At 38.7% G+C, this 288,358-nt stretch overlaps 14 protein-coding genes, 5 long non-coding RNA genes and 5 pseudogenes across 24 annotated transcripts in view; 5 read left to right on the forward strand and 19 right to left on the reverse strand.

The window, feature by feature from the left end:
- Positions 1-12,903: 12,903 nt before the first annotated feature.
- LOC131316630 (F-box/FBD/LRR-repeat protein At1g13570-like) lies at positions 12,904-16,966 on the reverse strand. Of its 2 annotated transcripts, none has more exons than XM_058346059.1 (4): positions 16,700-16,966; positions 14,059-14,978; positions 13,795-13,953; positions 12,904-13,697 (listed from the first exon to the last, which is right to left on the reverse strand). In XM_058346059.1, the coding sequence occupies exons 2-4, from the start codon at positions 14,911-14,913 to the stop codon at positions 13,410-13,412; spliced, it is 1,302 nt and encodes a 433-aa protein (XP_058202042.1). In that variant the 5' UTR covers positions 14,914-14,978; positions 16,700-16,966; the 3' UTR covers positions 12,904-13,409. The 2 variants fall into 2 exon arrangements, with proteins under 2 accessions (XP_058202042.1, XP_058202041.1); XM_058346058.1 differs by lacking the exon at positions 16,700-16,966 and adding an exon at positions 15,110-15,800.
- A 27,193-nt stretch (positions 16,967-44,159) lies between these two features.
- On the reverse strand, positions 44,160-48,326 carry LOC131317095 (receptor-like protein kinase FERONIA). The gene is made up of 4 exons (XM_058346673.1): positions 48,182-48,326; positions 47,491-47,546; positions 47,368-47,370; positions 44,160-45,359 (listed from the first exon to the last, which is right to left on the reverse strand). The coding sequence occupies exons 1-4, from the start codon at positions 48,324-48,326 to the stop codon at positions 44,160-44,162; spliced, it is 1,404 nt and encodes a 467-aa protein (XP_058202656.1).
- Positions 48,327-53,442: 5,116 nt separating this feature from the next.
- LOC131317096 (probable serine/threonine-protein kinase PIX13) lies at positions 53,443-58,357 on the reverse strand. The gene is made up of 4 exons (XM_058346674.1): positions 56,962-58,357; positions 56,617-56,869; positions 53,901-54,037; positions 53,443-53,743 (listed from the first exon to the last, which is right to left on the reverse strand). Exons 1-4 carry the CDS (start codon positions 58,209-58,211, stop codon positions 53,443-53,445), a joined length of 1,941 nt encoding a protein of 646 aa, XP_058202657.1. The 5' UTR covers positions 58,212-58,357.
- Positions 58,358-60,764: 2,407 nt separating this feature from the next.
- Positions 60,765-62,227, forward strand: LOC131315722 (uncharacterized). Its single transcript, XR_009196871.1, has 2 exons — positions 60,765-61,542; positions 61,594-62,227. It is a non-coding gene; the product is annotated as an uncharacterized LOC131315722 (long non-coding RNA).
- Positions 62,228-64,536: 2,309 nt separating this feature from the next.
- On the reverse strand, positions 64,537-65,085 carry LOC131315721 (clathrin heavy chain 1-like). Its single transcript, XM_058344924.1, has 2 exons — positions 64,950-65,085; positions 64,537-64,853 (listed from the first exon to the last, which is right to left on the reverse strand). The coding sequence occupies exons 1-2, from the start codon at positions 65,045-65,047 to the stop codon at positions 64,595-64,597; spliced, it is 357 nt and encodes a 118-aa protein (XP_058200907.1). The 5' UTR covers positions 65,048-65,085; the 3' UTR covers positions 64,537-64,594.
- Positions 65,085-72,100, reverse strand: LOC131317097 (receptor-like protein kinase FERONIA; annotated as a pseudogene).
- A 729-nt stretch (positions 72,101-72,829) lies between these two features.
- On the reverse strand, positions 72,830-73,312 carry LOC131317098 (probable serine/threonine-protein kinase PBL7). The gene has a single exon (XM_058346675.1). It carries the CDS (start codon positions 73,310-73,312, stop codon positions 72,830-72,832), a length of 483 nt encoding a protein of 160 aa, XP_058202658.1.
- LOC131315720 (receptor-like protein kinase THESEUS 1) lies at positions 73,132-74,615 on the reverse strand (annotated as a pseudogene).
- Positions 74,616-84,695: 10,080 nt separating this feature from the next.
- LOC131315714 (uncharacterized) lies at positions 84,696-201,936 on the reverse strand. 4 transcript variants are annotated; one of them, XM_058344919.1, is made up of 6 exons: positions 201,816-201,894; positions 165,611-165,760; positions 136,995-138,136; positions 91,555-91,807; positions 86,108-86,244; positions 84,696-85,968 (listed from the first exon to the last, which is right to left on the reverse strand). In XM_058344919.1, exons 2-6 carry the CDS (start codon positions 165,734-165,736, stop codon positions 84,825-84,827), a joined length of 2,802 nt encoding a protein of 933 aa, XP_058200902.1. In that variant the 5' UTR covers positions 165,737-165,760; positions 201,816-201,894; the 3' UTR covers positions 84,696-84,824. The 4 variants fall into 4 exon arrangements, with proteins under 4 accessions (XP_058200902.1, XP_058200901.1, XP_058200904.1 ...); XM_058344918.1 differs by lacking the exon at positions 165,611-165,760 and having other exon boundaries at positions 136,995-137,032; positions 200,553-201,936; XM_058344921.1 differs by lacking the exons at positions 136,995-138,136; positions 165,611-165,760; positions 201,816-201,894 and adding exons at positions 92,312-92,374; positions 126,975-128,281.
- On the reverse strand, positions 119,273-120,611 carry LOC131315717 (receptor-like protein kinase FERONIA; annotated as a pseudogene).
- LOC131315723 (uncharacterized) lies at positions 151,597-157,891 on the reverse strand. 2 transcript variants are annotated; one of them, XR_009196873.1, is made up of 4 exons: positions 157,623-157,867; positions 156,980-157,463; positions 155,994-156,099; positions 151,597-155,205 (listed from the first exon to the last, which is right to left on the reverse strand). It is a non-coding gene; the product is annotated as an uncharacterized LOC131315723 (long non-coding RNA). The 2 variants fall into 2 exon arrangements; XR_009196872.1 differs by having other exon boundaries at positions 151,597-156,099; positions 157,623-157,891.
- On the reverse strand, positions 159,611-161,278 carry LOC131315724 (uncharacterized). The gene is made up of 3 exons (XR_009196874.1): positions 161,028-161,278; positions 160,118-160,918; positions 159,611-159,975 (listed from the first exon to the last, which is right to left on the reverse strand). It is a non-coding gene; the product is annotated as an uncharacterized LOC131315724 (long non-coding RNA).
- On the reverse strand, positions 163,361-164,887 carry LOC131315719 (receptor-like protein kinase FERONIA; annotated as a pseudogene).
- On the forward strand, positions 166,198-178,647 carry LOC131315726 (uncharacterized). The gene is made up of 2 exons (XR_009196876.1): positions 166,198-166,271; positions 178,508-178,647. It is a non-coding gene; the product is annotated as an uncharacterized LOC131315726 (long non-coding RNA).
- LOC131315725 (uncharacterized) lies at positions 178,936-192,042 on the reverse strand. The gene is made up of 3 exons (XR_009196875.1): positions 191,920-192,042; positions 189,918-190,600; positions 178,936-179,158 (listed from the first exon to the last, which is right to left on the reverse strand). It is a non-coding gene; the product is annotated as an uncharacterized LOC131315725 (long non-coding RNA).
- On the forward strand, positions 179,824-188,330 carry LOC131315713 (uncharacterized). Its single transcript, XM_058344917.1, has one exon. It carries the CDS (start codon positions 180,765-180,767, stop codon positions 186,180-186,182), a length of 5,418 nt encoding a protein of 1,805 aa, XP_058200900.1. The 5' UTR covers positions 179,824-180,764; the 3' UTR covers positions 186,183-188,330.
- Positions 201,937-210,330: 8,394 nt separating the features above from the next.
- On the reverse strand, positions 210,331-212,058 carry LOC131315718 (receptor-like protein kinase ANXUR2; annotated as a pseudogene).
- Positions 212,059-224,497: 12,439 nt separating this feature from the next.
- LOC131315716 (serine/threonine-protein kinase PBL13-like) lies at positions 224,498-230,321 on the reverse strand. Its single transcript, XM_058344922.1, has 6 exons — positions 230,235-230,321; positions 229,030-230,115; positions 228,698-228,950; positions 226,062-226,198; positions 225,709-225,987; positions 224,498-225,595 (listed from the first exon to the last, which is right to left on the reverse strand). The coding sequence occupies exons 1-6, from the start codon at positions 230,270-230,272 to the stop codon at positions 225,436-225,438; spliced, it is 1,953 nt and encodes a 650-aa protein (XP_058200905.1). The 5' UTR covers positions 230,273-230,321; the 3' UTR covers positions 224,498-225,435.
- A 4,194-nt stretch (positions 230,322-234,515) lies between these two features.
- LOC131317100 (receptor-like protein kinase FERONIA) lies at positions 234,516-236,588 on the reverse strand. Its single transcript, XM_058346676.1, has one exon. The coding sequence runs from the start codon at positions 236,115-236,117 to the stop codon at positions 234,516-234,518; it is 1,602 nt and encodes a 533-aa protein (XP_058202659.1). The 5' UTR covers positions 236,118-236,588.
- Positions 236,589-263,961: 27,373 nt separating this feature from the next.
- LOC131317101 (pleiotropic drug resistance protein 2-like) lies at positions 263,962-264,962 on the forward strand. The gene is made up of 2 exons (XM_058346677.1): positions 263,962-264,383; positions 264,471-264,962. The coding sequence occupies exons 1-2, from the start codon at positions 264,354-264,356 to the stop codon at positions 264,960-264,962; spliced, it is 522 nt and encodes a 173-aa protein (XP_058202660.1). The 5' UTR covers positions 263,962-264,353.
- A 209-nt stretch (positions 264,963-265,171) lies between these two features.
- Positions 265,172-267,994, forward strand: LOC131315732 (ABC transporter G family member 39-like). The gene is made up of 6 exons (XM_058344931.1): positions 265,172-265,272; positions 265,354-265,519; positions 265,618-265,716; positions 265,995-266,074; positions 266,494-266,826; positions 267,688-267,994. The coding sequence occupies exons 1-6, from the start codon at positions 265,186-265,188 to the stop codon at positions 267,787-267,789; spliced, it is 867 nt and encodes a 288-aa protein (XP_058200914.1). The 5' UTR covers positions 265,172-265,185; the 3' UTR covers positions 267,790-267,994.
- An 8,067-nt stretch (positions 267,995-276,061) lies between these two features.
- LOC131317102 (uncharacterized) lies at positions 276,062-280,942 on the reverse strand. Its single transcript, XM_058346678.1, has 5 exons — positions 278,207-280,942; positions 277,928-278,037; positions 277,203-277,300; positions 276,299-276,383; positions 276,062-276,181 (listed from the first exon to the last, which is right to left on the reverse strand). Exons 1-5 carry the CDS (start codon positions 280,764-280,766, stop codon positions 276,062-276,064), a joined length of 2,973 nt encoding a protein of 990 aa, XP_058202661.1. The 5' UTR covers positions 280,767-280,942.
- A 5,609-nt stretch (positions 280,943-286,551) lies between these two features.
- Positions 286,552-287,421, reverse strand: LOC131317103 (probable receptor-like protein kinase At5g24010). Its single transcript, XM_058346680.1, has 2 exons — positions 287,331-287,421; positions 286,552-287,015 (listed from the first exon to the last, which is right to left on the reverse strand). Exons 1-2 carry the CDS (start codon positions 287,419-287,421, stop codon positions 286,552-286,554), a joined length of 555 nt encoding a protein of 184 aa, XP_058202663.1.
- Positions 287,422-287,599: 178 nt separating this feature from the next.
- Positions 287,600-288,358, reverse strand: part of LOC131317104 (putative receptor-like protein kinase At5g39000) — a 900-nt gene continuing 141 nt past the window's right edge. Inside the window, exon 1 of the mRNA XM_058346681.1 lies at positions 287,600-288,358. This exon is cut by the window's right edge and continues 141 nt beyond it. Within this exon, the coding sequence (XP_058202664.1) occupies positions 287,600-288,358 (759 nt within the window).

Genomic DNA, 288,358 nt, shown 5'->3' on the forward strand with positions numbered 1-288,358 from the left:
TGATGATTTAATCTACACAGGCACCAATACAGCAATGCTCGAAGAATTTAAAAAAGTTATGATGAAGGAGTATGAGATGACGGATCTAGGCTTTATGAGATATTTTCTTGGCATTCAAGTAAGGCAGTCCAAAGGGGAGATTTTTATCTCTCAAGAAAAATATCTTGGGGATTTATTAAAGAAATTCTGCATGAACAATTGCAAACCAGTCTGCACTCCACTCTCCTTAAATGAAAAGTTGCAGTTAAATGATGGAGCGGAGAAGGTCGATGCTACAGCCTATCAAAAATTGGCTGGTTCCCTAAATTATCTCGCTCATACAAGGCTAGATATCGTGTACTCTGTGAATCTTATTTCTAGATTTATGCATGGGCTGAGCAAGCTACACTATGCAGTTAGGGCTGTAAGTGAGCCGAGCTACTCGCGAACTAGGCTCAGGTCGGCTCGTTAAGGCTCGGCTCGACTCGGCTCATTTAGTAAACGAGCTGAACTCGAGCTCGAGTATTCGGCTCGTTTACTAAACAAGCCTAGTGGAGCTCGGCTCGTTCGACAAAAACTCGGTTCGTTAAGGGGAGGCTCGGCTCGATTAAAGAGGCTCGTTTAGTAAATGGCTAAGCTCGGCTCGTTAAGGCTCGAGCCAAGCTCGAGCTCGAGTTTTTGGCTCGTTATGTAAACGAGCCGAGCTCGAGCTCGCGGAAAATCAGCTCGGCTCGTTTACACCCCTATATGCAGTAGCAAAACGAATTCTTCGCTATCTTCAAGGAACAAAGAAACTTGGCATCAAGTATACAAAGGAGAAAAACAACAAGCTTATTGGCTACACCGATAGTGATTGGGTTGGATCAATCAATGATCCAAAGAGCACGTCTGGCTATGTATTTTGTTTGGGTTCTAAAATAATTTCTTGGAGTTCTAAAAAGCAAAGGACAATTGCTCTGTCCTCGGCAGAAGCAGAATATATGGCAGCTACAAATGCAACTTGTGAAGCAGTATGGCTGAGAAGGATTCTGTCTGATATGGAGCACAGAGAGGAAGGCCGTACAATTATCTACTGTGACAATATGTCAGCCATAACAATGAGCAAAAATTCAGTTTTTCATGTAAGGACAAAGAATATCGAGCTTCGACATCATTTTATTAGAGACTTGGTGCAGAAATGAGAAATTCAGTTCGTCAACACCAAGGAGCAGCTAGCAGACATCATGACCAAATCAGTAGCATCAGAAAAATTCTCTCAATCTCAAGAGATCATGAAGATTACAAATTAAGGAGTGTTAGAAAAAGTAATTTGTAATCTTGTTCTAGAATAATGTAGAATAAGTATTTAAATATCTAAGTTAAAAATAATTAGAAGTGTGTAGAAGTAATAATTACACTAGAAGATATTTGTATTTATGCACATGGGTAGAATTAGATAATTCTAGAAGATGAGAGATCTTTTATGTAATTAAGCACATGTGCTTAACTAGACTTTTCTAGAGAAAAAGAAGTCGGTGGAGTAGCTCTATAAATAGAGCATTGATGTAATTTTCCGGTGAATGAATGTTAGCTTAAAGCCTTTGACTCCTTTGTACTAATTGCCTCAATCATCCATTTTCTTTACAACCTACTTGTCCAATTTCATTCAAAATATAACTACGCACCCCAACATTCCTTTCTTTTTTATTTTTTTAAATCTGTTTTATACCTTTGCATCCCTACCGTAGGTTGGTTGCATCCGAACTATCTTACCCGGAAAAATCAATGGTATGGATCGAAATTGTCCTTATCATCTTCCTTTTCTTCTCCTTTTTAAAAAAAATCTGTTTTATAGATTTTCATCCACACCGTTGGTTGCATTTTTCGGCGGTGAGGATGCGCTGCATGTGTACCGTGTAGGCGAAACCTAATTCTCCTGTTGGGCCGTCCAAAAGAAAATTGACCAGATCCGCCTCTTTTTTCTCTTTCTTCAGCCATACCCTATTTCTCTCTCGTCACTTTCTTTGTCTCTCTCTTCCTCCCTCCTTCAAATCATGATGTCGACTCTGCTACGCAGATCTGGGAGGTAAAAATTGTTGCTCGCATTTTTTATTGAATCGTTTGGCATTTTTTCCATTGCCATTCTTTAATTCTGCTATTCAGAGTGATTCAACTGCAAATTATTGCCCATAGACACATTATATATAGTGAAATTCTAGGGTTTGCAAAAATAAATTTGACTTATGTTTCCCTTCGCAAAAATCCCTCTACAAATCGTAAATCTGAATGTAAGCTTCTGTAGAGCAAGGCAACCAAGTATTTTAGATGATGATTTAGGCTTCTGTAAATCTGAATGTAGACTTATGTCTCATTGGTGCTTCACATGATGATTGACTTCGCTATATCCGGGTTGGTATCATTTTTGGAATACCTCTTTATCTCTGCAATCTTTCTTTGGAGGATTTGGAGAGTTGTTTACCCTATCATAAGAATGCCCCGGCTGACTTCCGCTACATTACTTGTGATATGAATGCCGGCTGCAGCTTTAGTGGGGGTCCTACTGTGAATTCAAATGGTAAAGTAGTGGGAGTAAACCAAAGTATAGCTAATGGAGATTTTGGATACTACACTATGTTGATTCCTGTGGAGTTTACTTTCTTATGTGAAGTTGTGAAGTTGGGCATGAAAGGGATTCTAAAGAATGAAGGGTTCCAGTTCTCAAGTTCTAGAAGCACAAGAAGGGGTTTGTGAAGAATGAAGGGCTTCCAGTTATCAAGTTCAAGAAGCACAAGAAGGAGTTTGTGAAGAATGAAGGGGTTCTCAAGTTCAAGAATCACAAGAAGAACAAGCATTGAATGACTTTGTTATCCTAAGTAAACGATTTTAAAAGGGATATGTCCTTTCCTTTAAGTGTAATGGCTTATGCCTTGTTCTCTTTACAATTCAAAAAGCATTTTTCAAAAAATTCCCCCTAGATTCCTCATACTTCCAATATTTCTCTCTCTATCTCTCTCAACTTATTACCCCTACTATTTTTCAAAACACAAACCAATCTAATTTCTTCAAACTTTTGTTAGGACTTAATTTCTGCAAACTTCTGTTACTTGTTGTGACTTGATTTCATGGTGATTATAAAGTGAAGTTGTGGATCTTGATCACTGGGACTGTAGTTGCAAAAGGTAGCAGCTCACTAGGTTGCCATGCTGCAATGCGATTGCTATCATCAATTCCGTTGATCGCAGCCCAATGATTATTGTTCTAGATTTTTCAGTTACAGGGTTAACGTATTCTTAGTTGATTAGTCCAGTTGCAGTTATAGATAGGTATGTAAGAGTGCAGTAACTGTAACACCTCCTCCACTCGTCATCCTCAGGGCGACCTCCTACTAAGCCAATGCCATTTGGGTCACAAGACGTGGTCAAACATAAACGTCAACCAAAATGCAGCAGATGCGGACGGTCGTGTAAAGAGTTTCCATTGGAGTGCTGGTCGAGGATCAAAAAAATAAAATAAAAATTGGAGTGCTGGTTGAGCTATGTCTGTACCGTGCGTATTTAGTAGGAAGATGGCGTAGTTGCATGGTTCAATCAATGGACCAGTGGTATTGTCCGTACACTTGGAAGCTCTTTGAGAAGGGGTCCATTGAGATGTAGTTCTTTTAGTTGATCGTAAACAGTGGCATAGCCAGGAATGAAGACCACTAAAGAAACACCACCTTGGAAAAAAAATCACAGAAAAAAGAGAATTTGCTTGGAAAGTGGAGAACTCTCATCTTGTTTTTGACAATCACAGATTTCGTCAGTTTTTTGCTTTGTTTTATAGTCTCTCCATATCTGTAAACAAAAAATAGTAGTACATAACACATCCGGGAAAAAACAGAGGGGATCATTTTGACGGTAGTAGGCATTATTGATTATTATTTTTACTAGGTTGTGTAGACTTATTTTATTCCCCTTGTTTTCTGTTATTCCATAGGTATATGTATATTATCATTTGTCAGATTCACCTCCCCAGGTCCCCTTGTTTTCTTCCCCACAAGGCCACAAAGCAAAATAGGTTGATCCTTAGATGATTCGAGTATTTAATATAGTATCGAGGTCTTAATATTTTTTTTAAGTATTTTCTCTCAACAATATCACAATACATGTTTGAAAATAAATTCTTTACACAGTCGATATAAACATTTCTTTTCTTCAAATAAATTATATTGCGCCACGTTGCAAAACAGTGCCCAATTAATAAAACATGGCGATGTGGCGCAATATAATTGATTTGGAGGAAACAAATGTTTACACCGGCGATGTAAAGAATTTAATCTCTACATCTTTATGCTATGTAGTATCGTAAATCACATCGTGGCTGAGTGTCTACGTATCATTCAAACTAAATGATAATCTTTCAGAACACACTTGTTTCCATATTTTTAGCACATACTTTCTATGTACGTAACGTATGTTTAATGTGCCCATATAAGTGAGACCCTACATAAAATTCTTGGAACTTGTGATGATTATAATTTCATATATGGAATTCACTTTTGGTATTTGAGTTTTTATTGCCATTTCATGGAGGTCTGAATCAACATGAAGAAAGGGGAGAACAGGGGAGGGTAAGTGAAGTGGTTCTGGGTAAATAAATCCTGTGATCCGCGAGGAATGAGCATGACATAACAACAGGCCCTTATATTGAGTAATTTGCCTAAGCTTGCTCATGTTAGTTGAACTCCAACTCCAAGACAATTAATCTTCCCTCTGGAGCATTTCCACAAACAGATTCAATATCTCATTTCTCGAGCAACTCTTTTGTTTTTTGGTCGGGCGGCGTCGGCCGTGAACGTTGTTTCCGATGCTCGGTGGCAATGGATGGCAGTCAGTTGCATCTCGTTGTTGGTGGCGGTGGGGCGTTGGTGTGGGATGAGGCGGAGCAGAAATGGGCCAAAACAAGGTGTGGGGCCCCTTTTTTGCCACGCCATTTGTGTCTGGTTTTGGTATAAAAGAGGGTCCCACAATCCACATCACCGAGCCGTTATCTACATAGGCATTTACCGTTCAAGTTTTGATGGGAAGGATAACATTGAAATCGGTTAGACAATTCAAGGGTAAAATTGAAACCAGAAATTGTCAAAACCGAGCCTATTTCGTAAGAATCAAAAAAGTACATAAGCCTTCTTATTACAGTATGATATTGTGTACCATTATTTTCAGGCTCTCAAAAATGGTGCTGGACAGGTCGTCTTGGGAGGTTCTGCCATTTTGTGGCTTCGACTGGGAAAATGGCCGGGGTGAGAGATGCTCATATCACTCATCACGTGCGCAATTAGTGTAATTGTAGACACTATTGCAATTATGTGTTGCAAATTTTTGTTCCAACGTGATAGAGGAATGGCATTATGTCCGACCTGAAATTGAAATGTAAAAAGCAGGAAGCCTTTTGCTCTGCGTGTGTAAAAACTTATTTCGTTATTTTTTATTTTTTGTAACTCTTTGCGTAGTTTTTCACCTTAATTTTTTAAGTTAATCGTTTGTCTCGTCAAAACGAATTGAAAAAATATAAAAATATAAACAGAATTTTTAAAAATTCAAACAAGATGACACTTTAGACAAATAAAATACTTGTTTAATATTTTTTCGTCTTTAATGATATATTTTTTGTTTTGGTCATAATTTTATACTTTTTCGACTTTTCTTATCGAAATGGATGATTAATCCAAAAAATTTCGACGAAATGCTAAACAAAAATTTACGAAAATTAAAATATTTTGAAATAAATTTTAGATTTATAAGTTTATAAGAACGCTAGTAAGACTTTGTTACGATCCTAAATAAATCCCACATCGCCTTTGTTACAATCCTAAATCCCACGTCGCCTAAGCATGTGTTGGCCTAGTGTAGATAAGCTCTTAGGCACCCTTCCATTATAAGTCGATTTTCAATGATGATTTCTACCCACAAGTTTGTAACGATATTGGTATCACAGTCAGGTTCCATGTTGCAATTCCATCTGCGGATGCGGCAACCTATAGTTTTTTGAAATCATTTTTTCAGAAAAGAAAGGTTTCAAAAACATTTTTTCGTAGTATTTTTTTTTAACAAAAACAATTTTTGAAAACATTTTTGAAAAATAAGAACTTTTTGAAAATAGTTTTTTTTTAATAAGTTTTTGTAAAACATTTTTTGAAATTAATATAAAAAAAATTCTGAAAATACTTTTTGAAATCAATCCCAATATCATCGAAATATGTTTGAAAACAATCTGTTTTTTTATTAATCCTACGTAATCCCACCTCCCCCAGGATAATATAGTACCCCCCATATAAGGATAAAATTAATACAAGGATTAATAATCCTGACAGTCATTTCAAGAACCAAGCGTGGGATAACTCAGGATTAGGTATAGTTAAACTTATCACAGGCAATTAATTCAATCACGAATCAAAAAAGTATTAAATACTGATAGGTAAGTGGAGCCGCCAAAAAAGAGAAAGGATCGAGCTACCATCGAGTGGTGGTATGTTACAATTCCAAAGTCCTACATCGCCTAAGCATGAGATTGGTCTAGTGTATATAAGCTCTTGAACATCCTCTCCTTAGAAGCCGATTTTCAATGGTGAATTTTACCCACGAGTTTGTATCATTACCCCATATTAAAATTTGATATTTTGAAGAAAGACAACGTCTCTCAAGGATGTGCGAGAGTTTGTTTCGGCAAGTCATAAGACAAATCCTCAATCAACCCGTAATTGATGGGTTGAATATTTTGTCGTCCGTAATCAACCTACAAAACTTCCAGACTGAAGGGTTGGTTGGGTTTCGTCATCCATAATCAACCTACACAACCTCAAAACTGACGGGTTGGTTGGGTTTTTAATGGTTACAAACTGCCAATTAAGGCGGGTTAAGTGGATGACAAATTTTTTTAAAGAAAGAAAAGGAATTTAAGATGAGAAAAAGGAATAACATAGGGTTGGGCAGGTAACATGCACTTCATTTGGCGAGGATTCAAACCCCACTCCCACTCCCACTCCCCTTTCTTTAGGATAAAATGGATTAGGATTTTCTTCTTTGATAAAAAGAAAAAGAACGGGTACGGTTCTAAAGATTTTTTCAAAACACTATTTTCTTTATCTCAAATTTACAACAAGCTTTTACTCAAATTTATACTTCAGTTAGAGTTTGTCTTTTGGATTGGTGATACAAAATAAAGTTTTTTAATGTTAGAGCTTAATAGAATTGCAGATTAACCAAAAAAAAAAAAAACGTTTTTACTCAAAATTTTACTCAAATACTGGTTGAGACTGAAAATTGGCAAGGGCTGGATATACTTGCAAGTTTGGTTTATAATGTGTTCTTCCAAAAGTGATCAGAGGGTGTTCGGATTTCGTATCTAATGAGATTTCACTCATTCAAAGGCTTATTTAATAAGGGAATGGTGGAGGTAGCGAATCAGCGATGTTACCTCCATCGCTTTGTTTTACTGTTCCTTCCATCGCAGTGCTCAATTTCACCATCTATTTCGGCAATCAATCGTCCGGATTTTAAAAGAACTCTTTCAGGGAAGAACTATCCAAAACACTTTTGGACGATGAGATAGAGTGCGGTGGCCTAGGGGAGCAGTGAGGGTAGATTTTCTGTGGTGGAAGATAGGCTTTGTGCGACACAGATGACAACACTGCGTTGTTTACCACCCACAATCCAGAAGAGTGAAAAGCATGAACCCGACTCTGTGCATTTAGATTTCTTGTGAATAGATCGCGATGTGGGGCTAGATCCCATATAAGTGATTTGATTCATTCATTAAATTTAAAATATTTTTTTGACTGTCCTTTCGAAAATCAACTCGATCAAATCTTCTACATTCAGATTTTAGACCCGCATCACGATGGTGTGCACAAAATTTTCGGATTATTGCCTTCTCCAGTTACAATAGGGGATGAGCCGAATTAGGCCCATTCTCCCTAAATTTCGGTAGGGTATATTTTCCGTATTTTTGTTCAATTTATTCTTGTAATTTTTGAGATTAATTCTTTATCTTGACTAAAAGAACCGAAAAAGTATAAATTATGGATTGGAGTTCGAAAAAAGTTTTTTTGAATGGCAAGGATAATTTCAATAATCGTAAAGATGAAAACATGCAATTGAATGGAGATATTGCATTTAGAGAGCCTCGAAGGATACGAAAAAAATCATATAAGATGACACTAAAGATAAGAATATCAGCTATTTGATATTTTTTTTCGTCTTTAATTAACTTTTTTTTTTCTTTTGATCATAATTTTTCTTAGACTCCTTTTGTCACGGGAAATAATTAATCCTAAAAATAACGACAAAAATTTATGAAAAGTAAAAAATATCCAACCAAAAATTTATGAAGAATGGGGCCTTAATGATGGGAGCTGCTCTGTTCAGCACAAGGCTTGTGATTAGGGATGTAAATGAGCCGAATATTAGAAAGTTCAAATTCGTTCATTAAGTTTTAGCAAACTTGAACACGAGCCGAACTCAATGAAAATTTGACGAGCCGAGCTCGAGCCAAGTTTACCTAGGTTTGAGTCGAACTGGAGCTTGTTCACGAATCTTAATAAGCCGATAACATCATATATTTATGCTTTCATACAAATCAAAAACTGCAAATAAAATGTATAGTATGTACATAAATACGTTCATAGATATATATAAAGTGATAAATACATATGCATAAATAAATTTGGAAAATCCTATGTGTACCGACCATTTTTGGACCGAAACCGTACCGACGGCCGCGCGCGGCCGTCTCCGGCCACCGGACGGCCGATCCGAGCCGTCCAAAAATTTTAAAAAAAAAAACCGAGGGGCCCAGCGCGGGAATCAACGTCATCCGATGTGTGTAGGGTGCTTGATCTAAACACCCTATTTTTCGTGTATACATATATACACGAAAAATAGGGTGTTTAGATCAAGCACCCTACACACATCGGATGACGTTGATTCCCGCGTTGGGCCCCTTGGTTTTTTTTTTAAAATTTTTGGACGGCTCGGATCGGCCGTCCGGTGGCCGGAGACGGCCGCGCGCGGCCGTCGGTACGGTTTCGGTCCAAAATGGTCGGTGTATATAGCAATACTCAATAAATTTTTAGTAATTGTAAATATTTACACTTGTACAAGTTCTAAAATTTTCATGGAAAATTCTAAAATCAGCTCAATGGGCTGACAATAATGAGTGTGTGAATGTGTATTAAAGGGTGTATAAAGTACACAGAAATACGTGTTTTCCTTGTCTTTTAGTGTGTTTATTGTCAGCCTAGTGGGCTGACAATAGCAAGACCGAATTTTCATTATGTATACATATAAAATTCGCATAATTTTCAGGTTCGCGAGTCTAATCGATCGAGCTGAATACTGTTAGGTACATGTTCAACTTATTTATGAAACGTGCCTAAAATTGAGGCTTGGGTTCGGTTCATTTAGTAGACGAAACGAACTCGAACGAACCGTTACCGAGTCGAGTTTCAAACAGTTCACGAATGGTGCAATTCATTTAGCTAACAGTGTTCAGAAAAGCAATTATGGTGTAAATCAACTTTTAGTCAGTCATTGATAGACAGTATATTGTTTGTCTTGTTTTATATTATGAGCAGTACCGGATTAAAAAAATTATTATGAGCAATACATATAATTTCAAATAAACCATCCAATTGGTGAAACTATGACACATTTAGTAAATTTGTCTATCGATGTTCATGTTGTTGAATCGCAACAAACCCAATTAAGGAAAGAAAGGAAAAAAAAAAAAAAAAACAACAAAACACAAGATTTAAATTGTACAATTGATTACATTCACGGCTCGTACTAATGTTTACTATGTTGCAATGAAGAGAGGGCGAGATTTTGATCGACTGCGTAAAGCAAATATTTATAATCTAGAGTTTACATCAATCGACTGCGTAAAGCAAGTATTTATAATCTAGAGTTTACATCACCAATAATCAATCATAGTACACCTACATACTCCTATGTTACAAGGGTGCTCTCCCACCATGGGAGCTGCCCCCTAGACACTTGCTGCCTGACCGAGCCTGTTAAACTCTCGAATAGTTAGCCATGCGAAAATTAAACCGAACTAGGGTTCGAAAACCCCACAGTCCGATCAATCAAAGTTTTTAATGTAAGTTTTTCTTAGCGGGTCTGACCGCTAGATGAACAATTTGGTTCACCGATGTAGGACATATTAAACCCACATAGTAGAGTCTTGAGAGGTACGGTTGAGATGGGAGCAGCTCCCATTAACGATGCTCTCTTGAGTAACTTGAGACAACTAAAAATTTTCATTTTCATTAAAGTGACTTTAAAGTCAAGCTTGAACAAGCTACTGCTGTGTTCAATAAAATTGTGTAGTATAAAATTTTGTTCAACGTCAGCTTAAGGTTGTTTTGATTGAAGTGCTTAAGCCACAACCTTGCCTTCAAATATAAGGTTGGAAACCCCAAGCGTAGGGCTAGGTCGTTGATAGCATAATAACCGGAAAGTCCGGGATTGTACCCACAGAGAATCGAAAATAGCTTAATCGGATTGTAGTTTGTAAGGATTTTGGCGTTTAAGACGGCCAACTTGGTTTTGCTTTAAATGGTAGAAAACTAAGGCAAAAGACTAGAAAAGTACTTTATGAACTAAAAGAGGCAAGTCTAGGGATCATCTATCCCTTGACAAAGGCCGTTAACGGTTTTCGATTATGACTCAGGCGAGAATCATGACCGCGTGCTCACGCCCGAAAGATTTAGCTTTAACTATTAAGTTTAACAAAAGATGAGATTAAACGGAACTAAACCAACCTATTTTTGCTAATGTATCTAACACGTAGGAGGCCACGAGCCCTCAATATGCCGCTTGCCAAGACCGCTTGACTAAACAACATACCAAGGAGTTAACACCCTTCGCTTAGACCAAAATGGCTAGGTTAATGAAATTCCGAAAACCATGATTTAAAGCCCGAGGGTTTGAGAACCAAATAACAACCTAAGTCTTTGGGAAAGATTAACCCAAGACTTAGCCAAGAAACTACTCACACATATTGAAAAGACTAGAAATTATGCTAGGAAGTGAAAACATGATTAACTGATAAAAACGGAAATAAACTTGATTTATACGAAGATCCAAAGCGTGGCTACAACATTAACAAACGGAAAATTAACGTACGAACTAAACTTACTTGAGTTGTTGAGGAATTAAAGACAAAAGCTTGAAAGTATAACAATGGAGTTCTTGAAGAGAAAAAGACTAACCTAAACTAACTACTTACTTTTTTACAAGTGAGAGAGAGAAGAGTATTTATACAACTCAATTTCTTTCCTAACAAATATCCTAAAAACATACTATAAGTAGCAACTATTCCATAAGTGAAAAGCCCAAAAAGCAGCAAATATCTGGCCGAAGGCTCCTGGTAGTGATACGGATTAAGCAAAGTATCGATACCACATTGCTAAATTGAAAAAGGCCATTTCCCCGTAGTGATCCCGTATCGATACGTGTTAAGGCCGTATCGATACAACATTCGCTGCCTTCCCACTAAGCAAATGCGTATCGATACAGATTAAAGCTGTATCGATACAGAGAGCTTATCTCCAACCTTCAGGCTTCAGCTTCAGCAGACAACTCCCAGCAACTTCACAGCTCCTCAGCATCTTATTTTCATTCCCTAAACTTAAGTAAAGACTACATTTTAAATATTTCTTTTACCTTTTCTTTACTTAATTTATTTAATGAAAATAATAAAGTACCCGCCATTTGGAAACAATGGCATTACCAGAATTTCAAGATTCCAATTAAATCAAAATGTCAACCCCCCACTTTTAGTGTAAAATGACAAACTGCACATTTTTCTCAAGAGAAAATGGCTCAAAACATGACCTTGCTCTTCAAATAAAACCTTGCAATTTTGTAGTTATTCTTGGAAAAATTCAAGGATCAATTACTACTCCCTCCGTCCCTATTTTATAGTCCAGTATTCCATTTTGGGCTGTCCCTTAATAAGTGTCCATTTTGTAAAGTTAGTGGGTAAAAGTTGGTGAATTTTCCATTTTGCCCCTGAAAGTAGATTCCATTTTAAAAAGTCAGTGAGTAAAAGTGTAATGATGATGGATAAGTAGGGAAAATGGATGAAAAAGTTGATGTGAAAGGTAAAATGATGATGTTTTTTTAATAAGTTGGAGTTACGAAGCAGGACACTTAAAAAGGGACGGAGGGAGTACCATTTTTAATCTTGAAAATCAATACTTTTTCGAAAAGTCATTTTTCCATACTTAGATTTTAAGGCGCCGACAGGATCTTCGGGTACTTGGAAGCACTTGAGTCATCCATGGCGTCAAAACATGCCTTATTAGCACGGTTTACCTGAAAACACTAAAAATACACCTTACGTACAATATCGAATAAAAGCTAGATAAATGCAAGTTAAAACAACATAAAGCCGGATTAGTTGCACCAAATATCTACAATATTGAGTGCTCATCATGAAGCTCGTTTGAATTAGTCTCGCCTCATAAATTAACTTTTTAATAAACTTATTAAGAATATTGTTAAAGCTTACAATTCAATACTGGTTTGTTCAGCTAAATCATATTTCCCTTGTACTCCAAATTGTTAGCCTCTCTAATTCACTCCTCTCCAATATCGATGGTTACCAACCTAAGATATAAAACGCACACGCTATACATAGAGAGAGGCAAAGTGTAAAAACTACAGAAACATTGTTCTAGGGTCTGGAGCTCAACAAATATCGCCATTCAATCAATACCTAACACTCCAACTGCGCAATGAAGTCTAAATTATCAATTACGCATACGTATTGCGCTTGTCCCCTCATCATTTATTTCCTTAAACGCATGCCGGTTGATCTTCCTCCATGAGCAACATACAATCACAAGGTTATATAAACCAGCCCGTATAAGAAGGGAGAGGATAGACAACATAGACAGGGACAATTAGACACTCGTGTCCGTTATGCATAACAATCGAGTATATATGTTTCTCATACAGCGAGTGGAAGGAATATCAAGAGAAGAGAGGCCAAAGGAATGTCAACTCCTTCAAAACTCAGACTACTCAACCCTTTGAGGCAATAACATGTCCTTTCACAGACCCTCTATTGTATCCTTCAAGTTTGTGCGGGTATTCATTGAGTAGGCAGTACTGCCAGGCCTCAATTGTATCCTTCTAGGATGTGTACATGATCGCAAAAGTAATGTGATTAGAAGAAACGGAAAAAGACTGCATAAGAATTGCAGAAAATAAAGCACAGAAAGACCTTCATTACATTAGCCAACAATTTCCATGAGCAGCAAGGTTCCAAAAGAGTACCAAGACCCAGAGTTCAAACAGTGAGAGCAGCAAACATCCAGCTAAACACGAGAATCCATAAAAGCCAACCGAAAGAAAAGTAGCCCCAGGAGGTAAGCTGTTCAACTTGGTCTTCATATGCCTTTACTTTGAGAAAGTGATTACTGCTTGAGCTGACGCACGTCGAAATCCTGTCAACTCTTCCACAATCCTCAATCTTTCAGCAACCTCCTTCGACTTCAGCCTGATAAGCATGGTCTCCAGCATGGGAGATTTGGCTAACAGAAGCCTAATGAACTCCCTTTCAACCTTTGTGCCAGACACCTCTCCCAGCTGCACAAACCGAAGCCTATTTAAGGAGACATCTGACCAGCCTTCCCCGTCAAAAAGTTCTACAACAGGATCAATAGCGGCAGTTGCACGGTGGAATGCCTGCAGTTTATAAAGAAGAAAAGGGCACATGACTTAGCTAAAGGTTTTATTAAAAATACATTACAAAAAATACAATATAATATCTGCCATTACTCACAAGAATATGAAGTGCTTTCAAGTTTGGGGAGCTTCTGATAAAGTAACTAACAGTGGAGACCTCATCTGGTTCCCCAAAACAGACATCATTCAACTGGAGATACATGAGGTGGTCCAAAGTAGTCGGAAGCCTTTCTCGGATGCCACTAGCAGCCATGCACTAAAAGCAGAAGATAAAAACTAACAAAATCAAGATGGAAACTCACTTGGAAAACAAACACAAATTGATAAAAGAATAACGAAGGTTTTAGTAAGCCAATCTTACCTTCACATAATGATAGTCTAATGCCAGACCCACAACCACCGGTATACTACAAAGAAGCATGGCAGAGTTGGATATTTCTCCTTCATTAAATCCTAAATGATTCCTCCATCCTTTCCAAAATACTGAGACACCCGCACCATGAGGAATTTTGACGTGAAAAGATTTGAAAAGGCATTCACACCAAAGGTATTTAATATTAGGAGCCACAATTTCAAGGTAATTCAAACTGGTGGGGCTACGAAGTTTCAACGATTCAAGTAGTGGGCAATTGGAGGTCAGACTTGAAAGTACGTCACCAGAAATGGAAACTTCATAAAGCACAAGGGAAAGGAGCCCGGTAAATGCTTTAAACCCAGGAGGAGGTTTAAACACACAAGAACGGAGATTCAAATGCTCAAGTTGTAGGCACGAAAATAGAGTTGATGGCAATTTGTAACGTTCAACTTCACCCTTCCGAATGTAAAGCTTGAATTCTCTGATGCCAGTCTTTGACACGAAAAATATCAACGGGTCAATTTCAGGACAACTTTTCAAATCTGCTAAGGATAGAGTGAACTTCAGTAATGGTCCCTGATGGAGTAGCAGAACTTTATAAATAGTCAACATAAGTTTATCTGTTGTTGCCCTCACTACTGATCCTCTGCAGAACTCATCATTAAATACAAGTTGGGGAAGTGTGGTCCACCTATACCTCCATTTCCTTGACAAAACACTTGTCCTTGCTGCATCCTGTATCGTCAAACATACCAAGATGTTATCTAGGACATTGTATGGAAGATTACTGATTATGTCTGGAGTAGAGCAACTCATTGTCAATTTTTTCTGGGTAGATCCTGCGCCACCCGTTTCCATCATGTTACTAACTATCCCCACAAATCAAGAGGTCAGCTCCCCAAGCATATTTATCTTTGTTACATTACCTGGCACAAAATAGAATAAAAACAAGGAACAGTCCATTATCATCTCTCTTATGATAACAACCTATTACGCATATTTGCAGATGTAGAAAGAAACAAAATAGAAAACATCAGGAGTAAAATTCCCCCAATACTTATCCACCAGAAGACTAACTGCACACTTCTTTAGAGATTCAGCAGTTCCAGCGGCATCACGATAATTATTTTAGGCTACACATTGGCAAACGTAATTTCCTGAGCTCTATGAAGGAAATCACATTCATCAATAGCTGGATAATTTGTTAAATAGAAACTGAAAATCATTATCATGTAGTGTTGATAAAGAACAGATGTAGAGGCATGATGTCTTAAGGTCTGCAGCAGTTCAGCTGTCTTTTAAAACTTAAGAGTCTTCTTTTATCTCTGTGTTCAAAATAAGTTCAGAAGATAAATTGACAAGATTTAGACTTTAACAGGGATTTAAAATTTGGACTTGAGTTTTTTTTTTTTTAGAATGACTTTAAGATGTCCAGCTTTTGTGACTAATTTTATTCAATTGAATGACCTGAGGAAGGAATTGCCACTAGCTCAAGGCTGTATGCGACGATGTATTTTTGAATTGACTTGCTGAGGCCCTTAGAAGAAGAAAGTCATAGGATTAAAACCTTTTTCAAACCCTTGCCCCAAGATAGTGCTAATACAACACCTCGAGACAACTAATCCACTCAATGGGTCCATCTTCAACCCATACTTGAACTTTTACTGAAATTTAACATTTTTGAGTAAAAGTTCTGTTTGATGTGAAGTACTCTAAAGAGCCATCTCAAATCTAGTCAATTTAGAAGCTTCATTGATGACATACTTGCAATTAAATAAAAAATAGAATTCATAAGGATTTATTTAAGTCCACTCCTATTACAGTAAAACTTGGTTTGACATAAGTTTGGGTCAAGTGATGTGGGGTATAAAGATTATTTTCATTAAATTTGACATTGACTCAAGTACTCAACACTGATCATACACAGTATCCACTTTGCAAGTAATGTTTCTAAGGAACTAGATTCTAAGTCCATCTGGTAGACTGGAGGGTTCAGGTTATGCAATTTTGGGGCCCTTCCCTAACCCACGCTGATAATTGAGACCTAATGTCTTAAAATTCACTAGGCGCTATTTGAGTTGAAAAGGGCCACCTAGCGCCTAGGCTGGGACGAGGTGTCAACTAGTCGGATGCCTAATCTAGGCATTGGACCACCGCCTAGCGCATAGTGCCTTGGCGGAAACTGGTTGGCTCTACACAGCCGACTTTATAACACTGTAGAGACCGTTCACTTTTTAGATCTCACCAAGAACATGATATCCGCACAAGGTGGTTTTGGTGGGATTGTTGTTGTCAAGTAGCTCTAAAAAGTTAACAGTCTTGATTACCGAGGTGGGTCCGGAAAAGACACTGCATGAACTGCAACATCCAATCCATTATCCATCCAATGGACCGGAGAGAATCAAGTTCCTGTTTTTAATGAGTTTCTCCAAAATAAACCACAACTTGGGAGTCCATCAAACTCTAGATTCAGTTATCCCCCTTTTTCTTTTCTTTTTTTCCATTTTTTGGCGTTTGAGTGATTTTAGGGATTTGAGTACTCGCAGTTTACATTGTCAAATGCACAGTCTCAGGACAATAATAACCAAAACCAAAGCAGCACAATGAAATTTCCATAGAAGAATATACTAAGGATTTCAAGACTTACCTTACATTGGTGTCTCTTGAAATTCCCTAATGACGATTATTTTAGCTCCTCTGCTGCTAATTCCCAACTCTACAAAGATTCCCAGTAACTAATGAAAAGTTTCATTGAACAAGGGAGCGGTGGAGGAGAGGGTTTTGAGCGAGACAAACGAAAAGAGAGGACGTTTCATTTCAACACTCGGAAAGAGCAAAGACATCTGGGTGGGAGGTTCCTCAGCAGTTATTTTCTGGGAGGTTCTTCATTTGAATTTTTTCTTTCGAGAGTAGCAGGGCCAGAGTGAGAGAGAAAGAGAAATAATTAAAAGTACGGGATGTTTTGAAAAATACTTTTCAAAAACTATTTAAATCAAACAAAAGCGTTGGTTTCTGGAAAAGTCCTTTTTCTTTTCTTTTTGGGATCTGTTTTCTAGAAAAGTTCAAGCAAAGAAATTTAGAAAGAGTGTGTGTGTGTGTTTTTGGACTTTTATGTCTTTTTAATTTGTGTTTGTAGCAATGCTTACTTAATTACCGTATATTAAAATTTGATATCAATGTCACGAGTCTCTTTTCGGTACGCACCGGTATTGTCCAAATCTATTATCTTACATTTCTAATTTAGTTTCGTCTCAGATTCCGGTCGATACCGAACAGTATAGAGTATTTTTAAATTTATTTTATGCTTCTATTACCAAAAAATACCAGTCGATATCGGTAAATATCGGAGGATACCAGACTAATACCCATTTTCTAAATTTTCTAATATATGTGTATATTATACTAATAAATTTTCTTATGTAGAAAAATAATACTAATAGCGATAAGTTCGACACAATACCCAGTATCTCACCGATACCAGTACGTATCATACCAGAAGGAAAATGGGTACTTTAGTCGGTATGGTATTTAGAACATTATTTGATACTCCCTCCGTCCCCTTTTTAAAGTCCAGTATTCCATTTTGGACTGTTTCTTAATAAGTACCCATTTTGTGAAGTTAGCGAGTAAAAATTGGTACATTTTTTATTTTGCTCCTAAAAGTATATTCCATTTTGAAAAGTTAGTGAGTAAAAATGTAATGATGATGCTTACATAGAGGGTAAGTAGAGAAAGTGGAAGTAAAAGTTGATGTTAAAGGTGTAATGATGATATTTTCTTAAAAAATTGGAATTATAAAACATGACACTTAAAAAAAGACGAAGGGAATTGTATTTTGAAGAAAGACAACGTTATCGGTTAAGAATGTGCGAGAGTCTGTTTTGACTAGTTAAGACAAATCCTCAATCAACCCGTAATTGATATGGTTGAATATTTTGGCTTTTTTCGTTTGATAATTTTGGATATTTTAGTTTTGGTAGTGGATGAAAAGAAAAATAGGGTAATAATTGGAGGGAGGGATAATAAGTGGAAAGAAATAGAAATAGAGATGAAATTAATAATTGAAAAAATATTGTAATGAGTAGAAATAAATATAAGATAATAATTGAAAAATAAAATTAAAACAAAGTTAAATATCAAAACGAACAAGACCTTTGTTATTCTCGCAAGCTGTTGTTTTATGGAATATTTAAATATCCACCATCTTTATTCATACCATATAAGAATTCATCCCGCTCTTTTTTCATGCTTATGATTTCATCCTTTTAGTGTATAAATTACATTTTTTACTCTTTTCACTATGATATACATATATTATGTTATATTGCTTTACTAATTTAGTGGGATTGGATTGTTTTCCCAATTTAATGGGATTGGATTGTATTATTTTCCTAATTCAATGGTATTTGGTAAATTTTAATATGATTGATTACTTTTTTTTTAATCATAGAATGTATTTGAGGAGCGATATTTGTAGGAATATAACATGATAAGTTGACCATATCTTTGCATTTTTTCTTCATTCTTCGAGTTGGCCAACAGAACATGGCTAAATTGCCATAAAAATATATATATATATATATATAACATTACATCCTCAAACCGTTACATGGTTAAATAACCAGGACATTACATGGTTAAATTACCGGGACATGACACAGTTAAATTACCATGACATTACATGGTTTAATTTTGGGATGAAAATTTCTTACGATTACATCCTAAAATCCTCGGCCTATATAGACAAGAATTTTGGGATGTAATTACTTACGATTACATCCTAAAATTCTTGACCTATATTGTAACGCCCCGCTATTTTTTAAAAATAAACTTCAAAATACACTGTATTTCAAACACTTCTAGGCCCCTATTTTCTTCATAAATAAATTACATCACCAAAATAAACTTAAGCCGCCTTCCAAATAATATTCTAGATACTCCAAAATTATCAACTCTTCCAAGACCTTTCTGGAATTAATCCTTATATGCTCCGATTCAATTTCCTCTAATCCGACTCCACACCTGAAAAAGAAATTATCCGGGAAGTATACGATACAACAGAATATGTAGAGACCCGAAAATTTCGTTAATTATTGAAATGATTGTAAAAAGGGCAAATTTGGAAAGTATGGTTTATTTGGTGGATATTTGATTTGAGGACCGAAGTGAAAGAAGTGAGATTTGAGGGTGTATTGACGTAATGTAAAGATATAGGGGTATAAGTATGTGGGTGTGTGTGTAGGGAATCATTTCATTCCCTCATTTCTCTCTCTCCCTCACGTCTCTCTCTCTCTCTCCACCGATCTCTCTCTCTCCCTCTCTTGCCCCTTCACTCAAAACTTCACTTAATCACCCAAAAACAGCAAGAATCAACCTCCCTCTGGCCTTGCAATCTCGTTCTTAAGCTTGAAAATCCTTGAATTTCACCGGGTAAGGCTCGAATCGAAGTTTTGAGGTTCGAAGAAGCTAGGGTTTGCTCTAATCTTGTAGATCTTGGTTATTGTCGCGAGGTAGAGATTTATTTACCTCTTTTATGTGTTTATATGTTGATTTGATGCAAGAATCGATCATTGTTTGTCTCCTTTGGTTCATTCGAAAGCTGTCAGAAATCTGCAAAAAATCGCCCAAATCGTATAGGGATCGATCCCTAAACTTGGGGGATCGATCCCCCCTTTCATTTCTGGTCCAGCAAGCCCAGGGATCGATCCCTGGTGATGGGGGGATCGATCCCTCCTTTCTCTGGAGTTTCTGCTCGTTTTTCGGGTTTCAGCCCAACTTCAAACGGCCATAACTTTCTCGTCCGATGTCGGATTCATACAAATTTTATATCGATTTGAAGGTCTTGAAATTAGCTTTCCATTTCCACCAAAATCACCTAAAGAATCTAAGTAAAAAAAAAGTTATAACTGTTAGAGTGGGGGTGTGTTGGTCTCCTAACATCCATTGGCTACTCCTAGGATCCTTATTTTGTCATTATGACTTTCTATGATTAGTAGATGTTATTTTCGACCCGTTGGCATTCCGTTAGTAAGGAATGGATAATAGCTTACTTGGTTAAAGTGTCAATAAGATGCAACTTGCGAATGAATGACTGTTTGTGAACGTTTGTGGTATATTGTGATATTGTTGGCATGTCGTGACATACTTTATGAATGAATGTGGATTTTGAAAAGCTTTAACTTGTATGTTGAGTGAGGAAATAGTTGTTTGGGTCGGTGGTCGATTTAGGAAGTCTCGTAACGCAAGGGGTGGTAATACGAAGACTTACATGGTCTCGTAACGCATGGGGTGGTAATATGGAGATCCTAAATGTTGGTGCACACCGTAACGCTAGGGGTGGTAATACGGTGACTCTTGTAGTGCTATACGGTAACGCAAGGGGTGGAAATACCGATGGTGGAGATTAGTGAAGAGTGTCGTGTCGAAAGGTAGAGTTGCTCGAGTCTTATGAACAATGTGGTTAATTGGTGATAGTGACAAGTCTTAAAATGGTGTTATGAATGATTGGCATCCCTTTGAAATGATTCCTATCTATCGATTGAGTTATACTTTCATGTTTTCATCTCTCTGCACTCGTCTTCATGTTTGCACATAGAATTGGTAAAGATTTTCCTACTGGGCTTGTAGCTCAACCCAATCTTTCTTTTCAGGTTCAAACGCTAGGCAATAGGTTGCATGCATCATGTGCTTGACAGTGACAGACTTTTGGGAGCTAACTTTGTTTTAGTTACTTAATCATCTTCTGTAATTGACTTTCTTTTGGTAAAGATGAGTTTGTAACTATTCATTTTAGAAATTTCTTTTGATTGAACAGTTTGTAACTTAACGGTTTGATCGTACAAGTACTTAAGATCTATTTGGGGCTGGAGTGCCAAGATTGTAAAATTTCTAAACTTGGGGACTTGTTTGTAAACTAAACAAGCGGGGCAAACTCTTTTGGTTAACATATGTTATATGTGAGTCTCTTTTATTGAAATGTATTATTTAATTAAGTTAAAAATCGAGGGCGTGACAAATTGGTATCAGAGCATCTAGGTTTGAATACTTTGAGACCGTGGGGAGACTTTTAGTCTCATGGGTTCAAAATGTCATGTCATTTTCATAACATATGTGTGCTTGTGTGCATTGGCATTACTTGGCTTATGTGGCATTGTGTTTGAATATTGTAGAGTGGCGTAGAGTTGTTTTGACCCGTGTTGGGATGGTTGGGGGCTTAGACCTCATGAATTGACGTTGTTATTGATGAACCTTTCATTTCTTATAACTGTAGCAAGATGCCTCCGAGAACGCGTGTTAGAGCAGGTGAGATCGAAAGAAGGGGTGGCCGTGGTCGTGGCCATGGTCGTGGTCGAGAAGCGCCGGTTGAGGATGAGGTTAGCCAGCTTGGGGAAAATCCTAATGGTAATCCGGGGGATGGGGCCGAACGTGGTCAGGGAGAGGAAGTACCGGTAGTTCAGAATCCGTTTGCTAGGGATTTCGTTGCGGCTTTTGCAGCTGTAAATCTTTTAAACCCAGCTCCTAGGGAAAGTGCAGATAGTCATGCGATGTCAGCAATGAGGGAGTTTAGTCGTAGAAACCCGCCAACTTTTGATGGGTCGAGCAGTGACCCTCTTATGGCCGATCATTGGCTAGCGCAAATTTGAAAACTCTTCAGGGCTCTTCAAATTACGGAGGACGACTTGCGAGTCAATATCGTAGCCGTTCAGCTTACGGGGGAAGCGAATGAGTGGTGGGAATCGGCATTGGAATCAAGAAAGGACGTGAGGAGAGCGGCAAGGACTGCGGCTCAAGCAAATGAGCTGAATGTTGAGAACATAACTTGGGCCGAATTTGAGATGCTCTTCGAGGAGCAGTATTTTTCGAAAACGAGTCGTGACCAATTAAGAGAGGAGTTTGAGAAGCTAGAGCGAGGGAATATGACCGTATCGGAGTATGCCTTAAAATTTCAATCTTTATTCCGTTTTGCGCCGGAATTGGTCGCTACTGAGGAAAGGAAGTGTAGGCGGTTTGAAAAAGGCTTGCACGATACCGTGAAGAAGTTTGTTATAGCACAACGCAAAGGAAAGTTTTCCGAAGTCATTGAGTGTGCGAGGAGCATCGAGACACCGAAGGAAGCACCAAAAAATCCCAAGGTTTGGGAACCGAGACAACCAATGGGGGGAATGAGTTCATCGTCGGGAAGTTTCGGTAGTCAGGGGAGAAAAAGGCAAAGGGATCAAATGTCGACATCGCAGGGTCCATCAAACTTTAGGCCTCCACCTTCTTCTTCGTTTGGAGCTCGGGGAGTTTCCAACAGACCTTCGATCGTATGCCATGAGTGTGGTCAGGCGGGGCACATTCGCGCCCAGTGTCCGCGACTTTTGAATACATGCTTTACTTGTGAAAAGGGTGGCCATTTTGCTAGAAATTGCCCGCGTGGAGAAGGGGCACGTAGTAACTTGGGATCGGTTTAACAGCCGAGGGGTGGATAGGGTTCTGGTCGGCAGTCATTTCGAGGCACCCAGAGACAGCAGTCTCATTTCCGTCAGACCACTTCGGTTCGGGGATCTCAGGCTGAGAGAGGAGCTAGTTCATCTACACCCACTCAGGGTTCTGGTCATCGTGGTGGACACATTCAGAGTCAGATGACTCAGGGTAGGGCTTTTGCTATCACTTCGGCTATTCCGCCTCCACCACCTCATGTTACTTCTCAGGCCCCGGAGACTTCGGTTGTGAGGGGTACAGTTCTCTTGTTTAACTCCTTTGCTAGAGTACTCTTTGATTCTGGAGCTTTTCATTCATTTATTGCTGCATCATTTGCTTGTGCATTGGAATTGGAAGTCGAGAGTATCAGTCCTCCGTTGTTTGTTGACACACCTATAGGAGGTAGGTCGCCGTTAGATCGCATTTGCCGGGATTGTGAACTTATTATCCGAGATCGTCGTTTTAGCTTTGATTTTATCATGTTGAACATGTCGGGGTTCGATCTTATTTTGGGAATGGATTGGTTGTTTACTTTTCATGCCACCATAGATTGTTTCAAGCGTCGGGTCTGTATTTTTCTGCTTGGGGGTGCTTGTTTTGAATTCTTCGGGGAGCGTCGGGAACCAATCGAACCGTACTTGTGTGAGTCTCGGGAGCAAGACTCGATGTATGCCTTATTAGCGAGTTTGGCCTTAGATGAGGACGTGTCCGCACGTGGGGAGTTATCCCTTGTTGTTTGCGATTTTCCGGATGTGTTTCCAAAGAGTTACCAAGTTTACCACCTGAGAGAGAAATCGAATTTTCTATTGATTTACTTCCTGGTACCGCTCCTATTTCCGTACCTCCTTATCGCTTTGCGCCCGCCGAGTTAAGAGAATTGAAGACTCAGTTACAAGAATTAGAGGATTTGGGGTTTATCCGTCCGAGTACGTCACCATGGGGAGCACCAATCTTGTTTGCTCAAAAGAAAGATGGGTCGCTTCGTTTATTTATTGATTATCGGAAGTTGAACCGCGTCACCATTAAGAATAAGTACCCTATGCTGAGAATCGATGACTTGTTTGACCAACTTCGAGGCGCAACTTGCTTTTCCAAGATTGATTTGAGGTCCGGTTACCACCAGTTGAGAGTTCGGAGAGAAGACATTTCTAAAATTGCTTTTCGTACTCGTTATGGTCACTATGAGTTTGTTGTTATGCCCTTTGGATTGACAAATGCACCAGCGACTTTCATGGATCTAATGAACCGTATTTTTCGTGCCTATCTTGATCGTTTTGTGGTCGTTTTCGTGGACGATATTCTCATCTACTCGTCATTAGAGGAGGAACATCGATCTCACCTTCTATCATTCTTGAACTCTTGAAAGAGCACCGTTTGTATGCCAAGCTTAGTAAGTGTGAATTTTGGTTGTCCGAAATCAAGTGTTTGGGTCAAGTTGTATCGAAAGATGGGGTGTCCGTTGATCCGGGGAAGATAGAGTCCGTAATGAATTGGCAACGACCGAAGAACGTATTCGAGATTCGTAGTTTCTTGGGCTTGGCCGGGTACTATCGTTGTTTTGTGCTTGATTTCTCTCGCCTAGCGGCTCCGATGACTAAATTGACTCGTAAGGGAACTCGCTTCGTTTGGAATGACGCGTGAGGAAGCCTTCGAAGAATTAAAGAAAAGATTGACTACCGCGCCGGTTTTAGTGGTGCCCGAACAGGGAGTCGGTTATTCCGTGTATTGTGACGCTTTGAAAAAGGGATTGGGGTGCGTGTTGATGCAAATGGGACGAGTGGTGGCGTATGGATCGCGACAATTGAAAACTCATGAGCGAAACTACCCTACCCATGACTTAGAACTTGCGGCTGTCATTTTTGCTTTGAAGAGTTGGCGTCATTACCTTTACGGTGAGAGGTTCGAAGTCTTTTTTTATCCCAAGAGTCTAAAGTACTTATTTTCACAAAAAGAACTCAATCTACGCCAACGTCGATGGATGGAACACTTAGAAGACTACGATTTTGAGTTGCAATATCACCCGGGAAAAGTGAACGTGATAGCAGATGCATTGAGTAGAAAATCGATACAGCTTGCGAGTTTAGCCATTCACAATTCGAAAACGATGAACGACTTAGGTTCGTATGCGTTGCATTTTGAGGAGGTTCGAGATGGAGTCACTTTGTGTAACTTAACCGTTCAATCGACCTTATCGACTCGAGTGATTGAGGCCCAACAACAAGATGAAGAAGCGGAAGAATTTCGCACCAAGTTTCTTAGCGGAAATGCTCGAGAGGGGTGGATGATTCATGCCGATCAGGGTTTGCGATACCAAGGAAAATTATTCGTACCCATTTCGTGTCGGGAGGAAATATTGAGAGAATTTCACCATTCATCGCTAGCCGTGCATCCGGGGGGAACGAAGATGTATCATGATCTGCGTAGACAGTTTTGGTGGCCGAGGATGAAGAGAGATGTTATTTTCGTGTCCAAATGCCTTACATGCCAACAAGTCAAAGACGAACACCAATGACCTGCGGGGGAGTTACAACCGTTACTAGTGGCCGAGTGGAAGTGGGAGAACGTGACCATGGATTTCGTTACCGGTTTACTGAGGTCGCCGAGGGGGCATGATGCCATTTGGGTGATAGTCGATCGATTTACCAAGTTAGCGCACTTTTTACCTATTTAGATTACGGATTCGATTGATACGCTTAGCCGTTTATACATCCACGAGATTATTCGTCTTCATGGAATACCCATTTCCATTGTGTTGGATCGAGATCCAAGGTTTACCGCGCGCTTTTGGCAGAGTCTGCAAGCCGCTCTTGGCACCAATCTCTTATTTAGCACCACGTATCATCCTCAAACGGATGGGCAATCCGAGAGAACGATCCAAATTTTAGAAGATATGCTTCGAGCTTGCGTTATGGATTTTCAGGGTAGTTGGGAGGACCATCTATCGTTAGTTGAATTCGCGTACAACAATAGTTATCAATCTAGTGTCAAGATGGCACCGTATGAAGCTTTGTATGGGAGACCGTGTCGATTACCTGTTTGTTGGACCGAGTTGGGCGAGGCTACGTTGGTTGGACCGAAATTGATCCAAGAAACCTCTGAGAGTATGAAAGCGATTCGTCAACGTCTTCTTGAAGCACAAAGGAGAACCACCGAGCAAGTCAAAGTGATTCGTCAACGGTTGTTAACCGCGCAGAGTAGGCAAAAGAGCTATGCCGACCGTCGTCGCCGACCGTTATCTTTTGAAGTGGGAGATCACGTGTTCCTTAAGGTGTCGCCATGTCAGGGACTATCTCGTTTTGGGCAAAAGGGCAAGCTTTCACCGCGTTTTATTGGGCCGTTTGATATTATCGAGAAGGTCGGGGAAGTGGCATATCGATTGGCTCTACCACCGAGGCTATCGGGCGTTCATAATGTATTCCATGTGTTGATGTTGTGAAAGTACGAGCTGGATCCGTCACACGTTCTAGAGTGGTCCAAACTTGAGTTGGAAGCCGATGCATCCTATGGGGAGGAGCCGATACGTATCTTAAATTCGCGCGAACAAGTTTTGAGGGGTAAAACCATACCGTTAGTGCGAGTTCTTTGGAGTACACTCGGAAAGGAAGAGTCGACGTGGGAAAGGGAGGACGAAGTCAGAGAGAAGTATCCGCATTTGTTTTCAAATTAACCAATGCGAGTTCTAAGTGTTAACTTTATGATTGTTAGCTTGTTGTTTGGTTATATGAGTTATCGTATGAGCATGATTATTTGATGCATCATCTTGATTGGCTTGAGTTGTAAATTTCGGGATGAAATTTCATTAAGGAGGATAGAATGTAGAGACCCGAAAATTCGTTAATTATTGAAATGATTGTAAAAAGGGCAAATTTGGAAAGTATGGTTTATTTGGTGGATATTTGATTTGAGGACCGAAGTGAAAGAAGTGAGATTTGAGGGTGTATTGATGTAATGTAAAGATATAGGGGTATAAGTATGTGGGTGTGTGTGCAAGGAATCATTTCGTTCCCTCATTTCTCTCTCTCCCTCACGTCTCTCTCTCTCTCTCTCCACCGATCTCTCTCTCTTTCTCTTGCTCCTTCACTCAAAACTTCACTTAATCACCCAAAAACAGCAAGAATCAACCTCCCTCCGGCATTGCAATCTCGTTCTTAAGCTTGAAAATCCTTGGGTTTCACCGGGTAAGGCTCGAATTGAAGTTTTGACATTCGAAGAAGCTAGGGTTTGCTCTAATCTTGTAGATCTTGGTTATCGTCGCGAGATGGAGATTTTTTTACCTCTTTTATGTGTTTATATGTTGATTTGATGCAAGAATCGATCATTGTTTGTCTCCCTTGGTTCATTCGAAAGCTGTCAGAAATCTACAGAAAATTGCCCAAATTGCATAGGGATCGATCCCTAAACTTGGGGGATCGATCCCTAAACTTGGTGGATTGATCCCCCCTTTCATTTCTGGTCCAGCAAGCCCAGGGATCGATCCCTGGTGATGGGGGGATCGATCCCTCCTTTCTCTGGAGTTTCTGCTCGTCTTTCGGGTTTCAGCCCAACTTCAAACGGCCATAACTTTCTTGTCCAATGTCAGATTCATACAAATTTTATATCGATTCGAAGGTCTTGAAATTAGCTTTCCATTTCCACCAAAATAACCTAAAGACTCTAAGTAAAAAAAAAGTTATGACTGTTAGAGTGGGGGTGTGTCAGTCTCCTAACATCCATTGGCTACTCCTATGATCCTTATTTTGTCATTATGAATTTCTATGATTAGTAGATGTTATTTTCGACCTGTTGGCCTTCCGTTAGTAAGGAATGGATAATAGCTTACTTGGTTAAAGTGTCAATAAGATGCAACTTGCGAATGAATGACTGTTTGTGAACGTTTGTGGTATATTGTGATATTGTTGGCATGTCGTGACATACTTTATGAATGAATGTGGATTTTGAAAAGCTTTAACTTGTATGTTGAGTGAGGAAATAGTTGTTTGGGTCGGTGGTCGATTTAGGAAGTCTCGTAACGCAAGGGGTGGTAATACGAAGACTTACATGGTCTCGTAACGCATGGGGTGGTAATATGGAGATCCTAAATGTTGGTGCACACCGTAACGCTAGGGGTGGTAATACGGTGACTCTTGTAGTGCTATACGGTAACGCAAGGGGTGGAAATACCGATGGTGGAGATTAGTGAAGAGTGTCGTGTCGAACGGTAGAGTTGCTCGAGTCTTTTGAACAATGTGGTTAATTGGTGATAGTGGCAAGTCTTAAAATGGTGTTATGAATGATTGGCATCCCTTTGAAATGATTCTTATCTATCGATTGAGTTATACTTTCATGTTTTCATGTCTCTGCACTCGTCTTTATGTTTGCACATAGAATTGGTAAAGATTTTCCTACTGGGCTTGTAGCTCAACCCAATCTTTCTTTTCAGGTTCAAACGCTGGGCAATAGGTTGCATGCATCATGTGCTTGACAGTGAAAGACTTTTGGGAGCTAACTTTGTTTTAGTTACTTAATCATCTTCTGTAATTGACTTTCTTTTGGTAAAGATGAGTTTGTAACTATTCATTTTAGAAATTTCTTTTGATTGAACAGTTTGTAACTTAACGGTTTGATCGTACAAGTACTTAAGATCTATTTGGGGCCGGAGTGCCAAGATTGTAAAATTTCTAAACTTGGGGACTTGTTTGTAAACTAAACGAGCGGGGCAAACTCTTTTGGTTAACATATGTGATATGCGAGTCTCTTTTATTGAAATGTATTATTTAATTAAGTTAAAAATCGAGGGCGTGACAGAATAACAAAGCTCATAAGTGGAATCAATAAACGATAATCTACCATCAAGTCGAATCAACAATCACAAGAACCTCATATGATGTCCTTCTCAGTACATGACCAGTGACCCTCCCCCAATACCTTCCTCACCGAGTCATCCTTGACCCATTCTAGCTATTGGATAGGCTATTGGTGCATGAGTTCACTCGATCTCTGTACTAAATAATTCTATAGTACTCAGCCAACATCATATTCGATACCAATTATTCCACTTTTCAATGATATTCACAAGATTGAACAAATATCACAAGATAATCAAAAAGGAGTACAAAAGTGAGAGTGAAGAAAGGATTCCGGAAGTGGGAAGCATATCGTATACTCTCCGGATTACCTCAAATATGACCGGCCGTTTTGTCCATGAATCAATGCCTTAAAATATTTTTCCATACCAATATCCACCCTTCAAAACATCACTAACTATTTATAAACTTTCAAGATTTTTCCCTCTTCTCTCTCTCTCTCTCTCTCTCTCTCTCTCTAAGCAAACAATTGGAATGAGAAGAAAAGTGAGGTGTGGTGTGTGGAGGGGAGGATACCTATTTATACTAGTAGGAAGAAGATTCTAGATCATATCTAGAAAAATCTAATCAAATCTAGATCATATCTAAACAAAATCTTATAATATCTAATAATATCCAAACAAATCTTATAATATCTAATAATATCCAAACAAATCTTAATGTATCTAAGTATATCTTAGGATATCCAATCATATCTTATCCTAATCATATCATATCTAATAAAATCCAATGTAATCTTATCCTAGATTTTTAGGATTATGAAGTAGGGCTAGGGTTCTATAATAGTTGGGTACAAGGATATCAAGGTTCAAGATATGAAAAGAACAAAAATAAAAATCCTATGATATCAAAGGGTTTTTAATAGCTAGCTCATAGAGTTAAATTATAATAATACAAACACTTTAATAAATGATAAAATAATTTTTAGTAAAAGAATTATAATAAAATGCTTAATTTTATTAAAAATAATTGACGTGAAAATTTGAGTCATTACATATATAGACAAAAATTTTGGGATGAAAATTACTTATGATTTCATCCTAAAATTCTCGGCCTATATAGACAAGAATTTTGGAATGTAATTACTTATGATTACATTCTAAAATTCTCGGCCTATATAGACAAGAATTTTGGGATGAAAATTACATATGATTTCATCTTAAAATTCTCGGCCTAGATAGACAAGAATTTTGGAATGTAAATTACTTATGATTTCATCCTAAAATTCTCGGCCTACATAGACAAGAATTTTGGGATGAAAATTACTTATGATTCATCCTAAAATTCTAGGCATATATAGACAAGAATTTTGGGATGAAAATTACTTATGATTTTATTCTAAAATTCTCGACCTATACAGACAAGAATTTTGGGATGTAAATTACTTATGATTTCATCCTAAAATTCTCGACCTATATAGAGAAGAATTTTGGAATGTAAATTATTTATGATTACATCCTAAAATTCTCGGCCTATATAGACAGGAATTTTGGGATGTAAATATAAGTATTTGTACATCCAAACTATCCTTATATGAATTGGTTCGCGGAGCGGCCTAACAGATTTCGCCGGACTAGTTTCATGGTAAACGGTCCAAATAATTAACCATGAAATAGTTTCATGGTAAATGGTCCAAATAATTAACCATGAAATGATAGGAACATACAAACAAATTTCATTGTAAATGCTACAAATAATTTTCCATGAAATCGAAAAGCTTGTATTACATATATGGTTTAAAATCAAGCCTATATATATGGTTTAAAATATATACATATATACAATTAACAACACTCAAAGGGCAATATCGGTATTAAAAGTATGAAAAGGATGAAATCATAAGTTGCTAAAAAGGACAGGATGAATTCATAAGTGAAGAGGGCAATAAGGACGAATTTTTAAGTCTCCCTTGTTTTATTTGCTTGAGCGATGTGAGGATGAGTTTTTGTTGGGCGCCTAAAGTTGTTTCCAAAATCAGAATGTAGTGATGGTATCTTGCTGCCACTTTGTACCAGTTTTGTAGGAGGAAAATTTCAGGGTTTTCAGAAGAAAGGGGAAGGGGTGGAAGCAGTGTTGCAGAAGGAAAGTTGTTACTGATATGAGGTCCTACATCGGTTCTTGGAAGAACATCAAAAGATCTTCCATTAATCAAAGCCTATGCTTGACTCGGAACATTTCTTGTAAATTTTGTTAGGTCATAGTTGCTGGCTCTGGCTACAGGCTTAGAAAATTGCTGTAGATTTCGATGTCTAGATTTTGTTTTGTGTAGTCTCTTTTGGTAGTAATGGAAAGCCTTCTTGTTTGTTTTGTTGTCTTCCCATGGGTATTCCCCACGGTCATGTATTTTGGTTGTTTCAATGAAATTTTAACGGTGCAATGCATATGTTGCTAGTGATTGGTATCTTATTTTTTTTGGACTTATCTCATTCCTTATACTCAGTAGTGACCTCAATATTTCACAAATTATAAAAAAAAAAAATTGCTCTATTACTATTACTCTGAATCTAACGGACATTGTTTTGTTTAGGTCCAGCCATAATATCGATGATGGTGCAGTGGAATGCTCATCATCAGATCAACACTGAGCGTTCTTGAGAGCGATATGAAGCATTTGTTGTCTGCACTATCTTTCCTTACTCACCACAGTTAAACTTTCGGTTACTTGGCTAGTTGTCTTCTTGTTTTCTTGAGCGTTATGTTCCTAGGCAGTCTTTTATTTGTTTGGCTGCCTGTCTAGGAAAGACTCAAAACCCAGGCGATTTCCGGTAAAACTTGTAAATAATAAGAAGAAAAAAAGACTCAAAACCCAGGAGAAGTTGGTGTCTTATGGGGGTGATTTCGTCAATAAGCTGTGTGCTTTGTAGATTAAATGTGGAGGATCATAACTATCTTTTTTTCTTTCTAAAAGGATGTGCGAAGCTATACCTGTGACAATTGCTGCCCAATGGCATAGGGTTGATAGCTTGTTAACCCTTGCCATCATTTTACGGTTGAGTAGAGTATATCGTGTTTGGGTGTTTTCTCCCCTAGTTGCCCCCATATTTCCTTGTTTTGTCGGCCTGGGACCCTTGTATCATGTATTTATTTCTGTGTCTTTCATACATCTCTTATTCATTGAAAGAGAAGTAGTGATTGTAGACCTATCAAACAACTTAAAATATGAACCTCATGTAGGAAGCAAGAAAGAAGCATAGAAGCCATAACACTGACAGTCATTGTGTTCTGGCATAATGTTCGCCAACACAACCAGCAAAAACTCTTACTTAAGCCATTGTATGGGGATTACCTCCCATGAAAGTACGAACATTACAAAATTATAACTTAACATTGCTTGACAAGTACTTCAGCATTTCAAGTTTGTTTCCACTACATGCACTGGAAAAGTAGCTCCTACAAAGGCAGAAAACTCCTCCAGCTTCATAATATAATAGGTATACTACATTCCCAGAGGAAGTACCCAACATAACAAAATAACTTAGAATTGCTTGACAAGTACTCGGAATTTAGCAATTCGAGTTTGTTTTCCATTACATGCACTAGAAAAGTAGCTACTATAAAGGCTGAAAACTCCTCCAGCTTCATAATATATTAGGTAGATTACATTCCCTGAGAAAGTACTACACAAAAAATAACTTAAAATTACTTGACAACTACTTGGTGATTTGAGTTTGTTTACCATTCATGCACCCAGAAAAAGTAGCTTCTACAGCACACGAAACTCGTACACAAAACTCCTCTTTTGGCAGTAGCCGCATAACCATACGATCAATCACGTGCTACACTTTTAGGTGGTTGTTCCCTGCAGATGACATGGTAGTCAGCGCAACAGTTCCACTATAAAGCAGGCATTATATCTCAATGCTACAATTGATTATAATGTCCTGAGACAACAAAGTGAGCAAAACATGTCAGTATACTAGATAGAATAAGCAAAACTTGTTGCAGACTATTTCCGACATGCAAGCCTCCTTTCATAGTGGTCATAAACTACGAAAAAGCCCCTTTCTATGTGCTGCTAGTAAATTACTACCATTAGCCATATTTTTTAGTTAGACATACCAAAGTTTACTTTTCCATCCAGTCTTAATCATAGAGCTGCCAAACCCAAACAGAAAATCCATACATTGCTCAGAAAAAAATGGAGACATTGCTCGGAATTATTTTGCACGCTCAACATCTGTCAACTAATGTGGAGTAAACAGTAACATATGCTTGTTGGGAGGTGAAACAGAGGTTGAAGCGCACATTTCGAATACACTGACTGAAGAAATTTTGCAAGGCCACAGAATTACATAACAGTTTTTTTAATCTGAATTACATGATAGTTGATTACTCGCATATTAGCATGCACATACTGTCAAGTTAAACACATTCATGTCTTAAGTCAAAGTAACTTACCCACAAACAAGTGTCAGACCATGGTTACACATGCTATAGATAAAGCAACAGTAATACTGTTTTCAGTGACATTAAAAAAAAAGGGTTGTTAATGCTAAGGAGGACTTAACTAGTGTTCAGGTTTTGTGTGCTGCTCAACCTCAGAATCTGGATTTGTATTATCAGGAACACGCTTATTTGGAGAAGTATTAGGGTTTGGTTGCAGCAGAGAAAGCTTTTTTGTGGCAGAATTCTAGAGTTAAATGTCTTGCTCTGGGGGATAATAATACTAATTATTTTCCACCAAAAAGTTGCCAGTAATGGGATGAGGAACAAAATCCTATGTATTTGTGGTGAAGATGGGAATATTCGATGATCCCATGGTGCAGTAGATCTCCTATCTATTCAAGGAATGAAGCGCCCTTATTTATTCTATTACGGCCGACCCGAGTCCTCTGTCGTAAGGCAATTTGTTGCCCTGGGAAAGGCCGTGAGAATTGGTTCAAATTTGCCTTACTCGTGAAGGACTTAGTATTTAGTAATAACAAAATGGACAAGAAACAAAAGCCACTTATATTTCGGTGAATAAAGTGACAAGGTACAAGAAAAGGAAAGAGCAATGATTTGGTAATATCAGAATTACAAGTCTTTTGTGAAAAGAAAAGTGCTGAAAAGTAAATGCTGAGAAACTGTAAAAATTGGTATTGAAATGATAAAGCGAGAGCCTTAGGCCTGCCTTGTTTTTCCTTATTTATAGCAGTACTAAAGACCCTAAAAAACAACAGATAAGGCCTGGCTTACTCATAGTTCATGTAGCAATAACCTCTTAGTAACCGTTGTAGTTGAGGAATATTCCCTAAATATGCCTTGAAAAGTTTCCAACTGTCCCCTAAATTAGGCCCTGAGAATTCGACACATGTCCCATGTCTTCAAACCACTTCTTTTGCGCTTAAAGTGATTGAAAACTGAAATCCCCTAATGGTTGCTACGTGGCCCTTTGAATAGGTCAAAAACTAGCAAAACTCTTATTTTTTAGGGACTATTCCCTGATTTTGCTCATCTCACCGACCATATTCAACTGAAACGTGCTTTATTAAGTGCCACGTGGTATTCATGATTGATCCTCATGTATTTAACCTTTTTAATGCTTAAAATCTAGGGGAATGAAAGAATATTCCTTGAGAATCTGCTTGTGAATACAATCAGACCTTGAAAAATCTAAACTACCCTCAAAAGTAGGAGTTTGTTGCTGAATATTAGGACAAATCTAGTGTACCCTTGTCATTTTGGGATTAGTTCTTCAACCATTGATCCTTTCGCACTTGGACTTGATCAACTTTGACATTCTGGTTAACCAACTAGGCAGGCCCACTTGATTTTGACTCCTCGTTAACGTTGACCATGAGTTCAGGCCCACTTACCATGTGGCACTCAACCATTGGCTCTTTTCAAAAGTATCAAAAATAGGTGTAAACAGTGGTCATGTGACATATGAAAGTTTTTGTTTATTTTGTTAGCAGGGCGATAAACGAGCCAGCCAAGTAATAATATGTGGTTCAAGATCAATTTGTAAATTTAGGCTCTGTTTGTTTGGGCTGAAAATATTTTCCTCAAGATTATTTTTAAAATTTTTGGTGTTTGGTTGCACATAAGTTTGGGGAAAATGTTCTACATGTGCAGTGTTTTCCACCAAATAAACGTAAATTAACTTATGGCAACAATCTCGGTAAATCATTTACAATTCTTTTCTTGGAAGCTTTATTTTATTTGTTCATAAGTCTGTCAAAAAACTATGGAAGGTACGTTGAAGGAAGGACTTTGATTAGAAACTTTGTTTTATTTGTTCAAGAGTAGAAAGAAAATTTTAAGCTGTCAAAAAACTTGGTGTGTGTGTGTGTGTGTGGGGGGGGGGGGGGGGGGTGGTGGGGTTATAAAGAGCTTAAGCACATATTTGAAAGCGAGATTGACTTGCACATTTCATGAGCCAAACCAAGCTTATCACGATCACAAAACTTCAAATGATCAACTGAGCTTGAACTATTAGTATTAAAAAAATTTCAAGCTCAAACCGAACTTGAACACATGTAAAAAGCAGTTGAGCGAAAATTGAGAAATACTTTGTTTGGCTTGATTAGCATCCCTACCCCTCTTTCTTCCCAGTGTTCAGGCTCCTCCCTCACCCTTTTGTCCCTTCTCTAACTTTCCCCATGCACCTCCTCTCTCTTTTTTAGTAGGAGTAGTAACATAGACCCAAACCCACTTTCCCCTGCGCCTGAAAATCTGTTTAACACCTCATATTTATGTAGGGTCCACGGTTATGTGTATAGAGTTCACGGAAATATATTAGTATTGAGAGAGTTGGGGAGCCACATCGCGGTGCCCAAGGACAACTGATGAATTGCTCGTCCACCAAGGCCATTGTCGCCATTCAAAGCGATACTTCATCAGCACGAAACTAACAAAATACCACCCCATAACAACAATCGTTCACGGATAGTTGAAAAAACAATCGTTAACAACCATAGTCCCCATGCTAGCAAAATCAGAAACCAAAATTAAAATTTATAGACATGGATATTTGTATACACACAAACAGTACATATTTCTTGCACAAGGTAAAATCGATCTGTGCGGGGTTGGTTTTCCCCGAGCGACAAGGGCGGAACTGTTGTGGGTGGAGTGGCTTGGGGCTTCGGTCTGGGGGGAGTGGGATCGTGAGTGTGTCGGGGTAGGAAATTTGGTTGGACGATGGTGAAATCAGAGCGGTAGGGTGCTGATTGCATTATTGTTGAGAATGTAGCAAGGGAGCTTGCATTTCGCTTTTGCGATTGATTGATGAAAGAGAGGATGCCCCCGCTGCGGTACTAGCAATAAGGCTCTGTCAATTCTATTTGCAGGTGCAATGCAAATTACATGGGAGAGAACTACATAAAGCAAGAGCGGCTAAAACATGGGGGGCTTTGTTAGCTGCCCTCCTAACCCAGTTAAAGCTAAAGCTACCCTCTTCAGCGAGATGACGGATATCCAACACCACAGCGCTAGAGTCCCACGGAGGGACCAATTCAGAGATGCTAAGAAGGATGGCTTGCTTGTTGTCCGACTCGATCTCCACTCCTTTCAACCCCAAGTTTAGGGCCATAATGCATGCATCTCTAATCGCTAGGAGTTCCCCACGGAGGCTGGAGCACATCTTGACTGTTCTAGCAAAACCATCAAGAACTAATCCCCTGCAGTTTCCTCAGAACCCCTGCTATTCTACCTGTTAGATTTTTTGGCACTTTCCGGGGTCGTCCAAAACCTCTTTTGGTGTCTTTGTTATATCAACTTCGTTTGATTGTACAGTAATGGGTAGGTTCTTAGAGGGTAGTTTCTCGCTCGATGCTCTTTCCATTTTCTGAGCCAAGTTGACCGCTGCGAAATTGATCCAATTGCGTGAGAGGTAAAAGCACTGCACTGCATCTCATGCATAGCATTATTGAGTTCAAAAATATTTTAGTCTCCGTTACTGATTAGGGGACTTTCCTTACTCATATTCTTATATACATAACATACATTACCTTAATCTTAATCGTTTAAGTTGATTAGGTGATTTACTTTCCCTGGAAAAATAGAACACGTTTTCCCCAAAATCAAAAGATTGTCTATTATTCCTTTTTATATAAAAGGGGGTGGACGACCACTCTGTTTTTTATGCGTGAGAGTTTTTCTTATACTAGTAGATGTGCACGTGCTTTGCACGTGGAGTTCTTCCAATTAAAAGAAATTCTACTTTGAAACGAAACGAACCATTTGCTCTTCCTTTGCGTTATCTTGACATCCACTTCGATGTAGTGATGTAATTGTGCAGACATTTTTTTTTTTAAATTGAAACAAAACAAACCATTTGTTTCATCGACCCATTTATTTGGGATTTTAGGCTCAGTTTGGTATTAACATATTGTATTTTTTTCCACAAAATAGGATTCAAATCTTCATATGAGTTTTTGGATGGATGTACCATATTGATCTTGACCATCTTTTAAAATTTTGAGGACAAAGTGCAAGATTGAGAACATATTTTAAAACATGCTGCAAATAAAATACTCTATAACTTTTGTTTCTTGATCATCTGTGGCTAACTTGTCTAAAACCTCGATTGGAAGGAAGAGTAATCAGTGTCACCAGCCAAGTCTCCTGCTTGATTCCCATGCATTTCAGCTAAACATTTAGCTACTCGATTTCCTTGTTGAAGAGCATGGGGAATTTTTTGGAGTTCCTTCATTTATGAGAGTCGCCGCAATCTGAGGATTTGATTCTAGATCAACACCATGCATTTCATGTGCAAATCCCCAAAAGTTTTGCTTCTAGGCTGGTACAATCTTCAAGAAGCCCATAAAATTCCAACACCCATAGACCTCATTCGTCTCGGTTTAACCCTTTGAAACCTCCTTCGCTTGAGCTTCCTTGAGCACTGTCATCAGTGTTCATTTTCATCTTACCACAACCTAGAAAGGTCCAACTAATCAGTTTCATGCTGGGGAAATCTTAACAGCAGATTTAAAGGCTTTAGAAATTTGAGATGTATTATTCTGGATATTCCCAGCGGTCATGGAAATTGGGAGGTCAATGTTATAAAAAAAAACTTTTATACTTCTGCCAATCCAAAAGAACCATAAAACCCCAATAAACCTAACATTCCACGGACATCCAATGTTGTCCATAACTTTTATTTTACTATTCTTAGTAATCCAATCTAAACAATGGAAGTCATACTCATCCAACACCTGAAGATTAGGAAAATGCGCCCATATCTCAAGACTATGTGAACAACTAACAAGCAAATGATCAAGATCCTCAACCTCCATATTGCGTGAAGGCAAAGCCATAATTTATAAGGGAGATGAAGCTTCCAAAGCCAGCTACATGTCGAAGGATCCTGGTCAATTTAGAGGGTGATTAGATTATAGGCTGACTTGATGCTGAATTGTCCATTCCCATTATCAACCTGGCAAGGAGTATCATTTTGTTGAGAAAATTGAGGTAAAAGAACAATAGTAACAAGGTCCAAATCCGCTGGGTGAAGATACCATTCAAAGCCACATCCCAAGCCTTCTCAGTAGTAATGTACCTACCAAGCTTATCAATATTCTCATGAAGATCTGTACAAGCCTCCTTTAAAGTTTTCTCACCACACCAGCAACCTTGCCACATGTGGATATCTTCCATAAATCCAACACCCCATTCAATACCGTTAATGATGATATCACTTCTGAGGATAATGTTGTTCCACACATGAGATCCTTTCTTCTTCTTTTTTTTCTTTTTGATAGTACACATGAGATGCTTTCTTATTCAGAGGCCAAATCGAAAAGATTGGTTACTCCAATATTTCTTCCTAATAAGTTGGCTCCACGTGGGTTTTTTTCTCATTATCAATCCTCCAATTGAGTTTACACAAAAAAGCAAAGTTAGCTTTATTAAATCCAAGTCGACTAACAGTTTTAGGTTTGCAAACAGTCTCTCATTTAATTAGGTGGACTTTCTTCTAATCATTGGTGTCTCACCAACAAAAAATTCCTAATAAGCTTATCAATTTTATCCCAAACATGAATACAAAGAGCTGTGGTTGATCCTGAGCTAGCCTTCAAGCCAGATAATTTTTCCTGCCTCCTTACTAAAATAAATTGATAGTGCTTATTAGAAACTCTTTCATGCAACAGAGGGACACCAAGATAAGCTTCTAGGTCAAAGGTGAGAGGGATGCTACATGTAGGGAGGTATTCCCGAGCAGATACATTTCGTTACCGAACACGTGATGTTTGGGAATACGTGGTAAATACGACTGGACTTATCACCGGGCAGTATGAAGAACAACGATATGGAACAATGACTTGTGAAGTCCTTGGTCCATGCAATCTGTTCGGCTGAATAAAGGCCAATAACATGACAAGTCACTGGTATAAACTATTTGTTCGGCAGATAGGAGACATTTTGATTACGTTTGGACCAAGTTACATGTGAAGTCCCTGGTTCAGGTAGTCTGTTCGGCCATGAGACAGCCGAACAAAGAAGGAGCTCCAATCGAGAGTAGGAGCAGAGGGAATACTCTGGAAGATTCCAGAGTAGTCATGTCCCATAAAGGGATAAAGATCCCAAGAATATAGAATCTGAGAAAGATACCCAACGAGTATGGGATGTTCGGCTCTTAATGGAAAAGAATCCTAAAAGGACTCTTTTCCATAAACTGATAAAGGAAACGAGACTCCTTGATATCCTAGGTTTCCTATACGAGTTAGGAATCCTATGGCAACAAGGATGCTTGGACAGCAAGCATCCATAAATCTATAAATATGAGGTAAACCTAGAGGTGAAAGGTACGCAATACATTGCATTATTATTGCTTTCCTACTGATAATTAGGGTTGAGTTTTCTAGTACGTGATACTAACAAAAGCATCGGAGGGCCTTTGCCACGAGAGGCAAAGGTGCACTCACCCCCTGTCTATTTTGCAGATTAGGGTTCAGACGACGAGCTAGGGTTCCGGTGAAGAGGCACGAATAAGCCGTTGCAATCCTGTTGATCCGAAGCATCAATTGTAATCATCCCCCTACACTACATTTTCTGCTTAAAGCCTTAGCTACTCTCCTATTAACATTGGGAGAAATAAACATTTTAGATTTAATGGTAATTAATGAGTTGATCAGAAGTTTCCAAAAAGGTTACATGGTTTCAAGTACAGAATCAAAGCTTTTATTATCAGCTGTAGCAAAAAATAACACATTATCAGCAAAACACGTACAATTGACTTACATTCAAGTATCACTATCAATATAGTAAAGAACAATTAATTGCTACAGTCTTGGTAAATGCAAATCAACATATGCATGACTCTCTAGACAAATAGTGATTCCCATATTGAAGTTTCACAATTGTGTTTTATACCTCCCTTACCCTATTTCCTGTCACCAGTTTGAAGAGAGAAAACATCAGTCAAACCTAAACAAGACCTTTTCGTACATAGTAACTAATACACTATTAAGACAATCTCAAAGAGCATTGATGGCTATTTCGTTTCCACCCATCATAGATTCATAGCTCTCCAAAATGCCTTACAAAACTGAGGGTGTCAACCCAAATATAACCAGATGGTTGTAGATACTATCATACTAATATGAAACTCATGTTTGTCGGTAAGTGGTAACCACAAAGTCCAGACTTTTTCTAGCTTCAAATATCGAGAGAAAAAGAAAGGAAAATTCAAACACAGCCTAATGTAGAAAACTTCCGTAATAGTTTTTAGATGATAATGATCCACCCACCCAATGAAGACCACAAGGCTTAACAACACACCACATACTTGAACTAAAAATCATGCAGTAATCGACAAATACGTACAAATACAATATTAAGGTTATACTTGATCGAAACAATTTTGGTCAAAGAAGAAGAGGACTGAAGTTTTATGGTCTCTATTGAATGGGAAGGAAAATTATGAAAAAAATACATGAAGTTCCAACACAAAATATACAAGTAAAATGGAAATCTGTATCCAACCCCGAAAGAATCAATATGTCAGACACCGTACTTGCAACAATATGTCCACGAATCAAAGAGGTGCATTTGCATAAGAGTTTTGTGTGCCAATATTTCAAAAAAAATGATATATTCATATGATGGAGTAGCTATTTTTTCCCTCTTCAGAACATTTCGGCAAACATGGTTCAAGCACCTATCAAGTATCATGTGTTGATCACAACAGTCCAAATTAAATCTCTTTGTAACCGACCAGAGTATTTATACTAAATGAATACATATTTTTCAAATGCTATTTACGTTACTTATGTTGGAAACACAGGACATAAATTTTATGAATTTTAGTTCTAACCTGATTCGTTACCATACCTCAATCATTAACAACTTTAAATTACCTCGACAATGTTCGTTGGCAGTTTGGCTGGAACTTCTATGGGTACTGTGGACTCCTCCTCCTCAGCGGCTATGCTTGTTGACGGTGTGGGAAATTTGGAATGAGAGGTCGACGGCAATTTGTTAGGCAAGTTCTGGACGCCGACGCTTGAAACTTCCGGCAAACATTGCATCATTTTTCACCGCTCCTCTACAGAAAGCTAGGACAGTGCACATAAGAATTATTTCCATCATTGTACACTTTAGATTATAAACATAGCAATAACCAACTATATTGTTAGATTACCAATAACTGGAGTTTTGGTCGTGAAAATTAGTTAATACAAAACCTCTTAAACCAACTGTTTCGCTCCAAATTCACAAAAGGCAGTCCATACAACGTAGTCATCCATTCAAGGTATGAAAGAATAACCCAAGTCCCTTTCTTTTCCCTTCTTTGTAAGAATCGTTAGTTCCACAGGAGCATAGGCATATCTAATTTTTACTTATTCCATAATCAGCAGGAATCATTTGTGCAACATGAATAATTTACTTATCCCTTTCTTTTCCATTCATTTTAAGTATCATTTAGTTTCACAGGAGTAAAGGAACCAAGTCTCTATCTCTTTTAGAATCATTTGTGCAATATCGAGTTGAATTAATTACAAATTGCCATTGGAACATTGTATCGAACAGTTAGTAGGCAAATAAGAACTTCGTTTAGAACTTTGCATCAGGGGTCTGTAGTTTTCAAAGGTAAGCAGTAGGAAAATCCAAAAATTAAAGTAATGGTGACATTTTAAGAAAACCCACCGTTCACCCTTGCCGTCTCCGTTCACTCTACAGAATTTCCGTCCAGTCTACAGAATTGGACTAATAGAAGTATGGTCAATTGATAGTCGAAGTATATGTCGGTAGGTAGGAGGGGATAGCGTGCGTGAGGGAGAGAGGATGGCAGCGGAAATAGAAATCGGCATATCGGTGCCGCTTTATTTTTTTGACTAATGGTGTCGAGGGCGGCGGCGGAGGCCTGAGGATGGGATCGCGGAAGAGGAAGGCTTGTGGGAGTACAACTTGACGTTTCTCTGAAACTTATGCCAAGCGGTGGGAATTTCCAAGGCAAAACCAAAATAGAAAGGCTACAACTTTTACCAACAGGCCCTAGGGTGGCAACGATTCACAATGTCAGAAGAACTGAAAACGGAAAAACGTGTAGCTTCGGTTATCAAAGGTCGGTTTGTTATTTTGGGTGGTTTGAAAGGGTAATTTTGGAAGGTGAAAAGTAGAAAACACCTTTGTACATTTAAAAGAAGTAGTATAGATAAAAACAAAAGAAAGGGTTGCACGACTTTTTGGTTTTTCGGTGGAGGCGAGTTTGATAAGTTTGTAGCAGCCCACGTTCTTTCCTTCTTGCATCTTCGAATGTTTTATTTCAGGTTGTCTAGATAACGCTTCTCATCATATTATTCATTCATTCATTGTGCCGTTTGCTATTGTGGCCGAATCTTTTGGAGATTGAATTGGAGCCGGTTGAATCCGGAAATCGGATGTGAAGTCCGTGGTGCATCTATTGGATCTTGAAGAAGCTCGGGGAGCATCGGAGATTGGCGAAAATAGGTAAAGGCTTGGGTAAGGTTTTTACAATTTCGCAATCTGTACTTTTTTTCGATTAATAGAATAAAGCAGTAGTGTTAGGCCGTGATTTTGGCTTAGGGTTATTTAGGACCCTAAGTTTTTCCACGTAAATCATGCGTCTCTTGTCACATTTTTTATTCTACTGTAGTACTTGATTTTTGGTTAGGATTAATCGAGATAATAAACCCGTTCTTCTCTATTAATTTTTTAAATCAGAAAATTGGTATTTTTTTTTTCAAAACTTCTATTCACCCCCCTCTAGGAGTAGATTGAACTCTTCCGCATAATTTCACTACGTTCTCTCTTGTTCCACGGCAGAGCCGCATCACAATTAATCTTGAATGAACTAGAGTCCGGACTTGGGCTTTGAATGAAGTCCTCATTAGTTTTATTTTGATCAACATCATTAGGCCTTGTTCTTGTAAACATAATCTTTTTTTTCATTTTGTGTGTTTTGTTTGTTTTGTTTTGAATTTTTGTTAGATTCAAGTGGTATTTTTGGGGTTAATCATTCGTTTTGACTAGATGAATCTAAAAAGTATACAAAATTATGGACAAAAGAAAAAAAAAGTTCACTAAAGACGAAAAAAGTACTCCCTCCATCCCTTTTTTAGTGGGTAAAAATTGGTAAATTTTTTATTTTGTCTCTAAAAGTAGATTTTATTTTGAAAGTTAGTGAGTAAAAATGTAATGATAATGTTTTCATAGAGGGTAAGAAGAGAAAGTGGAGGTAAAAAGTTGATGTAAAAGGTATAATGATGATGTCTTTTTAATAAGTTGGAATTATGAAGCAAAACACTAAAAAATGGACGGACGAAGTATCCAACAGCTGAATTTGTCTAAAATGCCGTCTTATTTGAATTTTTTCAATATCGGTCCATATTTTTATACTTTTTCGTTGAAACGAACGATTAACCCTAAAAATTACGACGAAAAGCTAAACAAAAGTTACGAAAAATAAAAAGGAAAAATCTAAAATCAGCCCACTGAGCTGACAATAAGAAGTGTGAATGTATATTAAAAAGTGTAAAAAAAATATATAGCAACATGTGTTTTCCTTATTCTTTTGCGTGTTTATTGTCAACCCACTGGGCTGACAATTGAAAGACCGAAATAAAAATACCGAAATAAGTTTCAGACTTATAAGTTTACAAGAACGTAACCTTATTTCATTACCAAGAAATTCAAATATAAATAAACATATCACAAAGACTTTCCAAGTAATGAATTAAGCAAACACGTACCAACCACCATAGCAAACAAGGTACAAGGATTATACTACAAAGCTAAAACAGGGGAAATATGCATCTGGAGCCTCTAGCCAGGACCCAAGGGTAGAAGGAGCTAGAGGGATAGAGAGACAAGTGGGGTCATTTGAATTTTCGAAGTATCCAACGATGCGATACGTTTATTTTACAAGTCTTTTTTTTTTTTTTCAATAGATAGAAGAGATTATTTCATCATATATGAAATACAGAGTACAAAACACTAAATCGAGTTTACGAAATAACCAAACTCAACAATTTAATCAATTCAAGAAATAAGTCAATTATATGGTAAAAACAAAGAAAAAAAAAAAAATCCCTCTAAGGGAAGAATACCCATATGCAGGTGGAGAGACTCGAACTCCTGATATCATAGTGAGATACAAGAATCTTGACTAACTGAGCTAAGCCTAGTTGGTTTTTTATTTTAAAAGTCTGACTCGATTAAAATTGTGATGCTATCCCAGACAATTCAACAGTAGTAATCCAAAACCCACAAAGTAACTGCTGGGTTCAGAGTGCCCTCATGGATTTGGTTACACAATGTTACTCTCTGCGACTGCTTTAAAAATCAACTTGCGGGTGCGATATTGAATGTCATAAAAGACTTAATTGAAACTGTTCCCATCACCAATTGATTTTAGGAAAGATGGTGGAAAAGTGGTTTGACGGTAACACTTAAAACCCTTGCAACCTTATAACCTATACGGTATGATCTTCCTTTTTGTTGGGATGCTAAAGCGTGCTGAAGGCTGCGCAACACTTCAGCCATCGAAGGCCTTGATCTTGGTCTCTTTTCCAAACAATTTACAACGAGCCCAACGAAAGACTTCAAACAACACGGAGATATTTGCTCATCGAGAGAGGGATCAATGAGTTCGTCGAGCTTTTTCTTCTCGATGCAGTGTTGAACCCAATCGACTAAGCTGATTTGTTCTTCCTCCAGACTTGTATCCAAAGCTGGCCTCCCGCACAGCACTTCCAATAACACTACGCCAAAGGCATACACGTCAGATTTTGGGGTTAGTCTCTGGGTTATGAAATAATCTGGATCAAAATACCCGAATGTGCCTTTCACTTTTGTGCTTATATGGGTTGTTAAATGACTTTTAGTGCCCTTGGACAACCCAAAATCCGAAATCTTGGCTATCCAATTTTCGTCTAGCAAAATATTTGTGGTTTTCACATCCCGGTGTATGAAAGTTCGATCGGTACCGCTATGAAGGTAGTTTAATCCGCGTGCGGCATCAATACATATGTCGAGCCTTTGCTCCCAAGTGAGAGGAGAAATCCTTTTACCACTCGCTGGTCTACCAATTCTATAGAGATGACTAGCTAGGGTCCCTTGAGATATATATTCGTAAACAAGGATCATCTCCTGACGCTCATTGCAGAGGCCAATCAACCCAACGAGATTAGTATGCTGGAGTTTCGAAAGCATCTTGACCTCTGTCCAAAACTCTCCCGCACCTTGCTTGGACTCGGCATTCAACCGCTTTATGGCAACAATCATAGCACCATCGTCAATGAACCCTTTGTATACCTTACCAAATCCTCCCTTCCCAATGACTAACGCCTCGTCGAAGTTGTTAGTGGATATGAGTATCTCATCCAACGAAAAGCATCGACAAGATTCCTCCGGTCTGATCACACCACTATCAACTCCGTCCTCACTCTCGAAAAAGTGCGACGGATGGGGTACAGGTGACGGAAAGATGTAAGATACCTTACCCTTATTTTCGGGGAGCTTGTTTCCGTGACTCAGACCTGTGCAAAAACCAGAAATGCCATTGACAAGCCTTTCTGGTGGGCCAAGTCGACTCTCTGCGAAATCCTCTCTCTAAAGACGACATATTCTGCAGATTTTCGTCGTACAAAACACAGGGGATATATGGTGTCAAAGTTTTGCGGGATGCACAAGTTATCAATGGCTTTAGTTATGTATATATGCCTATGGGGAAAGATTGAGGAAAGGGAGATAGAGAAAGAAACGTGCAAGGTTCTGGTTCAAACCTTGTAGATGAGATTGACTAGGAAATTGTGAAGGCTTTTTATAACACCGGGGGTGAGATGAGATCAACTGGAATTGGGTTCCTCAGTGTTGAATTTTCAACCTCTAGAGACTGACCGAGTCACCTCTCACACAGGGAAGAAATAAACATACGTATAGTCATGACGTGGCCGGGATGTAAAACTACCTGCATTGAAATATGCTCCCTCCCATTCCTAAGTGAGAGTTCACTCTCGCTATTCCGGAGCTCTTAATAAAATATTTATATTTTTAAATTACTAATATTCTATATATGCAGTATAGATCTTTTTCACTTATAAAAAAAATATGGATTTTGTTCGATAGATGTTATAATTAGTTCTATTAGGAAAAAGTTTTAAAAGTATTTAAAACATCGTCTAGAATATTGGTCACGTCAAAAATCACATTGATCGGATATCGTTTGATGTGATTTCGGAATGAATTAAGTTTCAAAAAAATGTGCCAAGGGAGGACTTCGGGTTAGTGCTGTGCAGTGAGGTGAGGTGCACAACACCGTGTTCCGCACCTCCGAGCCGTCGGATTGTGAATCTGACGGCTCGGATCTCATTTAGGCAATCAACGATCGAGAACCGTTCATTATCGAGATGAGATCTGAGCCGACGGATGCAAGATCCGACGACTCGGAGGTGCGTAGCACGGTGCTGTGTACACTACTGTACAACACCATCTCCCATTTCGCTAAGGGGTTGCAATCCAGTGTTGCATATCTTTTTTTTTTTAGAAGACTAATGCATTTTGAATTGATATTGAGCGATATTCGACTAACGCGATTTTTGTGCGGCCAATATTCTTGGCAAGCTCTAAAAAGTGCACGATTTTAATTATTGTTTTGGATCCAAAAAAAGGGCCCACACACAATTGGCCAAGATTAGGCGGGACTGGACCCAATCACGGGAGCCTGTACGCGTGGACTATTTCAATCTTTATCTTTATCAATTGACTATTATTCTCGTAAACAGAAGGAAAATATTAAGCCTAATTAAGTCAGCATAAATGGGTCTGTTTAGTTTTATAACTGATTATCTTCTTTTCCACGTTGGTTAATTAAGAGAAAACTAAAACCTTCCCATCACAGTAAAAAACTTTTGATATGCTTCTAATTCAACCCACCTACGTAATTATGTATAGCTTTCAATACCGAACCCGAAGCCCAAAATTTTTGATATTTTGCATTTATCCATGTATTAGTTGAAGTCCTAATCACACTTAATTTTGTACTATCATTCTTTTTCTTTTTCTTTTTCTTTGTATGTCTCTATGTACTATATATAATTGGCTGCTTTAGGCCCGTGAGATACTAAATAAATTGTAGGGACATTTCCAAGCTAGAAAATACTTTGAAACATGAAAAGGGTTGAGATAAAATCTATGGCACGGCCTTCATTACTGCTTTTCCTGTTAAAATTACAGAGAGAGTGAAACTTAAGTAATACTTTTGAAATCTTTTAATGTTCGGTTATTTTATGAGATTTTTTTTGTGTCCATAAATAAGAAAATTTGTTTAGGGAAAGATGATTAATGTACTTTATATATTGTGCTTAAAAATTTGTAAAGAACCTCATCTTCGGCTATCGTTTTAGACTCCCAAAATTCAGGGCCGGCATTCAATGTGCGTACATTGGGTGAATATTCAACGACCCAAATGCGACCCCATCCACATTAAAAAGGACTTGCATTTGAATTAACCAAGAATGATGACTTGTCCAAGAGTTTGAATTAGCCTTCGCAAGAGTTCGAATTTTCAAGTGACAAAAATGCTTATCTAAGAGACTAAGACCCACGACAGAATTCTTACCTTCTGGACATAGTAACAACAAGAAACTAACCAACTAGCAACTAGAAAACACGGAAAATTTTAGAACAGAGCTCCAAGGCTGTGAGACTCTTCTGTTGAAAAATTCTTCTATTTCTCTCGCACCAGACATGATAGATGACTGCTGCCAAAGAATGCTTGAAGACCAACCTCTGAATTGACTAGGGGTGAGCAAATAATCAGTTAAACCGTGAATCCAGCCCAAACTAATCCAAACCGAATTATTTTGTTTGGTTTTTAAGTAGTGTGGTTTGGTCTTGGTTTTAAAAAATTCAAAACCGAATTATATGGTTTGGTTTGTGGATTTACATTAACAGTTGCGGTTCCAAACTGATTCGGACCGTATATATACATTTATATATATTTTAGTTTAATATAGATACACTAATAAATATAGGCTATGCCATAGTGAATTAACTTCTTAATTTAGTACTCCACTTCACCGCTACATTCCTTTACTGCGAATTGTAATTGCCCTAAATTTCTATTAGTTGATTTTGATGAGTTTTGGTGATTTCAATAGAATTTTAAGTTCAAATATAAGTTTTGGTTTTATTTATCTATGCTATTTTGAGTACTTTAAATGGTGTATAAAATTGATATTTTAACTTCAAACAAACTATGGTTCAAAATCGAAACCGATCCGTATCTTAAAGGTCTAGATTGGTTAGGTTTTATGAAATTTATGGATTGGTTTAGTTCTTAAAATTCATAATCTGTAGGTATTGGTTTGATTCTTGGTTTACTACAAAACCAAACCAATCCGGACCATGCTCACCCCTACAGAATTTGTTACAAGTTTGATTCTCTTGTTGCCTTGGCAGCAAGAGAATAATGTAGTTAAAAGTGAACTTCAGGATTCTCACCGTAACAGAAATAGACAGATGAATAAAAGCATCACGATTTCGGAAAGGAATATTTACAAAAGATAACCGACTCATTTTCTAAACAGATTACCGAAGATCAGCAAATCGTTTTATTGCCCACATTTTGTTTTTGAACAAAGGATTGTTACGAAGGGCCCCATTTGAAAAGTTCGTATCGGGCCCCAAAAAAACTCATAGCCGGCCTTGTTTCTACTTAATTCGCTGGGAAATTTTGCTTAGATGTGAAGACGTGAGAGCTTTTTGAATTTGATTAGATCACACAACAAACAAGTAGGAGTAGAACTATATGATTAGTTAGTGAATCTACGAATTTATTTTTTATGTACTCGCAGATTTGCCGTGCGATAAGAAACATTGATCATTTGAAAATGGATCCTACTACAACAGTTTGATATATAGAAAAAAAGTTAACTGTTACATTTTAAGAGTAAGAACACAATGAAATTTTTCCTGTAATATGAAAATTGGTCCAAATGGACCCTCAGTCCATCCGTATCCGGGTGCATGATTGTTTTTGTCTGAAATCGTGTGCATTGGAGTTCCAGTACTAGCGATAGAGCTCTGCCAATTCTCTTGCATTGCCAATGCAGATCGGAGGCTCCTCACTGTTGGAGTTTTTCAAAATAAATTGAATTTTAGTTTGGAGTTTTCGGAAAGGTACTAAATGAGAATTTTGTGAAAGGTTGCTACACTTTTTCGCATGAGTTGTGACTTTATGTAAATGGTTGTAACACCCATTAAATTGGGGTGTGTTCATTTGAAAAGATGTGATTGTTAGGAAGGGATGTGAATCATGGGGTGCCTCCAAGAGACATGACTTTTCCTAATTACTTGTTTAAAGGGTGCCTACTAATAGGCATGTTCTTTCCATTAATAGTCTTGAATAGACATGACCATTTCTTATGGTTGTTTGCTAGAGACACAACCTTTCACATAAGGGTGTTTATAAGTCTATAAATAGGCCATTTGTAAAGTCACTCAAGGGACCGAAAATTCCATATAGAATTGCTCTCTTTCTCTCTACACACTCTCCTCCCAGCAATGGAAACAGAGTATTAGTTCTTGGTTTTACATTTGCTTAGCGGATATTCTGTCTGTCATCGTTTGTGCAAACGCAAACAGAAAGAACCTAGAGTTCGGATTCGATTTATCTTGAAGGCGGATTTGCTGTAACCCGATGCACACCTTTTGGTGGGGGCAAATACTGTCTTTAGGAAAGCGTTTTCCTAACGTGACTCGAATGCTTCTACAATTCCAAATTTGAAGAGACGACGCCATCACTTTTATCATAATGAAGACCGGATTTCCAACACTCACTACGTGGTGTATCGACAGTCTTTGGATCCCCTGTTCAACCAAACAACTCAACGTTAACTTGACGAATTCCCTCAAACACTTTGGTCCTATTTTCCCAGTAAGGTGCGGATCCATGACCTGATTGTTAAAAGTAATGCCTTGTTGTAATTTTGTATTTGGGCTAAATATTTATGTATGTGGGCTATAAAATGTAGTTTGTATATGGGCCTCTTATATGTGTTTCAGTAATTTAGTTAGGCCCAAAGTTGTGTCTATATAAGTCCTTGTAAGAATTGTCTAGAACTAATGAGAAGTGAATGAAAAATCTGAGAGAGCTTTCCTCTGGTTTCCCCTGTTCGTGCGTCTCCCCGAGAGCTATTGCGGCATTCTATTGCTTGTTTAGTTGCTAATTTCTCCACTAATCAACAAAGGTTCACCGCTAATCTCAGCCAACACTGATAACTGTTCTCGGATTGGAGAAATTTTTTGAACGAACCCCATAGTGGCACATCACGATGTTTGGGGTTCCGGTAGATATCCAACTGCTTGTCACAAGTCAGTACTTCCAACAACATTACATGTTGGAAAAACGATTGCTGCAAAAACTGAACTGTTGGCGAAACCTCCACAAATGTCGAAATACGCTTCGAGATACGACTATGTCGCTTTCCTAAAGACAATATTTGCCCCCACCAGATGGTATGCAAAGGTTTACAGCAAATCTGTTACGGCCTTGAATTTTAATTTATTTTATTAATTAATTTGGCCATTATTTAATTTGATGTTATGATTGGGTCCTGATTAATTATTTTTGCGTACACAACGGATACAACTGTTGTTATTATAACTACAAGGGTATGAGCTTGATTAACCATAGTAATTCAGTTTTTTACCTCAGTTAGAATTTTAAATATTTTGTTTAACTAGAAGGCTATAATTTTGGGTGTTCGTGATTAGTGGGTAGTTTTATAAAGTTACTCGTTAGGAGATATTTTGACGGAGTAGGGTTCTTATTTGGAGAGAACGTTTGTGACAAGAGATTGAGAGAACTTTGTGAGAAAGAGGAAAAGAGAGAGAGAAACGGCAGTCAAAGGTTTGGTGGCTTTGTGATCAATCGGGTAAGAGATTCTTGAACCCTTTATTCTTGTTCCTTTTTCCATTCTTTGCCGTTCGTAGGTTGAGGTAAAGTTTGACTTTTGGAAGGTATAAAACAATGGAATTACTGAGAGGTTAATTGGGTTCCATTCTTTTGGCACCATTGGTTTTTCTTTTAATCCTATTGAAATATGGAGTAGTGGAGATGCGTGTGATATGGATGTGAGACCAGGTGTCTAAAAGTGTGCATGGCGGACGTGGGTCTGGCGAAGTGGTGTGCGGCGGTGCATGTGTTGGTTCAGTGCAAGAGGTGCCATAGGTTGGAGTTTGTGGGAGGATTTTAATATTTATAATTATAGACTTGTAGTGGAGTTAAATGGTTTTGGGAGTTAAAAATTGTTATGGGAGAGTTGAAGAAGTGGTGGCGTGGCAGGTTAGAGTTGGGTTTTGTTGCTACTGTTGGTTTAACACCGTAGGATTAGATTCTAGGTTTGGGCCTTTTACTAATTAATAATACTTCTACTTCAATGGTCAGTGATAGATATGTATTAATTAGTCAATTTATATGCTTTATTTTTACAGGTTAGTCTTTTTGCGTGTTCGAGTTGCATTACTTTTTGGACCCAGGTGAGTGGTTAAGCATGTTATGTACTTTCGAACTTCCCTGTGTCTCTTAAATTGTTATTTTGAGAAATTTACTATTGAAATTGGAAACACATATTGTTTATATTTGATTATATTAAATTGGCATGCAGTATCGGTGAAATCATTTGTTGTTTAAATAATCTTTTGGTGAGAACTTTGTGGATATTGATGGGAACATATTTTTGAAGTCCAGAGAAATTAATCCTCTGTGTGCGGGTGACTCTGGCCATTAGAGAAGAGACCGGATTAAGCCGGTGACCCTAATGCTCAATGGTTGTTATTGACCGGATCGTTCTTTGGGAAAAGTTCCACGGGCTGCCTACTCGTGGTGACCCTAAGATTCGATATTGGATTCAATTTTGAGATATTTATTCACTGGCATTTGGTACTATTGATTTTGGTTGTGGTTCCCCATTGTTGTTGGAGATTGGATTGAGAACACCATTAAGACTTATCGAATGAATCGTTAATTGGATTAATGGATTATTTTGTTGTTCACCGCATATGCCAAATTATGTTGACATGGTAAATTATTTTGATCCCTATTTCAGAACCTTATTCTAATACATGCTTCGCCATTCACTGAGCTCGTCAGCTGACAGATTTATTCCGACTTCTTTTTCAGGCAAGTAGGGCAATTAGGAGGACTCTGGTGGCATCTCGGGGATTTAGTTTGGTTGACCTCCTTAGGGTGTCTCATCATATTTTTATTTTATTAATCGCTTCCGCATTTGAAACATTTGTCAGTATTGAATTCTTTTTATTATTGGTGGATCACTTGGTATTATTTGGTTCGTGGGATGTTTGTGCCCCATGCTTTTTGTTGAACTTAAATGGTTGGAGTTGTTTTTAATAAAAAAAAAGTGGTTGGCTGTTTAGTAGTTCTTTGCTTTGGAATTTAATTAAATTTCTTTTTAGGCTGCGTGTTCCATGGGTTAGTCTCATGGTTCACGGCCGGTCACTTACCATTTTAGGGTGTGACAAAATCTGCTTTCAAAATAAATCGAAGTTCTCCGTTTGAGTTTTGCACTAACGAAACGGATAGAATACCTGCTGGATGAATATAAGAATCGAGAACCACTGAATTCTGTTTTCTGCAGCAAAACAGAATGCAGAATGAATGCTAGGAAATATGGAGAGAGATGTGGGAGAAATTCGGCATATGTGTGTATATGAATTCTGTCAATTAGTGGTCTATTTATCGGCCACTACGCACCATTGTGAATGGGTACGCACTCGATCTAGTCTAACCATTGGATCAGATCCTATGGCCTTGATTGACCAGTCACATCCAGTCACACCGAACTGGTGTACTATTTCATTCACACATAATCAGATTTGATCCAATCCGTTGGATCGTGCCTAATCGTGGCCGATGGCTGTGATTGCAACTTTATGAACCAGCGCACACATAGGCTTGAGTTGCACCGGATAGGAACCACTCCGTGTGACTCACCTGCCACGCGGCGTTCACGTCAACGCCATCTTACTGTCAACTCGCAATAAGAAAGGTAGGCGCCTAGCGCTGACGTGCTAAGTGCGCGCGCGTGTGTACTGGTGCAAAACGCCAATTCCACCTGTATGGTGTTCGCATCATAGGCTACACCACACTAGATCATTATTTAATCATATTAGGAATGTTCCCTAATATATACCACTCCAACATCTCTCAATTAACCAATGCGGGACCAAGCTCACAAAGAGAAAAACAAACATTCTAAAGAAATAAGAAAATTTACAAAACCAAAACGACTACTCTTTTATTTTGAAAATCTCTAACATTACACCAAATGAATACCGGTCATCCTCCTCATATATACACAGAGTCGTAGCCCCTTGTAACCAGTCTAGGTATGCCTGCGCTAGTATCGGTCTTAGTTCTTATGTCAGGAAGCATAACTTTTGCAACCCAGTTCTCATCCAGTAGAATACCGGATGGTTCAATGCGGCGGTAGTTGTGTTCACGCTCTTCGTTCACATAGAGCTACTCTAGTCCTTGCGCAGCTCCAATGCAAATGTGAAGTCGCATTTCCCAGGAAAAGTGGAGGATGTGCACGATGCAAATGATCTTGGAAGGACCCATTTGCCATGTAATCGTGCACGAGGATCAGCTCGTCTCGCTCGGTGCAAAATACTATCGGAGAGAGTATGTTGGGTTGGAGGAGCAGTTTCTTCGGATGAATCTCATCCCCAACAGCTTTAAGTTTCTTACACCTCTTGATCGCAACATGAGATTTACCAAAAAGCTCTTTTTGAAATATTTTGTGGCATCACGAATGTCACCAAGTGAGAAATGGCGGTATAACTGGGTACCAGTTTTCAACCAACGGTCCATCGTCTGAAATGCCTTGGTCCTTATTCCCTCATATCTTCCTGTGTGTTGGGATAACAATGCAAGATGCTCTAAGAACTCGGTAAGCAACTGAAGCCAATTCCTGAAAACATAAGCTGAGAGTGTCAGGATCCGAAGCAGTTTTTTTTTTCTCTTCTCAACAAAGAAAGGAACCATTGAAAGGGATTACAATAGTTAAAAGGAGAGGACGCGAAGCAGTTAAGGAGACAGAGAAAGGGAGGCAGAGAGTGGGACCTGACCTTTTCTCCAACTCCTCCACCAGCGGTTCAATTATAAGTAGAGAACGAACAGATAGAATAAGGCCTTTAACAAAATCTTCAGGGCAGTCGTCATCCAGCAGTTGCCTTACAACTAACAGAGCATTTCCTGGGTTTACCTATCCAGAGAAATTCAAGAATATAATAGTTCAGCATTGTAGCCTTCTGATTGGTGGTACATTTACGCTCTCTAATATATGCGTGTTACATATGTTTAGTGTATTACTTGGGACTTGATACTCATTTTTCTGGTTTCAGAACTAGCGGAGCAATTGAATGGCACACGGAGCCAAATTGAGGAGTTAAAAGTGATAATAGCAAATAATCCAGTGGTGGCTCTGGATTATGAATGAAGGAATCATGGTAATGTGCACAGAAATGTTTTATCCGATTCCGGCATTAGCTTGCAAGTTTGGACATATCATCAACAATTCATGAGGATGTACACTCGAATGTGTACATCAAGATTATTTGTTGTTAGATGAAATTGGGTTTGCATGGATTTAGGAAGGGAGCTCTAATTGGCCACATAATTAATTATGCAATCTAATAAGGAAGGAAGAGTTAGTGTTTGACTAGGACTACATGACAACAGAATCAAGAGCACCAACTCACGCATAACAAGTTGGTTAAATCCAGTGAGACGATCCGTGCCGTGTTGATAGTCTATACTGAGTACAAGTCTTGAGAATATTTTTGGAGATTATCGATAGGAATTGCTACCCTATTGGTGATCTAGTTACGAGTTGAATGAAACCCCAGACTTTGCCACGATTTTTTGTTTTTGTAATGGGAGGTTGAATTGAAACCATAGTCTCTTTTTACTCATTGTTTCCAAAGTCTTTAATCTGCTTTCATAGTTTAATCAAATCAATCACAAATCCAACTTCTATTTGCTTTTCCACTTAAATTAGAAATTAATTGAAAGTATTGTAACTTAGCTTTTTAGTCCCCGTGGACAATCTTGGACTTAACCCCTGTTCTTCAGAATAATTGTTAGTTCCTTGTTTTATAAATTTATTTTTGATACGAAAACGACAGACCAGTTTGTGTAAGAAATTGGGCGTGACTAGGAATTCAAGTGGATGGAGCCGAAAAGGGGATTAGGTTATAGTTGGCGAATGGGAAATGCTGTAGTACCTGCACCAGCCGAACTATACCGTGCAGTGCAGTCGACCCGGCCGTCCATCTCGGCACGAACGACTTGGATTTAATCTGAGTTTACCTTGGAAGTCCATTGGTTGAAGAAGTTAGTCTTGGAGTGATACTGCAATGCTTCTATGCCTTTTGAAAGAGGTTGTGTACGTGGTAGTCGAAGTGTAACATCCCACTTTTTCAGTAAAAGGAAAATATAATATTTTTGACCAAAGTAAATCCTTCATTTTTCCTTTTTCAAACTTCTTTCTAATAAAAAAAAAATGTCAGCTGTTATTTACTTCATGTATTTTGAAAATTTATCTAAACTCAAATATCTTATACTCCCTCCGTCCCAAATTGGATGTCAATTTTTGATATCCGTGTCAATTTCAATTCCTTATATCTTTCAATATAGATTTCAAAAAATATGCAATATGGATCTTGTTTGATAGTTTTCGATTAGTTCTATTATACAAAATTTTCAAACTCATTAAAAACATTATAGATTGAAAGATATAAGCGATGAAAAATGACACGAGTTTCAAAAATTGTCATCCATTTTGGGACGGAGGGAGTATGTGAGTACGTATATATTATTGGGCCGCTTAGTGTACTCGGGTCGGGCTGGTTGATAGTATTTAATTAACGTAAGAGAGAGCCCTATATTCTTATACATATACAAAATTAGGGCGTTTGCATTTTTATTTCTTTTATCGTGTCAAACCGCTTCCGCGCTTTTATTTATTAGCTTCCGCACTTTTATTAATTGGCAGTTCATTGTGTCATTTGCTTAAGAAAAATATTGGTTTGGAGTCGCGCATGTTATTTTAATAAAATATCCAGTTCTTCTTTAGTAGTTCGAGTTAAAAATATTTTTAATTAGGCTTCGTGTCCCATGATTGCTTCATGGTGCACGGCTGGTCATGCTTCCGGATTTGGGGCGTGACAAGAAGCATGAAGCAAGGGGGTGGGTGGTGGGTCGGGCTGCAAACGAGCCGAATAGAGTCAAGCTTTAAATTAATGTTTAGGTTCGTTTGTTAAGTTTTTAAGCGAATTCGAGCCTAGCTCAAGCTTAATAAAAATTCAACGAGCTGGGCTTGGCTAGATTTGAGTCGAACTCAAATTTGTTCATGAGCCTTAATGAGTAAAAAATACTAGATATCTATGCTCTCATACATGGCTAGAATTGCAAATAAAATTTTAATTTCGTACATAAGTACGTTGATACATATATAAAATTATAAAAACTTATCAAAGTTTAACTTTATTATACTTTTAAAATTTTATCAATGTTATAAAACAGAGCAGTGTTTGTCTACCTATACAAACCCAGTGTTCTCTGCAGCCGTCGGATTAAATTTTTAATAGGTTATAGCTATCTGATCAAAAGAGCATTTTTACCATGGGAACGATCTTGGACTTGACACCTAGTCGAGGGAATAATTGTTGATTCCCAGTTTATAAATTCATTTTTGTTGCAATAAACAACTGACCACCTTCACAAGAGTTCTAATTTTCAAGTGACGAAAATGCTATCTAAGACCCTTGACAGAACTCTTACCTTCTCAACATAATCTTCAATGTGGCTGAGCATGTTGTTCGAATAAAGGTAGTGGGTCAGCTCTGGAACAAACCCAAAACGATCGCATACATTGATAAGTGGTCGTGCATCGCGAAGCTTTGCTTTCATCAAGAAGTTCTTTGTCTTCTCAGGGTCATAGATGTTGGATTCTCTTGTAACTCGTTCGACCTCCTCGATTTGTCCAGCCTTGGCAGCCGCCTTAATGTACTTAAAGTGAATTTCAGGATCTTCACTGTGACAGAAAATCAATCAATGAATGAAAGAATCACGATTTGGATAGGAATATTAACAAAATATAACTGAATCATTTCGTAGATATATTACCTGGAGCTCAGCAAATCTTTTAATTGTCCACTTGAGGATCTATTCCCTCTGTTCATCAAAATCTGAAACGTTTTGGTCATTAATCCCTCTGTTCTTCCTCTCTGTTGGGATACTAATGCGAGTTCAAGGCTGCCCAACGCTTCGGCCATTGTGGGCCGTGATTTGGGACTTTGTTGCAAACAATTGTTGGCAAGTAGAACAAAAGACTTCAGACAACGTGGTGCTATTTGTCCTCTGAGAGAGGGGTCAATGACTCTGGCAAGCTTTCCCTCTTTGATGCATTCTTGAGCAAAACGGGCTAAACTTATTTGCTCCTCGCTAAGTTCTCTATCCACGGCCGGCCTCCCGCATAACACTTCTAACAATATCACACCAAATGCATACACATCAGATTTTGCTGTCAGTCTTTGAGTAATGAAATACTCAGGATCAATATACCCAAATGTGCCCTTCACTTGTGTGCTTATATGGGTTATTGAGTGACTTGTAGTGCCTTTCGACAATCCAAAATCCGAAATCTTAGCTACCCAATTCTCGTCTATCAGAATGTTTGTGCTCTTCACATCTCGATGTATGAAACTCTGGCTGGTACCACTATGAAGGTGGTCTAATCCGCGGGCAGCACCAATACAAATGTGGAGTCTTTGTTCCCACGAGAGAGGAGATATACTTGTATTGCTTTTTGTTGTATTTAGCTTGTAGAGATGACCGGCAAGGGCCCCACGAGCTATATATTCGTAAACAAGAATCATCTCATGACAGTCGTTGCAGTAGCCGATTAACGCGACAAGATTAGCATGCCGGAGTGTTGAAAGTATCTTGACCTCCATCCAAAACTCTCCTGCACCTTGCTTGGACTCGGCATTCAACCGCTTTATGGCAACCATCGTGGCACCATCGTCGATGAACCCTTTATATACCTTACCGAATCCCCCTTTCCCAATAACTGATGCGTCATCAAAATTGTTAGTCGCTATTAGTACCTCATCCAGTGAAAAGCAACGACAAGTGCCCTCAGACTCAATCACACCACCATCTATTGGATTCTGATTGTTTGTAAAGGGCAGCTGTTTGGACAAGGCTCCGGCTGAAACGACGTTCGAAGAGAGTAAGACGTTGGAAACCTTTGTCCCATTTCTTGAAAGATTGTTTCCGTCACTCGAATATGTACCACTAGAAACATTGACGACAAGGCTTACTGGTTGACTCATTTGCCCTTCTTCAAAATTCCGGCTGTCTAAAGATGACATATTTTGGAGATTTTTTTAGGAATACTGGCAACAAATTGTAAGAATGGGGAATTTGGGGATAATCTCACAGATGATGGAGGAGACAGAGGATAGTGGATGAGAGAGAAACGTATGGTAATGGTTGAAGCAGCCCCTGTGTAAATGATGGCTGGGAAGACGATGAGTGTCAACTTGGGTTTTAGGTCAATTCCAAGAGTCCACGCGGATTTGTGTTCCCTAGAATATGTGTGACGAATCAAGCATGTATAGTTATTCAATTGAGTTGATCTTTTGCTAGGTCACTTGAAAAAATATTTTGAAATCAATGAACGGCTCTTTTGCTAGGTCACCTGAAAAAATATTTTGAAATCAATTAAACAGCTCAAATTATTTATGTGATACCTCGAAGTGGGCCCCACAAAGCAAGTTGTGCACAACAAACAGAAAATAATGCGAAAGTAACAAAAATTCCAATAACACAGAGACGTACAAAAATCACGTCACTTGCTGAATTTAATTACCTAATACAACAAACAGATAGAGGGGTGTACTTAGGAATTAGAAACTACCCACTCCGTCGAAATTGTTGTTTCTGTTTCGAGAATCTAATTTTTTATGAACAGTACATAATAATATCAAAATAAAAAAAGGAAAAGGACTAACTTTTCTTGATTTTTCAAATTGGCCCGACGTTTTGGGACAGTCAAAAAAAAGAAAAAATGATCAACATTTGGAATGTAGGGAATACTACAAACGATATGTTGTCTACCGTATCCACGGGTGGCCGGCCTCACGGATGACACTTCTAATTATACCACACCAAAGGAATACACATCCTATTTTGTGGTTATTCTTTAAGTTATGAAATAATCATGATCTAGATACCCGAGCGTGCCTTTTACGTGTGTGCTTATATGAATTGTTGAATGACTTGTAGTGCCTTTCGACAACACACAATAAGAAATCCTAGCTACTCAATTCTAGTCCAGCAGAATATTCATGGTCTTCACATCCCGGTGTATAAAACTTTGATTGGTACCCGCATGAAGGTGGTCTAATCAGAGAGCGGCACTAGTACGAGCCTTTGCTCCCATATGGGAGGTGGAGTCATATCAATTTTTGTTGTACGTGGCTTATAGAGATCCCAATGACATGAATCATCGAAGTTGTGGAAAGCAACGACAGGGTCCCTCCACCTGAGCCATACCACTATCTATTGCACTCTCCCACTTTGAAGAGGACAACCAAGTGGACGAGGTTTCGGCTAGAGTGGAGTCCGAAGAGCAAAAGATGTCAGGAAACCTAAGTTCCATTTTTCGAAAGATTGTTTTCATTATTCGAACCTGCACCACTAGCAACATTGATGCAAGCCTTCCCGGTTGACCATTTTTGTAGAGACCCGTATTTTTTTTTTAGGCTATATTTTTTTTTTTGTTAATGTATAGCCCGTCGAGATAGACAGTGTGGATATTTGGTGTGACATGTTCGTGGAAGGATATAAGGGCGATTATGTAAGAGGTGCACGCGTGAGTGTGTGGTGCGAGAAGCGGGGGATTGCTCCCCACTTCTATAATTCTCTCCAGGAGAATTATTTCTCCACTTTTTTTTTCCTCTCACTCTCTCGGCACTCTCTCTCCTCCTCTCCTCCGAAAAACTCCCTCCTCTCTTCTCTCTTCGATTTCATCTACCTAGGGGGTGATTCCAGACAAGGCCCGAGAATTAAAGTTGCTATACGAACCATGGGCTTTCCGAATATCCAAGAAAAATCACGATCGACCACGTGGGAGCTCGGTTGACTTAGTCAAAGGTTCGGGTTTTGCTCAAAACCCATGAGGTAGGGACTTCTTACTCTCGTTATGCGTTTATACGGTGTTTATGTACTTAGATCGTGCCTTGTTTCGTGGTTTGAGATTTTTTCTTCCATTTCCAAGAATCTGCAGAACATGGTCTTCGTTTTTGCTGTTTTATGCCTTCTTAAGGTCGGAATTAAATTTTGGTTCCTTCGTATGAAATAGAGTAGACTTAGAGCCCGTTCTAATGCCGCTGGAATCACTCGAAACGGTTGAGAATTGAATTTATGGTGATATTTAGAATACTGGTCTGCAATCTGTCTCGTTTTCTGGGTTTCAGCCCACTTCGAATGGCCATAACTTCCTCGTCCGATGTCCGTTTTATGCAAACTTTATATCGGTTCGAAGATTTTGAAGTCAGCTTTCATTTGCCACTGGAATCGTCTTAAAACTCTTAGTACACAAAAAGTTATGATCAATTGAGTGGAGGTATGTCAATCTGTCAGACAGATTCGTGTAGCCTCGGTAAACCCCTGTTTAACCACCCTTGGAGTGCAGATTTGACTAGGTCTCCTTTGCGTCTTTCAAAGTTCATTCAATCACCCAACTATTGGGACTGGAATCACTCAAAAATATTAAGAACTCGATTTATAGTGATTTTTAGAAAATTGAACTGAAATCTGAAAATTTGGGCAGCGTGCAGGGCTGCGGGTTTTTCATCGTTTGTTATAGCTAAATGACGCTATTTGTTATGGGTCCTTATGGGTTTTAAAGATTGGTAAGTTTGTGATCTTTTGGCGTTGGAATCATTGAAAAATATTGAATGTGGAATTTTTAATGAATTGTCGAACACTGACTGCTCTCTGGGATAGTTTTGGTCCGTTGATTCTCTTTTGTCTGTTTTGACTCTCAATCACTTCTAACACTTTTTAAACATCGTTAAACCATCCCTAAGCTTGATTACTTGAGTTCCTATGAGTTAATGATCATTCAAATTCCTTCGATACCCATTAAGCATAATCTTAGTGTTGTTCTAAATGGAATATGTGATTTAAGGTTGTTTAGGAGTACCGAAGGCTAAGTGAGACATTGTGGGAAGTATAGTTGGCAGACGTGAGCTTTTCTAGTGATCCGAGTGGTAGCATAGTGATCCGTGTCCGCATGATTCACTTATCCTTCAAACTCTATTGGTGCTCGTTCCACGAGATCAAAGTAATCAATATTAGTAAGTAGTATGTTGTAGAGTCGCTATGGAGTCGGTACGATATTGTGTTGTACTAAGAGAGAAAGGCGTGTACTGATTTGTTAGTCAATGTTCTATTATGATTGATCGTTTGGAATACTTTGAAATGTGATTGTCGATGCGTGTTTGACCTATAAATCAGTTTGATTGACGTGCCTTATTGTGTCATGAGATTAGAGAAGTGTTTGTTGGATGAGTTGTATGATTGTTGGGATTTGAATGGTTGCAATTGAGAATTTGAACGAGGAAGTGACTGCAACGCAAGGGGTGGAAATGCAGACTGCAACACAAGGGGTGGAAATGCAGACTGCAACGCAAGGTGTGGTAATGCAGAGACCCAAATAATGGGTGATGTTGACTGCAACGCAAGGGGTGGAAATGCAGACTGCAACGCAAGGGGTGGAAATGCAGACTGCAACGCAAGGGATGGAAATGCAGAGTGGTTGAGATTATGAGAAGTGTCGAAATGGTTGCGAACCTATTGTGAGTACGTTTGATTGATGTGATTTTAATAATATTTCTACATGACATGTGAACGGCTAGGAATACTTACAAGTTGTTTGGAACTCTTTGGCCGTAGTCTGTCTTTCGTTGTGATAAACTCGTGTTTCTCATGTTCACTTATCGAATTCTTTCACTCTTTGTGCATACTTCATCGCATTTTCATATAGCTTGAGTATAGATTTCTCTACTGGGCTAGTGTAGCTCAACCTACCATTTTCAGGTACACTACATGGACACAGTCTTGGAGGGTGTGAAGTGCATGCTGACATCGCAGGCTAAAGTTATTTTCTGAAGAACTTGTCTTTCCCTTGTAAATCAAACTGTATTGTACTATTTTCTCTAATTTGGAATACTGTATCAATTGACAAAATTGTGAGATTTAGAAACTGTATGTTGTAATTTGGGGTACCGTATGTACTATTGTGAGGATTTGTATTTAAAATGGTATTGTTATTTATGTTAAAAATCGAGGGCGTGACAATTTTGCCCTTGTTCAAAAATCCCACCTCTCTAAAGCTGACATGTTCCGGAGAGTTTCTTAGGATGAACTAATATGCAATTTACATGAGATACAGAACACACAGTCATTCACTTGAAAATATACAAGGCAATTTCTTTAGACAACACAATCATATATCTCATTGGCTATTTGTTAAGTATAATTTTAGGTAATTGGATCTGTGTAGTGTTATAATTTCAGCTCCAAATTGGACAACATTTGATTATAGATAACAATAACCTGACCATATTTAGCTTCGAGGTAAGGCAGTAAAGCGGTCACTTTGGCTCCCGAATTTTATCAAAAAATGGAGTCTATCAAGGTTGGAATTTGTGCAAGTCGAAGTCAACTCAATCAAATGGACAGTTTCAATCAGCCATTGACCAGGCTCCTAGAGCATTGACCAGGCTCCCTCCTTGTCACATATTGGTGAGACTAGGTTTCCATGTAATAGTGCCTTACAACATTGGATTATTTTTAGGGCCACCTTGGTGGGCTCTGCTGAGGTCTTATCAGCAAGATCCGAATTATACAATTTATCTATACTATACTTCTTTTATCTTTTAATAATAATAAATCTATACTATACTACCTCTTTTAAATGTACGAAGGTGTTTCCTACATTTTGTTTTCCATAAATGCCCCAAACTCTTGTAATTAATACTTGTCTTATCCTACACCTCTTCCCAACCGACATAATACAACGGCTGCAACGAAATGATACAAAACAACGGCCTCCCCTGGCTTCCAAAGGATACACCTCTCTGGGCAAGGAAAAACAACCTTCCTAAAAACGCTGCGTCATTCGCACCAAAATCGCTCAGTTAGTCCAATCTCCTAATCCACTGAACTCTGCTTTCCGACAAATTGATACTACAAAAGCATACTGGTCTGAGTATTCGAACAGAAGCCCAAGACAGGTAACACATGTATTCGAAACATGACAAATGTATCTAAAAGTAATTATATATTCCGCAATTTCCATGTATAGAAGAGTCCTCCATGGATGAGTTCAACAAGGAGATGAAAACTTCTATAGACAAACATGACATAGTAAGTTGAAATTTCTCCATTGTTCACACCTCTGTAACCATTATTTGTCGTCCTCTGTAATGGAACGGACATCCCAAAAATAATATCCCTGAAACACAGATTGGTATGGGACTCACGTACACCAATTGTTTGATTCATTTACTTGGTATAAGTTTCAGTATAGGTGATGCCACATATGAGTGGCCCTTGCAGATTTTTCCTTACTGTGTTTGGTGTCTTTGCGTTGGATATTAACATTACAAGAAAACAAGAAAGGGAGAGAATGGTTTTCTCTTTTAAAGAAAATGAAGTTTGGCACTTTGATCTTATGAAGGAGAATACATCCATCAGGCTACGGAAAGTAAATAGGTATTCTGATTTTCTTTTAATAATAAACCATTTTGTGAATTGCTGCTCCACTTTGACTTATCATTTCAAAATCATTCTAGCACCACAAACAATTACACTCACACATACAAACACACTCAAATTCACTATGGGTTTCCAATAAGTCTATGGTTATTGATTTCCAATGCACTGATATTGCACAGATCGGCTCGAGCCCTGCGCAAATGATTAAGATTGATTCATTAATTTTAAACTACTTTTTTTAGTGGACTCTCAAAAAACTAGCCCAATCCAATAGTGCTTGATCCAATATTTCAATTTTTGATTCAGAATATCGGATCCTGTATTCTGATAGGTACGTATGTAAATGTAGGTACATTTGTGCTCTCTAGCTAATTTATGCTTGTTATGTCTGTTAAGTATTTTACTTGGAGTTTCATACTCATTTTTCTCATTTTAGGACTTGCAATTGAATGGCACAATTGAATGGCACATGGAGCTAAATTTAGGAGTTATAAGGTGATAGTTATAAATAATCCAATGGAGGGTCAAGTACTGCCGTTGGAGAATCAACTCATGCGGAGTTCTGAAACAATTTTTACCAATATCGGATTGAGCTAATTTTTTTTAGGAACCCATAAGAAAACATTTTAAGAATTACTTGCGATTTGAATCATCTTTGTAGGACTCGTAATGGGCCCCAAAAAATCATTTACTAACCCATAAAATGGAAGGCCAAACGCAGAATTGTTGAAGTGAATGAAGCAAAACGACGTTGTTTTGCCTGGACGACATGGACAACAAGCTCTCCGGGTTTGTCTTTACTCCTCCGCACGATCTTGGACTTGACCACTATATATTCTAGGAAATACATATTAGTAATTCCTATTTTATACGTTCATTTTTTGGTACGATAAACGACAGACCAACTTTGCAAGAGTTCTTCATTTCAAGTGACAAAAATGCTATCTAAGACCCTTGACAGAAATCATACCTTTTGAACATAACATTCAATGTAGCTGAGCATATTGTTTGAATAAAGGTGGTGGGTCAGATCTGGAACAAATCCAAAACGATCGCATACATTCATAATTGGTCGTGCATTGCAAAGCTTTGCTTTCATCAAGAAGTTCTTTGTCTTCTCAGGGTCATAGAAGTTGGATTCTCTTGTCGTGCGTTCAACCTCCTCAATTTTTCCAGCCTTGACAGCAGCCTTAATGTACTTAAAGTAAATTTCAGTATCTTCACTGTAACAGAAAATAGATCAATTAATGATAGAATCGAGATTTGGTAAGGAATATTAACAAAATACAACCGAATAATATATTTTCTAAATATGTTACCTGGGGCTCAGCAAAACATTTGATTGTCCACTTGACGAACTGTTGTTCTTCCTCTCCCTCAACCAAGTGTCCATCATACTCTGAAACGCCTTGGTCATTATTCCCTCTGTTTTTCCTCTCTGTTGGGATACAATGCGAGCTCAAGGCTGCCCAACGCTTCGGCCATTATGGGTCATGATTTCGGAATTTCTTGCACACAATTGTTGGCAAGTACGACAAAAGACTTCAGACAATGTAGTGCTATTTTCCCACTGAGAGAGGGGTCAATGATTCCGGCAAGCTTTCCCTTTTTGATGCACTGTTGAGCCCAAAGGACTAAACTCTTTTGCTCCTCGCCTAGTTTTTTATCCACAGGTGGCCTCCCACATAACACTTCTAATAATACCACACCAAAGGCGTACACATCAGATTTTGCAGTTAGTGTCTGAGTACGGAAGTAATCAAGATTCAAATAACTGAATGTGCCTTTCACTTGTGTGCTTATATGGGTTATTGAATGACTTGTAGTACCTTTAGACGATCAAAAATCCGAAATCTTAGCTACCCAATTCTCGTCTATCAGAATGTTTGTGGTCTTCACATCTCGATGTATGCAACTCTAGCTGGTACCACTATGAAGGTGGTCTAATCCGCTGGCGGCACCAATACACATGTTGAGCCTCTGCTCCCACGAGGGAGGAGAAATACTCGTATTGCCTTTTGTTGTCTTTAGCTTGTAGAGATGATCGGCAAGGGTCGCAAGGGCTATATATTCGTAAACCAGAATCATCTCTTGACACTCGTTGCAGTAGCCGATCTATGCAACGATATTAGCATGCTAGAGCTTTGAAAGCATCTTGATCTCCGTCCAAAACTCTCCTGCACCTTGCTTTGACTCGCCGCTTCATGGCAACCCTCGTAACACCGTCGTCGATGAATCCCTTGTATACCTTACCGAATCCCCCGTTCCCGATAACTAATGCATCAATGAAATTATTGGTCACTATTAGTACCTCTTCCAGTGAAAAGCAACGACCAGTACTGCCCTCTAACTGAACCACACCACCATGCTGACTCTTTGAAATGGGAAACCGGTTGGACGAGGTTCCGGCTGAAACATCTGAAGAGGGCAAGGCTTCAGAAACCTTTCTCACATTTCTTGAAAGGTTGTTGCCATGACTCGAATCCGTATCACCAGCAACGTTGGCGGCAAGGCTTACTGGTTGACTGATTTGCCCTGCTTCAAAATTCGATCCGTCTGTCTAAAGATGACATATTCCGGAGAATTTCTTAGGAACACTTGCAGCAACCTTTTTAGATCTCACAGGTGATGTGGGAGAGAGGGGAAATGGATTGAGAGAGAAACACAATGGTATGGTTGAGGCCGGCTTTATGGAATTGATAGGTAAAGAATTCCATGATTCCACTGAACCTAACAGTAACAAAGGAAAGAAGAAGAAGAAGTTTCAAGAAGAAGAGAGAGAGAAAGTGGTTTTCTCTTTTACGTTTATTTCTGATTTTGTTCGATGATTACAAAGCAGGGCCCCTGGCCCTTATATATGCAGAGATTAACAAAACTAAAACAGTAGTTAACTCTAACTAATTACAACTGAAAGCTAACTACTAACTAATCCAGGTGACGTGGCAGCTGAGCTGGAGCTGCTAACCTCCTTCTCCTTTACAATAGGGAAAATGGCGAGTTTTAACTTGCACGCTGTTTTGCATCCTCTAGAACGACCCTGACCGGATCGAACTTTGGATTTTTGATCTTCTTTTGCCGAATAGTCTCTCATATAGTACTTTAATTGCACTATTTTGTGTTAATTAGCAGTTTCTGTTTATATACTTGTGTTAGTCTCATTAATAATCAAGAAGAGTGATGTTTAATTAATGTCTTGTTCTCCTCCCTTTTCAAAAAGCATTTTTTAAAAAATTCTCCATAAATTTTTCCTACTTTCAATATTTCCCTCTCTATCTTTCTCCACTTATTACCCTTACTATTTTCAAAAAAAAATTTCAAATACCAAACCAAACACAGCATAAGTATTTGGATATTCAATTTGGTTTTTATGATTTCGTTTTTAAAACTTGAAGTATTTTTTAATCTGTTTGATGGTTTTATTTACAAAGAGCTCCCATTTGAAAAAGTTTGCATCGGCCCCCTCAATTTAGAACCGGCCCTGTTTCAACTTATTTCGCTGGTAATTAAATTTTACGCAGATGTGAAAATGTGAGGTGGTTTTTTTTTTTTTTAAAATTGGTTAGGTCCCAAAACAAACAAGTAGAACTGTATGCTTAGAGCATCAATAGTGGAATAAGCAAATGTGAATAATCAAAACATGCCACATCATATTTTGATTATCCATTTAGAGGTTGTTAAAGTTAGCAATGTCAAATTTTACATTGGTTATTTTTTGCCCATAATCAAAACCAATGGGCCCTCCAAACTTTTTTCCTTCATTTCACGCATATATTTTGAAAAAATAGTTTTTGAAGGAAAAAAAAACAGTTATGTTAAAAATAATAGTTGTATAAAAAAAAAGTTTTCGAAAAAGAAAACAATTTTTCTAAACAAAAAACAGTTTTTCAAAAAACATACTTTGTTCACTTAAATACATTTTGATATTTACACAAACAGTTTTGAAATTTTAAAAACTATAAATACATTTTTTTAAAAACAAATGTTGTATAAAATGAGTTTTGAAATTTCAAAAACTGTTTACCAAGAAAACAGTTTTGTAAACAGTTTTGATATTTCAAAAACAGTTTTTTTAAAAACACACTTTATTTACTTACAGTTTTGAAATTTTTTGAAAAAAGAGTTTTTTGTAAAAAAAAAAAAAACGTTTCTGAAATTTTTTTAAAAAAAAATACAGTTTTTTAAATTATTTTTTGAAAACATTGTTGAGAGAGAGAGAGAGAGAGAGAGAGAGAGAGAGAGAAGGAAAACAAAGGAAGAGAGAAAAAATTTGATTATTGGCAAAAGATTACTAGTTTTGATTATTCATAAGCCAAAATTTGATGAGTTGCTGAGAGGTTGCTAAGTTTGGTTATTCCAATGTAAGCACTTTTTTGAGCAAACATTACAAACCTTAACAACAGTTAATCAACGAATTTGTTTTATCTACTCAAAGATTTTGCAATGCATTAAGAAATATTGAGCATTTGAAATGGGAAAGACTTCGGAAAGCTTTGTCCCATTTCTTGAAAGATTGTTTCCGTGACTCGAATCCGTACGATCACTAGCAACATTGGCGGCAAGGCTTACTGGTTGTCAAATTTGCCCTTCTAAATTCCGGCTGTCTAAAGATGACATATTCTGGAGAATTTTTTAGGAACACTGGCATCAAATTGCAAGAATGGGGAATTTGGGGATAATCTCACAGATGATGGAGGAGAGAGAGGAAAGTGGATAAGAGAGAAACATATGGTAATGGTTGAAGCCTTCATATGGAAATTATTGGGAAGACGATGAGCGTCAACTGGGTCAAGTCCAAGTGGCCCCCTCCTCCACGTGGATTTGCATTCTCTAGAACGTGTGTGACAAATTAAACACTTACAGTTATTTGATTGAGTTGATCTTTTACTAGGATATTCGAAAAAATATTTTGAAGTCAATTAATGGCTTAAATTATTTATTAATTAGCTCAAAGTGGGCCCCACAAAGCAAGTTTTGCACAACAATACAGAAAATAATGCAAAAGTAAACAAAATTCCGAAAACAACAAAAAAAATAAAAAATTCACGTGAGTTGCTGAATTTAATTTGCTAACACAACAAACATATAGAGGGATTTACTTAGGTATTAGAAATTACTCCCTCCATCCGAAATTGTAATTGCTTCTGTTTTGAGATTCTAATTTTTGATGAAAAGTACATAAATAATATCAAAAAAAGGAAGAGGACTTATTACTTTTCTTTGTTGATTTTTCAAATTGGCCCCACGTTTTGGGACAGTCAAAAAAAAGGAAAATGATTAATAATTTCCCAAAGGGAAATAAAGGGAGTGAAACTCGAAAAGAGAAAATTTTGGGTTCCGAGCGGGTACCACGTGGCGGTACCCAGCTCGCATCTCAGCTATCCAAAGGTGTTTTGGACGGCATAGATCCGACCACTTTGTCTTCCCTCACCCGACTACTCTCTCTTCTCTTTTTTTTCTCTCTAAAATCCGAACTATTCAAAACACTTTTAGACCTACGTTAACTATCGCCGAAGGAGTACTACGTGTGGTACTCACCTGGCACACGAAGGTTCAGTTCAGAAAGGAGTAAGGATTGAGAAAAGATAGGGATAAGATTTGGCTGCCAATGAGATGGCTATACTACTGCGACGACTTCAGATAAAAATAAAAAAATAGAACGATGACTTGAAGCAAAATTTTACTCTAATAAGCTAAATGGTTTAATTTATTTATTTTGTTCTGATTCTCTCTCTCTCTTTACATTTGTTAGTTTTTCGTTGATTTTTTATGAATTATTGCTTCGTCCTAACAAAATAAATCTACAAAGTAAAAAAATTAGGATCAAAACCCAATTTTTTTTGATAAAGATTGAAAAATTTTTGGCTTATTTTTGTCTTTGTTCAAAAAAATTTGGGTTGCGGTCATAATTTTTTACTTTAATTTTAGATTTTTTTTGTTTTGATGAAGTAATAATTCATAAAAAATTGTAAAAAATACTAACAAATGCAAATTTTTTTTAATAAGAACAAAGTAAATTATTTGAATTATTAGGCCAAAATTGGCGTAAGTGCGAGAAAGCGGTGGGTTAGGTATTCCAGCAAGTGGCCCCCTCCTGTCTCTCAATAGAAGAGAATATTTGTGGTCACCATTCTTTTAGTCATGATGATACTTGCACATATATGTTTATACAGATTTTACACATATATTTTTATGGGGCTCACCTCGAGTCCCACTAATTTATCCGAACTATTCATTATTTATAAAATAATTTTTTAAGAGTATCTGTAAAAAATCAACTTGATAAGATATCGGTAAGGGCTTTTTCAGAAATAACAGGGCGAATTAGGCTGTTTCACCCTACTATTTTTGAAAAAACTCTTACCGATATTCTATTGAGTTGATTTTTTACAGAAACTCTTAAAAAATTATTTTAAAAATAATGAGAGGTTCGGATCATATTGGTGGGACCCCAGATGGGCCCCATAAAAGTGTATGTGAAAGATTTGTGTAAAAATGTATGTGTCCTTAGGTTTACTGCCATTCTTTTTATCCCAATCAATAAGAAGATCATTTTTTAGGGGTGGAAATTTTCGACATGACATGAGAACTGGATAAAAAGTTAGCTGGTTAGAGTCAGTTATTTCTAATACAGAACACGAATATAATACGACAGAACAATACGAAAAACTAAACAAGTCAGGTTAGAGTTGAGAAAATTGTGATACGAACGCGACACAACGCCGGATGAAAATTTATGAAAGGACATGATAACTCAATACGAAGTAAATTAGCGCATTAGGGTTGGTTATTTTTGATACAGAACACGAATATGACATGACACGATAATGCAAAAAGCTAAGATCAGGTTAGGGTTGAGAGAATTTTGACACGAATACGAGATGATAAGACACGATGCCCACCCCTTAAAGCAACTGTGAGAATTCACGAGATAACCAAGACCAATAACTTAACCAATACAAGAAATAAGCCCATGACAAGAAGGAATGATGGCATGATTGGATAGCACTATTGGAATCTGATTCCCGAGGCGAATCGTTTGAAATGCCTTCCTTGGCGATTACTCCCTTTGGGTTCCGAAAAAGTCTTCAATACACACCCCTTTAATGTGTGCACTATATACACCTATTGTGTAGTTTATATTGTGTCATCTCATAAAAAATTACTTGTAGGACCGGCCATTCATAACATTTTATTTCGTATCGTAACTTTTATACTAAAAATTCGTAACTTTCATCAATATGATTCGTAACTTTTTAGCAATAGATTCATAACATTTTGGTGTGTTTCAATGAGGGTGCATATGATACACATCCAAATAAGGAGTGTGTATTGTAGCACTTCCCGTTCTTCCTCTATGTTGGACTAACCTCCTCCAGGCTAGTATCCACGTACGGGCGGCCTCCCACACAACACTTCTAATAATACCACACCAAAGAAATACACATCAGATTTCGTTGTTATTCTTTGAATTATGAAATAATCAAGATCTAGATACCCGAGTGTCTGCCTTTTATGTGTGCGCTTATATGAATTGTTGAATGACTTGTAGTACCTTTCGACAACACAGAATCAAAAATCTTAGCTACTCAATTCCCGTATAGTAGAATATTCGTGGTCTTCATATCTCGGTATATGTAACTTTGATTGATACCAGCATGAAGGTGGTATAATCGGCGAGCGGCACGAGTGCAAATGCGAGCCTTTGCTCCCACATGAGAGTAGTAGTCGTATCAGTTTCCGTTGCACGTGGCTTGTAGAGATCCCAATGACCTGAATCATCGAAGTTGTGGGTTGCTATTAGGATCTCATCTAGTGAAAACCAACGACAAGATCCCTCCACTTGAGCCACATCACTGTCCATTGTACTCTCACACCTCGAAAAGGACAACCAATTACGTGGACGAGGTTTCGGCTATAGTGGAGTCCGAAGAGCGAAAGATGTCGGTAGCTTAAGTTTCATTCCTTGAAAGATTGTTTTCGTGATTCGAGCCCGCACCACTAGCAACATTGACAACAAGCCTTACTTGTTGACCATTTTGCCCTGGTTCAAAAATACCCCCTCTCTAAATTTTAAAGCTGACACGTTTCGGAGAGTTTCATAGGATGTACTAATATACAACTTACATGAGATACAGAACAACCTACGTAGTCATTCTTTTGAAAATATACAAGGCCACTTCTTTCTTATACAAAGACTCCAGCTGTGCGTAACAGAATTGCCAGCTCATCAACAAAACTAAGCTGCTAATCACACTTAACTGCTTAACTAAGCACACTTAACTACTTCAACTAATTACATAGACTTTACTTTAATGCCCTTTCTTTACAACATCAACCACAGATTGTGAATGGAGCATGAAATGGATTTCTTTACATAGACTTTACTTTACCTGGTTGTCTTCTTTCCCACATCGGTTGAGAAGGAAACTAAAGCCTTCCCCCAATCTTCATCATAGCATAAAGGTCCCATTATGCTCTCAATACCGAATCTGAAAAATTGAGCATTTGAAACATGTCCAATACATCTGAGAGTAAGAATACATTTTGAATGATTTCTATGATAGGAAAATTGGCCCAAATGGACCCTCTGTGGGCGAAAGATTTAGTGCTTCCTGATAAATATTGACAGAGATGTCTTCGGTCGAATTCGACTGTGTCCGAGCTGCAGAACTGGCATTAAGGCTCTTCCAATTCTCCTGCAAGTGCACTGCAAATTGGAGGCTCCTCACTACGAAGTCCATCGACCATCTTCGCATTACCGGTTCAAACAAACAACGCCATGTTATCTTGACAAATTCCCCCAAACACTCTGATCCTATTTTCCCAACAAGCTGCGGATCCATGACCTGATATATGTTATCGGATAGAATAATATCATCCAAAACATGCTTTAGTGACATGTCAGGATATTTAGGGTTCCTGTAGTCACCCAACTGCTTTCTTTCATCGAAAAATCTACCCAACTGCTTGTTACAAATCAGTACTTCCAATAACATTACACCGAATGAGTACAAGACATCCCCCTGATATCTAGAGTTGTAGTGCATTGTAGTCGATCTAAGTAGGCATGTGCTGGTGTTGGTCATAGTTCTTACGTTGGAAAGCATAACTTTCGCGACCCAATTCTCATCCAGTAGAATGCTGCATGGTTTAATGCAGCGGTGTATGACTTCAAGCTCTCCGTTGGCATGGAGATATTCTAGTCCTTACGCAGCTCCAATGCAAATTTGAAGTCGCATTTCCCAGGAAGTGGGCTATCTTTATGATGCAAAGAATCTTGCAAGGACCCATTGGCCATGTAATCGTAAACGACGATCAGCTCGTCTCCCTCAGTGCAAAACCCTATCGGAGAAAGTATGTTTGGGTGGAGGAGCAGTCTCTTTCGATGAATCTCATCCCCAACACCTTCAAGTTTCTTAAACCTTATGATCGCAGCCACAAGGGCTTTACCATCAATATTGACACTACCTTTATACACCTTGTCCGAATTACGTACCAAAAGGCTCTTACTGAAATCTTTTGTGGCTTCACGAATGTCAGCGAGTGAGAATTGACGGTATAATTGGGCACCAGTTTTCGAATCTGATTTCCTAGGCGAATCATTTGATTTTCCACTTGAGGAACTGTTGTCCTGCCTCTCCCTCAACCACATGTCCATCATACTTTTAATCGCATTTGTCATTATTCCCTTTGTTCTTTCTCTTTGTTGGGATAACTATGCGAGCTCAAGCTTACCCAACACATCAGCCATCGTAGGCCGTGATCTTGGACTTTCATTTAAACAATTGTTTGCAAGTACAACAAAAGACTTCAAACAACTTGGTGCTATTTGTCCACTGAGAGAGGGGTCGATGACTCTGGCAAGCTTTCCCTCTTTGATGCACTTTTGAGCCCAATGGGCTAAATTCATTTGGTCCTTGCTAAGTTTCCTATCCAAGGCTGGCCTCCCACATAACACTTCTAACAATACCACACCAAAAGCATACACATCGAATTTCGTAGTCAGTCTCTGAGTACGGTAGTAATCAGGATCCAAATAACCGAATGTGCCTTTCACTTGTGTGCTTATATGGGTTATTGAATGACTTGTAGGGCCTTTAGACAATTCAAAATTGGAAATCTTAGCTATCCGATTCTCGTCTATCAGAATGTCTGTGCTCTTCACATTTCGATGTATGAAACTCTGGCTGGTACCACTATGAAGGTAGTCTAATCCACGGGCGGCACCAATACACGTGTCGAGCCTTTGCTCCCATGAGGGAGAAGAAATACTCGAATTGCTTTTTGTTGTCTTTAGCTTGTAGAGATGATCGGCAAGGGTCCCAAGGGCTATATATTCATAAACCAGAATCATCTCCTGACACTCGTCGCAGTAGCCAATCAATGCAACGAGATTAGTATGCCGGAGTTTTGAAAGCATCTTGATCTCTGTCCAAAACTCTCTTGCACCTTGCTTGGACTCGGCGTTCAACCGCTTTATGGCAACCATAGTAGCACCATCGTCGATGAATCCCTTATATACCTTACTGAATCCCCCGATCCCTGATAACTGATGCGTCATTGAAATTGTTGGTTGCTATTAGTACCTCTTCCAGTGAAAAGCAATGACCACTGCCCTCTGACTGAACCACATCACCATCGATTCGATGCTGACTCTTTGAAATGGGCAACCGGTTGGACGAGGCTCCGGGTAGAGCAGGGTCTGAAGAGGGAAAGGCTTCGGAAAGCTTTGTCGCATTTCTCGAAAGATTGTTTCTGTGACTCGAGTCCGTACCAGTAGCAACATTGGCGACAAGCTTTAGTGGTTGACTAATTTTTCCTTCTTCAAAATTCCGACTGTCTAAAGAAGACATATTTTGGAGAACTTTTTAGGACACTGGCAACAAATTGTAAGAACGAATTTGGGGATAATCTCAGAGATGATGGAGGAGAGAGAGGAAAGGGGATGAGAGAGAAACATATGGTAATGGTTGAAGCCGCCTCTATGGAAAGGGAAAGTCTACAATACACACTCCTTAAAAGGGGTGTACCATATGCACCTATTTTGTAGTTCATTCATAACATTTTAGTGTATGTCGTAACTTTTGTTCTAAAATTCATAACCTTTTAGCATTACGATTCGTAACATTTTCATTATGATTCATAACATTTTAGTGTATCTCATAACCTTTATACAATTCGTAATTTTTTAGCAATACGATTCGTAACATTTTATCTACAATTCATAACAAATTTTTTTTTTTTTTTTTTGGGGGGGGGGGGGGGGGGGGGGGGGTTGCATATGATACACATCCAAATAAAAGGTGTGTATTGTAGTCTTTCCCCAACGGAAATGACTGGGAAGACGCCACGCGGATTTGTGTCCTCTAAAACGTGTGGAGATGTCGTAGAGAGTGGTATGATTCAATTCAACATTTTCTTCGTTATTGGTGATGTCATTTTTTTGAAGGCTTATGTTGTATTTTAACATCTTCAATTTGACATCAAACTCTTTTTCCAACCTTTATGTCAAAAAAAAAGAGCTTAAAGGAAGGAAAAAACCCTCAAACGGTTTTTAAATTTCAAATTGCATGATGAAAAAAAGCTGTCAAAATTGGCATGGGAGTAGGGTCTGTCAAGGCCACATCAGGTTTGGCATGACAAAAGGCAGATTTGTTAAATGGTCAATTGATGCCAAAACTGACCGTTGTAGATGTCACCTTAGCTTTGGCATCTCCAGTTGTTATTCGATTGAGTTGATCTTTTACTAGGTCACCCGAAAAAATATTTTAAAATTAATAAATAGCTCAAATTATTTGTGTGACACCTTGAAGTAAGCCTCGCAAAGCAAGTTGTGCACAACAATACAGAAAATAAGGCGAAAGTAACAAAAATTCTAAAACACAAAAAAATAAATACATCACGTGAATTGCTTAGTTAAATTCTGAAAGCACAAAAAAAGAAAAAAGAAAAAAAGAAGAAGTCCCTGTTCATCCACTACACAAAATTATATCGTTGTTGTCTCTTTTGCCTCAATGTTCATCCGCATGGGAGAGCATTAGAAGGTGTTCCACTTTTTAAAAAGTTAACTTTTTTTTAAACGGAGGTAATTTCAAACTCAAATATAATGAAAATGGAAAATATTTTTTCAATTTTTTTTGCACCGTTTAAAAGATCTTAATGAGATCTATCAAACAAAATCCATATTGATAGGAAAATTATTTATGTAAACACATGATTTTTGAGCTTGAAATTACCTTCTTTTTCAAAAAAATTCTTTTTTTACAAAACCGGAACACCCTCAGAAGCATTAAAAGAAAAGAAGGATGTGAATATTTAATTAAGATGAGAAAGAGACTGAGAGTATAGAGCCGATTCTGTGTAATTACAAAAAAAGGACTAGTTAAAATAGAAAAATATTTTTTTAAGAATTAATTTAGTCCAAAACTCATAAGAATGCTTTTAGTGATAAAACTGAGAGCCTTCTAGCCATGATTGGTAGTAGTAATTAACCCCTTTTTTTTAGCCATGATTGGTAGCAGTAGTTGGGAATTAACCCCATTTTTTTTTAAAAGCGAATTTTTTTATTAATCTCTCAACAAAGTAGAAGGATTAACCCATTTTGACTTTTTAACTTGGAAATTAATTTTAGCACTTCAAAAATTGATGAAGAGATTCCAAAACATCATTTTGTGTATAAACTCAGTGCAATTTTAAAATCCTTCTATCAATTTTTGAAGTGGCAAAATCAAAATCCTTTCAACTTTTGCTCTTCCAATTTCCTTTTGGCTTAGTCAAACATTCCAATGCCTTTAACTAATCAACTTTACATATTTAGATTCATTTACTGACATGTAAAATTCACCCCTTCATATTTATTTCATTTTTTAACGTACAGCAGCAAAACAATGGGCCCACGTGACGTGTACTACTTTGCGATGCTCTCGACCAATTTTTACTCGTGTCCAATCAATGTTACTTATCCTTTCAAAAAATCAATGTTACTCCCCTGAACGGAAAGTCTTCAATACACTCTTTTAAGGTATGTATCATATGTATTTATTGTGTGGTTTATATTGTGCCACTTCATAAAAAATTATTTGTAAGACCGGTCATTCATAACATTTTATTTCGTATCGTAACTTTTATACTAAAAATTCGTAACTTTTTATCAATATGATTCGTAACTTTTTAGCAATAGATTCATAACATTTTAAGAATCATAACATTTTAGTGTGTTTTAATGAGGGTGCATATGATACACACCCAAATAAGTGGTGTGTATTGTAGCACCCTGCTCTGAAAATTGGACTTGTAAGCGGTAGGGATGAGTATGGTTCGAATTGGTTCGGTTTTATAGTAAACCAAGAATCAAATCAATACCTACGGATTATGAATTTGAAGAACCAAACAAACTCACAAAAGACATGGAAATCAAACCAATCCAAACCATTAAATATAGTTCGGTTTCGATTTTAAACCGCGGTTTGCTTTGAACTAAAATATCATCTTCAAAAAAATATTTAAAGCACTTATTAATATTACGAGGCTAAATTAAAAGAAAACTTATACTTTTTAAACCAATTTCATTCAAACTACCAAAACACACTAACATTAACCAACCAATTAAGAGTAGAATACCAACAATTGCCTCAAGTTTTAAACTAAGTAAATGAAATACTAATAAGTCACTAAAATGAACCAACTAAGAATACCAACTATTAAACATCCTAAGATAGTTTAACCAAATGAAAGGCAACTTTTTTTTTCTAAAATTATTGAGTTGAAATGAGGCAGCAAAGGGGCAGTAGCAGCAGCATAGTACCCCATCTTCCCCTCACTCTCTTTTCCCTGATATGAACCTTGAGTCATCGAAGCCTGATGTGAATCTTGAGTCATCAAAGCCTTTTTGACTCCGCCTGAATCCTACGAGAATGTGTGGTTGTAGAGCCATGAAAGCTATTGTAGGCCTTGATTTTGGACTTTTGTGCAAAAAATTGTTGGCAAGTACAACAATAGACTTCAAACAACGTGGTCCTATTTGTCCACTGAGAGTGGGGTCATCGACTCTGGCAAGCTTTCCCTCTTTGAGTTGAGCCCAATGGAAAATTGACATGCTCGGGATAAAGAATTTCAATGTTGAGGAAATGTTCTGCAATAATCAAAAAGGATTTACAGCAAAAAAAAACTCATTTCATATTTTCTCTCTTCCCAAAAAAAAAAACTTCGTCTGTACTTGGTCAATTTTGAAAAAAGTTTGGAATACTGCACTTTCAAAGCACATTTTTTTTTTTTGAATTCATGTTATTAAACTCGGGAATACGAATCTTGCTTTCCAGTATTCTCCAAAACATAGGAATATCTCTCCTAGGATAATTTGTTTCATGGGTTTCGGTGTTTTGCTTGCGGTGAGTTAGAAAATTAGTATTTAATTTGTTTTCATCTACATTCACATCGCAGGCATGAGGCATGAGTTCAAAATCTATATTAAGTTTGTTTTCTTGCAGGTGAGGTAGGACTACACCAAAAGGGATATCTGATTGAGGAAACCAATTCGCATAATGAATATGGTAGACTTTCTCTCAGTTTTTTTTTTTTTTTTAAATCTTCAAGTTTTTAGGTTTATGTGAGTTCAACCTATTATATTCTTTCTCTCTGTTTTTCTAAAATTAGGGTGAGACTTTTACGTGTGCTGAATAATGTTCAGTTTATTCAACCTATGACAGAGAAGTTTTCAAATCCCCTAAATTTTCTCTTATATTTTTGACCCTAGGATCGGTATACATTTTTTCTACGACTAAGATTACAACGTAAGAAATCTAGTGATAAATTGGGAAATCATGCTTACTACTATACTGCCACACATTTTCGGCATTGGTTCCCTATAATTCCGGGAAAGATTGTTACCACAATTACCATTTTGATTACCACGTTGCAGATTTTAGAACTAAAGGAAACCTACGTGATATTCTTCAGATGTGGTTGGGTTGGTTGTCACTGTCACTGAATATCGAAGTACTAGAAATGGAGAATCTACAGTGAGAGATGTGTTGTTGCTTGATAAAAGGTACTATAAATCATTTGTGTGCGTAAAATCTATTACAACAATTTAAATTTAATCTCCATTCTCTATTGACAAATTGACAACAGTATGACGTTTATTCAACTTACGTTGTGGAATGAATTTGCAACGAGAGATGAGATGAGTCTGCTTTAGACTTTGCACCAAAATAATGTTTTGTTTGCTACGGGGTTGAAGGTCGATGATTTTCGTGGTAAGACTTCTCTGAAGCCGTGTGAATTTTTTTAATAATAATTTAAAAACTTGATCAATAATTTTGAAATTTTAACTTCTAGATCCGTACCTTAGCACTTGCAAGAAGAGCAACTTATACGTTAACTACTAAATTTGTACAGACGGGATTCTTGAATGGTAAGTTGGATATTGAGCGAATCAATTTGTATGTTTTTGAGTCTTTCACTATATGGAGATTAGTATTTTTTGTTCGATTAATTGTTCTAAAAAAAATCGTGCTTATCTAGGTTTGCAAAAGACGTAAATGCACAAAAGTCGATATCATGGAACCGCACACATGGATTTTCGCTCCCACAGGCATTAATAATTTCAAATGCCATGAGAATTCGAATAAACCAATGCGTTTCGGGCCAATGTATGATTTTCCCCTACATGATTTCATGGTTTAATATTTTGGCATCATTATATACCTACACTTGGAATACTATCGTAGGTAAACTATTATCACGTTATTGGCCGCATTGAAAAATTATATGTTGAACACCTATGGATTGATTTATGCAATACATGCTATAACCAAGTTGAAGATCAGTACGACTGTTTAATCATTGCGAACGAGAAGATGTCCAGACTGTAATCAGGTAATCATTTTTATAGTGAAATTCGCATTTATTGTAAGTATAATATAAAGATGTCCAGACTGTAACACATCTAAAACGGTTGAAATTTGCATTTATTGTTGGTATAATATAAAGATGGTCGTGAAACACTCCACTGGCTCAATGAAACTCTTGGTAAATGATACAAAGGCAGAATTCATCTTACAATGTGTCCCTTCATATCTGAAGAAATTAATGTTAAAGATAAATACTAAAAAGCTGTATATAAATCACAATGTATAGAATTAAAATAATATAGTAATATCTTTATTTGAGATGTTGTGTCAGGATAATGGGGTGCAAATGCTCAAAGACTATATTTCTCAATTTTATGAATGCCCATACGTGTTTATTATTCCTGCTCCAAAATTTGGATGCCTTGACCATTGTGCCCCTGTGGTGGCTTTTGTATTAAAAGTTGATTGGTCGGAAGAATGTTGGCACATTTTCAAAGGTAATAAGTTGTCTTTTTGATTTCATTGCCAGTTCATATTTATTTGCGATGAATTTAATAATTCTTACTCTTATTTATGTAGGAAAGTCGAGGATTGACAAAGAGACAATGGGGTCGTCGTGATAAGAGTTTTGTTAAGACATTGAAAATATCATAATGACATTTTCTTTGTTAGGTTAAGTTTTACAAAAATATATTTGGTTGGACATAATTTAATTTTTATTACGTGTGTTGGGAGATTAATGGATTTTGGAAATTTGAGTAAAACTTAAATATTATTTACACCTCAATTTGTCCTGCACATCTACCACAGTTTAGTTTGATCCTCCCTTTGCTTATTGTTCGACCAATAGTTTTAGTTGTCTTCAAAATATGTTACGCCGTGTCTTCAGGCACAAGCATTCGCTAGTCTATTGATATTATATACAGTAGTATTAAACAAAAGTCATGGTTTGTGAGGAGGCCTGTGGTTGCGACATGTGGCGTTAGTAAAAATACCGTGGTTGTGACACGTGGCACCTACATATTCAAAAATAAAAATAAAAAACATCTTCCGCTTCTTTCCATAATTTTTCTTTTCATAATATTTCCATACGCAATTTCACCAGTAATTGCTTCAGTTTCAAATGGAAACCAAGTTTGCATGGCTCCTCTCCAATCCATGAGGAATAGGAGGATCCTCCAATTCTAATTTAACGGCTAAGAATATAACATTGAAGACAACCTATCTAAAGGATATGAGGATGAGCACACATAATTTTTTACAACCCCCACCCCCCACCCCACATGCACACACACACTTTCTCTCTCCCCTCCCCCATTCACTGCCATTGACAATCTTTTATGCATTTGCTATTTCAACTACTGTTTCATCAGTACTCCATCCATTCTAAAATGTTTATCCGGTCTGCAAAATAACAACTTAAAATTAGTACATTTTTTTCGGAAAAAAATTCAAACTTTTTAAACAAATCAAAAGATTTCATTGTACATAGTAAATTGTTGAAAAAAACAGGTATTTTTCTTGAAAAAAGTGTATTATTTTTAAGATCCCCTTTTATAGACCGGACAAATATTTTGGGATGAGATGAGTAGTTCACTATTTTGCCTCCGGAAAACATGGCCGCTAACTGGTTTTTGTTGACCGTGATGATTAAAGATTTGAGAGTTAGGGTTGGGCTATCGCAGGGAAGGGGTAGTGGGCATTAGCGAGGGATTTGTCAGAGGAGAGAAAGGGGACATAAGAGGCGGAAAACAGTGGTGATGGCAAGTGGAGGGTTGTACGGAAATGGAGTGAAGGGGCGGTGAAGTTGTCTGGAATAATGAAGGGGAAGTGAAATTATTCGGTGTTTCTCTGGATGACAAGGATTATGTGGCCATTAATAATGTTGGCCGTTAGATTTTATAGTTGCCATGTGTCGCCTTATTAGTAGGACTTGAGGATCCTCCAATTTCTCTAGGATTGGAGAGGAGCCAAACTCGTTCTTAGCTAAAAAAAACAAATCTCTGTTGCTGTTTTCTAATTTTCTAATTCCCGTGCTCTCTCTTTCTCTCTGGGTAATCACTTATTATAGGTATAGCTCGATCTCTTTTTTGAAAACAAATACTGGAAACAGATACTTTTGTTTGTTTGTTATTTCATTCTACGTCTCTTTTTTCCTTTTCACAGTACAAGAAAATCGTTGTCGAGGAAGACCAAACAATCTTTCTAACTTCGGGGTAAGCCTTTTTATGTACTTATTTGTACTTTTATGTGTCAACCCTACTCTTTGGAGGAAGCTATGGTACACCGAGTGTACCGTATGTCTAAATTATAACAATTTGTGATTTTATTTTGTCAATTTTTGGTTTTCTAATGTATATTTATGAAGCTAGTTACGACTTTTACTTTAAAATTAACCTGTTGAATAGGTCATTAGGAGTTTACCCATAATTAAAAAATATTGTTATTATGTAACCACAATTATTCGTATCATAATCCATAATACGTTTACCCCAACCAAATTTATGTGTACAAGACCACAAATCAAATAATGATACCCACAATCATGATGCGTACGGTATACCTCTTAATAACGGGTGTGTGCCATAGGACTTCTCATACTCTTTTCTTTTTCTTTTCACATGCCGTACACGAAGTACGAGTCGATTTATTCAATTTCAAGGTGTGACTCGATTTAAACACTCTAATAATTATTTATCGCTAATAATTATTTTTTTCTTTACACACTTTGTGCATGAATGACCAATCAACTTTTTACAGGATGGATCGTGAGGATGTCAACACGAATGTAAATCGCTCCAATGAAAAAAGAAAAATACTTGAGTGTGGAGACGTTGACAATGATCGTTCAAATGACAAAAGAATCACCGAAACGGCGAAAGAAGCACGCCGTGTGAGATCATGCATCTTGCGCAAGAAGATCTTGTCACATCGAAACTTGAAACACTCTACACGTAATTGCGTTTTCACCATCCACTCAGAGTTTTGTTCAAACGTAACTAATCTTTTTCTGTTCTTAGAACTCTTAGAAAAATTGGCTGCTATGAAGGCATATAAACAGTCGAAGAAAGAAAGAGAGGAAGAATGGGGTTGTAGATAACAATAGCACATCTATTTTAAAAATTGGGTTCTTGCATGATATTCCATTTTTTTTTAAATTTGGAACCCCTTAAGCAATGTATTTCTTATTGGAGCAACATATCACATATTAACACAAGTTTTTGTTGGGATAACAAATTAATAATTCGCGTACCCATGCATTACATGGGCTCACTGCTAGTATAGTTTTACATTAATAAACAAATAATCTTTTTTCCAAAAAAAAAAATTATAGATACGGATATACATTTAGATTCCTATACATTATGTGGTAAATTCATAATACTCCCTCCATCTCTTTTTAAGTGTCCTGCTTCGTAACTCCAACTTATTAAAAAGACATCATCATTACACCTTTTACATTAACTTTTTCCTCCACTTTTCCTACTTACCCATCATCATTACACTTTTACTCACTAACTTTTCAAAATAAAATCTACTTTTAGGGACAAAATAGACAATACACCAACTTTTACCCACCTAACTTTACAAAATGGACACTTATTAAGGGACAGCCCAAAATGAAATACTGGACACAAAAAAGGGACGGAGGGAGTACCATAGAAGCACTCTCTCCCATTTAAAATTATAACTGCTGTCAATTTACGTAGTACCATAAACTTTATCAATCATAATTTTCTCCGACTAAAACCTATGAACCCTTTTAGTTTCTATCATGCTTTGTATGAGAGATCAAAGACCTCAATTATAGATGCTATATTTGGAGACAAAAAATATACGAAAAAAATAATAAGAAGAAAGGAAGTACGACATACAAGCTCTACGTACATAAGAATTGAGCATTGCGGTTGTGTAGTCGATGTGATGTGGTGATATTCTCTGAATGCAATTCCTTTTTGCTCAAAACATATTTTTTCTGGCTCTTGAAATTGGAAATGTGGGTTGGAGTTGCTTCGGTTAAAAAATATTGAGCTTATGAATTCTTATTGCAATTAGCATCCCTAAATTGAAGAGTTCTTGTAGGGAGTTTTGTATCCGCAGATGGCCACCTCGCAATGAACACAAACTTACCATGCAATCTCTCCTCAACGAAACTCTTGCGGTTGTCGATCAAGCAGGAGTCCCACAATTTACTTCTCATTCTAATCAAGTCTTGATGACTACTGTTGACAAAAATAGTGTTGTGAAAAAAGAGATTCCGCCGCCGTAGGTTTTGCCTAAAGCTAAACAAGAGAACCCTGATGTGGGTTCTGGCAATGATGAAGTTGAGGCAACTGGAATTGGTGTTGAGGGAACAACAAAGGGTGTAGTTGAAAGGCTCAGTTGAACTTTGGGTGATCGGGGAAAGGGAAATGGAAGGAAAAGAGCCCAGGAGGAGATAGATGTCACGACAAAACTACTGGAGTCAGAATTGCAATTCCAAAGCAAGATATCTTATAAGCTAAGGAAATGCGTCTTAAAGATGCTGCAAAGCATCTCAAAGGTACGCAAAATACAGTATCTTCAATAAATGAAAATCTCAATATTGTTGGTAAAATCTTGCTTGTTGTTTCCAACTGGATAGAGTTTTCTCTAAAAACTGCTCCAAAACGTTTCACAATCTCTCTCTCTTTCCCCAACCAGGCTCTGTATGGGAGCATCAAAATGAAGACCTTTGTTTCAGTTCCCATATTTGAAGACTCAACTCAAAAATGGATAAATTAGGGGAGTTGATTTTCACTCCTTTTTTTGATATGCACACTTTCTTTTTTATTTTTTAGTGTTGAAAGGATATGTGTTTTTTGCTAAAAATTAAAAAAAAGACAGTATGGATATATATAAAAAGGAGAGTGTGAAAATTAATTTCCTAAATTAGTGTACATGCATATTTAAAAATATGCTCAATTGCTAGAGGACGTATGCTGAATTTTAGTCATTTTTGTTGGCTTTTAGTGGAGCTCGTTTTAAAAAGGGTTTTGTGTTGAGCATCTGATGCAATTTGTTAGTCGTATAAATTACTTGTACGTGTGATATCTAATCTTAAAGGTAACAGTGGTTCAAAACTCAGAGCCAGCCCTGTTTCTACTTAATTCGCTGGTAGAACTATATGATTAGATCACACAACAAACAAGTAGAACTATATGATTAGTTAGTGAATCTAGGAATATCTTTTAGTTTAAGGCCAAAAAAAGAAAGAAAAGGAATATCTTTTAGCTACTCACAGATTTGCAATGCAATAAGAAGTATTGATCCTACTACATTAATAGACCCTCAGTCCATCCGTAAGAACACAATGATATTTTCCTATAATGCGAAAATTGGTCCAAGTGGACCCTCAGTCCATCCGTATCCGGGTGCATGATTTGGTGCTTGCCATTTTTTTTGGATCAGCTGATTTGGTGCTTGCCGACCAGAATTGGCGAAGATGTCTCTGTCCAAAATCTTCTGTATCGGAGTTCCAGTACTAGTGATCTGCCAATTCTTTTGCATTTCCAATGCAAGTTGGAGGCTCCTCACTATGTGGTGTATGGATGGTCTTTGGATCCCCTGTTCAAACAAACAACTCAACGTTATCTTGACGAATTCCCTCAAACACTCCGGTCCTATTTCCCCAATAAGGTGCGGATCCATGACCTGATAAATGTTCTCGGATTGGAAAAAAATTCTGAACGAATCCCGTAGTGGAACATCACGATGTTTAGGGTTCCGGTAGATATCCAACTGCTTGTTACAAGTCAGTACTTCCAACAACATTACACCGAATGAGCGCAGGTCATCCTCCTCATATACAGAGTCGTAGCCCCTTGTAACCAGTCTAGGTATGCCTGCGCCGATATCGGTCTTAGTTCTTATGTCAGGAAGCATAACTTTTGCAACCCAATTCTCATCCAATAGAATACTGGATGGTTCTATGTGGCGGTAGTTGAGTTCACGCTCTTCGTTCGCATAGAGATACTCTAGTCCTTGCGCAGCTCCAATGCAAATTTTAAGTCGCCTTTCCCACGAAAGTGGAGGATCTGCACGATGCAAATGATCTTGGAAGGACCCGTTTGCCATGTAATCATGCACGACGATCAGCTTGCCTCTCTTGGTGCAAAATCCTATCAGAGAGAGTATGTTGGGGTGGAGCAGTTTCTTAAAATGACTCTCATCCACAACAGCTATAAGTTTCTTACACTTCTTGATCGCAACCACACGAGCTTTACCATCAATTAAGATACTACCTTTATACACCTTGTCCGAATTACGTACCAAAAAGCTCTTATTGAAATCTTTTGTGGCTTCACAAATGTCAGCAAGAGAGAAATGGCGGTATAACTGGGTACCAGTTTTCAACCACCGGTCAATCCTATGAAATGCCTTGGCCCTTATTCCCTCATTTCTTCCTCTATGTTGGGATAACAATGCAAGATGCTCCAAGAACTCGGTAAGCAATCGAAGCCGTTTCCTGAAAACATAAGCTGTGTGTCAAGATTCGAAACAGTTTTTTTTCTCAACAATGAAAGGTTTTTATTAACCATTGAAAGGAGGAGAGGATGCGAAGCAGTTAAGGAGATGAGAAAGGGAGGCAGAGAGTGGGAGCTGACCTTTTCTCAAACTCCTCCAGCAGTGGTTCAATTATAAGCAGAGAACGAACAGATAGAATAAGGCCTTTGATAAAATCTTCAGGGCAGTCGTCATCCAGCAGTTGCCTTACAACTAACAGAGCATTTCGTGGGTTTACCTATGCAGAGAAATTCAAGAATAGTTCAGCACTCTAGCCTTCTGATAGGTATGTAAATGTACCCATTTACTCTCTCTAGCTAGTTTATGCGTGTTGCGTATGTTTAGTGTATTACTTGGGGCTTGATACTCGTTTTCCTTATTCCAGAACTGTTGGGGATTCGAACGTCCAAACCCACAAGCAAACGCACACAATCGAAGAACAAATCAAGAACAGAAAACAATATAAAGTAAGAAAAGAACAAGACACAGAGATTACGTGGTTCCGACTTAAGCTGATTGCTTAATCGTACGTCCACGGGGTGCTGGGGTGTTTCACTATGATGAAAATATGTCAGAGTTACAAAAAAGAGGCAGCCCTAGCTTTGCTTTTATATGTGCAAACAAGCTAATACTAGAAAACCCTAAAAAACGCTAAAACCTGCGTTGGGCGGGACCCAAAACCTTCCGGGTCATTTTTACTGCGACTCTAAAATTGTCTTCACATCTCAACAATCTCCCACTTGAAGACATGATTAGACATCCAGCCAATCATCAACTATCATTAACACCACCAGCACCCAGCCTCCCACTCAAGCTTGGAGACCCACAGAAGCTGAACAAGACTTCAGCTTCTCCACAGTAACCACCTTCGTAAACATGTCTGCCGGATTATCCCTTGTGTGAATCTTCTCCAAAGTGAACTGCCCATCCTCCAATAAAGAGCGAATAAAGTGATACTTTATGTCAATATGCTTGGTCCTCGAATGAAAAGCTGCGTTCTTTGCCAGATGTATTGCACTCTGACTATCGCTAAACAATTTGCAATTGTCCTGTTCCTTACCCAACTCTTTCATGAAGCTCCTTAGCCATACCATCTCCTTGCATGCCTCCGTGGCTGCAACATACTCCGCCTCTGTTGTGGAAATAGTCACTATTTTCTGTAGCCGCGAGACCCAATCAACTGCTGCACTCCCCAGTGTAAAAACATACCCAGTAGTGCTCTTCCTGCTGTCAATGTCCCCTGCTAAATCCGAATCCACATATCCTTGCAAACAAATATCAGAACCTCCAAAACACAAAGCCAAATCAGAAGTACCTCTCAGATACCGCAAAATCCACTTGACTGCCTCCCAATGCTCCTTGCCTGGATTTGCCATAAACCTGCTGACAACTCCCACTGCTTGAGCAATGTCTGGCCTTGTGCTAACCATAGCATACATCAAGCTGCCTACCGCCGAGGCATATGGAACTTTGGCCATGTAGTTCTTTTCTTCATCAGTTACTGCCCCTTTTTCCCTTGAAAGCTTGAAGTGACTTGCCAACGGTGTGCTAACGGGCTTAGCACCTTCCATGTTGAACCTTTTGAGCACCTTTTCAACATATTCCTCCTGTGACAACTTCAACTTTCGGTTCACCCTGTCCCTACTGATTCGCATCCCAAGGATTTTCTTTGCAGAACCCAAATCCTTCATTGCAAACTCCCTGGACAGCTGTGCCTTGAGATTAGCAATCTCATCCATGCTTGAACCTGCAACAAGCATATCATCTACATACAACAAAAGTATGAGATACGATTTACCAAGCTTCTTAAAATAACAACAGTGATCCCCATGACATCTACTGAACCCCGTATTTGTCATAAAGGTATCAAACCTTTTATACCACTGCCTAGGCGCCTGCTTCAACCCATACAGACTCCTTCGAAGCTTACATACCTGATCCTCTTTCCCATTGACAACAAAACCCTCTGGCTGATGCATATAAATATCCTCCTCTAAATCCCCATGAAGGAAAGCAGTTTTAACATCTAACTGCTCTAAGTGCAAATTCTCAACAGCCACAATATTAAGGACACATCTGATAGTACAAATCTTTACCACAGGAGAAAAGATTTCGGTGTAGTCAATACCTGGTTTCTGCTCAAAACCCTTTACTACCAACCTCGCCTTGTACCGTTTGCTCCCATCAGATTCTTCCTTAAGCCTGTATACCCATTTGTTGTGCAAAGTTCTCTTCCCCTTGGGCAACTGAACCAAGTCCCAAGTCTGGTTTGATGAGAGAGAATCCATCTCATCATCCATTGCTCGCTCCCACTCTCCCCTGGTCTCCACCTGCAATGCTTCCTTAAAACATTCTGGTTCACCACTATCAGTTAACAACAAATAGTGTAAAGCAGGAGAATAACGCATTGGTGGTTTAACGGTACGTGTAGACCTCTTGAGTGGAGGAGTCTGTGGATCTGCCTGTGGAGTAGGTTGTATATTAATATCCTGAGACTGTAAGACATTACTGTCAGGGATCCCCTCAAACTCTACAAAGTCTGAATTTTCTTTAGCCTCATCGGGTTGATTCTGTCTATTTCTATACAAAACAGACTCATTAAATACCACATCCATACTCCTGCGTGTTTTCCGATTTTCAAAATCATATAGCCTATACCCATAGCTATCAGTACCATAGCCTATGAACACGCACTTTCGAGACTTAGCATCAAGTTTACCCCTATCACTCGATTCAATATGCATATAGGCCATGCAACCAAATACTCGTAAATGAGATAAATTTACCTCTTTACCTGACCAAGTCTCCTCCGGCAATCCATTGTTCAAAGGAACTGAAGGTCCCCTGTTGATCAAATACGCCGCTGTATTTACTGCGTCAGCCCAGAATTGCTTAGGTAACCCAGCATGTAACCTCATGCTCCTTGCGCGCTCTAGGATCGTCCTATTCATGCGCTCAGCAACTCCATTCTGCCTTGGCTTCTTTGGGATCGTTTTCAACCTTCGAATCCCATTTGCAGCACAGTAAGCCTCAAACTCACCATCACAATACTCGCCGCCATTATCAGATTTCAGACACTTCAATTTCTTTCCTGTTTCATTCTCAACTAATGCTTTCCAATTCTTGAAAACACCAAACACATCAGATTTATGCTTGAGAAAATAAACCCATAATTTTCTAGTAGCATCATCAATGAAAGTAACAAAATAACATGAGCCACCAAGAGAAGATACCTGAGATGGTCCCCACACGTCTGTATGAACCAACTCCAACTTCTCTAATTTTAGAGTTTTTGCCACCTTTGTAAAGCTAACTTTCCTCTGTTTCCCGAAGATGCAATCCTCACAGAAGTCCAAGTCCAGCGACTTACAACCCGGCAATTTCCCTTTTGACAACATTACTTTCATCCCCTTTTCGCTCATGTGACCCAGCCTACGATGCCACGTAGTACAATTAACCACTGATGCTGCCACTGCGATGCTACAGTAAGTACCCGAAGATACATATAAGGTTCCTTCCTTTTTACCGCGAGCCACAACCAGTGCCCCTTTGCTCATCTTCCAAGCGTCTGATGTAAACGATGTGACCACTCCACCCTCTGACAACTGACCCACCGAAATAAGATTCCTTGTTAGACTAGGCACATGTCTAACATCCTTCAATTTCAGTACTGTCCCGTCTGTCTGAGTCATATACACATCCCCTTTCCCAATTATGTTGCAAGATTCATCATCACCCAGATAAACTTTTCCAAAGTTTCCCTGCACATAATTCTGTAGCACATCCATGCGTGAAGTAGCATGGAATGAGGCTCCCGAGTCTACAATCCAAGACTCATCGCGAGAATCCAGCGAACAAATCAAGGCTTCATTATCCGATTCCTCAGAAACATTTACAGTGTTCTTACCCCCCTGATTATTCCCGTTCTGCTGCTTTTTCGGTGGTGCCTTACAGTCTCGCTTCCAATGCCCCAACTGACCACAGTTCCAACAACCTTCAGGTTTCACTTCTCTAGTACGAGATTTACTCCTGCCCCTGTTCTTGGAACTCCCTCTTCCCTTGCCCTTGTTGCCTCCCCTATTTGCAGACCTGCCTCTGTCCTCTATACTAAGTGCTGAACCCGAAGCAACATCCTCACCTGATGCTCTCCTCCTAGCCTCTTCTCCTAATATCAATCCAGTAACATCCTCCAATTTAATTGTTGCAGACCAGGAGGAATTACTCACTGCCACGACAAGTCCATTCCAACTTTCTGGCAAACTCGATAGTAGAACAAGAGCTCTAATCTCATCATCAAAATTAATACCCACGGATTCTAACTGATTCGTGACCGTATTAAATTCATTCAGATGTTCAGCAACAATAGAGTTTTCAGGCATCTTTAGGTTAAACAATTTTTTCATAAGATATACCTTGTTCACCGCAGAAGGTTTCTCGTACATCTTTTCTAGGGCTTTGAACAAATCTGCTGTAGTCTTTTCTTTGGCAATATTCGACGCAACCGACGGCGCGAGGCTCAATCGCACAGTCCCCAAAGCTTTGCGATCCAAAATATCCCAATCTGCTTGCTTTATGCTTTCTGGTTTTGTGCCACTGATCGGATGATATAGATCCTTCTGATACAAAATATCCTCCATCTGCATCTTCCAGAAAGCATAGTTTGTACCATTGAACTTCTCGATCTTGTATTTTTCTTCAGCCATTGTGTAAACCCTTGACCTCCTAACCCGGAGCTCTGATACCAGTTGTTGGGGATTCGAACGTCCAAACCCACAAGCAAACGCACACAATTGAAGAACAAATCAAGAACAGAAAACAATATAAAGTAAGAAAAGAACAAGACACAGAGATTACGTGGTTCCGACTTAAGCTGATTGCTTAATCGTACGTCCACGGGGTGCTGGGGTGTTTCACTATGATGAAAATATGTCAGAGTTACAAAAAAGAGGCAGCCCTAGCTTTGCTTTTATATGTGCAAACAAGCTAATACTAGAAAACCCTAAAAAACGCTAAAACCTGCGTTGGGCGGGACCCAAAACCTTCCGGGTCATTTTTACTGCGACTCTAAAATTGTCTTCACATCTCAACAAGAACTTGTGGAGTAATTGAAAGGCACACGGAGCTAATTGAGGAGTTAAACGTGATAATAGCAAATAATGCCAACCCTCCTGTATTTTTGTGTTGAATAATTACTATGGCTTTTAATTACGATTATATTGCAAGGGCTTGGTGGAATCGAAACCCCGGTCCCTTCTTTCTCCTGTTTTCAAAACCTTAATTCATTCTTACAATAATTTAAGTTTTAACCAATCGGAATTCAATTCCATTTCATTTGGGAATTAAATTAGAAATCAATTGAATCTACAACATCTTAGCTTTTTACCCCTGGGAACGATCTTGGACTTAACACCCGGTCTAGGGAATAATCGTTAATTCCCAGTTTATAAATTCATTTTTGTTGCAATAAATTAACGACTGACCATGTTCACAAGAGTTCTCAATTTTGAGTGACGAAAATGCTATCTAAGACCCTTGACAAAATTCTTACCTTCTCAACGTAACCTTTAATGTAGCTGAGCATGTTGTTTGCATACAGGTAGTGGGTCAGCTCTGGAACAAACCCAAAACGATCGCATACATTGATAAGTGGTCGTGCATCGCGAAGCTTTGTTTTCATCAAGAAGTTCTTTGTCTTTTCAGGATCATAGAAGTTAGATACTCTTGTAACGCGTTCGACCTCCTCGATTTGTCCAGCCTTGGCAGCCGCCTTAATGTACTTAAAGTGAATTTCAGGATCTTCACTGTGACAGAAAATAGGTCAATGAATGAAATAATTAGGATTTGGATAGGCTAGCGGCCCTGTTCTGCTAAGGGGTCTTAAAATATAAGTACTTATTCGCAATTTTTTTTGTCACCTGTTGTGATTTTTCTAGTAGTGAAGTTTATTACTCCCTCCGTCCCATAATATTTGTCGAGTCCGCAAAATAGGGACTATAAAATAATGTATTTCTTTCAAGAAAAAATTCAAATTTTTTTCATAAGTTAAAAGAACTCGTTAAGATCTAGTAAATTGTTGAATTTTTTTCCAACTTTTCTTACAAAATTGTATTATTTTTACGTCTTTGTTTTGCGGACCGGACAAATATTATGGGACTGAGGGAGTATTTTTTAAGCTTGAAAATTATAAATAAGTACCTATTTTTTAAGAACTTTTAGCGGAACACAACAAAATATAACCGAATCATTTCCTAGATATATTACCTGGAGCTCAGCAAATCATTTGATTGTTTTCCTAGATATATTACCTGGAGCTCAGCAAATCATTTGATTGTCCACTTGAGGAACTGTTGTCCTTCCTCTCCTTCAACCTGTCCAGCATACTCTGAAACGCCTTGGTCATTATTCCCTCTGTTCTTCCTCTATGTTTGGATAACAATGCGAGCAAGCTACCCAACACTTCAGCCATCGTAGGCCGTGATCTTGGACTTTCACTTAAACAATTTTTGGCAAGTACAACAAAAGACTTCAAACAAGGTTGTGCTATTTGTCCACTGAGAGAGGGGTCGATGACTCTGGCAAGCTTTCCCTCTCTGATGCACCGTTGAGTCCAATGGGCTAAATTCATCTGCTCCTCGCTGAGTTTCCTATCCAAGGCTGGCCTCCCACATAACACTTCTAACAATACCACACCAAAGGCATACACATCAGATTTCGCAGTCAGTCTAAGAGTACGGAAGTAATCAGGATCCAAATACCCGAATGTGCCTTTCACTTCTGTGCTTATATGGGTTATTGAATGACTTGTAGGGCCTTTAGACAATCCAAAATCCGAAATCTTAGCTACCCAATTCTCGTCTATCAGAATGTTTGTGCTCTTCACATCTCGATGTATGAAACTCTGGCTGGTACCACTATGAAGGTGGTCTAATCCACGGGCGGCACCAATACACATGTCAAGCCTTTCCTCCCAAGAGAGAGGAGAAAACCTCATATTGCTTTCAGTTGTCTTTACCTTGTAGAGATGATCGGCAAGGGTCCCAAGAGCTATATACTCATAAACAAGAATCATCTCTTGACACTCGTTGCAGTAGCCGATTAGCGCAACGAGATTAGCATGTCGGAGCTTCGAAAGCATCTTGACCTCCATCCAAAACTCTCCCGCACCTTGCTTGGACTCGGCATTCAACCGCTTTATGGCAACTATCGTAGCACTATCATCGATGAACCCTTTATATACCTTACCGAATCCCCCGATCCCGATAACTAATGCATCATCAAAATTGTTTGTCGCTATTAGTACCTCATCCAGTGAAAAGGAACGACAGGTGCCCTCAGACTCAATCACACCAACATCGATTGGATTCTGATTGTTTGAAAAGGGCAACTGTTTGGACGAGGCTCCGGCTGAAACGACGTCTGATGAGGGTAAGACGTCGGAAACCTTTGTCCCATTTCTTGAAAGATTGTTTCCGTGACTCGAATATGTACCACTAGAAACATTGACAGCAAGACTTACTGGTTGATTAATTTGCCCTTCTTCAAAATTCCGGCTGTCTAAAGATGACATATTTTGGATAATTTTTTAGGAAAACTGGCAATAAATTGTAAGAAGGGGGAATTTGGGGATGATCTCACAGATGATGGAGGAGAGAGAGGAAAGTGGATGAGAGAGAAACATGTGGTTATGGTTGAAGCCGCCTCCACGGAAATGATTGGGAAGACGATGAGCGTCAACTCCAAGTGGACTCCTCCTCCACGCGGATTTGTGTTCTCTAGAACACGTGTGACAAATCAAGCACTTACAGTCATTCGATTGCTACGCCATCTGAAAAAATATTTTGAAATCAATTAACGGCTCAAATTATTTATGTGATACCTCGAAATGGGCCCTACAAAATAAGTTGTGCACAACAATACAGCAAAATAATATGAAAGTAACAAAAATTCCTAAAACACACAAAAAAAAAAAAAAAAAAAATCACGTGACTTGCTGAATTGAATTAGTTAACACAACAAACAGATAGAGGGATGTACTTAGGTATTATATAAATTACTCCCTACGTCCGAAATTGTTGGTTCTGTTGGAAGAATCTAACTTTTTATGGACAGTACATAATAATATCAAAAACAAAACAAAAAACAAAACAAAGGAAGAGGACTAACTTTTCTTTGTTGATTTTTCAAATTGGCCCGACTTTTTGGGATAGTCAAAAAAAGAAAAATATGTTGTTTACAGTAGAAGACTCAAATCCAAGCATTTTACTTGGTAAGGGAGTGACACAACAACTAGGCCAACTCATTTGGTCTTGTTTAGAAAGGACTTAAAGTAAGTAAAAATTGAGGAAAGTATAGGGAAAAGACTTGGCTGCCAACGAGAATGACTAGACTACTGCGACGACTCGAAGTTAAATGGCTTATTTTCTTTGTTTTTATTTAAATTTTTTTTTGCATTTGTTAGTTTTTTATTGATTGTTTGTGAATTATTGCTTCGTCATGATAAAAGAAATCTATAAAGTAAAAAATTAGGATTGAAACCCAAATTTTTTTGATAAAGAAGAAAATTTTTTGGCTTATTTTTGTCATCGTTCAAAAAATTTGGATTTGAATCGTAATTTTTTACTTTTTAGATTCCTTTTAACTTGATGAAGCATTAATCAATAAAAAATCGACAAAAATATAAGCAAATGCGATTTTTTTAAATAAAAACAAAAAAAATAAGCCATTTAATTGTTAGGCCAAAATAAGCCCAAGTGTGAGGATGCGGTGGGTGAGATATCCCAGCAAGTGGCCCCATCCTATCTCAATAGAAGAAAATAGTTGTTGTCACCATTTTTCCCTGATCAATAAGAGAGATCATTTTAGCTACGATTTTTTTTAAAGCAAAACAAGAATTTTATTTATCTTTAAAATAATTACAAAGATTAAAAAGATCATGAAGAGGGGCATCACAACAAGAACAAGCATCGCAACTAAATTGTTATCCAAACCCTTGACAAAATAATACACCAAACATGAACCAAAAGAAAAATGCAGTTGACAAGGCATCAAACCAAGAAAGGTACCTAGTTAAGAACACCCATATATAAAAACATCAATCATTCTATCATCACACCCAATCACACACTCATACTCACAATAGGAGTGAAGTTCACACATGCTTCACATCCAGTGTGTATGGAACCCATTCCTATTGTGAGTGTAGGTGTATGATTGGGTGTGGAGTTAGAATTTCTGTAAAAACATTACTAGACTCAAAAATATGGAATACATAATTCTACGACCACAACCATTTTACACGCACAAGGTGTGTGCTTGGATGTTAGTCTTATTGTAAAATAATTGTATAGAATAACGGAAGAAACAAAAGCTTGCAATAATTTATAATCATACGCAGACACGCCCACTTTCTTTGTGAATGTGTGTAGGTGTTTGTACGTGGTTATCGTATTGTTGTAGAAGCTTGAACTCTTTGAAACTATGGATGGCAAATGAGCGGGTTTGGGCCAAAATAGGTAAGTTGCAAGTGGGTTGGGTCTTTAATTTAGACCCATTAATTATGAGTACAATTACCCATACTCAACCCAACATATTTATTTAAAAGCAAACTCGACCCGCTCATTAGCCCAATTACATACTATATACTAAAATGACTAAAATACATATGTACACTAAAATAACCATATTACCCCTGTAAATTTAAAGGACTAAAATACCATGTACACTAAAATTACCATACTATCCTTCTACTACAAAAATGACCAAATTATTCCTGTATACTTAATTACCATATTGGTCACTCTTATTTGTTACAAACAAGTGGATAATAATTGGTCTAATTACGAAGAAAGAAAGCTTCACTTCCACTTCCTTTTTGAAGTCTCTGGAGGGAGTCCGGGAGTTGAAGTCAGAGAATGAAGTTGGATAGCAGCCACTTCTTTTTTTAGCAGAGTGGCCCAGTCTACATTGGAATAATCAATGGTCTAAGTTTTATATTAGATGAGATAGTTCAAATCTGAATCATATATTGAAATAATTAATGGTTCGGATTTGTTTAAAGTTTTTTTTTGCCCTCAAAGATCCTTATCGTTAAGGTGGTAAGAGACGAGTCTTTGAGCAAATTTGAACCATTAATTGCAGTAAATAGCAATGAATAATTCAAATTTAGACTATCTTGTCCAGTCCAAATTAAATACCAGAGAGAATCAAATTATGTATGAAATTTACCCACATTGAATGGCGCAAACACAAAATTATTTGAATCTGTGTCCAATTTTGTAGGCTCTTTAAATCCTCTACCATCTCTAGATCATCCCATTCGTTTTTCTTGTGGCAAAGTAACGAAAAATGATCGATCAAATTTGAAATCTTAAATAGGAGTCCCACTTGAATGCATGGACAGTGCCAAACACAGATGAGAGAGAGAGGGGTCGACAGATCGAGGGAGGAGAATCAGGAGTAGACTGATGAAGGGGTTTTGTCGATGAAGGTTTTTTTTTTTTGGTTGGGTCATATTCATGAGTTATTGGATTATTTAAGTTGACCTAATTAAGACTCAATTAAAACTCAATTAATAACTGGGTTAGATGGATTTGACCCATTCTAACCCAACTAATAAATGGACTGGGTTGGGTCTATTGTTGTGGATGTATTTGAGTTGATTAATAGATGGGAGAATTTTTCCCAGGTCTACTATACCACTTTCCAAACCCGCTAAGTCCATTTCTAAATTCTATAACCCCACAAGTCCACTAACCTATTAGTAAAGATATAATAACCCTGGTTAGTCTAATAAACCCCTGCTTTCAAAAAATCTTTTATCCCGTTTTTTCCTCCATTCCCGTTTTTTTCTCGGATTCCTCCATTATAAAATCCATCCCCCCCCCCCCCCCCCCCCCCCTTCCAAAAGAACAAAACCCAGACAAACAAAACCCAGACGATTTCCCATTAGAAACCACAGACGAACTCCTCAAGCACTCAAATACCGGCGTCGTCTCTGTCGCCGTCGTCAAGCACTCGATTGCCGTCGTCACTCCAACAACGAGATCAATGGACGAAAAACAGAGATCAACCCACGTCCCAGACTTCCTTCGTCGTCGATCGCCCTTCGTCGCTGACATCGCACTCCTCCTTGCCGTCGTCCTTCGTCGTCGATCGTCGCCCTTCGTCGCTTTTGCATATATGTATATATAGTTTCTGATTTATATAACATTATATATGATCTACTGTCTCGTAAGACATTTTATATGATGTTCTGTTGCTTTTGCATATATGTATATATAGTTTCTGATTTATATAACGTTATATACAATATACTGTCTCGTGAGACATTATATATGATGTTCTGTCGCTTTTGCATATATGTATATATAGTTTCTGATTTATACAACGTTATATACGATCTACTATCTCGTGAGATATTATATATGACGTTCTGTTCAACAAATATATAGGGTTATATATGGTTATATCAATGTTGGTAATTGAGTTCAGTTCAAGGTATATATAGAAACTTATTAGCAAAGCACAATTAAACAGTTAATAATATATAAGTTAGGGTTTTGATTGCAAGTAGATATGATTATATCAAACTCTGATCATTATATGTTCTACTTTATTGAATTGGTCCGCGCAGCGGCCTTATTGACTTATTATTTGTGCAGTTGTTCAAGGGGTGAAGAGTATTAAGTTACATGTGAAATCGACCGTGAAGAAGGCGACGACGACAAAGGGAAAGAAGTTACAAGATCTCCTATTCTTTTTTTTCCCATTTTTTTTAGAGTTAGAAAGGATAGAATCTCATGTATAATGTTATAAGGCTATATGTTTATTTTTTGTCACACTTATTACGTTTTTTTGCGTGTATTTATTTATGTGGCAAAATAATACACATATAAAGTTCTTTGTTTGTTTTTGCATTGTAAACATATATAAGATTATTTATATACGGTTATCAGAAGTTAGTCAATGAAGCCGTTGCGCGGACCAATTCAATAAAGTAAAACATATAACGTTATGTGTGAGTTTTTATGCTGTGAAACTCCAAAAAAATAGAACATATAACATTATATGAAAGCTACTGACTTGTGTACCTCCCAATAAAAAAAGAACATATATTGTTACTCGAAGCAAGTCATTGAGGCCGCTGCGCGGACCAATTCAATAAAGTAAAAATATAATGTTATATGGAAGTTTTTGTGCTGCGAAACTCTAAAAAAATTATAGAACATATACCATTTTATGTTAATATATCTACGTTCAGATGTAAACGTGGAATGTTATATGTTCTTGTATTATAATAAAAAAGATTTCAAAAACTCATATAACGTTAAATGCGAGCCGATGAATGAGTATATAACGTAAAATGTAAGTATCGCATGTTAAATGAGAACTGATAAACGAGTATATAACGTTATATATGTACAATTACGTTATATACAGTGTATCAGAAAAGGAGAATCTTTTGTCGCTTTATTCCAACGTAACTGCTGGGATTTCAAACGTAGAACGGATAATGGGCTAAAAATATGGGATTTGTATGGAAAGGGTAATCTTCTCTCTCTCTCTCTCTCTCTCTCTCTCTCTCTCGTTTGGACTCTGTTTCCCTTTTGGATATGGGAACAATGTGAATATGAGAGATTTTATAGGAATGGGATATGAGAGATTTTATAGGAGTGAGATATATCAGATTAACAGTTTTTAAAGGTAAGGATATTTTGGTCCTAAACTAATTCATTTTTTAATTGAATTGGACTTAAGGCCTCACCAAAACCTAATTAGTGGACTAGAGGGGTTATGAAATTTAGAAGTAAATTTAGTGGGTTACAAATATGCTATAGTGGACTTCCCAACAATTTTTTATTAATAGATTTGGGTTCAATTTATCATTCCTACTTGAAACCCCTTGACCGAAAAACAGAACTTGCTAATCTTGATACCCCTTGATTTTGCCTTCTTTAATCAGTTGCATGCATTCCAGAATCAGACCCGGCATAACAAACGAGTCGTCGGAGCAATCGTCGAATTAAACAGTCATAGCAAACAAGTCACCGGAGCAATCGTCGAATAGAACAGCCATCAGAGCTACCGTCAAGGAATCGTCGTACCATCGTCGAGCAATCATCGAGCAAATTGGTATCCACCATGGCTATTCTGATCGATGATTTCTGTTCCCAATTTGATTCCACCATGGTAGAGAATTCGGCTTAGGAATTATCGGTTGGAAGTTGAAAGCAGAATGGAATTGGAATCAGATTGTACTCGTAACCGGTACGACACCAGAAGGGAACAGATCAGGTGTGTAATTCGCCTTCTCGTCTTCGCTAATTCAGTATGCACTTGTGGTAGGGTTAGAGCATCTACATGTCTCTCTTTATTTCTCCTTCAATACTATTATAAAGAGCAAAACCCAACAAAAACTGCTGCACGAGACTCGGTGGCTTCCTTGCTACTTTACAATAGTTGTAGTTTTTCTACAGTGATTGATCCCACGAGCCACTGTTCATCACACTACCAGTACTTTATTATTATTTGGTGCAGTAGTTTTGGAGTATTTGTTGAAAGCTTAATATTTTATAGTTCATTTGGTTTTATAACTCTCTTAGGGTCTTATATAAAAGTCTTAGGGACAAATATTAATTATAACTCTTTCGGATAAAATAATTGAAAAAATTAGATCTCCATACCGGTTCAAACGGATTGAAAATTGGAGCACATGATTTTTTTAGACTGTTTATATTTAAAAATAATTAATAAATAACAAGTGAACCGTTGCTCGGAATGAGATTGTTTGGCACTTTTTTTAGAATAAAGAAACAAATTTTTTAATAGAATAGTTTTAATACAGAGAGTCTGATGCACTAGAGATTTTAAAAGTGAATAGCTAAAGTAATAAAGTAACTTTTTGATGTGTAAATTGATCCAAAATATAAAAAGCCTGATACGTTTGTGTATCAATTAGAGCATCTCCACTTATTACTCAATTTTTTAAATCCAAAATTGAGTTAAAATTTGGGTAAAAACTTGATTTGGTATGAAGCAATCAAATGGACAAATGCAAATCTAGGCATAAATTTGAGTAAAGGCTTAATGACATAGTTGTAAATTTGAGGGGAGAAAATAACCTTCAAAATTTGAATAAGGATTTGGTTCAAAGTTTTAAACCAAATTTGGAGCAAAATGTGAGTAAAATTCAAATTTGGTATGAGTTTGAGAAAGGAGTAGACCAGTGTTTTGGATAATTTTTACTCAAATTTGAGTTTGAATTTAAATTTGAGTAAGGCGTGATGCTGTTACAGTTTCCCCTCAAATTGGTTTACAAACCCATCACCCCAACCCTTTTTACTTTGACATGGATACTCAGGCATATATCACTCACCTCACACCCATTCAGTTTAGGACACGGACCTTTTACACTCTCAGTTTTGGACACAGACCTCACGCACACCCTCACTGAATCTGGCACCACTTCCTTCGCTATTTTGTCTTCTTCTCCATTTACCAAAAAATCAAAAAATTATTTTGATAAATACATTATCATTAAGTTTGAAAAATACAATAAATACTTATTTTTTAAGAACCCTTAGTGGAAGAGGGCCTAAAACCTTAGCCTCCTTCCAAAATTACTTCATTAAAAACTCAATCACTGCACTCTTTTTTTTGAACAGCACTTTTGCACAACCAATCAAACCTTAACCTCCTTCCAGCCCACTACCACCGCTAATTCACCTCTATTTCCTACCACTATCTCCTCCTCCGCTAACCTCGCAGCCAACCTCGTAGTCAGAATTATTTCATTGCCGCCACTATCTTCTCCACTGTGACGTTAGACAAACCTGGGTCTATCTCCTCCTATTCCCCGAAGTGGTCCAATCCAGTCGAGACTCTCCAGATCTCGACAGCCCAAGATCTAACGAACGTTGGCGAAGAAGAGGAGGGAGATGAATTGGAGCTTGTTGGACAAAGGTACGGTTGACAAGATTCTTGTATCAGTTAAAGCATCAAACTCCAAACAAATTGGCAAAAAATGGAGAGGTCACCCAGGCTCATATACTAGTTTTGAATGAGATAATTAATCGATGTGTGACAAACTCCAACACTCCACCGCACGTGCGACTCCCGACTCGCACTTGGAGAGGTAAACAAAGGATCCGGAACACACGGATCACAATGAAAGAAAGTGCAACTATGACATAGACAAAAGGGGAAAAGCCTCCGAAACCCTAATTCTGATACCATGTTTGATTTCTTGAAGGGTTCCAACCTAAAACCAATTGGCTATAGGTGGAGTAGCCTCTAGAATTTATTAACCAAGCTTGGGTGGCTTAGATGAACGGTGTGGGACAAGTTTAATACTTCCCCTCACGTGCAGCCCGGATGCATGTGGAGGTGACAAACCAGGATCTGACTGACTGACTCGGGTGACAGAGATGACAGAGACTTTCCCACGAGAGGTGAGACCACCCAAGACCTAGCTCTGATACTATGTTAAAGCATCAAACTCCAAACCAATTGGCAAAGAGTGGAGAGGCCGCCCAGGCTCATATACTAGTTTTGGAGAAGATAATTAACCGATGTAGGACAAACTCCAACAGTATCGATGCGGTGATCTATTCTTAGATCCAAGGTCTCTCTCTCTCTCTCTCTCAGATGAGCTGTACACAAATAGTTATAGAAGATAAAGAGAGAAGTTATAGGAGAGAGAGAGAGAGAGAGAGAGAGAGAGAGAGAGATATTTGTGGAGTCATGAACTAAGCGACTCCGCCAACTAAGTCAGCTTCGATGACGCAGCTGCGGCGATGGTAGCAACAGAGTTGCCGTTGCAAAGCATTTTCATTTCCATGAGAGAGAGAGTAGGTGGGCTTGTGGAGAGAGAATGGATGGGGCTTTTCGATTACTTGTTGTGTCAGCTCCGATTTGGTCGATGGTGGTGCAGGGGAGGTGAGGTTGTGTGGATGTGCAGGGGAGGTGAGGCTTGGCTGGGCTGTAGAAGGTGGGTTTAGTTTAAACTTGAGGAAGGAGATGATAAGAGGAGGGCAATAATGTCCATAATTTTTAAGTGGGAGGGCATGTGACTTGCACATGACATTTGCCATCCAATTCGTAATAGAATGCAAACGGAAGAAGGTTACCATTAGTTAGAGGGGGGTTAAGTGCAAAAAATAATAACTAGAGGGGGTAAAGTGTCTCTGAGCCATAATTTTGGAATTTTGTTTATTTCCTTCCTTTTGCTTAGGATTCGATTTGAATTTCCATTTCTTAAGGGCGCTGCTATTCGCAGCCCCTTATTTTCTCCCATAATCCGTTAAAAATTTTCAATTATATTCGATAGTTAATTACCGAAATTGAGATACATTTTCAACATCCAATTATCGAAATATAATATTTTTTTCAACAGCTATTTACCGAAAATGTATGTTCAGCAGTTGTTCACCGAATGTTGAATATATTTTCGATATGTAGTTACCGAAATATAATCTTGTTTTTAACATCTATTTACCGAAATGTAGTGAGCTATGGGAGAAAATACGGGGCTGTGAATAGCAGCATCATTTCTTAATTGAGTGGATTAGGAAAGTCTTATACTATATGATCTGGAATATAAAATTGTTTAAGCCTTAAGGAAGGAGGGCTATTCTTTAGTAAACTTCACTATCTCTTAATTTATTTCAAGTTTTTCGGTCTTACGCGGAATCAACAAAGTGTTAGACTAAACAAATTTAGAGATGGATTTTGATATCCAGAGAATTTTGAACTTGTGTATTTAGTTTGAACGAAGAATTTTGAGCAACACTGGTTAAGGTGCTTAGCATACGGGAAGCAACAGTTATCAATGGCCACAGTAAAGCCTACGGAGAAAGATAGACGAATGAAAGAGAGACATTGTAGATGGGATTGACTAGGAAATTGAGAAGATCTAACTGGGGTGAGAGCAACTAGAAGTCGCCCCGTCCGTGTTTTTTTTTTTTTTTAGGCGGTTTCGCTGTAATCCGGTACACACCGAATTCTCTCGAATTAGTAGAGGCAAATATTGTCTTAAGGACAACGACATTATAACGTGACTTGAACCATCTCTGTTAATCCTCTTTCATCAGCTACAACAAATTTGTACCAACATCCAGTGCTTTACGTCTTCTTGGTGTAAATCCTCTTTTTGGATGGGGTCATATTACTATCAACTAAATTTTTACCATGATTTCTAGGTAGTAATTAATTCCTTCATATTTTAACACTTCATATTTATGTAAGGTCCACTACTATGTGTATGGAGCTCACAAAATATGTCGTGTTGAGAGGGTTGAGGCACCATATTGTGGTGCCCTAGAACAACTGATCAATTACTCGTCCACCACGGCCATTGTTGCCATTCAAAGCGATACTTCATCAGCAGAAAACTATTGTAAAATAAAAACCCATAACAACTATCGTCAACAATCGTTAACAACCATAATCCCCATGCTATCACAATCAGAAACCAAAATTAGAATACAGACACAAACAGTACATATTTCTTGCACACGGTAAAATCGATCTGTGCGGGGTTGGTTTTCCCCAAGCGACAAGGGTAGTCGCTTGGGGCTTCGGTCTAGAGAGAGTGAGATCGTGAGTGTGTCGGGGTTGGAGATTTGGTTGGACGATGGTGAAATCAGAGGGGTAAGGAGCTGATTGCATTATTGTTGAGATCATTTAGGGAGGGAAAAGAGAGTAAGGCGATGGTAGTTTGCCAGAGGTTGGAGCGGCAGAGGTAGAACAGTTTCAATTTTGCGATTGATTGATGAAAGAGAGGATGCCGTCTCAGAAGAGATCCGCTGCGGTACTAGCAAAAAAGCTACCCAACCGGTCGTTACAAATCAGTACTTCCAACAAGGTTACACCGAATGAGTACTGGTCATCGTCATGACATATGGAGTTGTAGTGCATTGTAGTTGATCTAAGGCTCCGTTCTGGAAACACAATAAGAATTTATTTTTTGTGTAATAAGAAGGCTTGTTTCGGAAAATAAGAAGATTGGTATTTATTTTGGAAGAATTTGTATAGGTACCGACCGGCTGGGGAGGGAAATCATATCGGCGGCAGCACCGGGCAGTCTCTGGCCACTGGACAGCCGATCCGAGCCGTCCAAAAATTCTAAAAAAAAAATTAAGGGGCCTAACTGGGAATCAACGGCATCCAAGGTGTATAGGGTGCTTGATCCGAGCACCCATTTTCCGTGTAGGGTGCTTGATCATATATACACGGAAAATGGGTGCTCGGATCAAGCACCCTACATACCTCCGATGCCGTTGATTCTCGCGTAGGCCCCCTTGGTTTTTTTTTTAGAATTTTTAGACGGCTCGGATCGGCCGTCCGGTGGCCAGAGACAGCCCGGCGTGGCCGCCAGTACGATTTCTCTCCACCGGCGCCCATTATCATAGCAACAGTCTTATTTTTTGTATAAGACAATTTCAAGCTCAAAAATCATGTGTTTACGCAAATAATTTTCCTACCACTATGGATCTTGTTTGATAGATCTCATTGAGATCTTTAATACGGTGCAAAAAAAATTGAATTTTTTTTTTCATTTACATTATTTTTGAGTTTGAAAATGTGAAAGGAATTTTTTATTTGGATTTTGTGGAATGACCCTTCTTATTTTTGAATTAAAAGTTTCAAAATAAGTACTTATTTTTTAAGAAGGTTTCCAGAACGGAGCCTAAGTGGGCCTACGCTGATATTGGTCATAGTTCTTCTGTTGGGAAGCGTAACTTTTGCAACCCAATTCCCATCCAATAGAATACTGGATGGTTCAATGCGGCGGTGTATGAGTTCATGCTCTGTATAGTGCAAATATTCTAGGGCAAATTTCAGTTTGTCCCCTTATGGTTTGGGTCGGGTGCGGACACACCCCTCCTCCTTTGAATATCACCACATAACACCCTGTGGTTTGTGGACTAATGTGCACAATTAGAGTTTCTGTCTAATTTAACGGGAGGTGTGCTTCACTCGCCTATTTTGAGAGTGACTATGAGTACGACTACAATTTTATAACAAAATACCCTAATATATCCCCAAATTACAGAAATGCCATCTTCCTCCCCCTTTCCCCAAATCAGCCCCTCCTATACCCTAATCTGCTCTACCCACCTCCCCAGATCCGCTTCTCCTCTGTTGCCTCCATCTTCCAAAGGTCAACAAAGCCACAATCATGGGACCACACCACCAGCACCTCAACAAACCCACAATCATGGCCACTACACCCGCAGTGACTCCGCACCCACCATTCCTTCTAACCCACCACCACAACCCCGCCACCATAATGACGACACCGCAGCCGCCACTGCCACTGAACCCATCGACCTCCCATGCCCTTTCGAAACTCTCGAAGGCCTCGAAACGCGCTTAATTACTACTCCACCGCAGTAGTGGTGGTAGGCGGCGGAGACGGCGACAAGATGGGGTCGCCGGTGAAGGGGGTTGGGATGGCAGTGACGAGCAGGGTAAAGAGGGCATTGGGGCTGAAGATGTTACGACGGTCGTAGTGGCAGACGAGCTCGTTGGTGTCGGGCAGCCATGGTGGAATTGACTGAGGCCGCCGATCCGGATTTAGGGGCTACCGGAATTGATTTTGTGTGGTGGGGTGCGACGGTTATGGCCGGTTGGTGGCAGGTGTGAGCGGTGGTTGTGTGAAATTTAGGGTTTCATAGTTTTGAGGAAGAAGAATATCGTGGTGTCAGGTGTGTGTAAAGTGGTGGTGGTGGTGTGAAATTTAGGGTTTTGATAGGAGTTTTGGGGAAGAAGACCTGGTGTTAAATTTCACAAGGGCATTAGAGTCATTTCGCAAGTTCTGTTAACAGAGTTGGATGTGCATATTAGTCCACAAACCACAGGGTGTTATGTGGTGATATTCAAAGGAGGAGGGGTGTGTCCGCACCCGACCCAAACCATAAGGGGTCAAATTGAAATTTGCCCAATATTCTAATCCTTGTGCAGCTCCAATGCATATTTGAAGTCGCATTTCTCAGGGAAGTGGACTATCTGTATAGTGCAAATGATCTTGCAAGGACCCATTGGGCATGTAATGGTGGACCAGGATCAACTCGTCTCTCTTGGTGCAAAATCCTATAGGTGAGAGTATGTTGGAGTGGAAGAGCAGTTTCTTTGGAAGAATCCCATCCCCAACAGCCTTAAGTTTCTTAAACCTTTTGATCGCAACCACAAGAACTTTGCCATCAATCTTGATAAGACCTTTATGCACCTTATCGGAATGACGTACCAAAAAGCTCTTACAGAAATCTTTTGTGGCTGCGCGGATGTTAGATAGTGAGAAATGACAGTATAATCGGGAACTAGTTTTCGAATCTGATTCCTGAGGCGAATCGGTTGATTGTCCAGTACTTGAGGAGCTGTTGTCCTTCCTCTCCCTCGACCACCATTCCATCATATTGTGAAACTTGGTCATTATTCCCTCAGTTCTTCCGCTCTGTGGAGATAACAAGGCGAGCTCAAGCCTACCCAACACTTCAGCCAGCGTAGGCCACGATTTTGGACTTTTATGCAAACAATTGTTGGCAAGTACAACAAAACAGTTCAAACAATGTGGTGCTATTTGTCCACTGAGAGTGGCGTCAATGATTCCGGCAAGCTTTCCCTTTCTGATGCACTGTTGAGCCCAAAGGACCAAACTGATTTGCTCCTCAGCTAGGTTTCTGTCCACGGGCGGTCTTCCACACAACACTTCTAACAATACCACACCGAAGGCATACACATCAGATTTTGTAGTCAATCTTTGAGTATTGGCATAATCAGGATCCAAATACCTGAATGTGCCTTTCACGTCCGTGCTTATATGGGTTATTGAATGACTTGTAGGGCTTTTCGATAATCCAAAATCCGAAACCTTAGATACCCAATTTGTGTCTACAAAATGTTTGTGGTCGATCTTCACATCTCGATATATGAAACTTTGACTTGTAGCACTATGAAGGTGGTCTAATCCGCGGGTGGCACCAATACAAATGTTGAGCCTTTGCTCCCATGGGAGAGAAGAAATACTCACATTGCTTTTTGTTGTGTTTAGCTTGTAGAGATGATCAGCAAGGGTCCCACGAGCTATGTATTCATAAACAAGAATCATCTTTTGAAACTCGTTGCAGTGGCCAGTCAATGCAACGAGATGAGTATGTTTGAGCCTTGAAAACATCTTGACCTCTGTCCAAAATTCTCCTGCACCTTGCTTGGACTTGGTATTCAACCGCTTTATGGCAAAAACCATAGCACCATCGTCGATGAACCCTTGATATACCTTGCCAAACCTCCCTATCCCAATAACATACGCATCATCGAACCTGTTAGTTGCTATTAGGATCTCATCGAGTGAAAAACAACTACAAGATCCCTCCACTTGAAACACACCACCGTCGGGTTGACTAGTTTGCTCTTTTTCAAAATTCTTGCTGTCTAAAGATGACATGCATAGTCTGGATAATCTTTTAGGAACACTGGGATCAACTTTTAATAATGAGGAATTAGAAGCGAGATCTCACAGGAGATGAGGAAGAGAGAGGGGATGAGAGAGAAACACATATGATTGATGTCGCCTCTATGGAAATGATTGGGAAAATGAGGAGCTTCAACTTGGGGTGAGGTCAACTCCTGCCATGTGGCCCCCACTTCTATGCCGCGTGGGGGCCTAAAGCGAGAACAAAAGATGAGGTCATTTAGGCGTTTTTATGGAGGAAATACAATGTAGATAAGTTGTCTTTTTCAAAACAAGTCCAAGTATTTATCGACACAAAAAAGAAACAAAACTATAATCAAATGAACAAGATTTCAAAAGGATCGCTTACATGCTACGGATCCTAAAAAAATAATCAAACCTTACCAAATGTCAAAAGCATTAATTAGATATCATTCTTTAAAAAAAAAAAAAAAATTTAGCAGCAAAAGTACGTGATGGCTGCACAATGAATGTAATCGAAAGTTTCTTTCATGTTTCAAACTTTGGAAACATGAAGAAACTTTCGAAAAAACCCTTCTTAATACGTACACGACCATAAGTTAATTGATGTCATATATACGTACACCAACTTAATACATATACGACTATAAAAAAAACCCTTCTGAATACGTACACGACTTAATTGATGTCATTTATACGTACGCCAACAAATTTGGTTTGGTTGTTTTTCAATCTTGAATGCTAGACTCGTTATTACTTGGAAGAAGAAGAAGAACAGGAAGAAACAAAATCAATCATTTCCATCGTCCCTAAATTCAGTTCAATCTGTCCATGACTCTTCTACCTCATATAATCATTTTGTAGGACTTTTTGATTCCGCTGTCAATCCTCGCTTTAAGATTTCAGTCTCACTCTCACGAGTTTTAGTAGTTTGAGATGTTTTCGAATGACACTCGCTCTTGTGCTCCTGTTCACATTCTTATGATGTGACTTAGCAAAACTACATTAATTGTACGCAGTACCGGCCCTGGGCTAAAGCCCAAGGTGCTGCCACTTTTGGCTCGCTAAACTAAACGAATTTTAGAGTCCCCTTCTATTTTGGTACCCACTATAAAATTCTAAAGAAAAGTAATACAGAACGAGATACATGCGATGAATATGTATATGTGTTTTTCATGTAATGTGCACAAGTTAAATTCTACAAGCGATGGATGTTTGAAGATATACTTGCCAAGTTAGAATATGCTTTGTAACATGAAGAGATGCTTTCAATAGAATTTATTGCATGGCCTTCATTATTGCTTTTGCCGTTGAAAATTTACAAAAACAGTAAGATTTAACCGATGCTTCTGGAATCTTGTTGTATGGAGTTTTTAAATATTCATCCTTATTCATCACTCCTCGTAAGTTTCCATCCTTTGACTTTTTTGCACTTATGTTTTCATCCTTTCTTTTTTTTAATACCAATTGTACCCTTACAAATAAATATGCATAACAGATGTTGCCTAAATAGGTGGCATGTAATTAGGTTTTATGTGATTATGATTTCCTAATTAAATGGGATTTGATTGATGATTTGAAAATGAAGGGGGATAATTCAAATCTTTGTTATCTTTTCCAAAACTTTTTAAAACTAACTAAAATCCACTCCATATACACACCAAATCCCCATTGAATAAACACATCATGAATGGAAAGAAAAAGATATATATCAGTACCTTCACATTGCAATTGGAATTAAATATGGCAATTGCTTTATTTATTGGGTCTGACAAACCACATCAGTGGATATGGTTCTGATCCATTGTCGTCTTCTCCTCCGCTGTCGCTGGTGATTCCTCCGCTGCAAGCCCGCCATCGGAGATTCTAACCCAAGACAAACTCATTGCCGCCTACAACCTCCCACCTCTCGAAGCTCCTCTCCACTGTTCGCCGCCTCCGCGACCTTGACTTTTCCGTCCGATCCACATGCATCCACGATGACTCCTCCATCTCCTCGTGTTCTTGCTGGTTAGCTCCGTTAGTTTTGTACCTTTTTCGTTTCATGGTGTTTTTTGTTTCAAACGTGATGTATTTTTTCATATTGTTGAGTTTTCATTAATAAAACATTGTATATTCATATTTTTTCGTGGTGTATATTCATGAATAAAACATTTTATATTCATGGTTTTTTCATGCTATTTTTCCGGAATGTTATGGGTTTTCAAGTTTCGCCGAGAAATCATGATTTTGGTTTATTATTTTTCATGATAAATTAACCACGAAAAATATGGTCAGTTTGAATATTGTGTATGTTCCGAAATATTTCTTAAGATTATTTTCCAAATAATAAAAACATGGTCAATCCACCATGTTTCAAAAAAGGGGCTATTTTCCTGGAATGTTATGGGTTTTCAAGTTCCACCGAGAAATCATGATTTTGGTTTATTGTTTTCATGACATATTAAGCATGAAAAACAAGGTCAGTATGAATATTATATATGTTCTGAAATATTATTTATGATAATTTTGCAAAAAATAAAAATATGGTCAATCCACCATGTTCTAAAAGGTTTCATGATAATACGTGCTATAAATGAAAAAATAAATATCATTTTCGAATGTAAATCGGTGAAATTTGGTTATTACGAATCTTTTAAGCTTTGAAATCATATGTCATAATTATCTCCCGTAATTATTGAGATTGAATCCCACTAAATTAGGAAATGGTTGAATCCTACTAAATTAAAAAATGGTTGAATCCCACTAATTTAGGATGTCAATTTAATAAAACATATATGAATATATTATTAAAAGGGTAAGATAGGTAATTCACCATCTGAAAGGATGGAAACATAACTGTTCAAAATGACCGGGATGAATTCTTACGTGGGATGAGGTTTGAGGATGAATATTTAAATTCCCCATCTTGTAATGTGGGTTTCTTTTATTATTTAGGATTAGAGATATTTTAGTGATGCTTTTGAAATGTTGTATTGTGTGGTTATTTTATGAGATTTTGTGTGTTGATAGATACATATATTTATTTAGGGAAAGATAATGTATCTACTTTTTATCGTTCATAAAAATTTGTAAAAGATTCCATCTTTGACTTGTTTTAGGCCTTCGAAAATTCAGGACCGGCACTGCTTACATTGGGTGAATATTAAATGACCCAAAACGACCCCATCATAAAGGAAATTGCATTTGAATTAGTCAAGAATTATGACTGTACTCTTCAATCAGCAACGATGGTTAGGGTACACTTGAACTTGAGTGTACCCTTGCTCCAGTAGGATCTAGGGAGCTTGCTGTGCTTAAAACACAGTTGGCTCCCGTGCTTAAAGCACAGAAGGAGCTGCTGCGCTATTATACAGTGTCGTTTCAGAACAACAAAGAAGGAAATCCAGTCGTGTTGCGGGTCCACCATCTTTTGTTTTGATCGGCGACCCAAAACCTCTTTTCCTAAAACCACCATCCCGTCCACCAAGAAAAATTATTGGGTGGTCTTGGGGCACCGCCACGTTGTACTCTAACCCTCTCAGCCTCACGTCCACATTTCTCTAGGGTCTATACCTCATACAAATGTGTGGTGTTGGGAGGGCAGTGCCCTACAACCACTGAATAGGTACTCGTCCACCAAAGCCGTTGTTGCCATTCATCAAAGCTATACTTGATACTTCATTAGCACAAAAATAACAAAATACAACCCCATAACAACACTCGTTAATTAACAGCCCCACGCTAGCAAAATCAGAAACAAAAATTGCAATATATAGACACAGCTATTTGTATATACACGAGCACTTCATATTTCTTGCACACGGTAGAATCGATCTGTACAGGGTTGGTTTTCCCAAGCAACAAGAGTTGAACTGTGTTGGTGTAAAATCTGGAACCTCCGGAACTTGAACAACTTGATGGAAAATGATTCGTGTCATGTTACAATGTCGTTTTCTGAAAAACAGTATTCACCCCACCAATTGGTGTACACCGGCTTGCAGCGAATCTGTATCGAGCATTAAGGAAGTCCGATCAAAAGATCTTCTGCTTGCATCCGCCCAAACGAAGGACAAACAATACTGAGTCTAAAAGAATCAATAGAATGAAAGAACTACTAATTTTGTTTCTGCAGAATAACGAAATAACAGTACAGAAAGCAACGAATTAGAGAGAGGGAGAGTTTCTGGAATTTCAATGTGTTGAATGGCTTGAAGTCGGATCTATTTATAGACCCCGATGCACCCAATCGAATGGGTTGTCCCTAGCTTGTACCCATTTAACTGTGACCATTATATTAGATCCTCTAGTGCGGATCACACCTATTCGAACCAATGCCGTAACCGCCTACACCCAATCGGTTCAATGGAAAGGGTATATGGACCGGCACCATCGTGGACTGTCCAATCACGATCGATGGCTGTGGTCCGATCATACCAACATGGTACAGCCCTCTGCCACGCGTACACAGCCCTCGGCTCTCTGTTGGGATAACAATACGAGCTCTAGCCTACCCAACACTTCGGCCGTCGTAGGCCTTGATTTTGGACTTTTGTGCAAACAATTGTTGGCAAGTACAACAAAAGATTTCAAATAACGTGGTGCTATTTGTCCACTGAGAGAGGGGTCAATGACCCAGGCAAGCTTTCCCTTTTTGATGCACTGTTGAGCCCAATGGACTAAACTGATTTGCTCCTTGCCAAGTTTTCTATCCACGGGTGGCCTCCCACAAAACACTTCTAACAATACCACACCAATGGCATACACATCGGATCTTGTAGTCAGTCTCTAATTAAGTGAGGAAATAATCCGGATCCAAATACCCGAATGTTCATTTCACATCCGCACTTATGTGGGTTATTGAATGACTTGTAATGCCTCTCGACAATCCAAAATTCGAAATCTTAGCTACCCAATTCTCGTCTAAGAGAATGTTTGTGGTCTTCACATCTCGATGTATGATATTCTGGCTTATACCACTATGAAGGTGGTCTAATCCACGGGTGGCACCAATACAAATGTCTAGCCTTTGCTCCCCCGTGGGAGGAGAAATACTCGTATTACATTTTGATGTATTTAGCTTGTAGAGATGATTGGCAAGGTTACCAAGAGCTATATATTCATAAACAAGAATCATCTCTAGGCTCTCGTTGCAATAGCCAATTAACGCAACGACATTTGCATGCCGGAGCTTTGAAAGCATCTTGACCTTAGTCCAAAACTTGATCTCCTGCACCTTGTTTGGACTCAGAATTCAATCGCTTTATGGTAACCATCATAGCATCATCGTCGATGAACCTCTTATATACCTTACCGAATCCCCCAACCACAATAAATAATGCCGATCAAAATTGCTAGTCGCAATTAGTACCTCATCTGGTGAAAAGCAACGACTAGATCCCTCTGACTGAATATCACCCCCATCTATTGTATTCTGACTCTTTGAAAAGGGCAACTTCTTGGACGAGGCTCCAGCTAAAACAGGGTTTGAAGAGGGCAAGGCGTCGAAAACCTTAGTCCCATTTCTTGGAAGATCTGTTTCGTGACTCGAAGCAGGAACATTGGCAGCAAGCCTCACTAGTTGACTAGTTTGCCCATCTTCAAAATTGCGGCTGTCTAAAGTTGACATGTTATGGAGAATTCAATAATGGGGAAAAAACTGTAATAGTCCTTGTAGTTATGTGTTTGTGTCAATTTGGTCCATGTAGTTATAATTGGCTCGATTTACACTCTGTACTTTTCATTTTGTTTCAATTCGGTCAAATTGCTAACTTCCGTTAATCCGCCGTTAGTCCTTTAAATAGCAAAATCATATGGCCCCTTTTTTTGGGGTTAAAACAGATCCGTTCGGCTAAATAAGCCAACTTCCTTATTTTTGTCTTTATTCAATTTTTTTCGTATTTGTTAGTTTTTCGTCAATTTTTTGGAGGTTATTGCATCGTCATGATGAGAAGAATCTAAAAAGTAAAAAATTATTATTTAATTCAAATTTTTTTTAATAAAGATGAAAAAACTGGCTTAGGTTTATTTTTCAACATTCTTAGTCAGGAATCAGTGCATGAGCCAAGTGTAGGAAAATGAATGGAATGACAGGGCACTATTTTTTGTAACTACTTGGACTGTTAAGGCCCGGTTCCAGAACGGGTTTAAGTTCTTATTTTTTGTCTAATAAGAAGGGTTGTTCCACAAAAAGGTGAACAATTACTTATTTTTTAAGAATATAATTTTAAGTTCAAAAATTATGTGCTTACGCAAATAATTTTCCTATCAATATGGATCTTATTTGATAGATCTCATTGAGATCTTTAATATGGTGCAAAAAAAAATTAAAAAATTATTTTTCATTTTCGTTATTTTTGAGTTTGAAAATGTAAAATAAATTGCTTATTTAGGTTTTGTGGAACAATCCTTCTTATTTTTCTTTGAAAAGTTCCAAAATAAGTACTTATTTTATAAGAAGGTTTCTAGAACGGAGCCTAAGTTAGGTTTATTGTAACCTAGTTGAGTGATTTGTTATGTCTTTGTATTAGGTTATGACATAGTAAATTTGGAACTGAGTTTATATAATATTCTGACTTTTGGACATGATTATTTATCATGTTATGACTTTTGAATTTATATCATGTTTTGACTTTTGGACATGGTTCTATATGCATTTTCAGTATTATGTAGAAAAATAAGGCATCTCAGTATTTGTCCACAAGTGGAACATGTAGACAATACCAGGAGTTATGATGCCTCATGGCTGATCATGAAAATGTTGAATTCGATGGCAACATTTTGTAGAAAATTATAACCAAATTCTTCCCAAGTGCCTCTTTATCAATGGAGAATGGAAGAATGAGCTGTGTTTTGGTTCAGAGGTATATTAGGGCAAGAGGAGAATGAGTAACCCTATTCAGCTAAATAAGCCAACTGGCTTATTTTTTTGTCCTTATTCAATTTTTTTTTTGTATTTGTTAGTTTTTCGTCATTTTTTTGAGAATTATTGCATCATCATAACAAGAGGAATCTAAAAAGTAAAAAATTACGATCGAAGCCTAATTTTTTTGAATAAAGACAAAAATTAGCCAATAAGCCAATTTTTTCGTCTTTATTCAAAAAAAATTGGATTTCGATCATAATTTTACTTTTTAGATTCCTCTCGTCATGACGATGCAATAACCCCAAAAAAATTGACGAAAAACTAACTAATACGAAAAAAATTGAATAAGGATAAAAAAATAAGCCAGTTGGCTTATTTAGCCGAACGAGTCTATTTTAACCCCAAAAAGGGGGCCATATGATTTTGTTGTTTAAAGGACTAACGGCGGACTAACGGAAGTTAGTAATTAGACCAAATTGGAACAAAATGAAAAGTACAAAGTGTAAATCGAGCCAGTTGCAACTACAGGGACCAAATTGACACAAATACTTAACTACAGAGACTATTTCAGTTTTTTCCCCTTCAATAATTCTAAAACCTCAATACACACCCAGATGAATTTTTTAAGAACACTCGCAGCAAGTATTAAAAATGAGGAATATTAGGGAAATAGGAGCTAGATCTCACCAGCTATGAGGGAGAGAGGGGAATGGGGATGAGAGAGAAACACCTGGGGTAATGGTTGTCGGTTGAAGTTTGCCTCTGTGGGAAGCGATCGGGAAAATGATGAGTTTCAACTTGGGATGAGGTCAACTTCCGGTGCCACGTGGCTGTTACCAAAATTTCTTGTTTTCTTTCCAATCGACGGAGAATCGACGGAAAATCGTATCGTAAACTTGCTGGAATGTGGATGTGAAAAGTGGAGTTTGGTTCCTTGCCGTATTTCAGGACTTCTTTGGAAACAAACAATGAAGTGGATGAAGTGTGGAAGAAGATTAACAAAATGGACTTTATTAACTCTCAAAGTAGAAGAACAATCAATCGAGATGATCGAGTGAACGATTACAAGTTAACTCTACTCCTAGAAAAGAAAAGATAAAGGCTTAATTGGCGTTGTTTGTGTGTCCTTACAATGAGGCCTAAAAAGGCTATTTATAGGAAAACAAATATGCGCAGGAAATAACTTCCCAACTTCTTCAATACTCCTTATTCTCCTTTGCTTCCACTTGTCCAAATAACTTTCCACTAATATCAAAGTGTGTAGGACAATGACAAGTATTATTTTCAACCGCCAAGTGTGTAGGACAATGCCATGTGTCCTTTCAACTTTCAAGTAAATAGAGATACGCCAAGTGTCCTGCACATGTTATTAAAATACAAATATCAAAAATAATAATAAAATAGGTTGCATTCCCATAATCGCCACCTTTCGGCCAATTATCGACGGGCGGTGAATATATGGTCCAAACAATGCCCCCCTTATTCATTTGGGTGAAGTGCTAACGTAACCCAAGTGAATAATGAACTAGTACGTTTTAAATCACCCCTCTGTCGATATCGTCGGGTAAACATTTATGCCCCTAACTCTCAAAGAGTTTTAGATAAATTTAACACCAATCTTTTCACTTTTCGACTGAACAAAGCCTTCAAGGCTTAATTCCGCTGTCAAAAACCATGTATTGGCTTTGCCACTGTCGAGCCGTCGATCACTGTTGGATAATATTGCCTCCGTCGATTAGTTTCCTTCAACTATAATTCCTACAGAAAGGAAACGAGGAAATGTGATCTATTGGAGTATTATGACCCGTTGCACAATAGGCATGTGTAAACCATTAATCAACAGAGATTGGTTTATATCTAGCCAAGTATCCAGTAGGATTGTCAATCGACGGGGCCAAGTATCAATCGACAGAACCAAGTATCCATCGACAAAGCCAAGTATCTTGATGAATTGTCAATCGACAGAGACTGTTTTTGTATACTTGGAATTCATGTCAACCTATGCAAAAAGGATTCATATTCTAAGACTAATTTGACTTTCTAAAGATGAGTTTGCCCCCATGCAAATTCCATATCAAAAAGAGGACAATTTCTTATTTCATAATTCGGCCATAACCTTAGTGGAAGGCCAAAGATGGTATCGACGGGCCTTGATACAATCGACAAGCCCTGATTATAATCGATGGTAGTGGCCTTATTTTTCTGTCGAATTATTTTCATGATTCAACTCGTTTTGAGTTTTAAACTTTCGAACCACATTGGCTCTTGTAAAGATGAGTTTGCCCCCCATGCAAACTTGAAATCATAAGAGGGCTATTTCTTATTCATAATTGGCCAATAATTTACTTTTCATCCTTAATAAAATCTGGATGAAAACTTTTCGTGTATAGATCAACCAATTACAAATGGCCTACCTTTGATGAATAATTTAAACCTCCATGCAAGGCTTAAAATTCAATCAATTCACATTGGATCTCTGTTTTTCAACCCCGGAATCGACCAGGGCCAGCCTATCTCTTTGTCTGTGTAGCGGTATACATCGACGAATGTTGGCTTTCCTTCAACTATGTAGATGGAGAATGACCCAACAAATCGACACATGTCGAAACAAACCCTTCTGGGTTTGAAGACTTTTCGTTAGTCTTCAAATGTGTTGGATTTTAAACAGCCTTGAACAATGGCCGTTTTTTCTATAAAATTATTAACTGGATAATCAATTAAACACACCATCCACTGGTGTGCCAATCAGATTATGATTTCTCCTTAATAAAACAAGGCAAGTGCTTTAACGACTGAGAACGCCACTCATTCGGCCAATTTGGGGCCAAATTTCTTATTGAATGGTTTACGAAAACCAACTTAGTGTGGACAAAATTGTGGTTTTTGCCCAAAAATTGTAGAAAAACAATGAACATTATCTACACCTCTTAACCAATATTGGGCATGTTTCAACCAAAACCAATACGGATACCAATATAGATGGCTTCTAAAAAATTCATACCTCTTCCGAATATTGTTGATCAATAATTGAACAAATAATTTTGGGGTTCTTGTGGTTGATGTGTAGTGTGCCATAAGAGGCACATATTGACTTTGATTAGTACCAAATCCATGCGGTACTTTGAAACCAATGGGAATGGTTTCATTTTGGTCATTACCACATTGACTTCCAATTCCATAACTTCCACTAGTATTTGGAAGTGGTTAATAAAAATCCGTTGGCCTTGTTGGGCTATGCCTATGTTCAAAAATTGGATTTTCAAACACTTGAGAAAAAGGTACCTCAGTAACATGATTTGGACATCCACTGCTTTGTCCAAAGTTAACGTTTACGTTAACTGGTACTTCCATTATTGGCTGATTTTGAGCCATTGCAACTTTAAACATAGCCATCAATGTTTTGGCTATTTCACTCTCTGGATCATTTAAAACCCTCGCAAATCGTTGAATCAAGTTAGACGATTCAATCTCTGAGCCATTTGGTGCCATTGCTCACTTCCAAATTAGTAACGAGCCCTTCTTCTAGCGCCAAAATTGTTACCAAAATTTCTTGTTTCCTTTCCAATCGACGGAGAATCGACGGAAAATCGTATCGTAAACTTGCTGGAATGTGGGTGTGAAAAGTGGAGTTTGGTTCCTTGCCGTATTTCAGGATTTCTTTGGAAACAAACAATGAAGTGGATGAAGTGTGGAAGAAGATTAACAAAATGGACTTTATTAACCCTCAAAGTAGAAGAACAATCAATCGAGATGATTGAGTGAACGATTACAAGTTAACTCTACTCCTAGAAAAGAAAAGATAAAGGCTTGATTGGCGTTGTTTGTGTGTCCTTACAATGAGGCCTAAAAAGACTATTTATAGGAAAACAAATATGCGCAGGAAATAACTTCCCAACTTCTTCAATACTCCTTATTCTCTTTTGCTTCCACTTGTCCAAATAACTTCCCACTAACATCAAAGTGTGTAGGACAATGACAAGTATTATTTTCAACCGCCAAGTGTGTAGGACAATGCCATGTGTTCTTTCAACTTCCAAGTAAATAGAGATATGCCAAGTGTCCTGCACATGTTATTAAAATACAAATATCAATAATAATAATAAAAAAATAGGTTGCATTCCCATAATCGCCACCTTTCGGCCGATTATCGACGGGCGGTGAATATATGGTCCAAACAGTGGCCCCCTTATATAACGCAGTCCACCCTGATTTTTTGGAAGCCTAGAGTGAAAACAAAAAGTGAGGCTCTTTAGAGTATCGTCAATGCATTCTCTACAAATTAATGGCTCCTAAATTGAATCCTAAACGCGTAAGTGTGGTCCAAATCTATACTATATACTATCAAAATATATTCCCTCCGTCCCTATTTAATTGTTCGCTACGGTTTTGTGTACATTTTCAACAGTTTATATCTCTCAACGTATATTGCTAAAAATATGCACTATGAATTTTATTTAATAAATCTCAATTTTTTCTATAAGACAATGATTTCAAAAATATAAAACATAATATACGTCGAGAAATATAAGCCGTTGAAAATGCACCAAAAACCGTAGTAGACAATTAAATAGGGATGGAGGGAGTAGTTATGTAAAATAAAATAAAACGAAGCTCTCTCCTTAACTCTCTCTCCTATATGGAATTTTCTCATTTTTTCATCTTTTTATTCATTATTCTATAGTTTTTATAAAAAAATAAAATATATACTTTATTTTGGTTGAAAAAGAAGTTCAATCAATAACATATAACAAATACTCCTTGAAACCTATCTCTTTTCTTCATTTCTTTATTTTTTTTAATTGTTGTGAAATTTTCTTAATTATCTCTCTCGGGTTGTTAACACACTAACTTCCGCAGCCCTTTAGTTGTTAACCTATCTGCAGGTGGCGTGTTTGATCCACGCTCACCGCAATTTTCAAAGATAAAGAAACATATCACAAAGACTTCCAAGGAATGAATTAAGCAAACACGCGCGTACCAACCAATACAGCAACCATTATTAGAGAATATTACATAGGAGAAGAATAGACATTGCAACCTTAAGGCTTATTCCCTTTGATCTTCCCTTTTGTTGGGATACTAAAGCGAGCTCAAGGCTGTCCAACACTTCAGCCATCGTAGGCCTTGATCTTGGACTTTTTTGCAAACAATTGCTGACAAGTTCAACGAAAGACTTCAAACAACGCGGTGATATTTGTTCGTCGAGAGAGGGATCGATGACTCCGTCAATTTTTTTCTTCTCGATGCAGTGTTGAACCCAATTGACTAAGCTCATTTGTTCTTCCTCCAAACTTGTATCCAAAGGCGGCCTCCCGCATAGCACTTCCAACAACACTACCCCAAAGGCATACACGTCAGATTTCGTGGTTAGTCTCTGGGTTATGAAATAATCTGGATCCAAATACCCGAACGTGCCTTTCACGTTTGTGCTTATGTGGGTTGTTAAATGACTTTTAGTGCCCTTGGACAACCCAAAATCAGAAATCTTAGCTACCTAATTTTCGCCTAGCAAAATGTTTGTACTTTTTACATCTCGGTGCATGAAAGTTTGATTGGTACCACTATGAAGGTAGTTTAATCCGCGCGCAGCACCAATACATAAGTAGAGCCTTTGCTTCCAGGTGAGAGGAGAAATGCTTGTACCACTTGCTGGTCTACCGATTCTATAGAGATGACTAGCTAGGGTCCCTTGAGCTATATATTCGTAAACAAGGATCATCTCCTGACGCTCATTGCAGTGGCCGATCAACCCAACGAGATGAGTATGTCGGAGTTTTGAAAGCGTCTTGACCTCTGTCCAAAACTCTCCTGCACCTTGCTTGGACTCGGCATTCAACCGCTTTATGGCAACAACCATAGCACCATTGTCAATGAACCCTTTGTATACCTTACCAAATCCTCCATTCCCAATAACTAACGCCTCGTCAAAGTTGTTAGTGAATATGACTATCTCATCCAACGAAAAGCATCGACAAGATTCCTCCGATTGGATCACACCACTATCAACTCCGTTCTCACTCTCGAAAGATTGTGATGGAGGGGGTACAGGCAAGACGTAAGGTACCTTACCCTTATTTTCGGGGAGCTTGTTTCCGTGACTCGGACCCATGCCACCACCAGAAATGCTACTGACAAGCCTTTCTGTTGGGCCAAGTCGACTTTCTGTGAAATCCTCTCCCTCCGAAGACGACATATTCTGCAGATTTTCGTAGAGACACTGGGGATGGTGTCAAGTTTTGCGGGATGCAGAAGTTATCAATGGCTAGCTTTAGTTATATACCTATGGAGAAATCTTTTAATGAGGAAATGGGAGATAGAGAAAGAAACGTGCAAGGTTCTGGTTCTAACCTTGTAGATGAGATTGACTAGGAAATTGGGAAGGCTTTTTATAACAGTGGGGGGTGAGATGAGATCAACTGGAATTGGGTTACTCGGTGTTGAATTTTCAACCTCTAGAGATTGACCGACCGAGTCACCTCCCACACAGGTAAGAAATATACCACATGGGATACAAAACTACGTACCTACATTGAAATATACTTCCTCCTCGGTTTCTAATTGAGACTCCACTTTCACTAATCCGGAGCTCTCAATAAAATGCTGATCGGATATAGTCTGATATCATTTCAGAATGAATTAAGTTTCAGAAAAATGTGTTAAGTCGTTGCAATCCAGTGTTGCATTTCATTCCGAAATGATATCAAATGATATCCAAATTAACGTGATTTTGGAGTGGCTGATATGTGACGTAGGATATAAAACTACCTACATTGAAATATACTCCCTTCCGCTCCTAATCGAGAGTTCACCTTCACTATTCTGAAGGCCTCAATAAAATGTTTATATTTTTCAATTTACAAGATTGATGCATTTTGAATTGTCATCGAACGATATCCGATTAACGTGATTTTGGTGTGGCTGATATTGTTGGCAAAACTCTAAAAAGTAAACGGTTCCGATCACTGTTTTGGGTCTAAAAAAAGCCCACACACAATTGGCCAAGACTGGACAAGACTGGACCAAATCACACTGGACGGGAGCCTATACATGTGTACTATTTCTCTCTCTTTTTTTTGACAAGTGAACAGCAAAATTTTATTGATATGATGATGAGAAATGATTACGAGAAAGACATGAGGAAAAACATCACAACGCAAAGGCAACATCCCAACTATGTTGACACTTTGCCCTGCAACGATCATCTGCTATCTAGCTCAGAGTTGATAAAAAGTCAACTCAAAAGAGGATACCGTCTATACTATTTCAATCTTTATCTTGTCAGTATCTGGATTATACTAAGATAAAATCAACTATAATTCTCGTAAATAGAGGGAAAATATTAAGCCTAATTAAGTCAGTAAATTTTTTTTTTCTGACGAGCAAGATAATCACATTTATATAATAAAAAACAAAGTACAAATGACCGAAATTGATCCATCGCTCTGAAAATACAATAAAAGCATCAAAAATCCAACGTACAAAGAACCAAAAATACAACTACGAAACAAAAAATACAACGGCGGTGTCGGAACCCAGGAGGTGGGCGGCGAGTCCATGGAATCCAGAGGGGTAAGACTATTCCGACTACATAGGCCATATGAGGACCGGAAGATCGGAGCCAGATCAGCCGCACACGCCTTCATATGCTTCTAATTCAACCCACCTACGTAATTATGTATAGCTTTCAATACCGAATCCGAAGCCCAAAAATTTTGATTTTTGCATTTATCCATGTTTTAATCGAAGTCCTAATCACACTTAATTTTGTATCATTCTTTTTCTTTGTATGTCTCTATGTACTATATATAATTGGCTGCTTTAGGCCCGTGAGACTAAATAATTGTAGGGACATTTTGGTACCCACTGTGAAATTCTAAAGAAAAATCGTACGTAATGAGATGAGATACACGCAATGTACATTTTGTGTGTTTTTTTTTTTAAATTTTAAAATGTGTACAAGTTAAATTCTACAAGCGGTAAATGCTTGAAGATATACTTTGCCAAGCTAGAAAATACTTTGAAACATGAAAAGGGTTGAGATAAAATTAGGGGTGTCAAATTGAACCTAGACTCATTAACAAACCCAGACCCATCAACTAAAAAATAGACTCAACCCAACCCATTTATTAGTTGGGTAAGAATGGGTCCAAACCCAACTAACCCATTATTTGTTGGGTCTTAATTGGCATCAATTGGGTCAATGTAAATGACCCAGTGGGTCATGAAAGTAACCTACGAAATTTTTTTAAGAAAAAAGGCCGCCACGCTGAGTTTTTGTAGTATGAACATGGCTCAGTCTCTTTACCAGATTCCCAATTCCTTCCGCATCAGTCACCTGATCAAAATGTCCAAGCCAAGGAGGTGATCTCTCTCTCTCTCTCTCTCTCTCTCTCTCTCTCTCTCTCTCAATTCTTCTGTGCTAAATTACACGCGTCCAAAAATGTTTTGAACAGTCCGAATTAAAAACCAATTGTGATCGGTAATAATTATTTTAACTAGTCAAAATTGAAAACCCATCTCATCCATCGATTGGGTGAATGGACTAATGAAATTGCGCTCCGCCGTGAATAAGTTTCTCTCATGATAGTCACGCATAGGTTTTGGATTAAAAAGTTAAGTAACTTATTTTTTTGTCCTTATTCAATTTTTTTTGCATTTTTTTGTTTTGCGTCAAACTTTTGTGACTTATTGATTCGTTTCGACGAGAGAAATCGGAAAAGTAAAAAAAAAATTGATCGAAACTTATAAGTCACAAAAGTTTGACTCAAAACTATCAAATATGAAAAAAAATTGAATAAAGACAATATATACACACACACACACATCTCGCAACAGGCTAGTTTTGATTCCGATCGAATGAAAAATTCTACTTATGAATGGAAAGCATTTTTTTGTTCTTATTCAATTTTTTTTCGCATTTGTTTGTTTTTATTAATTTTTTGTGGATTATTGCTTCGACATGACAGGAGGAATCTAAAAAGTAAAAAATTATTATCGAAACCTAAATTTTTTGAATTAAGACAAAAATAAGCCAATTTTTTTGTCTTTGTTCAAAAAAATATGAATTTCGATAGTAATTTTTTACTTTTTAGATTATTCTCGTCATGACAAAGCAAAAATCCTCAAAAATTTGACAAAAAACTAACAAATGCGAAAAATATTTGAATAAAGACAAAAAATAAGCCACTTGGATACGCTGAGATTCAGTAATTAAGAGCGACCAATATGGTAATTAAGTGTACGGGGGTAATTTGGTCATTTTTGTAGTAGAGGGATAGTGTGGTAATTTTAGTGTACATGGTATTTTAGTCCTTTAAATTTACAGGGGTAATATGGTCATTTTAGTGTACATACGTATTTTAGTCATTTTAGGTATGTAGTATGTAATTGGGTTAATGGGCAGGTTGGGTTTGCTTTTAAATAAATGGTTTGGGTTGGGTATGGGTAATTAGACTCATAATTAATGGGTCTAAATGGATTAATGACCCATTAAAGACCCAACACACTTACAATTTACCCATTTTGACCCAAACCCACCAATTTGACACCCCTAGATAAAATCTATGGTACGGCCTTCATTACTGGTTTTCCTGTTAAAATTACAGAAAGAGTGAAACTTAAGTAATACTTTTGAAATCTTTTAAAGTTCGTTTATTTTATGAGATTTTTTTGCGTCGATAAATAAGAATATTTGTTTAGGGAAAGATGATTAATGTACTTTATATATTGTGCTTAAAAATGCTGGAACTGCTTTCCCACTCTTGTATGCTACAGTAATATAGGTTTTTTTGAATGGAGGAAATAAGGCTCTAAAAATTGTAACGACTGAATATGGCACTTGAAATGCAAAAACTATTATTTTGATTGCTGAATCTGATTCCCAATTTGCTAAAACTATTTTGAATTGCTGAAATTGCATGGTTCCAACTGTTGCTCTTTTCTTGGTCGAAAACTGGCTTTTGAATTGCTAAATTGATTCTCTAAATTGCGGAAATAAGAATTGTGTAATATTCTCTCCGTTCGGATTTAATAGTCATTTTTTGGAGTTCGTGCTGTTTTTCAATCAATTATATATTCCAATTTATAATGTTTTACGTGATTTCGAAATATTGTATTATAGAACTAATCTAGATCTATCAAACAAGATCCATATTTGATATGAAATTCATTACAGATTCAAAGACATAACCCGTTTTTTAGCTGGTTAGAATAGAACTAGGGACAATTAAATCTGGAGGAGGGAGTACCTAAACTTGTTTGTTAAGGAAATAGAATCCCACATTGCTTGGGAGTGGAATGGGTGATCACTTAATAACATTTGGGACCTCTCCACTCATTGCCAATTGGTTTTGAGATGGATATAAAGTATCCATATGGTATCAGAGCGGGGCCCGTTCCACCCCACATTTTAAAAATTAACAATCCACACCCCACGATGACAGACCAGCAAAAAGGCTGCACGATGATAGGACCCAAAAGTGGCCACACGTGACAGACCTGAAATACGGCTGCACGTGAGGGGGGATGTTAAAGAAATAGAATCCCACATTGCTTGGGAGTGGAATGGGTGATCACTTAATAACATTTGGGACCTCTCCACTCATTGCCAATTGGTTTTGAGATGGATATGAAGAACTGATTTTCCACACTTTGAATGGTTTGAAGACAGGTTTTAAGTCTCTGAAACAAACTGTTCGTTCACGCCCAGAATCCTTCACTTTCAGTAGTTTAACTTCTCTTCTTATGGCTGAAGATCTTCATATGGAACAGGATCAAATGGAATCTTCTTCTGCTCCCATTCTTGTAGCTAATGCTTCGAACCCCAATTCTGGGGGTGCACAAGTTGGGGTTCCACAGGTTTCCTCTCCTTCAATTCCCAATCCTCTCTTACAGTCCTTTCAATTTCCATTTCCTTCACCACCATCACAAAACTTTCCTTCTTCGTTTCCTACACCACGGTTTAACAGAAATTCGAATAGGTTCAGAGATAACTCCTTTACTCGACCATTTTCTTCTAATTTTACACCTGGTTTTCAGAATAATGGTTGTCAAATATGTGGGAAAACAAATCACTTGGCATATTCATGCCACTATCGTTTTGATTTAGGTTATAGACCTGGAAGAGTAGCAAACAGTGGTGGCTTTCCTCCAAGATTTCTGCCTAGATCACAATCTCAGGCACTGTATTCTGTGGCGTCTGAGCAGTGTTTTGATCCTAACACATTCTCCAGTTATGAAGTTGGATCCCATGGTTCAGGTCAAGGATTTGGAAATGGTTCTTCCTCTTATAGTTTTAATCCAGGTTCTGCTTCTGGAGTTGGTGCTGGTCCCTCTGGTTATGGTTTTGGATTTGGAAATGGTTCTTCCTCTTATGGTTTTAATCCTGGTTCTGCTTCTGGTGTTGGTGCTGGTACCTCTGGTTATGGTTCTGGTCCAGGGTTCGTTGGATCTACTCCCCATCAAACTGCTCTATACACTTCTTCAGCTGTGCCTTCTGATCATGGGAAGTCTCCTGTGTCTCCTTGGTTTTTTGACTCAGGGGCTACCTCACATGTGACTTATGATGCTACTCAGCTCACTTAACAACTTTTAGGTGAAGTATACAATACAATGACCACCCAAAAGATGAGGGAGGGGAAATATTTTTTAAGACCAATTGCTCATAGTTTGCAAGTGCATTCTCTAATGAACGGAACTCGTAGAGCATTTGGAGGATGGAACACTCAATAGGGGCCAGAATGCAGAATGCTCGAACTTTTTAAATACACGTTAAGTATCGTGCAACTCCCCTCACCGGGTTCCTCATCAATTTCAATACTATTTCTTCAATAGTTACAAAAGTGAATGCTGAAGTAACAAAAGATATAGAATAAATAGAAATGCTTTCAAAGAAAAGTTGCACGTGAAATCCTACTAATATATAGTATAACAAAACAGCTTAGTTTTTGAATTCTATCTCTCTATAAATCCTACTGCTCTCCATCTCTCAAATAATGTTCTCTCTCTCAAACAGTGGTAATTGCACAATTGCCACTAATTAATCAGATCTCACGTTCAAAATTCGGATCTCTCTCTCTCTCTCTCTCTCTCTCTCTCTCTCTCTCTCTCTCTCTCTCTCTCTCTCCCAATTGCAGTTGATTCAAAAACCAAATTGACTCCCTTTTTTTTTCTTAGTTTAAATGGCTATTTTGATTGCAAAACTCTCACCATTGTCTAATCTGTCACCATTGCCCTTCTATGTGACCTTAGATTTGGGATAATATAATTAACGAGAGTGTAGCTTTTGGAATTCATTCAAAATTCGGATCTCTCTCTCTCTCTCTCTCTCTCTCTCTCTCTCTCTCTCTCCCAATTGCAGTTGATTCAAAAACCAAATTGACTCCCTTTTTTTTTCTTAGTTTAAATGGCTATTTTGATTGCAAAACTCTCACCATTGTCTAATCTGTCACCATTGCCCTTCTATGTGACCTTAGATTTGGGATAATATAATTAACGAGAGTGTAGCTTTTGGAATTCATGTAATAGTAGGATGAATTGGATGGTATGAAAAAAATTATTGATTTATAACTATATGTGAGTAGTAGCATTAAATCCGAAACGGCACTCGGTACTTAACCGCTACCGGTATGTACCACACGAGTTGAAAAACCGGTACCTTAGGCGGTACGGTATTCAGATTCTTGGTCTCAACCACCTGTCCATCACACTTCGAAATACCTTGGTCACTATTCCCTCATTTCTTCCTCTCTGTTGGGATAACAATGCAAACTCAAGCCTACCTAGCACTTCAGCCATCGTTGGCCGTGATTTTGGACTTTCATGCAAACAATTTTGTGCAAGTACAACAAAAGACTTCAAACAACGTGGTGCTATTTGTCCACTGAGAGTGGGGTCAATGACTCTGGCAAGCTTTCCCTCTTTGATGCACTGTTGAGCCCAACGGGCTAAACTCATTTGCTCCTCGCTAAGTTTTCTATCCACGGCTGGCCTCCCGCATAACACTTCTAACAATACCACACCAAATGCATACACATCAGATTTTGCAGTCAGTCTTTGAGTAATGAAATACTCAGGATCAAAATACCCAAATGTGCCCTTCACTTGTGTGCTTATATGGGTTATTGAGTGACTTGTAGTGGCTTTCGACAATCCAAAATCCGAAATCTTAGCTACCCAATTCTCGTCTATTAGAATATTTGAGGTCTTCACATCTCGATGTATGAAACTCTGACGGGTACCACTATGAAGGTGTTCTAATCCTCGGGCAGCACCAATACAAATGTGGAGTCTTTGTTCCCATGAGAGAGGCGTATTACTTTTTGTTGTATTTAGCTTGTAGAGGTGATCAGCAAGGGTCCCATGAGCTATATATTTGTAAACAAGAATCATCTCCTGACCATCGTTGCAGTAGCCGATCAACGTGACAAGATTAGCATGCCGGAGCTTTGAAAGCATCTTGATCTCCGTCCAAAACTCTCCTGGACCTTGCTTGGACTCGATGTTCAACCGCTTTATGGCAGCCATCGTAGCACCATCGTCGATGAATCCCTTGTATACCTTACCGAATCCCCCGATCCCGATAACTAATGCGTCATCGAAATTTTTAGTCGCCATTACTACCTCATCCAGTGAAAAGCAACGACAAGTGTCATCTGACTGAACCGCACCACCATCGATTCGATGCTGACTCTTTGAAACGGGCAACCGGTTGGACGAGGCTCCGGGTAGAGCAGGGTCTGAAGAGGGAAAGACTTCGGAAAGCTTTGTCCCATTTCTTGAAAGATTGTTTCCTTGACTTGAGTCCGTACCACTAGCAACATTGGCGGCAAGGCTTATTGGTTGATTAATTTGGCTTTCTTCATAATTCCGGCTGTCTAAAGATGACATATTCTGGAGAATTTCTTAGGAACACTGGCAGCAACTTTTAAGAATGGGGAATTTGGAGAGATATCTCGTACAGGCGATGAGGGCGAGGGAGACGAAAGGGGATGAGAGAGAAACACATGGTAATGGTTGAAGCCGATGCTATGGAAATTATTGGGAAGACCATAAGCGTCAACTTGGGTTGTTGTCAACCCCAAGTGGCCCCCTCCTCCACGTGGGTTTGCATCCTCTAAAGCGACCAATCAAGCAGTTACAGTCCTCTAGAACGACGAATTAAGCATTTACAGTTACTCGATTGAAATTTTTTAAAAGTTCGGCCGCTAGAATAATTATTTTAAAATTAATGAATAAATCAAATTATTTATGTGATATCCTGAAATGGGCCTCACTAAAGCAAGTTGTGCACAAAAATACAGAAAATAATTCTTAAGTAACAAAAATTCTGAAAACACAAGAGGAAAAAAAATCACGTGAGTTGCTGAATTTAATTAGCTAGCACGACAAACAGACAGACGGATGTACTTTGGTATTCAAATTGCTCCCTCCATCCAAGGTTGTTGCTTCTGTTTCGAAAATTCAACTTTTTAATTGTGAACAATACATAATTATATAAAAAAGAAAAAAGAAAAAAAAGGACCAACTTTTCTTTGTTGACTTTTCAAATGATAAATTGTCTATCGTAGAAGATTGATGCTGCAAGTGTAGCCAATAATTTCCCATATCGTAATGGGAAATATAAGGAGTGAGAAACGGGAGAAATTTTTGGGTGCCTTAGTCCGCATCTCAGCTTTGGAAGTTTTGGACTTCAAAATCCGACCACTATTTCTTCTCTTTCTCTCTATATCAAATTCGAGCTGTCCTAAATGCTTTTGGACGACTGAGGTCATTAACGTTGTCCCATATGTGTGATACCCGCCCGGCACCCAAAAATTTCTGGAAAAATTGAAACTGCCTAAATAAAGGTGGAGTTCAGAAAGGACTTAAAGTAAAGATTGGGAAAAGTATGGGAAAATGACGGCTCAGGACATGTTTTGATAATTAATACCCGCCAAGGACATGCTGAGAACATTTGAGTACATTTGTTAATGCTGAAAATGTCCTTGGAGGGTATTAATTATCAAACACGTCCTTGACCGTCATTTTCCTGAAAAGTATTGGGTGCCAATGAGACGAGAGAAACTTATTCACGGAGCTTCCGTGAACGCTTGTTTACAAAAAATGCGTAATTTCACCTGTCCATTTTAGCAATAAACAGTTGAGATATATTTTTAATCTTTGACCGGTTGATGTAGAACATATGGAGACCCAATTTCATGATCAATTGGACCGGTCGAAGCCTTAGAAGCCCAAACATTGTTTAATTGAAAATTACCCAATTTGGCAACTTTTGGACGAGCTCGGATCGGACCCAAACTTGATGAACTGACTTATTTTCGCATGACCAATCTTATTTGGATGTTTAATTAGGTTTCTATGATTTCGTTTTGCAATACTTGAAGTAAATTTTTTTTTGAAAGGCAAATTTTTTTTATTCATCTTTAAAAACAGATCGAATACAAAGAACTGAAGTATTTTTTCTTCATATCAGCTCGATGATTTTATTTACAAAGGGCCCCCATTTGAAAAGTTCGTATATATCGGGCCAAAAAAACTCTGAGTCGGCCCTGTTTCTATAATATCGAGACTTGATTACCGTTACATGTGGTCTTCTATGCCTTTTTAAATATTGATGGCCATCACATTACAACTCTCGGCACATAATTGGGCAACGTTGGAGCATCCTCCTCTAAGGAGTGCCATAGCCGCTCCGCTCACTAGCTTTTTGTCTAATACAATGAGTTGATCAGACTCCACTCACTAGCACATGTATAACCTTGCTATACATGTGCGAGGATTTCAAACTCAATGTTGCACTCCAATTGTAAAAGTAAATCCACATTTGGATTCTAAAACTTTAAATTGGATACTCATATCACAATACTTTATTCTTCAAGTATAGTTGGACATCTCCAATAGTGCAACAAAAGTTTAACATTGTGGAAATTATAATTATTGCTTCCCGCACAATTCTGAAATTAATTCAGAATTTATCAATATAATTTTCGTAGTACTTTATGACATAATACAAATGATGTCAAAAACTTTCTCTTCATCTCTCGTGTTTCAAGACACATTAGTAAGAAACAACCCCCACATTAGGTAACTTACCCTATATTGAGCAACTCTTTACTCATATTCTGAAAATTTTATGCTAACTACAACATGCATTCTAAGTATCTTTGCAGATTCAACACGGGATATTCTCCATAGCATAAAAATCGATTTCACTTTATTCAAAAGTATCTAGTGGGGCGTAGTTGATAATTATCAACCACTACTCAAGATCGTAGAAACTAAAATATTTCAATTGCAGTTTCATGCCAATTCAGAGATAGCAAACGATCTTCTGAGTCCATGAAAACTGAATTTCACAAAATCCGAAACATGAATTCACACGTTTGGCGTTTTCTTTTCTTTTTTTTTTGTGGTCCAGGTGACTTTTCTAGAAGGACAAAGAAATATGACTTAGTCATCAACAATTGCGTGACTTATTCACCAAGAGTCACGTCTCTAGACGTAAAATCAACAGCCACAAATGTCAATATAACCACAATGGTCGCACCGCTTAGTTTGAACTTAGTGGTCACACCTTTCATTAACTCCATAGGTCACATATCCTTCAATATATTGTGACACTTCCTCACACCTTTTTGGTTTAACCCCAAGGTTACACACCTCCACAAAATACACTAGGCTAAGCATGAATTGTATTTAGGGTAGTGATAATGTCAAAACCGTTTTTGTTGGAGTCAAAATTCCAGTGCATAAAAGTCTTGTACATTACAAATGGTAAAAGCCTTTTGTGCACTAGAGTTTTGGCATCAACAAAAATAGTTTTGACATAAAAAAAAAATGGTTTTGGCATTATAATTTTCCTATATTTAAGGGTAAGGGAAACAGTGTGATTGTAAGTTGGAGATCGAGACATCGAGCCCTGCTATCCGCAGAGACAATTTACAGAGAACCACGCAGAGACAAACACGTTTGGCCTCATTTCGGGTCCGATCGCTCCTACGAATCCAAAAGTAATATTTACCGATATCCGCTGGAGCTGATTTTTTGCAGAGCCCCATAAAATAATATTCAAAAATTTATGGATATTTTATTAGATTTTTTCGGGATCCGAAATGAGGCCAAACAAGTTTATCTCTGCGTGATTCTTTGTAAATTGTCTCTGCGGATAGCGGGGCCCGTCGAGACATCAGATCCAATAACACTGTACTAGTCAAACCTGACCAATGAGCCTTCTCATAAACCGATTCTTCAAGCGGTGCCAATTACTCTTGTCGTTTCCGTTGCAAACCAAATGATCGGTGTAAACTTCTTCAAGTCAGAAAGAAGGGAAAATAATGGCCAATGATGTGTTTTGATAATTAATATCCGTCTCCGGCATTTTTAGCATTAACAAATGTTCTCAGTATGTCTTTGACGGGTATTAATTATCAAAACATGTCCTGAGCCGTCATTTTCCCCACAAAGAAAGGAACAAAACACCGAGTAATGAAACTTCAATTTCCAGAATTAAAATAACTGGAAACTTTGTTTAACATGGGAGTAGCGGAGTAGCATGCTGCACCGTAAAGATGCTTCGACCAACACATTCAAAACTCAATGTTTAAATAATCACGCTGAGCACAAAGACACCTCTTTCTCATATATTTCCAGTTGTCCATTTATGAGATCATTATGCACATATAGAATGTCAGGTAATCCGGTCTTCAAAATGATGAATGTGATGGTATCGTTTCTTCGAAATCTGGAACAGAAGAAGCAATTCGAGTCGCATTAGGAGAAAGCTTTCTTAAAGACAGTATTTGCCCCCACCAGAAGGTGTGCATCGAGTTACAGCAAATCTGCCTTCAAGATAAATCGAATCCGAACTCTAGGTTCTTTCTGTCTGCGTTTGCACAAACGAAGACAGACAGAATATCCATTTTAGCAAATGTAAAAGAACCAATAACTGATATTCTATTTATGTGGAATAATAGATTATCGGTTTGCCAGTCTAGGAAGAGAATGTGTAGAGAGAAAGAGAGCAATACAGTATGGAATCTTCTGGCCTTTGGAATGACTTTACAAATGACCTATTAATAGACTTATAAACACCCTTGTATGAAAGGTTGTGTCTCTAGTAAACCATGTCTCTTAAAGACAATTAGTGGAAAGAACATGCCTATTAGGAGGCACGCCATATTTCACATCCTTTCCTAACAATCACATCTTTCCCAAACAAATACATCCCAATTTAATGGGTGTTACAATTATTTCCTAACAATCACATCTTTCCCAAACAAACATATCCCAATTTAATGGGTGTTACAATTATTTACATAAAATCACAACTCATGTAAAAAAGTGTTGCAACCTTTCAAAAAATTCTCACTTAGTACCTTTCCAAAAATTTCAAACTAAAATCCAATTTTATTTTGAAAAAGAAGACAATTGAATCTTTAACTTCTAAATGCCGATATACAAAAACCGAAGTCTATTAGCATGCAAAACAAAAGATGTCAGTCAAACTAATTTAACATCATGATGAATCTACCCATTATCCATCGAGAAGCACCTCGTGCTTTACTACTTAAAGCTTGCCTCAACAGAAGAAGACAATCCCAACTTTGGTTCAACAAAGTATTCTAATAAGAACCCACCAGGCCTCACAAGCCTATGACAAACATGTCCTCCCATTAAGTCAATCATTGCCTCAAAGAAGCCATTCGATTAATGATTCACCCGTCAGGGCTACACGGACCGTTGCAACTCTTTGCCAACAGGTCAGTTTCAGTATGAATTCTCTTCATAGTAAAAACACAAAAAAAAATCAGTTAATCCAAGGCCTAAACATGGTACCGTTAATCCAAGGCCACTCTTAACAGTAATTAATGACGAGTCACAACCTTTTACCAAATATGTGTGACTTTTCTCAAAGGACACTTAGCAACCAAGCAATGTGTCTCTTGCAATAATTAATGACACCCATTGACAACAAACATTTGCTAAAGCATCCATTCATAAAAAGCAATGGTCATCAGTCGCAATGGAAGCTAATGAACCAGTGCTGCCTATTAATTGTTCTAATCACGTTATCATGGCATACATCACGACAAACATATCGGCAGTTTAACAATATCAAACCCCTCATCTGATTTCATGCGGGAAAAAGATATAAACAAGTAAGTTCAAACTCCATTAACTAGGAGTAGTATTTACTTTCCAAACTGGCCAGGTTTTTCATACATTTCAGAACTCAATAGGCTTGAAATATTACCATTACCCACTGGTAATATTACAACCGACAAGCGACAAGTGTAACCGTTTCTTACAGTTTTGGAAGGTCGCAACTCATTTCGTCTTACACTAATTGCCACCGCTAAAGATAACCCAAAGATTTTGTTGGCAACGCAAGAGACAAATTCCAAATGTATGCAATATTGACCGAAACCACGAATAATGTTATGCAATAGATCATTACTCCCACAGTCCTACTACCATAACGCATTCTTGAAACACAAAACCTAGAAATCGATGGAAACAAATTGGTGATTAAGGCAAGTGTTAGTGTGTGACACTCTGTACTTAAGACAGATTTGTCCCTACTACGGTGCTCACAGTTTGCATGAACGTCTATCTCCCAGTACTACTTGATCAAACTCCCCACAGAAGCTGCACTACAATCAATGGGTTTGTTGAACCTCCTTGTATTTTGTACTCTCTCAAATGTATAGACTCAAATTGAAGGAAAAATCCATCACCAAAAATGAAATAGAGAAATGATATTTATAAGCTAACTGGTTACTTTCCGTAGAGTCACCAAGGAAAGAGACATTTGTTGGTAAAAAACGCGTCCGTCCACGGCGAACAAGTGCCAGCAACTCCAAAACAAATCAATTTCCATTCACCCCTAAAATAAAAATATTATATTGTATGATATTTTCCAACATGATTTGCTGCATTGGCCTTTTTTGTGATAAAGCTCTTCTGCCAATTCTCTTGCATTTCCAATGCAATTCGGAGGCTCCTCACTACGTCGTGTATCGACGGTCTTTGGATCCCCTCGTCAAACAAACAACTCAACGTTGTCTTGACGAATACCCTTGAACACTCCGGTCCTATTTCCCCAATAAGGTGCTGATCCATGACCTGATAAATGTTCTTGGATTGGAAAAAATTTCTTAACGAATCCCGCAGTGGAGGATCACGATGTCTAGGGTTCCGGTAGATATCCATCTGCTTGTTATAAGTCAGTACTTCCAACAACATTACACCGAATGAGAACATGTCCTCCTCCTCATATACAGAGTCGTAGCCCCTTGTAACCAGTCTAGGTATGCCTGCGCTGATATTGGTCTTAGTTCTTCTGTCAGGAAGCATAACTTTTGCAACCCAATTCTCATCCAGTAGAATACTGGATGGTTCAATGTGGCGGTAGTTGAGTTCACGCTCTTCGTTTGAATAGAGATACTCCAGTCCTTGTGCAGCTCCAATGCAAATTTTAAGTTGCGTTTCCCACGGAAGTGGAGTATCTGTAGGATGCAAAAGATCTTGGAAGGACCCATTTGCCATGTAATCGTGCACGAGGATCAGCTCGCCTCTCTTGGTGCAAATTCCCATCGGAGAGAGTATGTTGGGGTGGAGGAGCAGTTTCTTTGGATGAATATCATCCCCAACGGCTGTAAGTTTCTTACACCTTTTGATCGCAACCACACGAGCTTTACCATTGATTAAGATACTACCTTTATACACCTTGTCAGAATTACGTACCAAAAAGCTCGTATTGAAATCTTTTGTGGCTTCACAAATGTCAGCAAGTGAGAGATGGCGGTTTAATTGGGTACCAGTTATCAACCACCGGTCCATTCTATGAAATGCCTTGGTCCTTATTCCCTCATTTCTTCCTCTATGTTGGGATAACAATGCAAGATGATCCAAGAACTCGTTAAGCAATCGAAGCCGTTTCCTGAAAACATAAGCTGAGTGTCAGGATGCGAAGCAGTTTTTTTTTCTCAACAATGAAAGGTTTTTATTAACCATTGAAAGGAGGGGATGCGAAGCAGTTAAGGAGATAGAGAAAGGGAGGTAGAGAGTGGGAGCTGACCTTTTCTCAAACTCCTCCACCAGTGGTTCAATTATAAGCAGAGAACGAAAAGATAGAATAAGGCCTTTAATAAAATCTTCAGGGCAGTCGTCATCCAGCAGCTGCCTTACAACTAACAGAGCATTTCCTGGGTTTACCTATAAAGAGAAATTCAAGAATAGTTCAGCACTGTAGCCTTCTGATAGGTATGTAAATGTACCCATTTACTCTCTATAGCTAATTTATGCGTGTTGGGTATGTTTAGTGTATTACTTGGCGCTTGTTACTCGTTTTCCTTGTTTTAGAACTTGTGGAGCAATTGAATGGCATACGGAGCTAAATTGAGGAGTTAAACGTGATAATAGCAAATAATACTAACCCTCCTATATTTTGTGTTGAATAATTACTATGGCTTTTAATTACGATTATATTGCAAGGGTAAGGTGGAATCGAAACCCCGGTCCCTTCTTTCTCCTGTTTTCAAAACCTTAATTCATTCTTAGAATAATTTAAGCTTTAACCAATCGGAATTCAATTCCATTTCATTTTGGAATTAAATTAGAAATCAATTGAATCTACAACATCTTAGCTTTTTACCCCTGGGAACGATCTTGGACTTAACACTCGATCTAGGGAATAATTGTTAATTCCCAGTTTATAAATTCATTTTTGTTGCAATAAATTAACGACTGACCATGTTCACAAGAGTTCTCATTTTCAAGTGACGAAAATGCTATCTAAGACCCTTGACAAAATTCTTACCTTCTCAACGTAACCTTCAATGTAGCTGAGCATGTCGTTTGAATAAAGGTAGTGGGCCAGCTCTGGAACAAACCCAAAACGATCGCATACATTGACAAGTGGTCGTGCATCGTGAAGCTTTGCTTTCATCAAAAAGTTCTTTGTCTTTTCAGGATCATAAAAGTTCGATTCTCTTGTAACGCGTTCGACCTCCTCGATTTGTCCAGCCTTGGTAGCTGCCTTAGGCTCCGTTCCAGAAACCTTCTTAAAAAATAAGTACTTATTTTGGAACTTCTCAAAGAAAAATAAGAAAGGTTGTTCCAGAAAGCTCAAATAAGCAGCTTATTTCACATTTTCAAACTCAAAAATAACATAAATGAAAAATAATTTTTCAATTTTTTTTGCACCGTATTAAAAATCTCAATGAGATCTATCAAATAAGATCCATATTGATAGAAAAATTATTTGCGTAAATATATGATTTTTGAGCTTAAAGTTGCCTTAACCAAAAAATAAGAACTTACTTCTTTTTTTGTGGAACAAGCCTTATTATTGAACAAAAAATAAGAACTTATTCAAGTTCTGGAACGGGGCCTTAATGTACTTAAAGTGAATTTCAGGATCTTCACTGTGACAGAAAATAGGTCAATGAATGAAAGAATCAGGATTTGGATAGGCTAGAGGCCCTGTTCTGCTAAGGGGTCTTAAAATATAAATACTTATTTGCAATTTTTTTTGTCAAATGTTGTGATTTTTCTTGTAATGAAGTTTAGTATTTTTTAAACTTGAAAATTTCAAATAAATACCTATTTTTTAAGAACTTTTAGTGGAACACAACAAAATATAACCGAATCATTTCCTAGATATATATTTTTTTTTGGTCAAACGGAATTTATTTCTTAGATATATTACCTGGACCTCAGCAAATCATTTGATTGTCCACTTGAGGAACTGTTGTTCTTCCTCTCCCTCAACCACCTGTCCATCATACTCTGAAACGCCTTGGTCATTCTTCCCGCTGTTCTTCCTCTCTGTTGGGATAACAATGCGAGCTCAAGCCTACCCAACACTTCAGCCATCGTAGGCCGTGATCTTGGACTTTCACTTAAACAATTTTTGGCAAGTGCAACAAAAGACTTCAAACAAGGTTGTGCTATTTGTCCACTGAGAGAGGGGTCGATGACTTCGGCAAACTTTCCCTTTTTGAAGCACTGTTGAGCCCAATAAATTAAACCTATTTGCTCCGAGTCTAGTTTACTATCCACGGGTGGCCTCCCACATAACACTTCTAATAATACCACACCAAAGGCATACACAACGGATTTCACAGTCAGTCTAAGATTACGGAAGTAATCAGGATCCAAATACCCGAATGTGCCTTTCACTTCTGTGCTTATATGGGTTATTGAATGACTTGCAGGGCCTTTAGACAATCCAAAATCGGAAATTTTAGCTACCCAATTCTCGTCTATCAGAATATTTGTGCTCTTCACATCTCGATGTATGAAACTCTGACCGGTACCACTATGAAGGTGGTCTAATCCATGGGCGGCACCAATGCACATGTCAAGCCTTTCCTCCCAAGAGAGAGGAGAAAACCTTGTATTGCTTTCGGTTGTCTTTAGCTTGTAGAGATCATCGGCAAGGGTTCCAAGAGCTATATACTCATAAACAAGAATCATCTCTTGACACTCGTTGCAGTAGCCGATTAGCGCAACGAGATTAGAATGCCGGAGCTTCGAAAGCATCTTGACCTCCATCCAAAACTCTCCCTCACCTTGCTTGGACTCGGCATTCAACTGCTTTATGGCAACCATTGTAGCACTATCATCGATGAACCCTTTATATACCTTACCGAATCCCCCGATCCCGATAACTAATGCATCATCAAAATTGTTTGTCGCTATTAGTACCTCATCCAGTGAAAAGGAACGACAGGTGCCCTCAGACTCTATCACACCGCCATCGATAGGATTCTGATTGTTTGAAAAGGGCAACTGTTTCGACAAGGCTCCGGCTGAAACGACGTCCGAAGAGGGTATGACGTCGGAAACCTTTGTCCCATTTCTTGAAAGATTGTTGCCGTGGCTTGAATCCGTAACATTAGAAACATTGACGACGACAAGGCTTACCGGTTGATTAATTTGCACTTCTTCAAAATTCCGGCTGTCTAAAGATGACATATTTTGGAGAATTTTTTAGGAACACTGGCAACAAATTGTAACAATGGGGAATTTGGGGATAATCTCACAGACGACGGAGGAGAGAGAGGAAAGTGGATGAGAAAGAAAAGTGTTGGTCATGGTTGAAGCCGCCTCTATGGAAAGCAAATTCCTTTTCAAAAATGCTAGAGGGACAGTTGTGCTACACCACTCTATTAACTAAATTTTATTTTTATTTAGTTTCTTAACTTTTCTATCTTATTTATTTATCTCCTTTTCTTTATATCTTGTTTCTCTTTTATTTATTTAATATTCTTTATATCTTTTTTCTCTTTTAGGTCTGATTTGGATTAAAAAGTCATTTTGACTTAATTTTTTTTTCAAATTTTTTCCGAATTTGTTAATTTTGTGTCAAAATTTTGTGACTTATTGAATCGTCTCGACTGACCAACCCTTATTTATTTAATATTATTTATTTAACTAAATTCTTTTTTTGTTTAATTTCTTAATTCTTTTTTCTTCAATTAAGCATCCACTTCAAAATCTAGGATTGCATTTATATCAACTTTGAATGTACCGATCGCTCAATTGACTGCAACATCGCGAGGGAGAGGGAGAAGGAGACGTGGAAGGGGGTAGGGAGTTCTCAACACTCAACCGACCCATTCTCAATCTCCAGTTCTACCCATCCCTAATCCCTACATTCAAGAATTTTAAATAAATAAGATAAAAGAAATAAGAAATTGAATAAAAAAGAATTTAGGTAAATAAAAAATATTAAATAAATAAGGGTGGGTTTGAATTGAAAAGTTAAGTAACTTAAATAAATAAGCCTTACTTGTTGACCATAAAATAAGGGAGAATTATTATTTTTTACTTATTCTTGTCTTTTTGAAAAAAATTATGAGCTTCAATCATAATTTTTTACATTTTTGATTTCTTTCATCGAGACGAATCAATAAGTCACAAAAGTTTGACGCAAAACTAACAAATACGAAAAAAAATTGAATAAAAATAAAAAAATAAGTCAAAATGACTTTTTAATCCAAATTAGCCCTAAAAGAGAAAAATGATATAAAAAATATTAAATAAATAAAAGAGAAAAAAGATATAGAGAAAAAGAGATAAATAAATAAATAAGATTAAAAAATTAAAAAATTAAATAAAAATATAATTTAATTAAAAGGGTGGGGATTGGGAATATTTCGGACATGTTGGCAAAAAGATATGAGAGGGGGCTGTCAGGGAAGGGGGAAAAGCATCTCTCCTATGGACAGAAATGATTGGGAAGACGATGAGCGTCAACTTGGGTTGAGGTCAAGTCCAAGTGGCCCCCTCCTCCATACGGATTTGTGTTCTTTAAAATATGTGTGACGAATAAGTACTCATTCGATTGAATTGATTTTTTATTAAATTGTACAAAAAAATATTTTGAAATCAATTAATGGCCCAAATTATTTATGTTATATCTTGAAGTGGGCTTCACAAAGTAAGTTTTGCAAAACAATACAGAAAATAATGCAAAAGTACACAAAATTCCGAAAACAACAACAAAAGAAAATTACGTGAGTTGCTGAATTTAATTTGCTAACACAACAAACAGATAGAGGGATGTACTTATCTTTGTTGATTTATCAAATTGGCCCGACGTTTAGGGACAGTAAAAAAAAAGGGAAAATGATTAATAATTTCCGGAAGTGCGATGGGAAATATATAGGGAGTGAAACTTGAAAAGAGAAATTTTTGGGTCTCGAACGGGTACCACGGGGCGGTATCCAGCTCGCATCTCAACAATCCAAAGGTTTTTTGGACGGCATAAATTCAACCACTCTCTCTTCTCTCATCCGACTACTTTTCTTTCTTTTTTTCTCTCTAAAATGCGAATTATTCAAAATACTTTTAGACTTACGTCTACTATCACCGACGGAGTACTACCTTCAGTTCAGAAAGGACTTAAAGTAGAGTAAAGATTGAGAAAAGTATGGGGTATGATTTGGCTGCCAATGGGAATCACTAGACTGCTGCGACGACTTCAGATAAAAATAAAAAAATAGAACTGCGATGACTTGAAGCTAAAATTTCGCTCTAATAAACTAAATGATTTATTTATTTTGTTTTTATTCTTCTTCTTTCTTTTTTTTTACATTTGTTAATTTTTTTTTGAATTTTTGTTTCGTCATGATAAAAAAAATTTACAAAGTAAAAAATTAGGATCAAACCAAAAAAAATTTTGATAAAAATTGAAAATATTTTGACTTATTTTTTTCTTTATTCAAAAAAAATTTGGGTTGTGGTCGTAATTTTTTACTTTAATTTTAGATTTTTTTTTTGTTCTGACAAATCAATAATCCAAAAAAAAAAAGTGAAAAATACTAACAAATGCAAATTTTTTAATAAAAATAAAGTAAGTTATTTGAATTATTAGGCCAAAATAGGCGTAAGTACGAGAAAGCGGTGGGTGAGGTCACTACAAAAAAATTAGGATCTAACAACGGTCAAAAGCGTAACTAAAAAACACAAAAAAACGTTGCTAAAAGCTATACCAACGGTTCACCAACCGTTGCCCAAACCGTTGCGAGGTATCCGTTGGTGTAGACATATAGCAACGGTTTTGACAAGCGTTGGTACAGATTTTTTTTTAGTAACGGTTTCTTTAGCAACGGTTGTAACCGTTGCTAAAGGCAATTTTTTTTTTAAAATCTGGGGTAATTTTTTAGTAACGGTTTCTTAACCGTTGCTAAAGGCAAGTTTTTTTTTTTTAAATCTGGGGTAAAATATGACATGGCAGCCCACGTGGCGCTGACGTGGCCCCACCTGTCGCCCACGTGGCGCTGACGTGGCCCCACCTGTAGCCTGCGTGGCGCCCGCGTGGCGCATGGAAGGCAACACAATAATTTTGCTTCTCCTGGGAATCGAACCCAGGACCTCGCGTATCCGCGCGCGAGTACGAACCAGCTGGGCTAGCCCAGCACTTGTGTAATATTGAGGGCCTTTTAATATTTATACTATGCAAACCAGTTGGGCTAACTTATGTCATCAGAGTTTTATCGATTTATTCTTAATCCAAGTTTTTAAATTCGGTTTATACTATACAAACACCTACTTTTTTTTTCGATTGGAACCGTCTATTTTTTACATAGTAAAGATAGCTACGCTTGTTCGGATTATTTTTTGTCCTTATTCAATTTTTTTTTGCATTTGTTAGTTTCTCATCAATTTTTTTTGGGATTATTGCTTCGTCATGACGAGAGGAATCATAAAAGTAAAAAATTTCAATCAAAACTTAATTTTTTTGAATAAAGACAAAAAATAAGCCAATAAGCCAATTTTTTCGTCTTTATAGTCCGGTTTTTAGTAACGGTTATGGAAAACCGTTGCTATAGGCGGGTTTTTAGTAACGGTTATGGAAAACCGTTGCTATAGTCCGGTTTTTAGTAACGGTTATGGTTAACCGTTGCTATAGTCGGGTTTTTAGTAACGGTTATGAAAAACCGTTACTATAGTCTTGTAATCTAGTAACGGTGGCATGAAAACCGTTGCTATAGCCCGGTTTCTAGTAACGTTTGAAAAACCGTTGCTAAACATCATCTATACCAACGGTTTTTTTAACCGTTACTAAAAAACCGTTGGGAGATCCCAAAATTCTTGTAGTGGGTATTCCAGCAAGTAGCTCCCTCCTATCTCTCAATAGAAGAGAATATTTGTGGTCATCATTTTTTTTTTTTTACCCAATCAATAAGAGAGATCATTTTTTAGGGGTGGAAATTTTCAACATGACACCAAAATTAGCTGGTTATGGTCAGTTATTTCTGATACAGATCACAAATATAACATGACACGACAACACAAAAAACTAAATAAGTTGGGTTAGAGTTGAGAGAATTGTGACACGAACGCGACACAACGCCGGATGAAAATTTATGAAAGGATACGATAACCCAACATGAAGTTAATTAGCGCATTAGGGTTGGCTATTTCTGACACGAAACACGAATATGGCACGATAGGATAATGCAAAAAGCTAAATAGGCCAGGTTAGGGTTGAGAGAATTTTGACACGAATACGAGATGATAAGACACGATGCCCACCCTTAAAGCAATTGTGAGAGTTCACGAGATAATTAAGACCAATAATTCAACCAATACAATAAATAAGCCCATCACAGAAAGGAATGATGGTATGATTGGATAGCACTATTAGAATCTGATTCTTGAGGCGAATCATTTGAAATGCTCTCCTTGGCGATTACTCCCTTTGTTCTTCCTCTATGTTGGACTTGTTAGGGGTGCAGATAACATTCATCATATTTCAAGGACTTGGGGTGCAATTTCTGTATAGGATCCAACCTATTTTACACTGCAGTTTGTATGTAATTAGGTTAACGTGTTTTCAGAGAAAAACAGAGGGAGGCGAGAGAAAACGCAGGTCTCAGAGAGATTGCAAGAAAACTTGTACTCTTGATTCGATTTCATAGTAGACTGGTGTGGCTCCATGGTTTTTCCTCGCGTTGAGGTTTTCCACGTATATCTTGTGTTCTTTCTTCTTTTTTCCATTACGCACTATTATTTCTGTCTGCTTGCGATTTCTGTGATCATAGTTTCCAAGATCCGTAGGCGTTGTGAGTTGAACAAGGAGTTCAATTCCTAACAACTGGTATCAGAGCCGCAGGTTGCGGTAGGGTTTTGTTCGACAGGTTAGGGTTTAATCTTGTTCGGGCAGCCTAGGGTTTCAGTGGGAGCTATGGGTTCTGAAGAAGGCAGTCAGAAGATAGCAAAGTTTGATGGGTCAAACTTCACGTACTGGAAGACGCAGATAGAGGACTATCTGTATCAAAAGGATCTTTATCGTCCGTTGGAGGGTAAAGCGAAGCTAAAGAGGGCTGAAGAAAAAGATGCGGATTGGAATGTTCTTAACAGAAAGGCGTTAGGAGTTATTCGCCTTTCCCTTTCTAAGGCAGTCACCCACAGCATATTGAAGGAGAAAACGATGGAGGATCTTATGGAAGCGCTATCTAAGATGTACGAGCAACCCTCTGCTGCGAATAAGGTACATCTTATGAAAAAACTTTTCAACCTATCTATGGCAAAAAGGGTTTCTTTTATGTCACACCTCAGTGAATTCAATACGATTGTTGATCAACTTACGTCTGTCGATATCGAGTTTGATGATGAGGTTCAAGCGTTGTTGATTCTGTCTCAATTGCTAGAGACCTGGCAGGGTACGGTTATTGCAGTAAGTAATTCGGCTAGGAAAGAAAAGTTAAAACTGAGTGAGGTTGTTATTTTGATTTTGATTGAGGAGGTCAGAAGAAATTTGATTGACTGTTCAGGTTCAGACACTTCGGGTTCAGCCTTAAGTTTTCAGCAACAGAGGGGCAGAAGCCAAAGTAAGGGTGGTTAGAATCAGAACAAAAACAGGTCGAAGTCGAAGGGCGGCAAGGGAAATCAGGGTAAATCTCAGGCTTTCCAAGTTCGGCCCATTAAAGGTGAATGTTGGAATTGTGGTCAGACAGGTCATATGTCATCAACTTGCAAAGCACTGAAGAAGAATAAGGATGAGCAAGAGGCTTATGTTATGCACGATGCACTTATTCTTGCTCTGAACAGCGACACCGATTCATGGGTTATTGATTCGGGTGCCTCATTCCACACCACTGCTAACAGGGAGGTTCTGTAGAACTATGTAGCAGGGGATTTTGGAAAAGTATACTTGGGTGATGATCAGCCGTGTACTATTGTGGGAAGAGGTGATGTTCAGATTACAATGCGGGGGTTCAAATGGTGTTTGAAAGATGTCAGGCACGTTCCGAATTTAAAGAGGAATCTTGTTTCGGTTGGGTAGCTTGCAGCAGTGGGTTATACATCAACATTCACATGGGACATGTGGAAAGTCTCCAGCGGTACCATGGTGGTGGCTAAAGGGAAGAAAGTTGCTTCATTTTACTTGACTTCACATGGTAGTGGCACACTTGCAGTTGCAGACAGCAAAAAAGGTTCAGATCTGTGGCACAATAGACTGGGACATATGAATGAGAAGGGAATGAAGGTTTTGCAGGCTAATGGGAAGCTACCAGGGTTAGAGTCAGCGGATATTGACATCTGTGAGGATTGCATCCTCGGCAAACAGAAACGGGTTAGCTTTCAGAAAGGCTGCAGGCCTCCCAAGGCTCAGAAACTAGAACTTGTCCATACAGATGTTTGGGGTCCAGCTACTATGCGTTCTCTTGGTGATTCTTACTACTACGTTACTTTTGTCGACGATCACTCAAGGAAGGTATGAGTATTATTCATGAAGCAAAAGTCAGAGGTCTTTGAGGTCTTCAAGAAGTGGAAAACCATGGTTGAGAATGAAACAGATTTGAAAGTGAAGCGGTTGAGGTCTGATAATGGCGGAGACTATGAGTTGAGCGTGTTCAAGAAAGCCTGCGCTCTTTATGGGATTCGTTTAGAGAGTACACCCCCAGGGATTCCGCAACATAATGGCATCGCAGAAAGGATGAACAGGACTTTGACTGAGCGTGCGAGGAGCATGTGGATACACGCAGGTTTACCTAAAGAGTTTTGGGCAGATGCAGTTAGCACAATAGCATATTTGATCAATCATGGGCCATCAGTTCCGTTGAACTTTGGGATACCGGAAGAGGTTTGGAGTGACAAAGAGGTAACTTTTTCACATTTACGGGTTTTTGGTTGCGTGTCTTATGTGCATATCAGTGATAAGGAAAGGGATAAGCTTGATCCTAAATCGCAGAAGTGTACGTTCATTGGGTATGGCAGTGATGAATTTGGTTATCGATTTTTTTATTATAAGAATAGGAAGATAATTGGAAGCAGGGATGTTGTATTTAATGAAAGGGTAATGTACAAAGACAGGGACAGCAACAGAACAGTGGGAGTGACACTACAGATGGGGACACTTCAAAGTACTTTGGGTTAGAGGATCTTTCAGATGATAGAGGGGTTAAGCCAAGTACTAGTAGGATAGATGGGGCAATTTCAGATGAGACAGTTCCAGAGACAGAGTCTAGCTCACCGGTCAGAGATTTGAGGAGGTCAACCAGGGTACCCAAACCTAATCCAAGTACCTTTCATCATTAGATTACTTGCTTTTGACAGACAGTGGAGAACCAAAGTGCTATGATGAGGCTTTGCAGGTTAGTGAGTCAGCCAAGTGGGAGCAAGCAATGCAGGATGAGATGAATTCTCTTTACTCCAACAAAACTTGGGATTTGGCTACTTTTCCCGCAAGAAAGAAGGCTTTGCACAATAAATGGGTTTTTTGGATTAAGCAAGAAAGTGATGGTAAGAAGAGGTACAAGGCTAAATTGGTAGTAAAGGGCTTTCAACAGAAGCAGGGGATTGATTATACAGAGATATTTTCCCCAGTTGTGAAGCACACCACTATCAGAGTGGTGTTGAATTTAGTTGCTGCTGAAAATCTTTTCCTTGAGCAGTTAGATGTGAAAAATGCATTTCTTCACGGTGACTTAGATGAGAAAATCTACATAAACCAACCTGTTGGCTTCATTGAGAAAGGAAAAGAAGAGATGGTTTGTAGACTCAAGAAGAGCCTATATGGTTTGAAACAGGTTCCCAGATAGTGGTATAGAAAGTTTGATGGTTTTATGCAGCGCAACGGCTACAAGAGATGCAATGCAGATCACTGTTGTTACTTCAAGAGATTTGAATCTAGTTACATTGTTTTATTGCTTTATGTCGACGATATGTTTGTAGCAGGATCCTGTGTTAGAGAGATAAATAGTTTGAAGCAACAGTTGGCAACAGAGTTTGCTATGAAGGATCTGGGAGCAACAAAGCAGATACTTGGGATGAGAATCAGCAGGGATAGGGTTCAGAGGATCTTGCATTTGAGTCAGGCTGAGTATATTGAACGTGTTTTGGAGAGGTTCAATATGCAAAGTGCTAAGGCAGTTAGCACGCCCTTGGGAAGTCACTTCAAACTTTCTCAGGGTCAATCACCCAAGACAGATGTAGAGAAAGAGTACATGGCCAAAGTTCCTTATGCCTCGGTCATTGGTAGCCTGATGTATGCGATGGTGTGCACGAGACCAAATATTGCCCATGCAGTGGGAGTTGTAAGCAAGTTTGCTAGCAATCCAGGGAAACAACATTGGGAAGTAGTCAAGTGGATCTTCCGTTAATTGAGAGGTAGCACTGATTTGCCACTTTGTTTTAGGAGAGGGAAGTTGACAATACAGGGATATATGGATGCAGACTTTACCGGTGATCAGGACACGCGACGAAGCACCACGGGGTATGTTTATACTGTTGGTTCAACAGCGGTGAGTTGGGTTTCACGCCTGCAGAAAATAGTGACATTGTCCACGACAGAAGCTGAGTATGTGGCCGTGACTGAGGCTGCAAAGGAGATGATTTGGTTGAAGAGTTTTTTAGAGGAGTTGGGTTTGAAGCAAGAGAACTGTGTTCTTTTCAGTGACACCTAGAGTGCTATTCATCGTGCCAAAAATCCAGTGTTCCACGCTAGGACGAAACACATCGATTTGAGATATCATTTCATTCGTTCACTTTTGGAGGATGGGGATTTGTTACTAGAGAAGATTTCGGGAAACAAAAATCCAGCAGATATGTTGACTAAGCCTGTTATTGTTGAGAAACTGAAGTTGTGTTCAACTTCAGTTGGCCTTCATGTTGGAAAAAAATGATGGGGCTAGAGCCACACTAAGAGGGGTCAGATGACTACGTCCGCGTTGATTGAGATTATTTGGGTTTTCAGTTGTATGTAATTAGGTTAACGTGTTTTTAGAGAAAAACAGAAAAAGGCGAGAGAAAATGCAGGTCTCAGAAAGATTGCGAGAAGACTTGTACTTTTGATTCGATTTCATAGTGGACTGGTGTGGCTACCGTGGTTTTTCCTCGCGTTGAGGTTTTCCACGTATATCTTGTGTTCTTTCTTTTTCTTTCCATTACGCACTATTATTTTTGTCTGCTTGCGATTTCTGTGATCATAGTTTCTAAGATATCGATCAATAGGGCATTGTGAGTCGAACAAGGAGTTCAATTCCTAACAAGACTAACTAATTTGGTCCTCCTCCAGGCTAGTATCCATGGGTGGCCTCCCGCATAACACTTCTAATAATATCACACACTACAACAAATATGATCTTTTAAAGCATTATCTAATAGCGTTTTTTTAGGAATGCTATGAAAAGGAACCAATTACAGCGTTCAGTGATGAGAAGCGGAGGAAAATCTCGCCCTTAAAATACAATAGCGTTCGTTGAAGTATACAATAGCGTTCTTACTTTATTTGGCGCCCTAAATTCCACCCCTTTTTTAAAATTTCATTTTTCCTTCGAAATCAGAGGAGTTATGCTTGTCTGGAATTAGAGGATGGGCTGAAAGAGAGAGAGATTTGAAGAGTGATTTGAAATGCTGAAACCCTCGCCCCCTCACCATCACCAGCCGCTTTCCTTTCCCCCACCCGTTTTCCGCCCGAGTCTGCCTTCCGATCACCGACGGAAGTTTATGCAGGCTTCGAAACCCATTCACCGCCACGCCTTTCGCCGTCACTGATCGCCCATCCGTGGTGACGTTTTGGGTTCAAATCCAGATCTCTTCTCCTTTATGTCACCAATCACCGCCTCCTTCCGCTCATCGTTGTTGCAGATCGCCCGTCTCTTTCCAAATCCGTGGCGGCTTTTTGATTATCGCCGTCGTCTCTGCATCCCGTGGGTTTGGGTCGCCGGCAACCACCTCCAACCTGCGGGCTTGAGGTACCAGTTTCGAACCTCTATTTGCAATTTCGGCTATTTCGTTTACTGTTTTGGTGCCTGGGACAGTTTTGAAATTGATAAGGGGGTTTATTGTCTGCTTTCGCTATTATTGTCCCGTTTGAACTGGTTATTATTCTTCCTTTGCTTGTTGATATTTTACTGAGTGTTTTGGTTATGTTATAATCTATGAGACTATGTGTCCATCCAAAAGGTTTGAATTTGATAAGGGAGGTTAGAAACCGGTGCTGGGTAACCACAGGAAAATCGAAACTAAAGAGGGTAATGAGAAACCAATCAGAGAAGGGAATAATAAGGGAAACAAGCAAATGTTCACTCTTTTTGTAAACTGAACATTTGCAAAAAGGGGAATAATAAGTAGAATAATAAGGGGAATAATAAGAGAATAATAAGGGTAATGAGAAACGTGTTCAAAGAAACAGGTTTGCACCTCTTCGAAGGAACATCTAACCATTCTGATTTGCTTAGATGTAATGTCAGTGAGGGAAATGATAGAACGATAAGTTCAAGAATTCGCTCGTCTTCAAAGAAACAAGTTTGCACCTCTTCGGAGGAACATCTAAGCATTCTGATTTGTAGTTCCACTGTCAGTTTTTTTCTTATAAAATGAAAATAATCTCATGGAACATAAGAAGCTTGGAAAGTTAAGTTATGGAGAGGCTTGTTACTAAGTTAATGAAGGACAGAGTCACAGATCCTTTCCTCTTCCCACTATCAGGAGGGCTAAGAGGAGTAATTCATTCACTGATGTTCAAACTGCTATGCTTACAGTCCTATCCGCTTTTCAACTCCTATCTTTTGGAGGGCTAAGAGTTCTCTTTCATTGAGAAATTATATGACTCATGCTGATTTTTTTGCTGGTTTTGGATTGAATTTTTTCTGTTTTTGATTTGCTGTTGATGGGGTGATGAATGGTGATTCTGAATTATTATAAAGGTTGTTTCTTTGTCCAAGTGAGGAATGCCCTGCATATTTTGGGTGACTTGGAGCTTTCAAACTTTGAAGTTTGGTTTCAACGGCCAAAAGACATAGAATGGAAATTGGTATCAGGAGATCTAGACATTGGTATTTTTGTTCTTAATATAGCTAGTGAGTATGGAAAGGTAAGAGCTTGCTCTACAACAAATTATACTTTTGATAGCTTTGAGTTATGAGTGGTTTAGTGGAGATTACTATGAATGCTCTACTATTATTATGCATAGCTATTATCCTTTTTTTTTGTTTTGTCATAAGTTCATCCACTTTCCATTTTTCTACTAGACCTTAATTGATAAGAAAATTCCTTGATAAATTGGTGGTTCAAATGCAACTTAGAGGGTGCTGGTGTAATGTGGATTTGAACATTGATGATAGTGGATGACTATATTCCAATAGGTTAATGTGAACTGCTCTCGCCCACTGTGTGTATGTCGACACGCGTACAAAACTCTAACCCATTTGGTTAATGGGGATGATTAGTGATACCAGGGTCATTTATCTTTTGCAAGAGCACTATGCTCATTGTCTGCCACCATTGATCAATAATGCATGTGTTTGAATATCTAAGTGGCTCGGTTGGTAGTTTAATGGGTGTGGTTGAAGTTCCAGCTTTTTACATAGTTTTCTCACATGAATAGTTATGTTCCACAATCGCGCACGGATTGGTATATGTCATTTGCCAATCTGTCATGGTGTGGCTACTTCTGAGATTGTTCTTGGTTCTTGCTGACAATTATCCATCATATTCTTCTTTTTCTAACTACAAACATTATGTTGCTTTAAAGTTGTTTTTCTCGTTAATAATTTTTACTATATCTATTGGGTTACATTGAATAGTTCTATATTTACAGGTATGTGTTCGCCGTTGGGAGCAAAAGGGTATAAACTTGGCAAAAAAGTAAGCTTCAAATAAAAAACATCTCCGTGGGTGAAGAATTGGGGTACTTGAATGAGATGGTTGCCTAGTTTAGGATTACATTTTATGGAAAGAGAGATTACATTAGTGTTTTTTTTTATGAGTGTAATTAGTCTGACTCTTAAATGTAGTTTGTGCAGGAAAATTATTCTTCAAGCTATTGTAATGAATCTTCGGTTGAATTATTTATCTTACATTGAAATTGTATCGTGTTTGGATGTACTTTGGTGTTGAATGGAATGCAGATTTTCTGTATGAAAATGCTAGTATATTGGCATTTTAGTATTTAAAAAAAAAAAAAAGAAGCTAAAATTGGCTAAGATAACGTTCATAAAACGCTATTGTTTTCCTTTAATAGCATTCATTGCATCCTGTAAAAAGAAACAAGATAGCAGGCAAAAAGTGCTATCAAAGGTACAAAATACAATAGCGGGCAATGGACGCTGTAGAAAGTTTTTAGCAGCGGGCAATGAATGCTATAGAAAGTTTTTAACAGCAGGCAATGAACGCTATAGAACCATAGCGTTTTTTGCATGCTATTAAAAGCGTTTTTTGTTACAGTGACACCAAAGGAATACACATCAGATTTCGTGGTAATTCTTTGAGTAATGAAATAATCAGGATCTACATACTCAGAGCGTGTGCCTTTTACATGTGTATTTATATGAATTGCTTATATGAATTGTTAAATGACTTGTAGTGCCTTTCGACAACACAGAATCAGAAATCTTAGCTACTCAATTCTAGTCCAGCAGAATATTCGTGGTCTTCACATCTCGGTGTATGTAACTTTGATTGGTGCCAGCATGAAGGTGGTCTAATCGGCGAGCGGCACCAGTACAAATGCGAGCCTTTGCTCCCACATGAGAGGAGTAGTCGTATCAGTTTTCATTGTACATGGCTTGTAGAGATCCCAGTGACATGAATCATCGAAGTTGTGAGTTGCTATTAGGATCTCATCTAGTGAAAAGCAACGACAAGATCCCTCCACTTGAGCCACACCACTGTCTATTGCACTCTCACACTTTGAAAAGGACAACCAATTACGTGGACAAGGTTTCGGCTGTAGTGGAGTCTGAAGAGCGAAAGATGTCGGAAGCCTAAGTTTCATTTCTCGAAAGATTGTTTTCGTGATTCGAACCCGCACCACTAGCAACATTGACAGCAAGCCTTACTTGTTGACCATTTTGCCCTTGTTCAAAAATCCCCCCTCTCTAAATTTTAAAGCTGACATGTTCCGGAGAGTTTCTTAGGAGGTACTAATATGCAATTTACATGAGATACAGAACAACCTACGTAGTCATTCATTTGAAAATACTAGTGGAAGCACACGTGCAACGCACGTGGAAGTTGTGTCACTACTTGTAACATTAATAAAAGAGACTGGAAAAAAAAAAAAAAAAAAAAAAACATAGATTGTTCTCAGAAGGCTACATGCGTGGCTTGGACCTGGGTGAAACAATCTTAAGCAACCTCATGTAACAAAATAGATAAACAATAGAATAGATTGTACTGACAAAAAAAAAAAGCATAGAGAACAATCTATGTAAGAAGGCTACATGCTTGGCTTGGACGATAAACAATACTTAGAATTTAGTACGTGTGATACAACCTTCTTTCTTGTAACATCTGGTATTGGCATTTATAAAATGTGGGGAGAAGAAAAGGAAAGAAAGAATAGTGTTATCGGAAGAATGATTCCAGTGCAACCTTTCATTTATTCTATTGGTCGATACTCAAGATTCTCTGTAAAAAGAAACACAAGGAATGAACAGGAACAAAAATAGGGCAAAAGAGCAGGTGGAACAGCGAAAAATTGAATGTAGAATTACAAAGGGAACAATTTAATTGACACAACCCCCTTCCTTCAGTAAAACAACCTTCCATTGCTTTCATCTCGGCTCATTGTTAAGCAAGCAAAAACTTGGCTAGTCAATAAAGAGAATTCGAAACTCATTAGATTTAATCTGTCAAGTTCACAGGAATATCAAAACAAATAATGCCAAGGACAGTGATCTGTCACCATGAATTCTCTTGGTGCCACGACATTTAGGATTTGCTGACCATTTCACCCTCCACAGACTCTGGGATGCGAATTGTAGGCTTCTGGCACCCATCTTCTTCTCAACAGCCTCTCTCTCCCTCTCTCTCTCTCCCCAATTTTTTTCTCCTTTACCTCTCGGATCCATCCCGTCTACTTTGCCATTGCCAAAAGATCTAGTTTTCTCCCTTTTCCTCACTTAAAATTAACCAACCACGACTGCCTGCATCCAATTTGCTTCGATTACCTCCATTACTATCCATATACGTCAAATCCTTCTCTAAACCGACAATCTATACATGCAAATCAGTAATTGGTAGAGATCACTGGCAGATGACTCTTATCAACAACATAAAACCACAAAATTATCCTGACCCACTTTTGCGTCCCCCACCCCTTTCACGGGTTGAATCACACAAATCTAGATCAATGTAGTAATTGTGTAGTCCATATGGTACTTGATTTTATGGTACTTGATTTAAAGGTCATCTGCAAATGACTGCAATTATCTCTGTCATCACCGAAATAGGAACGGCATCGACTCCTTTAAATGTCATAACTCACTAAAGAAATTGGCAAAAATTCAATAATTTATTTTAAATAAAATTGGCAAATATGTGGCCGCTTCACACTTGGAGGGGGAAAAAACATTAAATCCAAAAACATTAAAAAAAAATGGAGGTTTTTTTTTTGGGGTATCAGTATTCTCAATAATCTAAAATCTTAAAAGGGAAAAAAAATCAACATATCAAACAAAATGTGTAAAACCCGCAAGTAACATGTAATGTAATGCCCGATCTTTAACTTTTAACTCAAAAAAAGAAAACAAAATGTGCAACTCTCGTTGGTCAACCTTAAACTTTTCTTGCCATATGTACGGTCCATACCTGTCCATGTTAGAAGAAAATATTGAGTTCTCCACTTCAATTCCATATCATGTCATCACCTTTTCCTCTTTCTCCTACCCAACACATTCCAACTTCCAAAAATGAAAGATTTAGTTTAAGGTAAGTACTCAAATGACACTCAGAAGTTAGAAGATGAATGGAAAAATAGAAGGAAAGTTAGAACAGTAGCGCAAATAAATGAATTTCACCTGTGCTTCCTCTATCTGTTAATAAACTTTATGCTATTTGTGCGTAGTTGAACAACCGGGCTAAGCAATCTTGACAAGCAAGTAGGAAAGTCTTTTAACAGTGCATGGCATCAACACATACATTGTGTATTCATAAGAATTTACATCACCTAATCAACGCCAAGTAGGCACCAACCTAATGTGAATTGAAAGTACACCTCTGATTATACATATAAATACATCCAAATCTGGAAGCCTCTACCACAAAATCTATGACAAAAGTAATACCAACTGGGCAATTGGCTATATAGGCCAATATGCTTTTAGAAATACTAAAAGCCAAGAAACATGATTAGGAAAAAGTTTCAGCTTGTCAGCAATGTTTTGGTAACTGGATATAATGACGTAACCTAAAGAACTTGTTCAACACTTTGTAGAAAACAATTTGTTTGCATTTCCAGATCCTTCTTTTATATAGGAATGAATTACTCCAACCAAGAGGGAGTTCCTTTTAAGTAAATGATTTTAAGTTACTCTCGATTGATGTGTTCTATGCATAAACAGATGATACTCCCTTGTCACCAAAAACCAGGTACATAATATTAGAAGTACTAAATGTTTCAACGAAACAATGGAACCACCACCCAATAATGCTTGGGAATTATATCAAACAGTTAGTGTACATGACTTCCCACCAATGGAACAACCCTTTGCGTTTGTTATCCTGGCAATAAATCAAAGGAGGATCAAGGCTAAACGCCAAAACTCCAAAACCCACAACAAATTTCCAGATTCCATAGTTAATTTTGCCTTATATCAGGGTAACCATATTCAATCCTCATAGAAGCAATATATCAAACACTATGGGCAGAACACCAACTAAAGTTGCATAATTTTATCGAACTTTTGGTGTGCATTATGCTATCCTTAATTACGAAGCACGGATAAATGCAGATGTATATGTATACGCATTTAGATAGAGGTGGAGGTTGGACAATGAATTAAGTTGGACTTACTGGGCAATTTATTCCGGCGGCCGAAACGGTATAGGGAGGTACGGTGGACGGTGGAGGTTTGAATTGGAAAAATCTTTGGCAGAGACTTTGGGGATTGGAGATGGAGTATTGGAGTGGGTTTCCATTTGGAGCGGTGGGTAGTTGTGATGGTATAGTTGGGAGTATAGGAAAGGAATCGTTGCATCCGTTTTTTTGGGAGTAAGGATGCGTCTGTTTTTTGGGAGTAGAAGTAGGAAGGGTAATTTGGAAAATGGAAAAGTCTGACAAACATGAGATGCTTTTATAAAGAAACTAGGTGCATCGCGACGTGCAAAGCACGTCTGTCATGCCCGTTGAGGAGAGCGATATTGAATGTTTGTGAAATTGTGCAAGTAGTTGAGTCTAGTAAATATGTAAGTGAAATCAACTATCAAAAAATATAGAGACAACAAAACTGGAATGTTTGAATGATAGGCTTCAAGGTTCCCCGCGGTGCGCCATAAAGGTTGATCTTGTGAAGGCATTTCACTCAGTTAGCTTGGATTTCATCATGGACATTCTCATAGGTAACAATACTCCTACCGACTTCATTAGGTTGTGGGGTTCAGAACACAATGATGAGCCCCCCACAAAGAGGGAGGGAGTCGACTGAACATCTCAGCCACTTGCCATGAATAACCAAAGTTATTAAAACAAAGAGAAGGCATGGAATCACAAATTCACCATCGCTTAGCCCACTCAAACAAACAAACATCCAAGCAATTGGGTTGAAGATTGAGTTTATATTGATTACACATTGAAATCAATTATAGGTGAGAAACTGAAATCAATTATTTGATGTACTCCGTGACTGAAGACATGTTGATCTTCTAGACTCTTAAGCATACAAATAATAAAGTCAGAAACCAGAAGCACTCCTTGAAACATAGGCTGCTACAGAACACATAAATTAGTTATTGAATAACCAAACATTGTTACACATGGTACTTCTACACTTGTCTCAGTCTTTGACCAATTAATCTAAGGGCATAGATCAATTAATCTAAGGGCATAGATCACAGGAGCTTACCTGATAGTATTTGTGAAACTTGCCCCTCTTTTTCCTGGAAGTTGGGGGTGAGAAGATCTCAGTCCATGTCAAATGGTATTGGGTCAAGGTGGACACCTTTTATCAACTCAAAACCTTTTAGTTGCAAAGAGAGCAATATAAGTTAGGGACACAAAAATTTCATATAGCTATTTGATTTCATTCCCGCAACCTTTTAATCTCAACTTTCAATACAAAGTATAATTGTTATGTGTACAACCACATAACAACATGTTAAGAGAACGAAAGGAACCTTCTTTTCTTTTCCAGTCTTAGTAAGGTATTCAAGAATGAATGCTTTTGCCTTGGTATTCTCACAAAGGGTACTGAAATTGGCAGTCATTCCATTCTTTTCTGCCCAACGTACCAAAAAATTGCCTTGGTACACATAGCAGTGCTCACAATAAAATCAGGTTGTTAAGGCAGTCGGAAGAGCTCAAAAAAGACACCTAATGTGTCAGTTTAGCTCTAAACAACAACGCGAAAATAACTTCTAAGTACAAGAATGCGAATAGCTATTTTTCCAATGTCAGTATCTTATTAAAGCTCAGAAACGCAAGCGCAACAGATCAAACACCAATGTCGGTAAAAATGGCTTCACTTTGAGAAGAAGAAAGTCTAAAGTTTAATGTGAGCTCTTTGTTGTTTGCCCTTCGCAGTTATGACAATAAATGAAAACAAAGTAAACATGGACATTTTGAACGATGATTCTAGGACATCCCATAACCGTGAGGGATATATAAAACACTAAACTCTTCATTTTCCTTTTCTCATCTGATCTTTTATAGGATTCTTGAGGCATAAAAATGGAAAATAAATAAAGTAATAGCTTTGGGCTGAAGAGTGGACAAAAAATACCTACAAAGGAGTGAAAGGGATCTTACCAATATAAATGCCCTCTTTTGTCTCATTCGGGTTTTCTCATCCCTTCGTTGGGTTGGTTGGGAAGTATGGGCTCGCCAAACATGTATTTAACTCATGCATATGGACCTGCATTCACATGGCAAGATCAACAGCATCAGATTTCAACACTACCATTGCATTCTCCATATTCCGACAACAAAATCAAACAGAGTATATAGGCATTATTAGTTCTTGTTTCTTTCAGATAAAAAAACAAAGCAAAAAAAATTTGTCTTTGCTTATACAGGATGTTTTACCCTAGACTCTTCAGTCCATTTTAGTTTAAAACAGAACTATCACACACAGAAAACCTTCTCTCCACCTTTTTAGTTAGTTTATACTCGACAATAAGAAAGCAAGGGTTGTGATGTTTTATGTGGGTGAAAAAAACAACTCACAGGACCAGAAGCTAGCTAAGAGAATTTAAAGAAAAGAAAAAACAAGGCAAGCAATTTCATCCTAAAACACACTATTAGTGTTAGAGCATTCTGAACATGTAATTGAATATACTCCATCAGCACTATACATTCGAAAATATAGCAGCAAAACAACACATGCCAAGGTAACCATTCCTACGTGTATAGGTAAACCACTAACCATATGGTCCATATGATTGCACTTAGGCAGGGAGACATAACTTTTGCCCTCAGATATGTGACTTCAATTCAAAGAGGGGGGTAAATATAGCTAAGACTCAAAGGCAACTTCATACTCAAAACTGCTTATACGCGTTTTGTCGTTACCCAAGTCTTTTGTATTGTTTTTTTTTTTGTGTATAAGTATCTCTATTGTTTGCTGATTTTGTGAAGTAGAGGGTAACAACTTACAGTAACGTGCCATAGCCTAATATCAGCAACCAATGCACATGGCCAAAAATTAAACCTTGTCCAACTGAAAATACATAAAACTCACCCAAATGACAACCCAAATCCAACCTAAATCATGTAAAAAGAATTTAGAAAATTACCTTTAGAATATCTGAACCCTCAATTTGGAGCCATGAAGCTGTAGATCAGCAACTATTGGCCCATTTCTTCTCTGTTTTTTCTTTCAACCAAAACCCTAACCCTAGAATATGCATTCACGGAACCTTCGATCGACAACCAACAAACCCTAAAAAAAAAAAAATTTGCAGCCACATTAGCCAAACCAAACAACATGCAAACCACAGCGAAGAACATAAATCGGAGAAAGCCATAGAAATAGTTTCTGCACTTTCAAGTTAAGTTCTAGCTATTTCCTCCAAATCTAACTACATAATATCTTAACCCAAGTTATGATGGTTTAATTATAGATCCTAAAAAATCAAACCACTGAAACGAATAATTGGAACACAATCTACTATCAAGAGAAGCAAATAAAGATTTGACAATCCGAATTCGTTCCTTCAATTCTTCTTCTCCGCTGACCCCCCTCACCAACCAAAGAACCATAGAACCAACTTTCTCTCTCTGCAAAATCAACACCAACAATCACAATCCGAATACCCAGAGAAATTAGGACTAACAAACGCATGCAAAGTGGGCAAATCAGATATATAGAAACAAAATTCAAACAAAACCCTAGATCTATAACCAGAAAGGATTAACACCCACAGAAAATTTGTATACCTTATGCAATTTCTGGAAGTCGGGTTCCATGGCCAAGTTGAATGGTTTTCCTTACTTTGCTCATACTCTCTCTCTCTGTACCTGAGGAGCTTATGGCAAGTGAGTGAGAGAAGACCGGCATTAATGGCTGCCATGGAGTAGTTAACAAGGGGAGAGAGAGAGAGAGAGAGAGAGAGAGAGAGAGGCGGGGGGGTCATGGAGTCCTGAGATCGCAAGAGAGGGTGAGAGAGATGTATTACGTGAAGAGTAAAGTTGGTGCATCTCTCCCACCCAAATCAAAGACACCTGCTCCACTCAAATCCACCTGTCCAACCCCTGCTGCCACGTAGCCCACTACATACCACAAGTAAAATGACCAATTACCCCAACATTTCAAAAACACAACCGTCCAAATCAATGGTTAAATTCGTCCAAATCGAAAAAATGGCAAGCGAAAAATTGGCCGGCACTCTCTCTTCTTAAAGAGAGGTAGGATATAGATTTACTGACATGTAAAATTCACCCTTCAAATTTATTTGATTTTTTAACGTACAGCAGCAAAACAATGGGCCCACGTGACATGCACCACTTTGTGATGTTCTTGACCAATTTTTACTCGTGTCCGTTCGGGACCTAAGAAAGTTAAAATTCTTGTTGTAACCGGAGAGAAATATGGATAAGTTGGCATTGTTCAATGTTATTCTGAAATTGGACTTGTAAGCGGTGGGGTCAAATTTGGGTGTCAATACGAAACAAACTCGATCTTGAATAATTTGTTTCTTTTATCAGTCGTACCTACTGGACGGCAAAACGAGTGGCACATAGTAGTAATCACATTCTTTGCGTTATTGCAATGTTAGTGGAGTACTATTTTTTCAAAAAATAAAAAAAACCAAATCCTTACCGAAAAAAGATTAGAAAAATCAAGTGATAATTTCCTTGTTAGTTTGTAGAGAGAGAAAATGGCCGAAGTGATTAAAAAGTGTTTTATTTGTTTGAGCTATCAAATGGTTGTAGTTGTTGGGACTAATTTAACTCTTGTGGATTTGGGCTACGGATTTGGAAAAAGGCTATACCTGAAAACAGTACTCCCTCCGTCCCTTTTTAAGTGTCCTACTTCGTAACTCCAATTTATTAAAAAGACATCATCATTACACCTTTCACATAAACTTTTTTCTCTACTTTCCTTACTTACCCATCATCACTACTCTTTTACTCACTAACTTTTCAAAATAAAATCTACTTTTAGGGACAAAATAGACAATACACCAATTTTTACCCCCTAACTTTACAAAATGGACACTTATTAAGGAATAACCCAAAATGAAATACTGAACACAAAAAAAGGGACGGATGGAGTAGTGATTTATCATGTCACTAACAGGATAAATCACTATCTTTTTTAAAATTGTGGCAGCGAGCAAAAATACTTGGGACTATTGATTATTTGTCCGTTCAAATTTTTAGCCAAATTCCTTTGTTTTGATCTTGGTTTTGGCATTTATATAGACTAGTGCTTGCCCATGCCTACGACACTACCCATCCCAATTGAAATTGAAATTACCCTTTGAATCTTGATAGCGTCTTAACTTGATGGCATTTTTGTAATATATTTGTAAGAGTGTGGATATTTTCTTAAGAGAGTTGGAGAGCACACATCGATCATTGGATGAAATCAATCTCAACCCTTGGATCAACTTGTCTTGTGTGGAGGCCCACACCCTTGTGTTTTATTATATACTAGTGTTAGCCCGTGCCTATGGCACTACGCATCTCGGTTGGAAGGGGATGACAGTTGTGTGATTTAGGTGAAAACATGGGCACTTAACCGGGAAGTGAGAGGATGCACTACAGCCTTTGGATCAAATGAATCTAAACCGTTCCAACAATTTGTTCCCACACCCTTCTGTTTTATAATAGACTAGTATTTGCCCGTGCCTACGGCACTACCCACCTCGATTGAAATTAGAATTATCCTTTAAATCTTGATAGTGGCCCAAATTGCTTGAAATTAACGTGATTCAAAGAAATAGTTTGAAGTATGAAATGATCACCAACTCCTCTAAGAACATATTGCACCAGTTTCATTAAGATTGGATGCTTCTGACCAAAACAAAACCTATGTTCATTCTAATTGATTATAGTACCTAAATACAAAAAGGAACAAAACTCTTCTTTTCTCGATGTACAAAGAATCTAGAGCATTGTCCGTGCCTACGGCACTACCAACGATTCTCCAAACAACACTAACATCAAAAACACAAACCAAAGGAAGGAAACGATTAACTTTGCAAAAGAAAATTGACAGAGAGTCTGTTACTGAGGACAGTGGATTCCCATTGCCGAGTTTGGTCAGTCAATCCAAGTCTTAGATCTACACCCAAAATTGAGAAGAGAGAAAACGATTAACTTTGCAAAAGAAAATTGACAAAAAATTAGAAGAGATTGTGTGAGTGACTGACTGGCAAAAAACAAAGACAATAATTTATGATGAATTTAGGAAGAAAAGGGCTTACTCTTCAATTGTTTGAAACTGAACACACCCAACCCCCAACATCTCGAATACTTGCTTGCCGGCTGCCGCTGCTTTCTCGAAGTACTCCGCCATATGCCTCACAACCACCTCCACTACCCCCTTTGCCCTTGCCGTAATTCCACCTCACGATCTCCGCTTTCTCAAAGTACTCCTTTCCTTTCTAGGACTTCTCAAACTTTCTCACCTTCTCTCTCTCTGTCTCCGTTGCTTCTTCAACTCTTCTTCTGCTTTCTGGCCGGATGGGACGTTGGATCTAATGGCAATGTTGTAATACATGTGTGGGATGTGGACACTTTAATCAAATGAATAGAATACCTCTCAACCCTTGGATCAAATCAATCTCAGCCATTCGAACAACTTGTTCCCACACCATTGTGTTTATAATAGAGACACAAAAAGAACCTAATACAAAAAGATGAAGAAGTGAAAGCAAACAAATCCATCCACTCTACAATCTAATGAATAATTTAGCTTCTAATGAATATGCATAGCAAAAATGTTTTAAAAAAAAAACCTCCGCACAAAACCCCTCCGCACAGAGTCACATGGGTTTTTGGCACGGAGTTCTGCCTCCTACCTCTTTGCATCACCACAGAAAAGCTCCGTCACACCCACTTTTTTTACGTTTTAAATAGGCAATTTCAATAACGGAATTACAACTACAACAAAGAAAAGTCTCCATACTGTAAAGGGTGAAAACATCTAATGGGTCGATACCGTCGATTTGGATTTTGGAATCACCATCAAGACACCCAACAAATGAAAAGAAAGAGAGCAATACCTGGAAAAATATAAAGGGGAAAATGAGTGAGGTAGTAAAGTAAATGCTTCAACTGGGTATGCACGATAGAATAAAAAACTGGTTTGAAGGTCTGGTTTTCCCAAATTACCTTCAAAACATAGCTTTTAGCCCAGACTTGAGGATCGACGCCAGTGGATTTTGCCGGTGACACCAATGAGAGTGTCGAGAGAGAGAGAGAAGACGAAGGAGAATGCTCCTGCAATAGAATTTCAAATTTGAAAGTGGGTGTAATTTTGATCAGTGGCAATTTTGTAATTAAATGAAAAAGGATAGACAATTTAATAAAAGGGAAATCTCATCTCATCTATTGGATCAATTCAATCTCAACCATTCTAACAACTTGTTTCCACACCCTTCTATTTTATAATATATATATATATATAGATGTTATAGGACAGGATTTTTCCTTTTAGCGATCCCTTTATTTCGTCTTTTTCAAAGGCTTCATCTAAGCCCTTGATTTTGCTTTTAGTTTTGTTTATTTCCTTTTTTTTTTGTAATCGGATTTGAATTTCCTTTTCTTAATCCTAGGGTATTAGGAAAAGTCTTTTACTACATAATCAGCACTACTGTCTTGTTTGGATGAGTTTTTGAAAATTTTGGGGTTTGATTTTTAAGTAATGAGTGGAAAGAGAAAATATGATAATGATTGGATATAAGAGTAATGAGTGGAGAGAGATAGAGAGAGAAATGATAATAATGATTGGAAAGCGGAGAGATGAATGAGAGTAATAATTGAAAATAAGAGTAATGAGTGTTTTTTGAGTTAGAAATTTTTTTTTTCAAGTTTGAATCCAAAAAAGACAGTAATTGTTTAAGAAGGGTTATTGATTACTCCAATAAATTTCATTGAAAGTTCTGTTATCTTATTTTCCCAAATTCGTTGGTATTCTGTGAATTGAACAAATTTTTTTTTTTGATTCCTTATTCCTTAGTCTGAATAGGCTTGAGAAGAATTTTGATGTCACGGTATTCGTTACAAATCAACAGAGCATTGGGAAATGTGTAGTTGAGAGAGTTGGGGTACCATGTTGCGGTTCCTCAGAACAACTGATGAATTACTCGTCCGCCAAAAGCCGTTGTCGCTATTCAATATTTTTTGTTTTGCCAATATATTGTATAAATCAGCGAGGGTTAGCAGAGTCTTACTATGTTAGTTAACAAGGAATTCAGAAAATGTTTATAGCCCAGTACTCCAAACCCACCTCTCGTGGGAGTCAAACTCCGGCCTCCACTGAGGAAAGAAATGAAACTACCAACTGAGCGGTCCATTGTCGCCATTCAAAGCTATATACTTCATCAGCACAAAACTAAAAAAATACCACCCCATGACAACAATCGTTCTCCGATAGTTGAAAAATCAATCGTTAACAACAATAATCCCCATGCTAGCAAAATCAGAAACAAAAATTCAAATATATAGACATGGATATTTGTATGTACACAAACAGTACATATTTCTTGCACACGGTAAAATCGATCTGTGCGGGGTTGGTTTTCCCAAAGCAACAAGGGAGGAACCATTGTGGGTGGAGTAGCTTGGGGCTTCGGTCTAGGGAGAGAGGGATCGTGACTGTGTCGGGGTTGGAAATTTGGTTGGACGATGGTGAAATCAGAGGGTAGGGAGCTGATTGCATGATTGTTGAGAATTTAGGGAGGGAGAAGAGAGTAAGGCGATCCGGAGGTCGGAGCGGCAGAGGTAGAGTAGTTTCAGTTTTCTGATTGGTTGATGAAAGAGAGAATGACGTCTCAGAAGAGATCCGCTGCGGTACTAGCAATAAGCTAGCTCTGCCAATTCTCTTGCCGGTGCAACGCAAATTGGAGGCTCCTCACTACTTCGCCTATTGACGGTCTTCGGATCCCCTGAAGAGACAAACAACTCAATGTTATCTTGACGAATTCCCTCAAACACTTTGGTCCGATTTTCCCTACAAGGTGCGGATCCATGACCTGATATATTTTCTCGGATTGGATAATATCAGCTAAATACTTTAGTGGCCAATCAGGATGTACAGGGTCCTCGTGGACACTCAATGGCCTTCTTTTGTCAATAGAGCTGCCAAACCGGTCGTTAGAAATCAGTACTTCCAACAAGGTTACACCGAATGAGCAAAGGACATCCTCCTGATATATGGAGTTGTGCATTGCAGTTGACCTAAGTAGGCCTGCGCTGATATTGACTGTAGTTCTTATGCCGGGAAGCATAACTTTTGCAACCCAATTCCGGTCCAATAGAATACTGGATGGTTCAATGCAGCGGTGGATGAATTCATTCTTTTTGTTGTCAAGGAGGTACTCTAGTCCTTGCGCAGCTCCAATGCAAATTTGAAGTCGTCTTTTCCAGGAAAGTGGAGTATGTGCGTGACGCAAATGATCTTGTAAGGACCCATTTTCCACGTAATCGTACACAAAGATAAACTGGTCTCCCTCGGTGCAAAATCCAATCGGCGAGAGTAGGTTGCGGTGGAGGAGAAGTTTCATTGAATGAATCTCATCCCCAAGATCTACAAGTTTCTTAAACCTTTTGATCTCCATCCTGCAACAGTCTATCTGAAAGAACATGTTGGGGTCGAGGAGCAGTTTCCTTGGATGAATCTCACACCCAGCAGGGGGAGAGGTTCATTTAGAATCTTATGGAGAAAACCTTTAGGATTCTCAAACCTTATGATCGCAACCACAAGAGTTTTACCATCAATATTGACACTACCTTTATACACCTTGTCTGAATTTTGCACCAAAAATCTCTCATTGAAATTTTGTGTGGCAACACGAATGTCAGCTAGTGAGAATTGACGGTATAGTTGCTTACCAGTTTTCGAATCTGATTCCAGAGGCGAATCATTTGATTGTCCACTTGAGGAACTGTTATCCTTCTCCCTCAACCACCCGTCCATCATACTCCGAAATGCCTTGGTCATTATTCCCTCTGTTCTTCCTTTCTGTTGGGATAACAGTGCGAGCTCAAGCTTACCCAACAATTTAGCCATCACTGGCCGCGATTTTGGACTTTCATGCAAACAATTGTTGGCAAGTACAATAAAAGACTTCAAACAACGTGGTGCTATTTGTCCACTGAGAGAGGGGTCAATGACTCTGGCAAGCTTTCCCTCTTTGATGCACCGTTGAGCCCAATAGACTAAACCGATTTGCTCCTCGCTTAGTTTTCTATCCACGGGTGGCCTCCCACATAACACTTCTAACAATACCACACCAAAGGCATACACATCGGACTTTGTAGTTAGTCTCTAAGTACGGAAGTAATCAGGATCCAAATACCCGAATGTGCCTTTTACGTCCGTGCTTACATGGGTCATGGAATGAGTTTCAAAGCCTTTCGTCAATCCAAAATCCGAAATCTTAGCTACCCAATTCTCGCCTATCAGAATGTTCGTGGTCTTCACATCTCGATGTATGAAACTCTGGTTGGTACCACTATGAAGGTGGTCTAATCCACGGGCAGCACCAATACAAATGTCATGCCTTCGCTCCCACGAGGGAGGAGAAATACTCGTATTGCTTTTTGTTGTCTTTAGCTTGTAGAGATGATCGGCAAGGGTCCCATGGGCTATATATTCATAAACAACAATCATCTCTTGACACTCATTGCAGTAACCGATCAATGCAACGAGATGAGTATGCCGGAGCTTTGAAAGCATCTTGATCTCCGTCCAAAACTCTCCTGCACCTTGCTTTGACTCGGTGTTCAACCACTTTATGGCAACCATCGTAGCAGCATCGTCGATGAATCCCTTATATACCGTACCGAATCCCCTGATCCCGATAACAAATGCATGATCGAAATTGTTGGTCGCTATTAGTACCTCTTCCAGTGAAAAGCAACGACCAGTGCCCTCTGACTGAACCACACCACCATCGATTTGATCCTGACTCTTCGAAATGGAAACCGGTTGGACGAGGGTCCCGCTGAAACAACATCTGAAGAGGGTAATACGTGTTGGTGCAAAAATTGGAACCTTCAAAATCTAGAGCCTTCTGAAACTTGAACAAACTGATGGAAACCGCTTCGAGTCACGTTACGTCGTTGCTTTCCGAAAACAGTATTCGCCCCCACCAATTGGTGTGCACCGGGTTACAGTGAATCTGTTCTGAGGATAAAACGAAGCCTGATCAATGATCTTCTTCCTGCGTCCGCACAAACGAAGGACAGACAGAATACCGAGCCTAAGAGAATCAATTGAACCAAGGACTGTTAATTCCGTTTCTGCAGAATAACGGAATAACAGTATAGAAAACAACGAGACAGAGAAGCAGGAGAGTTTCTGGATATTTTTTGGTGTATCGAATGACTTAACCACTGGCCTATTTATAGACTTATAGGCACCCTTACGTAAAAGGTTGTTTTTTTGTAAGCACACATTAGAAAGAGTATGTCTTTTGAAGACAACTAATTATGAGAAAGGATCATGCCTTTTAGTAGGCACCTTTTCATGCAAACAATTAATTAGGAAGGGTCATGCCTCATGGAGGCACCCCCATGTATCACATCCCTTCCTAACAATCACACCCCACTCTAATAGTCACACCCTAAGTTAATAGGTGTTATAACTATTCACGTAAAGTCATACCCCATGTGTAAAGGTGTCGCACATTTTCACAAAAAACCTCCCGCAATCTTTTATTTTGAAAAATCTCCAACAATACGTCGGAAACCTTTGTCACATTTCTTGAAAGATTTTTGCCATGACTCGAATCCGTACCACCAGCAACATTGGCGGCAAGGCTTACTGGTTGACTAATTTGCCCTGCATCAAAATTCCGTCTGTCTAAAGATGACATATTCCGGAGAAATTCTTAGGAACACTTGCAGCAACCTTTTTAGATCTCACAGGTGATGAGGGGGAGAGGGGAAATGGATTGAGAGAGAAACGCAATGGTATGGTTGAGGCCGGCTTTATGGAATTGATAAGGAAAATGGGGAGTTTTAACTTGCACGCTGTTTTGCATCCTCTAGAACGACCTTGACCGGATCAAACTTTGGATCGGAAAACTATTTATGTCACATTCACACGCATAAGAGCAAGCGTTGTGCTTGTTCGATGCACATGACTATAAAAATCACATTGATTATTTTTTTTGGCCCCGCATATCAAACGGCACAATAGTCTTTGTAATATCCAACTTATAAGTCTACGACGACGTTGCTTTAGACTATCCTGAAATTAACTAATGCACTACAAAGTCCCAAAGGTGGGTGAATGGGACTAGCAATTTAAATTTATAAGTAGCAACTAACAAGTACTCAAACAACTACCCATTCTCCATGCCACGCTATTCAATTCAATAATATAAGTAAAGAGTGATATCTCTGTTGGTGGGTAGCTCTGTGGTTAAATCAGGGGGTGTTAAAGCTGTAATTGGTCAATGTCCGGTTATGTCGGTGCTGAGTGGTGATTCTGGGAAAGGACATGGTAAGGCAAGTAAGACTCATGCTATTGTTGACAGCCCTGGGCAATCTACTAAGGCTGTGAAGAGTGGTGTTCTAGGAGATATCGCAGCTATGGGTTTTTCTGGTGTAGATATCCAAGTGTTGGGTGGGCCTACTGACCTTGTTGTTGCTCTGGATGGGAATGATGATAAAAATGCTAATTTGCCCTCTGACGAGGAATTTGCTGAAGGGTTGAAAACTAGTGCTGTTCCCCAAGATCCTGTTCCTAATAATAATAAGAAGAAGGGATGGGGAAGAGGTAGAGGCCCTCAGGATAAGGGGGGTGGGAAGGCTGGGTCTAAATGATGAAGTTAGCTTCTTGGAATATTAGGGGTCTTAATGATCCCTTAAAACAAAAAGAAATAAAAACCCTTATTAATCATGAGAAGTTGGGGATTATGGGAATTGTTGAAGCTAAAATTAGGGCTGAAAATATGGAGAAAACTCTGGCTCATTGTTTTCCTCCTAACTGGAAGGCTGTGGATAATTTAGGGTCCTATGTGGTTGTTCGAATTATTTTTGGATGGGACTCTTTGTGTTTTACTGTGAATGTTATTCATACTTCTGCTCAATTGATTGTAGTTTCTACTGAAGAGATTACTTCTAAGAAGCTTTTCTTTCTTTCTATTGTCTATGGAGGTAATTCTACTGTTCAGAGGAGGGAGCTATGGTCTGAGATGAGATATATTCATGGGATTATTGGGTCTCAAGTTTGGATACAGTTGGGGGATTTCAATATTGTTAGATCTGCTATAGAACGTTCGGATGGTTTTGATGTTCTTGCTTCTACAGAATTCAATGATTGTTTATTTGATATTGAGATGGATGACATGCTTATGAAAGGCTTGTGTTTCACTTGGTCCAATAGAAGAAGTGGTTTGGGTGAGAATAGACGTAAACTGGACAGGGTTTTGATTAATTCTGCCTGGTTATCTGCCTTCGCAAATGCAGAAGCTGTGGTATTGCCTCCAGGTATTTCTGATCACAGTCCTATACTGGTTACTGTTGTGCCTCAGGTAGTGAGGAAAGTATCTTTTAAGTTCTTTAATTTTTGGATGTCTAATCCTCGTTTTAAGGCTGACTTAAAGAATTCTTAGGGGGTTGAGATGTCTGGATCTCCCATGTTTGCTTTTGTTGCTAAACTAAAGAGGCTGAAGTTGGTGCTGAGAGGTTTCAACAAAAAATTCTATTATGGTATTAGCATCAGAGTTCAGAATACTAGAAATCAGTTAGCTAGAGTTCAAAATGCAATGTCTCTCTCTTCCTTATGATGTGACTTTGAGTACTTTCGAGAAGGATTTGAGGGCACAATTTGTGGATCTTAGCATGGTTGAGGAATCTTTTTTTAAACAGAAGTCACGGGTTAAATGGTTAGCGTTGGGTGATAGAAATACCAAGTTTTTCCATCATAAAATGTGTGTTCAAAAGACTAAGCATACTATTCTTAGGTTGGAAGATAGTATGGGTAGGAGTTTGGAAAATCCAGAGGAGGTCAAAGCTGAAATTTTGGGATACTATATATAGGGAGCTGCTTGGTACTTCTTTTGGGGAGAAATGGGAGGCTAGAAATGTTTTGTTTGACGCTATTAAAACCAAGGTGAAAGATGTGGATAAGGAAATGCTTATACAACCTGTCACAATGGAGGAAGTAAAGAATGCCTTTCTCTATCAATGGAGACAAAGCTCCAGGGCCTGATGGTTATGGATTTGCTTTTTATCAGCACAATTGGGATATTATAGGTCTTGAGCTTACTCAAGCTGTCCAATATTTCTTTTCCAATGGTTACATGTTAAGGCTTGGAATGCTACAGCAATATCTTTGATTCCAAAGGTGAATATGCCAGTGAATATTAAGGAATATCGACCCATCTCTTGCTGCAAAGTTCACTATAAATGCATAACTAAAGTTTTTGCCAATCGTCTTCAAGAGGTGCTTACCTATCTTATTGATAAGAACCAGTCTGCCTTTATAAAAGGAAGATCTATTATTGACAATGTCTTGTTGATGCAAGAAGTTGTTAGAGGTTATCATAGAGAGTCTGGTCCTCCTCGTTGTACAATCAAGGTTGATTTAATGAAGGCTTACTACTCAGTTGACTGGGGCTTCTTGTTTGACACAATGGCTGTCAGGGGCTTCCCCTCTATTTTCATTCATTGGGTTTCTTAGTGTGTATCTACTGCATGTTACTCAGTGATTATTAATGGCAGTTTGGAGGGTTTCTTTCCTGGTAAGAGGGGTTTGAGGCAAGGGGATCCCATATTGCCTTATCTCTTCTTAATTGCTATGGAAGCATTCTCAGCTATCTTTCATCAGAGAGTGGTTTCATCTATTTTTTGTTATCATCCTAAGTGTCAAGCTATACAACTTTCTCAACTTGCTTTTGCTGATGATCTTTTCATCATATGTGGGGTAGCTCGAGGCTCTTTGGTGACTGTTAGAGATATGCTTGATGATTTCTACCACTTTTCTGGTTTGAGGTCTAACCTTAACAAATGCTCTATCTTCTTCTCTGGGGTTGATGAGGGGCAAATTCAGTCGCTTAGGGAGATTTTGCCTATTCCTGTGGGGACTCTCCCAGTGAAATACTTAGGGGTACCTCTTATCACTACTAGGCTCAAGGCAAGTGACTGCTTAGTGTTGGAGGAGAAGATTCTGGGGTGTATTCAGAGCTGGTCCAATAAAGTTCTTACATATGGTGGAAGAGCTCAGCTTATTTTGTCTGTTCTCAGCAATATTCAAAGCTACTGGAGTCAAATTTTTGTTATCCCCCAGAAAATACTAAAGAGCATTGAAAGCAAGCTTATGGCTTCTTTGTGGTCTGGGTGTGATCTAAATCATAAATGTGCTCGAGTGAAGTGGAGTCAGGTTTGTTCTCCAAAAGATGGAGGATTGGGTTTTAGGAAATTAAGAGAAGGTAATGTTGCTGCTATGCTCAAGCTATCGTGGGCTCTTAGTAGAAAGGCTGATTCTCTTTGGGTGAAATGGGTTCATACGTATGTCATTAAGAGCCCGTTCCAGAAACGAAATAAGAACTTATTTTTTGTGTAATAAGAAGGCTTGTTCCTGAAAATAAGAAGGCTGCTGCTTATTTTGAAAAAATTTATACAGGTACCGACCGGCCGAGGAGGGAAATCGTATCGGCAGCCGCGCCGGGCCGTCTCCGGCCACCGGACGGCCGATCCGAGCCGTCCAAAAATTCTATAAAAAAAATGAGGAGGCTTATGCGGGAATCAACGGCATCCGAGGTGTATAGGGTGCTTGATCTGAGCACCCCTTTTCCATGTAGGGTGCTTGATCATATATACACGGAAAAGGAGTGCTCGGATCAAGCACCCTACACACCTCGGATGCCGTTGATTCCCACAAGGCCCCCCTCGTTTTTTTTTTTAGAATTTTTGGATGGCTCGGATCGGCCGTCCGGTGGCCGGATACGGCCCAGCGTGGCCGCCGGTACGATTTCCCTCCGCCGGCACCTATTATCATAGTAACAGTCTTATTTTTTGTATAAGGCAACTTCAAACTCAAAAATTATGTGTTTACGCAAATAATTTTCCTACCACTATGGATCTTGTTTGATAGATCTTATTGAGATCTTTAATACGGTGCAAAAAAAATTGAACTTTTTTTTTTCATTTGCATTATTTTTGAGTTTGAAAATATGAAATGAACTTTTTATTTGAATTTTGTGGAATGACCCTTCTTATTTTTGAATGAGAAGTGGCAAAATAAGTACTTATTTTTTAAAAAGGTTTCCGGAACGGAGCCTAAAGAGCATAATCTCTGGACTATGGGGCTGCCTTCTGATGTCTCCTGGACTATCAGGAAGATCTTCCAGCTTAGGGAGGTTTGTCAACCTTTAATTCGATATCAAATTGGGAATGGGGCTTCCACTTTCTTATGGCTTAACAATTGGCACCCTTTGGGACCCTTGTATAAAAGGTTTGGGGAGAATGTGTGCTCTAACATAGGAAGATCGTTCCACAATTATTAAACATGGGGACTGGGCTTGGCAAAGACCAAGGAATAGATATATTCAAGAAATCAATACCAGCACCCCTTCTAGTTTTACTCCTAATATTCTAAATGAGGATGGGGTGGTATGGCTTCCTCACTACTACAAAAATAGATATTGACCTCGGTCATCTAGTGTGATTTTTTATTTTTAATCTCGCATTTAAAACCGTGGTCTATCAAGGTATAACTAAAAGTCCATATCTTTTAACCACATGATAAAAATCGTGATTAAAACTGTGACAAAAAACATAAAAACTGTGGTTAAAAAATGACAAAACCGTGACCTTTAATAACTTAACATCTCAATTTTATTATAAAACCGTGGTTGTTTAGAAAGAAATAATCTCAGTTTTTAGAAAACCGAGATTAAAAGTGGCGTTTTCCTAAAGGAAAAAATCCCACTTTATTTTTCCCTATTGGGTTTTCAACTTGAGTCTCTTGAGTTTTGCATAGAAGCTTCAACCAACTGCACCACACACACTTTTCAATATATAATTGAAATATTTAATATATAACATATGTGTTTAACATTAAAATATATTTCGAATATCATTTTGAACCTTTAAATATTAAAATTAGAAATTTTAATAAACATGAAAGTTGTAGCCCTTTGTGTTATTGTTCAAACCTAATTTGAATTATCTCAATTAATGGAGTTTTGAGCATAGAGTTATACTCGAAATACATTTGGCGATGAAACACAACCTTCATAAATTTTGTCACCAAAGGCACCCATTTGGCGATGAAAGTACCCCATTTTTGACGAAATATTTTTTGTAGAATGGTTGAGAGTGGCATTTATTTAGGGGTATTGCGCGCGGAGTCGATTAAGGAGTAAGCAACTTTTACAAGATAAGAGCTTTTATCTCAAGTCTTAAAAAAAAATGTGATGTATTCTCTAACTTACGATCTCAGTTTCTAGATGACTGAGATTAAATGTTCTTTTTATCTCAGTTTTTCCGAAATGAGATATATTCTTTCATATACAATCTCAGTTTTTCAAAGACGAGATCTATTCTTTAAGTTACAATCTCACTTTCAGATTATTGAGATTAAAAAATCTTTTCATCTCAATTTTTTTTGAAACGAGATATATTTTTTCATATATAATCTCAGTTTTTTTAGAATGAGATCTATTCTTCAAGTTACAATCTCACTTTTTAGATTATTGAGATTAAAAAATCTTTCCATCTCAGTTTTTTCGTATAACTGAGATTAAAACTATAGTCCATAACATTTTATTATGCTTTTACAAAAAATGAGATCTTTTTAGTTTTTGGACCGTGATCTTTATACCATTTTGTAGTAGTGCCTTCTCGTAATGGTTTTTACTCTTTGAGATCTGCTTGGGAAGAAATTAGAGTGTCAAGTGGTCGGCTAGACTGGTGTAGCATTGTGTGGTTTCCTAAAAATGTTCCTCAATGGGCATTTATTTTATCGATGGCCAGGCAAGGTAAACTTACTTCAAAAGACCGACTGCTGAAATGGAGTGTGGTGGATAATGCCACTTGTGTTCTGTGTAGCAATGGAGCTCTTGAATCTCATAATCATTTATTTTTCAATTGCACTTTTTCTAGAGCAGTTTGGAAGGCGATATTGCGAAGGAACCACATTCATAGAGGCCCACTTATGTGGGAAGATGAAAAGAAATGGTTCTTGCTTCATTCTAAGGGGAAGACAAATAGGAAATCTATTCTCAAATTATCACTGGCTGCCACTGTTTATGGAGTTTGGTGTGAGCGGAATATGAGGATCTTTCAGCAAAAGATGATGGAGGCTGATCAGTTGGGCTTCAAGATTTGCAACAACATCAGAGATGCCATTGATAAGTGCCAAAATATGTATATTTTGGCCCTCCAATTTATATTTATTAGTCCTTTATTTTTGTTAATTGATTTTTATTATGTGTTTTTATGTTTAAAGGTTGCTCGAGCCCGTTGTCCGAGACTGTTGATAAAAAGAGGATTTTAATGAAGTTTGGGGTCCAAATACGAAATGATTCAAAATTGAATGGTTTATTTGTTATTTCATGAAGTTTAAAGGGCCTTTGTGTGATTAAAGTCTTCAATTCCCATATAAATAAATTAACCTACTGTTGAAAGGACGGCTCGCTGGTAAAAAGGCCAAAAAAGGCGGCTGCTGCTGCCGAGTAACATATTCGGACGCAGAAAGAAAGGAACGGGCTGCTGGGACTTTCGTTCGTACAGTTTTTCTTTCGAGTTTCATTCCATTCAAGTTAGTTGATGTTTTGTTTAATTACTCGCACTCCAGTAATTCGTATTAATTTTTGTTCATTATTAAAATTATTCGTTGGTATTCAATTAAGTTGTGATCTTTTATTTATTTATTTTATCTCGCGTAATAGAAGCATGATTAATTTTAGGGTTTAATTCTTTTTTATTTTTAATAATGAGTGAGTAGTTTTTCTGAAGTTTGGTTGCTGGGTAAAGGCGTGTCGCGACCTAATTAGGATTTGTCTCGCAATTTTCTGCACATTAATTTAATTAAATAATTTAGTTGGTGAAAACTACGTCCGTTGGACGAATCCGAAGCATTGTCGGGACTCATGTGAGCTGGAAAGGGAAAACAAAATCTGTTCATCACTGTGTACGGGACCGGCAACCTTAGGATTCGCATCTTTCGGAGTTTTCAATTCTTCCTAAATTTAACCGTTTTTAGAACCTTGAAAAGCGGGCGGATTTTGATTGGGTAGCGAGCGCTGGATTCCCTACGACCTTACATCCTTTTAATTATTTGAAAAGAACAGTTGTTTCCTTTAAGTTTTAGTTAATCTCAATCAAAACGATAAGGGGTGGCTACTTAAGAGCCAGTTTAATAAGTAACAATCTGAGTTTTTAGTCAGCACACATTACCGTCTCTATGGATTCGACTCCGGACTTATCGGATATTATGCTATGTCGGTCTCAGCCCTACGCTTGGGGCAACCCATTATTTTAGGACTAAGAAATCGCTAAGCATTTTTGACACCGTTGCCGGGGACGGTAATGTGTGTTAAGAATTCAAGTAGTTATTTATTTATTTATTTATTTTAATTGTTGAAAAGCAAAAAAAAAAAAAAAAAGGCTCATTTTGCAAGGTGCTATGGAGGTTGTGCAAACCAATTTGATTGTTCAGTGTCACTGCCTATATTTTATGGTTTGGCTTCAGAAAATTCTTTTTCGCATATTCATAACCTTGAGGAAGCTTTTGCTGGCGATGAAGTGTTTCTTTTACATGTATTTCCAGCATCTTTGTATGATAGTGCTCTAGATTGGTTTAATTGTTTGAGTCCAAGATTGACATGGAGTGAGATTGTAATACAGTTTTTCAAAACTTTTAATCCCTCATATGAGACTCATATGCTTTTACAAGAACTATCAGATTTCTCTCAACAAGATAATGAATCTTTGTCACAGTGTTGGGAGCGATTTAAATTTGTCGTATTCTCTTGGTCGAGTTTTAATTGTGAGCTTGGCAGTCTTTTGGTTATCTTTTGTCGTAGTTTAAAACTTAAGCCATGCTGAGTGGATTTTAGGTCCATTGACGAATTTCTGGATAAAAATCCTGAATAGGCTTGGGATTACCTAGATGAATTAACCCAAAAAACTCTAATTTTGTGAATTGACTGAAAGTTCTGACGGTACCAATTTTGATGATAGGGAAAAAGAGAAAATAGAGCCGCTTCTTGAGAATATTAATTCTGATGCTAGAGAAAAAGAGGAAATAGAGTCACTTCCTAAGAATTCTGATGCGAGAGAAAAAGAGGAAATAGAGCTGTTTGTCATTAGTGAAGGCTATATGCCTTTTGAGGAGTCATTGCCTATAGTTGCACTAGGTTATATGCCTTTTGAGGAGTCATTGCCAATAGTTGCACTGAATAATCAAGTACTCTCAGCTCTAGATTGTGCCACCCCTGCTACTGAATCTCCACTTTTGCAAGAGTTTTTAAATATGGAGCTGATTGATTTTCTTGGTGTTGATGAATTTAATTTAGTTTATCATCCATATCTTGTGAATTTTGTCAACAATTTGAAAATTAATCTAGTTTGGGCTGCACACTTGCTCGAACTTAAATATCTAAAACGAATTAGGCAAATGCGCTACTCAAAATATTTAATCTTGTGGCATGGTCGAATTCAATTTTTGATAAAAAGTGTAGAATGGAGTACTATGTTCATTGTCTTAACTCTCGTTGGCATAATAAATGTTCGGTACCCGCGTTTGATTGTTCGTACATGAACTTTTTTTTTTTTTTTTGGGTCAGGTATAGCCACCTATTTCTCACTTGAGAAATAGGGAGAAAAGTAGTACGCTTAGCGATTTCTTAATCTTAAAATAATGGGTTGCCCCAAATGTAGGGCTGAGACCGACGTAGCACAATATCCGGTAAGTCTGGAGTCGAATCCACAGAGACGGTGATGTGTGCTGACTAAAAACTCAGATTGTTACTGATTAAACTGGCTCTTAGGTAGCCACCCCTTATCGTTTTGATTGAGATTAACTAAAACTTAAAGGAAACAACTGTTATTTTCAAATAATTAAAAGGAGGTACAGTCGTAGGGAATCCGGCGCTCGCTACCCAATCAGAATTCGCTCGCTTTTCAAGGTTCTAAAAACGGTTAAATTTAGGGAGAATTGGAAACTCCGAAAGATGCGAATCCTAAGGTTGCTGGTCCCGTACACAGCGACGAACAGATTTTGTTCCCCCGTTCCCGCTCACATGAGTCCCGACAATGCCTCGGATTCGTCCAACGGACGTAGTTTTCACCAACTAAATTATTTAATTAAATTAATGTGCAGAAAATTGCGAGACGAATCCTAATTGGATCGCGATGCGCCTTTACCCAGCGATTAAACCTTAGAAAAACTATTCACTCATTATTAAAAATAAAAAGGAATTAAACCCTAAAATTAATCATGCTTCTATTACGCGAGATAAAGAAAATAAATAAAAGATCACAACTTAATTGAATACCAACGAATAATTTTAATAAAAAGCAGAAATTAAAACGAATTACTGGAGTGCGAGTAATTAAACAAAATATCAACTAACTTGAAAGGAATAAAACTCGAAAGAAAAGCTGTACGAACGAAAGTCCCGGCAGCCCGTTCCTTTCTGCGTCCGAATATGTTACTCGGCAGCAGCAGCAGCCTTTTTTAGCCTTTTTACCAGCGAGCCGTCCTTTCAACCGTAGGTTAATTTATTTAGGGCGCCGCTATTCGCAGCCCTCTATTTACTCCCGTAGCCCACTAAATTTTGGTAAATGATTGTTGAAAATCATAAATAACATTTCGGTAAATTGCTGTTGAAAACAAGATTATATTTCGGTAACTACATGTCGAAAATATGTTCAACTTTCGGTAAACAACTGCCGAACATGCATTTTCGGTAAACATATGTTGAAAAAAATATTATATTTCGGTAATTGGACGCTGAAAATATATCTCAATTTCGGTAACTAATTGTCGAGTATAATTGAAAATTTTTAACGGGCTATGGGAGTAAATAGAGGGCTGCGAATAGCAGCGCCCTTTATTTATATAGGAATTGAAGACTTTAATCACACAAAGGCCCTTTGAACTTCATTAAATAACAAATGTATCATTTAATTTTAAATCATTTTGCATTTGGACCCCAAACTTCATTAAAATCTTCTTTTTATCAACAGTCTCGGACAACGGGCTCGAGCAACCTTTAAACATAAAAACACATAATAAAAATCAGTTAACAAAAATAAAGGACTAATAAATGTAGATTGGAGGGCCAAAATATACCTATTTTGGCACTTATCACACCCCCCAACTTATACTTTGCTAGTCCTCGTGCAAAGAAAACAAAAATGCAACTAAAGAAAACTAATTAAAATCGATAGTTTTTTTAAACCCCCTGGTGGCCCCGTTAGTACGAGTGAAGTCTCGTGAGGGTTTTCAGCAATGATCACCCACAAAACACTGCGAATCCTTATAATTGAAACCCAAAAACCTGCAATGCGACTCATTGATATGCCAATGCCAAGAATATAGCATATGCAAAAATAGTTCTCGAAGTTAACAAAACATAGAAATAAATCATGGCATCCAAGCTTAGCGTGTGTGAGTAAGGACCTTAACCACAAGTAAACCACAACCAAGTACTCTCTCCGGACCGAGTCTCGACTTCAATTCTCACCATGTCATGCACTTAACAAAAGAAAACGCTCGAAACAAGGTGCATTTAATAAACTCTCAATGTGTGCGGGCAGAAGTTATGTGATAAAGAATCAAAGTACCCCGCACACTTTAGACATGAAGAGAAAGCTTTTTAAAGTAGGCACACGATCTCATGAAAGGAATTTCAAGCATTGGAGACTATATCTATCCTTCGAACCACAACCCATTGTCCCTAAGATCAAATAGGACTTTTATTCGGTTATATTGTTAGGTAAGGAAAAGTGCTTCAAAGGTTAGGATAAATCATAAACAAGTGTCCGAGAATAGTCTAAAATAACATAAGGCAAGTGTACCAATGTGCATCCTCTTATCATTCTTTTCAACTCCACCATATCTCTCAAATTTTTCACCCTTCACACAATTCCCCAATGAAGTTCACATGTTTCTTTCTTCAAACAAATGCATGGGTGTCTTTCTTTTTTTCATTCAAGTTCCTTTCTTTCTTTCTTTTTTTCTTTCTATTTTCTTGATTTTTTTCCTTTTAGCTATGGGAAGGAACACACCACATTTCAAGCACATCCTTCTCAAATATACTTTCTCCATTCTCTTCAAAAATTAACCCTCACATGATTTACTTGTCATTCTCAAGACACAATATGGTTTGTGAAGCTTAACAAGAAAAAAGCTCATGCAAAAGGCACAATGTGGCTTGCAAGGGATTAGTGTTTAAGAAAAAGAAACGAACCGGCTCAAAGCACAAAAATGACCTACTATCATCTCATAGGGGCAATACAACCATATAACTTTCCATTCCCAAAAGAAGAAATAATAGGCATGCATTAAGTCTCAACACTTGACAACAAAAGATAATAAGATCAACAACGATTAAGCCTTTTTTTTTAACTACAAACGAAGAATTTATGTGACACCACTCCAAAGAAAAGTAAGGCACTAAAGCTCACATGGGCATAAGTCTCCACTAATCTAGCCATTGAAAGCACTCATGTCACAACTCACAAGCAGTCAAGGTCCAAGAAACTTGCAGTGCAAAGATGCTAAGAGTCTATGCCATGATAAATTTCTATCGCCAAGTTAGCAAAAAGAACTACCATGCAACATAAATATTCAAGAAATGCCCATAGATTATCAGCACAAGCAACCAGCAAGTAAACATCGCAATCTTCAAGTCTCAATTAGAAAAGATCGAACAAGTATTTTCAATTTTTTTCAAATGTTTTCCCCTTTTTTTTTTTGGTGAGCCATTCAATTGTATATTAAGGTCCAATTCTTTTTCTATTTATCCGATGTGAGACTCAATCTTTCACACATGTTCCCAACAATCTCCCTCTCATGTGTGAACCATCCATTGGGCCTAGCTCCCCCTCGATTTGATCCTCTTGACTCCCCCTTGATCCATGATCTTTATTCTCTAACACCGAATTTAACCCCGGACTTCACCGCACCTACTCCATCGATCAAGAGCCAACCCCTTAACTCCATCGAGAGCCTCCATGCAGTGCTCCGCCTGCATCCTTGCTCCATCGAGAGCCACCTTGGATTTTTCTCGCTCTATCGAGAGTCCCCGAGCAAGTCCACCAAATCGATTTGAGTCCACCCAAAGATCGTCAGCCATCGGCTCTAATACCACTTGTTGGGAGTCTGAATGCTTGGCGAAATATCAATTCTACACAGGAGAACAAGGTCTTGTTCAGCGCTTGGGAGTTCCTTTCCCACGGATGAGTTCTACAATAGAAGTTTAATTTTCGATTAGTTCTTTTCTTTGGTTGATAGGTGCCTGGTTGTATAGTTTTTCTTCTCTTCTTGGTGGCTCCTTTAAGGGAGTTGGCTGAGATAGTTTTTTTGTATCCTATTTGGATTTTGATGTTTTTTCTTGTTTGGGGCTTATATGGAAGAGTACATTTACCGAAAAAAAGAGTAAAGAGCGATAAAACTAAAGAACGCGAACACCGATATATATGTGGAAACTACTTAGGGTCAAACACACCCTAAGCATAAAACCACGGCCTAATCTACTCAAATTTCCATAAATCAAAAGGTTATGCAAAAATACTACAAGTTAGTAATTACCGACTTTCATCCCAAATCACACCTAACTCCGCTTCTTGCTTAGCACCCCATGCCCCTTCTTGATTCCAAGGATTCCTTGAGCAACACCATCTCGATCTCCGCTCTAGAATGACTAAGGTATCATTTGGCCATGTAGATTCATAGGCAACAATGTATGGATTTTAAAACAGAGGAAGTTTTTTGAGAAAAGAAAAATGTCACGCCCCGCCCCGCAAACGGCACCCAGAATGGGCCCGAGTCAGTGCGCCCACGTGGCATTCCACACAAAAGACCACACCACACTCTACAACCAATCAGAATACAACTTAGCGGAAGACTTCTCACTTAAAATACAACCAAGTCAACGCCAAAACCTCAACTCACAAGTTATAATAAATATCCCTCTCTCCAATTAATTACATAACATTTAGGTTAGCTTCTAGACGAATCAGCTATGCAACAATCTAACCAAAGACATCACCCGACGCTAGTCTCAGCACTCTCCAAAGCGTTGACAAGTAGTGGACCCACTCTAAGCCACCTGATAAGTGCTAAAATATGTATATTTTCGCCCTCCAATCTATATTTATTAGTTTTTTATTTTTGTTAACTGATTGTTATTATTTGTTGTTATGTATAAAGGTTGCTCGAGCTCGATTTTCAAGATTTTGGGTAAAAACGGAAGGTAGTAAAAGTTTTGGGTCAAAGCGCGAAGTAGATGAAACCCAAGGGCCTCTATGTGATTCTTCCCTTCAATGCCTGTAAAAAAAACAACTTTTTTTTACCCTACCGTCTACGTGGGAAGCAGCTTTTGAAAGAAAGTCAAAAGCAGCTTTAGCTTTTGGAAAAAACTAATCGGCAGCAGTTTTTGAAAAAAAAACGGTCGGCAGCAGCTTTTGAAAAAAAAGGGGGCGGCTGTCAGCGGAAAAAAATATAAAAGGGAGGACAGAGAGCTGCGAGAAGGAGAACGGAGGGTTGTCAGAGAAAAACACAAGCAGCGATCGAGGGTTAAAGAAAGAACAGGGCTGCAATTTCTCCCACTGTATTTTCAGTACACACTCCGACCTTTATTTTACAGTATTGATTTCTTCGAAGCTTTGTTTTTCTCTTTTAAGTTTTGTTTAGATCTCCGCACACCGGTAACTCGTATTGATTTCTGTTCTTTATTAAAGTTATTCATTGGTATTTAATTAATTGTTATTTTTTTGTTTATTTTTCATCTTGCGTAATAGAATCATGTTTCAATTTAGGGTTTCTTTTGTTTATCACATAATGATTAGTGAGTAGTGATATAGGTAGGGTCGCGGGGTGATTAGCACGCCGTGATCAGTTCGGGTACTGCTCTTTTTATCAAACAATGTAAAAATGATTTAAGATTGGAAAAATACTTCCCGCGGACGAATCTGGGCATTGTCGGAGCCCTTGTGAACGGGGGAATGGGGGTCCAAAACCCATTCTCCGCTGCGCATGGGTATACGGCGACCCTAAGGTTTCGCATCTTGCGGGGTATCTTTTCAATCCAAAATTGAACATTTTTAAGAATACCAAATTGAGCAGGTTGATCTGGACTGGTTACGAGTGCTATGAACCCTACGACTGTACCTCTTTTTAATTATTTGAAAAGAAAAGTTATTTTTCTTAAGTTTTAGTTAATCTCAAACAAAACAACAAGGGGTAGCTACCTAAGAGCTAATTTTAATTCTACAGCCCGAATTTTTAGTCAGCACACATCACCGTCTCTGTGGATTCGACTCCGGACTTACCGGATATTATGCTGCGTCGATCTCCGCCCTACGCTTGGGGCAACCCATTAATTTAGGACTAGGAAATCGGTCAAGCATTTTTGGCGCCGTTGCCGGGGACGGTAACGTGTGTTAAAGAATTCGGGTAGTTAGTTTTATTTTTTATTTTTATTTTTTCTTTTTAATTTTGTTTGAGCCATCATAGGTAGAGGTGCGCAATCCTCCATTGTAGGAAAGCAATCACCACTAAAGCCTAAGTACTACCGAGACAATACCAGGCGTCTCGTAGCCATTGAGAGAGAGCCGAAAGTAATCGTGGAGGGAGAGTCTTTTAGTGGTGATTCTTTTGATATCGGTGCTCTTTTTGTTGATTTAATAATTGAGCCACCAATAGCAGAGCCACCGATGTCGATGCGTGCACACATGCATCCTGAGAGGACCACTCCTCTCAGTCCAATAGTTTTACCAACCGAGACGGTGGAAGCACGTAATGCTTTCACCATTAAACCTGGTACACATAATGCCCTTCCCTTGTTTCATGGGAAGGAGAATGAGGATCCGTATGAGCACGTCCGTCATTTCGAGGGCTTGGTGCGCACCCTGGCCACCACTACTCAGTGGGAGAATGCTTGCCTTAAGCTTTTCCCAGCCTCGCTCAGGGACAATGCAGATAAGTGGCTGCGGATGCAGAAGCCACAATCTCTCACGACGTGGGCTGCTGTCCGAGATTTATTCTACAAGAAATATTTCTCGGAAAGTAAATCGAAGTACCTGACTCGCCAAATCCAATCGTATAAGCAGAAAGAGGGCGAGTCGTTTTTAAGGTGCTGGGAGCGGTTCAAGGACTTGTTGTTGTCCTTACCACATCATGGTTTCATGAAACACCAGTTGGTGTCATTTTTCTATTTGGGCTTGAATGTTGCTACGGTCCAACAAATGGAGTACCTCTGTAAAGAGGAGGATTTTCTAGATAAGTCCCCGGACGATGCGTGGGACTTTCTCGAAGAGTTGGCCGAGAAGCACCGAAGTTGGGAACCTTCCGACCTCGGTGATAGGGCCATGGCTGCACAGGGACCCAGTGGGTCTGGCATTTTTCCTTCTAGTGTGCGAGAGCACAATGTCCAGTCTCAGCTGGACAAGATGGCTAAACAATTAGAGGACTTGAAGCTTAAGCAAGTCCATCAGGTGAATGAGGTGAAAGTCGAAGAGGTGTGTGCGTTATGTGAGTGTCCGGGGCATCTTGTCACTGCTTGCCCCGCATTTCCCATTGTCAAAGACGCATACCATAGTAACCAGGCTGAGGTGAACGCACTTAACCAGCGTTGGGATCCTTATTCAAATACCTACAATCCAGGGTGGGCCCAAAACCCACTTTTGAGTTGGAGGGATCAAAAAGCCCCGGTGCAACCCCAAGCACCACCTCAGCCACAAGTTCAGCAATTCCGGCCTCCTCAAGGCCAAATGACCCAATTTCGTTACCCACCTCAGCAGCAGCAGGGGTTCGGTCCTTCATCTTTTGGACCACCCCCAGGCATAAACCATCCCCCGCGGGATAAACAGACTGATGAGATGATGAAGGCTCTCATGCAGTCTCAGTTAAGCTTCACTGAACAAACCAAACAGGCAATTGGTGACATTAGGACCCAATTGACCCAGTTGACGGCGGCAGTTGGACAAATCCAACAGGAGAAGGGAAAGTTTCCTTCTCAACCTTTAGTCAATGCCGCTGGTACCCATTATGTGGGCGATTCTTCTGGCCCAAGTAATCCGAATCTCAGTCTGGAAGATGCTAAAGCGATCACCACTCTCAGAAGTGGGAAGGTGATTGACAAAGATTTGCCCCCAAAGCAGAAATCGGTGCCACCCTCGGTGCCGGTAGCTATTCCAGCAATCATTCCAAACTTGGGAAGTGTTCCTGAAGTAGAGAAAGAGGCGGAATCTCCTGAAGTGGTGGTGCCTGCAACTGCGGCCCCCACGACTCCAATGCCACCCGTTGCTCCATATCCAAATCGCTTGGTGGCGAAACCTAAGGTCAATGTGAACTTTCAAATGCTTGAATTATTCAAGAAAGTTCAGTTTCCAATCTCTTTGATGGAAGCCATTGACGCAATTCCTCAGTTTGCTAAGGTTTTGAAGGATCTATGCACGTCAAAGCGGAGAACTAAGGGTCAGGACAAAGTGCTTCTGACGGAGCAAGTGAGCTCCATTCTCCAAACTGAGATCCCCACCAAGTGTAAAGACCCTGGTTGTCCCACCATCCCTATAGCGATCGTAGGCCAAAAGTTTGATAAGGCTTTGCTGGATTTAGGAGCGAGTGTCAACCTGCTCCCCTATTCAGTATACTTGAAACTTGGCTTAAGCGATTTGAAAGCCACACCGGTCACGCTGCAGTTGGCTGACCGGAGTGTGAGAATTCCAAAGGGGGTGGTGGAGGATGTTCTAATTCAAGTGGGCGAGTTTCTTTTTCCAGTCGACTTCATTGTCCTGGATACATGCCCAATACCAGAGGTCTTTGAAAAGACTCCTATCATCCTAGGCCGTCCATTTTTAGCCACCTCCAGTGCTGTCATGAATTGCAAAACTGGACAAGTCCAATTGTCGTTTGGGGACTTGAAAATGGAGGTGAATGTTTTCAACGTGGATAGCCGGGTTGAGGATGATGAGGAGATATATGAGGTGAGTTTGATCGACACGCTGGTACAAGAGCATGTCGATAGTGTGTTATACAAGGATCCTCTGGAGATAACCTTAACCGCCGAGGAGGCGTCATTTTTAGATTCTCCAGATGTAGGAAGTTTAATGGAGATGCTTGCAGTGGAGGATGTGTGTGGCGCCGCTTGGAACCCAGTTCTTGAGCCGCTGGGCGCCCCATTTCCTACAGCTTTCCCATCGTCTGTCCAGCCACCTAAACCAGAGCTAAAGCCTCTGCCGGACACACTTAAGTATGCCTTCCTTAAAGGCGATGATACTTTTCCGGTTGTGATCTCTTCATCCCTTGAGGAAGATCAAGAGGCTAAGTTGCTTACCATGTTGAGAAAGCACGTGGGTGCGATAGGCTGGACAATAGCAGATTTGCAGGGTATTAGTCCAACGGTGTGTACACACCGCATTTTTCTAGATGAGGATGTGAAGCCTACTAGGCAACCTCAGCGTCGTCTGAACCCCAATATGAAGGAGGTGGTTCGGGCTGAGGTGCTGAAGCTTTTAGATGCGGGTATTATTTACCCGATAGCCCATAGTGAGTGGGTGAGCCCAGTGCAGGTGGTGCCTAAGAAAGCAGGAGTGACCGTCGTGAGAAACGGCGAGGGCGAACTAGTGCCGACCCGTGTTCAAACCGGGTGGCGAGTTTGTATCGATTACCGGAAGCTCAATGCGAGCACCCGGAAAGACCATTTCCCTCTCCCATTCATTGATCAAATTTTGGAGAGGGTGGCTGGCCGGGCATTCTATTGCTTCCTGGATGGGTACTCTGGCTACAATCAGATTGAGATAGCCATGGAGGATCAGGAGAAGACCACCTTCACGTGCCCTTATGGTACGTTTGCCTACCGTCGCATGCCCTTTGGCTTGTGCAATGCTCCCGGAACCTTTTCAAGGTGCATGATGGGAATTTTTAGCGACATGGTAGAGAAGATCGTGGAGGTGTTTATGGATGACTTTTCAGTTTTCGGGGACTCGTTTGACGAATGCCTCGAGAACTTAGGAAAGGTCTTGCAACGGTGCGAGGAAAAGCAACTTGTGCTTAATTGGGAGAAGTGCCACTTCATGGTGACCCAAGGGATTGTGTTAGGACACATTGTCTCATCCAAGGGTATTGAGGTGGATAAGGCGAAGATTGATTTGATCGCAAATCTTCCCACTCCAAAGTCTGTAAAAGACATTCGATCTTTCCTCGGTCACGCCGGTTTCTATAGGCGTTTCATTAAGGGATTCAGTGCTATCTCCCGGCCGTTGTGCCATTTACTGTCAAAAGACACGCCCTTTGTATGGTCCGAGGCGTGTAAGGAGGCTTTTCAGACATTGAAGCGGAGTCTCACTACTCCGCCGATTGTTCAGCCTCCAGATTGGAGTTTGCCATTTGAGTTGATGTGTGACGCCTCCGACTATGCAGTCGGAGCGGTTTTAGGGCAGAGGCGAGGGAAAGAGCCATGCGTCGTTTATTACGCGAGCAAGACGCTAAATGAGGCACAAATGAACTACACCACTACCGAGAAGGAATTGCTCGCGGTGGTGTTTGCCTTAGACAAGTTTCGGTCCTACTTGGTGGGTTCGCAGATTGTGGTGTATACCGATCATGCGGCCTTGAAGTATTTGATGACCAAGCAGGATGCGAAGGCTCGCCTTATCCGGTGGATTCTTTTGCTGCAAGAATTCCACCTTGTGATTAAGGATAAGAAAGGGGTTGAGAATGTAGTAGCCGACCACCTGTCTCGTCTGGAGTTTGAGGACCCCACCTCTCATCTCCCCATTGTGGATTCTTTCCCTGACGAGCAGTTGTTCGCTGCTAATGTGTGCCCATGGTTTGCAGATATCGCCAATTATTTGGTGACTGGGCAAATTCCACCCCATTGGTCCACAGCTGAGAAGCAGCGATTTTTGAGAGAGGTCAGGCAATATATTTATGATGATCCATATGTGTTCAAGTATTGCGCGGACCAGATAGTGCGCCGGTGTGTCCCCGAAACTGATAAAAGGGGAATTTTAGAGTTTTGTCACACCGAGGCGTGCGGAGGTCATTTCTCCGCAAAGAAGACCGCCGCCAAGGTCAGTGAGTGTGGTTTCTTTTGGCCGAGTCTTTTTAAGGATGCATACGTCTTTTGTAAGTCGTGTGACCGGTGTCAGAAATTAGGCAAGGTTGGCCCGCGGAATATGATGCCCCTACAAAACATTTTTGTGATAGAGGTCTTCGATTGTTGGGGTATTGATTTCATGGGCCCGTTTCCGGTGTCATACGGTTATGAGTACATCCTCCTGGCGGTGGATTACGTTTCCAAGTGGGTTGAGGCAATTCCCACTAAGACCAGCGATTCTAAGGTCGTGCTAGAGTTCTTGCGAACTAACATTTTGTCAAGGTTTGGCATGCCACGTGCCATTATCTCTGATCAGGGCACACACTTTTGCAATAGGTCTTTTGGGGCGTTAATGAACAAGTATGGCATCTCTCACAAGGTGTCTACTGCTTATCACCCTCAAACCAACGGTCAGGCTGAGCTAGCAAATCGCGAGATTAAGGGGATTCTAGAGAAGACCGTGAACCCGAATAGGAAGGATTGGTCACTTCGGTTGACTGATGCCTTGTGGGCCTACCGCACTGCTTACAAGACCGTGTTAGGTGCTTCACCCTACCGGCTTGTTTATGGTAAGGCCTGCCACTTGCCCGTTGAGATGGAGCATAAGGCCTATTGGGCCATTAAGACGCTAAACGCGCGTTTACCTGAGGCGGGTGCCCATAGGAAGCTCCAGTTGTGTGAGCTTGAGGAAATTAGGAATGATGCGTATGAGAGTGCGAGTATTTATAAGGCTAAGGTTAAGGCGTATCATGATAGAAATATTCAGCGCAAAACCTTTAGTGTTGGTCAGAAAGTGTTACTGTATAACTCGCGCCTTCATTTATTTCCTGGTAAGTTGAGGTCCCGGTGGGACGGTCCCTACGTTGTGCATAAGGTTTACCCGAATGGTTCTGTAGATATTTGTGACCCGAAAAATAATAATATTTCCAAGGTTAACGGGCAACGTCTAAAATCATTTTTGGAATATGTGGAAATAGGTGAACCTGCTGAGGTTTTGGTCGATCCTGTTTATTCGGATGACCCTGTTGTGTAGCCGTTGGGCTACGTTCCGACGGGTAGCTCTCGCGTACCACTGTCTTCACTAAGAAGTGGACCCGGCCCCTAGCAATAGTGGTACCCATCATTGACTTGGGTTTTGGGAATAATCTTTGTACACTCGTTCTTTTATTTCTTGTTAAAAAAAAAAAAAAAAAAAAAAAAAAAAAAAAAGTAGAATTTGGAAAAGGGAAAAAATTAGCATAATGGTTTGGTATAGCCACCTGGTCAAAGCTATGTATGTAGTACTTAGGAGGTTGGGTCTGACGGCAGGCACGTAGTTAGCAGCGAGAATTCTGTCTGAACCATCTGACTTTAATGTCCAAACTCTGTGGAGATTGCTTCACAAACGGAGTGGTGGGTAAGGAATCTGGAAGCCCCAGAGGGAGTGACAGCCTATTAGATGATGGCACTACTTCTCAAGATATCGTTGAATCCTATGCATACTGTCCTTCCAACAAATAGGGAAACACAGTCTTTGGCCAGGGAGAAAAGTAGTACCCGTGTCTTTTGCGTGAAGAAAGTGGATGGTTTAATTTTGTGTCTTTTATTTTATTTCTTGCTTTGTTTATTTCTTTTAGTTATTTTTCTTGCTGTCTTGGAGGCTAACATTTTTGCAGATTGTTCGATCCAAGTTGGGGGGTCTCCCTCTATCTATAGTTTACTCTGCTTAGCCCTCCTTTTCGAGGTGATATCTCTCCTCTCTTTTATGTTTCTGTCCTATCGTTATTTTTCATGCTTTCAATGCGGACATTGACTAGTTCAAGTTGGGGAGAAGGATCACTTTGTTCTTTTACTTACTTTTATTTTGTCAAAAAAAAAAAAAAAAAATAGTGGATTTCTTTTTGCATGAGACTTGAAAGCTGTCGAGATTGGCTTGCGATTGATTGAGATATGGTAGTCATTCTTTTAATATTGTGGTGGCATTGTAGTTCTTTTTACTAGCTTGTCGCGAAGAATTTGTCATGGCATTTATTTTTAGCACATTTGCACTTCACGTCTGTTTGGGCTTTGGTTACTTGTGAGTTGTGACTTGATTATTCTTGATGGCTAGTTTAGTGGAGACTTATGCCCCATGTGAGTTTAGAGCCTTATCTTTTCTTGGAGTGGTGTCAAATAAACTCTTGTTTGTCATAAATAAAAAAAAAAAATTCGTTGTTGATCTCATTATTTTTGTCGTCAAGTGTTGGAAATGTTTTGAATTGCCTACTTATCTCTTGGATTTAGAAAGTTGCATGGTTGTGTTGCCCATTGGAGAGGATTATAGGCCATCTTTGCTATTTAGAGCCGGTTCGTTTCTTCATTCACACATTTATCACTTATGAACCAATTTGAGCCTCGTGCATACAACCTTTTTCTTGTTGAGCTCCACCATCTATATTGTGTCTTGAGAATGGTTAGTTAATAATGTGAAGGTGAATTATTGAGAGGGGGATGAGTGGAATTGTGAATTGAACTTTGATTGTTGGTGATCTTTCCCATTCAAAAGAGAAAAAGAGAGAGAAAGACAAAAAGGAAGGACACACCAAAATTATTGTAGAAGAAGAAACATTTGTTCTTAATGTGAGATTGTATTAAAGAGTTAGGGAGAGAAATATGGTGAAGTTGAAAAGAGAAAAAGAAAAAAAAAGAAAAAAAAAAAAAGAAAATAAAGAAAGAAAGAGGGAACGCATCGTTATATTTGTCCTATGTGAGTTGTGGTTAGTTTATTCTCAGACACTTGAATGTTTTACCCTAACCTTGAAATACTTTCTCTTACCTAACGTTATAACCAGAATGAAAGTCCTATTTGATCCTAGGGGCAATGGGCTGTGAATTGGTGGATAGAAAGAGTTTTCAATACTTGGCATTCCGTTCATGAGATCGTGTATCCACTTTGTAGAGCTTTCTTTTTGTGTCAACTTGTGCAGAGCATTTTGCTTTCAGTTACATATTTCCGACTGCACATATTGAGAGTAGTATGCACCTTGTTTCGAGTGATTTCATTTGTTGAGTGCATGACACGGTGAGATTTGAAGTCGAGACTCGGTCCGGAGAGAATTTTTGATTATTTTTCACTAGTAACCGAAGCCCTTGTTCACACACGCTGAGTATAGGTGCCATGACTTATTTTTCTGACTTGATAGTATCTAGAACTGTTTATGCCCATTATCTCATCGCGATGGCTTCATATTCTTTGCTTGAAATATCATTAAGCCGTCTTACAGGTTTTTGGGGTTCATGTGAAAAGTATTCACAATGTTTGCGGGTGTTCATTGCTGTAAACCCTCACGAGACTCCACTCGTCCTCTGGGGATCGCCTAGGGGTTTAAAAGGCTTGTTGCACATGCTAAGTGCAATCGTGAGTCCTACGAAAGTGACATAGTTAGAATTTATTTATTTTTTATTATTCTCTTTGCTCGAGGACTAGCAAAATGTAAGTTGGGGGGTGTGATAAGTGCTAAAATATGTATATTTTCGCCCTCCAATCTATATTTATTAGTTTTTTATTTTTGTTAACTGATTGTTATTATTTGTTGTTATGTATAAAGGTTGCTCGAGCTCGATTTTCAAGATTTTGGGTAAAAACGGAAGGTAGTAAAAGTTTTGGGTCAAAGCGCGAAGTAGATGAAACCCAAGGGCCTCTATGTGATTCTTCCCTTCAATGCCTGTAAAAAAAACAACTTTTTTTTACCCTACCGTCTACGTGGGAAGCAGCTTTTGAAAGAAAGTCAAAAGCAGCTTTAGCTTTTGGAAAAAACTAATCGGCAGCAGTTTTTGAAAAAAAAACGGTCGGCAGCAGCTTTTGAAAAAAAAGGGGGCGGCTGTCAGCGGAAAAAAATATAAAAGGGAGGACAGAGAGCTGCGAGAAGGAGAACGGAGGGTTGTCAGAGAAAAACACAAGCAGCGATCGAGGGTTAAAGAAAGAACAGGGCTGCAATTTCTCCCACTGTATTTTCAGTACACACTCCGACCTTTATTTTACAGTATTGATTTCTTCGAAGCTTTGTTTTTCTCTTTTAAGTTTTGTTTAGATCTCCGCACACCGGTAACTCGTATTGATTTCTGTTCTTTATTAAAGTTATTCATTGGTATTTAATTAATTGTTATTTTTTTGTTTATTTTTCATCTTGCGTAATAGAATCATGTTTCAATTTAGGGTTTCTTTTGTTTATCACATAATGATTAGTGAGTAGTGATATAGGTAGGGTCGCGGGGTGATTAGCACGCCGTGATCAGTTCGGGTACTGCTCTTTTTATCAAACAATGTAAAAATGATTTAAGATTGGAAAAATACTTCCCGCGGACGAATCTGGGCATTGTCGGAGCCCTTGTGAACGGGGGAATGGGGGTCCAAAACCCATTCTCCGCTGCGCATGGGTATACGGCGACCCTAAGGTTTCGCATCTTGCGGGGTATCTTTTCAATCCAAAATTGAACATTTTTAAGAATACCAAATTGAGCAGGTTGATCTGGACTGGTTACGAGTGCTATGAACCCTACGACTGTACCTCTTTTTAATTATTTGAAAAGAAAAGTTATTTTTCTTAAGTTTTAGTTAATCTCAAACAAAACAACAAGGGGTAGCTACCTAAGAGCTAATTTTAATTCTACAGCCCGAATTTTTAGTCAGCACACATCACCGTCTCTGTGGATTCGACTCCGGACTTACCGGATATTATGCTGCGTCGATCTCCGCCCTACGCTTGGGGCAACCCATTAATTTAGGACTAGGAAATCGGTCAAGCACCACCTGCTACCTGGCAGTCCAAAAAGGAAAGCCAGAGTGTGTGAGATATAGAAATGCTCAATAAAATGTCACAATACCCAAAAGAATATCAATAAGAATATTCACCATCAACATAACTGCAATACCCATATGAGTACATTAGTTATAACCACCACATCTACCAAACATAGCAATATTATCCAATAAACAACCACATAGCAATAACTGAATCAACGACAGCATGAATATAAATCACATAAGCATGCAGTGACACGTCTGCCACATTCCCATGTACCTAAGGCATTGTGTCCCGCAAACCATGCTCCCAACCTCCGTTAATTAGACGGAATGGCATACGACATGGCGCGACTCACTCCACAATCCTTTCGCAGGTACAATCAACATACAACAAGCATGCATACCATTAGCTAAAACAATATATAGCATGATATACAATTTCGACCACATATATCCATATCAATAGCTAAACCTCGATTAGCATGATATCATTGATATATAATCACCTCCACCGCATTATTTACATATCGATAATCATATTGAAAGCTAAAATACCATTAGCAAGATATATACATACCACCATAGCAATATCTTATTGAGAAGAACCATATCAGACACACTCACCTTTCATTCGACTGGAGTATGCCAAACTTATGGTTTCGGCACCTCCTAAAAAACCGGCTTGTTACCTAGCCACAAGTTAAGCCATATTAGCATATGAACATCTAGGAATGTTAAACCAAAAGCTAAACTAACAAATCATAACATTCCTTCTACACTAGCTCATGGGGCAAACATTACATAAAGTCACCAAAATCTCTAGAGGTGTCCGGGAGTACCCACGTACCCGGGAGACCTCACACATCTTTTCCATACTCCAAGGTACTCCAACATACCCAAATATATCAAATATAAAGACCCACAAGTGTACAATCTCAACCAAACAGACCAACGCAACAAAACTCCCAAAACAGGAATGACAACCACAACCAGCCTGTCTTATTTGGCCATATCTAATTAAACAACATGAATTCCATGGCGACACTTAAACCATTGAAAAGTAGACTTCTTCTTCTTTGAATCCATAGGTCATACATCAAAAACAGAGTTCGGGTAACCTAATTACGGCCTTACGATTATAGCTTCAACATAACAGTAAAAACTGGTGCAAAGGCAGAATTTAAGTCAACTTTAGATGCAAATCTGTTATCACTCGGACATACCCATGATGCATGGGATGTATCATTGGAAAGCTCTATGTGTCTAGTTTCTAACAAAACAAACGGTGTGTCATTTCGAGTCCCGAGCTAGGAGTTATGGCCATTATACCAAAGTCCGTCGGTGCTGTCAGATTCTACGCGGGAATAAGTAAAATTGATTGAAAAATCATAACTCTTTCATCTTAAATCCAAAAATATTGAAACCAACACCAAAAGTTGCACCACTACAAACCCTACACTCAGTTAAAATCCCAGGTTCAGAAACGAGAGGAGGTTAACCCAACAATCAAAAGAAAAACCGATTCGCAACCATTTTCGCCCCAGTCAACCAACCCTGCTTTAGAAATTCACCAAAAATTGTATACTTAACCAAATTACTTGATTCCAACGCCAATCTCTTCTTAACTTAAATATACAGCTCCTGTAAAAGACCCAAAGCCACCCAAAATGTTCATCATGCCCAGAAAGTTAAAAGAAGACAGCCACGCACAGAATCGCACATCCAGCAAACAGCCAGTATTCAAAAATTCATAACTAATTGTGTGATTATCGGTTTTGCATGATCTTGGTACCGAAATCTTCGTATTGAAACGTACTTTTACAGTTATGAAGACACCAAAAATTGATTCCTAGCAGAAGAGCCCCCAAAAGACAGATTACCAAAACCCACGAATTTGACCCAAAACATGAACTTTGTCAATTTCCTTCCAAAACTCAATCCATAGAGAATCTAACCACACAAATATAAAATTAAACATGGATTACACTTCTAGAGTACAAGAACTTACTTGTCACCGAGTTGGATCGTCGAAAACGGACCTCTCCTTCCTCCCTCCCCTTAGCCGTGACCTCCTCCTCCCTTTCTCTCCCCCTCTCTCTCTCTCGCTATGTCGGCAGAATTGGGAGTCGGCAGAATCGGGGAGAATCTGATGGCTATTGACTCACTTAGGAAGAAATCCCATGTGGTCACCTCTCCTCTCAACTTATACTCCAAACCAATAACAATTCTCCATGTAAATCACACCAAGGCCCCTCATAGAATCCAACAAATACAAATTAAACCCCAAACCTCAAAATTAAATTGAAACTCTAAATATCCCGGGATGGGTGTTACAAAAAAAGGGCAAATTTTTGTAGTCGTTCCTCTGGTTTTACGATTGTCTCAATTTCGTCCCTCTAATTTCATTTGCTACCAAATAAGTAGTTTATTTTACGTTCCAAATTGGTAAAATCATTAACACCGTTAATGAAACTAATGGAAAAATATGATTAAAAAATTAAGTGTTCTAATTTTCAATTCCGGTTGAACCAGTGCGAATATCTTATTTTTTTGATTATTTTATTCTAGATGGTCGTAATGAATTTTTGGCTTTAAGGCCTTTCAAGGAGCACTCGAAGACTCCTTATTTAGTTCAGGGCTCTCCTAGGGTGCTCATTGAAAGGCCTTCAGCCCCGTTTGGATGTCGGCTTATGAAGGGGGATAACTAATACCCCCCATTTATACTTGGGCCCACGGCTTATCCCTCGTTTGGGAAGCCATTTGAGATTGGGTATTGTTTTTATCCCGTTCTTGTGCAAGACCGGAGAAAGGGGTACTAGGGGGTCTTACTTATGGGCAAGGTTTAAGGTATCCATAACTTATACCCCCTAATCCTCCTCAAAAATTGACGATTTCACCCCTCCTTATCCCCCTCCCTAACCCTTACACCGTTTTTTTTTTTGTGGAGCAATAAACAAAAAATAGGAAGAAGAAGAACAATAGCAACAAGAACAGATATGAGAAAGGACAGATCGGAGAGAAGAGGGATCGAACCAATCGTAGCTGCTGCTGCTGCTTCTTCTTTTTCTTCTTCTGCCACCGCTATTGCTGCCGCCGTAGTTCTCTCGCTCTTTCTCTCTCCCTCTCTCCCTCTTTCTCTGATAAACGGTGAAAAGAAAAGGTAACAGTGATAAGAAAGGAAGAAAAGAATAAGAAAAATGATTGTGTGCATATGAGACCATGTGCTATCATACACCCTCACCAATAATTAATTAAAATGAACACATAATTAAATTATAATTATTTTATATAATTATATTAATTAACTAATTTATAATTATTATTTGTGAATAAAAATTTAATTAAAGTTGAATTTCACAATTATATATTTAATCTAATGAATAATCTAACTTAACACTATACAAGGGCAAAATAGTCAATTGATAACTTTTTACATCATACACCCTCCCTTATACCCTCAATTTATCCCTCATCCAAACAAAGTATTATTTAATCCTCATTCTCTAATACCTCATCCAAACAACCTACTATTAATTCTCCCTCCATAAACATCATATCAATGTGGGTCATTTCTTATTAACTAATACCCCAATCCTTATCCTGCATCCAAACGAGGCTTTAGAGCCAAAAATCCATTATGACCATTTAAGATAAAATGATCAGAAAAATAAGATCTTCACACCGATTTAAACAGATTAAAAATTGGAACACTTAATTTTTTAACTATATTTTTTAGTATATGAACGGTGTAAAACAATAAGTGTTCCAATTTTTAATCTGTTTGAACTGGTGCGAATATCTTATTTTTCTGATCATTTTATCTTAAATGGTTATAATGAATTTTTGGCTCTAAGGCCTTTTAATGAGCACCATAAGAGAGCCTTGAAAATAAATAAGCAGTCTTCGGGTCCTCGTAGAAAGGCATTAGAGCCAAAAATTCATTACGACCATCTAGGATAAAATGATAAAAAAAAAGATCTTCGCACCGGTTCAACCGGAATTGAAAATTGGAGCACTTAATTTTTTAATCATATTTTTCCGTTAGTTTCATTAACGGTGTTAACGATTTTATCAATTTGGAACGTAAAATAAACTACTGGGTTTATTTGGTAGTAATTGAAACTAAATTGACGAAATTGAGACAACCGTAAACTAGAAGGATGACTACGAAAATTTGTCCAAGAAAAAATCAACCTAGAGTGAATACATTAAATATTAAAGTATTTCCCTAGAATGCAAAGGATGATCAAATACTAAATTTAGATCATCACAAATGCATAAGCACACAAGGGAATCAAGGGATATGAGTGAAAGTGTTTTTCTCTCTCTAAAAGTGGCTGATAAAAGTGGGTGACCCTAAATGAGAGAAAAATTCGGCATATAAAGAAGCTAGAACAAAAACCTAGAGCTAGCCAATAAGAGAGGGACACGGCGGGCGCTAGCACGCTCCAGCGGCGCTCTTAGTACGCGAGTTGGCGCAAGTGCGCTACTAAAGCGCTCCGCGAGCGCCATTCAAACTCTGACATTTAAAATTAAATAAAACATCAAGAGCACTTTGAATGGCGCTACCGGAGGGCTCTAGCACTCTTAGGGCACGTACATGTGCTACCGCGCTACGAGGGCGCCCCGCTAGCACACGGTTCTGATCCCTATAATGCCCTAGAAAAATTTTCTTCCTTCAAGCAAGGCCAGCAAAGCTTTTCTCATGCCTTAGAGAAATTTCTCTACTACTTCGCATAAAACAAACCAAGAGAGCTAATGCCATGGAATTAAAAATCTGACTACTCTATAACAGTTTAGGCATGAAACTAGAAAAGATGCATGAAAAAACATTACGCTAAATGCATATGAATGGATATACCTCTTTCGATCATAATTTGAGTATCCTTAATTCAAGGCAAGAGCTTCTCAATATTTCTTCATTCACCGGGTGGAGCGTGTCTAGACAAGATAAAATAAAAGAATCACCTCCCAAACCCAAATGAAAAAGAATAACAGACTCCAATGGTTTTGACATAATCCAAAAAACGCCAATTAAACTAACATATCCATTAGATTTTTGATCTTCTTTTGCCGAATAGTCTCTCATATAGTACTTTAATTGCACTATTTTGTGTTAATTAGAAGTTTCCGTTTATATAGTTGTGTTAGTCTCATTAATAATCAAGAAGAGCGATGTTTAATTAAGTATTTGGATGTTCAATTCGGTTGTTATGATTTCGTTTTTAATACTAGAAGTAATTTTTAATCTGTTTGATGGTTTTATTTACAAAGAGCTCCCATTTGAAAAGTTCGCATCGGCCCCTTCAAAATTTAGAACCGGCCCTATTTCTACTTATTTCGCTGGTAGTTAAATTTTCCGTAGATGTGAAAATGTGAGGGTTTTTTTTTTTTTTTTAAATTGATTAGGTCCCAAAACAAACAAGTAGAACTGTATGCTTAGTTAGTGAATCAACGAATTTGTTTTATCTACTCTCACAGATTTTGCAATGCATTAAGAAATATTGATCATTTGAAATGGGAAAGACTTTGGAAAGCTTTGTCCCATTTCTTAAAAGATTGTTTCCGTGACTCGAATCCGTATCACTAGCAACATTGGTGGCAAGGCATACCGGTTGACTAATTTGCCCTTCAAAATTCCGGCTGTCTAAAGATGACATATTTTGGAGAAATTTTTAGGAACACTGGCAACAAATTGTAAGCATGGGGAATTTGGGGATAATCTCACAGATGATGGAGGAGAGAGAGAGAGGAAAGTGGATGAGAGGGAAACATATGGTAATGGTTGAAGCCGCCTCTGTGGAAATTATTGGGAAGACGATGAGCGTCAACTTGGGTTGAGGTCAACTCCAAGTGGCCCCCTCCTCCAAGCGGATTTGTGTTCTCTAGAACGTGTGTGACAAATCAAGCACTTACAGTTATTTGATTGAGTTGATCTTTTACTAGGATATTTGAAAAAATATTTTGAAATCAATTAATGGCTCAAATTATTTATTAATTACCCTGAAGTGGGCCTCACAAAGCAAGTTTTGCACAACAATACAGAAAATAATGCAAAAGTAAACAAAATTCCGAAAACAACAGCAAAAAACAAAAAAATCACGTGAGTTGCTGAATTTAATTTGCCAACACAACAAACAGATAGAGGGATTTATTACTTAGGTATTAGAAATTACTCCCTCCAGCTGAAATGCAATTGCTTCTGTTTTGAGAATATAATTTTTATGAACAGTACATAATACTAATATAAAAAAAAATGATTTTTCAAATTGGCACGACGTTTTGGGACAGTCAAAAAAAAGGAAAATGATGAATTATTTCCCAAAGTGTGATGGGAAATATAACGAGTGAAACTCGAAAAGAGAAATTTTTGGGTCTCGAGCGGGTACCACGTGGCGGTACCCAGCTCGCATCTCAGCCGTTCAAAAGTGTTTTGGACGGCATAGATCCGACCACTCTCTCTTCTCTCACCCGACTACTCTCCCTTTTTTTCTCTCTCTCTAAAATCCAAACTATCCAAAACACTTTTAGACCTATGTCTACTATCGCCGATGGAGTACTACGTGTGGTACTCGCCCGGCACGAAGGTTCAGTTTAGAAAGGACTTAAAGTAAGGGAAAATGACTGCTCAGAACTTGTTTTGATAATTAATACTCATCAAGACATGTTGAGAATATTTATTAATACTGAAAATGTCCTTAATGGGTATTAATTATCAATCACGTCATTACCGTCATTTCCCCTTAAAGTAAATCTTGAGAAAAGTATAGGGATAAGATTTTGTCTGCCAATGAGAATGACTAGACTACTGCGGCGACTTCAGATAAAAATAAAAAAGTAGAACTGCGATGACTTGAAGCTAAATTTTGCTCCAATAAGCTAAATGGTTTACTTATTTTTATTCTTATTCTCTCTTCTTCTTTTTTTCTACATTTGTTAATTTTTAGTTGATTTTTTGTGAATTATTATTTTTCATGACAAAAGAAATCTACAAAGTAAAAAATTAGGATCAAAACCCAAATTTTTTTGATAAAGATTGAAAACGATTTTGGCTTATTTTTGTTTTTGTTCAAAAAAATTTGGGTTGCGGTCATAATTTTTTACTTCAATTTTAGATTCCTTTTGATCTGACGAAGCAATAATTCAAAAAAAATTATAAAAAATACTAACAAATGCGATTTTTTTGAATAAGAACAAAGTAAATTATTTGAATTATTAGGCCAAGATAGGCATATGTACGAGAAGAGAGATGCTTCATACATTACACCAAACTATTACACCATCTACTACATTTTTTGTGGAGCCCACGCGGGATTTCACAAAAATACAAAAAAATATCCAAAATTTTTAAAATAATGTTTTATGAGGCCCTGTAAAAATTCAACTCTAACGAATATCGGTAAATATCATTTCTGGGTTCGTATGTCCGAAACTGCATAGTTGAGCATTTCTGCTCCTACAAATTTAGAAATAATACTTACCGATACCCGTTAGAGCTGATATTTTACAGAGCCCCGCAAAATATTATTTTAAAATTTATAAATATTTTTCTGTATTTTTTATGGGACCCAAAATGAACCTCATAAAAAATATAATGGATAATATAGTGTATCTAAACTTATTGGTAGGGAGAAAGCGGTGGGCGAGGTATTCCAGCAAGTGGCCCCGTCCTGTCTGTCGATAGAAGAGAATATTTGTGGTCACCAATCACCATTCTTTTTATCCCAATCAATAAAAGATATCATTTTTTAGGGGTGGAAATCATTTTTTAGGGGTGGAAATTTCGACACAACACAAGAATTGGAAACAAGTTAGTTGGTTAATGTCAGATATATCTGACATAGAATATGAATATAACAAGGCACGACAATACGAAAAATTAAACAAGTCGGGTTAGAGTTGAGAGAATTGTGACACGAACACAACATGACACGACGTTAGATAAAAATTTATGAAAGGACACAATAACCCAGCACGAAGTTAATTAGCGCATTAGGGTTGGCTATTTCTGACACGGAACACGAATATGACACGACATGATAACGCAAACAGCTAAATAGGTCAGGTTAGGGTTGAGAGAATTTTTACACGAATACGAGATGATAAGACACGGTGCCCACCCTTAAAGCAATTGTGAGAGTTTACGAGATAACCAAGACCAATAACTCAATCAATACAAAAAATAAGCCCATCACAGAGAGGGATGATGGTATGATTGAATAGCACTATTGGAATCTGATTCATGAGGCGAATCGTTTGAAATGCCTTCCTTGGCAATTACTCCCTTCGTTCTTCCTCTATGTTGGACTAACTAATTTGGTCCTCCTCCAGGCTAGTATCCACGGGCGGCCTCCCGCATAACACTTCTAATAATACCACACCAAAGGAATACACATCAGATTTTATGATTATTCTTTAAGTTATGAAATAATCAGGATTTAGATATCGGAGCATGTGCCTTTTATGTGTGTGCTTATATGAATTGTTGAATGACTTGTAGTGCCTTTTGACAATACAGAATAAGAAATCTTAGCTACTCAATTACTGTTCAACAGAATATTCGTGGTCTTCACATCTCGGTGTATGTAACTTTGATTGGTACCAGCATGAAGGTGGTCTAATCGGCGAGCGGCACAGTACAAATGAGAGCCTTTGCTCCCACATGAGAGGAGTAGTCGTATCAGTTTTCGTTGTACGTGGCTCGTAGAGATCCCAATGACATGAATCATCGAAGTTGTGAGTTGCTATTAGGATCTCATCTAGTGAAAAGCAACGACAAGATCCCTCCTCCACTTGAGCCGCACGTCTATTGCACTCTCACACTTCGAAAAGGACAACCAATTACGTGGACGAGGTTTCGGCTATAGTGGAGTCTGTAGAGCAAAAGATGTCGGAAGCCTAAGTTTCATTTCTCGAAAGATTGTTTTCGTGATTCGAACCCGCACCACTAGCAACATTGACAGCAAGCCTTACTTGTTGACCATTTTGCCCTTGTTCAAAAATCCCCCCTCTCTAAATTTTAAAGCTGACATGTTCCGGAGAGTTTCTTAAGATGTACTAATAATATGCAATTTACATGAGATACAGAACAACCTACGTAGTCATTCATTTGAAAATATACAAGGCCACTTCTTACTTATACAAAGACCCCAGCTGTGCGTAACAGAATTGCCAGCTCATCAACAAAACTAAGCTGCTAATCACACTTAACTACTTAACTAAGCAAACTTAACTACTTCAACTAATTACATAGGCTAATTACTTTAATGCCCTTTCTTTAAAACATCAACCACTGATTGTGAATGGAGCATGAAATGGATTTCTTTACATAGACTTTACTTTATCTTCTTTCCCACATCGGTTGAGAAGGAAACTAAAGCCTTCCCCCAATCTTCATCATAGCATAAAGGTCCCAGTACGCTCTCAGTACCGAATCTGAAAAATTGAGCATTTGAAACATATCCAATACATCTGAGAGTAAGAATACATTTTGAATGATTTCTATGATAGGAAAATTGGCCCAAATGGACCCTCTGTCCAACCGTATGCGGGTGAAAGATTTACTGCTTCCTGATAAATATTGACGGAGATGTCTTCGTTCGAATTTGACGACTGTGTCCGAGCTGCAGAACTGGCATTAAGGCTCTGCCAATTCTCTTGCAGGTTCGAATTTGACGACTGTGTCCGAGCTGCAGAACTGGCATTAAGGCTCTGCCAATTCTCTTGCAGGTGCAATGCAGAGTGGAGGCTCCTCACTACGTAGTTTATCGACGTTCTAATTCCGAACCCCTGTTGAAACAAACAACAACATGCTATCTTGACAAATTCCCTCAAACACTCTGATCCTATTTTCCCAGCAAGGTGCGGATCCATGAGGTGATATATGGTATCGGATAGAATAACATCTTCCAAATAAAACTTTAGTGGCATGTCAGGATAATTAAGGTTCCAGTAGACAAACGACTGCTTTCTTTCATCGAAAAAGCTACCCCACCGCTTGCTACAAATCAGTACTTCCAACAACGTTACACTGAATGAGTACAGGTAATCCTCCTGATATCTAGAGCTGTTGGGCATTGTAGTTGATCTAAGTAGGCTAGTGCGGGTACTGGTCGTAGTTCTTATGTTGGAAAGCATAACTTTCGCGACCCAATTCTCGTCCAGTAGAATGCTGGATGGTTCAATGCAGTGGTGGATGAGTTCAAGCTCTCTGTTTGCATGGAGATATTCTAGTCCTTGCGCAGCTCCAATGCAAATTTGAAGTCGCATTTCCCATGAAAGTGGGCTATCTGTATAATGCAAATGATCTTGCAAGGACCCATTGGCCATGTAATCGTAAACGAGGATCAGCTCGTCTCCCTCAGTGCAAAACCCTATCGGAGAAAGTATGTTGGGGTGGAGGAGCAGTCTCTTTGGATGAATCTCATCCCCAACACCTTCAAGTTTCTTAAATCTTATGATCGCAACCACAAGAGCTTTACCATCAATATTGACACTACCTTTATACACCTTGTCCGAATTACGTACCAAAAGGCTCATACTGAAATCTTTTGTGGCTTCACGAATGTCAGCGAGTGAGAATTGACGGTATAATTGGGCACCAGTATTCGAATCTGATTTCCTAGGCGAATCATTTGATTTTCCACTTGAGGAACTGTTGTCCTTCCTCTCCCCCAGCCACATGTCCATCATACTTTGAATCGCATTTGTCATTATTCCCTCTGTTCTTCCTCTCCGTTGGGATAACAATGCGAGCTCAAGCCTACCCAACACTTCAGCCATCGTAGGCCGTGATCTTGGACTTTCATTTAAGCAATTGTTGGCAAGTACAACGAAAGACTTGAAACAACGTGGTGCTATTTGTCCACTGAGAGAGGCGTCAATGACTTCAGCAAACTTTCCCTTTTTGATACACTGTTGAGCCCAATAGACTAAACCGATTTGCTCCTCATCTAGTTTTCTGTCCACGGGTGGCCTCCCACATAACACTTCTAACAATACCACACCGAAGGCATACACATCGGATTTTGCAGTCAGTCTTTGAGTACGGAAGTAATCAGGATCCAAATAACCGAATGTGCCTTTCACTTCTGTGCTTATATGGGTTATTGAATGACTTGTAGGGCCTTTAGACAATCCAAAATCCGAAATCTTAGCTACCCGATTCTCGTCTATGAGAATGTTTGTGCTCTTCACATCTCGATGTATGAAACTCTGGCTGGTACCACTATGAAGATGGTCTAATCCGCGGGCGGCACCAATACACATGTCGAGCCTTTGCTCCCACGAGGGAGGAGAAATATTCGAATTGCTTTTTGTTGTCTTTAGCTTGTAGAGATGATCGGCAAGGGTCCCGAGGGCTATATATTCATAAATCAGAATCATCTCCTGACACTGGTTGCAGTAGCCAATCAATGCAACGAGATTAGTATGCCGGAGCTTTGAAAGCATCTTGATCTCCGTCCAAAACTCTCCTGCACCTTGCTTGGACTCGGCGTTCAACCGCTTTATGGCAACCATTGTAGCACCATCGTCGATGAATCCCTTATATACCTTACCGAATCCCCCAATCCCGATAACTAATGCGTCATCGAAATTGTTGGTCGCTATTAGTACCTCTTCCAGTGAAAAGCAATGATCCCTGCCCTCTGACTGAACCACACCACCATCGATTCGATGCTGACTCTTTGAAATGGGCAACCGGTTGGACGAGGCTCCGGGTAGAGTAGGGTCTGAAGAGGGAAAGGCTTCGGAAAGCTTTGTCGCATTTCTTGAAAGATTGTTTCCTTGACTCGAGTCCGTACCACTAGCAACATTGGCGGCAAGCCTTAGTGGTTGACTATTCTCTTCTTCAAAATTCCGGCTGTCTAAAGATGACATATTTTGAAGAATTTTTTAGGACACTGGCAACAAATTGTAAGAATGAATTTGGGGATAATCTCGGAGATGATGGAGGAGAGAGAGGAAAGGGGATGAGAGAAACATATGGTAATGGTTGAAGCCGCCTCTGTGGAAATAATTGGGAAGACGCCATTCGGATTTGTGTCCTCTAAAACGTGTGGAGATGTCGTAGAGTGGCACGATTCAATTCAACATTCTTTCGTTATTGGTGATGTCATTATTCAACATTTTCTTCGTTATTGGTGATGTCATTTTTTTTAAGGCTTATGTTGCATTTTAACATTTTTAATTTGACACCAAGCTCTTTTTCCAACCTTTATGTCAAAAAAATAGAGCTTAAAGGAAGGGAAAAAAAACCCTCAAAACGGTTTTTAAATTTCAAATGGCATGATGAAAAGAAGCTGGCAAAATTGGCATGGGAGTAGGGTCTGGTAAAGCCACATCAGCTTTGGCATGACAGAAGACAGATTTGTTAAATGGTCAATTGATGCCAAACTTGACTGTCGGAGATGCCACCTTAGCTGGCATCTCTTCTTGTTATTCGATTGAGTTGATCTTATACTAGGTCACCCGAAAAAATATTTAAAATTAATGAATAGCTCAAATTATTTGTGTGATACCTCGAAGTAAGCCTCACAAAGCAAGTTGTGCACAACAATACAGAAAATAAGGTGAAAGTAACCAAAATTCTGAAAACACAAAAAAATAGATACATCACGTGAATTGCTTAGTTTAATTCCGAAAGCACAAAAAAAAAGAGAGTCACTGTTCATCCGCTACACAATATTATATCGTTGTTGTCTCTTTTGCCTCAATGTTCATCCGCATGGGAGAGCATTAGAAGCATTAAAAGAAAAGAAGGGTATGAATATTTAATTAAGGAGATCATAAAGAGAATGAGAGTATTGAGCTTGATTCTATGTAATTATAAAAAAAGGATCAGTTAAAATCGAAAAATATTTTTTGAGGATTAATTTAGTCCAAAACTCATAAGGATGCTTTTAGTGACAAAACTGAGAGCCTTCTAGCCATGATTGGTAGTAGTAGTTGGGAATTAACCCCTTTTTTTTTTAAAAAAAAGGCAAATTTTTTTATTAATCTCTTAACAAAGTAGAAAGATTAACCCATTTTGACTTTTCAACTTTTGTTCTTCCAATTTCCTTTTGGATTAGTCAAACATTCCAATGCCTTTGAGTCTTTGACTAATCAACTTTACACATTTGGATTCATTTACTGACATGTAAAATTCACTGATCAATAATGCTACTTATACAATATTTAAAATACAATAATTTACACAATTTTTCACATACATGTAGGATTCATACATAATAATGTGTGGAGCCCGCATGTATGTGAGAGATTATTGCGTGAATATCATTTTAATTCACCCCTTCAAATTTATTTCATTTTTTAACGTACAGCAGCAAAACAATGGGCCCACGTGACGCGCACTACTTTGCGATGCTCTCGACCAATTTTTACTCGTGTCCTTTCCGGACCCCAGATACGGAGAAGTCGGCATTGTTTAATCAATGTTACTCTGAAATTGGACTTGTGAGCGGTAGGGGTGAGTATGGTTTGAATGGATTCGGTTTTATATTAAATTAAGTACCAAATAAATATTCACGAATTATAAATTTGAAGAATCAAACCAACACACAAATGACATAGAAAACAAACCAATTCAAACTATTAAATATGGTTCAGTTTCGATTTTAAATCACGATTTCCTTTGAATTAAACTATCATCTTCAAAAAATATTTAAAGTAATTAACATTACGAAACTCAATTAAAAGAAAACTTGTACTTGTTAAACCAATTTCATGCAAACTACCAAAACACACTAACATTAACCAACCAATTAGGAGTAGAATACCAACAATTGCCTCAAGTCTTAAACTTAAATGAAATACTAATAAGTCACGAAAATGAACTAACTAAAAATACCAACTATTAAACATCCTAAGATAGTTTAACCAAATGAAAGGTAAAAGAAAATTTCTAATATCATTGAATTGAAATAAGACAGCAAAAGAGCAGTAGCAGCAGTATGGTACCCCCTTTTCCCCTTACTCTCCTTTCCCTAATATGAACCTTGACTCATCGAAGCCCGATGTGAACCTTGAGTCATCAAATCCTTTTTGACTCGGCCTGAATCTTATAAGAATGTGTGGTTGTAGAGCCATTAAGGCCCCTTTTCAGAACACATTCTTAAAAAATAAATACTTATTTTACATTTTTAAATTCAAAAAATAATGTAAATGAAAAATAATTTTTTAATTTTTTTTGCACCGTATTAAAGATCTTAATAAGATTTATCAAATAAGATTCATATTGATAGAAAAATTATTTGCATAACCACATAATTTTTAAACTTAAAATTACATTCTTAAAAAATAAGTACTTATTTCCTTTTTGAGAACGGAGCCTAAAGCCATTGTAGGCCTTGATTTTGGGCTTCTGTGCAAACAATTGTTGGCAAGTACAACAAAAGACTTCAAACAACGTGGTGCTATTTGTCCACTGAGAGTGGGGTCAACGACTCTGGCAAGCTTTCCCTCTTCGATGCACTGTTGAGCCTAATGGAAATTTGATTTGCGCCTCGCCAAGTTTTCTATCCACGGCTGGCCTCCCACATAATACTTCTAGGCTCTAGCAGTACACTGCACCAAAGGCATACACATCTGATTTTGTAGTCAATTTTGACAATTTTTTTTTTGTAGTCAGTCTCTGAGTAATGAACTAATAATCAGGACCCAAATACATGAATATTCCTTTCCCGTCTGTACTCATACGGGTTATTGAATGACTTATATTAACTTTCGACAATCCAAAATCTTAGCTACCCAATTCTCGTCTATAAGAATGTTTGTGGTCTTCACATGTCGATGTTTAATATTGGTCTTAGATTTAGGGATATGACGCTATCAACCCTTGTTCCTGTAGTCTTTATAACAATTTCAAAGATTATAAATTTATTTTTGCTGTTCAAAAAAAAAAAAAAACATCTCGATGTATATAACTCTGGCTGGTACCACTATGAAGGTGGTCTAATCCGCGGGCGGCACCAATACAAATGTCAAGCCTTTGCTCCCACGAGAGAGGAGGAATACTTGTATTGCCTTTTGATGTATTTAGCTAGTAGAGATGATTGGCAAGGGTACCAAGAGCTATATATTCATAACAAGAATCATCTCCTGACACTCGTTGCAATATCCAATTAATTGATTGATGTTTTAATATATCTCCGAAGTACCAAAAAGAAAAAACAGGTTCTAAACTTTCACTTGGAGTTTTGTTTCGGGTATCAAGAATACTCACCAAATCATTCCGAGATGCAGATTGGTATTACGTACGTGTAAAAAAGTTAAAAGCAATCACTTTAGATTGTTAGTATAAATTTGCAGGCCTGTGAGTTATTGTGAGGTGTGTAGTCAAAATTGCTCATAAACTAAGGAAACTGATTTTCGCGTTTCACTTTTTACTAATGGCGCTCAAATTTTAATGTGAAGTTGTTACTAGTAACTTCATGAATAAAGTTGAGCGTCATCAGTAAAAAGTGGAGCGCAAATATCAATTCCTTAAACTAATATAGAAAATATGTGTAAAACTATGAACAGTACTCTACACTTGTACTTTATCTCTATCCATCCCTCTCAACACGTACATTTCAACAAGGATAATGCTAGGGTATCATCTCTCTTGTCTTGGGGAATACCGTATCACCCTATAACATAACATTAAACCATTCGAAAATATAATACTTTTTTACTTTTATTATTATTATCATTATCATTATTATTATTATTATGTTGGGCATAATACTTTTCAAAATGGTATAACATAACTACTCGAATGCATAACACTTTTCAAAAAAAGGCATAACATTTTTATTATTATGATGTCACCCTAAAAAAATGTTATGTTATTATTATGGTGTCCTCCCAAAATGACATAATATAACCACTCGAACGCATAATCATTAAACATTCGGAGGCATAACATGGGGGCACCATAAGAGGGGGATTACCTTAGGTGTTCCCTTTCAACAAAGCCATGAGTCCTACATATAGACCTCACCTAGCTAGGAATATCTATAAGAGCAAGTCCAATGGGAGGATGAAAAATGAGGGGATGGATAGTTATTTTAGTGTCAAAAAGTGGTTAAAAGTTAGTTACATAGATAATAGGATTCTCTTCTCTCCAATGGGAACGGAAAATGAGGGAATGGATAGTTATTTTAGGATGAAAAATTGATTAGCTAACTTTTTCTCCATTTTATTTTCCCCTAAATGAATTAAACTTTAATTAAAAATAAAAATAAAAAGAAATCAAAAATAAAAATAAAAAGATCAACTTAATTAACTTTTTCTCCCTGCCAAGCCCTACGGGCAGAAAAGAAGATCAAAAATTAAAATAAAAAATGCCCAACAGGAAGATTGAAGGATAAAAAGAAAGAAAGAAGGCCAATGCGCAGGTATACTCCGGCCGTCTATTATTTTAATAAATTAGTTGATTTGTTGAGCTGGAAGGGGATGGAAAGATGCATCTAGGGATGGATATATACATCTCCATATAACTCAAAGCTATTTTCCATCCCTGTATCCATCCCCCATTAGAAAGCTGTTTTCCGATTTAGGGCTGGATAACTATGACAACCCCCTTTTCATTCAATAAGTCTAATGGTACAACAATTAAGAACAGATGTTGCACAACAGTGCACGTGGCTGTCCAAGTGTTAAAAAAGTGGGTCCCATCTCTCCCCTCAATTCTACGGCAAATTTAACTCGCGCGCACACCCATTTGGGAGAAAATTAGAATAGAGGAAACTCTTCCCCAAATTGCCTCTCTCTCTCTCTCTCTCTCTCTCTCTCTCTCTCTCTCCCTCCCCCACCGTCGACGACCCTCTTTTGGATTGTCCGATCATTTACGCCGCCACCGACCACCAAACCTTCGCTCTTTGACTTCCATCTCTCTCTTTGCTCTCTCTCAAGGCTTCTCTGTCTCTCTCCCATACAAAGGTAGCCATGGCAACCCAACTGCTACCCGGAACCCCCACCATCGGTAGCACGCCAAATCAGATGTGTTGTGTTTCTCTCTCTTCTCTCTTCTGTTAGACCTTAACTTCGGTCTATGTCTAAAATTGTCTAAAATTAGGGTTTGTTCTTAAAAAAATTGGGTTTTCTTTATAATTACAAATTTGGGGTTTTTTTTTTTCTAAAAAAGTTGGGGCTTTTCATAAATTACTGTTGAGAGTTTGGTTTCTGTTCAAATTAAAAAGAATATTGGTTTCTCTTAACTAACTTTCAATGGGTGGATTTTGCCATTGTTGACCTGGTATTGGCCTTGTAATTCGTCGACTCCCTATTGTTGATTTTTTCATAAGTCTCTCTCACGGGGAGCTACCAGTGAAAGCAGAGAGAAGATGACAACAAGAAACGATGAGCATATTTGAAGGTTTGAACAATCTATACCCAAAAGAGCCGGAAAAGACGCCGGAGAAGTAGGTGGGGACAACAGAGGAGAAGAGGTCAAAGAAGTCGCCGGAAAAGATCTCCACAAGCTGGAAGGAACACTGGAGAAGAAGGGAGAGTTTGGTGGCAATATTGGGAATGTAAATTTGGGGAAAGTTTTTTATTCCTCTCCCCTGTTTTCAATTTTGGGGGAAAGGGACGGGAGTTGAAATTGGATTGGGAGAGATTTGACCCACTTTTTCTCCCGATTTAAAATGAAATGGGTTTGCGCGTGAAGTTCAATTTGCCATAGAATTGAGGGGAACGATGGGACCCACTTTTTTTAACACTTGGACAGCCACGTGCACTGCTGTGCAAGATTTAATTGCTGTACCATTAGACTTATTGCTTTTCATCACCCATTGGACTTACTCTAAGGCAATTATCAAGAATAATTAGCTACATTAATATTGTAACCGACCAATAACAAAAATGCTAATTTAAAACCTATATTCAGGAGGGTATATGGATATATGTAACCCCTCATGCAAGTTAATATGAATAATAAACTCACAATTAAATGAGTCATAAATATATCGTAATAGAGTATCTAGTTTTGGAACTTCTTACAGAGTAATATTCAAGAATTAACTAGGTGGACATTCAATGGTACCAATCATTCTAGCACCACAAACAATTACACTCACACATATACAAACACACTCAAATTCACTATGGGTCCCCAATAATTCTATGGTTATTGATTTCCAATGCACTGATAGTGCACAGATTGGCTCGAGTCCTGCACAAATGATCGAGATTGCTTCATTAATTTTAAACTACTTTTTTTAGTGGCCTCTCAAAAAACCAGCCCAATCCGATAATTGAAAGTGCTTGATCCTATATTCCAATTTTTGATTCAGAATATAGGATCCTGTATTTTGAATGAGAAATTAGTAGATTAAACACTTGCAATCATTGGATTGAGTAGATTTTTTGCATAGCAAATCAAAAAATATTTTAAAATTGATGAACAATTCGGATAAGTTGTACGGGATCTGAAGAAGGGCCCAGTGGGACTATCGCTTCACCATCGGTGCATTGGCAAAGGGTACCCATAAATGGGCTCGTGTGTCCCACACATAGTGGAGGTGGGTTATGTGTGCAGGACCCACAATGACCCCTGAACGGGCTCGTAGGTGTGCAATGTATGTGGGAGATTTAGTAGCGTACGTGGGCGTTGCGTATGTGTATGGGGTGCTGGTATTTTTGTTGGGGGTTAACTTCTTGAAAATTGCTAACTCTTCCGTATACTTTTGGGCTTCAAAACGCCTTCAGGGGTGGATCCAATGTAGGTACAGACGGGTCACGTGACCCTCCTGCAAATATCGGGAATTTTTTTCTGAACACAGAAACACTAACATTTATTTTTTATTCTAATTATATTTTTTTGAACACATGTTCTCTTTGTATCCGATTGTGAGTATTTTTATTAAATTTGTGCTCGAAAAGTGACCCATCTGTCCAAATTTTCTGGATCCGCCATTGAACGCCTTAATGGCCATCATGGTACGCAAGTTCTGCAGATTAAATCTTCCACTTAACGCAGAATTTTGAAGCACAAACTTTTTAAGAAGCTCAATTGATTCATGCCGAAGATTGGCAGCCATGAAAGCTCTAGCAGCTGCAAAAACTTGTGCTAGGCTCTTGCCTTCATTAGATACAACTTGATCAATAAGTTGTCTTCTAAATTCATTCTCAGGGTTAAGAACCATCGTCCACTCATCACCATCCATCCTTTCAACTACATACCTGAAAGAGAAAAATGGGTTAGATAAAATCTCCTCTCAAACTCATCCACAATAACAGGTAATACGAAAGTTAAACCAAAAATAATTACTAACCTCGCCTGCAGTTTGAATAGGTTGTTCTTATTTGTTACATTGATGAGCTTTTTGTCACATCGTCCTCTGCGATAAGCGACAACAGCGATGGTGGGATCCCGCTCCTCACAATATTTTCCCACAACACGTGAATCATAATACGGATTTGTGGTAAGAAAGTGTTCTGGATTGTTGTTGCTGTCTACTACGATTTTTCCCAGAGCATTGTGAGCATGTACGTCTTGGCTTCCCTCACTCACAAGATGCTAACTGGTTAAGCAATCCAAGTCGATTCCTGAAAAACATAAGCGAAGTGTGAGGATCCGAAGCGGCTAGGAGAGAAAGGGAGGTAGAGAGTGGGAGCTGACCTTTTCTCAAACTCGTCCACAAGTGATTCAATTGTAAGCAGAGAACGGACAGATAGAATGAAGCCTTTAATATATAAAATCTTCAGGACAGTTGTCATCCAGCAGCTGCCCTACAACTAACGGAGCATTTCCTGGGTTTAACTATCCAGGGAAATCCAATAATAGTTCAGCACTGTAGCCTTCTGATAGGTATGTTAATGTACCCATTTGCGTTCTCTAGCTAATTTATGCTTGTTACATTTGTTTAGTGTTTTACTTGAAGTTTGATACTTGTTTTCCTCGTTTCAGGACTTGAAATTGAATGGCACATGGAGCTAAATTGAGGAGCTAAAAGGTGATAGTTATAAATAATCCAGTGGAAAGTTCAGTGCCGTTGGACAATCAACTCATGTGGAATGCAATGACATGGACACAAAGTGATCAGTTCATAACTAACTAAGTACAAGGACTTATTGGGCCAATCTGTTACCTGATTGGTTGGCGTAAGAAATCGGGCTTTACTGTGGAGGGAGCCGAAGACGAAATTAGGATTGATTATATTACCAACAATCCTATTTTTCTATGTTGAACAATTACTATGATTTTTATAAATTCATATTTGGTATGATTAACGACAGACCACCTTTGCAAGAGTTCTATATTTCAAGTGACAAAAATTCTACTATCTAAGACACTTGAGGGAAATCTTACCTTCTGAACGTAACCTTCAATGTATCTGAGCATGTTGTTTGAATAAAGGTAGTGGGTTAGATCTAGAACAAACCCAAAACGATCACATACATTCACAAGTGGTCATGCATTGCGAAGCTTTGCTTTCATAAAGAAGTTCTTTGTCTTCTTAGGGTCATAGAAGTTTGATTCTCTTGTCACACGTTCAACCTCCTCGATTTGTCCAACCTTGGTAGCAGCCTTAATGTACTTAAAGTGAATTTCAGGATCTTCACTATAACAGAAAACAGAGCAATGAATGTTAGAATCACGATTTGGATAGAAATATTAACAAAATATAACTGAATCATTTCCTAAATATATCACCTGGAGCTCAGCAAATCTTTTAATTGCCCATGCCACTTGAGGAACTGATGTTCTTCATCTCCTTCAACCACAGGTCCATCGTACTCTGAAATGTCTTGCAATTTCCTCTCTGTTGGGATATTAATGCGAGCTGAAGGCTGCGCAACACTTCGGCCATTGTGGGCCGCGGTTTTGAACTTTGTTGCAAACAATTGTTGGCAAGTGCAACAAAAGACTTCAGACAACGTCGTGCTATTTGTCCACTGAGAGAGGGGTCAATGACTCTGGCAAGTTTTCTATCCACTGCCGGCCTTCCGCACAACACTTCTAATAATACCACACCAAATGCATACACATCAGATTTTGCAGTCAGTCTTTGAGTAATGAAATACTCAGGATTAAAATACCCAAATGTGCCCTTCACTTGCGTGCTTATATGGGTTATTGAGTGACTTGTAGTGCCTTCCGACAATCCAAAATCCGAAATCTTAGCTACCCAATTCTCGTCTATTAGAATATTTGTGGTCTTCACATCTCGATGTATAAAACTCTGGCTGGTACCACTATGAAGGTGGTCTAATCCACGGGCAGCATCAATACAAATGTCAAGCCTTTCCTCCCACGAGAGAGGAGAAAAACTTGTATTGCTTTCTGTTGTGTTTAGCCTGTAGAGATGATCGGCAAGGGTCCCCAGAACGATATACTCGTACAAGAATCATCTCCTGACACTCGTTGCAGTAGCCGATCAATGCAACGAGATTAGCATGCCGGAGGTTTGAAAGCATCTTGACCTCCATCCAAAACTCTTCCGCACCTTGCTTGGACTCGGCATTCAACCGCTTTATGGCAACCATCTTAGCACTATCGTCGATGAACCCTTTGTATGCCTTTCCGAATCCCCCGATTCCGATAGCTAATGCATCGTCAAAATTGTTTGTCGCTATTAGTACCTCATCCAGTGAAAAGCAACGACAGGATCCCTCTGACTGAATCTCACCACCATCGATTGGATTTTGATTCTTTGAAATAGGCGACCAGTTGGACAGGGCTGCGGCTGGAACACGTTCTGCAGAGGCCAAGTCGTCGAAAAACATGGTCCCATCTATTGAAATATAATTTTCGTGACTCGAACCCAGAGTACTAGAAACATTGGCGGCAAGCATAACTGGTTGAATAGTTTGCCCATCTTCAAAGTTCCTGCTTTCCAAAGTCGACATATTCTGTAGAATTTCTTAGGAACACTCGCAGCAAGTTCTAAGATTGGGTATTAGGAGCAAGATCTCATCGGCGATGAAAGTGTGAGGGGATGAGAGAGAAACACACGGTAATGGTTAGAGTTAGCCTCTGTGCCTCTGTGGAAGTGAGTGAGAAAATGAGAGTTTCAACTTTGGGAGAGGTCATGAACTCCAGGTGTGATCTGCTAGCCCCCCTCCATGCAGCTGGCCTTCAGTTTTCGGTGCCAAAGCAAAAATAAAAAATGAGGCTCTTTAGGCGTTTCTACGAACGAAATACAAATTAGATAAGTACAAGGACCCAAAAAGTGGCCACACGTGACAGACCTCAAATGCGGCTGCACGTGAGGGGGGATGTTAAGGAAATAGAATCCCACATTGCTTGGGAGTGGAATGGGTGATCACTTAATAACATCTGGGACCTCTCCATTCATTGCCAATTGGTTTTGAGATGGATATAAAGTTTCTACAGTATTTACCAACGTGGAAAAACCCAAAACAATAATCGAATAAATAAGATCTCAATAAGCATCACTAACACACTACTAGTCCTAAAAACAGTGATCGAACATTTTAAATATGTCAAAAGCGTTGATTAGATATTTTCCTTTTTGTAAATTTACCAGCAAAATTACTAGTTCTGGGCGCACAGTAAATACATTCAAAAGTTTCTTCATGTTTCAAAGCACTTTGTAGCCTGGCACAATATATCTTCCAACAGCATGGCTTGTAAATTTTATCTTGTACACATCAAATAAAAAAACCAAAATATTCATTGCATGTATCTCATTATGTATAATTCGTTATAAAATTTATAATGGGTCCTGAAATAGAAGGCCCCTCTGAATTTTGCACAATCTTTAAGAGCCTAAAGAGGCCGCACCTTAGGTTTAGGTCCTCCTCTGTTTCTCAAAATGGGTCATCACTATCATGATCCTGCTTGGTTAGATCAAGTATTCAGAGAGATCGAAGTAATCAGCCCAAGGCCGGAACTGGGTTTGCGCGGTCAAGCTTTGGAAAAACTAATATTCATGTCACATTCAGAAACAGAGCAGTATTCATAGGGTATTAGCTAGAAAATGGGATATAGAAAAGCAAGCATAGAGTAAAAATACATATCATAGTGAAATGCTTCAATACAACAATAATAAAAGCACACACTTTATGTGCCTAATCATGGGTTCAGCGCACATTGTCTTAATGTTACGTGAAGAACCAATCATCCAACATGTCGTCTTATTTAACCACAAGCATTCATAAGCTGGATCACAAAATTCTTGTACTATAATTCACAACCCAATTTTATTGGCCACAACAAACTCATAAGAAATCCACAATCATAAGAAAGCGACAAACATTCACAAGTAAAAGCAAATGTACCAAAAATTCTCGTAAGCAACGATTCGTAAATTCTGAAGTTGTGGCTAGTCACAAATTTTCATAACACTTGCCACAAGCAAGCATAACTAAGGCCACAAAGAATCATAACACAAGATCATTAGCACCACTAGTGAGGTAAATCAATTATCTTATTTTTCTAGAAATCAATTTAAAAAACAACAGCGTATATTTTGCACATCAGAAAGATCGGTTTCAGAATCAATTGGTGTGAAGTTTGTGATTTCATAATAAATTATTATCGAAAGCCAATTCACAGAATTTGAAGCTACCGAATAAGATACATGCTCGCATTTGCATAGTGGAGAAGTAAAACTAAGTTGTTTTACTTAATATGTGGTATTCAAGAATCCGGTACAATCAAATCTACTAGACTAAGCAATCGATTCATATATTAAAATTTATTTGTGTGATCAATTTGTGAGTGGTTGAGGACTGTGACTATGAATCAATTGGGCAATTTGGGTCAAATAATTAATCACAACCCACCTCATTTGAGTATTATCCAAAGTTCGTTGACATCTCAAATATAGAGTATATTTCTCCAAAAGGCATGTTGGAATCTTACTTGGTTCTCAATGTCATTACCTCAAACAAGCATTATGTACTCTTAAAGTTACAATATTCCTTGATTACGCAATTACCACATCTATTGGTGAATATTTTTTTTTATTCTCGTGTGACATTCATTAGTCGACGAACATCAATCACGGATGCATGCACATTGAGCATTGAGTGTTCAACCTTGAATTGTAAAATTAGAGAGAGGCTTTTAAAAGTGTTTAAGCTCTATTTTCCAATGACATCGATCGAGCTTTCATCGAGGTTATCAAGAGAAATAATTTATGATTGTTCAAATAGGAGGACTTTGTCATGTACCTTGTATGTAAAGCCATGATTTTGTTGGAGCTATTGTTTTAAAATTTAACCAGTTTGCATGAGTTATATTGGTATTGGTAAACTTACTTGAAATTTTATCCAGTTTCTTTGACAAAAGTAGAATTCGACCTCTCAATATTTTTTATTTTGCATAGTCCATTGAAGACAGAACTAGGACTAAATATGTGACTCAACTATCTACCCACTGCTATTTACATTTAATTCATACATCAATCAGCTAAAAATTTACTTTTTATCTAGATTTTACTTTCCAAGTAAATTTCATATATCCTCCAGCATATTAAAATCGTTCTATTTATTGCCCTTTGTTGTTTGTTTCAATTTTTCAGCTCTCAAGTGATGCTGCGTGTCTCTTAGAAAAGGGAAAAAAAGAAAGAAAAAGTGCTGCTATGGCTAGTGAAATTGGATTGACTAGCCCCGTTTCGCTTAATGTTGTTATTTTTTAGTTACTTATTTTTTGTTATACGAGACAGATAATTCTCTCACAATACATCACCTTTCAAATGGTATCAAGTGCCACATAGGCCTTGGGGAGATAATTCCTCTTCGAATCCCAAGCCCAGCATCTACAAGATAATATTTTGATTGATAACTCAGGTGTTTGTGTCAGCTTACGCATTCATCAACTATTCTTGGGCCAAATCCCACTGCCTACTCGCAGGAAGCCCAATTACATTCAGAACAAACCTTCACATGGAGGGGCCTAAAAGGAGTTGATTGTTAGAGATTTTCAAAATAAAAGAGTCGTCAGTTTTGGTTTTGTAAATTTCCTTTGTTTCCTTAGAATTCTTGTTTTCCTCTTTGTGAGCTTTGTCCCACATTGGTTAGCTGAGAGATGTTGGAGTGATATATATTAGGAAACATTCCTAATGTAAGTAGCTAATGATCTAGTGTGGTGCAGCTCTTTGGTGCCATACCGGCAAAGCCGGTACACACTCACACAGGCGCGCACGCGGCGTGGGCTGTGGCGCTTTAGCGACGCACTTTGCACGTCAGCGCTAGGCGCCTTATTGGCGCCATTTCTTATTGCGAGTTGGCAGTAAGGTGGCGCTGACATGGATGCCGCGTGTCACACGGGGTGGTTCTGATCGGGTGCGACTCGTGCGCTGGTCCGTGGAGTTGCGTTCGTAGCCGTCGGTCGCGAATGGGCTCGATCCAATGGATTGGATCAAATCCGATTGGGTGTGAGTGAAAAAGCACACTAGTTCGGTGTAACTGGGTGTGACTGATCGATCTGGACCGTAGGATCTGATCCAATGGTCAGACTAGATCGGGTGCATACCCATTCTAAATGGGTGCGTAGTGGCCTATAAAAAGACCATTACTTAGCAGAATCCCGTGCTCATAATATACACACAATATCCGAAATTCCACATCTCTCTCTATACTTCCTAGCATTCATTCTGCATTCTGTTTTGCTGCAGAAAATAGAAAGACGGAAAGAATTTCGAGTTCGGGCTTCGATTTATCTTGAAGGCAGATTTGCTGTAACCCTTTGCATACCATTTGGTGGGGGTAAATACTGTCTTTAGAAAAGCGACATAGTCGTGACTCGAAGCGTATTTCAGAATTTGTGGAGGTTTCGCCAATAGTTCAGAATTTGCAGCAGCCAATTTCTCCAACAATGATAGCACCTGAGAGATTTCGAACTTAAGATCTTAGGAGTGACAGAGTCATGAGCAAACTTCTAAATCGCACGTCTTGACCACCTGGTCAACCCCTTTGGTTATCTCCAAGATAATACTTATTTAATTGGAACTGAAACACGAGACCTTTGCTCCGGACACGGATTGTATTTTCTAAAGGAAAATGATTTTAGCACTCTAATTTTTTATGATTACACTCTAAAATTTATTTTTTAATATGTCTTGTTATGTATAATTTTTATATTAAAAGACAAATTTTAAAGTGTCATTATTAAAAAAAAATAGAGTGCTAACATCATTTTCTTTTTCTAAAATCCGTGACTGACGGGGATTAGGAATAGGATCGGGTAATCCGATCCCGAACCGGACCATGAGCCGCCCTTGTCTTTTAACCCCTGTATAAAATAGATACTCCATCAAACCCTCCCAATCGAAAAAAATTTCAGTGCCGAGGGTGCCCGCTCACGCATACGAGCCGTCCATTATGTGTTTGGATGGCTCAGATTTGGAGAGAGAAAATGAGAGAGAAAGTGTTGGGATGAGAGGAGAGAGAGTGTTTCAATCCAAATCGTCCAAAAATGTATCGGACGGCTCGGATGCGCCGAGCGGGTGCCACATCGGCAATACCCGCTCGTCACTGAAATATTCCTCCTCCCAATCTCGCGATGTCCTCCTCCTCTTCCTCTTCATCTTCAAAATTTGTTCTTCAACTTAACCTCTTAGTCCTACTAATTGCTCTCTGTGTGATGAAACGAGAACGAGACGCAGATTCAGAGGAGAAAATTGCTGAACGGGCCGAGGCTCTCAGGGAGCGATTCCTGCTGGAGAGGAGAGAGAAGCGAAGGAAAGAGAGAGTGCTCGTGTGTACAAGTCCCTTCTTCGGGATGCTGAGGCGGGTGTAGATATTTTCGCCCTAATTCAAAACCCTCACGAGGCGAGCCTCGCCTCGCCTCCTCCACCTAATATGTTCGAGGTTTCGTTGCCAAGCGTGGACTAGCCTCAAGCAGAAAAAATTGGCCGCCAAGGATCCGGGAGCTTCCTCTAATATTTGGAACGCCACTTTTACTGGATGGTAATTGACGCAGTATTATTACTTTTAAGAGATTCCGCTAATGTTTTCAATTTCTTGCAATTTTGTTTGGAGTTTGTATCTTGATTATCTCTCCTATGCTTTTGTTACTATGATGATATGATTATGTGGTGTGTGATGTTCGATAGAATAAACTAGGGTTTGGTTGGTTTACTTTCTTTCCATATTTTGCTACGATGTGTCTTTCTTATTGAACTTATAAAAAGGGGATTCATCATTTTGTTCACCCACTTTTACATCACCCTCCCTCTCGTTAGCGGACAGGTTGCCGGTCCAATGGAATCAATTCAATTTTTGGTGGTGGCGGTGGTGGGATTCGTTTTGGTGGGCCCCACACTCTAATCATCATTGAGAGTGGAGGGTAATGTTCACTCACGTTGAAAGTGAACTACAGAGTAAGTAGGTACTTTGATTAGGAGGAAAATTAGTATATCGCTTGTTTGCGACAAATTAGCGGGGTGCATGCATGTTTGCAACAAATTAGACGGGTGCGTGCATGTTTGCTACAAATTAGACGGGTGCGTGCATCTTTGCAACAAATTAGATGGGTGTGTGCATATTTGTGACAAATTAGCGGGGGTGCATGCGTGTTTGCAACAAATTAGACGGGTGCGTGCATGTTTGCAACAAATTAGAGGGGTGCACGATAGAGTAAAGGAAAGGGGTGCCCGAGAGAGCAAAGGAAAATTTTCGTATGGCTATAAATCGTGAAGAGAATGTAGTAACAATTTATGGCGAGGAAGAGATAGTAATGTTAAGCGCATTTACAAATGGAGATAATATAAATAGGTACTCCATGACCTTTTCGAAGAGTTTTTTTTTTTTTAATTCAATTGAGAGATATTTATGTAGTAGAGAATAGAGGGATTTTATGGAGATTTTTATAGTCACATAGGAGATAATAGCAAGGATACTATAAGGCTCATGGTGACCTTCAACAACCCACCACCTTCAGCAGCCCCTGGTTCCCACGGCTGTCACTCATGACCAAATCCTAGCCTGCATTCTGTGTGTGTGTGTGTTTGTGTCAAATCTGTCGGTGGCTAGTTGCGTGTAGTGGATAGGGTGGGGGGAGGTGTTGTAAGGGAAGGGGCTGTTAGGGGGTGGGGATGGGCTCTGCCTGGTGGCTGAGGTGGCTTCGTAGTTTGGTGTTTTGGTGCTTGATTGTGAGGAGAGTGCTTCTGAAAAGGAAATACTCCCTCTATTCTAATTTGTTTGTCTAATTTTGAGATCACAACTTATTAAAGAAACATAATGATTATCAGGAAAAGACATTGAGTTTCCAAAAACACCCTCATCTTATTAGCATTAAATAAGAGTACTCTTTTCAATGCATTAAAGAAGGAACGGCATAAATGGGAACTACAAGTCTACAAGGAGTCAACCTAAAATGGACAAACATTTTGGGACAAGGATAAGTCAAATAGTGGACAAACAAACCGGTACAGAAGGAGTAATCGAGAAGGGGCATATTGAGAAACAATCAGCTGGATGCTGCCGCGATGAGCAATGAAGCTGAGATTGATCTAGCAGCCAGTGAGAAAAACACTGAGCGGGTACCGAGGGTGTTGATAATTGACAATAATTCTCCACATGGGCTGCTGAGAGCAGCCTGCAGCCTTTGTTGAACCTTTGTTGAACCACATGGGCTGCTGAGAGCAGCCTGCAGCCTTTGTTGAACCACATGGGCTGCTGAGAGCAGCCTTTGTTGAAAATGGCATGACAGCCATTCTTTGAATGGCCTATAAATTGAAGGCCTTTGGTTTTCTGCAAGGGTATCTCTCTTGAGTGAGAGACCAGAGAGTGGGAAAATCAGAGAGTGTTTTGAGAGCTGCATATGTATGCATTTGTATCAGTCTGTGAGTGAGTGTGAGTTTGAGTGATTTGTAATCCTCCTCCTCCTAAATATAATCTGGCTGCCCCCCGTGGACGTACCCGATTTTGGGGAACCACGTAAATCTTTGTCTCTGTGTTTGTATGTGTGTTTGTGTTCTGGTTTGGTCCTTAGTTTCCGCAACAATTGGTATCAGAGCTTGGGAAGCCAAAACACAAAGCAACATTCTGTTTTTGCCTCTGTTCGAATCTGCGTTTTTTCGAAACAGCTCGAAAATACGATCTAATCTGTCCATCTTGTTCGTCTCGTCGAGACGATTTCGGGAAGGTATAATAAGCCTTCATCCGACGTCGGGGTGATCCACACCTTCCCGATCAAAGTTGCGCTTAAGCAGTCAAATCAGAAAATGGATCTGACGCGCTTCTGATACGTTTCCACACGCAGCTGCAGGTTGAAGATGATGACATCAGCAAGATGTTATCATCCAGTCAGCGTGCACAGTCAGCATACACAGTCAGCAGAATATTCCTAAAATTTGTTTTCTGTGATTCCGGAGCCGTCCGAACTCCGTTTTTCGCCCGTGAGTAGTCGATTTTGACTATCTCGACGTCCCAGATCCAACCGTACACTTTGTTTTGCGTGATTCCTCTCCAAAGTTGCTGCTATAGTTCAACGCAGCCTATAAACGCTATTAGCGTTTCTGAGCGACGGTTCTTTTTCGAGGATTTTTCCTAAGGAGTCCCGGATGGCCGAAGCATCTGAAAATGTTGTCACCGAGCCCCCTATAGGCTCTATGCGGAGGACCACGGTGTCCAATGCCAAGTTCGAGGTGGAGAAATTCGATGGCACCAATAACTTTGGCATGTGGCAGTGCGATGTGAAGGATGTATTGATCCAACAAGAGTTGGATATTGCATTGGAGGATAAGCCCAATGATATGGTGGAGAAAGACTGGGATAGATTGAATCGCCAAGCTTGCGGCACAATCCGTTTGTGTCTTGCAAAAGATCAGAAGTATTCTGTTATGAAGGAGACGAGGGCTAAAGAATTATGGAAAAAGCTCGAGGATAAGTTCATGACCAAAAGCGTAGAGAACCGCCTCTACCTGAAGAAGAAGCTCTTCCGTTTCCAGCACCGTGCAGGTACCCCGATGATTGAACACTTAAATGAGTTCAATAAGATACTTGCTGATCTACAGAATCTGGATGCCAATATCCTTGACGAGGATAAGGCACTGCTGTTGCTGAATTCTCTTCCTGATGAGTATGATCACCTGATCACTACTCTGTTGTATGGTAAAGAAGAGATTAAGTTTGAAATCGTGTCCAATGCTTTGATCAATAATGAGTATCGCAGGAAAGACAAGGAGACTCACAGGGACACGACAACTGAAGCTCTGATTGTGAGAGGCAACTCTCGGCCCCAATCGAGAGGAGCCCCTCAATTCCGCATTCCGAAAGATGTATGTGCCTATTGTCGTCAGAAAGGGCATTGGAAGGCAGATTGTCCAACACTAAAGAAAGTGAAGGACACAGAGGATTCCAACGCCAACATTATTTTTATGGAGGATGAAGATGTTGCTCTTGTCAGTTCATCATTAGCTATCCATCCTGATAACTGGATATTTGATTCTGGTTGTACCTATCATATGTGTCCCAACAAGGACTTGTTCTCCAGCTTCAAGGAGTTGGATGGAGATTCAGTTATTATGGGCAATGGCCATGCCTGTAAGACTATGGGGATAGGTAAAATCAGCTTGTTTTTGTATGATGAATCTGTATTTGTTTTGTCTGATGTTCGGTATGTCCCGAACCTGAAGCAAAATCTCATCTCTTTGGGAGCTTTAGAGTCCACAGGTTTAGTGATTTCTGTGCAAGGTGGAGCTCTCGAGATTAGTTCAAAGAATCTGGTTGTGATGAGAGGCATCCGACGCAACAACCTATACTTCCTTGAAGGGAGTAAAGCTGAAGGTGGAGCTGCCACCGTTATTGGGGAATTTGATTTTGAATCTACTGCAGATCTGTCCGCTGAAGTTATTGGGAGTGAGTTTGATGGTGGTTCAAGCTCAGTCCACCTGATTCAATGTTAAGCACCTTCGGGGTGCATGCGCCTCTGGGGCGCCTGGCTCAATCGAGGTTGAGCATTTGGCTTGATGTGGGTCAAGCATCTGAATTTGTATATGAATCTGTTGCCGGGACTTTTGAGTTGTCGCGTGACTTGTCCGAATCTGTTCTGAAGTTTACTCGAAGACTTCGAAAATCTGGCTCTTCTGTTGGTTTGTTCCGGTATTCTGAATTTGTTAAGAGCATCTGTTATCTGCAGTCAGTCTGTTTGTTTGTTCTGTTTTGAGAGCACTGTTGTTTGCTCTCTTGTCTCTCTTTGTTTGTTCGAGTTTGTAGAGAGTCTGTTTGTTCTGTTTTTGGATTGTGTTTGGGGCAGCATCGGACTTTTGGAGAATTGTCGTCAAGGTGGAGATTGTTGATAATTGACAATAATTCTCCACATGGGCTGCTGAGAGCAGCCTGCAGCCTTTGTTGAACCTTTGTTGAACCACATGGGCTGCTGAGAGCAGCCTGCAGCCTTTGTTGAACCACATGGGCTGCTGAGAGCAGCCTTTGTTGAAAATGGCATGACAGCCATTCTTTGAATGGCCTATAAATTGAAGGCCTTTGGTTTTCTGCAAGGGTATCTCTCTTGAGTGAGAGACCAGAGAGTGGGAAAATCAGAGAGTGTTTTGAGAGCTGCATATGTATGCATTTGTATCAGTCTGTGAGTGAGTGTGAGTTTGAGTGATTTGTAATCCTCCTCCTCCTAAATATAATCTGGCTGCCCCCCGTGGACGTACCCGATTTTGGGGAACCACGTAAATCTTTGTCTCTGTGTTTGTATGTGTGTTTGTGTTCTGGTTTGGTCCTTAGTTTCCGCAACAGAGGGACGTATAGCCGAGCTAGCTTTGAATCTGAAATACTTATATCTTTTTAGGTCTAAACCAAACCAAATCAATCCGAGCCTTGTGCCTCAGTCAATTGGTGTCGGCTACATGAATCCTATTTTTCCATTGAGTTTTGTCTTGGGCTACCTCTTCCCAATCAATCACCTTCGTGGCAACCCAACATTTTTACTTTTGTTTAACTTTTTGTTTGCCCCTGGTGGCCTTTGAACTTTCCTAAATGCCTTTCAAGCAATAGTATTTTCCTTAGCATATCTCCTATGCCTTGTTTCTTATGCCTTTGGAATTTTGTGTTCTAGTTATCCCTTAGCTGTGCTCCTTCCTTGCTTGGATCGAGTAACGAACTGAGGTTGAGGGGCTTCTACCTGCATCATCAGATAAGTAGTTCAGCTGAACTTCGATACATCCATTCGTGGATATTAGCCCAGCTCGTCCTGGGCCAACCCCATCATGCTATTCGCAGTTTAGTTTTCAAACTGATCAACACACTTATGTCTATGCAAGGCCAATCGTTGATTTTTAGTTCTGCTAGGCTTAGCTCATCCCTTCGTGGATTCTAGCAAGGTCAACCTCATCGTGCTATTACCAATTATTTGAACTGAACCACTTTCATGGTAATTTTGTAGAAAATAATCTATGAAAAAAACGGTCGATTTGAATCTCCACCATGTTCCGAAATGGAGTGTGTTTTATGGTGTAGAAATAATCCATGAAAAACATAATCGATTTGAAAGTTATCATGAATGATATCGATATATCAATTAATCATGAACTATCGCCGAGTCTTTGGAAGCGGTTTCCGTATTATTTCCATCTGATTCTTTAATATGGATTCGTGTGTCAAACAGCTCCTTCTCGGCATCAAGACTGACCCGTTGAAAACAGCCTAACAAGGCAAGAACAGTAGATATTCCTTCAACAGGGCATTCCTTCACAGCTGATTCTCAAGCAGCTTCTTCTTGAACTTCCCCTTCTTCCTTAAAAAAGGAAAATCGTCTGCTGAAGGCCTGCAGAGAGGAACAACCCCAGATGTGAAAACAACTCGAAAGGCGAATCTATTTCAATCTACAATCCCAGACGTGACAACAACCTAAAACGTGACATTCCTTGTCCCCTCTAGAGTGCCGCTTCCTTGACAGGATTCAATCCCACCAGAATCCTCTGAGTCTGTTTGTGGCGGAAGGATATCTAGTTTCACCAAGGGACACAATCCATATAGTGAGTAAGCAGGGAAAGCCAGTTTCATCCTGTCCTTCTCTTTAGACAATTCACACACTAAAAGGATGAAAATATAACCACGAAAAGTGGGTGGGATGAATAGTTACGTGGGATGAGATTTGAGGATGATTATTTAAAAACTCCTTTTTTATTTATGAAAAGAATTGAGAAACAAGAATGTAAAATAACCGATATTTTATCAAATCGAACCAAAATTATTAAGATTACAAGTTACATGAATAATTATCAATAATATTCAAAATCAGGTATATACAAAATAAAAATTTTAAAACTCAGACGTCTGCCCCTGTTTCTCTCCATGGTATATGGAAAGATCTAATTTGTTGGCGGGAAATGCATAATGGTACATCTTACTGCCTCATTTTTGCATTCTTGGTTGAAAAATCAACCTAATTCTTGCATTTAAGATGTTTGCAAAATTGCATTGGACAGTCAATTTGGTGTTTCATCCTATAATTTTATGGAATTGCTATTGCGAGCATAAATGATCACATGTTCGTTCTCTTTTGCAGATGGTAAAAATGGGTTTTAGGCAGAGGGGAAGACGTGCTAGGATGGAGGCTTAATTTGTTTTGTTTTGGAGATTACTAGTTTTCTCTCGCTATGAGTAGTTTGCCTGGTTGAGAAAAAAAACCCTTCTTCGCACAATATGCCCAGTAGCTTCCTGCTTAGTTTTTGATCGAATTTTGTGAAAATACGCAAATGCTTATCACGTGGGCCTTGGCCTCTAGCATGGAGAAATAGAGTTATGGAGTATGGGTTGGAGATGCCCTTACAAGCACCAATCCTCTGCCTAGCAGCCAAGAGGAACACAACAAAAAAGGCAAGAAAAACAAACACTTACTATCCTATCTACTGACCCTGTAATAGGAATCAGGCAAAGAGCAGCAGAAACTCGATTAGAACCCAAAGAGCCTAGGGCTCAATCTCCATTCTCTGGCCAACAATCTGTTTTATCTATAGTTGAGGAACAAATGCAAGCCCCAATCTTGAATTACTCCATTCGCAAAGAATTACTCTTGGCCACAAAGAATTCTATACGGCAAGAGTAATTTTTTGCGATCAGGAGTAATTCTTCGCGGCTACGATTAATTCTTTGCGGCCAAGATTAATTCTTCGTGCCCACAAGTAATACTTCGCGGCAGGTGTTAGTTGTTATTCTTTGCGGTGTGAGCAATTCTTTACAGCCATGACTAATTTTTGTGTGGTCAAGAGTAACTCTTGGGGCGATCTATCACTCATCAATAATCCGCCCTCCTAACACCATGGTTCCAAAACTGGGCCTAGCAATGCCTTATTTCCCGGAAATGCCAGAACTGGGCCTAGCAATGCCTTATTTCCCTAACACCATGGTTCCAAACAGAATTGGAATATTCTCACTCAAAGAACTAGTGTTCCAGCTGTGTTTCAGAATTCCTCAAGCATAAGCAGCAACTGGCATCCACCCCCAACCCTCAGCTAATCGGTCTATATATCTCTAGCGGAAAGTCTACCAAGGAAAGCAATCCATTCAATGAATGCCCAACAAGGAATGTGGTGAGGAAACCGTAAAGAGTTAGTCCATGGAACGACTGGATAAGACGCTCTCAAAGCCTGCCAAGCCAAGCAGTTTTTGCAAAAAACTTTGATCCCTAGTCAAGATCCATCTTACAAAATCCGTGCTAGAAAGTATAAGGAACCAAGTTTGGAGAAGTATTAGCAACTATTTCTCTAGTTAGTAGTTACTACACACAGTATTTTGTTTTGGAACTTTACAGAATAATATTCCAGAATTGAGTACCTGCACTTTCAAGGTTACAATCGTTCTAGCACCACAAATGCTTACACTAACATTCATACAAACACACTGGCATCCACTGTGGGTCCCCAACAATTCTTTGGGTATCGATTGCCACTGCATCGATTGTGCACAGATCAGCCGCGGGAACAATCTTTGGGTTCTGCACAATAAGCCGAACTGATTCATTAATTTTGAAACACCTTTTCTAGTGGCCTCGCTAAAAATTATTTCTATCCGAAAACTGAAAGTGCTTGATCCAATATACTAATTTGTGATTCAAAATCCTGGATCTTGTATCCTGAATGAAAAATTAGTACATTAGATTAAACACACATTACTAGATTAAGCTGATTTTTTGCGGAGCCGATAGAGAAATATCTTAAAATTATTAAATGGTTCAGATCATTTGTACGGGACTCGGAGGAGGCCCAGCAGGTCTATCTGTACACCATCGGTGCATTTGCAATCGGTACCCATAGACGGGGCTCGTGTGTTTCACAGTGTGTAGAGTGTGTGGGACCCACAGTAATCGGCATTTTCCAAAGCCCCACTTGTTAGCCGACATGTCTTTTAAAAAGCGCTGCATTCCCTCGCACAGTTTCCACAAATTTGGTCGACCCAGTGTTAACAATATGACAGAAGAATTCTTGCTCAGCCCACCGCTCCAGAGAAGAATCATTATTAGTACAGAAGTATTATGACCCGGCGTTTTTTAAAGCGCCTGCAAGTTAGACGACATTTACAGAAGCGCCAATAAGTTAAGCGACAGCCGCGTCCTTGGCACGCTTAAAGAATAAGCGTCACTGCAATAATTGGTGGCTTTATTCGGCCTTTAAATGGCATTCATCGGGCGCCGGGGAATCCAACTTTTCCGTTGGTGTAGGCTATTGCCTTCAGTAGATTCAACTTGATCGATAAGCTGTCTTCTAAATTCATTCTCAGGGTTAAGAACCATCTCCCACAGATCATCATCCATCCTTTCAACAACATACCTGAAAAAGAAAAATGGGTTAGATAAATCTCCTCAAATGGGTTAGATAAATTTCCTCCAACCTCATCTACAATTACAGGTATTACAAATGCTAAAACAAAAATAATTACTAACCTCGCTTGCAGTTTGAATAAGGCATGCTTATTTGTTACATTGATGAGCTCTTTGTCACATTGTCCTCTACGATAAGCAACAACAGCGAGGGTGGGATCCCGCTCCTCACAATATTTTCCCACAGCACGTGAATCATAGTACGCGTTTGTGGTAAGAAAATGTTCCGGATTATTGTTGCTGTCTATAACGATTTTTCCTAGAGCATTGTGAACATGAGCGTCTTGGCTTCCCTCACTCACAAGATGCTCTAAGAACTGGGTAAGCAATTGAAGTTGATTCCTGAAAAACATAAGCTAAGTGTGAGGATCCGAAGCACCTAAGGAGAGAAAGGGAGGTAGAGAGTGAGACCTGACCTTTTCTCAAACTCCGCCACGAGTGGTTCAATTGGAAGCAGAGAACGACTAGATAGAAGAAGACCTTTAATAAAATCTTCAGGACACTTATCATCCAGCAGTTGCCCTACAACTAACGGAGCATTTCCTGGATTTACCTTGTTAGGACCGTGAGGGACACCATGCACACAAACAACGCAGTGATTTCAGAGAAAAACTCCCTTTGATTATATATTCACACAATATACAATAAAGATGAAAAAACTCTCCGGAAACCACACGTCGGTTCCTCTCCGGGAGGCCACAGACCGGCCCCCCATGCTCGCCTCACCCTCTCCCTCACATTATGTCACACATAAATCTCAAATACGCCTCGGTATTTATAGAGTATCAAGCCTTGACCTCCAAGGCTTCCTACTGCCTTATAATTCCTTTTCCTACTCGGACTAGGAAATACACCAAGAAGGAAACTCTTCCATAGTAATACCGCCAAGTATGGAACTCCTCCAACTTGCCATAGGATTTGATTCTCTAACCAAAACTGAATATAACATAACTACACGAGAATAATTACCAAGCACCCCCTCGATAAATTATCACACGTGGGTGAAGCCCAACAATCACCCCCTCACCCATGTGGGATGATTTTGCACCCCCTCACCTAGGTGCACCGGAGTGCTCACATCCTCGCAGGACACGATCCGTGACTCCATCTCTCCTTCTCATGCGGCCGCATACCATGGAGAGAATCCAATCACAAAATCCATAAAGGAAGAGATCCCAACGATGCATTGTCTAGTCTCCATCTCAATCCCTCTATCCGGAGCTTCCGTGAACATCTCTCAACAACCAGTTGCCCGCTGTCTGCAGACTATTCCATACACAATTTGATTCGGTAACCGACACTCCTGTACATCTCAGGTCATGACTCCTCGTACTCCAATGCCCTTCCTGTGTGTCTCCGCAACTGTTGCTTCACACGTTCACTGTCACAAAAACTCATACTGCTTGTCTAGTACCAAACATCAGCTCCATCTGTTTGTACTCTCCACAAGCATGTATCGGTTGCCCATCATCATCCTCGTGCAGCCCAAATCACAACTGCAACTCCTGACGATAGGTCTTCAAACCCGATTGAACCAGACTGCCTCTGATCACTGTTAATCATCTCCGCAAACCTTCGCTCTAGTAAGTGCCTGTGTCACTACCAACCCGAGTGTATCCTTGCTCACTAGTTTCGCGCATGTTTGCACTGATCAACCTCCGATCCCTGCAAGTCTGCTCCGTCAATCGTCTTTTCCGCCACTTCCAATCGCCTATGCAACCTCCTCGGGTGACAAAAACGAGGTTGGTGAGCACCTTTTTTTTCAGAAATCGAACCCGTGGTTTTTCTGATGACCCTCTTCTTCAACCCTGCTCTGATACCAATTGTTAGGACCGTGAGGGACACCATGCACACAAACAACGCAGTGATTTCAGAGAAAAACTCCCTTTGATTATATATTCACACAATATACAATAAAGATGAAAAAACTCTCCGGAAACCACACGTCGGTTCCTCTCCGGGAGGCCACAGACCGGCCCCCCATGCTCGCCTCACCCTCTCCCTCACATTATGTCACACATAAATCTCAAATACGCCTCGGTATTTATAGAGTATCAAGCCTTGACCTCCAAGGCTTCCTACTGCCTTATAATTCCTTTTCCTACTCGGACTAGGAAATACACCAAGAAGGAAACTCTTCCATAGTAATACCGCCAAGTATGGAACTCCTCCAACTTGCCATAGGATTTGATTCTCTAACCAAAACTGAATATAACATAACTACACGAGAATAATTACCAAGCACCCCCTCGATAAATTATCACACGTGGGTGAAGCCCAACATACCTATCCAGGGAAATCCAAGATTAGTTCAGCACTCTAGCCTTCTGATAGCTACATTTAGCTAATTTATGCTTGTTACACCTGTTTAGTGTTTTACTTGGAGTTTGATACTCGTTTTCCTTGTTTCAGGACTTGCAATTGAATGGCACATGGAGCTAAATTGAGGAGTTAAAAGCTTATAAATAATCCAGTGGAGGGTCCATTGCCGTTGGAAAATCAACTCATGTGGAATGCAATGACATGGACACAAAGTGATCCGTTTATAACTAAGTACAAGGACTTATTTGGGCCCATGTGTTACTAAACTGATTGGTTTGTGTAAGAAATTGGGCTTGACTAGGAAATTAAGTGGAAGGAGCCGAAAAGGGAATTACGAGTATGTTACCAACAATCCTGCTTTTCTATGTTGAATAATTTCTTGGATTTTGGTACGATTATATTACAAGTGAGAAGGTGAATTGGAACTCTAGTCCCTTCTCTCCCCTGTTTTCAAAACATAAATTCATTCTTAGATTAATTTTAGTTTAAACTATAGAAATTCAAAATTCAATTTCGTTTCCGAATTAAGTTAGAAATCAATTGAATCTACAACAACTTAGCTTTTTACTCTCTGTGAACGATCTCAGACTAAACAACTATTCTAGGGGGAGTAATTGGTAATTCCGTGTTTGTGATTTCATTTTTTGTGTGATAGAAAGACAGACCAACTTCGCATGAGTTTCAAGTTTGTGACAAAATTGCTGTCTAAGATCCATGGCAAAACTCTTACCTTTAGAACATAACCTTCAATGTCGCTCAGCATGTTGTTCGAATAAAGGTATTGGGTCAGTTCTGGAACAAACCCAAAACGATCACATACATTGATAAGTGCTCGTGCATCGCGAAGCTTTGCTTTCATCAAGAACTTCTTTGTCTTTTCAGGGTCATAGAAGTTTGACTCTTTTGTCACGCGTTCAACCTCGTCGATTTGTCCAGTCTTGGCAGCAGCCTTGATATACTTAAAGTGAATTTCTGGATCCTCACTGTAACAGAAAATAGATCGATCAATAAAAGAATCACATATTCACAAAATATAACTGGCTCTTTTTCTAAACAGATTACCTGAAGCTCAGCAAATCTTTTGATTGTCCACTTGAGGAACTGATGTTCTTCATCTCCTTCAACCACCGGTCTATCATACTCGGAAAGGATTTCATCATTATTCCCTCTGTTCTTCCTCTCTGTTGGGATACTAATGCGAGCTCAAGGCTGCGCAACACTTCGGCCATTGTGGGCCGTGATTTTGGACTTTTTTGCAAACAATTTTTGGCAAGTACAACAAAAGACTTCAAACAACGTGGTGCTATTTGTCCAATGAGAGTGGGGTCAATGACTCCGGCAAGCTTTCCCTCTTTGATGCACTGTTGAGCCCAAGTGGCTAAACTCATTTGCTCCTCGCCAAGTTTTCTATCCACGGCTGCCCTCCCACATAACACTTCTAACAATACCACACCGAAGGCATACACATCAGATTTCGCAGTCAGTCGTTGAGTAATGAAGTACTCGGGATCAAAATACCCAAATGTGCCCTTCACTTCTGTGGTTATATGGGTTATTGAAAGACTTGTAGGGCCTTTCGACAATCCAAAATCCGAAATCTTAGCTACCCAATTCTCGTCTATCAGAATATTTGTGGTCTTCACATCTCGATGTATGAATCTTTGGCTGGTACCAAAATGAAGGTGGTATAATCCGCGGGCGGCACCAATACAAATGTCAAGCCTTTTCTCCCAAGAGAGAGGAGAAAAACTCGTATTGCTTTCAGTTGTCTTTAGCTTGTAGAGATGATCGGCAAGGGTCCCAAGAGCTACATACTCATAAACAAGAATCATCTCCTGACACTCGTTGCAGTAGCCGATTAGCGCAACGAGATTAGGATGCCGTAGGTTTGAAAGCATCTTGACCTCCATCCAAAACTCTCCCGCACCTTGCTTGGACTCAGCATTCAACCGCTTTATGGCAACCATTGTAGCAGAATCGTCGATGAACCCTTTATATACCTTGCCGAATCCCCCGCTCCCTATAACTAATGCATCATCAAAATTGTTCGTTGCTGTTAGTACCTCATCCAGTGAAAAGCAACGACAAGATCCCTCTGTCTGAATCACACAACCATCAATCGGATTCTTACTCTTTGAAAAACTTAACCTGTCGAACAAGTCGATGAGAGAGAAACACATGGTATAGATGATGTTTTGTACTGTCAGGACTTAGGAGCAAGATCTCCCTAGCCAAAACAGATTGGGGAATTAGGAGTAAGACCTCACCAGCGATGAAGGGGAAGGGGGATGAGAGAGAAACACATTGTAATGGTTGAAGTTCGCCTCTGTTGAAGTGATTGGGTAAATGATGAATTTTAACTTGCGTTGAGGTCATTTCGATCCAGGTGCCAGGTGGCCCCCTCTACAAAGTAGATAAGTACAAGTATTTGTCAACACGAAAAAACCTGACTAAACAATATAATCAAACTTACTATGATTAAACAATCGATTCGAGAAACTATACTTGGTGAGATGGTTTGCTCATGTCTCCCTCCGTAGAAACCAAGGTTCAAGTTCCACGAGGGACGGGTTGGGGGTTTTAGGGTCATGGATTACCTTTGAGCCATCTCGTTGACTAATTTCCCACTAACCTTCTCTAACTATAAAATATGGCAAAAAAAGAAAAAAAAAATTGATTCGTAAATTAATTGCATCTGCAAAATCAATTCTGAAATCAAATGTTTGATTGAAGACTAAATAATTTGCGTCTGCAGAATCCAGTATTTGTAGACTACGAATCTATTGGGCAATTTGGGTTAAATAATAGAAACTACCCACCTCGATTGTTTAACTATTATCCAAAGTTCGTTGACATCTCGAATATGGAGTATAATTCTCTAAAAGATGCATTGGTCTCTCAATTGGTTCTCAATTTCATTACCTCAAACAAGCATTCTGTACTCTTAAAGAGAATATTTCTTGATTACATAACTACCAGTCTACTACCACTGTGCTCTTTCATTTTGAATTATTGAATTCACAAAATCATGTCCCAAAGTTGGATTCAAACCTACTACCGACCGCTCTACCATTAATCTACTGAGGAACTTGGTAATTTCTATTTTATTCTTGTATAACGTTAATTAGTAGACTAACAAGATGCGTGCACATCAAGCAATGAGTTGTTAATGACATCGATCTCAAATGAGCTTTCAATGAGGTCATCAAAAGCAATAATTTGTGGTTGTTCAAATAGGAGGACTTGGTCATGTACCTTGTCTGTAAGAATATGATTTGTCTGAGGTATTGTTTTAAAATTTAACTAGTTTGAATGAGTTATATTGGGTGGTAAAATTATTTTGAAATTTTATCCAGTTTCTTTGTAAAAGTAGAATTTTTTTATTTTGAAATTATTTTGAAATTTTAAAATTTTTTTTTCATCAAATAGGGCATCCGCCTCCCATGAGGGAACCAGAAGCCACAACTGAGGGATATATTCCCAAGTACAAGAACGACACCCTCTCACAGCTCTTTGGGCCAAGCAATGAGCTATTCCATTGCCACCACGCTTGACAAAACAAACTTCAAACCCCACAAAATTAGACCGAGACCACTTGATATCTGCCAACACCACAGCTACTCAATTATGCTCCTCCAACTGCGACTGAATTAGATGAACGACCTGCTTCCACTACGAGAAACTAGGTAATAGGTGACGAAAAATGCTGATGAAATTGGTTTTCGTCGCAAATAGTACACATTGGTGACGAAAAACTAATTGTGGCGACGAAATTCTTTTCGTCGCCAAATGTAATAAATTGGTGACGAAATTACTTTTTTGTCGCCAAATATACCAAACCGGCGACGAAATTAATTAGTCACATTTGGCGACGAAATTAGACCTTTGACAACGAAATATTTCGTCCCTAATTTTGATACAATTGTGACAATTTTTTTCGTCGCCATAAGGATTAATTGGTGACGATTTTTTTTTCGTCGCCAATTTTGTTACACAAATTTTTTTTGTCAATCTACTCTATTTATTTAGTTCTAAGGCTCTATAGGGCTTCCATTGAAAGCCTTAGAGCCAACAAATAATTATGACCCTTTAGTATAAAATGATTAAAAAAATTCGCATTGCTTTAAATGGATTGAAAATTGGAGTACTAAATTTTTTAACCATAATTTCACTTACAAAACCAGTAAACAAAAGAAATTGAAAATAAAAAGAACAAACAAACATAGAAATCAGCTTTTAATGGGTCAATTTTTTCTTATTTTTCCAAACCCAAGTCCGAATATAGATGGATTTCGATTATTTTGTAAAAACACCAAAGAGTAACATCAACAAAAAAATTAAAACAAAACTCGCAAGTTTGAGAACTCTAAGATTGGTTTGAGGTGCACATTATTTGGTTTGGATAATGTAGTTACTTAAAGAATTAGAAACCCCAATTGTTTCCTTAGACTTTTATAAGGCTACGTTCTTTTAAACTTATAGTTTGGAATTTATTTTGCTATTTTTTTTACTTTTTATAACTTTTTTAAAACTTTTCGACGTAATTTTGGGGTTAAGCGCGTTCTTCTAGACGACACGAATTGGAAAAGTATAAAAATATGAATCGATAAAAAAAATTTAATCAACAGAGACAAGACAAAGCAATTAATCAGGTTCCATCTCAATCATCAGAATAAGATGAACTAAACTAAAGCAATTAATCAACAGAGACAAGACAAAGCGATATACGTGGAAACGAATTGAGGTCTAAACACCCCAAGCATAAAATCACGGACAATACGTACCTACCAATTTTTGTTAATTAAAGAGGGCTACAAGAGATATACCGAACTGGAAATTACCTACGACACCCTTCGTGACACCTAATTCCACCCCTTGTAGTAGTACCTGGTCCTCCTCTCAAATTCAACGGACTCCACAAGAATCACCATTTTGGTCTCCGAGCTACGTCGACACCGAACTCATTTGGCTCATGTAGGAATTAAGGACCAACTTATGATGTATGCAATTATTATGTTTTTATAAAATTTAAAGGAATCAAACTAGACGATATACACTAGCATTGGAGTATACCTCTCGGAAAATAAAAACGGAATGGTTTTTCGCTCTGAAAAAGGCTAGTGGAAAGTTATACCCGAAATTGGAGAATATGATATAGTTATATGTGCAAGTATATATGATGACCTAAGCCCAACCAATCAGAAGGCTAGAAAGACAGAGCGCTCACTCGCTTTGGGGGTGCTAGCTATCAGGCGCATGTTAGTGCTCTCACGCTTAGTGAGCGCCATGCGACCGCTACTCATTCGGAAAATTAAAATTAATTAGAAAATCAAGAACACTTTGAATGATGCCTCTAGAGCACTCGCTCACCTTCCGGGTGCGTGTCCAAACGCACCCTCCCTTAGGAAGCAAACAATGAGCGCTGACATTCTGATCTCTCCTTGCCTAAGAAAATTTTCGAACAAAAATTCTCAACACCAGGTTCTCCATGCCTTAGCACACTTTAAACTAATGCCCAGATTTTATAAAATCAAAGTTTCAAGGACTAATACCTAAGGTTCTTCATAAACAGATTTCAACGACTAGTACCTGAGACACTTAAGCACAGCTATTTTTCAAGATAATCTAGGGCATTAAGATCTATGTGAAGCATAAAAATAGTACTAGACTACATGCTACAATGACATGTTACTGCATACACTTTTTTTTCATAAACTATATGAAAAATGCATGATTATAACTCTTGATATCGGATTCGATAGCGCATGGCACCAAGTGAGATGCGCTTCTCCAAGCCAAAGCTTCAAACAAGAGGTGGAAAAACTAGACACACCTAGCCACTCTATCACCAAAAAAACCCATACAGAAAAATACATGAAATGTGAAATGATTACAGGCACAAATGATTTGTCGGTATCCGAAAAATGCCAATCGCATTAACATGGACGAACCAAATTTGAAATAAGATAGCTCTGTCCACCGATTGTGAACTTGCTTTTGGTAGAGATGACATTGTTGAAGGATCGGGGGACATCGGCCATATGTAACTCATCACCCATCTCCGACGGAATTTTCCCAAGCAAGTTGCATTTGCAATGAAGATTCAAGGACACGCAACACATCGTTCATAGCAGGACGTCGGATGCCCTCTTTAACCACACAACTTAGTGCTATATTGAAATAACGCCTAAAACATTCAGGAGCTATTTGGCCGCTTAGGTATGGGTCAACGGCCTGATCCATTAATATGTGGAACCATTGAACAAACGAAATCTCATTCGTGTTTTGGTTGGGAGAATAAGAGTTCTTACTACACAATACTTCCAACAACATGACACCGAAAGCATACACATCAGTTTTCTTTGTCACTTTACCAGTGCACAGGTACTCAGGGTCCATCGACCCAATATGTCCAGTCTCGCAAATAATACTTTTTTCCATGCTAGTGGGAATCGGTACGGAATGTTGAAAACCGGCAATTTTCGCGACCCATTTATCATCCAAAAGTACGTTTGACGAGTTTAGGTCACTGTGGATGAATTGTTGCTCTACATTCCTATGGAGGATTCGAGACCTCGTGCAATGTTGATGCAAATCTCAAGCCGCTTTTTCCAAAGAAATGAATCTTTATAGCTTCTATGGAGATGACTTTTCAATGTCCCGTTTACCATGTAATCGTACACAAGGATCAACTCATCCTTCTCCTCACAAATTCCTATCAAAGAGTCTATGTTAGGGTGACGAGGAAGAGATTGTACCCCAATCTCGGAACTAACTTGTACGGCCAAGTTTACCGCTCCCGACTTGTACCGCTTGATAATAACCGCACGAGTTCCCCCCACCATACATCCCTTGTACAATCTAAACGAACTGTCTTCGCTGATCAAAAGATCATTATTGAAATCATTTGTGGCAGCGCGAATCCCAGCAAGCGAGAAATGCTGGTATAACGATTGGGTAAGGTCATCTAATATTGGTTCTCCAACGTCATTTGAACCGTTTCCCTTTCTTGCTCTCCACCAACGATTCATACCCTGAAACGTCTTTGCAATAGTTTCCTGAGATCTTCCCTTGTGCTCATGCGATGCCAATGCAATCTCAAGGATCTCCACTACTTCAGACATTGTAGGCCGTTTCTTTGGTTTAGCATGTAAACAATTGTTCGCAAGTTTGGCAAAGTACTTAAGACTATGTGGTGTTGTTTCTCCTTTAATAGAGGGATCGATGATTGGGTCAAGCTTTCCCTTTTCGATGTACATTTTCGCCCAAAGAATTAGACTAATTTGCTCCTCCTCAAGTCTATCATCTAACGGTGGCCGGCCACACAAGACTTCCAACAGCACCACGCCAAAAGCATACACATCAGATTTCCTGGTTACTCGATTGGTGTAGATATAATTTGGATCCCAATATCCTCTTGTTGCTTTGACTTTTGTGCTAACATGGGTGGTTGTTTGGCTTGTAATGAGTTTGCATATCCCGAAATCAGAAACTTTTGCTACCCAATTCTTGTCCAACAAAATGTTTGTGCTCTTCACATCTCGGTGTATGATATGTTGTTCAGTACCTGTGTGAAGATAGTCGAGTGCTCGTGCAACACCAAGGCAAATGTTGAGCCTTTGAGTCCAGTTTAGATGAGATATACTTTTACCGCTTTCTTTTCTACTTGATTTGTAAAGATGACTAGCGAGAGTCCCACGAGCTATATAATCGTAAACAAGAATCATCTCCTGATTCTCGTTGCAATAGCCAATGAGGGAAACGAGATTAATATGATGGAAATTTGAAAGCAACTTTACCTCTGTCCAAAATTCTTCAGCTCCTTGGTTGGATTGGGCATTCAACCGCTTTATGGCAACAACGGTGGTTGTGGCACCATCATCGATGAACCCTTTATATACCTTACCGAATCCCCCTTTCCCGATAACCAATGCATCATGAAAATTGTCAGTAGCTAATAGTACCTCATCCAGTGTAAAGCGACGACAAGATCCCTCTGACTGAATCACACCACAATCGATTCGATTCTGACTCTTTGAAATGAGCAACAGGTAGTACGAGGTTCCAGGTAGAGCAGGGTCCGAAGAGGGTAAGACGTCGGAAACCTTTGTCTCATTCCTAGAAACACTATTTCCGTTACTCAAATCCATACCACTAGTGACATTGGCGACAAGGCATACTGGTTGACTAACTTGCCCTTCTTCGAAATTCCGGCTGTCTAAACTCTAAAGATGACATATTCTGTAGAATCTCTAAGGAACACTGGCAGCAACGTTTAAGAATGGGGAATTTGGAGATCGAGTTCACCAGTGATGAGGAGAGAGAGGAAAGTGGATGAGATCATGAGAGAGAAGCAATTGGTAGTGGTTGAAGCCGCCTTTGAGGAAATGTTTAGGAAAATGGTGATTTCAACTTGGGTTGAGGTCGACTCCTGTGTCCCCTCTCCTCCACGCGGGTTTGCATCCTCTAGAACGAGCTTCACAGGATCAGCTTTTATAAACAAGTCTTATTAAAGAAAACAAGTCTAATAAAGAAGGGTAAAGAAAACCTAACTACAAGTCTAAAGGGAACTGTGAATCACTCCTCTCTTAACAATATACACTTTTCATACATCCAAAAGCAATATTGTAAATTTACATTAATAAAGATAAAAGAGAAATTCTGAATTGTAAAAACGAGAGTGTGAAAATCATTTTCCTATTCTCTAAAAACAGGAAGCAATCATTTATCTCCTAGGCTACTTTTGAAGAAACTAGCGTTAGCTGATCATTATAACGCAAAAAATTCACAATATACACAACGATGCCAAATTTGGTCATTGCAACCTCATGTAATACTTCAGTTTTTATAAATTAGGCCTAAATTCCCTAAAAGCCGGGGTTTTTTTTGTTTTGTCTTTATTCAATTTTTTTGTTTTTTTGAATTTACTAGTTTTGCGTGAAACTTTTGTGGGTTATTGAAAAGAATCGAAAAAGTGAAAAATTATGACTTTTACCTAATTCTTTTTGAAAATATTCATTAATTGGCACTTTTAGCCAAACTAAAAGTCATAATCTTTTACTTTTAAAAAAAGTGCTAAATTTTGAATATTTTTATATTTTTTTTGGGTAAAGGCCCGGTTTGGTTTGACTTGGTTTTAAAATTCATAATACTCTGAAATGTCTAGATCATTATTCCCTCAGTTCATGATTTAAAATTGGGTCGGCCAGGGCTGGGCACGCGCAGAGTTTTGGATGACTGATCCCAAACTTGGTCGAAGTCGGGGAAGTTGACGCACAATTTGGGCTGCCCCTTCATTGATTGAGAAGTAATCTAGTGGTAAAATTTGAGTGTCGAATTTGGAGATGACAAATTTCTGTGCACTTGTTCTCTAAAAATTAAAAAGTTTCCATGATTTGACTTGTCAACGCCATTACTGTACATTCATTCCAGGAAACTATCCAGGAAACCAATCAACGGTCCAGATTTAAAGAATTTTGGATCTTTGATTGGGTTTCCAGGAGGGTTTCTTGTTTTCTCTTTCCTGAATTGTACCAGGTCTGAAAGAAGTATTATGGCTTGTGCTTTTGAAAGTGAAGATTGTATTCATTATTCCTTTTCTTCATCAATCACACTTCAATCTCCAATTATTGCAAACCATTGCGATTAAGCCATGTGCATATGTACATTTACTATGAGACTGACCATACTATGTTTTAATCTTGTTCTGAAAGGCAATTTTGGTTACAATTGTTAGGTTTGTGAAGCCTCATTTGGTTTAATTTGCGCTTTGTTGACTTTTTAGATTTCGACTTAGACAAGGATATTTCGGTAGCTGATGATACAAACTCGAAGTTATAAATACTTGCCATATGCAGCCAATGTAACTTGTAGTCCACCACATAGTGGAAAATAGTTAAAACTAGTGTGACATGTGAATGTATTCAACTACACAATGTCGTGTAATTAGCTGTATTTTCTGACTTGGTGGAGCAGATGCAGAAGAAGAAGGACCAGCAAATGTGGCATATACAGTAATCTATCTTTTTATTTAGCCCAACTAGGCCTGAACATATGTATGTCCCCTTATTTCTTTCTAAATTCTTTGATATATCTTTTTATATACCATAGAAAAAATAAGGTACAAGACCCATTTTACAACATATACATGCATATACAAACATAAAGATAGACTAATAGATGAGAGAGTGGAGGGTTACAGGGTCTATGAGGTGGTGAATTGAATGGGAGGCTATGGTGGGTTCAAGTGGTGGTGGCGGTGGGTGATGGTAATGAGTGATTGTGGATGCGAGTTGATTATTGATGGTGGGTGCTAACAGACAATTTTTTTTTTTTATTACTGTAATCTATTTAAAAAATAGCTTGGATAAAAAATATTATTTTTTGTCTGAACCAATAATTCAACAAAATCTTACACAGAAACAAACAAATATGAAATAGATTTGAATAAATCATGTAGCAATTGGGTAGGGGCATAATTGTTATGCAAATATAAACGTTAGGGGTGATATTTGTAATTTATCCCATCAACTTAAAATTGTCAACATTTTATTATCTCATTCACACTAACAAAAAATTGTCAACAATAAATTCTTTCACAATAGCTTTTTCACTCGTATACTCATCAACAACTTATTAAAATAAAGGGGTGGTTTGGGAATCAAATGTATGTATGTAGTGCTCCATTAATGACGGAAGAGGCAAGGAGGGAGGGAGGGAGGGAGGGAGAGAGAGAGAGAGAGAGAGAGAGAGAGAGAGAGAGAGTTACTCGGCTATAGGCTTGTTTTGGAGTAACGTTTATGTATGTTATTTGAATGACCTGTCTTGAGATTCATAATTTTTTTTTGACTTTAGCCCTTTTTTTTTCCTTTTCTAATATTGTATACATTAGCAGAGGTTAGTAGGATATTAATATTAGTCCACAGAAGATTCAGAGATTGTTCATAGCCCTGAACTCTAAACTACTCCTCACAGGGCTCAAGCCATGCCTCCACAAAGGGAGGCATACCAACTGAGCTAAGAGCTCATTGTTTCTCATTGGTGATTTTAGCCCGTTTAATCTTTTCAGACAATAGGAAACCCAACCATGCAAAAAAGTTTGGATTAGGTGCGCATAAATTGTCTCTGACATCCAGTTATAAAAAAAAAAAAAAAAAATTGGACAGAACTTCTACCCCTAGGATCATAATACTCCCTCCGTCCCTTTATTACAGTCCAGTATTCCATTTTGGGTTATCCCTTAATAAGTGTCCATTTTGTAAAGTTAGTGGGTAAAAGTTGGTGAATTGTCTATTTTGTCCCTAAAAGTAGATTCCATTTTGAAAAGTTAGTGAATAAAAGTGTAATGATGATGGGTAAGTAGGGAAAGTGGAGGAAAAAGTTGATGTGAAAGGTATAATGATGATGTCTTTTTAATAAGTTGGAGTTACGAAGCAGAACATTTAAAAAGGGACGGAGGGAGTATATATTATTTGAGGTAATAGACCAATATATATAGCGGTTAAAAGCAATTGAATAATTTTGGCGGTCTCTTCCAGTGATCTTCCTAATTTCTTCCCAGAGACTTCCAAGGGAAGAAAAAGGTGACCAACAGCCACCATAGTCAAGTCTAAGCGCGTGCTGATTAAAGGTGATAATTCACTTAAAGCTCCCCTGCCCACTTCCTAAACAAAAATTAAAGTTTTGCAATTTCAACTTTTAAACACAAAATTAAATCAGATACAATTACATTTGGAGTCGTTCGATGCATGTGGAGTGTAGACTATGCACATCAAACGGCTCCAAACACAATTGTGTCTAGAAATATTTTTTAAAATTGTGTCAGTAGAATTTGTTGAACCAAAGCAACGACCAACGAGAATAGGATTAGGAAAAGGGAAGCACAAAGCAAAGGCAAAATAGAATTAGGAAAAGTGAAGCAAAGCAAGGCAATGGCTGTAATCTCTTTCAAAGATTAATAAAAAAATTTCTTTTGCCGATGAAAATAAACATCAGGTTAAATTCACTACCTAATTGTTGCAAGAGGAACATTTTTGAAACTTCTCATTTTTTCCCAAAAATCGAAAAAAAGTTCTTTATCTAAATAAATGGACTCAAAAAATTTAATGAGTGAATAAATAGGTGGCCAAACTTATAGGGTGAGGTATTGAATGCTTGGGAAAAATGGCAGTTAAGGACATGTTTTGATAATTAATATCCGCCAAGGTATTTTTAGCATTAACAAATGTTCTCAACATATCCTTAACTGGTATTAATTATCAAAACACGTCTTGGACCGTCATTTTCCCCGAATGCTAGCTGTGATGTATATGTCATTCGTGGATCACTATCACAACTTACGATAAATGGCCTTTTGTTTCAAAAGGAATGTGTTTAGTAGTCGTTTTCTGGGCCAATCACACTTCAATCTCCAATTGCCGCTAACCATTGCAATTAAGCCGTGGGTATAGATGTACTTTTACTGTAAGTTAGACTAAGGCTCCGTTTGCTTGGGGATAAAATATTTTTCTGTAAAATGTGTTACCTATTTTCCATTATTTGGTAGTAGAAAAAATGGGAAAATAGGTATTTCAGTTAAAAGACGTAGAATGGATGATGACCCTTCTCCCTTCTCCCTTCTATCTTCTTTTCTCTCTAAACTTTTACTAGAGAAACCCTAGCCGCCGTTGTTTGCTTGCTTGGGGGGGAGGCGTCGCCTCCTCCCCCGGGCGCCTCTTTTTGTCTTCCTTTTTCTTCTCCCCTTCCCTTGCCGCCGCTCCTCTCCTCTGTGGGCTGTTGTTCCCCCATCCCTCTTCCTCTTCCCTCCACCTTCTTCGTTTCCACCCCCTCCCCCCTCCGATAAGATCCCGCCGGATACTCTGCTGGGTGTATCCTGTTCCGCCGGCTTTCTGGATCCCGTTGTGGACCGCCTTTCTACCTTGTTGGAGATAGCCGGTCTCTTGCTTAGCGGTGCTTTGGCCGTTTCGGGTGGTGGATGGTGCGATTTTGCTGGGTTGTTGGTGGCGATGCTGTGAGTGGATATGGTGTGTTGGGATTGGGCATGGCGGCAGTAAGGGCTGTCGTGATTCCTGTGGTTGGTGTGGTGGTTGTAGCAGCGGTGGTTGTTTTGAGTGTTTCGGCAGGTTAGGGTTTTGATTTTGTGTTTCGTTTTTGTTTTGTCCGGACTCTTGTCTGGTTATGTCCGGATGTTGAGGCCGGTTTCTGTCCAGATGTTGGTCCGGTTTTTGTCCCGGTGGGTCTTCCCAGGTGGTTTTGTTCTGATCTGGTTTTTCCAGATCGGGTGACTGATTTCCACAGGTTTAATGTTATCTTTGATTCGGAGCTCCGCCATCCCGAGACGGTGGTGTCTGGGTACTAGCTCCACGTTAGCCGGCCATGTTGACGGTGTGAAGAAGTGAGCGTTTGGCTCTTGCATAGGCGCTAGACATTAATTTCGTCTCCTAATCTTTTTTTGTATTGTGTCTCTGTTTCTCTGTATTTTGGTGGAAATCTGTACTTGCCGTATGTCCTACTCTCTATTCGCAATTATCTGTAAATGCCGTATGGCTTGATTAATGAATTTGCTTCTTCCATGGAAAAATAAAATAAAAAAAGGTTAAAAGACGTAAAATGACTTTTTCGGTAAATCTTCAGTAAGTTGTTTTCCTCAATGTAGTTTGATGATTGATCTCCCGGGATTCCTGCCGCACAAGTCCACAACCCAACTCTTCTTCCTCTGTTTCTATATCTCTACAACTGAATACAATCTCCAAATGTAAATCTCCAATTTTGTTCCTCCCTCTCTCTCTCTCTCTCTCACTTGAACCCAAATTCTGTACATGGTGGTTGGTCGGTGGGGGCAGAGACAATTTGCATCTCACATATAACCATGTTATTTGAATTGTAGTTTATTTGTCAGGACTTAGGAGCAAGATCTCACTAGCCAAAACATATTGGGGAATTAGGAGTAAGACCTCACCAGCGATGAAGGGGAAAGGGGATGAGAGAGAAACACATAGTAATGGTTGAAGTTTGCCTCTGTTGAAGGCGTCCGGCTGTGATGCCCCAGAGTGGTTTTGGGGCATCATGCCCCCAATTGCCATGAGCCGTTGGATCTTCTTATTTAATGACAGCCATTGATTGAGCCATCTTCTCTCTCCTATTAACCTCTTAAGTCGGTTGAAAAAAAAAAAAAAAACTAAAACTCACGTTTCATATTCCAGACCTAATGTCCAGAGAGAGAGAAAGGAGGAACGACAGCCCCCGAGCCAACACCGGCAGCGCCGACCATCACCACCACCGCCGGAAGCGCCTCAACTCCAGCGCCGGCATCCATTGACGCAACACTTTTCGAAGATCGCCTCCCCCAGGCGCAACTGTTCACCGACGCCAAACCCACCCACCGGCCACCACCTAGGTCTCTCTCTCTCTCTCTCTCTCTCTGCTCCTCCTCAACTTCAATTTCCGCACTCAAACTTGTTCTAACCACAAAAAATTAGGGTTCCATGTAGGGGTGTCAAACGTGCCTGTTGTGTCGTGCCGTGCCATTTTCTTCTGTGCCAACCTGTGCTTCATGTCGTGCCGTACCGTGCCCGTTTACTTCATCGTGCCATGGCGTGTCGTGCCGTACCGTGCCCGTGCCGTGCCGTGGTGGGCCATTTTGCTTTGTCGGGCCGTGCCTTTATAATATCGTGTTGTGTCGTGCCGTGCCCGATTAATTAATCGTGCCGCATAGTGTCGTGCCTTTTTTTGTCGGGTCGTGTCGTGCCGTGCCTTTTTTGTCGGGTTGTGTCGTGTCGTGCCCTTTTTTGTCGTGTCGTATCGTGTCGTGCCTTTTTTTGTCAAGTTGTGTCGTGCCGTGCTTTTTTTGTCGGATCGGGTCGTGCCGTGCTTTTTTTGTCGGATCGGGTCGTGCCGTGCTTTTTTTTTGTCTATTCGTGCCGTGCCTGCCCTTAATTGTGCCATCGTGCCGTACCATGTTGTGCCATCAATTTTCGTATACACATCACCAACCGGTAATCGATTTTCATCTAAAAATAAATCTTCCCAAAAAAAACACATTCCGGTGCGTCAGTGCCTTTAATGTTCTTAAGTTGTATATCATAGTATTCAATATTTTGATCCTAATGAATAATGATTATCCAGTGTCCTACGTGCAAGGTGCATCTCCCTAGAAAACACATGCTCTCACAAATGTATTCTCATTAAGGCACGCCAGTATTGCAGTCCACGACAAGTGAATATATCACCAATTTCAATTTTCGGTTGCCTCCCAGTCCACATGTTTCTTATAGTGCAAAAAATTAACGCTCATGCAATGCAATCAAATAAACAGCTAACAGACTAACAAACTAATAGACTGGAGGGGCTAGGCCGCCACCTCAACTCAGCAAACAGAATATGCGAGGGGTTATGCCACCACCTCGGCTAAGCAATGCAATCAAATAAAACTAACTATACTAACTAAAAACAAATTCAATATTTAGCCTGGCTTTGTTACACCTTAGGTTTGGCATAAAACCAGGTTAGAGGTATCTACCAAGTTAAATACGAGCTACTATCACATAAAGTACTAGAGATTGGGTAGTCAATGACTCACTGTTCACCTTCCGAGAGCGAGAGAGAGAATGGATTCTGGAATGTTGGAAGGGCACTTGCTGGATTGAAAACAGCTACAAAAGCTATCCAAGTACACTATCCCATATGCACACATCGAGTACTGCAATCATACCCAAAAAAAAACCCAACTGTTAAAATAGATCAAACCAACAATTCGATAAAATAAAAAAAATAAAAAAAAAAGAAGGAAAAAAAGAAACATACAAAAGAGAAGGGCTTTGTCCCATCTTACCGGCTTTGGTACGAGGAGTACAAATTCCATCTTACCGGCTTCGAGGAGTATGAGAAGTACAGATCCCATCTTACATATCAAAACAGACGAACGAGAATCAACGGACCAAAACTGTCCTAGAGAGCAATCAGTGTTTGACAATTCATTAAAAATTTCATACCCAATAATTTTCAATGATTCTAACGCCAAAAGTTCACCAACTTACCAATCTTTTAAACCCATAAGGACCCGTAACCAATAGCATCGTTTAACCATAGCAAACGATGAAAAACGAAGCTCTGTACGCTGCCCAGATTTCCAGATTACAGGGCAATCCTCTAAAAATCACTATAAATTGAGTTAATAATACTTTTGAATGATTCCAGTCCCAAAAGTTGCATGAGTGAACGAAGCTTAAGAGCATGTACACCAGCTTAGTTAAAAGAGCATTTTAGTTATTTTAACTAGCAAAATCCCAAAATGTGCACTGTACCAGCCTAGGTAAAAAGAAAGCCATTTTCCATTTTTGAAAAATGCTCAGTACTATTCACCAGGTATCCATTAAAATACTATTTATTTTCTCTCTCCTCCCTTCCCCTCCCTCCTTTTCTCTGTCCTTTTCTCTGGTCCTTTCCTCGGAGGAGTATTATATTTTATTTAATGGGAATAGAGAAAATAGTAGAGAGACTAGTGTAGTGTGAGAGGAAAATAAGGATAGGTAAAGTAAAAAATGTACTTTTTGCTTAGGTATTTTACCTATTATTGATGTACATGCTCTAAAAGGTATGAAGGAACCCTAGTCAAATCTGCACTCTAAGGATGGTTAAACAGGCATTTATCAAAGCAATACGAATCTGTCACGCATCAACGTGACAGATTGACACACCTCCACTCAAACGATCATAACTTTCGGTGTACTAAGAGTTTTAAGGCGATTCCAGTGGCAATACAAAGCTGACTTCAAGACCTCGAAATCGATATAAAGTTTGCATGAATCAGATATCAGACAAGAAAGTTACAGCCATTTGAAATTGGGCGCAAACCAAAAACAAGCAGAAACTGAGACAGATTCGTGACCAAACTTCTAAAATCCAGCATTAATTCAATTCTCAACGGTTTTGAGTGATTCCAGCGGCATTAGAACGGACTTTAAGTCTACTCTATTTCATACGAAGGAACCAAAATTCAATTTTGAGCTTAAGAAGGGGTAAAACCCCAAAAACGAAGACTCTGTTCTGCAGATTCTCGAAAATGGAAGAAACAAGCTCAAACAACGAAACAAGGCACAATCTAGATACATAAATACCGTATAAACGCATAACAAGAGTAAGAAATCCCTACATCAAGGGTTTTGAGCAAAACCCGACCCTTTGACCAAGTCAACCGTAGCCCCATGAGGTCTGATCATGATTTTTCTCGGATGGATAGGAAGTCCGCGCTCCGTATAACAACTTTAAGTCTTGAGCTTTCTTCGGAATCACGCCCTAAGTAGATGAAATCGAGGAGAGAAGTGGAGGGGGGTGTTTTCGGAGGAGGAGGAGAGAGAGAGACGAGAAAGAAGAAGAAAAAAGAGAAAGTAAAGGGAAAGAAAAATGATTTCCCGCGTTCCAAGTTCCAACATATACGGAGTATATCCATATTCACTTATTGTACTTTCACCCCTACACTAATTATTTCTTCACATCAACCCCCTAGTCATATAACCACGACACTATTCGTATTTCCACGTGTCACGCCTTTACTAATAATTACAATACTTCTTTAAAAAAAAAATACAGTCCAAAATTACGGGTCATTACAGCTGCTAGGGCTTTCGCCTCTCATCTCTTTCTATTTATACTAGTGTGTGATCATTTGCAACAGTCACACCATAATCCATATGCACTCAATAAAGAAAAATTCTCATAAAGTCCTATAATGCACCACTTGAGGGCCGCCCGAGTTGTTTTTTGAAAATCGAAACCGTCTACCTTTTATGTGGAAGTGATTATATCATTCGTACAAAAAATGAAGTAAATTGGTTATCGTTATATACTTGATCGCACATAACAAAAAAAAATTCTATTAATAAATCTACGTCCTGATGAAAAGGCTTCCAAAACCTGATAGACCCGAAAATTTGCGAAAGTGATTAAAACACCAAGAACAATGAAATGAACGGTATGGATCATCATACTTGTGTCGCAATCGTGTGGCTAGCGTACATTGGACAATAGCAGAAAATATTGGTTTAGAACCAGATAAGTTAGATGTATAGATTTGAAAGGTAGCTGCAGACTCATTTTTTCGAATATTCGATCTAAACCGTTACGATTTAATATCTTATCAAATTTATCATTCTCCCCAAAATATGTGATAATCGGATGTCGGAAACCACGTGATCAGAACACATTCGGTGCTTCCAAAGCCATTAAAGTCCTATAATGCACCACTTTAGGGCTGCCTAAGCTGTTTTTTGAAAATCGGAACCGTCAACCTTTTATGTGGGACTGTTTATATCATTCGTGCAAAAAATGAAGTAAATTGGTTATCGTTATATACTCGATCGCACATAACAAAAAAACTTCCTATTAATAAATCTACGTCCCGATAAAAGGGTTTCAAAAACCCGATAGACCCGAAAATGTGCGAGAGTGATTAAAACACCAAGAACAACAAAATGAATGGTATGGATCATCATACTTGTGTTGCAATCGTATAGCTAGCGTACAAGAGGCCCGTTTTTATAAAATAAAATTATATAATATATATTACTTGTTCTAATTATAAACACAAACAGATTGTTGGCCTTGTTTGTTTGAGATATGTGTCAAGTCCCCAAGGACTTAGGTTTGAACCCTATAGAGATTCTCTTTTTAAAACCAATTTTTTTTTTAAATTAGTTTTTTTCCTTATTTATTTTCTCTCTCTCTCTCTCTCTCTCTCTCTCTCTCTCTCTCTCTCTCTCTCTATATATATATATATATATATATATATATTTTAAATCTTTATTAGATAATACGCAATATATATCAATATATGTATCGTAATTGGTATATTATCATGTTTGAATTTTGATTTAAAATTTCTTAATCATATAAAATATTTTAAAAGCTTATTTTACTTAAATAAAAGGAAAAGATTAATAATTATTGGATTATCAAAAAATACAAGTAAATTATAATCTGAAATCCCTTGTTTATTTAATAACATATATTTTTTTTGTTTTTCCATGCCTCGTGTCGTGCCGTGCCTGGCTAGAACCGTGTCGTGTCATGTCGTGTTGTGACTCGTGCCGTGCCTGTCTAAGACCGTGTCGTGCCGTCCCGTGCCAAGCCAACTTCCATGTCGTGCCCGTGTCGTTCCCCCTCACTTCCGTGCCCGTACCATGCCGTGTGCCCGTGTCGTGCCGTGCCGTGCCGTGTCTGGCTAGAACCGTGTAGTGCCGTGTCATGACTCGTGCCCCGTCTCACTTCTGTGTCGTGCCTGTGCCGTGCCCATCTAAGACCGTGTCGATCGTGCCAGGCTAACTTCCGTGCTGTGCCCGTGTCGTTCCCACTCACTTCCGTGCCCGTGCCCGTGCCCGTGCCCACTAAGACCGTGCCGTTCTCGTGCCATGTTAGGATTAATTCGTGCCCGTGCCGTGCCTTGCCGCCTTCAAACGTGCCGTGCCCGTGCCGACCCGACCCATTTTACACCTCTAGTTCCATGTTGAGGTGAAATTTGAGATTTTGTTTTTTGTCTTAATTAATTTTCTGTTCTGAAGTTTAGTTGATTAGGTAATGGATTCTCATTCTATTAAGCCAAAAAATTAGTTGATTCTGCTCCGTGAGGTGTGTCTTGATTTGCCATATAGCAATGCTGGAGATGCTTATTTTGTTAACTTTCCAATATGCAAAAATAAGTTGGAACCACTTCGTTTAGTTGTTTAGGTTTTGTAGCAAACATATGCCTTGTGAGACAGACCAATCTTTTTTTGTTTGCTAGATTAAATAATGTTGCTTGTTCTAAATTTCCAACAGAGCCTAAACAAATGCCCTTGGTAGTTCTAAATTTTCAATTATGCATGTTCATGTTTTCCTGGCAGAATTTTTTTCTCCATATGAAGTCATTCAAGATGTCTACTTCCAGACATAAGTGGTTTGAAATGAAATAATGAATTGAATTGAACTGATATAACATCTGTGAGATAATCAAATTGCTCTGCTCGGTGTCTCGAGTCCACTTCTTTGCTGTGAAAGAAAGGAAAAACTAATGAATACTCTTTTTCTTTTTTGCACTGCAAATCTAATGTTGTTTCTGGTGCAATTTTGGCAGGTCATCCACATAGACCCCACCAATGAAGAAGAGTCGCAATTTTAGGAAGAAAATAACGGTCACATTATCGCCATGGCAAGGAATACTTTTGCAGTTAATTGATGAGGACAGAAGTATCATTTTGATGATGCTACTTTTGATACGCCATGGCAAGATCTTATTCGGATGGTTCAACTGAAATATTCAAACACTGGAAGGAAAAACTAATGGCGCTATTTTGTTGTATGGTTCATGGAGGATAAATAATGATAGATGTGTGTATTATTTCGGATGTAAATTGCAGCCTCTTTTTTGTTAATCTGACTCATGCAGATTGAAGCCATTGTGAACCTTTTGCTCATCTGGGTCATGTAAACTATAACCACTATTACTAATAGATGTTTGGTGGCTCTTTTTATTTTGTCAATGTCGATAAATATGATACCTTGGTGGCTCTTTCTTTGATTTGATAAATGTTATGCCTTCGTAAGTTTTGATGGTGTGTCAGCTGACTGTGAAATCCGAAAGACTCAACAGAAATATCCCGGCAATGGAAGAAAAAACTAATAACATTGTGGCTGATTTTGATGTATATATTGTTGATGGATGTAAATTACACCCACCTTGTTGGTAATCTGGGTCATGCAGATTGCACCCATTGTGACTTGATCCTTTTTGCTAGCCTTGGTGGCTCTTTTTGTTAATAGATTTCATGCTTCGTTGGCTCTTTTTGTTTGATCAATGTTGGTACTTACCATGTCAATGAATATACTTACCGCGAATATTGCATGTATTTACTTGAAGCTACACATACTTTACATAGACTTGGGAAGAAAATTCTTGACAACTGAAGCCACTTACCATATCAATGAACATACTTACCATAGATGTATTGACTTCAAACTGGACAAACTTAATGGATAAGGTTGAAGGATATGGTTGAAGTGTTAGTTGGTAGTTCTGAATGGATAAGGTTGAAGAGTTTAAGGTAGGTAAAGAGAAATTTAGTACCATTAATGTCAATATGTATGGTAGGTAAGCAAAACTCCATGTAATGCTAATATGTGTGGTAGGTAAGCAAAACTTCATGCTTATTGCACCTAAGAAGTTGCCAAAAACGTCTAAGTATGTAGTCAGTAGATCCTTTCAGAATGATAAGTAGTAGCAAAAATCGTGACATGATCGCATTAAGAGATAAGAGCCGAAATTTTATTATTTCAAAATAGAGACACTACTCTTCGAAATATTGATATAATTAACTAGAGGTATATATATATACTATCCAAAACCACAATATATTTTCCCAATTTATATACGGTAAGTGATTTTTACTAATTGATAAGTTTGATCATGTTTTGTGGTAAGCATAACCTTATACTATGGTAAGTTTGGTAAGTAAAACTTCAAACTTGTTGCACCTAAGAAGTTGGCAAAAAAATCTGAATATGTAGTAAGTGTATCATTTTCAAAAGGTAAGTACTATCATAAACCGTGGGATATTTACATAATGAAGTAACAACCGAATGTCATGGTGGTAACAATGATATCAGGTATTGTGGTATGTATAGCCTTATTCTATGATAAATATGACATAATTAATGACGGGTAGGTACCCATTTATGTAACGTAACTAATGTATCATAATAAAGGTAGTTAAAAAGGTAACTACCACAATAAATTTAATGTCACTTAGTTCTACTTAATTTGTATTACCTCGTAATTAAAGTATAATACCTTGATGGATAGTAAAACTAAATAATTTATTGAATGAACATTAGAAATCAATAGTTAATGGTTACTCTTACATTAGCCAATTGTAGCATTCACTCATTGATCGCAACCAACACTACTGTTAACTAATACATCTACTAGTGACATGATCACTATTAATTTACATTAACCAATTTATTTTAGTCAATTGTATTAATGCTCAACCATCATTATAGCGTTAATACAATTGGCTAATGACTCTGGCTACTATAGTCAATCATCACTCATTGAATATGACATGATAGTGATCATGTCATCTAGTAATGACATAATCACGATCAACCTACATTAACCAATTCATTTAAGCCAATTGTATTAATGCTCAATTACCGCTATATCATTAATACAATTAAGCAATGACTTTGATTACTATAGTCAATCATCACTTATTGAATATGATCAATCAATTAGCACTTAGTCAAATGATTATGACTAGCTATTATAGTTGATTATAGAGATTAATCGCCACTCTACCACTAATTGAATAGTCTAATGTCAATTATAGATACTAATCGTTATAATATCACGTTAACCGATTGCACAAACTATTTTAAATAAATTATTTAAATATAATTAGGAGATTATTACAATTATATGGTTTATATTTATTATTTTTTAAAAATTTGTTATAAGAAACATATATACACAAAGCAAAATTTTAATGGAATATATTAACAATATTAATTGTAAGTTATTCAAAACAATAAATGAATAATATTTTCTCAATAATATTTGTAAAATACTTTTGAATTAAAAATAATTTAGTGAAATATATTAAAAACATGAATCCAAAATCAAGGCAATATTTTGGCTTAAATATTTAGTTTTGAAAATTTGTTTACAAATTAAATATTATTAAATTAAATTTATATTTTCACCCAATATTTGATAGTCTATTACACAAATGATTATGAAAATGACAAAAAGTAGGGTGAATATGACAAAAAGTGGTGTGAACTTACAAATTTTCAATAATTAAAAAAATTATTGCAAAAATGTACATTTTTCTGCCAAAAATATTTATTTTCCGCCAAACTGGCTACCTAGAGAACAAGTTAGAGAGAGAAAGGGCAAAAACGTTGAAGTGTAGTCTTTTGTTGTGGTAAGTGTCAGCATAAACTATGGTAAGTAGAGTCAGTGTTCATGGTAAGTATAATGACGTTTTTTTTCTAAAAAAAGGCAAAACCACTATACCTTTTGGAGGTGATTTGATTCAACGGCTCAGATTCACCCAAAACCTAATCTAAAGGCCCATATTAAATGGGGGCATCATGCCCCAATATCACATTGGGGCATCATAGAAAAATTGCTGTTGAAGTGGTTGGGTAAATGATGAGTTTTAACTTGGGGTGAGGTCAACTCCAGGTGCCACCACTCCACGTCGCCGGCTCTGAGTTTTCCGGATGAGACTCTTTAGGTGTTTCTACGAACGGAGTACAAAGTAGATAAGTACAAGTATTTGTCAATACGAATAAACCTGACTAAACAATCGATTCGTAAATTAATTGCATCTGCAAAATCAATTCTGGAATCAAATGTTTGATCGAGGACCAAATAATTGCGTCTGCAGAATCCAGTATTTGTTTGATCGAATTGTATGAGTGATTGAGGACTTTGAGTACGAATCTATTTGGCAATTTGGGTCAAATAATAGAAACTACCCACCTCGATTTTTTTACTATTATTCAAACTAAGTTCGTTGACATATCGAATATGGAGTATATATTTCTCTAAAAGATGCATTAGTCTCTCAATTGGTTCTCAACGTCATTACCTCAAACAAGTATTCTATACTCTTAAAGAGAATATTCCTTGATTACATAACTGCTACGCTCTTTCATTTTGAATTAATGAATTCACCATGAATCAAATATCCCAAAATTGGATTCAAGCCTAAAACCAATCAATTATCAGCCGATCGATCTATCATATATTGACCCTACTGAGAAACTTAGTAAATTTTTTTTTATTCTCGTGTAACATTAATTAGTAGACTAACAAGAATGCATGCACATCGAGCAGTGAGCTGTTAATGACATTGGTATAAAATGAGATTTCATCGAAGTTATTAGAAGGAATAATTTGTGCTTGTTCAAATAGGAGGACTTGGTCAGGTACCTTGTCTCTAAGAATATGATTTGTCGGAGCTACTATTGTTTTAAAATTTAACCAGTTTGCATGAGTTATATTGGGTGGTAAAATTATTTTGAAATTTCATCCAGTTTCTTTGAAAAAATATAAAAATATGATTTTTATTTTTTATTTTTCAAAATGATAGGATCACAATTTTATAAGAAAACAAGAAAAACATCGATCAAATAGGGCATCCGTCTCCCTTAAGGGGAGACAGAAGCCACGATGGAGGGATATATTCCCAAGTACAAGAGCGACACCCTCTCACAGCTCTCTAGATCAAGCAATGATCTATTCCATTGCAACCACGCCTGACAAAACAAACTTCAAACGCTACAAAATCAGACCATGGCCGCTTGATATCTGCCAGCACCACAGCTACTCGATTATATATGCTCCTCCGACTGCGACAGAATTACATGAACCAGCTACTTTGAATCACCTTCCAGAACAATGCGATCAATCCCAACTCCTTTGCAAACTGCATTCCTTCCCGCCACCATAGCTTCCCAGAGTAGAGAATCTGAAAGAAAGGAGACATGAATCAACCTAGCCGCTTTGAACTGCTCATTTTGTTTAAGATATTTTTTTAAGTCCTTGTAAAAAATCAGCTCAATTGGATATTAGTAAGAACTTTTTTAGAATTCGTAGGGTGAAATTGAGCATGATTTACCCTATGAAATTTGAAATAGCTAATCTTCAATAAGACAAAAATGGCAATCATTTATCTCCTATGCTGTTTGTTTCTGTTGGCTGTTTATTAAGAAACTAGTGCTAGCCGATCATTGTATGCTTTAAAATTAAATCGTCAACATAATTATAAGGTTATATATAATTGTAACCAAATTTAGTTTGGTTGTTTATCAATCTTGAATGCTGGACTCGTTACTTAGAAGAAGAATAGGACAAAACAAAATCATTTATTCGTCGTCCCTAGCTAACTCCAATTCAATCAGTTCATATAACTTGTACTGTCATATAATCATTTTGTAGGACTTTTAATTTTCTTCTGTTCTCAATCCTCGCTTTTAAGATTTTATTCTTGCTATCGCGAATTTAAGTAGTTTGAGATAATTTTTAATGACGCTTTTATGTTTGCGCTTGCTCTCTTGCTCCCCATTCACACATTCACATTATGCGACTTAGTAAGTCCATTCACTTGTATGCCATGCCAGCCCTGGAACCTGAAAGCTAAAGAGGGCTGGCTTCTCCTTCAACTGATCACAATCTGCAACTTTAAGTCTAGATGTAATTGAAGATACTCCAAAATATTTTTAATAGAAAAGTTTTTGGTTGACCTATCTTTAAATTGTGGGATAACGTTTAGGAATTCAATACCTTGTATGGCTATTTCAACTACAAATATGGATATTCTCTTCCTTCCTTGATCTTACTTCATTTGATTTTTTACAGATTTAAAATTTTAAAGGCCAAATGAAGGTTAAAAAAGAAGCCAAAAACGTTTGAAACAAAGGATAAAATGGAAACCTACTATCTCCTTTAAATTTGACAAATCTGGCAAAAGAATGTGATTGTCTACTATCTCTTAAATAATCTACTAATTAGGATATATTAAAATTTTTAATTGCCTAGACTCCATAATTTAATGTATTTTCAAAGGAAAGCATATACATATAGATGTTCGAATAGTTAGTAGCTAGAAAGTAGTAATTAAATAATCAAAATTTAGAGTGTAGAATAATCAACTACTACATCGAATATCCATCAATCAACCATGCACGTTCATGGTAAGAGCATCCACAATGTAATAATCAAAACTAAAAGGTTGCTAAAAGTAGCAATGTTTGCTCAAAAAAGTGCTCACATTGTAATAACCAAACTTAGCAACCTCATCAAATTTTGACCTTTGAATAACCAAACTTAACAACTTTTACCAATAACTAAAACTCAATAACCAAACCCAATAACCAAATTCAAAACTAAAAAATTAAAAAAACACCTCACATTAGAATCGTCTCATCGAGACGAATAATTTGGTGTGGTCGGGTGCGTGATTGGAACTCGTTTGCAATTGGACATAGATGCATTGCGTATTGTGGAGGATTTTTTTTATAGGGATACAAAAATAACCAATGTGGAAATCAAGTTTGTTAGGTTTGATTATGAACTAAATGAATAATCAAATGCTGACGTGACACATTTTGGTTATCGATTTTGATTATTCCCATTGCGGATGCTCTAAGTACTGAATCTCATGGGCGGATTGTCATAGTAATCATGTTGAGGTTTTAATTGGTAGGCTTTCGCTTTCGATCTACAAACTGTTGCTTTGGAAATTTGATCAGTTGTTGCATTGCAATTTATCATTTCACTTTATTTTGTTGGAACTAACGCATTGGATATTGACCAAAAAAAAAAATGCACAATTTAGTGGTGCAGGTTCTTGATACAATAAAATTGTAATATATCCATGTTTTGAAGTGAAATTTTCTCCTTTACTATCTGTAGATTTTGTCACGGGTCGATTTGGTGGTTTGGCAGTTCTTTTTTCACATCCTTAGCCTATGAAATCAATGGCTGAGATTAAAACACTATCTCTTCCTACTCTCAATCTCCTCATAGGATCCCTCCCTCGATCTCCCCTTCCCCACAACTCTATCCCCATCTCTCTGTAACAGACAAACTCCGTGGCCCCTCAAACTCAAACTGAGGCACCTCTATCTCCGGCGATGACTTTCCTCTCCGCCGACTCTCCTCCTCGGCACACCCATCTCCAGCGAGGGTCCTTTTCGGGAACGCATCTCCAGCGATCCCAATATACTCTCTCTCTTCCTCCCATCTCCGCTCCTCCATCCCCGCTCCTCCATCCCTTTCTCTCTTCCACGCACGAATACACAGAGGCAATGGACATCGAATCAGGTGCTCCGGACATTATAACCTTGTTTTTCCCCTCTCTCCCTCTCTCTCTTTGACGGCCTACGATCTGCCCATACTACCTCCACATCGTCTTGATTCCAAAACACTATGCACTGATGAAGGATTGAAGGAACTGCCATGCAAGCATGGATCCAATCTCTCCCCAACAAAACATTGTAAGACGCCCGAGAATTGATCACAAAGAAAAGAGTGGTGAGCATCTTGGACCCAACTATCAACTTCCTGATCAAAATGCCTTGGCAAGCCGTCACACCTCCCGTGAAGTTAGTAAGGTTTGCACTGGAAGCAATAAGGTCTTGATCGATCTTTCCCAATCTATGCATCATAGATTTGGGGATTAGGTTAGCAGCCGAACCATTATCTACCTACAAACGGTTGATAGGCATCCCATCCAAACAGCCTGAGATATAAAAAGGCTTAACATGGTTGGCAGCCTTTGGAGTTGGTTTCTCAAAAATTGCACAAGCGGCTTTCTGGACGTGCTCTTTCTCAACATGTTCCTTCAGAATGATCATCGATGAGACAATTTCAACAGGCCTGGATGATTGCCCCATAATCTGTGTTGTCTCCCCTATCTCCACAACGTCGCTTTCCATGACGGAAACTTGGTGCTCCTTGGCCATGGCCTCCTCTGGTAGAATAAAAACCATGTTACAAGGTTTTGAAAAGCTTTAAACAGGCTTAAATTCCTTAGCCAAAGGATTCAGGCCTTTCTTGCCCCCTGAGGCCGACTAAACGCCTAAGCTTAGGTCAGAAGTAGTGGCCATCGAATCAGTCTTCCGAAGGATTCTCACCTGGTGTGGAGGCTCAGTCGGAGCTTCCTCCACCACTCTCTTTTAGGGTTTGCATTCCCTTCCAGGCTTGGAAAACTCATCTCCCTTTGAATAGGAAGAGCTCCGATATACAGGCACCTTCTCCTTGCCCTTCTGGTTGCTCATGAACTCTACTGCTTTGTGAAAGTCCACCTCCATTTTGCCTCCTCCTTGCCCTTCTGGTTGCTCATGAACTCTACTGCTTCATGAAAGTCCACCTCCATTTTGCCTTCTCCTTGCCCTTCTGGTTGCTCATGAACTCTACTGCTTCGTGAAAGTCCACCTCCATTTTCCCTTGCTTCAAAGGTTCTAGGTTTTTTAAGGGATCCTCCTTTTGGCATAATACCAAGCCTGTTTCCCCTTGAGCCTTCCTGGCCGCCTGCCTAAACCTTTGGTAACACCGCTACTGCGATCTGGACAAAGGTGGCCTTTCCATGGGGAACTTATGATGTTCTGCCCTAAACCATTCATTTGGCAGAGTGTTTTTAGGCTTCACAATCCTAGGCCTCCTTTCTACTGAGGGGATGCCTCAAATTCACCATTGCGTCTTCTATCATCAACCTGGTATGATTGGAGGCGGGAAAAGATGGATGGACGTCTGTGAGTTTCCTACCTTCGATGTTACGGCCTAGGTTTTTTTTATTTATTTAAATAGTTATATAGCCGTTATTAATTAGCGTTATGATTGGGTCCCAACTAATTAATTTGTGCGTGCTATGGATATTGTTGACACGATTATACTATTTGGGGTATGAAATTGATTTTGGGTAAACTAGTGGTACTGGATGGTAATTTTATAAATTGTGTTACGTTCTATCTTATTCTAATTAGTTATAATATAGGAAGTAGTGGGTAGTTTTACAAAGTTAAGAGATATTTTCACGGTATAGGGTTTTATTTGGGCAGAGCATCAGACGTTCAGAGAGAGAGAGAGAGAGAGAGAGAGAGAGAGAGAGCCGCAGTCAAGGTTTTGCGTGGTGGAAGATTGCTGAAGTGGTTTGTTCCTTTTCCTTCTTGTTCTCTTTTCCTTCTCTTCCTCTTCCACGTCACAATAGTTTAAGGGTTTCAACTAGAAAACAACTTGGTTTTTTTTGATGGTGTAAAGTGTAGAGACCCGTATTTTTTCCAAAAATGGTTTAATGGTTTTGTAAATGCTAGAATACCGAGTAATGGGAAAATTGTGAGTTTATTTGATTTGGGGCTTAAATGATAGGATTGAATCTTGAGGGAGTGTAAGTGTAATTGGGTTGGGTGCTAATATAAAAGGGGTGTTGGTGTTGTAGGAGATCAAAAATCTCCATTATCTCTCTCTCCCTAGCCGACCCTCTCTCTCTCCTTCGGCTCTCTCTCTCTCTTTAGCCCCATCACACAAAACCTCACTCCCAAACTCAAAACCCATGGTTATCAACCTCCGCTCCACCTTCTAGACGTGATTTCAAGCCTGTGATTCGTTGGGTAGAGTTCGGAGAGGAGTATTCATGGAGGATTTCAAGTTTTAAAGCTAGGGCTCGCTAGTGGATCTTGGGTTTCGGCCTTGTAAGCTTGAGGTAGGGATTTCTTACTCTCTCTATGTGTTTATGGGCTGATTATGTGCCTTGATCGTGCTTGGCTTGTTGTTTGTTGTTGAAATTTCGTTGTTGAAAAGCTGAAAATCTGCAGAAAAACTCCGGGGTATTGATACCCCAAAACGGGGTATTGATACCCCAGCCTTTTCTGGACAGCAGCCGTCTAGGTATCAATACCTCATATTGGGGTATTGATACCCCCCCTGTTTTCTGGATAGTTTTGACATGTCTTGCTCTTCTCATACTCGTTTGAACCCTGATCACTTTTAGCACTCTTTAAACACTTTTGAATTGCTTCTAAACTTGATCGTTTGTACCTCGAGGATTCATTGACCAATCGATCTCCTTAGACTCTCGCCATAACTTAGAAAGGTGTAGAAATAAGTGATTAGGGTATTCGTACATTATTTATGCTTTTGGTTGATAGAAGTGGATATCATGGCATGTCTCAATGAAAGATATAGACTTATTAAGTGTTATGGCGTGACGTAGTGATTGGTGGATTGGTGGACATACCATGGAGTCGTTATCAAATATTGTAAGCTATAGGTATGACGTGGGCACTTGGTTGGTCGATAGGGGTTTGCCTAGTAGTCCAAAAGGGAAGAGGGTAACTTGTATCTTCGTGCTTCATTTTGCTTGATCATTCTCGGTTCATTTGGTATTCGTTCTATAGATTCTCATTTAGAGCCTAGCGAGTGGCGTGTAGGGGAGCCGTTGTGGAATTGGTACGTGACGTAGGGCGTCGTGCTAAACTTTGAGAGATAACGTGACCAAATGCGTTTAATGATGTACAAAGGGACATGTTTATGAGTTTATAATACATTGAATGATGATGAATGAAAGCTTGTGACCTTAGGAAGTGTTGTCTCCTTGTATCGGATAGTTAATGCTTATATGTTTATGTGAGTTGTGAATTTTGAATTGAGGGTCCTGCAACGCAAGGTGTGGTAATGCAGAGACTCTAGAGGGCCCGTTACGCAAGGTGTGGTAAGACGGAAACCCGGGTAGAAAGAGAGTTCACTGTCACGCATGGGGTGGTAACACAGTTGAATTTCTCATAAAATGAAGAATGTTGAAGTTGATGTCAGAAGTATACGTTGTTACTTGAACTGTTTGCTACTTGAGATGATGACCGTTAAAGAAAGAGATAAACAACTGACTCTACTAAAGATTTGAAAAGAGAAGAACTTGTTCTTTTTGAAAAAGGATTTTCATTAAAATCTTTCGGTATTCCTAAGCGAATCAACGGTTCCGGTATTTGAGCACAAATCAACGGATTCCGGTATTCAAGCGAATCAACGGAGCTTGACTCGTGAAGGTCAAGAGTTTTCTCAAAGTTATTTTGGCAATCAAAAGGAAACGTTTTCTTTTTATAAAAGAAGCCTGTTGATAAATGGTAAGAAATGAGGAAGTTAATGGTGGCATTCATTTGAGGAGTCTTAATTTTAGTTCAAGAAACTGTTGGTGGTTATTTAGATTGATATATGTTTAATGCTGCTCCTAGTTAGTGCACGAATGGCTAGGGATATCCATAAGACGTATTAAACTCCTTAGTCGTTGTTCGTCGGTTCATTAGGGATATTTATAAGGTGTATTGAACTCCATAGTCGTCGTCTGTTGGTTCAGAGTGGTACCCTTGTATCTTTGTTCGTTTATTGAAAACCATTCATTCCCTTCGCATGTTTCATCGCATTTACATATAGCTTGAGTATAGAAGTTTCTACTGGGCTAGTGTAGCTCAACCTATCATTTTCAGGTGTATCTCAAGGACCTGGATGCGGAGTGCATGGTGTGCCTGCTTGATCCCATCTATTTTGAAAGACGTCTTTGTGAAGTGATTCTATCATCTTTTGGGTGATCTCTTTGGAAAATGAAAATGTAGAATTCATTTGAAATCTTTTAACTTCAGATATTATGTAACCTCTTAAATTTACTGTCTTTAACTAACTATGGAATTTGGGCCGTAGTGCCAATGTTGTGAATCTTTAAACTTGGGAATTTGGTTTGTAAATGATCATTTGGAACTCTCTCTCTTTTGGGTATTATCTATACTATGCGGGGATTATTCAATGAAATGGATTATTTATTTATGTTACAAATCGAGGGCGTGACATAAAGATCGGTGGAGTTAATAAAGGAAAAACAGATGGGTTTTGTTCGTTTCTTTTTAATGCTAATGGACAATGGAGTTTGGAGTTGGTTTAATTTATTCGGTGTGTACGAGGGTGATGATTTGCTGTAGTGGGGATAGGTGTTTTGCCTTGTTTTGCTTAGGGAGTATATAGAATCTAGTTGTATTATAAGGGTTTGTCTTGGAGTAATATTGGTCTATGGGCAGAAGTGTTGAGCTTTTTAGTACTAGGTTAGGAAAGTATTATTTCTAGGTAGTTCCTTATTGTTGTCGATAAGGTGATATAGTTAATGATAATTTTGTATATGATTATTTTGTTCAGGTTAGCATCGTTTGTTGTCATTCGAGTTATATTACTTTTGGACTCAGGTGAGTAGTTAAGTATGTTATGTACTTGCGAACTTCCCCGTATCCCTTAAATTATTGTTTTAGAAAATTAATGATTAAAATTGGGAACAAGTATTTATTTTATTTGGTTCTTGAAATTGGCATGCGGATTGGTGAAACTATTTAATGTTCGGATAATCTTTTGGTGAGAACTTTATGGATATTGTTGGGAACATATTTTGGAAGTCTAGGGAAATTAATCCTCTGTGTGCGGGTGACTCTGGCCATTAGGGAAGAGACCGGATTAAGCCGGTGACCCTAATGCTCAACGATTGTTATTGACCGAATCATTCTTAGGGAAAAGTTCAACGGGCTGCCTACTCGTGGTGACTCTAAGTTTTGATATTGGATCCAATTATGAGACATTTATTCACTGGCATTTGGTTCTATCGATATTGGTTGTGGTTCCCCATTGTTGTTGGAGATTGGTTTGTGATCACCATTGAGATTTATTGGTAAATGTTTTATGGCCAAATTTGTTGGTTTAATGCACACCTTCGTATGCCAAAATATGTTATCGTGATAATCTATTTTTAGCCATGTTTTAGAACTGTATTATTATACATGCTTTACTACTTACTGAGCTCGTCAGCTGACGGATTTATTCCAACTTCATTTTCAGGCAAGTTGGGCAGTTAGGAGGACTCTGGCAGCATCTCGGGGATTTCATTTGTTGACCTCCTTAGGGTGTCTCATTTTTTTATTTTTTTTGTTTTAATAATCGCTTCCGCATTCGAAACATTTGTCAAAAAATGGATTTTTTTTATTATGGTTGGATCAGTGGATGTTGGTTGTTTCATGGGATGTTTGTGCCCCATGCTTTTTGTTGAACTTAAATGGTTGGAGTTGTTTTTAATAAAAAAAAAGTGGTTGGCTGTTTAGTAGTTCTTTGCTTTAGAATTTAATTAAATTCCTTTTTAGGCTGCATGTTCTACGAGTTTTGGTCTTGTGGTTCATGGCAGCTCACTTCTCATTTTGGGGTGTGACAATTGTGGTATCAGAGCCAGGTTTAAAAAAAATAAAAAATTCTGCATTCATTTCTTATCATTTTCATCTAGTGGAGGTCCGAGTCCCCAGAGTCCTAGTGCCATTTGTAAGTACCTTTGTTATTTGATGTGCATCGGTACCGCATAGTATTATTGAGATAATAGTCTTTCGCTCGGAACTTTCTTTTTCTATAGACTTGGGATAGGGTATTGGTAGAGAATGTGGCATATGTAATTTTATTCGTTATTTGGATAGTCATGCTTGTTTTACAAGTACGTTGGTGGCGTAATGTAGTTGGAGTATGATATTGAATCTTAAGAAGTATTGGTGGTAGTACAGTTGGAAATTGATTTGAAGAATGTAACTTAGAGGATTGCTTCAATTTGGTATTGACGATGGGCTAGCTTAATTGTGTGAGGGTGTGCCAAGAGTTTCTTACTTGTAGTACTCGGTACGTCCCGGATAGTCTTGAATTGTTGTTGTTTGATCGGTCCTTTGTCCCTATGGTTGAGATCCTAGTAGAGATTTGGCTATGTTCTATTATGAGAGGTCAATAATTAAGCTTGTTTGAGGAACTACCCCATGAATTCCTTCATGGTTATTAGGTGAATACCCTATGAACTCGTTGATGGTTAGGATTTCTATGATTCGTCGTTTCAAAAAAAAAAAAAACCTTACGACTAGTGGGTATAGAGTGGGAGTAGTCGACTTTTGAAAGTGGATTTTTCTAACCATAGTATTAATTTTTTTTTTTTTTTTTTGGTTGTGAGAATTTGACAGTAAATAGATAGGCTTTGGCAAGGGTATGATTGCTTTATTAGTATTGGCATGCATTGGGCTATGACTATACATGTGACTGCTTGGGTTGGTTAGAGTCTAAGGAAAGGGATTGTTACAGTATGTTTGGTGATTAGACATTGAGAATTTGGAGTGCACTGATGGTTATTTGAAATTTTAATGCATTACGGTATCGCTGTCATGAAATTATGAGAAGGTTGGGAGAGAGAAAATTTGATTGGATAAACTTATGAGATTAGAGTTGTTATTGTGCCGTAGAAGTAAATATGGAGTGTTCCCGACTTGATCATTAGTAGTTTTGGGGTTCTCAATTTATTTGTTGCGAAAGGTTAAAACTCTTACTTTTGGGGATAATTTAGAGACGTGGTTTTGCAATTACAAGGGAATATTCTGTGGTGTTAAATTTTGGGTTAGTACATGGAGTTGGTCTTCAAGTTGCAAGTTGAATGTTAGGATCTTTACACTACAACAAAGATAGGCTTTTATAGCATTATCTAATAGCGTTTTTTTAAAAATGCTATGAAAGAAAACAAATTATAGCGTTCAGTAATAATGGAGCGGAGGAAAAGCTCCCGCCTTAAATACTATAGCGTTTCTAGAGTATACAATAGCGTTCCCTAAAAACTCCTTCAGATAGGTGCCCTAAATCGCACACCCAGTACTCCCAAAAATTTCAATCTTTCGTCCAAAATCATAGGCGCGAATATAGATCTTCTTGGTCGGCTTTGAAACCCTAGAAATTGCCTGAGTTCTTTCGTTGTATCGGAACAGGTGAGTTTCGATCAAGCTGGATCAAGCTTCTCCTGGTGACACCATATCGGGTGAGGAGATCTTCAGGCCCAAGTGCGTTGATCAGTTCCACACCCTCGACAAAGGCGTTGGACACAAACAAGGTCTTTCTCTCTCTCTCTCTCTCTGAAAAACTTCATCTCCCCCTTTCCCCCTTCCTCCTACTCTCGTCCTTCTCCTCTGTTTGTGTGTGTGTGCGCGTGTGTCACGACACAAGAAAACGAGGATGTAAGCAGTCTCCGCCAACGAGGGAGTGAAGTTTCCAGAAATTAAGCCTAATTTCATAGAACCCACGAGTAGCAACAGCACGCGACAGATGCGGCAACCTGGTTGCTACTCTCTCTCTCTCTCTCTCTTGCTATACATATCTGGGAAATCTATAAATCCCAATTTCAAAAAACTCTAGATTTTTTCTAGAAAAGAAACCAGATTTGAAAACCCTCAATTGTTTCCAGATATTAAGCCCGAAGTGTAAACCCTAGCTTTCTTATCCAGCCCTTAATAAACTCCTAGTGAGTGTGTGTGTGAGTGTGTGTGTGTGTGTATATATATATATGGCTTGGATTTCATTATGTGCTTGATTATTTATGATTTCACAGAGAAGAATTGATACCTTGACTGGTTGAGAGTGTTCTGCTCTAGTTCCATTCAATAGAATGTCAAACATCATACATTGGGTTCCTCTTGATCAAGTTTTTTGTCACTTTAATGGGTATAGGCAGTTGGATGGCTTCATATTTTTCTCAGTTTTCAAACTGAAAATAGAGTTGATACTACGTGAGTAAGGTCTGCTTCCTTTTTATCCCTTTAATGGGTTTTAAAGTTTAGTACTCATTTTGTTAGCTATATGAGCAATGGGTGTTTAATACTGCTTCTTGTTTATCCCTTGAAAGTTAACTTGCATTCTAGTGGATGCAACTGTACTCTGTGGACTTAGAGAAAACCACGGTAGAAAATGATATGAAGAATGCTTGGGGTCAACTCCATTCCTGTGACATAGCTGTTTATAAGACATCTTCTTTGGAATTCACTTCTACCACTCCTGAGGGGTATGCGTCTGTTGACAAATTGAAACGAAAACTTTCTTTCTATTGTGTACACATGGTTGAGTTATGTGATGATAGATAACTGCATTACTCTTATGCTTCTGTTGTGTACATATGGCTGCTTCCGTATATTGTTATTTGCGATCAATGCTGCACTGATACTGCTCTGAATATGACTTGTATTTCTTTACTCCCTTTTATACATATCATATTTATGCCTGATTATTTGGTTGCTCCATAGTGTTGATTATGGCCAAATCAATAGTATTGCTAATCAGTTGAATTTGGTTACTGCATCTACTGATGATGAGGATTTGATTCTTGCTGCTCTCAATGTCTTACCGTCTGAATATGACCGTGTTAAAACCACAGTTAGGTCTCACTTAGGTACTATTACAATGGAACAAGTTTCTGCTTTATTATGTTCTGATGCTATCCCTATTGAATCAAAGGTTAAACAGCCCTCTTCAGACCTTAATATGGCATATACGGTTGCTCGTGGAGGTTTTTCTCTTGGTTTCTGTACTAGAGGTGGTGGTTTCTCTAATACCTCTAGGGAAAGAGGAATTGGTTCCAATAATAACAATAACAGAAGGGGTAGATTCTCTCCTTCTCCTGGTCGTGGAAGTTTTCGTGGAGGTGCTCACTCTACCTTTGGTGGTCCTCATCCACCTTTTGGTTCACCAAGCTCTAGTTTTGGTGGGGGTTTTCAAGGTCCTGTTATTTGTCAAATCTGCAACAAACCGAATCATTCTGCTTTAGAATGTCGATATCTTTTGAATACTAGCTTTTATCCTCTTATTCACCAAGAGCTTTTTGTTGCTTCTTCTACTTCTCCTGGTTGCTCTTGGATTCCTTCCGGACTGTCTACACGACTGCCTAATTGGTATCTTGATTCAGCTGCCACAAATCATGTTAACAATGATGCTCAAAATCTGCATTATTATCAACCATACTCAGGTTTTGATCAAGTAACAGTTGGCAATGGGGCTTCTCTTCCAATACAGCATACTGGTAAGGGTTTGGTACCCACTCCAAATTATTCTTTCCAGCTCAACATGGTGCTTCATATTCCATTTTAACTCTTTCCACGCTGGTCAGAGTCTATGTGACGAGCTTGGAATTCCTTATAACAGAAATAAGGTCCACCCTGCTGCCCTGGCAACTAAAAAGTACGGCATTTCTAAAGTGGATCTCTTCAAGGCTTGTTTAACTCGGGAGTGGCTACTGATGAAACGCAACTCGTGTGTGTACATATTCAAGACTACCCAGATCACGATTATGTCAATAATTGCCTTCACTGTTTTCTTAAGAACGGAGATGAAATTCGGTCAACTAATGGATGGGAGTAAATTTTACGGTGCACTGCTTTTCAGTCTCATTAACGTGATGTTTAATGGGATGACGGAGCTTCACTTGACCTGTATGAGGCTTCCTGTGTTCTTTAAACAGAGGGATTCCCTGTTTTTCCCCGCATGGGCTTTTGCACTACCAATTTGGCTTCTCCGAATTCCCTTATCTCTGATGGAATCATGGATATGGATCATTCTCACATACTACACTATTGGGTTTGATCCTGCTGCTAGTAGGTAATATTTCCCTTTTTCCCTTGGAGTTTAATACCTGAACATAAATCATTAGTTTTTTTTTTTATAGCTTTTATGCATAATATTCATTTTTTAGGTGAACAGATTTAGTTGATGTGGTTTCAAAAGTGTGGTGAAAAATTATTCAATTATCTGTTATATAGTAGCATAATTATGATACCTTGTAACAACCATTATTATCATCACATGCAGATGACATTCAACCATGGATGAGATGGGGTTATTATATTTCTCCCATGATGTATGGACAGAATGCCATAGCCATGAATGAATTTCTGGATAAAAGATGGAGCACGGTAAGCTCAGTTATGATATTGCTGTCATCTTTATAACTTGATAGCTTTAGATAGCTAATTTATTTTATATATTTTTGGCAGCCAAATTCCGACCCTAGGTTTCCTGAACCTACTGTTGGAAAGGTTATTCTTAAAGCCAGGGGGATGTTTGTGGATGACTACATGTATTGGGTTTGTGTGATCGCACTCTTTGGATTTTCTGTGCTCTTCAATATCTGCTTTATAGCGGCTCTGGCCTACTTGAATCGTAAGATACTATGCCATCTTATTCAGCTATTTCAGCTCATCTCTATCTCTGATATGGAATCTTATTTTGGTTTTGGCATTTTTTAAACTAAAATGCAGCTTTGGGAGATTCTAAATCTGTTATTATGAATGATGATGATGAAGTGAAAAAAAAGAAGCGACCACTCTCCAATGGGAAGAAACAGTCCACTGATAGGAGTTCAGCTCATCTCTTTCTCGTATATGATGGATATCATTGTTTAATAGCCCTTAACTTAAGAACATGATTCTGGATTATGTTGATGACTGCTAATGATTACCAAAACAAATAAAGGATACATGTCTAGCTCGTTGGACCGCATTCCTAAATCTTGGAGCACTGAAATTGGGAAAATTTCACATCACGAACTGCTATGCCATTGCTTCATTTGAGCTACAACGAAAATAGTAACAGTTTTCCTCGTTATTTGTTGCTAAAATAGCTTGATCAATTGCAGGTATCAACATGGGAGTGAGAAATACTCCAGATAATGACAACTTAGATGTCAAAGACATTGCAACTAGAAAAAGAGGAATGGTGCTGCCTTTCTAGCCCTTGTCACTTGCATTTGATCATGTGAATTACTATCTCGATATGCCTGCTGTAAGTCACTTGTTCTAAGCTCTTTTAGTGTTCGAGAGACTAGATTCTGAGGTTTCTTTTTCTAGCATAATGTAACAAAAAATGGAGGTTTCTCAGGATTTCAGCAAATTTCATAAGCATTGTTCATCAAAGAGATTTTTATGGGTAGGTTGACTACTGTTACATATTGGTTTTTGTTGATGAAATGCATTACAAAAGAAAGGGTTTCCCACTAAATTTTCCAACAATCTATTTCACTGCATTGAACCAAGGCTGCTGGGGTTTACAGTGACCTATGTTTTGTTTCTGAATCAGTTTCTTAGACCATTTTAAAGGAGATTCTCATTTGTACAAATTGCGGTTTTATTCATTAGGAAATGAAAAGCCGCGGCATAGAGGAGGCTCGTCTCCAACTGTTACAAGACGTCAGTGGTGCTTTTAGGCCAGGTGTTCTAACTGCATTGGTTGGTGTGATTGGTGCTAGAAAGACCACCTTGATGGATGTGCTAGCAGGAAGGAAGACAGGTGGCTATATCGAAGGATGTATCTGCATTTCTGGCTTTCCGAAGAATCAAGCAACTTTTGCTCGTATTAGCAGTTATTATGAACAGAATGATATCCATTCTCCGCATGTCACTGTACATGAGTCCATTGGGTACTCTGCCTGGTTGCGCCTGGCTCCGGATGTCAATAAGGAAACACGAAAGGTACTTGCTTTTTCGTCTCCTTTTCCTTCTTGGTCTTTTCATATCATAATCCAGTCATTCTGCTCTTCTTGACCATGTCCCTTAGCAATATTGTGTCAGCCATGAAGTGGATGCCTTACCAATTTCTCTCTTTTTTTTCTTCTTTCTGTAGATTGTGTTAGGATACCTTATCCTTTTCCCCTTTCTATTTTTTTTAGATTCTTAAATCCTTCAATTTTTCCATTTCCTACCCATATCCTCGATCCATATACAGCCTTAGAATGTGTTGGAATTATGGATGTTTGGACAGACTTACCAAGGAAAAGAAAAATCAAAAGGAAAGCAAAGGAATTCTTCTTATCCATATCTTTTTTTAGCAGTTTCCCCGAAGATCTTTATCATTAATTATCTTCTCTCTCTAAAGATCTGTCTACAAATCGATTATGGAAATGCTATCTTACTATGCTAGGGCTTCTGTAAAGCAAGAAAAGGTGATAATCTATGGAATTTATAGTATTAGTTTTGTGTTTGTAATACGATATATATTCTCTCTTTTCAACTCCTACCTTTGGGAGGGCTAATAGAAGTCTGGGACTGCTAATCAAGAAGAGAAGTGCTGAAAATGTCCTAAATTCCTTGCTTACTGAAGTGAAAGCATGAGCACAAGGTGTGATCAGTTTGTGTTGTAATTGTTATCCTATTGCCTTACTATTCTTTTTATTGATAAGTCCTATTCTGGTGCTGCTTTGGGACGTATCAACAACTCTGTTTTTGCTGCTTTGAGGGTGCTTTAATAATGCTTGTGCTTTTATAGTCTGAATACTTTCGCGAATCATAAGTTTATTCTACACCCATCTATTGATCCAAAATTTTGTACCATAGGGAATCAAGAAGATTGCATCAATTCTACATGCTTGGCTTTGGGAGGAAAGAGAGACCAGATTGCTTGAAGATTGCATCAATTTCAACAAGCTTGCAGTATAGAAAATTTTCAAGTAATATGTTGGTTAGCTTGTTTATGGCTACCTTTGGTAACAGTGGACACCTGGGTACTATATGAACCCACTGTAATTCTTGCAACCCTTTAATGTAATTTGTGTTTTTGTTGTTTCGAAAGCTGGTGTAATGAATAATTGCTCAATTGAATGAATTTGGTTAATTACATTGGCAACATTGAAGTTTTAGATTATATTCATGTTTTTTTAATAATTGTTTTACAATTGGAGTTGAATGTAATAAAAAAAATATTAAATGAGTGGTGCAATGACAAACAAGCTATTAAAAGAATTTCAAAATTAGCATGCAAAAAATGCTATTAAAATTTTATCTAAGACAACGTTCAAAAAATGCTATTAAAAGTTTATCTAAGACAGCGTTCAAAAAACGCTATTAAAAGTTTATCTAAGACAGCGTTCAAAAAACGCTATTAAAAGCTTATCTGATATAGCGTTTTTGGAACGCTATTAAAAGTTTATCTAAGACAGCGTTCAAAAAACGCTATTAAAAGTCTTGACTTTTAATAGCATCGGCTAATACAGCGTTCCGGAGAACGCTGTCTATGACATTTAATAGCGTTTTTCAAACGCTGTAAAATGTAATTTTTGTTGTAGTGTTAGGCGATGATGTGTATTGTACGTTATTTGGGAAGTGAGACTAGCGGCTAATTAGTTCGATTATTAGTTTTGAAGACACCATTGAGTATGGGTGATTGATAAAGGCTGCGGATATATGTATAACGACCCATGAGATTTTTGGATGATTCAATGAAGTAAAATCTTGTTTATACTTCAGCAATACTATTCATAGATGTCTTGAACTTTGGTTGAGGTGATTAGATTAGACTGCATTTATTTAATAATTTTGCTCTTGCCACCATTGCTGAACACGTGGAATAGGGTGTGAAGTTTGGGAGCCTTCTTTGTTTTCTAAAATTTTATTCTGGATTTCATAGGCTTTTGGACTCTCATGAAGGATTACTTGAGAATGGTTCAATGAAGCTGTTTGGATGGTATGGTCACCATAGGACTTGTGATACTTTGGTAAATATCAAAATCTTTGAGAAGTCAGAAGTTGGATAGTAGAACTTTGGATTTTTGAGGTTGTATGGATCATAGTAACCAATTGTAGATGTCGAATACTTAGAGCTTGGCTTACTTGGTTTGAGCTATAATTATTCTTTCAAAAGCTGCTAATTCTAACTGTGATTGATTAGTTGGTAGAATAGCTTAGTTGTTAGTTTTAAGTTAGTTCCTTTTAGGTGAAGTGAGAGAATTCTATCAGGGAGAATTTTTGTGGAAGTATTCCTGTTGGTCTATAGCTACGGATGGTAGTAAGACGTCACGAAGACTAATATGTATTTTGAAAACTTGACTATTATGGAATTGGATGGGAAAGAAAAATTTGATAGCTAGGAATGGAATATTCAACCTTGACGTATCACTTTAGCAAAAAAATAAAAAAGAGGAGAGAGAAGATTTTGGGGATCGATGATGTAGGCAATTTATAGATTTAGTTTGTTTGGGTTAGTAATTTCTGTGATAGCCATAAAAGTTTGTTGCAATAGATACACTGATTGGTTATTTTGAGTGTATTGAGTATGCTTAGCTTGAGTGTGGTTAGTGTCTTGGAAAACTGAGAATTGGATTTCCGTATGTGATTTGGTACAGTATGATTGGTGCTTTATCAAGTGTTCAACAGGATAGGAGGATGCACTATTGTTTAAAATATTAATTTTGGAGTTTGGAGAATATGGTAGAATTGGTTATGATGGTCTTATTCAAACATTTCAGTAGTGTTTTGTGCTATGCCTCGAGTGCCTACTGAAAAGTATGTTGATATGAAATGAGGAGGATTGATGAGATGAACCAATGAGATTTTGGATTTTTAGAAGACACAATGCCTTTGATTGCAATAATTCTTTTCTTTGAGTTGTTATACTGATGTCGGATTTTATGTATTGGTGGTCTACTTGGAACAACATTAGATGCACTTGGATGGACTAATATTGGACATAATGAGGCAATAACTATTGATGGTTGGAATTTTTTTTGAGTTCTTGGATATTCAACATGATCAATCTTATGGAGACATAAATTTTTCGGAGTTCCAAATAACTACTTACATTTGTTTGATCTTGGTGTGAGTGATATGGAGTTGTACAGAAATTGGAATGGTTACGTGAATGTCAAGTTGGGGGTTGTAGTTGATCGGCTCGCTACGTCAACATGTTTTGTAGCTATTAAAATGACATATACATTGGATTGTTTGGCGTGGTTGTATGTTAAGGAGATTGTTAGACTCCTTGGTGCACCTATATCAATTGTGTCAGATCGTTTTCCCATTTTGTATCTAAATTTTGGGTGCCTTAAAGATAGAGATGGATACTCGCATTTTTTTTTTAGTTTTGCTTAACGATGATCAAAGTGAGAGGACTATACAAACTTTGGAGGATTTATTGAGCGCATGTACCTTAGGATTGGAAGGAAATTGGGATGATCAATCGCCGTTAATGGAATTTGCGTACAATAACAGTTATCATTCGAGTTTGGCAATTGTTCTATATGAGGTCTTGTATGGACGAAAGTGTATGTCCCTCATCTGTTGGTATGAGGTTGGAGAAAGGTGACTTTTAGGACTTGACTTGGTGGAGGATGCAAAAAAAAAAAAACACTATTTGGGACAGGTTTGTAACCACTTGGAATAGATAGGAAAGTTATGCAGATAATCGTAGGAGGGATTTGGAGTAATTAGATGGCCCTATGAATATTTTTGAAATGATGGAAATCTAGTGACTATTATTTTTACATTCTTTTACTATTTTGTTAGTCTTAATTTGATTGACGGGGTTGGTTGATTAACTTCTTTGATAGATTTGGGCTAGTTCAATTTCTAGTCATATAGTAAGAGATACTTTTTCGAACAGTCATCGGAGGGATTTGAATTTTGTAACTAGAGATATTATACTTCTTAAAGTGTCCCCATAGAAAGATGTTATTCGGTTTTGCAAAAAGAAAAAGTATTGTCCTCACTATATTGGGTTGTTTGAGGTTTTGGAAAAGGATAGTTGAGGTGGCCTATCGTTTGGCATTGCCGCCAAGTTTGGCTAAAGTTCATAAAGTTTTTCATGTGTCGATATTGAGGAGATATGTGCATAGTCCGTCCCATGTTATTGATAATGAGCCACTGCATGTTCGCAATGATTTAACCTATGATTAGCAACCCGTAGAGATTTTGGATATGAAGGAGAAGGTCCTTCGCAACAAAACGATTCTACTGGTCAAAGTTATGTGGCACAATCATGCGGTTGAGGAAGCCACTTGGGAGCTTGATGAGAAGATGCGCAAAAAGTACCCGCATTTGTATAATTGAGGTTAGTATGCAATTTCGAGGACGAAATTTATTTTAAGGAGGGAAGGATGTGACGGCCTAGGTTTTTTTTATTTATTTAAATAGTTATATTGCCGTTATTAATTAGCGTTATGATTGGGTCCCAACTAATTAATTTGTGCATGCTATGGATATTGTTGACACGATTATACTATTTGGGGTATGAAATTGATTTTGGGTAAACTAGTGGTACTGGATGGTAATTTTATAAATTGTGTTACGTTCTATCTTATTCTAATTAGTTATAATATAGGAAGTAGTGGGTAGTTTTACAAAGTTAAGAGATATTTTCATGGTATAGGGTTTTATTTGGGCAGAGCATCAGACGTTCAGAGAGAGAGAGAGAGAGAGAGAGAAAGAGAGAGAGAGCCGCAGTCAAGGTTTTGCGTGGTGGAAGATTGCTGAAGTGGTTTGTTCCTCTTCCTTCTTGTTCTCTTTTCCTTCTCTTCCTCTTCCACGTCACAATAGTTTAGGGGTTTCAACTAGAAAACAACTTGGTTTTTTCTGGTGGTGTAAAGATCGGTGGAGTTAATAAAGGAAAAACAGATGGGTTTTGTTCGTTTCTTTTTAATGCTAATGGACAATGGAGTTTGGAGGTGGTTTAATTTATTCGGTGTGTACGAGGGTGATGATTTGCTGTAGTGGGGATAGGTGTTTTGCCTTGTTTTGCTTAGGGAGTATATAGAATCTAGTTGTATTATAAGGGTTTGTCTTGGAGTAATATTGGTCTATGGGCAGAAGTGTTGAGCTTTTTAGTACTAGGTTAGGAAAGTATTATTTCTAGGTAGTTCCTTATTGTTGTCGATAAGGTGATACAGTTAATGATAATTTTGTATATGATTATTTTGTTCAGGTTAGCATCGTTTGTTGTGATTCGAGTTATATTACTTTTGGACTCAGGTGAGTGGTTAAGTATGTTATGTACTTGCGAACTTCCCCGTATCCCTTAAACTATTGTTTTAGAAAATTAATGATTAAAATTGGGAACAAGTATTTATTTTATTTGGTTCTTGAAATTGGCATGCGGATTGGTGAAACTATTTAATGTTCGGATAATCTTTTGGTGAGAACTTTATGGATATTGTTGGGAACATATTTTGGAAGTCTAGGGAAATTAATCCTTTGTGTGCGGGTGACTCTGGCCATTAGGGAAGAGACCGGATTAAGCCGGTGACCCTAATGCTCAACGGTTGTTATTGACCGGATCATTCTTAGGGAAAAGTTCCACGGGCTGCCTACTCGTGGTGACTCTAAGTTTTGATATTGGATCCAATTATGAGACATTTATTCACTGGCATTTGGTTCTATCGATATTGGTTGTGGCTCCCCATTGTTGTTGGAGATTGGTTTGTGATCACCATTGAGATTTATTGGTAAATGTTTTATGGCCAAATTTGTTGGTTTAATGCACACCTTCGTATGCCAAAATATGTTATCGTGATAATCTATTTTTAGCCATGTTTTAGAACTGTATTATTATACATGCTTTACTACTTACTGAGCTCGTCAGCTGACGGATTTATTCCAACTTCATTTTCAGGCAAGTTGGGCAGTTAGGAGGACTCTGGCAGCATCTCGGGGATTTCATTTGTTGACCTCCTTAGGGTGTCTCATTTTTTTATTTTTTTTGTTTTAATAATCGCTTCCGCATTCGAAACATTTGTCAAAAAATGGATTTTTTTTATTATGGTTGGATCAGTGGATGTTGGTTGTTTCATGGGATGTTTGTGCCCCATGCTTTTTGTTGAACTTAAATGGTTGGAGTTGTTTTTAATAAAAAAAAAGTGGTTGGCTGTTTAGTAGTTCTTTGCTTTAGAATTTAATTAAATTCCTTTTTAGGCTGCATGTTCTACGAGTTTTGGTCTTGTGGTTCATGGCCGGTCACTTCTCATTTTGGGGTGTGACATCCGATCAGGCCTAACCTTTGGTGGCCTTACCACGACGTTCTTCAGTTGCGGTCTAGTAGGCTCGACTATCTACCCACATTTGTTACAAACCAAAGAGCACCTTGGTTGGAAGAACTTCTTAATCTTGAACTCAGGCCTACTCAACCGTGTTGGCCGTTGTTCAGTCCTACTCAAACGATGTGGCCTTCTGCCCTCCCCTTCAGAAGAGGGGTCTTCACAGACGGGCCTTCGTGTTGGCCTAGATGGTTCTCCTAGGCTGATCTTAGGCCTTGGAGAACTCCTAGGCATGCCCCTTATATTGAAGGTTACCATGTTGGTACTCAAGCCTGATGCAAATGGATTCGCATCCACTCCCATGGCCTTCTTGTCCTTGGGCTCGAACTTAAACTCTCCACGTTCGATCTTATCCTGAATATCATTCTGGAAGGCTATGCAATTGTTGGTGGCGTGACTCCACGAGTTATGATACTTGCAATATTCCTTGCCCTTCACTTCTTCCGGCGAAGGGAACTTATGGCTTGGGTGGAGTTTTACAAGCTTGTCCGCCATGGAGTGATCGAATATCACCTCCGCCTTGGTGATGTCGAACATGTAAACCCAGCTTCACTTGTTCGGTGATGCCGCCAGGTCTGCCTTCTCCAACCTGTCAGTCTTTAAGAAATAAAGCTTCTTGTTGATCAGCTCCGCAATGGCTACCTTTGCTTCATATTCGGGTTCCATCGCGGCCACCTCGTAATTTGGGTCCCTATAATAGTTTCCCTTTGAGGCGGCCATACGGTTTTGTTCTTGCCTCAAGATGCGCTAATATCTTACCGCCTTGGTTGATAACTCAAAAAGATCCCTAAACTCCATCTCGTAGAACTTCTTCTTCAGCTCGAAGCTAAGGCCATTTAAGGCCAAATGCACATACTCCTTTTCAGGGAGGGAGACCTTGCACTTAAATCTAGCCTTCTTGAATCTGGCCAGATAAGTCTCCACTCTTTCATCTGGCAGTTGGCAAAGGCCTGCCATCGTGACCTCTGGCTTGACCCTATAGAACTGTTGATGGAAGGTCTCTTCCATTTGTTGCCAGGTCGGAATGGAGTTAGGAGGCAAATTGATGTACTCGGTAAAGGCAATGGCAGTCAAAGAGTTTGGAAACAGCCTCAACTTCCACTCGTCCCTAGTGCCTGCCTCCCCACATTGGACTTTGAATCGAGCCATGTGCTTCATGGTTGATTCTTTGGCATTTTCACTAGAAATGTATGGAATTCAGGAGCTTGGAAACCTTTCAGGAACTACAATCGATCAACCTCGTCTGAGTGAGGTTTGGCATACATAGGCCTTCCCATGGGCCTAAATTCTGGTCCCAATCGTTCCTGAAGGAGTGCTATGATTTGGTCTCTGCTGGGGACCTACTCCAGGGGTGGCGGCCTTGCCTGCACGATGTGGGCAGGCTGCTGCCGGCCTTGCCATGCCCCCTGAGCTTCTTGTTGCACGAACCCCGCATTAGCTATCGGATGGGGATTATAGCCTCCCATCGGAGGAGACACCCCACCCTGGTTTCCAAAAGGAGGTCGAGGAGAGGAATTTCCCCCTAGCAAGAAGCGTCTTTCAAAATTCTCAACAAGCCTTGACGTGTTCTGGCCTGTCGAATCTTGAGGCTGAGTGTGCCCCTTGCCGTGAACCGGGCCTCCACCAGAACTAGAGGCCTGGAAACCAAGTTGTTATGGTGTTGTGTAACTTCTGAGAGGCTGGCGCCCAGAAAGCCCATTGAACATCCCGAAATGTGGCATCACAGGTGTTTGTGGGGGAAGGTCAGTGAGGCCTTTCCCATTTCTTTCGTCCTTCATGATCGCCACCAGGTCACCCATGGTTGCGGACATTGCGTTCACGTTGGTTGTGAATGATCCCATGGAGGCTGCTAGGTGCAAGTTTGAATCTCAAATCTCTGTCATTACTGAACCAACAAATTGGGAAATCTCTTATGACATCTCAAGGTTGGTCTCTAGCAAATAATTTCGTACACTGTACATAGACTCGCTCAAGTCTTGGACGCTGAGGAAAGGCTGCTCAAGGCCTCTGCCTGGTTCTTCATGAGTTGCTTGTTGAAGGCTTGGATCCTCCTAAGGATCGGAGGATGAAACCCCTTTCTGAGTTTCTTTCTTTGCCATGATGACCCTTTAACAATTAGGGTCCCACCGGGCGTGCCAAAATGTTTTCCACAAAAAGTGCAAAACCAAGTTGGCTAGTGTTGCGGGCGTGCTAGGACCAAGTGACGGTCCAAACTTGATACCAAGACCTGATTGCCTGGATCTGACTTCTATTCAGTAAATGTGCTTGGCCTAAAGGGTAAGGCCTAGCAATGGTTTGTTGTTTGTCTTTGCTCGATAAGAACTTAAAATTTTCTGACCGTTGCTGGAAAATGGAAAGAAAGATAAAACGAAGCTAAATTCGGGTCAAACGAACTCCATTAACGGTTTAACGAAGTTTGGATACAAGGATTATGATAAAAACTTAAACTACTTTGAAGTGAGTACAAGCATTGTTTGCAAGAAATGAAAATGTAGTTGCATAAGCAGTGGGCTCTCGAGGTCGTGGACCCTTGCTAAGGCCCTCTGTTCTGGTATTTATAGGCAGCCCCTTTTGGATTTGGGCAGCTTGAGCAGCTTCTAATTCTTCCAATAAATGCACGTCAACTGTCCTTCCCTTGCTCCTTACTTCAAGATTTCAGCTGACACCCTTGCTTAAGGCTTGAAATGATTCTTTTTAGGCCTAGTTCTTGCTAAAAGGAAGATCTTGGGGGCACCCAAGACTAAAGACCGAGGCCTTTCTGCAAATCAGCAGATTCCTCATCTACTTTTCGATTTTTCGAGGCCCTTAGAGGCTCTGGATTGGTCCCTTAAGGAGGCACTTCAACACAAAAGGAATTTTTGGGACTTGGCCCATTTTTCTCTTGCAAGGTGCTTGTGAGCAGCTTCCCTTCAGCCGGCCATTTGGTTGAAGACCGACCTTGGAACTTGTGGCATGGGACCCATCCCTTCTCTAGCAAGCTTCCTTTCAAGCCTTATGCCACCACTTTTTCTAGAGGCTTCTTCAAGATTCTAGATAAAAGGATATTGGGCTTGGGACCTCGAAACGCCGGGCCTTAAGGATGTATAGGGGTTGCTGTGAACCCTTTATAAGCCCAATCCATGTAGGGCCTAGGCCTCCTGACTTGCCTCTGGCCTTTTAAGAGCAAGCTTGCCAGGATTCTGGCCGCACTGGAGCAGGCTTTTAAGAAATAGGCCTTTAACTGATTTGAACCTGCTGAGAAAGGTGGTCAAAAATAGGGACTAGATGTCATGCGTTCTGGTCTAAATGACCTTCGTTGAGCTTCATTACAAAGTTTTAGGCCGTGTCTCACTTTCCTCAAATAATATTGGCCATGAATCTAGGTCACGGTCTTTATAAAGAGCGGACAAACAGTCATCCTATGCTCGAACGAGCGCCTCTTTTAATTTCAACATTGACCTTTAAAACTCCTGTTGAATTTAAAAATCGTTCTCTTATTTTGGCCAAAATTTGGTGTAAACACTTACCAAAAAAAATATAACATGCCTGCAAAGCCTTTTTAATTTTGATAACGTCACCCAATTTTTCTCAAGTGTTGATGTTAAAAAAAAAAAACCAATAAGTTGGTAACACTACGGGGTGTCATCTCGGTGCAATAGAGTAGCCAATCTTGAGTTGCTGATCATAGCCCCAGAATGAAATTTAAGGATCCATGGCTCCGGGCATATTGCTTTTTTTTTTTTTTAAACAAACGTGGTTCCTAAATCTCCATAGGTAAATAGTTTTAGTATTAATGTGAGAAAATAATTAAAACCTCTGCATTTTACCTATTGGGTTGGGGGTAAATCTAAGCATGTACAAGTTCTACCAAACATTTATTTTGATACCATAGTCAACTGATGAATTAGTACACCTTTTCTTATGTCTACACATATGACAGCGCCAAAGTACCGGCCAGCCACTCCTAGGTGTGCATTTTCGCTAACCTAAATGAACTACAGGCTAAAGGCCATAGTCAACTTGTTTTCGCTAAATGGAAATTAGTTGATGTATGGAAGGAAAATGACCTACCTAGAAATCCGTGAAGGCTTCAGCTCTAGTCCATTTAGTTTAGCGGAAGTCTCAATTATATGGACTAGATGGACTAGAGCTGAAGTCTTCATGGATTTCTACAATGGAAAGTACTTTGTAGGAAACAAATGACGGGGCTTCACATTTTCGTAGGGGTGTGTCGGTTATGGAGGGCCAGGAGGGGTGGGCAAGGGGCGTGGGCTACGGTGGGGATTCATATGAATTGTTGGGGCATTTTTTGAAAAGAAACTGATTTTCGCGCTCCTTTTTTTACTGATGGCGCTTCAATTTTAACGTGAATTTACTACTAACTTCATGAACAAAATGGAGCGCCATCAGTAAAAATTGGAGCGTGAATATCAATTTTCTTTTTGAAGACCCAAAAGTAAAAACCACTTTGGTGCTTTTAAAAGAAGAGAAGTATAGATAAGATAGACTATACTATCGAGCGGGGTGCTTGGCAGCATCCCGGGTCCTAGACTATACTATGTTCAAATCTTGTTCTGAAAGACAATTTTGGTTACAATTGTTTGGTTTGTGAAGCCTAATTTGGTTTTATTTGTGCTTTGCTAACTATTTGGATTTCAACTTAGACAAGGGTATTTCGGTCAGTAATTGATGATGTAAACTCGAAGTTATATATAAATACTTGCAATATGCAGCCAACATAACTTGTACTCCATTTTTCATTCGTTATTTTTCACAACATAACGATTGCAGATTACCACCACAACCAAGCCAAAATCAGAACCCTGTTTGTTAGTCTGGTACAATTGTGCAAAAATGTTGATAGTAGCCAAAATTCCCACCACAACCAAGCAGTCCACCAGCAGATCTAAAATAAAAAAGGAAGAAGTCCACCATACTAATTTATCAGGTAATTTGGAAAACTAGATAGATGCACATGTTTGCATAAGGAATTCAGCCACATTATTTAAGGATTGTGTACAAATCCCAGACCTTAAAGTTCAGAAATCTTAGGTTTGGTGATTGGAGCCTATTACAATATATTTCTAATCTGAGGGTACTCCATGGTCGAACCAAATCTGAAATAAGATAACTCCGGTCACCAATTGTGAACTCGCTTTCGATAGAGATGACCTCGTTGTAGACGTCAGCCATGTGTAACTCATCAGTATCCATCTGGACGGAATTTTCCCATGCCTCTTGCATTTGCAATGAAAATTGAAGGCTACCCAACACATCGTTCATAGAAGGGCGTCGGATGCCCTCTTTAACCACGCAACTTAGTGCTATGTTGACATAATGCCTAAAACATTCCGGAGCTATTTTTCCGATTAGATATGGATCAATGACCTCATCGATAGTTCCCCTTTCGATGCATGCGTGGAACCATTTAAGTAACAGAACGTCATCCCTGTTTCGTCCGAAAGAAATAGGGGTCTTAGCACACAATACTTCGAACAACATGACACCGAAAGCATACACGTCACTTTTCTCTGTCACTTTATGAGTGTGCAGGTACTCAGGGTCCAAATATCCCATCGTGCCCATAACACTTGTTTCCACGCCCTCGGTTGTGATGCCAGTGGGTGTCTGTATGGACATTTCAAAAGCAGCAATTTTTGCGATCCATTCGTCGTCCAAAAAAATGTTTGATGGTTTTATGTCACGGTGGACAAATTGTTGCTCTACGTTCGTATGGAGGTATTCGAGACCTCGTGCAGTGTCGATGCAAATCTTAAGCCTCTTTTTCCAATGAAGTGGATCCTTACCGGTTTCGTGGAGATGACTTTTCAATGTCCCGTTTACCATGTAATCGTACACGAGGATCAACTCATGCTTTTCTTCACAAAATCCTATCAAAGAGACTGTGTTAAGGTGACGAGTCAGAGATTGTACCCCAATCTCGGCACTAACTGGTCTGGCCAAGTGTGCTTCTCTCAAATTGTACCGTTTGATCATTACCACACGAGTTCCCCCCTCCATACATCCCTTGTATAAACTAAACCAATTGCCTCGGCTGACCAAAAGACCGTCACTGAAATCATTAGTGACAGCGCGAATCGCAGAAAGCGAGAAACGGGGGTATACCGATCGAATAAGGTCATCTAAAATTGGTCCTCCAAAACCGTTTGAAAGGTCATCTAAAATTGGTCCTCCACCATCGTTTGAACCGTTGCCCTCCCCTGCTCTCCACCAACGATTCATACCTTTAGGCACAATTTTTATGCCCCGAAACGCCTTTGAGATGGATCCCTGCAATCTTCCCTTACGCCCATGCGAAGCCAATGCAATTTCAAGGCTCTCCACTACTTCAGCCATTGTAGGCCTTTCCTTCGGTTGAGTATGTAAACACTTGTTGGCAAGTTCGGCAAAGAACTTGAGACTTTGTGGTGTTGTTTCTCCATTCAGAGAGGGATCAATGATTCGGTCAATCTTTCCCTTTCTAATGTACATTTGCGCCCAAAGAATTAGACTAATTTGTTCCTCCTCGAGTCTTGTATCTATTGGTGGCCGACCACACAAGACTTCCAACAACACCACCCCAAAAGCGTAAACATCAGATTTCTTGGTTAGTCGCTTGGTCAAGAAGTAATCTGGATCATAATACCCAAACGTTCCTTTGACATTTGTGGTAACATGGGTGGTTGTATGACTTGGAATGCGTTTAGATATGCCGAAATCAGAAACCTTTGCAACCCAATTCTCGTCCAACAAAATGTTTGTGCTTTTTACATCTCGGTGTATGATACCTTGTTCGGTACCATTATGAAGGTAGTCGAGTCCGAGTGCAGCATCAAGGCAAATGTGGAGCCTTCGCTCCCATGTTAGATGAGATCTGCTTCCACCGCTTTCTTCTTTACGTGTTTTGTAAAGATGATTGGCGAGTGTTCCACGAGCTATGTATTCATAAACAAGAATCATCTCTCGATGCTCGTTGCAATAGCCGATGAGCGAAACGAGATGTGTGTGCCGGAGCTTTGAAAGCAACTTTACTTCTGTCCAAAACTCTTCTACACCTTGGTTGGACTTGGCATTCAACCGCTTTATGGCAGCAACGGTGGTTGTAGCACCTTCGCGGATGATTGCTTTGTATACCTTTCCGAATCCCCCAGTTCCAATAACTAATGCTTCGTCAAAGTCATTAGTTGCTTTTAATATTTTGGATAGTGGAATAAAGGGACAAGACTCTTCCAATTGATCCATGCCACCATCAATTGCAATCTCCCAGCTCTTCAAAGAGAGCGAGTCAGTGGACGAGGCCGCTCCCGATTGATCAAAGGGATTAGGAAACGGAAACGTGTGCGGAACGTCACCCAAGTTGGTGAACGAGGCTTCATCTTGATCAAAGGGATTAGGAAACACAAAGGGATTAGGAAACGGCGAGGCAGGCGGAATCTCACCCAAGTCAGTGGACGAGACTCCTGCTTGATCAAAGGGATTAGGAAACAGTGAGGCATGAGGAATCTCACCCAAGTCAGTGGACGAGGCTCCCGCTTGATCAAAGGGATTCCTTAGATTAGGAATCGGCAATTTGTTAGCCGAAGCCGCACCACCAGAAATGCTATTGGGTAGTGGGCCTTGCACAAAAATCTCCATCTCTGAAGCTGAAATGGTCTGGAGGGATTTCTGAGAAACACTAGACAGTGGGGAATGAGTGATATTGATGAAACCACGTTGATGATAGTTGAGGAAGACTACTAGAACAGGACATGGTAGTGTGGTCGTCTCCAAGTGTCCCACACTTTGTACTCTGCAGCAACCTTCAACTAGTAAAAAAGCTCCCGATCAATTGAAGAGAAAGAACGTTGTTGGAAATTGACTAGAATTCCTAAATTGACTAGGATTCCTTTTCCTATTCGGTTTAGGTTTATTTAGTGTTTTCCTATAAATAGGGACCTTGGGGGTTTCTAGGGTTATGGTCTTTTGTTCAAGGGCTTAGATATTAGGGTTTTGTTTATGCTCTTAGGGTTCCACCAAGGGTTTGTGTCTCCCTTTTGGGTTCCACCAGAGATTTGTCCCTAGATATCTGTTTGGTGCTTCAATTAGAGTTACGGGTATAGCCGGCTCTTTGTTTCTCTCCCCGTTTATAGTGAATCCTCTTGCTCTTTTCCCCGTGGAGTACATTCTTGCTTTGTGCTTGAACGGAACCACGTATATCCTTGTGTTCTTGTTTATCGCTTGTTGATTTATTATATTCTCAATTTCGTGTTCGGCACAACAAATGGTATCAGAGCTCCGGGTTTCAATCCGAGGCTTTTGTTTTCCGCTGTATATTGTGCAATTTGGTGATCGTTTCAATGGCGACTCGTTTCGAAATTGCGAAGTTCGATGGGCAGAGCACTAGCTTCAGTTTATGGCGTATTAAGATGAAGGCTTTGCTTGTTCAACAAGGATTACACAAGACTTTGTTGGGAAAATCGAAGAAGCCTGCTGATATGCAGGATAGTGTGTTTGAGGATCTCGATGCGAAGGCGCTCAGTTCGATTCAGTTGTGTTTAGCCGATGATGTGCTTCGCGAGGTCGGGGAGGAGGATACTACTGCCGGTATTTGGTTGAAGTTGGAAAGCATCTATATGACGAAGTCTCTTACCAATCGGTTGTATTTGAAGCAGCGCCTTTATACGTTTCGTATGAGGGAAGGTACGCCCGTAAAAGACCATCTAGATGAGTTAAATCGAATTATTATGGATTTAAAAAATATTGATGTTGTGATTGATGATGAAGATCAAGCCCTTATTGTGTTATGTTCTTTGCCTGCATCTTATGAGCATTTTGTTACTACCCTACTTTACGGGAGGGATACGATTTCCATGGAGGACGTTAAGTCTAGTTTGTATTCGAAAGAATTGAGGAAAAAAGTATCCGGTGAGGGTGGTGATTTTGATGCTCAAGGTTGGATGGTGCAAGGAAGAACTTCTGAGAGGGATTATGGCAGTAGAGGGGTTTCTGGCTCTCGTTCCACAAATCAGGAAGTAAAGTGTTTTTACTGTAGAAAATACGGGCACATGGTGAAAAATTGTCCTAGGTTGAAAAATAAGGATAATTTTGAAGAGAAGGTTGTTGCTGGTATTGTTGAAGAAGATTTCGACGATTCACTTATGGTTCTTTCTGTGAGTGTCGGTGATGTCTGTTCGAATACCGAATGGATTCTGGACTCTGGATGTTCTTACCACATGTGTCCGAATAAAGATTGGTTCGATACTTATGAATCGGTCAGCAGTGGTTCAGTTCTTATGGGGAATAACATGCCCTGTAGAATTGTTGGGATTGGAACAGTTAAAGTCAGAATGCATGATGGGTTTGTGAGGACGTTGTTTGGTGTTCGACATATACTAGATTTGAAGAGGAACCTTATCTCTTTGGGTACTCTTGACTCTTTGGGTTGGAAGCATACCGCTGAAGGTGGAGTCTTGAGGGTTTTGAAGGGTGCTCGTGTTTTGATGAAGGGTCGAAAATCGAATAACCTCTATGTGCTTGATGGTAGTACGATTGTGGGTGCTACATCTTTGGGTTCTTCATCGGTGAATTCGAGGTTGACTCAGTGTTGGGTTTTTAACTCTGTGGTAGAGTCAGTAATTAACTCCGTGTGGAGTTTGAGCAGATCTTCAAGTGCATTCGGGAGGGATGCGTTGGGTGGGAGGTGCCCGTTGGAAGATAAAGGCTCAATTTGGAGGCATGTGCGGCTGGGTTTCCTGAGTCACGTTTACAAGGTCAAGCAGGTGTGCTTGAGCCTTGCTCGTTTGTGCCGTTGGTGATCGCCCCGTAGGGGGGCTTTTGGGGGAGATGAGCGATTAAAGGAGAGGATTGCCTATAGTGTTGAATTCGATGGAAGTCAAGTCAAGGTGGAGATTTGTTGAAAATTGACTAGAATTCCTAAATTGACTAGGATTCCTTTTCCTATTCGGTTTAGGTTTATTTAGTGTTTTCCTATAAATAGGGACCTTGGGGGTTCCTAGGGTTATGGTCTTTTGTTCAAGGGCTTAGATATTAGGGTTTTGTTTATGCTCTTAGGGTTCCACCAAGGGTTTGTGTCTCCCTTTTGGGTTCCACCAGAGATTTGTCCCTAGATATCTGTTTGGTGCTTCAATTAGAGTTACGGGTATAGCCGGCTCTTTGTTTCTCTCCCCGTTTATAGTGAATCCTCTTGCTCTTTTCCCCGTGGAGTACATTCTTGCTTTGTGCTTGAACGGAACCACGTATATCCTTGTGTTCTTGTTTATCGCTTGTTGATTTATTATATTCTCAATTTCGTGTTCGGCACAACAAACGTTCACAAGAAATGACTATAAAGAGAATGGACGTTCACTTTGGATAAACTTCACTGACACTCCTCGAGATTTGTATTAATGACAGATACCTCTCGCGGGAATATACATATATACACGAAAAAAGGGTGCTCGGATCAAGCACCTTACACACCTCGGATGCCGTTGATTCCCGCGAGGGCCCCCTCGTTTTTTTTTTTTAAAATTTTTGGACGGCTCGGATCGGCCGTCCGGTGGCCGGAGACGGCCCACCGGCGGCCGGCGGTACGATTTCGGTACCGGGGAGGTCGGTACATGTAGCACTACTCAAAATTAAGTAGTCTAGTTGTTAATAAATGTGACCTTTTGCTTTTGTCAAAATAGCTTCTCCAAGGTAAAACAAAGTTGGCCAACTGATTCATTGTTGCGAGGAGGGTTGGGCTTATGCCCCCAGTTGCTGTTTCGCTGATTCAGTTGCTGTTTGCTTCGTTTGGCAATTTTGATTCAAAATAAATGAGAGTTGATAGTTTCGATTACTTTTTTGAAAGGGTTAATTTTTGGATGTAAGTAACTTTTGCATTGTTACATCACGTGTCTGGACAACAGTTGTCGATTGGGGGTGTTAGTGAAACGCACATAGATATCAAATCAGTTTATTGTAATGTACCCCTGTTTTTAATTAGGGTAACCAGATAAGTTAATGCACATATAGACCGGAGATAATTTTAAAGTCGACTAAATGAGATAAACCTTTAGACGTTTCTTGTTCTATATATTTTCTCTCAAGTCCAAGATCCTTGGACTAGACAAGACAATCTATATTTCGACCATATATCGGTAAGCCCTGTATCGCTAAGATTCTTATTTTTAAAATACTTATTTCTTACTTTACGAGACTGGTTATTCACTCCAATACATTACCTTTAATTTAAAAAAAAAAAAAAGTACTCCGTCCGTTTATTTTGGTCCATTTTATTGTTTTCAATTTTTTTAGGAAACATCATGATTGATTTGTAGAATTTTTGTCATTCCAAATTTACCCTTCAATCAATTAATTGAATATTGGGTTAGTTTTAGAAATAGTCCCTCTAGTTTTTGTGCAATCTCAATTTCATCCGTATAGTATTAATTGTGTCATTTTTAACCCTATAGTTTATATTTTGTCTCAATTTGGTTCCTCTCACTGACAGCATTATTAAAACTAACGGAACTCATGGGTAAAATTGACATTTCGCTCTTAGAATGACGAAATTGAGACAAAATACAAACAAGAGAGACTATTTTAGAAAATTTACGTTTTTTTATTTGCAAAGACAAATTCACACCTAAAATCTTTCTCTGATTGAATAATCAAAATGTATTGAGGAAATTAAAAAATTTATTTTCAAATATATTGCAAATAATAATATGAAATTCGATAAGCATCCCTTAGTTAAATATCTTTGTATCGGTTTTTTTCTAATGGATTTATCTTAATTTTTACAATCCCGTTATATATGTTCTTTTCTATGCGATTACAAAAAAAAAAAGTTGTTATGAAACACTTTGTTAATCTCTATATGAAACATTTTTCTTTCTTTTTAATAGCAAAAATAAAGAATTTTTTTTTTTGGTGAATAAGGAAAAAATTGTGATGAAACATTTTGTTACGAAACATTTTTCTTTTTTCTGATAGTGTAAAAAAGAACATAAAGGGATTGTAAAAATCAAGATAAATCAATTGAAAGAAAAAACCCAATGCAAAGAAACAATCGACGAAAAGAAACAAAAAACAATAGAAGTTACCTTGTAAGATTTTAGATTCCGGAAGTTGATCGACGGCTTTCTCCTGCTAAAAGTTATCTGGCCTCCCACTTTTTCCGTCAATGCTTCGATAACCTCTAGTGTAGAGAGAGTGAGAGAGAGAGAGGGGGGAAGAAATTGATGCAACGTGATCAAAATTCTCAACCTCTGAAGCTGAAATGGCCTGACAGGCCCGTAGAATTGCTCATAAACACTCAACAATGGGGGATGAGAGATATATATTGATGTAACCAAGTTGATGACATTGCCGAAGACTTAAAACAGGACAGGGGGTTTGGTCGTCTCCAAGTGGTTTCCAGTTTGTGGTCTGCTTTGACTAGTAAAAAAGCAAACGAACAAATGAAGAGAGAGAATGCATGTTCACAAGTTGGAGTATGCCCCATTTCAGTTTTTGTTTTTGTTTTTATTTACTTTTAGGGTGTCATGGTAAGTTATGCACATCTCGATTAAATTTTAGAATATCAATTTGTACACTAAACAGAACCTGGGATTTCATAGAGAGCAAATTTCTAAGTCGGCTTGACAAGATAAACTTGCAGCAGTTTCTTGCACAAGACATTTAATATTTTCCGGTTTATTTCTATGTTTATAATTTGCTTGCTAGTTTTTACTTAAGGGGGAGTGTCAAGACTAAATGAATTATCTTGTAAGATAATGATTAAACCCTTTAGTGAACTTTTCTAGCAAGTGCAAGTGCTGTGGAGTCCCATAAACACTAGACAATGAGGGATGAGAGATCTTGGTCATGAAACCAACTGGAGTGTCAAAAATTCCAGTCAAAATGGAATTTACATGCAGCTGGAGAGCACACCGTCCATTCTTTTGACTCCTATGACTCGAACTAAGCAAAGCTCTTCATTAATTAATTGTGAAAAGCTTATCACGGACAAGGACTGAACGCTTGGTGGTACTCCCGACTTTTTCAAAACCACATATTTATGTGGGTTACACATATTTAATTAGGGACTCTATGAGAACGTATGATTGTTTGTGGTGCCTCCAGACGACTGAATAATTTTACTTGAATAACAAACCCTTTTTGCGTACGTGATCTTTGCCAATTTGAGAACTCTAGAGCAAAGTTTGGATGTTTCGTAAATACTCTTACCGATACCGGATTAAGCTTATTTTTTTTAGGGACCATAAGCAAAGTATTTTAAACAAAATGAGCGATTCCGATCTTTTTTTTGAGACCCAAAATGGGCCCAAAAAGAGGTTTGTACCCACTGGTACAGATTCTTTTATGTACCAGTAGACTTTCTGCTATTTTGCCGATTAGGTATGGATCAATGGCCTCATCCATGCATATGCGGAACCACTGAACTAACGAAAACTTATCCAGTGTTTCGGTTTCGGAAACAAGGTGTCTTGGCACACAATACTTTCAACACCACGACACCGAAAGCGTACACATCAGTTTTCTTTGTCACCTTACTAGTGTGCATGTACTCAGGGTCGAAATATTCCACCGAGCCAATATATCCCATCTCGTAAATAATACTTTTTTCCACGCCCTCGGTTGCCATGCTAGCAGGAATCAGTACGGAATGTTCAAAACCAGCAATTTTCACGACCCATTTATCATCCAAAAGAACGTTTGATGAGTTTAGGTCACAGTGGACGAATTGTTGTACATTCGTATGGAGGTATTCGAGACCTCGCGCAGTGTCGATGCAAATCTCAAGCCATTTTTTCCAAAGAAGTGGATCGTTATCGCTTCTGTGGAGATGACTTTTCAATGTCCCGTTTACCATGTAATCGTACACGAGGATCAACTCATGCTTCTCTTCACAAAATCCTATCAAAGAGACTATGTTAGGGTGACGAGTCAGACATTGTACCCCAATCTCGGCACTAACTTGTCCGGCCAAGTTTGCCTTTCTCGATAGGTACCGTTTGATCATACCGCACGAGTTTCCCCCACCATACGTCCCTTGTACAAATTAAAGCAACTGCCTTGGCTGATCAAAAGGCCGACATTGAAATCATTAGTGGCAGCGCGAATCCCAGCAAGCGAGAAACGGGGGTATAACCGCACGAGTTTCCCCCACCATACGTCCTCCATTGTCATTTGATCCGTTTGCCTTCCCTGCTCTCCACCAACGATTCATACCTGGAAACGCCTTTGCAATAGTTCCCTGCGATCTTCCCTTACGCTCATGCGATAGCAATGCAATCTCAAGGCTCTCCACTACTTCAGACATTGTAGGCCTTTCCTTTGGTTTAGTATGTAAACAATTTTTCGCAAGTTTGACAAACTACCTAAGACTATGTCGTGTTGTTTCTCCATTAAGAGTGGGATCGATGATTTGGTCAAGCTTTCCCTTTTCGATGTACATTTTTTCCCAAAGAATTAGACTAATTTGCTCCTCCTCGAGTCTATCATCTAGAGGTGTTCGACCACACAAGACTTCCAACAGCACCACGCCAAAAGGCATACACATCAGATTTTCTAGTTACTCGATTGGTGTAGATATAATCTGGATCCCAGTATCCTCTTGTTGCTTTGACTTTTGTGCTAACATGGGTTGTTGTTTGGCTTGTAATGAGTTTGCATATCCCGAAATCAGAAAGTTTTGCTACCCAATTCTCGTCCAACAAAATGTTTGTGCTCTTCACATCTCGGTGTATGATATGTTGTTTAGTACCTGTGTGAAGATAGTCGAGTGCTCGTGCAACGCCAAGGCAAATGTTGAGCCTTTGAGCCCATTTTAGATGAGATATACTTTTACCGCTTTCTTCTCTACTTGATTTGTAAAGATGACTGGCAAGAGTCCCGCAAGCTATATATTCGTAAACAAGAATCATCTCCTGATTCTCATTGCAATAGCCAATGAGGGAAACGAGATTAATATGATGGAACTTTGAAAGCAACATTACCTCTTTCCAAAATTCTTCAGCACCTTGCTTGGACTGGGCATTCAACCTCTTTATGGCAACAACAGTGTTCGTAGCACCATCGTTAATGAATCCCTTGTATACCTTGCCGAATCCTCCAGTTCCAACGACTAATGCATCATCAAAGTCGTTTGTCGCTATTAGTACTTCATGCAGTGAAAAGCAATGACAAGATCCCTTATCTTGAATCACGCCAGCATCGATCGGATTCTCCTTCTCAAAAGAGATTGGGGTGTCGGACAA

Source organism: Rhododendron vialii, chromosome 2a, assembly GCF_030253575.1.
Source record: "Rhododendron vialii isolate Sample 1 chromosome 2a, ASM3025357v1".
In the NCBI taxonomy this organism is placed as follows: domain Eukaryota; kingdom Viridiplantae; phylum Streptophyta; class Magnoliopsida; order Ericales; family Ericaceae; genus Rhododendron; species Rhododendron vialii.

Excerpts from the sequence above, each read along its gene's own strand:
- LOC131315721 (XM_058344924.1), bottom strand. The coding sequence starts at position 65,047 with ATGACCAAGGCGTTTCAGAGTATGATGGACACTTGGTTGAGGGAGAGG. Across the intron at positions 64,854-64,949 it reads AATGTTTTGCTGAGCCCCAG|TGAAGATACTGAAATTTACT; the intron begins GTAACATATTTA and ends TTTCTGTTACAG.
- LOC131317101 (XM_058346677.1), top strand. The coding sequence starts at position 264,354 with ATGGGGCTTCTCTTCCAATACAGCATACTG. Across the intron at positions 264,384-264,470 it reads TCTTCCAATACAGCATACTG|AGTCTATGTGACGAGCTTGG; the intron begins GTAAGGGTTTGG and ends CACGCTGGTCAG.
- LOC131317096 (XM_058346674.1), bottom strand. The coding sequence starts at position 58,211 with ATGTCATCTTTAGACAGCCGGAATTTTGAAGAAGGGCAAATGAGTCAA. Across the intron at positions 56,870-56,961 it reads AAAGATTTGCTGAGCTCCAG|TGAAGATCCTGAAATTCACT; the intron begins GTAATATATCTA and ends TTTCTGTCACAG. Across the intron at positions 53,744-53,900 it reads GTGGAGGAGTTGGAGAAAAG|GAATTGGCTTCAGTTGCTTA; the intron begins GTCAGGTCCCAC and ends TTATGTTTTCAG.
- LOC131317103 (XM_058346680.1), bottom strand. The coding sequence starts at position 287,421 with ATGTCTGAAGTAGTGGAGAGCCTTGAGATTGCATTGCTATCGCATGAG. Across the intron at positions 287,016-287,330 it reads TATTGCAAAGGCGTTTCCAG|GATTTTGTGAAGAGAAGCAT; the intron begins GTATGAATCGTT and ends TCTCTTTGATAG.
- LOC131317100 (XM_058346676.1), bottom strand. The coding sequence starts at position 236,117 with ATGGATTTGAGTAACGGAAATAGTGTTTCTAGGAATGAGACAAAGGTT.
- LOC131317098 (XM_058346675.1), bottom strand. The coding sequence starts at position 73,312 with ATGACAAATGCGATTAAAAGTATGATGGACATGTGGTTGAGGGAGAGG.
- LOC131315732 (XM_058344931.1), top strand. The coding sequence starts at position 265,186 with ATGAGATGGGGTTATTATATTTCTCCCATGATGTATGGACAGAATGCC. Across the intron at positions 265,717-265,994 it reads GAAACAGTCCACTGATAGGA|GTATCAACATGGGAGTGAGA; the intron begins GTTCAGCTCATC and ends GATCAATTGCAG. Across the intron at positions 266,827-267,687 it reads TCAATAAGGAAACACGAAAG|GGAATCAAGAAGATTGCATC; the intron begins GTACTTGCTTTT and ends TTTGTACCATAG.
- LOC131315713 (XM_058344917.1), top strand. The coding sequence starts at position 180,765 with ATGTCGATGCGTGCACACATGCATCCTGAGAGGACCACTCCTCTCAGT.
- LOC131317102 (XM_058346678.1), bottom strand. The coding sequence starts at position 280,766 with ATGGAGATTTTTGTGCAAGGCCCACTACCCAATAGCATTTCTGGTGGT. Across the intron at positions 278,038-278,206 it reads CCTCAGATTAGAAATATATT|ATCTGCTGGTGGACTGCTTG; the intron begins GTAATAGGCTCC and ends TTTTTATTTTAG. Across the intron at positions 276,384-277,202 it reads AAGCCTTCACGGATTTCTAG|GTTCAAATCAGTTAAAGGCC; the intron begins GTAGGTCATTTT and ends CTTTCTCAGCAG.
- LOC131315714 (XM_058344918.1), bottom strand. The coding sequence starts at position 201,791 with ATGTCATCTTTAGACAGCCGGAATTTTGAAGAAGAGAATAGTCAACCA. Across the intron at positions 91,808-136,994 it reads AATGATTTGCTGAGGTCCAG|TGAAGATCCTGAAATTCACT; the intron begins GTAATATATCTA and ends TTTCTGTCACAG. Across the intron at positions 86,245-91,554 it reads TTAAAGGTTACGTTGAGAAG|GTAAACCCACGAAATGCTCT; the intron begins GTAAGAATTTTG and ends TTCTCTGCATAG.
- LOC131316630 (XM_058346059.1), bottom strand. The coding sequence starts at position 14,913 with ATGATGGAAACGGGTGGCGCAGGATCTACCCAGAAAAAATTGACAATG. Across the intron at positions 13,954-14,058 it reads TAGACTATCATTATGTGAAG|TGCATGGCTGCTAGTGGCAT; the intron begins GTAAGATTGGCT and ends TTCTGCTTTTAG. Across the intron at positions 13,698-13,794 it reads TGAAAGCACTTCATATTCTT|GCATTCCACCGTGCAACTGC; the intron begins GTGAGTAATGGC and ends TATAAACTGCAG.
- LOC131317095 (XM_058346673.1), bottom strand. The coding sequence starts at position 48,326 with ATGAGTCGGTTATCTTTTGTAAATATTCCTTTCCGAAATCGTGATGCT. Across the intron at positions 47,547-48,181 it reads GCAACAAGAGAATCAAACTT|TCAATTCAGAGGTTGGTCTT; the intron begins GTAACAAATTCT and ends GCTCACCCCTAG.
- LOC131315716 (XM_058344922.1), bottom strand. The coding sequence starts at position 230,272 with ATGTGTTTCTCTCTCATCCCCCTTCCCCTTCATCGCTG. Across the intron at positions 230,116-230,234 it reads CCCCTTCCCCTTCATCGCTG|GTTAAGTTTTTCAAAGAGTA; the intron begins GTGAGGTCTTAC and ends CTTGTTCGACAG. Across the intron at positions 228,951-229,029 it reads AAAGATTTGCTGAGCTTCAG|TGAGGATCCAGAAATTCACT; the intron begins GTAATCTGTTTA and ends TTTCTGTTACAG.